This window comes from Platalea leucorodia (genome assembly GCF_965183815.1).
Source record: "Platalea leucorodia genome assembly, chromosome: 4".
NCBI lineage: Eukaryota > Metazoa > Chordata > Aves > Pelecaniformes > Threskiornithidae > Platalea > Platalea leucorodia.
In genome coordinates this window covers 113,255,103-113,498,895 of record NC_138826.1, presented here as the reverse complement: position 1 = coordinate 113,498,895, position 243,793 = coordinate 113,255,103, and the positions used below count along the sequence as shown (strand labels likewise).

At 43.3% G+C, this 243,793-nt stretch overlaps 1 protein-coding gene across 1 annotated transcript; it reads left to right on the top strand.

Moving 5' to 3' along the window:
• Positions 1 to 4,464: 4,464 nt before the first annotated feature.
• Positions 4,465 to 188,081, top strand: LHFPL3 (LHFPL tetraspan subfamily member 3; the record flags this gene model as incomplete). Its single annotated transcript, XM_082310226.1, has 3 exons — positions 4,465 to 4,933; positions 185,153 to 185,389; positions 188,077 to 188,081. The coding sequence occupies 3 exons, from the start codon at positions 4,465 to 4,467 to the stop codon at positions 188,079 to 188,081; spliced, it is 711 nt and encodes a 236-aa protein (XP_082166352.1).
• Between the last annotated feature and the right edge of the window lie 55,712 nt (positions 188,082 to 243,793).

Here is a 243,793-nt window from a genome sequence, read left to right as displayed (position 1 = left end):
GGTCGCTGATAGGCATTGGGTGAACGTGGTAGCCAGTGATACCACAGAAACCTGGGAGGAAAGTCCCAGAGACGTGGAGCAGTTCACGTACTCCTAGGTGCAGCTACAGATATGAAAAGCCACCTGGCACCTAGACCCCTCTGGGAAGCGGGGAAAAAAAGCCTCGAATGCAGAGCTGCACTTTAAGCGGCTGGATGGGGGAAACTGCTCAGAGGGGCGGGCGAGAGGCAGTCGGGTGCCTGAACGGGGGCATCTCGCTCCCATGGAGGTTTGCGTGTGTCTGCGTGGGCACGTTCTCATGCGCTCGACAGTTCTTCCCAGTTCCCTCAGCTGTCACCCTAGCAGGGTCCGGCCCCACCAAAACTGATCATTCATCGTTAGACACCTTTATTGCTATTTATTTATTAACACACAACTTCCTATTACCCCATTCCCTCCTCACAGGCTTCTTTGTTTTCTGTGTAAGTAAGTCCTCTCTCTTGCTAACTCTTCTCCAGCCGTGCATTCACTCCTTCTCCCCACTATCTTTCTCTTAGTTTCACACCACATGAATATCAATGAATTCCCAGATGTGCATTTCTTGCCAGACATCGCCCACGGCCCAGCAACTGCATTCATCTGTTGTTCTTACCCACCGTATCCAAGGGCTTCCCCGGCACAACGTACAGCCCTTCCCCATAGCGCTCCAAACAAAATGTCTAAGCAGTTCTCCACTGCCGCTCCACCACTGACTAGTTCCAAAGAGAAGAGCTGTAAGTGATTAGAAGCATTAACCAAATAACAAGCTTTATTGTGTGTTTTGTGTAATGATCTATATATACAAAAAATGAGCACGTTTGTGGTTAGATAAAATGATCAATAGTATGGTCCATGCCAATTTGGGGCACAAATTATAGTTCTAAAGATTATATAAATTCTCTTTAAACTTGCCTATTTTATAACCACACATGCACACAAAAATGTTTTTAAAAACAATGTTGTGGTTGTAAAATCCAGTACTGAACAGGATGTGCCAAAAACCGAGCTGTCTGTGCCACTTGATTTACATCCCCTTTGTTCTGCGTTGCATGCTCACTCGCTAATTGGTAAACAGGATCCTGCCTTATCAGGTGCGTGAGACAGCATCTGCTGTCCAGAAAGATCAGGATGATGAGAATCCTGTTTCACCCGTTGAAAAAGCTTTTGATGAAAATCCTGGCTTAAGACTGACTTTTTTAGATGAGATTAGATGGCAGCCACAGGGCTGGGACCCAGTTAATTCCCAGGGAGAAAAATAGTGGAGGTACAACAGGTTGTTGGAGAGGAAGGATAATCTTCTGAGGATTAAGATGATGAAAGCTGTCCTGAAGAGCTGGAGACTATCCCTACTTCTGCCACAGCATTCTTCTGTGATGCCAGGCAAGATGTTAAAACTTTTCAGAGATGAGCAGCAACTCAGTAGGGCTCCTTTTGAGGCCTCGCTTGCAGAACTGCTGCAACCAAAATCCATGGGAGCTCTGCTTTGAGAAATGAGGTCCCAGCTGCCTTTTAACTGTTCTGTCCAGAATATACCCACCTTCTATCTCATAAAGACATGACATTTTCTAAGACTATGAAGCACACATATAATTGTGGTAAGAACTATAAAAAAAGCCTCCTGAGCCTGTTTTCGGGTATTCTGAAGAAAGCTGTGATACAGAAGAGTAAGACTAGAGGATTCAAAGCTCTAGCGAGGGACACAACCAGAGTGATTCAGGTGCCTCAAAAAAACAGACATCTAGTACCACTTTCCCATTTTCGATGCATTAAACTGAAGGACTGGCAGGTATCACTTAGAGTCCACGTGAAATCTGTGCCCTTTTGGTGCTGGAGGCCAGAGAGGACATCCCAAGACAACCAAACCAGCCACTGCCCAGACACAGGCAATCACTTCTCCTTTCCCACACTCTTTTACGCAGCTTGTCAGCAGAATCCTAGTATCTTCCTCTGCTTCTGGCCTTTCCCCTTCTTGCCCAGACTGCCTCCCACATTTCCCTACCCCAGTCTGACTGTCCTCCCCCTGGCTTCTCCTCCAATCTCAGTGTTTCCGCCTCCCCAGTTCACTTGGTCCATCTCTTCTGCAGAGCACCTCATTTCTTCTCTCCTGGCTCCTTCCCAGGTCCAAATCTCTTCTTCCTGCCATACTGATTCCAGGTTTCATCTTCCTTGTGTGCACAATCACAGGTCCGCTATCCCTAAACCTATTTGGTCCAGACCCCTTCCCCACTTTCTTTTTTTGCTCTCAGAACTTTTTGCCCAACCCTCACTCCAACCTCCATCCCTAAATTGTTTGTCTTGGGCCACTCCAGGTCTCCTCCTGCCTTCTAGGTCAGGCTCATATTGTCTTCACCTCCATACTCCATGGCCCCTCAGAGCACAGCAGGCAGGCGTCCTGCACCGGCCCCTGGGGCCCCGCTAGCCTCAGCCTGGAGAAAACAGGACCGAGCACGGAAGGGAAAGACCATCACTCCTCCTGCCACTCGAGGCAGGAACAAGGTCAGTTAGTCTCTGAAGGCAGCGTATGAGCGGTCTGGTCACGTGCAGCAACTGCAGTAGGAGCAAGATGAGGCGGTGGAGCACACCCGGGCATCTCTGTCAGCATTGGACAAAGCATCCTCGGTGGGAACTGAATCTCCAGGAATTTTAGCTGTAGTTTGCACGCTTGGACCCACCTGCCTAAGAAAGTGAGGCAAGTGTGAGTATTTGGGGCCTACACTACCTGTGCCTGAGCAAGCCCATGCCACGTGTGCCACCCCGTTGCCCTCCGCGAGGGGAGCGCTCCCGCGTGCAGGGCAGCAACAGCGTGACCTGACCGCACTGAGGCGGCTCCCTTGTGCTTCCACCCTTTGGCAACAGCTTTCAAAGCTCTGACTCTGCCCCCGACATGAGCATGGGGGCCTGAAAACCTGTTAGCAGGTGCTGCCCCTTCCTAGCCCCTCTGCGGCAAGCTTGGGAAGGGCTGGCGTGCTCACTCCGTTGGGCTGTGCCTGGTTTTTGGCAGTCACGGGGCAGAAATCAAACTTTGTCTGAAGCGAATGAAAAATTTTTAATGAATGCCAGGAGTAATTTCCACACGAGTCTCCCTCCTCCCGGGCGCTGATGAGCACTAATATTTAATTGAGTGCGGCCCTCTGCCGGCACCGAGCGGCAGCCTGCCGCGGCTGGCGGCCGGCGCGGCTGCTCGCTCTCACCAACCTCCCTCCACTCCAGCTGCGAGCACGTCCCAGGAGAGGACAACCCTCAGAGCGCCTTATATATGTGCCATCAATTACTGTTATTAACTCAGGCTCAATGCATAGGTCGGGGACTGCAAATCCAAGTGTCACTGCCATAGGAATGATTATTACCAGATGCTAATTGCTCATTAATATATGCTAATCACTGCTGCACGCCAACATGCTCAACGCACTGAGTGCCAGGCCAAAGCCACCTGACTGGAGCGGAGCTGCTCTTTGCCACCGGTGCCACCTCGCCCACCCACGCCAAGAGCTGCGGCCACCGTGGCCCCACGGCTGCGCTGCGTTCATGGCGGTCGTCTTCTCCACGGCCGCCATCCTGCCTCCTGAGGTGAGGAGCAGCCCCTCACTTCTGTGTTTCCCAGCCCCAAGACCTCGCCCTGGCAGAGGTCTGCTCCGGGCAGGGGACAAGCGCCTCGGGGCTCCCCCTGTGCCGGGGCAGGAGGCCGCTGCTCGCCGCACCACGGGGGATTCAGCAGTTACAGCCCCCGGCTGAAGAGCGACTGATGTTCTGTGAGGGAACGGATCTCACAGGTTTTTACAAGAAAGAAACCCACACGCGGCTTCTCAACTTTAAAACCCGCTGCCTGAACGTGTCCCCCAGGACACCCAGCATGAGCAGCTCAGCCAGGCAGCCGCTGCCCCGGCCGGGGGCGGCGCCCCGGCAGCCGCCGGCGGAGGGGCTGAGGGGAGGCCGCGGCCGCAGCCCCCGCCGCCCGCGGGGCCCGCCCTTCCCTTCCCGCCCGCCGAAAGGGCGCCGACGGCCGCTCGCCGCCTCCCGCGCCGCCGCCTCTCCTCAGGGACGGCGCCTCAGCCGTGCCCCCCCGCTCCCGCCGGCGGCCGGTGGTTGCGCAGGGCGGCGGGGCGACTCCGGCCCCGCGGCGGGCGCTGTGGCGGCCGGCGCCCGGCGCGGCGAGGAGCCGCGGGCGGCGGCGGGAGGGCGGGCTGCGGGGCGGGCGGTGCGCGGCGCCCGGCAGCGCTGAGCCCCGATAGGCGGCGGCGGGCCGTGCCGGTGCTGCCGCCGCCGCCGCTGCTGGTGCTGCTGGCGCGGAGCCGCTGAAGCCCGGCGGAGGGGCTCGCCGGCTCTCGCACGCAGCGGCGGCGGCGGAGCGCGTCGCGTCGAGCGGAGCGAGCGGGGAGGAGGAGGAGGAGAAGGAGGAGGAGGAGGAGAGGAGGAGGAGGAAGGGGAGGGGGGATCTTCTCGGCGAGGATGCCCGGAGCGGCTGCAGGGACGGCGGCGACAGGAGCAGGCTCGTCAGGAGCGGCAGCAGCGGGGATGCTCCCGGCTCAGGAGGCGGCCAAGATCTACCACACCAACTACGTGCGGAACTCGCGGGCCATCGGCGTGCTCTGGGCCATCTTCACCATCTGCTTTGCCATCGTCAACGTGGTGTGCTTCATCCAGCCCTACTGGATCGGGGACGGCGTGGACACCCCGCAGGCGGGCTACTTCGGGCTCTTCCACTACTGCATCGGCAACGGCTTCAGCCGGGAACTCACCTGCCGGGGCAGCTTCACGGACTTCTCCAGCCTGCCCTCGGGAGCCTTCAAAGCTGCCTCCTTCTTCATCGGGCTCTCGATGATGCTCATCATCGCCTGCATCGTCTGCTTCATCCTCTTCTTCTTCTGCAACACAGCCACCGTCTACAAGATCTGTGCCTGGATGCAGCTGACCTCGGGTGAGTGGGGGCAGCGGCCCCGGCCCTGGGGGGGCCTCGGCGGCGCCCCGCCCGGCCCTGCCCTCCCCGGCCCCGCGGCGGGCGCGGGCGGCTCTGGAGAAACTTGCGGCGGCGGCGGCCGCCCGGGGCGGGAGCGGGGGGGGGGCGGGCGGTGCGGGCCCGGGGCGCCCCGCCGGGGCGGGCGGTGCCGGGGGGGCCGGGAGGCGCCGGCAGCGTTGCAGAGCGGGGCCGGTGCCTGCCCCGGGCCGCCCCGCCGCCCTCCTGGGTACCGAGCGTGGGCCGAGGGCAGGCGCAGCCCTCGGCCCCTCGCACCCCGCCGAGGAGCAGGGGTGCCCCGAGCAATGGTCCGGTTTCGGGCCTGCGAAGCGACCCGTGAGCATCAAACGGCCCCAGGGAGGGCTGTCCTCCGGCGCTTGGTCTGCCGCTAAAGGTCAGGAGAAAATGGCAGTGGGGCCGTGGGGCCGCCTCGAGTGGGCGACGGTGGGTGAAGGCACCTGCCAGCCTGTTGAAGGTCAGTCCTGAGCCCCGGCTTCCACCTGGTCAAGGCAGAGCCCGCTTCGGTTCAGCGGGAGTCTTCTGCTGCCCAACTGGAAGGGCAGCTGAGGTCGTTGGATGTTAGAGGCATGAGTTTTGGTTGGGGTCTGTGCCCACCGTTCGCAAGGTTTATTTTCCTCTGTACGTTAGGAGTGTAAAGAAAAAAAAAATTAATTTCAGTTGCTGGTTTTGACTCGGAAGGTCTCCTGACTTTGTTTGACTTTCCCCATCACATCCAGTGTCTCCCTGGGGAAAGCGCACGATAAGAAAGAGGGAGAACACCAGGACATCCCTTTTTGCATATCCAACACAGCTCTCCCTCTGAGTTAGTAGAGAACTGGTAATTTGTGTGCAGCTGGGAGGCAAAGGAGGAGAAAAGAATGGTCTGTAGAGTTGAGATAGTAATTAGTTTTACCAAGATAGAAAAGATCAATTCTTCAATAATTTGGAAAAAAAAAAGTCTAAAATCAAAGCATACCTTCTACTTGTCCCCTCAATAAAACCCTGAAATTGAGAAGTTTGGGCTTTGCAGGATTAAGCTCTTAGGGAAACAGAGCAAAATGTCTCCAAAATGGGCTCACAATCACTTTTTCAGTCCCCTTAATTGACCTACATTCATTTCAGTTTCCAAGCAATAATTCTTCTGAGTTGTTTGCTGAGCAGCTTCAGCATTATTCAATTTGCCACCTAGTCCATGAGGCTTAGTGGAAATTTCTGGTTTGTATGAAACAGCTTTAACCATTTCTCTTTGAGATGCTGTTTTTATGTGTGTTATATATGTTTTTATGCTGTTTCTGTCACTTAAGTTTCCGTATGGTTTCTTTCTTTATCACTTGGGGATTGATTGCAGTCACTTGAAGTTGGTAGATTTTTCCCTGATTCTAGTGAGACTAGGTTTGGGTTCAATATCTCTGCATCGGGAATCCTCTTTGATGCTGGTCGCTACTCTGTTCAGTAACACGCATTCTGATATGGTTTTATTAATTGTACACAGTCATGTCACTGGGCTCCAGGCAGAGCAAACTGTTTCATCTTTGCACCACTGACGTCTCCTCTGCTCCATTAAGGACTTTCGCTTTCAGCTGTCTCCTCTCCTTATGGCTCCGCTGGTAAAAGGTGGCATGAATATTCACTGGTTTGGTGCATCCTCAGCCTGTTTTGTTCATGTCCGGTATGCAGCAGGACAGCACAATTTCCAAATCCCTTACACTTCCCAGCATCAGAGATAATGGTGTTTTATTTATATGGTTCCACTGCTTTATGCCAAGAGAAGCTAGTGCAAGGTAGATAAAAATGAATCCGATTCCTTTACTGCATTTCTGCACACGTGAATAATAATGTTTAGAAACCACTGCATGCAGCTGATTTAGGGGAGCCCAACCAGCTAATCCATGCTGCACGTGTGCAGGTGTGATACTGAAGATATGTTTTCAGGCAAAATAACACAGAATTTTTGTCATCTCCAAAGCTCGTAGATGCACTGTTGGCATTAAAAGTCAACAAAAGGAGATTTACATCAGCAGCAGAATCACTTTTCAGACTGCTTACCTCCAAAATTAAAACAATAGGGGAATACATGTATAGCCAAGTTGTTATTGGCCATCTTTCCCGATTTGTATGTGAATGCCCTGGAAGAACTGGAACAATGTTGGGTGTTGAAAGAGACTGACACTGTTGTTTGCTGAATGTTGTACCTTAATTCAGCATTTACCTGACTGTTCATTTCTGTATTACCTCAAAAATTTTTCTCAAAAGGCAGAGAAAACTACCAGAAAATCCATATTGGTTCGGGTTGAATCCTTCGAAGAAGAAAGCAATGGTGGTGGGACAGAAGGATAACTTAGAATCAAATGTGCAGGACAAGAGAGTTATAATGAGTTCTGATAGGTTTTCTATGAGCTATATGACCTACTTCTGTTATTATTTTACTGTTTTGAGAGTATAAGTGATAGGCAATTATAAGCTCAAGATGCTTATCTCACAAATAACAATATAGTAATGTCATCTACATATGCATATAGTTCTGTGTAGTACAGGAGCAAAATTGGACCTGAAGTAGTAAAATAAGCAAGTGAGTAGAGCTTTGATTTTGCTTGCTATTATGTACCTTAGTAGTGTTAGCATTCAGTTAGATCATATAATAATACTTAAAATTGATGTAATTTAGATCTCCGTAGAAGCAGTTTTTTGATGTGGGATCATGATTTATTTAGGATTGCAAATAAAAGCTTAGGAACGAATTTCTTTAAAGGAAAGATTTTGGTCACATTCTGTCCTGCATGAGTCATTATAAATTGTCAGCATGATATAGCTCTTGTTTTGAAGAGGTGTTTTTTAAATAAGGAAAAGATAAACAGTATCTTGGACACATGCATTTTCAATCCTTGTTGCTGTCTAATCATGTCTATGACATGATTAAGCAGAAAAATCCTACGAAAAAAACTATTCCCTTTGTGTACGTGAGGACAACATAGATTAGACTCCCTTATGATTTTGCCATGGCTTAGACTGCTTTTGTTGTTCCATGTGCATAATGCTGTCAGGGTACACTTGATATCTTGAGAGCCAGTGTTGGCAGCCTCGTTCTCCATACCGTAGCCTCCCTTCTGCAATTTCAAAATTATATGTACAAACACATGCACATACACTTGCCTAATTTGAGCAGCTGCATGAACACAAACACTTAGTGAAAGCATTAGAAATGAGGTATTATTGCTCTTTACTACCCTGCATCTAAAGTTTGCAAGAAACCTCACAAATAAAGATATTTCTTGAGATTTATTCCTTTATAAGTTAAATAAATTAAACGCTTCAGTTCTGTCATTGTGATTTTTTTCATTATTAGACATTTGTCATTACTTTTTTTCTTTACTAGGATGTTGCAAGTTACAGGAAAGAGAAAAGTAGAGAAAGCGAAAGAAAGGCATAGAAGTGTCCCATGGACAAGTAGGATGAAACCAATATATATGTTTTTCAGGAGATGCCTAAGCCCATGTCCGCAATAAGAAGACAGTTGAACAAAATGACATAAAACCTCTGTACTTGGTCAAGCCACAGGCCCGTCTAGTCCAGTCATCTCCAACAGTGGTCTGTGACATGAGCCCACAGAAGCATCGGAGCAGCGAAAGCTCATTTTGCCCTCATGCTCTCTGTCCTCCAGCACTTTTGTTCAGGGATTTCTTGAGATAAGCCTTGGCATTTAAAAGCTCTTGCTGGAATTTCTTTTTTATGACTTTGGTCACGTTTTGAACCTGTGTAAACTTTTAGCGTTTATAGTGCCCCAGAGCAAGGAGTTCCACAGCTTAGTATGTGTTGTGTAACGATTCAGTAGGGTTCTATACATTTCATTGGATCCCCCCAGCTTGTGTATTGAAAGAGGCTGTGAACAGGGACTCCCAGACACCTTCCCTGTGCTTGTCCTGATTACACCTTTGCTGTATCTCTTCAGTTACCTGGTTTTGAGACCTGATGAATCTTTGGCTTCTTAGTCATTCCTTAGCCGTTAGGTTGTACCATGCCTGTGTTCATCCCTGCTGCCCTGCCCGCAGCCATTTCCAGGCTGCTGTGTCCTTTCAGAGGCGGTGGGACCAGAACTACACACAATATTCAAGACAGACAAACCAGCCATTTATACAGTGGCATAATAATGTTCTCTCTTTCATTCTTTTTTCCTTTCCTAGTAATTTCTAATACTCACTTTTTCACTGTTAGTGAATAGTGGGCTGATGTTTTCACAGAACTACCTATTATAACCCCAAGATCTCAGTCCTGAAGTAGTAATACTTACCTTGGAGCACATCATTTTGTGTAGTTAGTTTTTTTTCCCCTCAAAGAAATGACTTCATATTCGTTTATCTACATTGACTTTAATTTGCCTTTTTATTGCCTAGTCACTCAGTATTGTAAAGTCTTTCTTCATAGTCAGCCCTTATCTTAGCTACCCTGAATGAGTATCAGCAGCAAACTTTGTCACCTCACCATTTACCCTGTTTTCCAGCTCATTTATAAATAAGCGAGCAGCTCCCAAGTTCCAGCACAGATCCCTGCAGGAGTCCACCATTGACCTCTCTCCGCTTGGAAAATTGACAGTATTCTCCTGCCATCTGTTTCTAATTATTTATCCTTGCAAGGACATTTATTTTTATCCTCTGGGAGTTTAGGTTTTTTAAGACTTATGAATGACAGATTTATCAAATGTCTTTTGGAAACCCAAGTGGACTTTGTTAACGAAAATTTCCATGGTACGCATTATTTTTTACTTCTTTGGAGAACTCTAGTAGTTTTGTGGAAAATGACTTAAAGTAAGTGTGTTGGTCCTACCTTACTCACTTCCTTTCGTCACACAAATATGCCATGTTTGTGCACGTACTGACATACTCTGTTGTCTTGCGTTGTTCTTACCGATTTACATAGTGCAGCTATCAGTCTTTCTGTGGTTCCCCAGGTTTTCCCTGCACCTGTTTTAAACCAGTTTTTGAAACTGGTTTCATATTACTCAATTGCCAGTTCTTTGGAGCCAAAGCAGCCATAAGAGAGAGGTTATTACATGCTGCAGTTAAAAGTTCATTTAAACCAGGGAATAGTTTCAGAATGAAAAGGTGAAATTCTTCATTGCAGCTGTGGTGTTGTTTGCCTTTATGCTTGAAATCAGTCTGCAGGACCAGGTGACTTTTATGTAAGAGTCTTAAAAGGCTTGACCTTGATGTTCTCAGAGCCTTTGTTACTGCCATTTGTCAGATCTTGGTATAGGGGTAAATTCCAGAAGGCTAGAAATAAACCACAGTCTTGCGCCAGTATTTGAGCAGGGTGTCTAGTGGAGTCAGACAAGGATCTTGTTTGTAACCTCAGTATCCTTAACAATTAGTTGGGAGAGTAATATACAGTTATGGCTGCTGAACTTTGCAGGTGGCACAGAAATGATTTGTTTAATAACTTACAGTTATTTGTTTAATAAATTATAGTAAGGATAACTAATTCTATAGACTGATTTGGATGTCATAATAACCTGGGCTTGCTTCAACAGCCTGTATTTTAATACACCAAATGCAGTGTAAGACTTCTTGGGATCAAAATGTAGGAGGTGTCGTACGGATGGGAGAATTATGGAAATGATGTGTTATGGAAAACAGTTATTTAGAAGAGAAACTAGAGGCTGTGGTAGACGGGCATTTGCATGTGAGCTCTCGCTGCAGTGCTGCACTTAAGTTCAATGTGGTCCCTAAATGCGTGCGCAAAAAATGGGACTGCCCTTGCCCACAGTGGTTCCCGTGCACACTCTGTCCAGGTCAAACATCTGTCAAGGCTCCCTTTCAAGTATAAAGTAGAAAGTGTTTCAGGACTCGTTTGAATAAATGAAGGAAGAAGAGCTAAAAGGATGAAATTTCTTGCTATTCAAAAGAAGATTAAAAATTGACAGATTATGGTGTATGAGGACCTACGGGGGAGATTTCAAGTCATGCAGTCCTCCTTAACTTGACAAATGCTGTATTTGGATGCTGAAGTTATACAAATTTGCATTAGCCACGAGGTGTATACATTTGTAACCTGTTAAGTTTCATTTGTTAATTATCTTTAAAGTGTTTTTTTCTTCACTTGAAGTTTTTACACAAGATTGGGTGCCTCTTTCTAAGAGGCATGGCCTAACTCACCAGAAGCAAAGGACTTTAACCAGTACTGCTGCCAGCTTTTGTTCCCACCATGTACCCCAGCTGTAAAGCAAGAGGCACACAGGAGGCTGAAGGGAGAGGAAGGCAAGTCCAGGAACATTGAGCAGGTTTTTGAACTGAGTTTCTGCATTGATGCTGACTTTAATAAGAGCATTAACACCCGCCACCCCGCCCACAGGGTGAGGCAACTGAGATTATTTAGTGGTGTATGAGCAGTCATGGGTGTTGGACCTTTGGGGAGAAAATTCTGAAAAATCAGAGATACTGAGGCCTCTGAACATGGTAAAATGAGGATTGCCTCCACGTCTTGGGGAAATGGGGTGCTGGGGCTGTGTGGGCAGGCAGGGAGCAGGGAAGAGAGCTGAGTGCTGTGCTTGCCAACAAACAGACTGTCTCATCAAGCCTATAAGGACATCTCCTAATTCAAGTGGGTCTGGTGCATGTGCTTCTTTTTCCCAGAGGAGAAATCATGCTGCCAATATGTTTTTCTGTCCGTTCAGCTCCAGAGGAAAGTTTCCCGTTGGGCTTAATAGAGATCCCCAGTGCCTCCCTCATCCTTGGGCTGGGAGTGCCCCATGGTAGCCTCCGCTCTGCTGCGGTCACACTGGCTGCGATGAGTATTGCCATACCGGCTTGGGAAGGGCTCGTGTGCTAATGTGAGTTGGATAGGTTGGAAAGATGAAGAGCTGAAGGTTTTATTTTGAAGTTGTGGGTGAAGAGAGCGATGGGGCTGTGCAGCCTTTTCAGTTTCATTACTTTGGTTGAAGTAAACATTTTCATGTATTTCATGCTTTGGTTACAAAAATGAAGGTAAAAGGTGTATCCTGTGAACAGTGGAAATGAGAGAGGAATGCTGTGCCCCAGTTGCTCTCCAATTAATTTCTTTCCCCAAATACCCTCTGCCCACAATATCAAAAGTTCTCTCCTGCATCCCGTCATCCTTTGCCTTCGGTAGCTAAAGTCTCTGACTCCTTCTAGGCTGTTCATCTGTGTAGCTGACAAGGACACAGCATCTGTTATAGCTGGCAGAAAGCTATTCTTGTGTTGATTTGATGTCCTCAAGTTGCCACCTAGATTTGTTAAAGGATAAACTATCCCTGTCCTTCCACTGGTGGGAATTTGGAATTCTTTCTGCTCTGCCCAAGAACCAGCTTTTTCAGAAAACTTGCAGAAGTTTAGTATCTTGGAGGCTTGTAACATCAGTCAAATTTGGCTGAAATTGGTCATCAGGCTCAAAATCACACAGCAGCATCAGTCTTGATCCCCGAGGGAACCTGGCTAAAATGTATCATGTAAGAAGTGTATATCATTTATTTGTATGAGTGATTTGAGATTTTGATAGCAAAACTTGTTTTTGAAGGATAAAGGTGTTTTGGGAATGGAGAAGAGATATTTTCTTTTGTTTTAGAGTGTAATAAAAATTTCAGCATCTTCTAACTCTCCCAGTTGCCTTTTATGAACATCCTGGGGGCTGTGGTCCACTGTTTGAAAAACACTAAGATAACAGAATAGTAAGATATAAAAGGAAATGCATGAAGTTATCCAGGCAATTTGAGGATGACTTCCATTTCACTGAAAAAAAGATGTATGGGAGGGAAGAAAGGAGGGGAGAAAGAAACTGGGAGAGAATTTAAAAGAGGAGAATATCACCTATTGAAATGTGGGGAGCTGAGAACTTTAATATCGTTGGAAAAGAGAAATGGGAGTGGGGTTTTGGAAAGCAGCTCTACTTTCTTGCACCTGAAGGGGCTTCACTGGCATAGGATACAGCTGCTGCTGAGTTCTTAAAAAATTCCTTCTAAAAGTTTAATGAAGAAAATTGCTGTGTGGGAAAATGAAGCCAGGAAGAGGAGAAACATGGATATTATCAGCAGTAGAAAGCATGGAATAAAAGAAGGCTAGATTTCAAACACTAAGGTTATTTTACCTTTCGAGAAGTGAACCTTTTTAGCACTGTGGTATAAACAGCATTAGCTTTGATCTTGCAAACATAAAGACAGCAAACATATCAGAACAGAAAATCTGTGGTGTGATCAGACAGTGTGGACTCAATATTTGAAAACTAACAAGATCCAGCTGCGAGGAATGGCAGGGTCACAGTCGTGAGGCATCACAAAGGAAAAAAATAAAAACATTTTTGTGCAGAAATGGTGAAATGAAAAAAAGACATGAACAAGCCTAGAGCCTGAAAAGTCTGCAGAATTCGATAACATTGGTTGCTATCAGCATTGTTAAAAATGCAGTGGCAGCATGACAGAGTGAATAGCTAGAATATGCATTACCGTGTGGAACAGTGTGCAAATCCCAATTACTAAGAGAGAATTATGGCTAGAATCCTTAAGAAGGGGAATATAATAGACTTCAAGATCTATCTATTCTAAGAAAGATATTATCGGTCTTCACGTTGGCATTCAAAGATGCAGAAGACTTGAAACAAGCTGGCCTTAGAATGAGAAGGTCATACGTACCAGGGGAAAAGGTTCCTTTATTTTCTCCTTGAGAAGCCAGATGCAAATTTATGAATTTCATTGATTTTAAAAGGTAGCTGATGGCCTCTGTGGAGAGCCTCTTTGATACAAGCACATCATGTGCTATTTCAGAGAATATTATTCAGTCAAGTAATTGAGACTGCATCAGAAGGAGAGAGCTACAGAATAAACGGTTAGAAATAAATTATTTCAAACAGTTGATGAGTTGTCACACATTCCACTTTCCTTATTTTTCTGGTTATCTTTCAGAAAGGAAAAGTTTATAGAGAAGATAGGTAGACATGCTGTACTTGCAAGGTCAAAGACAAATATTCTGAGTTGAGAGGTTTAGAAAACACTACTTGTGAAACATTGGGACGTTCCTTTGTTTACTGCTAAAAGTCAAAAGTCGTGCGCCTTGTAGAAGTTCATTGAATACGGTGCGTGATCTCATGCCATTAACGTGGCCAGAATGTGTCTTGTACTGCCGCGCTAGACTGTACCTCTACAACCTCCACCCAACAATACTTTGTCATGATGAACTTTGTGTGCAGCAGAAGTGTGAATAAAATAGGACAAGGTCTCTTAAGCTGAGGGAAGATTTTAGCAGGGCGGGGAGGAGGGCGGGCTAGCAGCAGCGTATTTTCCTCCTGTCTGACCTCCTGCCTCTTCCTCTGCAGTAACAGGCTTCTGGAGTGGCTGGAGAAAAGCAAATGCTCCTCAACTCTTTGTAACATGGAGTCTCTTGATGTGGACAAGAGGAGTCTTGGAGAGGGTTGTTTTGCAACAGCCCAGATGACAGCGTGTCAGCGTGAAACACCTGTATAAATGATCCTGTGCTTCTTGGAGATTCAAAGTTAGGCTCAGACATTTCCATATCAAGTCATCTCTTCAGCTTGCCAGGGCCCAACAGAGGGATGCAGTGGCTATGCCTGTACCTGCAAATTAAGCGTGTCCAGACCCACCCTCTCGTGCAGAGTCAGCTGGCACACTGGCCAGTGTCCATACTATTAGTTTTTTTTACCTTCTAAAACTGGGTCACCGGACTCATACTGCCTATTGGGAACCATTCCTGGCATGTCCTAACTTGCAAACTGTGCCCTGGCAATATTTTGGAAGATCGTTAGTTGGAACAGACTAAAAACACTCCTGTGACACATGCTGTGGGACAATTCTAACAATTTAATAGTGTAGACAGTCGAGCTTCAATGCCTGGGAATGCGCCCTGGCACTGCTTAATTTATCCATGTAGACATAACCAATATGTATCAAAGTCTCAAAATGCGGAGCTCAAGAATTATCTGTGCAGGAAAGTTAAGGTGACATGGGATTTAGTTCTTTAACTTAAACCAATTTATAACTGCAACTCAGTGCCATAGTATTAATTTCTGTTTTTCTTTGTTTAAATTAACAATAAAAAATCTGTGGATGAAAAATTTGCATGAAGTGTAGTTAGCTTTGAAACTAGACCTAGGAATGACCTTGAAAAAGAAAGGTGTTTGTAACCTTTGGCAAGAGGAAGAAGGGATCAAAAATGTAGAACAAGCCACGAAAAATTTTTTCACCTAGAGATAGTGGGAGAATGTTACTCATGAGCCTAAAAATCATAAATGACTCTTCTCTCTGATGTAGACTGCGTGTTTCAAAATCAGATTTTCCCCAGGTATCTTCAGCTTCGCTAATACATCTTTGAACACTATACAACTGTTATGCATTGAGTCTTTACTTGAGAGACATTCAGTGTAGCTTCGCAAGGAGTTAATTCAAAGTTTTAAGATTAATTCCATGAGAGAAGTATTAGACTTTCCATGAAAATAAAATTATTCATCCTTGTAGCTTTATGTTCCTCTAAAGAAAGTTAATTATTACTTGGTTGCTGTGTCTTAGTATTTAGCCTTCCTATTACTGGTGAAGTTATATTAGAACATCAGTAAAATAAAAGGCTTGAAATTGCAATTTGTGGTCATTATACTAGAAAAATATAGTCCAAAATAGTCCAAACATGCTGATGGCTTACCAGCCACAATTGCTTGTGTTTAGTTCATGTCAGGCATTTGTATTTGATCGGATTCATCAGTTAGTATGGCATCATCAGCTGGCTCACCAACAGTCATTTCCAAGCTGACACTTCACCATTTCCCAACCTTGAGGAGCAAGGCGATAGTAGTGGTGTGGACTCACTGGTGCAGAATGAAAGGCCGTGCAGCTGAGGATGGATAACGAGGAGTGAAGAGAGGACCTCACTGTATCTGTTCACCAAAGGATGGCAATGATGGTATGTCAATGTAATGTGTCTGTGAAGAGGGCATACGTGATCCTGGCATGAAGTATTTCCAGCTGATTTAGGGCAATGTCATCATTACGTGGCGCACCGTGATATTTCATGTGGGATTCTGGACCCTGATGTCCAATTCTGACTGAGACGGCAATAGCTGCAAAAAGGAAAACCAGTGACCGGTGACATTTCTTGCAAGTAGAAAACTAGGGAAGCTTGGTTAATTTAATGTACAAAGAGTAAGGTTGATAATGTGTCCGTGACTGCTGTCTAAAAACACATGGAAGGGCTAAAAAAACAAGAGGAAGGGAAAAGGACTGTTTAAGCCAGTGATTTTCACTTTTATTTGATTAGATTTCCTAAACTTTTTCCAAAGATGATGCTACATGCCCTGCAGCATTGTTAGAGCAAATTGCAGCCTGTTAGGCCTGCTTTGCTTCATGACACTTCAAAAATCTCAGAAGTAGTTTATGAACCCCTCCTGAGTCCATAGACCGTAGAGTAAAAACTAATGATTTTAAACTTGTGGCTAATGGTGGGACAAGAACAAATGGATGTTATCTGGATATAAATCACTTCAGCCTGGAAATTAAAAGAAGGTTTCTAACTATTAGAGCAGCAAGGTTCTGCAACGACTTTCTAAAGGGAGGAGATTTGGTAAAAGACCGAGCTGTACACTGGAAACAGATGAGTGTCTGAAAGAGATTACAGAATGCGGTGTTTGTAACGGCGTGCCTTGTTCCTCTCTTTCTCATTTCTCAGAACTGATTCATCTAGGTGAATGCTCTTTTCTATTGTACTCCCATTTGTTCTGTTTTCTAAACACTATCGCTGCTATCTCAGTGCCTTCTAGGATTAAAAATAGACAGCGACCAAGAGCTGTGGATCTGTCAAGTGGGGCTCCATTTCTGCCTGGCATTCTGACCAAACAAGCGAGGGTTTTACTTAAATTCCCAGCAAAACTGTAAAACAGTGTCAACAACAGCTGCTGCAGTAATGTGCTTCACATTTTCCCTTTGCGTTCAACATTTTCATGTGACTTGGATATTTAATTTTCTTTAAGAAAATTTAATTTATGTCAGCTAAATACTGATGTTTAAAAGTGAAAGTAGTTGAAAAATAAATCTTTAAAATATTCTAAAATACCAAGGTCTCAGGAAAAACAGTGTACAAATCATCAGTTCTGTGACTAACCTGAGATCTAGTTTTGCTAAGGATGTTTCCTAAAGAAGGAAATCCCTTGTTATCTCTCTGTGCATGTAATTATTTTGTGATGCCGTGCTGCTACGTAAACAATCTTCCTAAATAGCTAAGAAACATGTAAAATCTCTTCATCTTGTTGACGTGCTACTGGATGCTTCATTTTTTGTGTGAATAGGTTTGTGTCAAATGCACTGGATGTTGTAGAAAGATCAGGCTCATCAAGTGGTCTTTGCTTATGCGGGATGGGAAGCGGAGCGACGCGGAGTTCCCTGGTCCGTCCTTGCTGCCTCCTTTCCTGCCTCCTGCAGCAGCTGGAGTGGGAGGGAGAGCAGGGAGCGCTTTGTCAACGGGATAAACAAGCGTTCAGCGCATCAAACGACTGTATATAAGGCACACCCTGAGCTTCAAATTAAACACTTTTAAGCTTGTATGTTTCTATGAAAGCTATTGCATGCAGTATGCATACTTAAAAATATCTGTTTGGGATTTTACACCCTTAGGGACAGATCTGCAGATACAAGTATCTGGGTTTAAATTTAGCCTTACTGAATTCAGTGAGTTTCTATGTGAACCTAAGATGATATATTTAATAGCTGAACGTTAAACATGTAACACAACATTTCATTTAGTTTTAATTATATGGTATGTTGGAGGAATTGTGCCAAGGCAAAAGTGACGTTGTCTGGGAAATTGTAACTGCGTTTTTGTCTCTTCCCAAGAGCCTTATTTTTTTTTTTTATTCCTTGGGGCTGCTTTTTCCCAGATCAAGTCTGAACCAAATGCAAAGCATGCTTCTACAGACAGCTCCATTTCACTTTACACTACGTCAGGCGATGGGTAAGCATAGATACAACAGCAGGGATGTGCCCAAGAACGTGCAGTGAAATACCTGAGTATGCAGGTGTGGCTTAGCCTGTCAGACTGCAGTAGGGTGCTGTCACCATTGGCCTTGGCAGACCTCACCTGGCTCTGGCAAGGCCAGTCAAGTCTTTCTGCAGTGAATCCAGGAGTGTTCAGGGTCTTAGGATATGATGTCAGTCTGTGGAGGCCAAACCATCAAGCAGTTGCCTACATCTAGGTGTCTGCTTAAAATGCCTCAAGGATCCTGTCTGATCTCTAACTGCTTTTCCAGAAGGACACAGGTCTTCTTTAGGTTCTCTGTCATCTACACACGGATGTCTCACAAGTGGTAGAACAGCTCAAGTGGCATTAGGCACCAATGTGCTGGCAAGTGAATCAAACCGTAGCTTCTACTCTTAACTTGCCTGTAAAACACGTTTATTTAGGTTTCTCAGTTGGAACTGAATCCCATCCTCTGTGGTTATGAAGCCAGCCTGGTCTCAGGCACCTGATTAGCCCTGGACATGAGCTGTTCTGAATGGAGCCACCATGCATGGGTGGCACGGCTGTTCTCTCATCTGTGAAAGCCTTCAGAGATCCTGGAGTTGACCGAGTGCCTATGCAGCCAGCTAAAACTGCCTGCTTCGGCCAGTGGTCTGCAAGGGGACCATCCACGGGGCTGACTGTAAGAGTTTTTTAGTTTTGGTCACAAGTGCATTTTTAAAGTTAATCTTCCAGTTGTCCCAACTTACTACAGTTTGATTCACATTGTGGAACAGTCTTGGGATACGCAAACTGGGTTTCTTTCTAAATTAACTGAACCAGATGTCCCCCAGGAGTACACTAGATGCACTTCTACCACTAATGTGTGTGCCTTCCACAGGACCTGGTCCAAAGTGAAACCTCTGAAATACATGTGTTGTGGATATTAGGTCCTAAGCGCTGTTTCACTTTTTAGATCCACTCTGGTGCGATACACAACTTGCTAATGGAGACATAGGCTATGCTTTCATACATTGGATTTTATTAAATTAGGCTTGTCTGTGTCTTGGATTTATAAAGTTGGGGTTAGGGATGATTAAATAAGTAAAATTTGTTCTAAATTAGCAGTATACTGTCAATCACAGTTCCTTCTTAATGTGCTTTTGCCTGGGATTAAAATAAAGCCGCAGTGTCATAAATGCAGGTATCAGAAATATGATAAAGGCATTTGAATTACCTGATGTTGAAGGAGATTAGTGGATAGTGTATGAAGAGCTGCAAAGTAGGTATTGACAATTGCTAAACAAAGCTGTTGTTATTTATTGCTTCCATTTATCATAGTACTAAAAGTCAGGTTCTAATCATTTAAGTAAATACCTCAGTTCTGCTGAGCTTCAGTGATACCTGTCAGAGAGGAATAAATGCAGGTAGTAATGCATACCTAGCATCATTTTCTGAAAAGTTTTAATAGTCTAAAATGAAATTGCAGTAGTATTTTTTACGTAAGTTCTGCAATGCCTTAATTTTTGATGCTGTATCCTCAACAGACATTGTGATAGGTCATTAATTTGTATGTAGATTTAGCCAGTTGAGGATAGGAGCAAGGGAAGTCATTGTAAATGAATGCTCATTCTTTTGTTCTGTAAAAGAATGTATTTAAATTGTGATTTCTCAAGCTCTTCTAGAGTACATTATGGTATTGTGCTGATCTAGAATCTGTTAGCATCAGTGAAAAGCTGCCTGTTTGTTTCAACAGACCCCATCAGCTGAGCAAAGGATTTAAGAACATGCTTTGATGAGTTGGAAACATGTTTTAAATGCTTGGCTTAATTGAAATCCAGAAAAAATACCCACCCATCTGAGGTTACGAATGTCAATCAAATATTTCCTGTATACCCTTTTTCATTATTTATACAAATACATGCATTATAATAAACAATGGGGTAGCAGACCCGTACCAGAAAATGTGAGGGGTTAACTTCTAAGGACCATTCAGCAATCCTGACTTGGTACTGAGCAATCTTACTCTTGCAAATAGTCCCATTGTGTCTATGCCATTCAGTATTAGGGGAGTTATTAATTCTTATATTGTATGACATTATATCGAAATCTCACTGCACACTTTTAATGTTCAATATCCTGCTGTACCATCAGATGGAACGCAGTGTGACTCCACAAGAAGAGAAAATTTGTCTTTATGATGTAAACATAAAGCGAGCCTTGTGCAATCAATTTTACACCCGGTTAAGTCTTTTAAAGAGGAATGGCTCTATGGTCATTTGGTACATAACATACTGCTAGCATGGAGCCACATTAGAATGCAGTGACAGACGGTAAGGTGGGAGTTAATACATGTTATACTACTGCAGATCCTAGTAAATGTTATCACGAGTGAAATGATTTCATTAGTATATAGCTAGTATACCAAATTCTCACATGCTGTAAAATGTATATGCACATATAGCATAAAGAGGTCTACAGCAAGAATTGCCCTAGCAGCAGATTAGAGAAGGAGTTGTAAAATTAAGTATAATATCACTCTCTAGAAATTAGAGTGTAATGTAAGTATGGGGTTAGTGCAGTGTGAGTCAGTCCCCCCAAGAGTGGATAGCAGGATCCAGTTGCTTGCTGTCTGGCAATGTAATCAAGGACCATAGGAGTGAAAGTAGAGTGTTCATGCAATTAAGATTATGGAGATAAACTGCTGCCTAAGTAACTAGACAGGTGGCTGTCAGTAACATGCTTATATTTCTTACCCACCTAAATAATTTAAGTAATAATAAGCTTCCAAACTTCACAGTTATCTAAACCAATGTGAACCCTTACATTCACGTTACTGCCTTCTGTCCCTCCCTCTCTCCTTCCCTCCTTTTCCATCACGTTTTGTGTTCCCACAGAATTATGTCTCTACTGAGACTGCAAGCCCCCTGGAGCAGGGACTGGGTTTGATTTGATGTTTGAACAGAGCCCAACATAAGCTGAATCCTGATTGTGGCCTCCAGCCTTGACTGCCCTGCAAATTGCAGTAAAAATAATAATTATTGTTTGAATTTTATTTGAGTGGTGTGAGTAGCACGAGCTTGATGAGCTACCCAATTTGCAACAATAGTAACTATGTACTGAACAGAGCCTGCTGTGCGACCTTGGGTAAGTCATTTCACCTTTCTGAGTTTTGCCGGCTGTAAAATGAGAGTGAGATAATTCCTTAAAAAATGCTCTACGGGCATGGGCTGTTACTACTGAAAAGAACTGATTGCATGCGGATTCTGGGTCTGCTTTGTGCAACATGACCCTTCACCCTTAGAAAAACTCAGAGATCTCTAGGCCATCTCAGTAGTAGTCGGTGTAAGCAAGGAAAAATGGTGATTACCTAGCATGGGAAAAAGAAAAATTAAACATATTTGTGGATGTACATCACTGTGAGCAACCATCTGTGGGACAATAAATAGTGGCATACATATATAAACACACTGGGTTGTCATTCCAAACAACATATTCTGTGTGTTTATCTCTGCATTAATGAGGGACTCAGCTTGGTTTTGACATCTGTCACTTTGCAATCATGGTAGTGCAGTTCTGAATTGGAGAACAAAATTCATGGGGATTATTTTAGCCTTTCACTCCGTGCACTGGAAAGATGTGTGATGACACACATTTGTCCAAACCAGTTTTTTCCCTGGGATGACAAGACCAAAATGACTGGATACGTAAGCAGATGACATGGCTTGAAATGCATCAGTTCAGGAACCCAAGCAAGTACTGAGGCCGTGATCATCATGGGCAGGCTTGGGAGGACTGCTGTCATACAGGGAGGAACGACTGACAGATAAGCAGGGTTTAGCTGATCCTATTTATTTGGTCACTTCAGCATTCAGCCGTGTTACACTTCTTTTTGACTTGCTTTTTCTCTCAGAAAAGAGCTGCAGCATATCCAGATATATAGCTCATGGCTCATTTACTCACGGTGCCAGTGAGTGCCACCACAGTGATTCTCTTTTGAACTTACATGAGTGACAGATTGTTCAGACCACTGGTTTTCAGCATCCCCAGCATACTGGCATGCAGTAGGGTTTTCTGTTGGCAAGAATTGCTGCAGGGAACAGAACTACAGTTGATACCCGAGGAGTTGCCAAAGATACTCAAGCCGCATTCTGGGACCATGCAGATGAGTGCACTAGCTTTAAGTTCCCACAAGATTTAGCATTTCTCTTTTGCCTTCTTCCTATACGTCTTCTGGTTGTTCAGCTATGACTGCTTGGAGTGGCATGCAGGAAGGGTGGCATACATAGAGAAGAGGATCTGTTTACGGAGTGACTTAGAGGAACAGCAGCCAACACTGATTTTCTGCAACTGCGTAGAGAGGGGCAACCTCACCTTGATTAGAAGGGCCAAATCTCGGAGACTTTCAGTGCTCTCCACTATAAATCAGAATTTAGTTTAAGTCTCGATAAAGAAGGAGGACGTTTTCCTTCTGAACTATTTGCTCCACTTACTGAAGTATTTTTCTTAGAAATATATTTGCCCTTTTTGTAAACAGTCCATGCAACTGAGCTGATTCTCGCAGAGGGCATGCTCATGAGAAAATGCAGGTAGCACAGAATTACAGGAATGGGTAATTAAGCACCTCTTGTGCAGTCATGGTTGATGGCTGCCTAAGTGGCTTCCATTGTAACATTTTAAAAGCAAATGGGTAGTCATTTGTGGTGCATTGCTGCAAGCTAGATTCCTGGTGTCTCAAGAATAGAGAGAAACCTGCAAATTGTCTCTCAGAAATTCTCCAAGGATCTTCATGCTATGTGTGCTCTGGTTGTCACTTTACTTGTGGTTCTGATAGAAAAACTGATGTGAGCCTGGAAGTAAAGGGATAATAGTGAGACTCCAGGTAAATAATCCTTGCTATTGTACTACAAGTATATCTGTTTCTTCTCTAATGCTAATACCCATGTGGGAAGAGTTTCCTTCCAAAAAGCACGAAAGCAATAAGAAGATAACAGTTTTCACCCAAGGGTAGTAATCTGGCAAAGATCTGGATACTATTCCCAAGCTGTGAGTTTTAGTGCTACCTGCAGAGACGGTGGATGGATAATTTCAATCACAAACACTTAGAGAAATCTGATGTGGGGCACTGTTCCAGGAAAGCAGTGCCAAGAAGGATAATTTTATTCTTCAATGAGTTTTTGGGTGGTACTTACCTTATGCACTGAGAACCCTTTATAGGTTATTTCTTGAGCCACATTTTGTCGATGAAACTTCTGCTCCACAGCCAGGGAATGCTTCTGGCTGGGGGAAAAAAAATCCATAGTGTTGGCAGCAAATTTTATGACATATTGGGTGATGTCATTAAGGTAGCTGTTAGCAATCTGTCATTTAAGGAACAGCTTCGGCTAGTCCAACGTAAGGGAAGTGATTTAATTCCATGTCTGCTTGGATTTCTCCTATATAATCAGTGGAGGCCCAGGAGGATTAGAAGGCACAGCATGATACTCTCCTGATTACTTTGCTGTCATCTCCAATTTATGGCCTAAAATGCATGAGAATAAAGTGTTCATGCCCAGAGGTGCTCACGAGGGCTTGTTACAGGGTGCTCCCCCGATTCATTTAGCTATGGTGACTCTACAGGGTAAGCACACTTGCACAAGGAGTACTGGGATGACTGTAGCATCTATCTGAGGTGATGCAAACATGGTTGCTGACAAATGGCAGAGGGAAAGAGAGCGCTGCAGGATTGTCCACGAAGAGGTGCATGAGGAAGTGTTCTTCCTGGTGGAGGGCTGCACATTAACCCAGCTTGCACCCATCCCCTGAAGTTTATTGTGAGTGTTACAGCTTTCTATCAGCCTTCATTTCACCTCCAGCTGACTTGATCTTGTCTTCTGTGAGTTTTCCCATGAGGTGGGGAAGTGAAGGTACAGATGTCCCACAGAGAGGACAGCTCACTAGAAATGGAAGGAGGGCATGTTCTTATGTTGCCTCGTGGAAAGCTCCTCAGCTCTTCAGTGCAATATTCTGTTTCTGTTGGTTATTTGTGTTTTAGGTCAGAGAACAAAACAGCAGAAAATTGTCCCAAATTGTGGTTCGGACATGCTGCGTAGCACGTCCAGCCTCCTCCTGCTTTTACTATAGGACACAGAAAGCCGGTTCAGGAGTACCACCATCAGGAACCAAGCTGGTCCTTCTCCACATCCCTGCAGGGTGCAGAGCATGGTGCTGTGATGCTGGTGTGGGAATACAGGGTGATAGCTCCAGTTCGTTGCCAAAGGATGTGGAAAGCAGAAGCACAGGTTACTTCAGGAAAGGATTAGACAATTAAGAGAGAAGAGATCCAGTGATGGCTGTTGAACTTACTGGTCTGCATGTTAGTCACTGATTCACCCTCTGGGGAGCAGATTGGTGGGAGTAAGGAGAGTGTGATGGGGGAGGAACACTTTATATTCGTCTTGCTTCTAAGTGTCTGATATTGCGTGCTGTCAGGAATGTCATTCCAGGCTAGATGAACCTTTAGCCCACCAAGTATATCTGTTGTTGTGTATTAATTGCTCCTTTGCAGGTAGGTTTAACAGAGATTATTTGTTCTTTCTGTGAGCCATGGCATATTCCAACATGAAGTGCCAGTCCATTAGCAACCTGGTTTGAATCTTGAAAGTGCTTCCGGAGACTTTTTCTCTTCATAAAATGAATTCACAGATATAAAGACTTTAAGGCCAGATTAGTGAGCTTTACTGGATAACGCACACCATAGAGTTTTACCAAGCTATTGCTGCACAGAGCCCAAGTATGCTCATATTTGTTCCTTTACTCTACTAGAAACTGTAATGAGATGCAGTGAGTGTTTGCTGCCAGAGTCAGGATCATTCTTTTCCCTTCCCAGGAGATGGCTACTGAGTTTATCTTCTTCAGATATCCTATGATTTAAAAAATACAGTGGTGGCTGATTTAGTAAATGGTTTGTGCATAACATCTGTGAATGAAAAAGTGCTCTAAAGTAGGAGCAGTATCTAATAATACGTAGTTAGGATTTATAGAGTGTCTTTCAACCATTTCAGATATTTTGTACATAAGGATAGGCATGGTTATCACTCTCCCAGTTTTTTCGGTCTCAGCAACTGACGGTAAAATGCTGTGCTGTCTGCCCATTCTTGTGTTGTACATCAGTCGCAGAGCCCATAACAGAATCCAGCCTCTTCCTCTGCTCTGTTGTTGTCTGAGTCTAATGAAACTGGTATGATTCAGGCACAGCCTTTTATACAGCCAGTGGTTCTGCAAGTGGTTGAGCTTGAAAGGAGTGGAGGACCATAGCCTCAGCGACTCGACTTCTGAAATGCAACTGTTATCCTCACAGTCCCCAGGAGGTGGTGGGAATGATGTGGTGAGGATGAGAGGTCAGAGGCAGGAGTGGAGCATGCTGTAGTGATGAGAGCTGAAGATGTATTACATAGCGGGAAGCAGAACTGGCAACAATGTGAACTCAGATGCAACCATTGATGATACTTGAATTCTTAAATCTGATGATTGTAAACTAACCATGACTCAGCTAAGCATGAGTAGTCATGAGTCAAGACGCTCTAGAATCAAAAGTCTGCATAAAAATACAACATCACAAAACCCAAATACATTTGGAAAGGACTAATTGCCATTTAGAGTCATAGCCTTTCAGATTTTAATTTCCAGAGCTTGGTCTACAACTCCAAAGGTTAACATGACCTTCTTGTGTACTCATAGGTCTCCAAAAACCAGCTCTTTGATAAATCACAAAATATCTGACATACTTGATGAAATTCTCAGGGTGAGCAACGTTGGGGACAAAATGACAATTACCCTAGAAACTGCAGCCTGAGCTTCAGTGGTAAATGATTCCAAATGTACTTTTTTAGGGGGGGAAGAATAGTTTTTAACCTAAATAGGAAAACCAGTTAGTGGGAAGAAATTTGGAAATCTAGGTAAAATGACAGGGCTGGATGGTGTTCCTATCTTAAAAAAAGGGTTTATGTAGAGGACAGAAAAATGGCAGGAAGGGTAAATGTGTCTACAAGAAAATTTATGACAGTTAAGTGCTAGCATGTAGGGGAGTGTTAGAAATTGGAAAAATACCTGCCTAAGAGAGATAAATTTGGCTATGCAATGATTGTCTGTAAAAGCAAAGTTTAGTACAAAATATCAGCTCTTGTAGGTTTTTAAAGTAAATCTTAATTGTATAATTTCTAATAAGCTGCAAGGCGTACATCCTTATCATAAAATTCCTCTAAGCAGGAATTAAAAAAAAAGGCAGAATGAGATTTTCTGTTTCCAAAAATAGTTTGCCAAGAGTGGAGGTTTTTTTCTCCTCCTGATTGCAAGAGAAATCACTCTGCAGTGTTTTATTGAAGAACTAGTGGTATTGAGTAAAAGAATAATTGATAAGTGATTTTTCTCCCTTTCTATTCTCTAAGCTGGACTTTGTTGTGCTGTCTAGATGAAATATTCACGATGGCACTGACCCCTTTCTTGTGCAATTTGTCCAATGTTTGCTTGGAGATGTTCAGAAGTAGTGGAGCAGAAAATCCCTTGCTACAGCCAGCATTTGCTGGGGATTACTCTTCACACTGGTATATGTTGAAGGAGATTCACTGGGCGAAGTGATGAAACGGCTGTATGGTTTCAAGACTAGAAATCTTTTGTGAGTGTGATCCAGCCAAACACCTTGCCCGAAGTTGGAAAGCTGTGTTCTATTTTTATGAAAGGGGTAAAAATACAGAAGCTGTTGAACGGTTCTTTGAAGCGTGCACATTTGAACTTCAGGTTAACAAGAGCAGTGAAGATAGTGCTGCCTCTTTGCTTCATTTCCTAGGAAGAGTATTTTTGGGGTTGACTGGGGCTCCCCATTTCCTGAAGTAATCCCTAGTATTTGTTGATGCGTTGTACTTGACCATACTGACTTCGCTGCATTGCTGCTGTGAAGGGCATTCTTAAGCATGGCGCTTACATCTCAGTTAATTGAACTATCAAGATAAGTGTATATATAGAAATACATACGTATGATTCTATGATTCTATGATATGTGCCTTGCAGAGTGACCAAGGGATTTGTGTTCTCTCTTTTGATAATTGGCCAATTTTGCTAGAACTCACACCTGGGATCTCATCAGAGCAGTGACTCCTCCTGGTTTCTGAGAAGCACGTGCTTCTCTTTGGCTACTCAGAGTCATACTGCAAGGGCAACTGCAATCAGAATGCTTAATTACTTATTAACTTCTCCTGCCTCTTTACCCTGTCTCCATTATCCTATTGTCGCCTTTTGCTCATTACAGACAGCTAACGATTGCTGACAGCAGAGCAGGTGCAACCTGCAGCGTGAGTGAGCCCCTTGGCTCTCTGTTCTGGGTTGGATGTGTTGCAATGGCCACCTGGCTCCAGCGCTGGCATTTTGGGAGCTGGAAGCAACGGCATTATCCCTTCCAGCCTAAGCAGCTGTGGCAGAGAGGCAGAGAGGACAGCATCTCCTGTCCTGCATCCTCCCTGAGATTCTCTTGTGTTCCCTAGATCTCTCATGCCGTTTTTATTTCTCTGTACAATTCTTTCCAAAAAGTCTCTTCTCTCTTTTGACTCTGTTCTGCCAGTTGGCCAAAAGGATTTCTGGCAAACGCCTGAGAGGGCAGGTCTCACTGAATTCAGCACCAGTTACAGGAACTTACTGCCTGACAGGATAAAGAACATTTCCTGAGGGGAAGGGTACCCCTTTGGTGATGGTGGATATCAGGGAAGCTTTCAGTCGTAGGCTTGCGTCTGCTGTGCCGTCCTGGGACTGTAGGCAAGTAACGTTCTGAATTTTATTTCTTACCGTCAGCTGAGCAGAAGAGGATGTACTCATGCCCGCTAAAAGTTTTTATACTGAATAGCTGCCATAAATGTACAGTATCAGTTTTCCTAACCTGGTTAACTCAGTATTTTTTTCATTATTTGATTATTACAACATCAAAAGGTCTGAGTGCCTTTGTGGATGGATGACTAGAGAATATATTTTTGTGAAAAGGATCTCTTTTTTTACTTAGGAAGCAATTCTAAAAATGCCTGAAAAATACTTAATGATATTTATTCTACTTATCTGACCTAAAAATAGCTAAAGCAATTTGAGTAGGAATGAAAAATCACTTGCATGTGGAGTTTCAGCTCTAAGTGGAAGGCAACCTACTCTCAGATCAAACAGTGAGGTAAAAGTCAGGATTTCCTAGTTAGAATTGCAATTTTGATACTTTGCGTGGCTTTGAGCACATCATACAGTTTCTCCCTCTTTAAGTCAAGTATGTGGATTACTTACTACCTAGGTCTGCTGTAGACACGTGGTAGTTAACATTTCTAAAAGTGCTCAGTAAATCATGTCGTGCTACTTCGTAGTTGGGATGCGTTTGGATCATTTCATGTAGATCACACCACATTGGCTGGGTTTCCTTGACAATTATTGTTGGCAAACAAGAGGTTAATATGTAACCTGCTAAAAGCCTGTTTGGGCCTCAGGAAGAAAAAGGTTTCTCACCCCTGCTTTGCTCTCTGATCTGAGAGTGTCGGAGAACTTTGCAAACATCCGTGAGCTGAGCCTCTTAACCCCTGCAGGAGAAGGGCAGCTCTGCTGCTACTTAATGAGGAGAAAATTGAGGTTCAGAGAAACTTATGCCAACAGTTTAGACTCAAGAGTCTAAGTTTGAAGATGCTGGTTTTCTGAGACTGGGTCAAGGTCACTTGGGAAAGATGGGACATGTCCAGTTCCGTAGCCTATAGTTCTAGTCTCTTAATCTGGTTATTAATAACCCCTTAATAACCCCTGCTATGACTGCCAAACATTTCTCTAAATGGAGCTTCATGCAGAGTTATAAATGCTTGAACCTGGGAAGACTGACACTGTATTAGCTAGAAGACAGCCAGTGACCTGGACATGAAAATATGTCCTAGATTAACCAAAAATTCAGTTCTGTATTTTCAGTGAGGTATTATTTAGTATTGAATGACCTCTTCTGTCACTTTATTTCCATGACTTATAAATGGAGATGAATCCAGGTTTGTCTAAGTTCATGGTGCTGTAGTACAGCTGATGATAATCTTACGGTAAAACTAGGTAATGAAAAACCTGTTACTGTGAAATCTCTCAAATGACAGTCGTCTTGTGTGTGTGCAGGGAGTCAGGGACCCCTCTGTGGTGTGGTCTGTAGGATTCTTGATGCACAGAGGCTAAAAAAGCAGCACGCTACCTATGTGCAATGCTAGAAGGACCTTACCGTAGCTCAGTGTAAGAGCCTGGAGATCAGCGCAAGATTGCAGTGAGAAGGGAGAAGTGCCTTTTTGGTGACTAAGACATTGGGCACTGGTCTTCAATCATAGAATCATGGAATTGTTTAGGGTGGAAAAGACATTTAAGACCATCAAGTCCAACCGTTAACCTATCCCTGCCAAGTCCACCACTAAACCATGTCCCTAAGCACCACATCTACCCGTCTTTTAAATACCTCCAGGGATGGAGACTCAACCGCTTCCCTGGGCAGCCTGTTCCAGTGCCTGACCGCCCTTTCAGTGAAGAAGTTTTTCCTAATGCCCGATCTAAACCTCCCCTGGTGCACTCAAGGCCATTTCCTCTTTTCCTGTTGCTTGTTACTTCGGAAAAGAGACTGACCCCCACCTGGCTACAGCCTCCTTTCAGGCAGTTGTAGAGAGCAATAAGGTCTCCCCTCAGCCTCCTCTTCTCCAGGCTAAACAACCCCAGCTCCCTCAGCCGCTCCTCATAAAACTTGTGCTCTAGACCCTTCACCAACTTCGTTGCCCTTCTCTGGACACGCTCCAGCACCTCAATGTCCTTCTTGTAGTGGGGGGCCCAAAACTGAACACAGTATTTGAGGTGCGGCCTCACCAGTGCCGAGTACAGGGGGACGATCACCTCCCTGGTCCTGCTGGCCACACTATTCCTGATACAAGCCAGGATGCTATTGGCCTTCTTGGCCACCTGAGCACACTGCTGGCTCATGTTCAGCCGTCTGTTGACCAACACCCCCAGATCCTTTTCCGCCAGGCAGCTCTCCAGCCACTCCTCCCCCAGCCTGTAGTGTTGCATGGGGTTGTTGTGACCCAAGTGCAGGACCCGGCACTGAGCCTTGTTGAACCTCATACAGTTGGCCCTGGCCCATTGATCCAGCCTGTCCAGGTCCCTCTGTAGGGCCTTCCTACCCTCCAGCAGATCAACACTCCTGCCCAACTTGGTGTCATCTGCAAACTCGCTGAGGGTGCACTCGATCCCTTCATCCAGATCATTGATAAAGATATTAAACAGAACTGGCCCCAATACTGAGCCCTGGGGAACACCACCTGTGACCGGCTGCCAACTGGATTTAACTCCATTCACCACAACTCTTTGGGCCCGGCCATCCAGCCAGTTTTTTACCCAGTGAAGAGTATGCCCATAAAAGCCACGAGCAGCCAGTTTCTCCAGGAGAATGCTGTGGGCAACAGTGTCAAAGGCCTTACTAAAGTCCAGGTAGACAACATCCACAGCCGTTCCCTCATCCACTAAGCGGGTCACCTTGTCATAGAAGGAGATCAGGTTAGTCAAGCAGGACCTGCCTTTCATAAACCCATGCTGATTGGGCCTGATCCCCTGGTTGTCCTGTACATGCTGGGTGATGGCACTCAAGATGATCTGGTCCATAACCTTCCCTGGCACCGAGGTCAGGCTGACAGGCCTGTAGTTCCCCGGATCCCCCTTCCGGCCCTTCTTGTAGGTGGGCATCACATTTGTTAACTTCCAGTCAACTGGGACCTCCCCGGTTAGCCAGGACTGCTGATAAAGGATTGAAAGTGGCTTGGTGAGCGCTTGCGCCAGCTTCCTCAGTACCCTTGGGTGGATCCCATCTGGCCCTATAGGCGTGTGTGTGTCTAAGTGGTGTAGCAGGTCGCTAACCATTTCCCCTTGGATTATGGGGGCTTCATGCTGCTCCCCGTCCCCATCTTCCAGTTCAAGGGGCTGGCTACCCCAAGAAAAAGTGGCCTGACTATTAAAGACTGAGGCAAAGAAGGCATTAAGTACCTCAGCCTTTTCCATGTTTTCTGTGACTGTGTTTCTCCCCGCATCCAATAAAGGACAGAGATTCTCCTCAGCCCTCCTTTTGTTGCTAATGTAGTTATAGAAACATTTTTTATTGTATTCTAGGGCAGTAGCCAGATTAAGTTCTAGTTGGGCTTTGGCCCTTCTCATTTTCTCCCGGCATAACGTCAAGACATCCTTGTAGGCCTCCTGAGTTGCCTGCCCCTTCTCCCAAAGGGCCGGTCTTCTTCCCCACCGGCTCATCTTTCAGCACATGGGGACGGCCTGCTCCTGTGCCTTCAAGATTTCCTTCTTGAAGATTGCCCAGCCTCCCTGGACTCCTTTGCCCTTCAGGGCTGCCTCCCAAGGGACTCGGACAACCAGGCTCCTGAACAGGCCAACATCTGCCCTCTGGAAGTCCAAGGTGGCAGTACTGCTGATGCCCCTCCTTACTTCTCCAACAATCAAAAACTCTATCATTTCATGATCGCTGTGCCCCAGATGGCCTCCAGCCGCCACATCGCCCACCAGGCCTCCTCTGTTCACAAGCAAGAGGTCCAGCGGGCGCCTTCCCTGGCCGGCTCCCTCACCAGCTGTGTCGGGAAGTGTCTTCCACGCACTCCAGCAACCTCCCAGACTGTTTCCTCTGCTGTATTGTATTTCCAGCAGATGCCTGGTAAGTTGAAGTCCCTCACGAGAACAAGGGCTAGCGATTGTGAGACTTCTCCCAGCTGCTTACAGAATATTTCATCTGCCTCTTCATCCTGGTTGGGTGGTCTATAACAGACTCCCACCATGATATCTGCCTTGTTGGCTTTCACCCTGATTCTTACCCATAAACACTCAACCTTATCATCACCATCATTAAGCTCTAGACAACCAAAACACTCTCTAACGTACAGGGCTACCGCACCACCCCTCCTTCCTTGCCTATTCCTTCTCAAGAGTTCATAGCCATCCATTGCAGCACTACAGTTGTGCAAGTCATCCCACCATGTTTCCATGATGGCAGCTATGTTATAGTTTCCCTGCTGCACAGTGGCTTCCAGCTCCTCCTGTTTGTTGCCCATGCTGTGTGCATTGGTATAGAGGTGCTTCAGTTGGGCTGTTGATGCTGCCACCTTTTGGGGGGGAGAAGCCCTAATTCCTACATGACCATTCTCAGGCACTTCCGTGGTTTTTAACACATTGTCATGGTTTAACCCCAGCCAGCCACTAAGCCCCACACAGCCGCTTGCTCACTCCCCCCCAGTGGGATGGGGGAGAGAATCAGAAGAGTAGAAGTGAGAAAACTCGTGGGTTGAGATAAAGACAGTTTAATAGGGAAAGCAAAAGCTGCGCATGCAAGCAAAGCAAAACAAGGAATTCATTCACTACTTCCCATGGGCAGGCAGGTGTTCAGCCATCTCCAGGAAAGCAGGGCTCCGTCACACATAACGGCTCCTTGGGAACACAAACACCGTAACTCTGAATGTCCTCCCCTTCCTTCTTCTTCCCCCAGCTTTATATACTGAGCATGACACCATATGGTATGGCATAGCCCTTTGGCCAGTGTGGGTCAGCCGTCCTGGCTGTGTCCCCTCCCAGCTTGTGCAGCAGGCAGAGCAGGGGAAGCTGAAAAGTCCTTGACTGGTGTAAACATTACTTAGCAACAACTAAAACATCAGTGTGTTATCAACATTGTTCTCATAGCAAATCCAAAACACAGTGCTATACCAGCTACTAAGAAGAAAATTAACTCTATCCCAGCTGAAACCAGGACACACATCCATAGCCCTTGCGTCTTTGCTGCCTCATGGATCTCCAGCCCCTACCTCCACTGAGACGGCAGACCGAAGGACCTCACTAGCACACCGTCCCTCAAACACTGGCGTGCCACCCCCAGGCATATCTCTAGCGAGCCTGGTTTTATCCCTTTCCCCCTTCAAATCTAGTTTAAAGCTCTTTCAATGAGCCCTGCTGACTCCTGTGCAAAGATCCTTTTCCCGCTTTGAGACAGGTGCACCCCGTCTGTCGCCAGCAGGCCTGGTGTCGTGTAGACCGACCCATGATGAAAAAACCCCAAATTCTGCTGGTGACACCAGGCTTGGAGCCAGGCATTGATCTGCTGGCTCTTCTGTGTCTTCCCTCATCGTTCCCTGCGACTGGAAGGACAGGGAACACTACTTTTGTGCTCCTGATGCCTTAACCAGTCGTCCCAAGGCCCTGAATTCTTTCTTGACTGCCCATGGACTTCTTGTTGCAGCTTTCTCACTACCTACCTGAAAAATCAATAATGGATAGTAATCTGAGGGCCATACCAGGGTACATGTGCTAGAATCTGGTATGGAGAGTGAAGTGCCTTTTCTTTCATCTGGAAATTCCATCTTTGTTGATTTTTGCACTATAAGGACAAAGGGGACCGCTTTGAACACCTAGTCTGACCTTCTGGGTAATGTGGCCCACAGGACTTCCTGGAATTAATTCAGGTTTGAATTAAAGAAAAAAAAAAGGGAAAAAGAAAAGAAAAAAAAAAGAAACTGGATTTTCCTGCCAATCCATCAGATTCCTAACCAACTTGCATTTCAAAACTTTTAATTGTACTACTTCTACTATTTCTTTTCCAGTTTTTTTCTAGTTCAGATCTGGATTGCAGAACACCGTGAGTGTGTGGTTCTTCTGTTCCTACCAAAGGCTTTGCGTAGGCAGGGGGCTGTGAGGAAGGACTAATTGCAGAAACACTGGAGTATTGAGTAGGGGCAGGATGAATCAAGGTCGCTTTTCTGCCATGTAGCTGAGAGGGTATAAGGGAGCAAAGACACCCTGCACAACAGCCTGAAAGCAAAGGACTGTGAGAAAACAGAGGCTGGGTGTGCTTACAGGGAGATGCGCTGAATTCCCATCCCTAAGACCTGGAGGTGAAGAAGGAAGCTATATAAGTAGCTTGTCAGCTTAAGATTATTTTTATAAGCTTTGAAGCTAGTCAACAGTTGAGATGGGTTAGGAAAAAGATACACTGCAGTGCAGCACCTGCTGAGTTCTGACCAGAAAACCCAAAGCTCACGGACCTTAGAGCCTACCTACAGCTTCTGCCCACTCGCTTTGTAGGAGGAGTGAGCCAACAGCAGCTGGACTGTCTGCAAAGTCAGAGGCCTGTTTCCTATTTCTGCTCTTCTCCATCCCTTCTTCTCAGGGCAAGATGACTCAGCAGCCCTTCAGGGGCAGGGCTGCACTGAAGGCTGAAGCATGAGGTCAAGACACCTGGCTTGGCTTGGCTGCTGAAAGCAATACATTCCTCTTGAATGAATGAAGCAGCAAGGATCAGACTGCACAAAAGTCAGTGTAGTCCGGTCACTATGTGAGATAACTGTAGTATCTCAACATCTGACTGTTGGTTGTGGTATGAACATACTTTAACTGCTGTATGGGGGACAGGTTTTTTCCACTGATGTGTGCTTCCCAGCAGGGAGGGGGAATGCAAACCAAAGTTCTCATAGATGGAAGGATGCTGGGACCTCCTGCTCTGCAATATCAATCATAACTACTTTTTCTCCTCTTATAGTTCAACTTATCCTGAAAACGCAGCCTTTTTCTGTACCCTATTCAGCTGCCAAAATTCTCCAGTCGTCACCCTGGTGCCAAGCCACTCACTCATCCTGCCTACGTATCTGATTCACCCTGCTTTCAGTGATGATGAGCCATGTCCTCATTCCTCTGTCCGCTGTGGTCAGTGAGCTACCTAGCTGTCAGGTCTGTCCAGCTGAGATGCCAAAGAATGAGTCCAACATTAATTGCTGGTATTTGATAAAAATATCTTACTGTTTGGCAAGTAAGAGTTTTTCTGCAGTTAGCAGTGTTTAAAAGTGGTGTATAAAATACTGGCTTCTAAGGAAGACCTGATTTCCAAACCAAAAATTGATTGTTTTTCCTGATTCCGTTTCCAATATATACATTTCCTGCAAATCCCGAAAGTGATGAAAGGTCATGCAAAAAAGGCCACAGAATATCTACGTTAGGACATGCATATTTTTTTCTTCCTGTTAAATTTTAGAAGTCTCTTTAAAGAAAAAGAAGACTTTATTAAAAAAACCAAAGAGGCTCATGGGTACTCCACTTCGCTGCAGTAGATAACAGAGCACTTGCAAATGGTACTGACACCTCGGGGCAGATCGCTGGGGGTTAGCAGTGTCGTTACAGGGCATGTCTAACCTCTTAACTGACTGCTCTCCAGTCTCCAGCATTGCTAATTACCGTGTAGCACAACTAAATAAATAATGCATGCTGCATTCCTCTGAACTTATAAATAGGCGAATGTTACACAATCATACAGACCTTCCCATTAACGGTGCTCTGTAGTGTCCTTTCTGCTTGAGCAGAAAGTTGTTAGGGCATCTGTCCTGCTATTTGGTGAGAGGCTCTGTAGGAGGTGAAGCTTTTCAGCTTTTCTGCATTTCCCAAATGCGTGCTAGTAACACTGTGTCTCACATTCCTAATCCATAACGATATGGCTGGGAGCTGTTGATTTACATGAATCACTCACATTCTGGCTTTGGCCACTATCAGTTCACATTGTAAAAGGTTTGCAAGTGCTTTATCCAATGATGAGCAGCAATAACGAGGCATTTCCAGTGTCTGTTTATAGGATGTAGTAACAACATTGGTTCAGAAGTAATATATGCAAAGGCATTTCCAAATCCATCAAAGAAAACATCCTGGGAAAAATTGGTTGTTTTCTGAGCTAACCTCATGGTGTAATTCCAAGACAACCCATATAGCTGATTAGAAATTTTAACAGAAGATTTTTCATTAGAAAATGCTGATTTGCAATAATGAAAGCCACATGTATCACTGTGCCAGTTCCAGCAACACTGAAGGTAATGGCAAAGGCGTCTCCTGTCTAGGGCAGGAATTACCGAGGGGAATACGCTAGAGTAGCCCGTTGTCCGAGATGCCGAACACTCACTGTCAAATCTTTCCCTTGAATCGGAAAGCCGAGATACCTGAATCTTAGAAATTCCTCCCTGCCCAGGAGGATGCCCTGACAGTAACCCTGTTGGCTGTCCCAGAATGTCTCTCCCTTTTATGGAGAAGTTCAGAAAGGTTCTGGTTGCATCGTGGTGAGGAGTGAGTGGGCGTCTTCTAGGCTTTGCAGAAAAGCCATTTTCTCTCCAGGGTAACAGCACACACGCAAGACCGTCGTGCAGTGCCAAAAGCCAGTGTAAACAGTTGCTTCCTCCTTCACCTGCAAAACAGAGTCACTGGTGGCAGCGCGCAGGAGTCTCTGAGATGTCGTTCCCTGAGCCGCTGCCTGTGCGGTGCTGCTGGGGCGGCTGAGCCCAGCGCGGTGGGGCAGGGTCCCGGGCAGATCCCTGCCCCCTGGCCGTGCTACCTCCGGCTGCGCTCCTGGCCCTGCATTGCAGGCAGGGAGCAATCCTGCCTGTCATTCACCGGTGCGTTGGGAAAGGAGGAGAGAGTTTCTTGCATGCGCTTTCCTGCTGTGCAGCTCGGCAGAACCAGGTCTTAAGGCTATTGTTGTGTTTGCCCCTTATGGAGGGAATAAATAGACCAAATAAATAAATGAAAAAGGCCAAAGGCTTTTTGTCAATGGCTGTTCTTTAATTGTGTTTGGATCCTTTTCCCTCCTGCCTTGTAACTTACAGGAAGCCCTTTAGTACCAGTTCTCATTAATAAATGAACGAGTCTTTATTAAAGCTCATGCATTCCCATACACTTTTCCCAAATTTAATGTTTGTCCTTCCTGGCCTCCGTAAGAATTCAAAGTATTTCTCAGGGTGTTAGTGTGGTGTATTGCATTGCCTTTTTCTGTATGAGGATAATAATGAAAGCTTGCTATAACCCATATTTTGTCTGTCTAAAATCTCATTACTGTCAACTTCTGAAGGAAAAAAAAATTGTAATGTACGTACTTTCCTCACTGAATATTAATTTCCTTGATCATGGAGAGAGAGTAACGTTACCTGTAATTATATGAGTGAGAGCTATAGCCTTTAGCCATTTTTGGAAGCTTTTCCATATCATAGCATAGACAGCAATGTAGTCAGATTAACTGTAAAGAGATCCTTTACCCTTTTGTGGCTGTGGATGTGTCACAAGGTCACATCCATATTATTAGTACGTTTGGCCTGTGTTTTTCAGTAATTAATTCAGTCCTTATTACTCTAACTTGTTTAGATAGGATTTTTGGTTTCAGTCAGTGCTTTCCCATTTACATTAATATTTGTTATATTCCAGATAAAAAAACTATAATGAGTTTGCTGACATGAATAGATGCACTGAGGGTGGCTCTAAGGAGCTCCAAAGTGACAGCTACCCATTGGTGCATGAGTGACTACGTTTGGTTTTAGGAATTTTTCTATTTTCTTAATTTGTTACTACTACATATGTTTGATAAATAGATCAGATGGAAAACTTTAAAAGATGTACAGGATCCTAACAGTCCTTAGCAGTTCAGATCATTCTGTTTGGCTGAATACTGATATAGGAAATTTAATTGGAATACTCTCCCATTTCCCAGGCCATTTGAAAATGTGATGGATTTGGTGTTCCTATGAATGCTGGCCTGATTATGTGGCCCACATATAAAGTTAACCTTGATGCCACTGAACTGGTAACTATAGCACATCATCTTCTGTCCTGTGAAGGCAAGTCCTGAAGTTCTTAATGCAGTTCATAAATTCATCTGACTGGTGCCCAACCTGTTGGGTTGCACCCTGCAGACCTGGCGAGGTTTGACACAAGGCAGTGGTACAAAAGCCAACCTGGCTGATTAATTTCTTCTACTTCAGTAGTGCTGGCCGTGTGCTAAGTACTGTACAGGCAGTACCTACCCCAAATAGTTTGCTTTCTTAAGTGAGTAGGAGACAGATAAGGGAGAGGGGTAGAATATATTTTCAAGGGTGTCTCTTTTAAAACTATTTTAATCGTTTCTTTATTTCATCATCATTGTTTGACTATGTTTCTTGTATATGTCAGTGTAGAAATGAGTCTAAGGGGCGGGCTCAAAGAGTAGATTGTACCCTTACAGAGCAGGCAGATAATCTGCTATATAGCCAAAGGATGCTGCCTTAATCACAAACATTATGCATAGGATTATTTTTAACTTTCTGTAAAAACTTATGACAGCAGACCTCTAAGTCATTTTTATTGACTTAAAAAGGGCTAGGCATAACAGCAATAGCTGTGTTGCAGAAATGAATCACAGAAGTTTGCTTTTGCAAGTTTCTTTGCTGTGGCTGATCCAGATCCAACAATCTGTCGGTGGACCTCTGTGTGCAGGGTGGGATTCTCTTTGCAAGTTAGGCAAGTTTATAAAGTCCATCCTCAGGGATGCCTGGGTGATTTCCCACTATTATTCAACTTTTATCAAGAAAAATAGTGGCTGCAGTGAAAAGCAATGAGATCCGTATTCATCAGTGTGTAGAGAACCCTAAATCCAGCTCTTCTTGTGAATGCAACCATTGTGAGTCTTTCCTTTGTGAGGGAAGTATCACATTTAAGAGAAAACCTTACGGACTGCAAAACTGCTAATGCTTAACTGAGCTCAGCTTTCCAGTCTCCTACATTCACTCTTGGCCACAGCCTATTGCAAAACTTTTACCGTTGGGTTGAAGTCTTTGATCAGTTTTGGATCTGGCTGTCTTAGAGACTCTCTCTGCCATTAGCCTACACTGCATTTGCTGTGGTGCATGCAGATGAAGGGTGCTTGTCCCAGCTTTGCTCATGAGCTGCTGCTGACTGTTGATAAGGAACATTGCGTCCCCAAGCCTTCACTTCACTCTTGCCCTTTTCTGTCTTCTCCAGACTGTGGGTCCGTTTGCTCTTTGGCTAAGCAACATCTAAGTATGAGACGAATGTCTGAACAGGGACTTCTGAATGTCACATATGTGACCATAAAACCCCCAAATGCGCCGATTTATTAATGCATACATTTCTGTTGTAAATGCTGCAACTTTGTGCTTCCCTGCTTATAACTGTTCTTTCCTCCTTTTAATTATTTGTATCTTTTTATATCAAAACAATTTGAATCTATTTCTGTTGCAAGATGGTGTAGGGTAATGATAGGCATTTATGGGTTTCTTTGTTGAGCTGCAGAAAGTGTTTTAAAAGCCTTGTAGCTTTATTTTTCTCTTGGAATGTCATGCTACTTACAGACTAACATCTTCATCAAGGCTCACTTATGAAAGGACAATGCAACTTCCTGTGCTCATTGACAGTCCTTGGAGCTTATTTCACTCCCAGCTTTTTTCCGGAGACTATATTTGAAGTAGGTAAGATCACTGAAACCATGGTGAGATGTGAGAAGCTCCAGATAAATTAGATGGCTGAAATAACAGTGATTGCTTTTAACTTGATTTCTCTTTTTCTCTGTTTGCAGGCAGATGGGAGAAAAGGTCTGTACTGCAGTCATTTACATGATTGCCTGCTTTATCCCTTGACCTGAGAACCTGAGTAGTGGTAGGTAGAATAAGCTCTGGTCAGGCAATGAGAGGCCAAAGTGAACAAGAGTTTCTTTGTTTAACCCTTCCCTACTGCTTTTACTGAATACAGTTAATTTCTGTCACTTCCATACAGAGACATTTTAAAGCTGAATAGTGATTAAAGGGGACGTTTTAATCTATCCAGCTTTCTTTGTGTGAAAGATCTGCATTTAACAGTTGATTTTATTAACAATTCAAATGTAACTGATGAGTTTTCTGTATATTGTGTCAGTCTTTGTGGCAAATAAACATTTCAGGAAACACTAAAGAGCTCAGAAAGTACATGTGGTGTATGTTTATTACTCATCTGAATTAATCTTTTCTACCTGTAAATGATGGTGGGTGGGAGTCTTAGAATTGAAAATAAAAGTATTTAGCAAGATAAATTTGAGAGGACAGCAACATTCTGGATTAAAAAAAAAAGATACAGAAGCAGAAAAATTCAGTGAAGAAAATGTGGAACAGATTCTTTGGGAACAAGGAAGCTGGAAGAGAATTGGACAGGAAAAACACTATTTCCCAGAAATCTAGGACAGGTGACGAAGTTACTTGTGCAAACAAGTGTGTTTGATTTCATGCCTAATGCATATACCGAGCAAGGAATGATGGAAGCAGACTGAGTGACGTCAGCCATAGCATCGCCAAGCTGCTGCTCAAAGATGCTGATGACTACAGGGATCGAGCCAGTGAATCAAGGAGCCCGCTAGTCAGGAGGGAGCCCACCTGAGGACAGCCACGCAACCCTAAGGGCCATGGAGGGAGAGGTGCACTGATAAATGTGCTTTTGGGAGCGTCCCAGGTTGACTCTAATGCACGCCAGATCTGTGTGTAGGAGTAAAGGAGATTAGCTCTTCAGCTACAGGCAAGTAATTCAATGGTAGTTATCTTTCCCAGAAAGGTTTTTGAACAGGATTTTGTTTTTCTAGCCAAGCCCACAGCTGAGAAGCTAAAAGACAGGTTGTTTTTTTTTTTTTTTTGCCACAGAGCTGTGATTTGTTGACCACCTTAAAATAAGTTATCTAATAAAGGAAGCCACAGTTTAATTACTTGCTGCTTTTGAGGTATATGATTTGATCTAATATTAGAAAGGAAAAGATCATTCGAATACTTTATTACAACCTTTAAAATGTCAACCATAATTTCTGCTGTTAGGGCCAAATAACTTTCTGCTGCTGGGGTGAGATAACTTAATTACATACAATCCATGACTTAGGTAATTTTATATAAAAACTACGTATACAGACATGCTTCAATTTTTAAAAGTAATTAGAATAATCTTGAAGACAACAAACAAATTCAATGAGTGTTTTAGATAATGAGCTCCTGTTATTTTAAATCTGAATATAATTTTAAAAGTCCTCGACCAAGTAAGTATTAGACATGTGGAACGGATACATATTTATATAAATCATAATCTTTGTCATGACCTTTTCAGAGTTCAGGTAAAGGCAAGTGTCCTTGGTGTCATATCCAGATACCGTGTAACTGTTTTTGGATAACTTGTAAAAATCCTGAGGATTTTTGTTAGGTATAATTTTCTGAAAGCCCATAAAAGGCCTTCAGAATTTGCCATCTCTGGATCCACAAGCACTCCGATGTTTGAGTAAAATGTTTGGAAGCAGAAATGATGCCGCCCTCTCTTAAAGCCCATGTTCTTTTGCTCATCAGAGTGGTCCATGAAGACATTGTGCAGTTTGCCACATTGCTAATTCCATTTATACAGTTGCCAAACACAATTTATTTCTAAAGATAAATACCGTGCAAACTGAATGCTCTCTTGCTGACATAGTAGATGTGAAACCTGGAATAGGAGAATCCATACAATGAGTGAAGTGAGGATAACCAGGGTCAGCCAACCATCAGCAACCTCCAGACGCATCCGTGGCGAGGAGGCAGCTCCAAGGTCAGGCAGGGAAGTCCATGAGCGAGGGCTGACGTGGCACATGGCCAGGCGCTCCCATCCATGTGGCATAGCCACAGCAAGAGCCAAGAGGAGAGGTCTAAGCCCAAACACAGCTCCTGAGGCAAGCCTTCTCAGCTTCTCGACACAGCCCTTTCCCACAGCTGAGCTATTTTCACAGCAGTCATGCCCAGGGTCGCATTGCTGGGCTGTGCCAGAGCGGACCTCGAGCAGAGCAGCTAAAAGCTAAACCCTTGTGAAGAGGAGAGGGGGCTACAGAGTCTGTTGGTTCACGCAGGGCACCATCACGTGTAGCAGATTGTGCTGGTCTGCAGGTTCCTGTTTCGAAATCAAACGCAGCCGCAGCTTGCAGGCTGGGCTGCTCAGGTAACTCTCCTGTCAGGTGACATCAAGTCTTGGGAGCCTCCAGGGTTACAGCGGAGTTCTGGGGTTAGCTTACCCTGCTTTCCTCTCTTCAAACCCCCACCCGTGCCTCCCCTTCGCCCCCGTTACAGCAGAGCAGCAGCTCTCCACTTGCCTGGCCCCAGAGGCATTCGTGGGTGCTCCCCGTCCCCACGGGAGGCTCCTGCCAGCTGCACCTTCCAGATTGCTATTTTAAGAAAAAAAAAGGCAATTGATATTTGTGACTGCTGCTCTTTCCCATTGAGAAGACTTGTGTAACCTTCACATTCTTGCTGGTATTTTTTTGGAAACTGTAATCGTTTCCAAAGTGCTCTCTGTGCCGGTTGTTACTCACACCAGATCACCATTCAGAGAGCTTTTAGTTGCGGCTTCTCTGGAGCAAGTTTGCTGAAATTCATCTGAGCTGATGCCTATCTCAAGGTACATGCTGGTCAGGAAGATAAAACCGCTCAGTTTGTGGATACATATTTCACAGCGGATTTGATCATGATTGTGAATATGGTTTCCATCCTTTTAGTGAAAAAATCTAGCTCTCTGAGTAGGCAGAAACTAGAAATGCTAACCCAGAAATTATATCCTCATAAAATAACCTTGATTGTTGTGGATAAAACTTACCTTTAGGGAGCTGACAAATACAGTTGATGAGGACTTCTTTAAAGAGTGGATAAGCAGAACAGGGATTTTATTTTGTTCTAGAGCATTGCAGTGGTAAAAGGTGAGGTTTCTCAAAAAATTAACAACAGACCCAACTCAGGGTTCAGTAAACAGCCAAGTGAATAACCAGACATAATTCCTTCCCACTGCTTTTCTAAGATGCTCTTCTTTATTCATTTGAAGGAAATCCAAGAGCAAGGCCTGTTGATGGGAACCCAACACAGATGATACACCAGGGAAAGACTGGATCCTTGCATTTTTGTGAAGTTAAACTTTTTTTTTTTCCCAAAGAGGCGGACATAAGATATTTTGTTTCAGAATTCAATTTTTAAATAAAACTAAATTGCTTTGAGTTCTAACAAGTCTTGGGTTAACAAGGGCAAGATGTAGTGAGATTTGGACATTGTAAAAATAACAGAACAAAAATTCCATGTACCAGAGCAGTTCTTCTGAACCGGGAAGGAAAGGATGTGGAGGAAATTACTAATATAAAAATGTTAGCCCTTCAGATCTGAGTACACAAGCAAAATCCAGGATCAAGTAGGTCATTTTCTTCCGTCTGTTTTGGGATGTCTCACTGCTGCTCCACCTGAGCTCGCTCTTATTTCCTTATCGCACACATCCCTGTCCAGAACAGTGCTCAGCAAAGCTCTTCTGCCCAGGTCATCCCAGTCCCTGTGTACACTCTTGCAGCTAACCTCATCTGGGCTAGTGCTAGCCAATCTCTGCCCTCTCTCTCTGAAAGGCAAAACAGTGGCTAATTTTGCCACTTTCTGCAAAGTTTAATCCAGACGTCGGAATTAAGGCTCTTCCTTTACTTTCCCTCATTGCCCACTGGGCAGGGTGCTACCATGGAAGGGTGATGCCATGAACAATTTGCTGAACAGAATGCAGAGAAATAGTTCAAAACATGAGAGGTTGAATTCATACGCGGACAGGTTCTGTCTGCCAGGTGATTTCTTGTAGTGAACCCAAACAGCCCAAACCACTGAAACCTCTGTAGGTACTTCCACTCCCTGGTTATTTCTCTTCCAGCCTCCAGAGAAGTGAAAAATTCCTTTTCTGGGTCTGACTGCAGGGCGAGGGGACAGCATGGTTGTCACACAGACCGTGGTACTTCACTGTAAAAACTGAACCTAGCTAATACAGCTAACGGTGGTCATGGAGACAAAGCGTTGGTTTCACCTTAGGACCCTTGTCCTTTGCAAACCCTCTTGAATCACCATCTGTGTGCGTGTTGTTTGGTTTATTTTATCAGAGGCTGTCCTCTCATAAAATTCCGTCTAGAAATCGTCACATTTTCAGTGGTTTTAAAATCATGAAATACATTCATAGTGTTATGAGAAGAGAGGAAGAGGTTGCACTTGTATTTTTTCTATTTCATATGGACTCCTGAAATTGAAGCCTCTATACATAGGAAGCATCTAGCTGCTCTGGCGTCTGTTCCTCCAGTCCCACTTCATCACCAGTGGATATATCAGCAACATTTCCCTTTCTGCAGATTACAGGATGAGAGAAGACAGTAATTTTTTTCCTGAGTATGCTTGCTCCTTTGAGAAATCAGGTTTTGGTTTCCTACTCAGGGCAGCGTTTGCAATCTATCATTTCAACAAGGCTATCTTGACAAGGCATCAGCGTTGCTTTCTGGTGCCTGTGTGAGGCTGCACAATCACAGTGGTACAGTTTTTCCAACTATGCAGCAAATTACTCCTCAGGTTTGCAGAATCTGTTGGAGGCGTTGTTGGGGTGGATGCTCTGTCTTGGTCTAAAACTGCCTCCTCTACAGTTCAAGCTGCAAACGGTCTGTGACTGTCACCACTGTCAAGGGTTTGTTGCAGATTGTACAATGATTTTCCTCCATAGAATTACTCGTTTGCTGCAATCAGTTGCCATCCACTTCAACCCGGCATGTTCTTGTGTCAATACTTTTCCAAATGGTTGCTAGTTCCCAAGCTAATACTAGTTTATTCCATCCAGTATGAGAAGAATAGGAAATATGAGTAAGCCACGACAGGGACAATCACAGGAGTCCTTGTAACTCTGAAAATGGCAAATTGCAGTCTGCTGATGCAGAATCTGTTTCTCACCCAAACTACAGAGAGTTTTGCAATAATGGTAATTTATTTTTAAAAAATGTTCTGTAATAGGAATAAAGTCCTACAAAACTCTACATATCTGTAAATGTTTGGAGAGCTGGGCAGTTCAGTGCACAGCCTCTTTTCTTTACGCTGATGGAAATTTTTGTTTTGCCGATAACATACCTCCAATAAACTTCCAGGCTTTGGCTTTAGGTTCAGATTAACAGCTGTCAGTTTATCTCAGACTGATTTTAAATATTTCAATTCTTACAGAAACCTTTTTTAGCTGGCCTTAGGATATCATTTGCAGGTAGCGTAGGAGCTGAGAGAGGCGGACTGTGTAATACTCCCTCTGTAAGACTGTCGGATACGGCAGGTACACTGCCCAAGCCAGAAGTGTCCCTGTACATTGCTGCAGTCTTGTCTTCAGATGTGAAAACACAGTTTCCTCTATCCTTTCTGTCCACTTCACCTTGCCAAGACCCATTTTTATATCTCACTGGGTTGAATCTGCTACAGAGTTAGGTTATCATCTGTTTGTAATCATGGATAAGAATAATTGCAAATTACTTTAATTTTCATAGACTCATAGAATAACCCAAGTTGGAAGGCACCTTGAAAGATCATCTGTCCAGCCTTCTGTAAGGTATCTTTTCTCCACTTCTGATCTGATTTTACCATATTTTTTCTTAACCAAAACTCTAGACGAGCCCAGAGACTGGTTAAACTCAGTTATGCATTTCCTGACTGGCTAGCAATGCTTTTCCCTCTTGGGTATTGCCGTATGGCAAGGTGGAAGGGGAACAGGTTGATGTCCTCCAGTATCATTCCCTTGCTGCCCCTCCACAGGCAAACTGAATGGGATTGGGAGAATGATTCCTGGTTCTTAACCAGAAGCATCTTAGACCTCCATTCTGGAAGAAGCCCTGTAGGTTATGTCTTAAATGACACAGAGAAAGACCTCTTAGCTCTTGGTGCATATTCTGGCTGCATCTTAAACCTGCACTGGGGTAGGACTCAAGTGTCTTGCTTTCCAAGGGAAGGAAATACTGGCACATAAGTCATATGCTCTAGTCAGGCCCCTTAACTGGAAAGCTGGTAGACCAGGACCTTTGGATATCACGTGTTCTCTTTATGGTCAATATTTAGTCATAAAGTCTCTTGAAGCTTAAGCTTCTTCTCTTTATTCCCTATAGTATTCCTTTACACCAATCAGGGTGACTGATTTGGATTTTTTCAGCTTTTCTTCCATCTTTCATGATCTTTCATCATCTTCACAGCAAAAATGTGTTCCCGTTCTGTTCACCTAAAAGGCAGTAGCACCCCCAAACTCCCCAGCAGCCTAGGTCTCAAAGCTGCTCTATCCCATCTTTTTTCCTCTGGAAACTATCCCAGTAGTGGATAACTATTACTTTTTTTTTCCCCTTGAATGAAGAACAATTTGTTTGCTGACACCCAAATGTGTTTAATTTGTTTCATTTGACCCACATCTCTCCTTTCTTTTTTCTCTTTTTTTCTTACAATACAAAAGAACAACTCTCTAGCTGATTCTCATATATCTCAGCTTTGGTTCCCTATCTTCCTTCATTTAACCTTCTGCTTCCTGAACAGAATAGGGACTTTGGCCACAAGTGTGTCTCTTTTCTTATGCTTAAACTATTCTTATTTTTCTAGCTATTTTTCCACTGTGCAGACATTAGCTAAATGAGTTCCTATAGCTTTTCTACTAGGTCTCTGTTCCCTTTGGCTTAGAAACCACTTTTAGCTTCTTTTTTTTTCTACTAAATATCATGAATCGTTCTTTAACCTCATACATATTAAACACAGAGCTGGGCTTACAGGGCTTGTGGCGGTTGGTCTTAATCACCAATGCTTCCTTCCTATTATGGGATGCTGTTACAAGGAAATATTGAATGTCCTCTCGGAGGCCTTGATTTCCAGATACTCACCAGTAAGTCCAAGCCCAGCTGATAAAGTACATGCTGATTGACTGACACGTCATCCTGTAAATTCTCAATGGTACTGAGCAAGTTTTCTGCATCCTTTAGCCTTTTCAGTTCCCCCTAGACAGTTCCGGTTTGGAGTGTTTTTCCCTGTATTTCAAGCTGTCTGGCTGGACACTGTTCCTCTCACATATGGGAACTAGCTCCCTAATGACAGAAAGGGCAGGATCCCAATCTGCATCATTCAGTCTCTTCCTAAAGCATAAATCCTTTGAGTGGCCCAGATGGGCATCCAGTGGCTTTCTTCCATTCTTCTCTCTTGCGTATCCTTTGATTTCTTCCCAGAGCTGATGTTTGTGATGTATTTTCTAATATCCTTGCTGTAGCTCATCTCTGTTTGTTAGCAAATTGCAGATCGACCAAAGTCTTTTTCTGTATACAGGAGGAACTCTTAGTCTGCAGTAGATACACAGATATCTTTGCTTTGCTCGCTGTTCCAGCTGGGAGTTTTTATCAATCATGCTCTGCTCTTACTTGTGTTGTCCAATGCGGCCATACCCTGGGGTTGTTTCTGTGGCATGTCCTCCTCTTTCTTCACCTATACGGTTTCCCTTAAACATGCATGGCCATGCAGAGCCGCCTACAGACACACATATCCCATATATCCCTGCACCCCAAAATACTCAGCATTGTTGGTTGTTTCAGAACATTTGAATACTTGCTAGGCACTGTGCCTAGGTTTTAACTAGAAATGCGTGTTTCTTTGTCATCCTTAATGATGTGAATGGTGGTAGCTAACCCTTTCAATGAAGTTTAACCCGATTTGAAAATTCTCTTTTCTTTAATTAACTTGAGAGAGTCAAACCACATCGTAAAAACTGGCACCACCAACAGTGGCTGTTGGGACAGCTGCATTTGAAGCCTAAGTGTGAGTTCACAGGTGGTCAAAACATCCTCTCCCCAAGTCAAAGGGAAGAAGTATTTTACATTGAGAGTTGCAGTGGAAGTGGTAGAGTACCAAGGAGGTGGATGAAGGAGAGGTAAAAGTGTCTAAAGACACTGTAGCAGGCTCTGTAGATAATTTTTTCTGGAAGCAAAATAAGGCAGTGACTTGTCTACTGATTCAAAGATGATGAATATAAAGAAGTGGGTGGATAGATTTGTTTTAAAATGCAGAGGAAAAGTCAGTTGTACATCAGGATATAAATGAGAAGGTTTGAATATAAATGAGATGGCACAGTAAATGACAAGATGTAAGAAGAGGAAGCTTTTTGCCAATGAAGGTAACGTGTTTTGTTCTCTTAGTCTGGAGACTTGAGAGACTGAAAGAACAAAAATGTAAATGAGCGATTGGGGTTTAGTGATGGATACAAACCACAGGCTAGAGTCTTGCTCAGCCTGGTGTAAAACCAGAGGTACCAAACTGAAATTAGAAAAGCTGTATTAACACAAAGCTGACAAAAGTGATAATCAGGCTCTGTATGAACAGTCTGGAGTTCATCATGACAATCTGGGTTCATCATGACAGCTGAAGGGATTGTACTAGACAGGGATATTTCAGGTGGCAATGGAAGCAGTTCAGAAGAGGCTGTTTTGGACAAGGAGGAGGTAATTTATCTAAACATTATCATACATTTTCTGGCTTATGCTAATGGCTGTAAACATTCCAGTAGTGAGTCAGTAAGTGACTGCCATGGCCAAGTTCATTAATACAGAGATCTGGAGCATCTGTCTGCACAGGCAAATTAGCACACCTCCCTGCCCCCCCCCCCCCCCCCCCCCCCCCAGTTGGTCCTGCTGAGCTCCATAGAAGTGTTTATCTGAATTAGAGGCTGGGAAAAGCTGTTTATTTTTTCCCCTCAAATGTAATTTACCTTGTAGGATGTTCTATTTAAAAAATACTATTCTTTCTTTGAAATTCTTTGCCATGTTTTTTCTTTCACATGTAGTTCATGTGGAAAGATGTGGAAGGAAGATGGTATCAGGCATGATATGGCAATGTGACTCTCATGCAAAATTCTGTTACACAAATAATCTATAATCAGGAATTCTGTTATTTCAAAGATTGTGCTGCAAATTTTCAGCTTTTCTAAGGGAGGTTTCTACTTTTTAGAAGATTTTATAGATTTTTTTTTTTATTACCAGAGAAATTCTGGACAGAAGCAAAAAGCAAACAGAGTAAAGTATGTGAGATTCTGATTTGTGTGTTTGTGTTGGAAGTGTGGCTATGGACAAGATGAGTGGAGGTAGAAGTTACTCTCTCCAGCAACAGAATATTCATTTTCCTTTGTTCCTGAAAAGGTTCTGTTGAGGAAATGGGAACAGAGCAGCCCCTCATGAAATCTCTTAACCTTTTTTCTTAATCCTTTCCTCTTCAGTGAGGTTCCTTTTCAGTTAAAGGAGAAATAAGTATTGTACTGTTGTGTACAGAACATGTGATAGAGCAGCCTGGAAATCTACTTTTTGGGTAGGTTTACAGTCTACTGCAGTGTGGGTTAGTGAGACTTTAATGCACATGCATGAGATGATTGTATTTCTGTGAACATCAAGAGTTATTGTTCCACAAAGAAATTACTGACTGCAGGTTGCTTTGGTAAATATTTACCCTGAGGTAAATAAATCTTGATATTCATCTCAGCAGAAGGCAATATCTACTTATCAGTATTATTTTTTAAAAGAAGATCATTGATAAGAGTACAAAATAGCCAGGTGCAGGTGACAAGCTGCTGATAAACATCTTGAAGATGTTAAATCAGAATTGTCATGCAATAGAGAGGTAAACTACTAATATCTAGAAGATAAAGTCTAGTTTTTAAAATATATCATAGAATGCTTTGGGATGGAAGGGACCTTTAAAGGCCATCTAGTCCATCCTCCCTGCAATTGGCAGGGACATCTACAACCAGATCAGGTTGCTCAGAGCCCCATCCAGCCTGGCCTTGAATGTTTCCAAGGATGGGGCATCTACCACCTCTCTGGGCAACCCATTCTAGTGTCTCACCACCCTCATTGTAAAAAATTTTTTCCTTCTATCTAGTCTGAATCTACCCTCTTTTAGTTTTAAAACCATTACCCCTTGTCCTATTGCAACAGACCCTGCTAAAAAGTCTGTCCCCATCTTTCTTATAAACTCCCTTTAAGTACTGAAAGGCCACAATAAGGTCTCCCTGCAGCCTTCTCTTCTCCAGGCTGAACAACCCCAACTCTCTCAGCCTTTCCTCATAGCAGAGGTGTTCCAGCCCCCTGATCATTTTTGTGGCCCTCCTCTGGACCCTCTCCAACAGGTCCATGTCCTTCCTGTGCTGAGGACTCAGGAGCTGGACACAGTACTGCAGGTGGGGTCTCACCAGAGCAGAGTAGAGGGGCAGAATCACCTCCCTCGACCTGCTGGCCACGCTTCTTGTGATGTAGCCCAGGATACGGTTGGCTTTCTGGGCTGCGAGAGCACATTGCCGGCTCATGTCCAGCTTTTCATCTATCAGTACCCCCAAGTCCTTCTCCACAGGGCTGCTCTCAATCCCTTCATCCCTCAGCCTGTACTGATACTGGGGATTGCCCCGACCCAGGTGCAGGACCTTGCACCTCATGAGGTTCACACAGGGCCAGCTCTCCAGCCTGTCCAGATCCCTCTGGATTGCATCCCGTCCCTCAGGCGTGTCAACTGCACCGCTCAGCTTGGTGTCATCTGCAAACATGCTGAGGGTGCACTCGATTGCACTATGTAATTGATGAAGTTATTAAATAGTACTGGTCCCAATACGGACCCCTGAGGGACACCACTCGTCACTGATCTCCATCTGGACATCGAGCCATTGACTACTACCCTCTGGATGTGACCATCCCGCCAGTTAGCTATCCACTGAACAGTCCACCCATCAAATCCGTATCTTTCCTATTTAGAGAGAAGGATGTTGTGGGGGACTGCGTCAAAGGCCTTACAGAAGTCCAGATATATGACATCTGACTATCAATCAACTATGTTCGTAATGTAGTAAAACACAGAACACAAGTGCTTGCACCTCAGGCATCCAGGAAAAGAGGGAATTACTTAGACATTGTATTTTTATCAAGTAGAAAATTTACATGGAATAGATTTTGGAATTCAGTATAATAATATGTTGGATGGTTCATACATTCAATGGTATTTATTATTGTGCATGCTTTTATAAAGTAACAGCTAGAGTAGCAAAGGGCCATAAGATCATTAAATATCTTGAATATGTGCTATTTTCCCCCATAATGTGGCAAATACTGTGTCCACAGATAGTCAAGAATACTGTGCTTACAGCCAAGAGAAAAAAAGCCTAGAGAACTAAAAATGTCACCTAGTGGAGCTTGTTGGCATTTCTAGTGGACCTTTCATTGTTGAAGATTTCTCAGAAGCAGGATAGAATTTCTAGTCAAAGCAAGGAGAAATAAAAAAAGGAGAGATAGAGAAAAGAACCCTACATTTTGCTTTCTTTTCATTGATGAAGATCAATAAAATGCTTGGTTGGATGAATTTACACTCTCTCTCCCTCTCACTTTCCTTCAAAAAAGTACAGAAAATAAGGCACATTTTATTTTGACAATTCTTATTTCTCCTTAATTCTGCAGCACAATAGTAACCAGAAATATTTATAAAACATCCAGATCCATCCTGGACAAAAGGCTGAATGTTGTTTGAATTGGTAATAGTCGTATTCCAGGATACCTTTTATGTTTCTAGAGCACAAACATTTATAAGGGAAGCAATAATAGTACTTCCTTGTATTATATACATTTTTGGACTTTTTTGCAAGTCACAGGGGAAGAAAAATAAAGAAAACACTGGATTTTTAATAGTGCTATGCTTCTGAACATAGAAATTCTCAAGAGAAGGGTCCAAACTGGTAATCGAAGGAAACTACCTCATGATACCTTTGATAATGTAGGAAGGAGGAAAAAATCAGATGGAAATAATTTTTTTGCCTTTAAAAAGACATATAAAGATAGAAGATTCGTCACCAGAATACAGGAATCAAAAGCAGTTCAAGTCACATAAATGTAAAGGAGAAGTGCGGCAAATAAAACTAGCTGAACAACCACATTTTGTGAAGAGAGTATCAAAGCTGATAAAATTCTATCTTACTTTCCAAGAAGGAGAAATCATGAGGAAGAAATTTGTTAAATAACTGAAAGGAATGTGATAAGACATTCTAGATCTATTTAAAATTGCCTTTCGGGGTTTCTCACAAATGTGTATGTATCATGAAACAGAAAATCTACTGGAGAATTTAAAAAGTAAAAGTTTTGAGTTCTATCAACCTCAAGAAATTTGCAATTGCATTAGAGAAGTCAGTAGCTTAAACAGAGACTGAAAGGGTTGTAAACAGTTTAAAAATTGGGGAAAGGCCCAGGACAGTACTTCTATACAGTAACAGTCTGTAAAATTACAGACCTAATTACACCAGGTCTTTGTTAACGTTCTGACAAAGATGCTCACCTAGAAGCATGCACTGACTTACTGTCAGATGACTCACAGGAAAATAATGCCACAAATGGGAATGCTTTTTTGTTGCCAGTGTCTCAAAAATAATAATAAAAAAAGAATTACACTGTATGCTGGAGAGAATGGCCACTGGCCTTGTGACCACAATGAGGCAACTGGGGTCTTACGACATCTCCAAGGTAGTCATCTACACCTGAAGCTTCCTTTATAGCTAAGAGAGAGGAGTTGCTTTGTCGTGTTTTTGCATCAGATAAATATCTACTCAGGCACCTCAGAAGTGTCTGTTTTTTTCCATTGCCTCCTTTTATTATTGCCCTTAAACAAAGACTAAACAGCAAACTCAGATGTACCTATTCACCACCTTGAAGTCTACATTTGAGCTGGTGAATCCTCCTCCAAATGCTTTAGATTGCAAACATACTTATTTCTTGGAGCCACTTTTCAGATAATATATAATACATATATTGACCTGTGACCTTATAACCAGACCAGAAAAAACAGATTAGCCTTTAGCTTTATTCTTTTGATGCAGTGAGGGCCTTTGACTTAGCTGAGAGGCTGGTTTTAAACTTTAAATATTTCTGTCTGTGGCCCCTGGTGTAACAGTAGCTAAATGCTTTATACTCAGTCTGAGATCTAATTTTCCAGCAAAGGGCTACTTTAAAGGGAAAGACAGTAAAGGTGATCTTTCAAAAACTTTTATTTGCCTAGTTAATAGAGCAACTAGTGGGGGAAAAAAAAGAGATCTTGTGTGTCTGCTAAATGATCTGAAACTGAAGTGTAACACAAAATGACCTTATATTTAGATGACATTTTACTTCATTTTACATAAGTTGTATCTTCTGTATCATCTCCTTTCTGAGACAATTTTAGTTTTAGCCAAGTATTGAGCTATAAAGTAGATATTTCTTAGAAATGTTATTGCTTATACTGATGAAAGAGAAAGTCAAAGTTCTAAAGTTTCATCTCATACTACATAAGCCGCTACAAAACTTATTTTTTAAGTATGATGTACATCATTTAACAGACTACTTACTGAGTATTCCTCCCTTTCTGAAGTGATCGCAGCAGGGAAACCTACTATCTAGAATAAAATATGTATACATTGGCTAGGCAGATAACATACCCTACGTATGAATTTTTTGCCTCATGTCTTACACTTTTCTATGTGGTTTTGGCACCTCTAAGATTTCTACCTGGAAAGTAGAAAAAGAGGTTGTGAGGAGGAGACTGCCAACTGAATTTAGGATTAATATCTTCTATTTTAAGAGTCATGGTTTCTGAAGCAGAGTTTGAGGAATGTTTGTCTGTTTCCAAGAAAATAATTCTCCTTTGGAAAGCATTTAACCAGCATTCATTTAGGCGGATAATCCTTTAAGGACAGAGAAAATACACCACCTGGGGAGGAGAGAGTAGGCAGATGCTTGATAGTAAAACTTCTCCAACCTCCCCACTGTGGCACCTCAGTTTTCATAAAACATCTCTTTGAGTCCATGTGTTTACACAGTAATTGGTTTGTAGGGGTTGGGTTGCAAAATGACTGGATAGATGGCAGGATGATAGGTGTGATTTACATGCCACAGCCTTTTTGTTTGAAATAAATGACCATATAAATTATGGCATCTGTAGTCATCTCAGGTTAAAGGAGATAATACTGTTCTTTGTTGAGCTCATTGTATTTGCTGTGTTGCTTTAATATAGGCATATTCTGCAACAATCTGCTTAGACATTGCTTTTCAGTTGGTAGGAGCCCAGGCAAAGCTTTTTCTATGCTAAGAACCAAAATAGATGTGCTTATGCTGAGGCCTGAGGTACTCGGGCACAGCGGCTGCTGGAGAGGCTGTGGTGCCCTCAGTTAAAGAGTAAATCAAGACACCTAATGGTGTGTGAGGTTTCCAATTCTACTCCGCTCATACGGGTTTCCTGTGGATGATTTTGGTCAAAATCCAGAATAGGTAGGGTTTATTTGTAATTGGGCTTGAAATTTTATCCTGAAATATTAAGAGGATCAGCCTCACAAAGCTTCTTCACTGAGGTTGCTTCTGGTGGAGTTTTCCTGCCTTGGTGTCTGTGCATGCTGTGGAGCGAACCGAACCGCTGGCTGCGCGGCGGCGTCTGCTGATGCTGCAGCGGGGTTTCACATGACATTTTGGTTTATTCCCAGCTCAGTCCTTCCAGGTTTCTAAATGTGTTTGTTACAGCCATTACAGCTGATTAAGCAGTCTGCTAAGAACGTCAGCTCAGTTACTGATGAGAAACATTCAGCCATGAAGTATGGTGCGAGCACTTTCTTTTGGTAGTTTTTTCTACACTCGAGATTGGCCACAGCCAGAAAAAAAGCAAAGAACTTCTCAGACAAGCTCTCTACAATTGTGCAGCTTGTTCTTCTATTCTGATTAACGCAGTACAACATTTAGGCCTGTACTTAGCTTAGTAAAACTTGCCATATACCTCTGTTGATCATATCTCCCTGAAGCATCTGGAGGAGGAAACACAAATTCTTGCTTTCACTCTTTAAAGACTGGCGTTTGCAACGGGTTGAGCTACGTCAGTCCCTGTTGATCTCTGCAGGAGCGGAGCGTGCTGGGCTTCTCCCCATCTTGCGCCCTGTGGGCAGGGTTGAGCTCGCCAGCCCGTGCTCACCCACCGGCCTCGAGCAGGCGGAGCGAGTCTCCGCAGACTTCAGAGGCAATCCTGCAAACAGCAAATTTAGATGAGATTAATTAACCTTTTTATAAGGAATACTTGATAGCATCCTAATCTGTACAGCTAGATGCAGGACTGTTGCTGAATATATTCTACTGTTGCTGGATGTTTAATATATCATTATGTTTAATGACTGCCATTATTTGTGTTAAAATGGTGCCAAGAAGCTCAAATTGGACATCTATGCCTATCTTAGTTTTGGCATTCCCTATCCATGGTATGCTTGACTTTGCAAGCCTAGACTTCTTTCTTATACCTTGGGATAATTAGCATTACACTTCATAAGGGAATACACAAGAATAAAGGATTCAATAGAAACTATTATCTTTAATTAAAATAACAATTTAACTAATTAATACTTTTCCTGTGGCTTTGCTTGCATTACTAATGCTGGTGGGCAAGGTTATTGGAGCATAATAGCAATACATGCATTGAAGTTGCCAAGCAAAAATAGATGAGTCAGTTTCAGTTAACTCTAGTAAAATAATTAGCATTTGTTGAAGGAAAAAAGGACAAAAATCAATATGGAAGAAAAATATTTACACCATCCAGAAGGGATTGAAAAATGACAGGAAAAAAAATCTTCAGAAAAATGCACTTTCAAGTGTCTTTGAGAAATGAATAAGAAACAAAGTAAGCAGCCATTAAATGTTCAGAAATTCAATGATGTGGTGAAAGTGAAAATCTTTAGGAATAATTAAGGTGGATAAAATCTCCTTGCATTGCAAACAGTAGAAACAAAACCTTAATCACAGTAGGAGTCAAGCTTGATAAGACAAAGACATCACTAACAGTGTCACAAATAAATCATTACTGGGCTGTGATCTTACTGTCACTCCACAGATCAAATTCTTAATTTTTTTGACTGGGAAATTTGTTTGCATGGGGACTGCACAATTCTGCTGGATGTTTTTAGAGTGTTTTTACTCATGCAAAGTAAGGAACATCTAGAAGCCTAGATGTAAAATAAAACTCAGTGGCATAAATGAAAATATATCAGAGACACCTTAACAGGAATTTACCTTCACCCCCCACAATAACCATTTTGATAAATTTTGGTATGATGAAGTCAGGGATGGTCTTAAAAATCTTAACTGAAAATTGTGGGAGTTTGGGGGTTTTTTTTAAGAGAATATATTGGGCAAAAAATGTTTCATAGCAAATGTAATGCGTACAGCTCAGGGAATATGTTCCAAAGAAAATCTATTCAAGCGAGAAGCATCAAAGCGTTCAAGCAAGACCTTGAATGAGTTATTAAACAGTAAATAGTCTGGGAATGAAGGTAGAAAAATAGATATGAAAGGGAAGGCAGTGGATGTGATGAGCCTTCTGCAGAAGCTGTTTTTTCCCCTGGCCTGTAATTTAGATGTGAATTTATTCTGCGCTGCACATATTATTTATATCTTTTCTCACCACCTTTTTATCTCATGATTTTGGGTTTGGAGTGACTTTAACAGGAGCAAGGAACAAGACTTAGCATAAAATGAAGATGTGATCCTGAGAGGCAGGCCAGGGTTTGGCCCCTGTGAGGATCAAGTCCTGAAATATTAAGGGTCATAACAGTTGCTGATTGCCTGCTGGACTTTCCCCTAAATTATTGCTTTAAAATACTCCAAGTTTAAATGGAAAGTGTCATTTTCCCCCAAGTAAGCTATTTCTCTTTAGCCATTAATTGGAGAAAGAATACTGTGAGCCATCTGTTATTCTGCTCAATTTCTGCAGGTTATGTAGCAAATTTTAGTGATTATTTTTTTTCCAGTTCACTGATCTCTCTAGTGATACAATGTTTTGGGGTAATTATTTCAGCTGCTAAAGATCATTTAAAGTATAGGTTTGCTATAAATATACACGTGCACAAAAAGCATAGCTTACTTAGAGGGCAAGTGGAAAGGGTATTGATAAAAAGCATTTCATCCCTAGGTTACCAATATAAATCTGGCCAAGCCCTGTAATAACTTAAAGCTTTAAGATGGGCATTTATCAGCGTATCCAGCCTTGTTCAGGAGAACAGTCTTTTTTCAAACAGCCTGGGAGCAGGGGTCGGAACTGAGGTCTCTTGTCTACAGCATCCCTTTCTATCCTTTCTCTGTGAATCTTGTAGGTTTTGTTCTTGGTAGCCCATTTTCGTCAAGACTTTGCAGCCTTGTGGACACTGGGATTCAGGATCATTTGTCTACAACTGGTGTCTTAAAACTTTGGGAGTGAGTGAAAAAGGATGTTGGTTGAAAAGGATTTTCAACCGGAAAAAGAAACTTTTCCAGGAGAAGGAAAACAGAAAAAAAGAAAAGAAAAAAACTTTTAAAGGAAGTTTGTATCACTGTTAACATTTTTGCCTGATAAATAGACACATTTGTAGAGTGGTAGGTTTTCAGGCTCCAAGAACAGCTAATCTAAACCCCTGGATAACACAGGCCACGTGTTTTTCTGAAATGAGTTTAGGTTGAAATAGGACATACCTTTCAGAAAAAAATCCTGTGAAGTGTTCAGTTTCTGGTGATGTGATATTTATCACAGAATTGAAAAGGTGTTCCAGTGGTAAATCATCCTCCCTATACAAAGTATACACCGTATATCTGAACAGATGGTCCTGACTCAGGTTCCAGTTCTTGAGTCTGTTTGCCAGACTGGGGAACCATCTAAATCCAGTTTGTGTTCAACATGGTGCATCTTGGGCTGTGAGCAGATACTTTTTGTTCTTAAATATCTTGAACACCTTGAACCTTTTCACATGAACCATGTTTTCCAACTCTTTTGTCATTCTTTTGGCTCTTTTCTGAACTCCTTCTGATTACTCAACATCTGTCTTGAACTGTGGGCATCAAAGCTGGATGAGGTATTGCAGGATTGAACGCTAAGGTAAAAGCCTGTTACCCCAATCAGCATTTCCACATACAGGGATCACATTTATTCCTTTAGCAGAACATCTTGCTGAAATGCCTGTTCAGCGGAAAACCCCTCCGTACCCCCCACCTCTTTTCAGATTTGTTTCTTCCGAGAATAGAGCCCCCTCTGTTAACTGCGTGGTCTCCGTCTGGCTCTGTTGGAGTTGATGTTGGTTGTTCGTGCTGGTTCCCAAAGCAGTCCAGTCCCCTCTGTACTGCTGGCTCTGTCTCCTCATCATTCAGCCACTCCTCCAATCTTTGTCCCATCTGCCAACTTTATTAGTAATGATTTTATGTTTTCTTCCAGGTCAGTGATAAAACGTAAAGAAGACTAGGGCTAAGAACTAATGACTTTAGGATCCCACTGGAAACACATGTTCAAGAACAATTCCCTAATAAATGAACAATTATTCAGACTTTAATCCTTTTAATGTATGTCATGTTGATTTTTATATCATTCAGGTTAATTAAAACATCATGTAGTAAGCACCATCTAAAGTAGCTTTTAGAAGTCTATTATACCATCATGGTTACTTTTAGCAACTGGAAACTCCATAAAAAATCAAATTAGTTTGACAAAATCTGCTTGCTATAAGCCCGTGTTGATTGATGGTAATTATATTAGCCATCTTTATTTCCTTATTAATCAAGTCCCTCTCAGCCATTTCATTATTTTGTCTGGCATCACTGTCAGGCTGACAAGCCTTTAATTACCTGAGCTGCCTATATACTGCCTACTGAAAATACTGGCACAACAGGAGTTTTCTTCTAGTTGTCTGAAGGTTTATGTCCTCACATATGAAGAACAATATTAACGGCACAAGCAGCTCTTCTAAAATTCTTGGTTGCATGTGGAGTGGATTATTTAAAATGTTGAAAAAACTAAGAAGGAGAACATATAGCTTTGTTGCTTACAGGATATATCCTTAGAGGATAACAAAAATACACAGCAGAGTTCACATTGGATGAGCAAATAAAAATAATTAATAGACGTTAGCAATCAGGGCACATTACAGGCAGGCAGAAAGATAGCGTGTGTCTTATACGGAAAACAATTTTCTGATTGCAGAGGGTTTTAACATGACCTCATTCGTTTGGAAATATGAGAGACTTGATAAGTGGGAAAATGTTACATGAAAGTAGCATTTAGAAGCTATTACTTTCTGAGCATTTCTCCACTTATCTCTGTGCCTGTCAATCAATATTTTTTCTCAGTCAGTCATCAAAAATATAAACAAATTAGAAAATTGCTGAAGTTTTCTGCCAGAGAAACTTTACTAGAGTCCTTGCTTATATATTCAGTTTTTCAAATATCGAAGTCTCACTCCAAATTAGAAGCTCTTTTTGCTCTCCGATAGAAGTAAAAAATGCAGCTCTAGTTACATTTATTCATAATTAATAGATACAGATTTCCAAACCCAATATCCTCAAGGAGAGATTCCACTTTCTTCCCTTCCCACTTTCCTGGCTGCAGTGTCCTTATCAGCTGGACGTTGTTAACAGGGCTCTTTGACAGGGGCAGCCACCACGATCGCGTAGGGCTTCGAAGGTCAGCATCCCGCAGCCTGGCCTGTGTTCGTGCTGGTTTTCTCTGGCAGGGGTACCAAGCAGTGGGCAGGTCCCAGACCAGCGCAGGGTGGCAGCCGCTTCATCTGAGTGGAGGCAAATGTCAGCTCAAAGCTAGGAGCTCGCCTGCTTTGCTGGAGACTGCGAGCCTAGAGGAAAAATAGATGAACAAGGGCAGGACCTCGGGGGATGTGTGCTGATCTTCTTGCAGACCCACCGAAATGAGGTTAAAAAGATGAAAAAGCTCTGCTGTTCTTCCCCCCACAGCTGTGTAGCCATTTACTGAGGACCTTCTCCATGGAAGTCCCCCTGCCGGGGCTGTCCTCGCCCGGCCGGCCAGTGCCCCGGCCAGGGCAGGACTGCAGCCACCTTCAACCTGCAGACGCAGCACAAAGGTGAGGCTGGAACAGAGCCAAAGTAGGAAATCGGGGGTTTTTTTGAGTCTTCAGTGAATTGTGTCCACCCGTGACATGGGGCATGAAGCCATGCAACAGGAAAGCAAACCCTGCTCTGCTGATGGGGAGGAGATGCAGAAGCAAACCCCTATGAGGGCATCTTCTCTCCTTTTGCTATCTCTGCATGCTCTCCTTTGCAGGTAGAGGGGGTTACTTTGGTCTTCATTCATTTCCAAAGGAAACCGAATATCAATAAAATAGTTACCTGATTCCATTTTAAATGCCCATGGGGACAGTACTATTGCTGCTGCATCTGGAAGCCCCACCGCTGCCAGAGGACATCTGCGCAGCAGGACTGTGCGACCCAGTGCTTTGTTGGGGGTGCCGACCAGTTGGAAAAACAGATGGTGGAAAGGAAATTGGTTTTCTGACACTGCTCCACCTTTTACAGTACCAACTGCTGCAATTAATGCAGTGTTTTTGTAATACTCTCATGCAGTTTTAGGATGCTTGAGCTGGGGGAAGGTGCTGCTGAGAAGGTGGCTGCCCTGATGTTGCATGTTTGCCTGTTGTTTTCCTTAGCTGATAGCAGGTTTTTTCTTGTGCACCAATCTGCCAAACCACATTGTACTTAGAGATTCATCATGCCACCCTTCTCCATGGTTGCACTGAGATCTCACAGCAGAAAAAAAAATTACTCAGCCAAAACATGGGAGCAGGCTAGCATTAATTATAATCGATTATAATCTGTATGATAAATGTGCCTCAATGCTCTGGCACTTACGAATGTGAAAATATTCATGAAGACACCGAGCTTTAAAAAACAAAAAAGGAGTGGTATTTTTTACTCTCAGGTTACTAAAACCTTAGTTTTATAGTATCCTTACTAAAAAGATGTAATTTTAAAACTTCAGTCCTTGGTCTTGACCTTGCAGTTGGTGTAAGCAGACTGCTGTGCTCCCCTCGAACATCACCCCGCCCTGCGTTAGCTGTTGTGCGAGCAGTTGGTCAAAGTCAGAGGGCTAAAACCCTCTCAAAATCATATATTGAAAGTCTTATCTTTGCATCAGGATGTGGTGTTATCTCTGTGGCAGGGGATCTTATTGCCCCTTCCTGGCCTGTATCACTGCCATGCACTCGCAGCAGCTATGGCTTAACCATGACACTGAAAAATCCTTCTTGCTTAGAAAGAGGTTTTATCACGAGGATGCTGATTTACAGTGCAAGATTGTTGTGCTTTTCCTTGTACTAAACATGGACATATGTATATTTTTAGATACTTTTATTGTAAAATGTTCATTCCTATATAAAACCAAGTTTTAATTCCTAATTATTTCTTAGGTTTTCTCATATCATGCCTATTATTTTTATCTTATAAATAAAATGTGCTCAGGGACAGACGTTCGCACAGATGGTATATCTTAATGGGCTTTGTACCAGCCTGGTATTAGATACTGTTGCCCATAATAGTTAACTTTCAGTTTTGAAATTCAAAGGTAGTAGCATTTTACCATGGCTGGTCAGATACAGTGACATTGGAATCCTGTAAAATTTATTATTATACTCACTGCTCTTGAAATTAGATTTATTGGTTGTGTCATCTGGGGTTTTAGGTTACCTACTTGACGTTTCTTTGTGTATAGCACAAAATCTGCTAATTTTTGTATTCATAAAGTAAAATGTGCTGAGAACGTGACAGGTTCTGTAGAGCTATATCTGAACACGGCATTTTTCTTTGTATTTCAAGTGAAGGCAGTACTCACGCAAAATACTATGTTAAGATCGCAATCCAACAGCTTTGGAAATCCATTTTTGGTTTGGATTTCTAGCGCTGTTCCCTGTATCCCTTGCTCTCCTCTGGCTCACAGGCTGGTACAGCTGGAGGAGTCAGCCCTGCACATCTAGAGTTTGCCCAGGGCTAAAGGAAGAGGAGAACGATGCTGCTGTGTTCGTGTCCTGATTTCCCATTGGGTGTCAAGCAAGTATTTCTTCCACTCCATAAATATTCAAAAGCAGAGGGAAACTCCTTATCTTTGAAATTATTTGTCAAGCTATCAAAATTTACAGAGTGTGTGAAGGATTTTTTACAGAAATCATCTTCTGTGTAATCCACCCATCTAATTTCTTATCAGATCAGTGTCACCAGATCTTTCTGCTGACTGAGGCTGTGGTGATCATGTAATCCTATGAAATGTTTGCAAAAACCACAGTTTCAGTTTGTTGCAGAGAGCTGTACACAGTATATTAGGTCTGATACAGGGATTGATCGCTGTTCTAATAAAAGGAAAGCAAATGTTGAGTGATTTGTCTTAATTGCCTATGAAAATGGTTTATTTGACTTGATCAAATACCCTATGGAACCAAATCCAGTCCATTTTACTGAATGCTTATTGCAAACAACTCCGATGAGGTTACCTGTGTAAATGATAGGACATGAGGGGCTTGGCCCTAGGTACAAGGAGCAGCCACCATAATTCGATAGCCCTGAGTAATTTCCATCTGCCCCTTCTTTTTTTGTTTCTTGTACTCCAGAGCAAACACATGTATGCTCATGTTTCGTGTTGATCAGTGCACAAGAGATCCCTTCTTTAGCAGCGTTTGCTGTGTTTGGGTAGTGGGTGGCTCGTTGTGGAGAGCAGAATTCCCCTGGCAGCAAGTGGGGTCTGACAGCAGCCCCCAGGTCTGCAATGATTTCTTGCATTCATGCATATAAGTACGTGCTCCCACAAATGAAGTTAGAGCGATGTCTCAGGTGTCCTCACATTCACTGGTGTGGAAATTGGGCTCATAGCATTCTCCAAGTAATTCTTGTGGAAGAACCCACGCTTTTTTACCAAGATACCCAATCAAGTTAACATATTGTGAGGTCAAATGATCAATAAATGATCAATTTTTTCTTTCTGATAAACTTCTGTGGGAGCCAATAAAATAGTTTCCTGCAGGCCAGATCTTGACAAGCTGTCTTTGATTTTATTAGGAAAGGAAGTGGAGTTGAGTCCCTAAATGGGCCTCTTTCTCTGATGATGTTGAACCTGATTTTGGTGTCTAGGAAAAGGCTACAAAAGGAAGCAGGGTGGTGGTAGGTCTGTCAATCAGGACAATGAACCAATACTCCTCAAATGAGGAAGAATGGTATGGTTGGGAAAATATATTTTATTTCTAAGGCTTCTTCAGAAAATATCAAAAATAAGTGAGAAAATGAACACCAGCCTATTACCGTAATGCAGTGTATCACCACAGCAGGCTTTCATTCATGCCAGTTAATTATTTCAGGAAAACGGGCTTTCACAGACCGGGATTAGTGTGGCTAGCATCTGCAGGTGCAGACTTCTCTCTTTCTCCCCAGCATCACTGCAGGGCAGGCAGACACCCCTGCAGCCCCACTGGTGCTTACGTGCTCGGGGCTACACCCCAACACCGCGAGGGACGGGTTTGCAAGCAGGGGCACGTGGCAGGTGCTCTTCCCTGTTGTATTGGTCAGTGCACGGATGGGATGTGCTACATTATGGCTGACGGAGCAGATACTGTGATGTGTACTTGCAGTGGACTATACATATGAGAAATTATGACAAAATTCATTGCCTCCTGTTGCTGCTACCATCCCTTCACCCGGTGCAGGGTGGCACTTCTCAGGCACAGTTCAGACTGTCACTTGAACGAGGACCCTGAGTGCTGCCGATGCACATGAGTAGGTGGCTCAGAGGATCCCAGCCCGGCGTGGGGGATGCTGTGGAGTGGGGTGAGGGGGTGCAGGGCTTTGCAGAGGAGGGGGCATTCATCCGGACGGACACCCTCATCCACAGCCTGGTTTGTTTGTGAGCTCTGCGGAGGCTGCTCTCCGGGGGTGCTGGCAGGCCGGGAGGAGGTGCCCAGCTCGACTTCAAAGGATGATAAAGCCAATTGCAGCCAGGATTCTGCGTCTTTTTTTCCATTTGATAAGTGATAGTTGTGTATACCCATCATTGACTCTAGTGAGATCCTTTTTTGTCTTTTTTTTCCTTTGTTGCTTTTCCCTTTATTCTCTCTTTCCTTGGACATACCTTCCAGGATGTCCAGGGAGTGAATGTACTGGTCTGGTTTGTCAGCTCCATTCAATGTTTATTCAATCAGTGATCATCTTGGCTTGAAAAGGTTTACTTTTCCTGCTCAGGCTCTGCTAGAGCTTTCTTTAATTTTATTGATGAATTTCTGTCTGATCTGAGTTTTATACCTGCTTTTGATATAGGATGGGGGGAGTCAGCATTTGTATTTTAAAATATTTGGAGGTGTTTGGCCAGAGGGTAAAATCCCATTAGTTTTCCTCAGCTGGTGAAGTTCAGGTGGGTGGACTGCACAAGGATGAGGAGCAGGATTTCACTGTGAGCTTGCATATTGTATCAAAAATAACAGGAGTTCATCAGAGAAATCAGTCATGTGTTCCAGAAAATACCATTTAAAATTCAGGGACACCCTTGCCCAAATCATATCTGGTGGTCAGACATCAAAATGAATTACAGATACCTCCCAGCAGGATCACTCCTCTTTGGTGTACTTCTGTTGACTTTAGAGTTTTTATGATAGAGAGAGATTTTTTCCCCTTTTGAAAGTCTCCAGCTTTGCCAATTTGCATAGGCTGAGAAAATCACGAACTTGCTATTTCAGCTGCAGCATTGCCCTCTAGAGATGTCTGGCAAAGCAAATGAAACCGGGGTATTTTGGTTTTCCTTGGTGAGAGCAGTGGGGCAGTGGGTCTCTCCCACTCTCCGGAGCTGCCCCCTCTGCCCCGGGGTCCCGGCATCCCCCGCACCTCCTGGCTCGCCTGGGTGGGACACGCAATCGCAGCCACTTCCCGCAGCATCTGTCCACATTTGCTTTGATTTATGACAGCAAGGAGCCCAGTATGCTTAGTGCTGGTAGTGTTAAGAAGAACTGAGTCTGTCATTTGGAAAATGACTGTCAATCCATGGTACAGAGAAGGTGCTTCTGTAGCAAACCTCGTATTTCCAGCAAAGAAAAACCTTTGTGCTCCAGTGGTGGTTGCCAAACTTCAGCTCCTCAGCAATCAAAGGGCATGGGAAAAAAGTTTGCTTTAGTTTGTTAAGAAACTCTCTTCACTTTGTTGTTGCCATTACAAGTCGGAGGCTGCGTGTGTTCTCCAGGGGCTGCGCTGGGGGGGTTGTGTGTCAGAGGAAAAAGGGATGGAGAGGTGTGGCTTCGTGACCAGAGTCCTCAGGCATCTTCAGGCAAGCTGGTGGCACTGCACACCAGCTTCACTTCACGACAGACCCTCAAACAGGGAGCAGTGTACCTCGGCGTGGCATTTTGTGCTGAGGAGAGTGTGGCACATGGGACTCGTTCCTCCCATTGCTACTGCTCACGGTATCAGTTGTAATTGCACCTATGTGTAAGAGTAATGAAGGACTAAAGTCTGCTTTATTAACATTGTTTTATGGGAGACAGGCGTAGATGTTGCACTTCTGGAAAACACTGCATAGGCAATTAGTATTTTTTTTTAACCTCTGGTTCACCTTCCTCCTTCTTAGCATTTAAGTCTTGCTGCCAATAGATCTAATTGAATAGAAACCTGTGATGGAAATTAAACATTCAAAACACATGCTGGTCACAGAAAAATAATCATTATCCTTGATGGGAATTGTGTGTGCATATTGAGTGAGGGATTCGCCGCTTTGCTTTTAATTCCGTGTCATTTAGAATTACCAAATGAATAGGAGTGTGTGTATCTGGGCTTGTTTTCATCCCCCTAATGTACAAAAGATCAAATCCTAATTAAGGAGAAGTAATTATCAGTCCATCCTCTCACAGTTCTGCTTTCTGTGTTCCACTGATATGGTTCTGAATACGTAGAGATGGAGTCAAAGATTAGCGGTGGTTTATGGCCAAATTCTGATCTTTAATCTTGCAGCAAGTCTGTCTTGTTCACTGATGAGCTCATAAAACAGTAAATATGATGGCTTCATAATTAGCCTGGTTTGTAAACACATACCACTATTTAGCTGATAGCACAAAATGCTCTTCAGCAGCGTTCATCAAATAAACACTTATTTGGGCATATCTTTTGAAAAATGTGGATTATTTATCTAACGGACTGGGATTTCTTGTCAGACAACAGCATGGAGCTAAATTGCTAGCTTGTGCCTTCAAAACACCGCTGGCAGTGAGGGGAAAACAGGGTGTCTGAGGGACAGCAGGGCGTTGGAGAGTGGACCTACAAGTACCACATCATCGTTAGGACACCTCGTTTGCACAGTGCAATGCTCCTGCCTGTCCCGGAGCTTATCAGGCATGCCTGTCTGTACTACAGTCTTTCCATCCTTCAGTCCTCTTGCTTCTTGTCAGCATATGCCAATCCCAGCCTGAAGCAAAGCCAAGAGGTGCGGGTGCCTCTCCCTCCTCCAGGCACCTACTCACCTGTCTGGCATTGTGGAAGCAACCGTTGTATCCGATTCTGCCCTCGTTCACGTCCACACGACGGCACTGACATCAGCTGCCTGTACCACAGCGAGTGCTGGAAGTAACGATGATTTACAGCAACTGCTCTGTCTCGCAGCTTTAGGAAGATCATGCCATAACAGGAGCTACAACGCATGAAGCATCTCTTGTCTTGCAGTCGCCATACTGGAAGAGTACAAATTGTTCTGAAAAATAGCTTTAAAAAATTGGATCCTCACTGACAATCGTATATGCCAGTTTTAAGGAATGTTTGTAAGTAAGTGAGCTGGAAAGGATTTGCAAGGAGATGTGTGCAACACAGGCACCTTTAAAGCAGCATCAGCAGGAGTGCGAATGCCCCTGAGTGCAGTCAGGATGACCAGACTGATTTTTGCCAGCCTGGAGTATGACAGTGACATTTCTTTTACAAGAGGCAAGTCATTTATTGTTTTAAGAGAAACAACTGGGTCAGTCTACCTGGAGGAACAGAGATGTCAGACCCATGGGATTTCTCTGAGAAACCTCCAAGGGAGGCAGAGGGTGAGAAAGCTCACATTGCCCCTTAAAATGTTGTAGATGGCAGCTCATGGGAGAGAGGGTTCAGCTTGATTCTCAGGTCGCAGTAGGAGTTTGTGAGGTGCAGGATTATGAAGGGAAGTTTGCTTTTGTACTTTGTGAAATGAACATATTTAAAATGGAAAGAAAAACTTGAAATGCCACAGACCATGAAATGAAAATTTCAAATGATATTTCCGGACAGAATTACGCGTTGGATGCTGTGCAGTCTGGGGATCATGCTGCAGTCCTAGGTCCCACAGCCAAACACCTGCAGTGGCCACAAGCACTTCTGGGCTTCTCCAGCTAGGAAAGACATTCTGGCTTGTGCCACTGATTTAGTGACCAAGCCAAAGAAACCTATGAGTGTATCACCATGAAAGCAGGGGAGCATTACAATGCTTTTGATTTGTCATTATTTAGGAAATGCTGAGAAGACTGGAAATGTGGTGACATGGGCACAGAAAAGCAGGGTCTGGAGTCAGCAGGTTAACGTGGGGCTGTCCGATGTGTTGGCTCACATGCAGAGGTGAGCAGTGTGGGGCCCAGCAGGATTTCAGTCCCCATACCTGCTGACAGTTGTCTCTAGCTGTGGGTACAGATGTTTTTGCGTTCAGATAGCTAACCGGGGCGAAGAGAGCATCTTACAGCCAGGCGCTTCAGCTGCCTTTAACTCACCTACTGTTGGAATGAGAGCAACTAAACAAGATCTTAATAAAAAAAGACTGCTGTCTGAAGGTTGTTCACTTCTTGTGGGATCCCTTCAGCCTCAGTTATCTTGTGCATCGTAATTAAAAGAGCCCTCTGGAAAAATTAGTAAGAGGTGGGAGCAAAATCTTTACTGGAGCACATCGAAGGCAAGAGCATTTCCTCTCAGTGAGAGTCATGCAAAGGCCAACCCTTAATGTCACGGAGCAGGGTACGCATTTGTCACTGCACTAAAAATTATTGCTAAAAGATTTTTTATAGCCTCATTTCCATAACATCCAAGTGCCTCACAATCCTTATTTTCTTCTTCATCCCCAGGTAGTGAAGAACAGAGCAGAGCAGGTTCTGTGTAGATGTAATCAGAAAGACGTAGTAGACTAGAAGACTACGGTAGACTGAAGGTAGATTGCTGAAGGTATTTAAGCACATAATTTTCTTTAGCCTAAGAGATCTCTCTAAGGTCGTATGGGATGATTGGGCCATAGCAGGGAGTTGAATCCAGGTGCACTAAGTCCTTGATTAACCCCTGGATTATCATGCTGCCAAAGCAGGGCAGTTTAGAAATGCAAAGGTAAATGGATATCTGTGTGATCCTTATCCCAGTTTGATACAGTGAATTTAGAAAAGATGGGTTTTGGGTGCAACCTTTGATTTCATAATGTTGTGATCAGCATATTTAGTACTTCTGATCCATGCTGGTAACACAAGAATGGTATTTCAGAGATGTGGAACAGCAGGCAAAGTTTCTTATTTTCAAGCTATGTTTTATTCTTAATCAAAGCAAGGACAAATAGTCCATCAAAATTCCAGCCCTGCATCATCTGAGCAGAGAAACTGGAATGAATGATGTGCCAATGATGAATAGGCCTGTTACCTTGTAAATTGTACTGTATAGTACCTCTCATAACACCACCAGATGCTGATGCATTTTTTTGATTTGATGATTTAATGCCTATTATGTTATTTTAGTTCTCATTTTGGAGGCAATATGTACAGGAAGACATGTATCTGATATATACTGACGTTAAAGTTGAAAAGTTTGTTTCATATAACCGTGTGAAAAATAACCATGCTTTATATTAGTAGTAATAATAATAATAATAATAATCTATAAGTTACACTTTTCTGGTACCAAGTTTGGAAAATTTCAAATAAAGCTACTTGTCTCTGTCACTGTGGGATATTGCCTAGTTATAGACAGTGGAGAATTCTCAGAGTCATGAAGTTAGGATAAAAGTTGATGATCTAAGCTAAAGTTTTGCCATCCCTATGATGTTTGGATACCCTCTGTTCTGGGATACCATTGTTGCAAAAAATTCCAGAAAGGAATGCTAAGTAATCCTTTTAATAGATAAATTAGTGATATTTTGGTCTACTTAGGTCACCTGGGTCCGAGGTGGAACCAACTAATTTACTGCATTTGGTGTAAGGAAGAAATTACTAAATTGGATAAAATGGCTAAATTTGATGAATTTCTTTCATCAGAAAGCCGGGGTTTCTGCTCCTTCAGAAAAAAACCCTGCAGAATGACTTTGTATGGAATCATAATCATGGAAGTTTTTTAGGTCCAAGTAGCATCTGCAAGAGGACACATGGGAAGAGTCCCACTGGATATCAGGGCTTTCTGCTCAAGCTCGCAGTGGAGCTCAGGCACCAAAAAATGCTCCGAAGGGGCCTTCAGCCCCGGTGGTTGCTGGCAGTCGTCACATGCAACTTCTTCCATATCTGTATCACCTTCTGTCTTAGAATTAGGTAGCTTAGTGGCCTCACTGCTCAGTTCCTATGTTGATTAGAAGTGCCCTTCTTACTTTTGGTGTAAATATGTTAGCAATACACCTATACTTGTTTGTTTTCTTAGTGCCCTCTAGCTTTACCAGCTCTTTTTCCTCCCTGATAATAAATATGCATATTCTTATTGCACTACTGTATTTATACGGAATAACCATAATCTGCTCTCTACTGCCCCTTGCTATCCAAACACACTGTGTTCTTTTAGTCTCTTCTTGTGAGTCAAACACTTAATCTTCCATGGCGTCATGAATGCCCCACCTCTGTTCTGGTTCCACTTTGAGATCGTCTTTCTTAAACATGTAAGCATGCTGTATTTTCATACACAAGATTGTGGGGGAGGTCTCACCGTTTCTTCATGCAATGCTGTTAATGCTTCCCCATCTCTGTGGAAATACTTCTGATATGTTCTAGGATCGTTTTTGTCATTTCTGCCTCATGTTGGTGGTTTGCAGTGATTCTGTGATCAGCCAGTGCTTCTGGGTATCTAGAAGTGTCTGTCTAGACATCGAGGTGTCTGTCCTCTACCGTTTCCAGATGATGAGCTCTCTGCTTATACCAGAAATGCTCATTATTAGTCCCTAGCTGTATGGCCTTGCACTTTGCACAATTGATTTCCATCCATTTCTGTTAGTTCAGACCTGAAGGTCATCTGGTTATTACTGTGTGCAATCCCAGTTCTCTTCTGAATTGACAGAACTCCTCCTAACTATGTATCATCAGCAAATTATTACCACCCTCTTGCTTTTGGTTACAGTTTTAATGAGCTTGATCCCCAAAATGAATCTTTGAGGAAATCCCCTGGTAACACAGAGGTTTGCTCTCAGGTTTCATTGCGAAGGCACAACTGGTGTCTGCTGGAATTTATCTCCATCGTTTCAGATATTGCTCTCTGGTTTGTGGTAGTGTCTGATGACGACCCGCTGCCCCTCCTCAGCTCCCCTCTCTGCCATGCTGGCAGTCCGCAAAGCGATTTGGGAGGAGGCGATGGGATGCTCCACCCCAACCCGTCCACCCCCAGCTGGGGTTTGCAGGCACCTCCTTCCCTCTTCTGTTTTTCCCTGCAGACAATTTGTCCTTAACATAAATACTTACACTCTGTGGTAACTTTTAATTCACTGTAAATATCAAGATTGACTTAACACATTTTGCCATAAATAGACTGCATTTCATGACAAGTATGTAATTAACTTTTTCCTAATTAGTCGTTGGCTGCTTGCCAAATTAATTCAGTCACAATATGTATTATTATTTAGGATGATACCAAGCAAATTACTAGTGTGTCAACTAATTGAAAACGTTCAAATGTCAAAACTTCAGCAGCCTGCAGTTTCCATTTGGAGGCAGGTTAGAGTGGTGCTGCAGTAAATTAAAGCAGATACTTTTTTCCGTAGTTTTCATGTGAGCACCATTTATTACCTAGGATTGATGCCATCCTCAGAAGTTACGATCTGTGTCTGTAACTGGGTAAAGCTTGATTCTGGAATAACTGGTTTTGATGAAGTTAGCTTAAGGGTGAGTTTAGCCTTCTGCTTATATACGTGGAGTACTTCCAGCATGACATGGTAAGCCACATGCTTTTGTGCAATAATGAATGTTATTACCAGGTGGCAAATGATTGACTGTTTGTAAATAAAAAGTACAAATTAAATTGGTACATCTTAATTTCATTATTTGAAAATAATAGTTTGATCAGTCTTGGAACAAGCCCCATTCAGTGCTCTGCTGGGAAATACAGGGCTTTCCTTTACCTGGTTCACTCCCGTACTTCGAACTCTGGCCCCGCTGTTCCCATCTCACACCGCTGGGCACGGAGGAGGCATCTGGCTGCATTGTCTTGCTTTTTGCAACCAGTGACTGGAGAGATGCCACCCTGCTGTGTTTTCCAGGCGATCTCATCGGCACCAGGGCTGGCGCCCAGCGTGCTGCGGCATCCCTCTCCAGCAAGGCTGGGCGCCGCCTCACGCGCTGCTCAGGCAGGGTGATGTGACCTTGGCTCCCATCACCTCTCTGTCACCCCGTGGATACGGGGGCTGCTGCCAGTGCGCTGCCCCCCTCAGACTGCTTTTGGTGTGGTACAGGCAAAGGATTTCACCTGTAAAGAAAAGCTTTTAATGCTTAGACCTTTCTGTGGGGCTCACTGCAATCACTGTCCTTTAGTTTTCCCATCACCCTGGAGCATTTAAAAAAGGTAATGATGAAAGAGGATTAATGTAGGTAATGCATTGTTGGTGTTGATGAGGCAGTTACGGTGATCTTTTTTTTTTACTTTTGCGCATGTTAAATTAGACTGCAATAGGGAAGAAATGCTACGCACCAGTTATGGACCTGTATTTTCTTTCATTTCCCCCCTTTGCACTTCACCAGCCTGGGGTGTGTTGGTGTGGTCACAGTAACAGCCAGGACATGAGACACCTTTCCTTCTCTTTCAGCTTCCGATTCATAATTCTGCATGTGCGGCAGCACCTGGAGCACCTGGTCTCTTCGCGTGAGCTTGCTCCACGCAGGCTGAGCGCTCTCGCAGCCGCATCTCTGCTAGGCTGGAGGGGAGAAAGGTGCTCTGGGCCATACGACAAGTAAGTGTCCCCCTGTCCCCCAGCCCAGCCGTTACCTGCCTGGGAAATGGAGGAAGGCAGGCGTTAGATAGCCATTAAGCCCAGCGGGCAGCAAGAAATTAAGTTCATAGACACAACGTGTATTATGTGCCAGTAATCGTCATTTGAGCGAAGGTTAGCAAATCCGGCAGAGACCTCATGTCGTTTTCTTAGGAGCTTTGCTGTGTAGTTAGGAAGTTAGTAATGGCAGGGGGTAGCAGCAATAACTCTGGAAGACCTTAGAAAATGGGCAACATCTAGGTTGGAGGGAGGGATCTGAATAGAGATATGCTGAGTTTAATGTCACTTACAAACCCACACCTTTAATTGCCACTTAACGTAAAAGGGTGATAAAATCTGAGCAAAGTCTGGCACCACAAGGTGTCTAGAGGAATCAGAAATTGGTTTAGAAACAGTAGCCTGAGCCTTGTCGCTGGCACAGGGGCTGCACCCCTGCAGTGCAGGAGATGTCCCTGCAGGTATCAGCTGGCTCTGGCGGAGAGGACCTGCTGTGCACTGGGGCTTGGGTTTTTCCTTGACCAGGAGGTATTTTCATGTGACATATTGTTTAATTTTACATTTTAGCTGTGATACCACATAGGCTTTTTTTTTTTTTTTTAATTGAGTTAATGTAAATCTGAATAAACAGCCTAAACCATTGAGACCATTGTTTGGCTGCAGTAATCTCTGCATGCAGCAGCTGCCTGTCAGTGTTGCAGTGTTGAACCTGGAGGCTTTGTGCTGTTCTCTAAGTAGATCTATTGCAAAGATGAATCGTTTAAAATCTCATCAGTTTAGATGAAGCAAAGAGCATCCCAAAGGGCTGGATTCTGGTCTCTGCTGCCTGAGCGTGGTTTCATAATCGCTCACCGTCCCAGTGTCTCTGAGTGAACCCGTTGATTTCCAGTAGCACAGACGAGACCCGTGTCTACGCCTGAGGTGAGTGCCCACGCGTGTGAGCGGAGCCTGTGCTGACGGAGGACGGCGCTCCCCTCACCTTGCACACCCATGCACCGCAGGTTGTGCATCTCTGGGAAGACAGGAGGTCTGGCTGTGAGGGCTGGCAAAAGTAGATGACTTTGGATTTTCTGCTAAAGATGGCTTTCTGCAAAGCAGAGATCAGATGAGCTGCATCCTCAAAGTCTATTTCTCTCTGTTGACTGTATGGAGCCCTAGAGATTTACCTCAGCATGGAGTTAGGTGAGGTGAAAATATCCCTGTTTGGTATTGGCATTGTGGATATGATAGAAATATCATATCTGCCTTCCATCTCTCTTTTCAAGTATAAACTTTTAATGACAAGGTCCATCTCTTGGGGCCCCGTGTACAGCACCTTGCAGACTGGCTCCCTGAGCTTATCTGAGGTCTCAAAAAGTCACTGTACTATGTCTTCACTTATTTTATCACTTCTCTATAAAGACTAGTATTATCATAATATGATCAGTAGAAGAAGTGATGATACATTACACATTGCATTCTGTTAATGAACGTCAGTCTTTCGTCATAAAGAAATGGGGTTTAAAATGTTTAGCAAATGTTTTTTAAGCTAATGTACTGCAGGTGGTCCCTTTTAAGTTAGCCACCATAGTATACATTAAACGTCAAAGTGCTCTGGACTGAACAAAACAATATGTCAACATTATGCAGCAGCTGAATGCTAGATGCATTTTAGATGCCCAGCAAAGGAAGAGAGATGCTACATCATTGGGAATTCTTCCTGACTTTCAATCAAATAGCTGATCTGAAATGCCAAACACAAACTGCATTTCATTTAAAAATGCTGCTAGGTAGTCCTTGATTGAACACTTTGAACCTGATCAGAATCTAATTTGGTTTTGTATTACAAAAGACACTTATATTAGCACCTCTAGGAGATCAATAACAGATTTTAATGCATACTAATAAAAAAGGTCCTAATTCCAAATACAGCTTTAAGTTTCACAAGAGAACATAGTTCTTGCTAATCAAATATCTTTGTTGACCAAGAAGCAGTGAAATGGAGTACTGTTTTCAGACAAACGTCTCAGAACTATACTAACAAATGCCACAAAAGGAAACCACACTAATCTATTTTTCACAGTTGTGATTGCAATTAAATGGCGCATTTTAGGGAAAAACACTTCCTCATGGGGGAATACTGACTTCTTCCTGACGGTTAGTGTTGCTGCTCAGTGCGTGCTGCAGTAAAAAGTTTCCCTTTATGACAATAAAAACTGCCATCATCTGTAGAATTAAGAAAATATGGAAGAAATTATGTCCATACATGATTGCTCATAATAGCAAGTAGAGTATTGACTGGCAGAATGATTTTGCTCAAAGGATTTGCCATGGTTGTATAAACCCCATATTCAGCTAATTGATAATGAAGACAACCCTTCGTCTCTCTCTTCCACCGTACCCCAGCCAATGCTTCCTTGGCAGACTGGAGCCCTAGGAGTGCTGCTGCAATAATAACTGTATGTCAATTTAGTAATAATATGTTCGTTCAAAAGTCTGTATAGACAGGATGCAATTTGATTTTTTAGGGTTTGTTTTTATTTTCTCCATTGCTCTGTTAATTACATTACTGAATTTGGTGAGCAAAAGCTCAGCGTGTCTCCCAGATTTCAGCAGCCGATGCAAAACTCGAGAAATTGATCCCGGCGGTTTTCTGTAGCACTGCAGGCAATTCACTGGAGGAAGATTTTATTGATCCTGTAATGTCATTCCCCATACTTCTATCTTTCCACTGAACTGACCATTTCTTCTCCACTGCAATCATCCACATGTCGCAGAGCCATGCTCCTCTCTCTGGTGTAGCGCCAACGTCTCAAAGAAAGATGCTCGTGACCCCCCTTCACTTTACTGACCCACATCTCTTCCTTGGGACTTGTATTCTGACTCCGTGTTGTGGCTGGTTGAGGTTTTGGGGGGTTTTTGGGTGCATACAGTCATACCATTCAAAGTATCCGAGATGATTTTTGCTGGGCCTGCAGGAAGAATTACATCTGTATATTTTATCATAAAAAACATCAGACGTAAGTCTGTATCTGTTCACCAAAGCAAACAAAATATCCTGAATGCCTTGGATTATATTTATAATATGACAGGGAGGAGGCAGACGGTGTGAATATAAATCAGTATTTATACGTTGGAGGCCCTGCTTCTACAGTTTAGGCTTTTTCATTCTAGAGAAAGCTGTAGTGATTTTCAGTTAACAAGGCCCAGTGATTTCTGCAGTTATGTAATTGAACCTCACAGCACGGTCGTGTTTCCGTAGAGCCCCCGTCCCACCACGCGGAGGTTGCTGCTGTGAACGAGGAGATGGGGTGTGGGATGCCTTGGGTTTAAAATGCCCAGCCTTTTCCCGTCAGAAGTAACAAAATGCCCTACCTCATATTGTAGCTAGAAAGCAAGTGTCCAGCATCAGTGTTGTTTTAACAGGGTCCTTCTGTGAGCACTCTCCTTCCCTGACTAGACAACACTGTTTCCCTCTTCAGCTGGCACTGGAGGAAGGTGTGCTAGCACCATTTTCAGACAAAAGTCTGCTGCTCAGCTCCTGGCTAGCTTTTGCATGGCATCACCATCAGCTGGCCTGGACTCCACTGGGAGAGACAGCCCTGCTACCACCAGAAATGGTCTTTGCAGCTGATGGCACCAAAATGAGCACACAAGGTCCTCCAGGCAGGGAAGCTGCTTACACCTGAAAAAGAGAAAGAAATGGTCCGTGGAGAAGATGTTCCTCAGGTCTGCTTTGGTCTCTCTCCCCTCCATCCTTCCATGCCCAATCTGCCAGGCTGAAGTTACAGTTCCCAAGGCTGAGCACGGCTTTTGCTCCCAGGCTGGCTTGGCAAGCATGTCGCTGGCTTGGCAAGCATGTCTCTGGCTGACAGCACACTGGAGGACCCACCAAGCCCATCCCCGCTCCAGGGACAGCTGCTGGGGGGACGAGGTGGGCTGCAGGCTGGGACTACTACATGCAGCGCATTCAGCAGTAAAACACATTGGGAAGTGTCTGTGGTTTGGCTGGCTTGTAGATTCACGGACATTTTATATCATACAACATTGCACAAAACATTTTGGTGTAACTGAACGGTGGGCTGCTTTTGTAATAGGATGAGCAGACGCAGAAATGGATGGATTCGCTAACCGTGGGTCATTGGCAGTGCTCCACTACAGCCGCCCCTAAAATTTCCACTCATCTCAAAAGAAGTTCGCTTGCCAAACTGTGTAGGATATTTGCTACTGTGGGATTTGTTGTCCATACAGGTACTTTTTGTCACTCCACCTTAAAAAAACAAAACAATTACAGTAAATGTATTAAACACGTGAAGCTTGCATATGCAATGGGATGGTCAGGATTTTGCTTGAGGTTAGAGGCTGCACAAACGGTTACAAACCTGATAAGGAGGTGTCACTGATGGAGTGATATGTTACGTTTTTTGCTTCGCTTTCATAATTGTGGATTTCTCAACATTTCTCAACAGTATTTAATATTATTTGCCTGCTGATTTTGGATTTTGTTGTTGTTGTTGTTCAGGAATGCAGTGTCTTTTTTGCATTCATAGTTCATATGAATGAGGATTTGTCACTTAAACTTTTTTCCCCTTACTGTTATTTGCTATACTGGAAACTCTATCCTTTGAGAAAAATGTATTTTGGTTATTGTTCGTTCTGTAATAGCAAGGTTACTAATGCAAAAAGAAATCTAGATACAGTCCAGAAGTTTTTATTAACATTTCATTTGCTGATGACTTAAATCTAGAAAGGTTATATCAAGTTTAAACTACATTAGCATTTGTATTGAGCCCTAACTATTCCCTAATGACTTTAGAATTACAGTTTACTGTTGTGAATACTTAATCTTGCTTACTAGCTTTTAAATTAGTAGAATAAATGCAGCTAAAAAGAAAAAAAGCAATTCAAATTATGGATATGGTGGCGGTTGCAAAACTATACTTTATGATTAAATCTGCCATAGTATTTGAAGTTGATTTAGGACTCAAAGGACATACTTATTTTTTATGGAGAACTGTATATGGAACATAAATAACTCTAAATACGGTTCAGCCAAATATAAATCAATAAGAGAGAGAAGAGAAGGGCCCTAAAGTATATCTCATTGCTTTTTGCTGCCTTTTATATACAAAAAAGAAACACCAAATTCTTAGCTTTCATTATTTCATTTATTGCCTTAGTACCCTGATAGCAGGGTTGTCCGTGTCCACCTGCAGCTTGGGAGCCTGAATTCATGGAAGGCAATGCCTGATTTCCCCAGGAGAGCATAGCTGTGGTGTTAGAGGTGCATGTTTCACTCTGCTAGCAGTGCATCCTCAAGATGGCTGTTACCAATTTGCTGCATCCAAGCTACAGAATAGGTTGCTTGAAATCCTACCAGCTTTTTAAACTCAAAATCTTGCTAGGTGCAAAAGGAACCCACATTAGATATAAAGCCTACAGTCTACTTAAAGTCTTAAGAGCCCAATGAAAGAGTTATTATTACTCCAGTTACAATGATCACAATGAACAAAAGTTAAAATTCTTAAAATTATATATACACAAAACTTTCTAATACCTATCCATTTCTCTGGTGTTATGTTTATCCTTCCACTGCTCTGCTGGGTCCCGCTGTGGATGGCTTCAGTCTTGGGGTACGGAGCATCCTCAGCATCCTGAGTTGCGTGATGTTGATGATTTCCTCCTAGGATCCTCTTGGGATCGTTTTTGTCTTTACTAACATACACTGCAACTTGCCATTTCTTCACTGGCTTGCAAGTCCACGTTAGATCGAAATTTACCATCTCTCTTATATATAGTGGATATTTGGTCTTTGTCCTTCTTGTGACTCCTTAAACTGGTTTTGCTCAGCTCCTGGGTTGCAGTCCTTTGATGACCAGTAATGCTCCACTGGTGAGCTGCTTATAGCCCTGGGGCCACTGGTATCATTGCTGTTATGAATTTGTGATCACTTACAGGGAATTTTAAAGAATGGTCTCACTTTTAAGTGTGTTTTACTGAGGGGCTGCTGAGAAAACTGATGGGGCTGCTTTGTTAGGCTGAGAGGGAGAAGTCCTAAAACCTGAAACATTTTGAAACTGTAATTGCAAGTAATTCTTCTTGCAATGCTTATCAGGTGAATTGTATGTATTATATAATGTGAAACACCGCTCTAATCATAGCAGTGATTATTATGCAAAACCTTTTTCCAAGGTAGGTCTTGGAATACCCTAACTTGGAGTGCCCAGACTCACATTTCTCCCCTCCCAGGAAAGCTTCCCACCTCCTTCACTGGGGCTACGGTGATGTAAAGCCTTAGCCCTTGTGGAATGGTGAAAACTCAGGTCTCCTTCTCCTGGGCAAGCAGAGAGACAGATTTCATTTTGCTCTCTCTCTCTGCTCCAGTTAGTCTCCAGTTACCTCCTGCCAAGTACCAGCGTTTCCCATGGGGCAGAGCACCTCTGGCCTGCTGAGGACTTGATTGCCATCACCCACACAGGTCTTCCAAATCCTCCATGACCTGGACTAGTGCTGTCACCCCTTGATGTTTCAAGATGGGGAAGAGGTCAGGGGTGTCCCTGGCCCTGCCAACATCAGCCACATTCATGGGGAGGTGTCTGGACACCTCTGCTGTACAGGGATCTCTCCAGGTGGGATGGGTCAGGTGCATCCGGAGAAGTTGTTTGCACCCATCTCCCCCCAGGGCTGGCATGGGAGGGTCTGGCTGAGGGTCTTGGTCACGCTTGGATCCAAAGGAGGCACTAAGCTGTGTAAATCTGCCAGAAGAGCACTCACTGTGGGGGACAACTCCAGATGCAGGCACCTCTCAGGGTTTGGCCTGATGCTGAGTATTGCATCCATGGGCTGAGGCACATAACTTCCACAAAAATCAACTGTAGCCACCAAATCCTTTTGTTGCTGTGGGCCCAATCCATAACAGGGCTTGAGCTTCCAGCTCTCGCTGTAAGCCCTGACATCCCATTAATCCCTGTGAGGAAGACAGGCTGCCCAGGCTGGCATTAGGAACCTGAATACTGTTGTGGTTCGTGGCCCCGGGGAGTTAGGATCCTACTGCTAAATCAGCAACAGTTGTCCTCCCTTTCCCAGGCATGCGCTGACACTGGCTGATTTCTGGAGCATGAGGGTGGACCATGTTTCATCCATCTTCCCAATTCTAGATCAGGCAAAAATCTACTCCAACATTTAAAGCCTAAATAAGCAAGTTTATCAGCAAGACCATGGGCACATCTCTCTTCCTTTGGAAGGAATATAAGTCTTTTAGATTCCCCAACTTGTACTTTGTATTTTTAGTAGGTCAGGATTCTCCTTTTGTTTTTAACGTGGATGTTTATTTTTGCGCTGTTTCTTTTAGCCATGAATGCAGGGATGCTGTGGGATGGTAACCATAGTAACTGCAGAACATGGAAGATGTAATTTCACCCCCAAAATGCATATTACTGGGTTTGTGTTTGCTGGAAGTGAATCGTCTCATTCCCTGAACAATAGGAGGAAGTGAAAAGAACTTCTTTATTTCACAGTGATTAAAGGAGAAACTCAGACAGTTAGCATACAGTGGGAGAAATATGCATTGGGTGCTGTTCTGGTATGTCCAAGAAGCCAGTATAGACAGATAAGACCAAACAGAAATCTAAGTGTTATTTCCATACAATATTTAGTAACAATGAAATAATCTAGTCTGAGGCTTTCTGATCCACACTGGGCATTTCATCATCTTTGTGAATGTTGTCAGGTGATCTCAGGGGTCTGGTGCAGGGGGCTTCACTGGTACGATGCCACAGCCGTGGTTCTGCATTACAGGTGGTGTGTAACTTGCCCCTTACTCCAGAGCAGATGCACCAAATACAGCAGTAATGCAGTGTGGGGCTCAGCTTCAGTGTCCAGCTTTGAATGTTCACCTACAGCAGGGGAGCGGGGGTGTCCCAGGGGTTGCCCCCAGGTGACGGCGCTCAGCCCCTCAGGAAATCATCCTGAGCACTGAGGCCCCAGGAGGGTGAAGGTGAAGTTGGGGAGTTAGAGCTGGAGTTTGTTTCACATGATTTAAAACCGCTTGGGAGGACACAAGAGTATGATATAATACTGGAAAAGCCAAGAAGTGATTCTGCTGTAATGACATCTCCAGCCTGATAAAATTGGCCCGTTGTGTGACAGGTCAGATACGATGTTCTGCACACGACCAAAACTTTTTTACTTACTTGATAGAGGTCCCTATCTGACCCAGGGTGTTACAGGATATTGCTGCAGAATGCTTGTTGCAAGAAATCTAGTGCTTTCTCTCCCATCCCCTTTCTCCACATAAACAATCCTATTATCCCTGTGCACGAGTGTCCTAGAAGAGGCAGTACGGGCCCTATGACTGCAGTGCGTTCTGTTTCCAGCTACACAACAGACTTGTGTATTTTAGGGACCAAACCAAAATCATGACAGTATGTAGTAATGTGAATTGTTATCATCTGTCTTCCCCTTGATAGCACTTAGACAGATAGCTGCATTTATTGTTGAATAAAATCACTTATTATAAAAGCACTTCAGTACTAAATAGTTCTAGGGATTTATTTTTATGTGCATTTGAAAAATTAATGCCTTGATGAATCACACACCAATAAATAATTTCTTTTCCTCAAAATACTGTTATTCAGGGGACTGCTAAGCGCAACCCTGAGAAACTTAAAAAATTACTACACTGCTTAGAGTAATGAGATTATATTTATAATACCAAATTTGTAATAACTTAAAAAATAAATTACCCTTTGCTTTTGAACTTATATTTACTTTTCCTTCCTCTCAGAGGGAAACAAACTTTAAAATGAGAGAAGCTGAGTTTTGCAGAATAATGAGACTCCACAAGTCAGATATTAATGGAAAACAATAATGGCACGAACTGTTGACTTAATAAGAAAAGAAAAATGAGGCAGCTTAGTACTCTTTAGCTAGTCTAATGCTGAAATTGGATTTACTTATTTATCTTTTTAGGAAGCTCCTCCCATTATGACTTTCCACAGACTTGACTTTAGTATTATTAGTATTTTCATCATGTGGAAAGACTTGTTTCTCTCCATTACACCCCAAAAATGTTACTCAGGGATAAAGAAGCATTTTTGCAACAGTGGAGAAGAAGAACAAGCAAAGCAACAGACGTGTAACAACAGTCCCCTTTCATGGCCACACTTTTTTGCACTTCCATATGGATAGGCAGGGGCACCTACAGCTCCCCAGTGAATGTTTCAGGGTTTTGCATGCTGCATTTCTTCCCTACTTTTGACCTCTGGTACACATTCCTCATGAAAATGTTGGTATTTCCCCAGGTTTTGCTCATGGGCCTGAAAACAATGAACTAATTTTCTGTTATCCAGCAGAGAAAGTGGGAAGATACTGCAACAGCTGCTGTAAATTCAATAATATTAATAATAACAACAACAACAACAACAACAAAAATATGAATGGTTATTCACTTCATAAAACAATTACAATGAAACTGCTAAAATGAATTTTTTGCCTTAAAGAAAAAGAAAAAAAGTCCCATCCCTTAGAAGACTTCCAATGTACAGTAGAGTGAACAATGCAACAAAAATATTTAAGAAATATAGCAATAGTTGATGAATAAATTGATTACAAGAAAAAATATGCTTTAAAGATTCATGAGTAAATGCAGTTAACTGAATCACTCACCATCACAATTAGCAAACCATGTCTGTGTGAAAAATGTATTGCCAATTAAATGTTTTGTAAGTGAAATCAGTAAAGGAGGCTGGCTCTTGTACAAAACCCGGGGCAGTCTCAGGGAGCGGGGAGCCGCCGGGAGCCCGCACCTTGTGCAACAGCGGCTGAGGAGGCCTTCGCGGGGCCAGGAGCAAGGGCGGCCAAGCCTCCCCGTGTGTAAAGGAAGCCCTTCGGGAGCGCTGGCGGCAGCTCGCCCAGAAGGGCGTGCAGGAAGGGCGCTGAAGCTCTGCCCGCTCGACCAGGGAGCAATGGTCTCCACCCGGCAGAAAGCCATGGCCTCTCTGAGCTCTGCACCCACAGACAGAGCTCCGGCGGGAACCCGCTGCCACCCAGGTGCCGGGCTGCGGGCTGTGCCCTGCTCTTACGCCAGTGCCGGAGGGCAGCAGCGAGCACCCCGGTGGGAGCTGCGCCCAGGGAGAGGAGCTCCTCCGCTTAGCGACAGCGCTCCGGGAGGAGGTGAGCAGCCTGAGGAGCATCAGGGAGTGCGAGAGAGAGAGAGAGGTTACTGGAATCACATCCTACCTTCCCTCAGACAGGCCCAGCAGGCAGACAGGACCCATGATGCAGAAGATTCCCCGTCCTCTCTGCGCCTGGCTGAACACAGCGACTTCAGGGATAGGGGGCAATGGCGACAAGCTGCTGCCCGGCGCAGCAGGCGCCTCTCCTCCGTGACTGCCCCACCTTCCCAGGTGCCCTGGCGTAACAGGTATGAAACTCTGCAAGTGGAACCGAACAATGACGAGGCAATGGTTCATCTCCCTTGGCGGTGTCGCTGAGGTTAAGTCGGCCTATGCACTGCGTCAAAACCGCTTCCATAAAGATAAAAAGCTGGGTCATTGTCATAGGGGACTCCCTTCTGAGGGGAACAGAAGGCCCAACACACAGACCGGACCCACTTCTTAGGGAAGTCTGCTGCCTCCCTCAGGCCCGGCTTAAAGATGTGAAGAGAAAGCTTCCTACCCTGATACGGCCCTCAGATTACTATCCATTATTGATTTTTCAGGTAGGCAGTGATGAAGTTGCATCAAGGAGTGTGAGGGTAATCAAGGGAGACTTCAGGGCCTTGGGACAACAGGTTAAGGCATCAGGAGCACAAAAGTAGTGTTCCCTGTCCTTCCAGTCGCAGGGAACGATGAGGGAAGACACAGAAGAGCCAGCAGATCAATGCCTGGCTCCAAGCCTGGTGTCACCAGCAGAATTTGGGGTTTTTTCATCATGGGTCAGTCTACACGACACCAGGCCTGCTGGCGACAGACGGGGTGCACCTGTCTCAAAGCGGGAAAAGGATCTTTGCACAGGAGTCAGCAGGGCTCATTGAAAGAGCTTTAAACTAGATTTGAAGGGGGAAAGGGATAAAACCAGGCTCGCTAGAGATATGCCTGGGGGTGGCACGCCAGTGTTTGAGGGACGGTGTGCTAGTGAGGTCCTTCGGTCTGCCGTCTCAGTGGAGGTAGGGGCTGGAGATCCATGAGGCAGCAAAGACACAAGGGTTATGGATGTGTTAGAAACCATGGAAGCGCGTGAGAATGGTCATGTAGGAATTAGGGCTTCTCCCCCCAAAAAGGTGGTGGGATAAATGGCCCAACTAAAGTGCATCTCCTAAACAGAGCCTGGTTGACAGAGTCCTTGGGAGGCAGCCCTGAAGGGCAAAGGAGTCCAGGGAGGCTGGGCAATCTTCAAGAAGGAAATCTTAAAGGCACGGGAGCAGGCCGTCCCCATGTGCCGAAAGATGAGCCAGTGGGAAAGAAGATCAGCGTGGCTAAACAGAGAGCTTTGGCTGGAACTCGGGGAAAAAAGGAGAGTTTATGACCTTTGGAAGAAGGGGCAGGCCACTCAGGAGGACTACAAGGATATTCTTAGGTTATGTAGGGAGAAAATTAGAAGGGCCAAAACCCAACTAGAACTTAATCTGGCTACTGCCCTAGAATACAATAAAAAATGTTTCTATAACTACATTAGCAACAAAAGGAGGGCTGAGGAGAATCTCTGTCCTTTCTTGGATGCGGGGAGAAACACAGTCACAGAGAACAAGGAAAAGGCTGAGGCACTTAATGCCTTCTTTGCCTCAGTCTTTAATAGCCAGACCAGTTGTTCTCTGGGTACCCACCCCCCTGAGCTGGAAAACAGGGAACAGAGGAAAGGGCCTCAGGTTGAACCAGGGGAGGTTTAGATTGGATATTAGGAAAAACCTCTTCAGCAAAAGAGTTGTCAAGCACTGGAACTGGCTGCCTAGGAAAGCAGTTGAGTCTCCAGCCCTGGAGGTATTTAAAAGACAGGTAGATGTGGTGCTTAGGGACATGGCTTAGTGGTGGACTTGGCAATGCTAGGTTAACAGTTGAACTCGATGATCTTAAAGGTCTTTTCCAACCTAAACAATTCTATGATTCAAAAAGGAAAGAGGATTAATTGGTATTTAACTGAATTGAAGAATATACTTTGTTCTCTGGAAGAATTTTATTTCTTACCTCAAGCTTCAGAGCTGTTCCCTTTCAAAAGGTTGTGAAAATATTTTTTCCAGCATTCAAAGGAAGTCTTTCCATGTCCCTTCCTCCCAGCAAAAAAATAACAAAAACATCTAAAGTTCAGATGTTTAGAAAAATATTGCCCTGAGGTGTGAAACGAAATACAAGAAATTTCCTGCTGAAAGCATTTATTCTCCCTGCAAGGTAGAAGCAGTGACAGGTGTATTTATTTTAAAGGGAAGGTGCCCCAGCCTATCTGCAGCACAGCTTGGATGAAAATACTGATAACTCCAATTTCAGTAGCTATGGAGAGGGAGACTTGTCAGTTAAAGTGGTTCCTGTGTAAGGAGTAACATCACAGGAGTAACATCATAGGCATCCACTGTAGGTGGATGAGCAGGAGCATAGCAGGTTGGATGTCAGATCTACTGCTGGGTTTTTTGCTCCTCTTTCTCAGAGCCTGGCAGTGAACAAGCAGGACCAACACTAGCTTTGAAATCTCTGAGGAAGTTACTAAATAATCTGCTAATCCATCTGATGGAGGCATTAGTTTCACTGGTGTTTGTCTCTTCCTAGATGGCATTGACCTGACATGACCAAAATGGGAGCTGGCAGCTGTTTTGTGTTTGCATTGATTACCTTGATTGCCTACCATACAAACCTGCTGAGAATGAGTTGAAGCGTGGATGAGCAAATATGTTCTTCACATGTAATTTCTCGTGGTATTTAGAAATATCCCAAAAGCTCCTTGATTTTGTGAGTTCTCCAAGCTCATCTTCCCTGCTGGTTTAAGACTTCATGTTCAATTTATTTTGGTTTGCAGTGTATCATTTGTGCTGACATGGTTTGACTTGGTTTTGACATTGTATTATAGTCTTGCACTGCTGGCTGTATGAGTGTCTGATGATACTCAGTGGCATGCAAATAAATAGACAATTACAGTTGGTACAAACATCCGTTGTATTTCACAATGTGCAGGCTCCGTAGTTGATTTCCAAACCTAAACATGTGTAAGTGGTTTCAATAAGCCATTTTCTGAAAATACCCATTACTGTCAATCCCGGCTACCCCATGGAAAATACCCTTTAAAAATGTTTTTATTCTGTAGTTAGTTCTTGATTGGCCCAGAGATCTGAGAAGGGTCCTGCTTACCAGCTGGGGTGCTTCATTGCTCCTTCGGCATTGCTCTCTCATTTGGGTGCTTGCCCACAGGCCTAGCTCCCGTCCCAACAAATGGAAAGCTCAAACAACTTTCCATGTTATGTTTCATTTACATTTAAAAACTTACAATACTTTGGTATGTTTCAACTCATTTACACTGGGAGAATAACCCCAGGTATCCTTCCTCATATGTCCCAACTGTGTATTAGAAGATAGGGAATGGAGTTTTTTCAGAGTTTAAATATCCAGTCCAACATGCCAACAGGCTTTTTTGTTTTATTACTGCTCTGAAGATGTGATTCATGCCATGATACCTTCTATGCTGAATATTAGATGGCCTGGATCCATTATACAGGATCTATTTCTCTGCCTCTGTGCAGCATTGCCTTCAGGCTTAATGAAGGCTCTCCAGAAGGGCTAACCTAGCCCAAACCTTAGTCTGGCTGTCCCTGGAGGAAACTTTCTTCTACGTGTTGGTTTTAGCTCCTCCAAGAATCTTCAGTTTCTTTGGGAATTTCTTATATGATGTAAAAAAACCAAAAAGAAGCAGTGATGACAGAGCTAAGAGAACTGGGGAGTCAAGCCTGAGTGACCACTAACACCAGTGGGCTTTCTCTAATCGCTGCAAGGAGTTTTCACTCCCACAGCTGCTCTCATCCATGCTAACAGTACATTGTGTAGATTAGAAGAGAATAACTTTATTTCATGGTTGCTTTTGGGTCTTTGTCAGATAGATTGTCTCCTGTTTATAAAGTTCCAGGCATCTAGAAACAGGAGACTTCCTTCAGTGCTTTCCAGTCCCTCTCAGCATGACCAGGTGCTTGGCTGCAGGTGCCACTGGGGAACTGGTCTCCAGCAGCAGCAGCTAGGTTGGTCTGAAGGGCACCTCCATCCAAAGAGGAGCACCTTTGCAGTCTCAGTACAAGCTGGCTTTAAATGAAAAGAACTGTGAAACCACAGTGTGGTAGTGTTAAAATGAAGGATAGTTGTGTACAAGCACACGGCGGTCTTGCACACAGACATTCGTGTTTCTTTCCTGTGACCTCAGTTGCAAACAGGAGAGGTAGGATTCAGCTCCGCTAGCTGTTTGTGTGATCATCACTGCAGGTTGCCAGAGGATGCTGTGTAGAGTGATCACATCCTAGGATAAGAAACAACGTGATATAATGGTGCTGTTTTCCCAGTAGATCCCAGGACTTTTTCCCTGGGAAAAAGTGTAGAGGAGAATCTGACTCTTCTCCATGGAGGGTCAAGTTGTTTTAGAGAGCACTACCAGAAAGTTGCAGTGTTTGGTGATGAGATTCAGGAAGCGCACACTATGAAATTTCTGTGCTATCCACCAGAACTACATGGCACAGCCCATCTTTGCGCTAGTTTTATTCCTGGGCTTAGCGGCATTCAGCCAAATCTACTAATAAAACTTAATGGATCAAATTATCTATTCCACATTAAAAAGTTGTACGTGCTCAGAGAGCTAGAAATAGAGCAGTTAAAAAAGACAGTCAACTGAAATGGGGAGCCAAGTGATTGAAGAGCTTTATAAACACTCAAGTTTCACTTTTCTGCACATGTCATGAGAAAGCTCATCGTACAGGTCCTCTGGCCTGCAAATCCTGCTGCACGCCCTGTTCTCTCTCTCCTCTATTACGAGTATCTTTTTCATCTGCTATAAGTAGGATCTTGACCCATGAAGCTCAGTTTATTGACCACTTTCCTCCCTAGCTATCCATCCAGCACTGTCTGCCCAAGCACAGGAGCTGATCTGCTGATGTGGTGGTCAGTTTGAAGCAGCAATGAGACAGCTGACTAAGACAAATGGCACTGATTAACTATCAATCAGTTGTCTCTCACTCAATAAGCTGAGGTGGAGAACGTACGGAGGTGGGACAAAGAGATTTAACATGAAGGCAAAATTCACCTTAAGGAAGCAATGAAAGAAAAGTGAAGAAGATTGAGGTTGGCCAGTCAGAGAAAAATAACTTGGCTCAGAGGAAAACAGTCACAAGGGAAAATAAACCTTGCATGGGCAACTGAAAAAATGATGGAATTGAAGTTTTAAATCCAAAGATGACAGTGGGAAGAAAAAAAAGACAGAACCACTGCCAGGTAGTCAAAAACACAAAGGAAAGGTGGAGGAAACAGAAAAAAGCACAGAAGAAAACTGTAGCCTAGTTCAAAGCCTAAGCTGCACCTAATTAATGGCCTAAATTGCTTCACATGTAAAATAAACTGATGGCAATCAGAGTAACAAATCCTTACATGGGGATTTGCATCAGTTTGAGTAAACTGATTTAAACATACCTCCAGTTAAATTGTCTGAACAGTTTGAACATGGAAGAGTCCCAAGAGACAAGAAAGCAATAGATGAAGTTGTCCTTAAACCTTCCTCCTGGTTCTGGACATGATACTGAATCCACTTGTGCTGTTCAGAAGTACAGTGGGACTGACAGTTTGCAGTGTGAAAGTAGTCTTTCAATAAACTGGTTAATTTTCATATTTGCATTTTGAAATAATGTGTTAAAATCTCCACTATGCTTCCTCTTAAATTCCCAGCTGTGCAATAGAGTAGCAGAAAACAGGAAAACTCTTCAGCAGAAGTCTCCAAGACTTGAATTCAGCCACAATATTTCCATGCTCCTGCACCCTGTTCTCTCCCCTTCCAGGTGTTCTAACCCCTAACAGAAAATTTCAGTAGTAATAACTGTCCCTATATCAGCCATTAACCACATCAAAGAAATACAGTTTAATACTAAATAGGTGTTGGTTATAGAGAGGTCACCTTGAATAATGAAATCCCAAGCACAGTGGCAGTAATGCTAATATTTGTTTTGCAAATATTCCCCAAGGCCTTTTTCCGTAAAGGAGCTAAATGCTCGTCTGCAAACATCAGGTCTTCTTTAATTTCTTCCTTCATTTTCCCTTCTGTTTTTATAGCCACCATCTATTTTTTTCTTTCCTAACTATGTGCTTAACCTAGCGGTGTTGGTTTGAACTCTTTGTGATGGGCTTGCAGGGTTAAATTTAGCAATTACAGACCCTGCAGCCCCAGTAATGTCGATTTGGCTGTGCGAATGTACATTTGTGTTTGTTTATACTGAAAAGGTTAGTTTTTGAAGGAGGAAAATCACTGTTTGACTGCCCAGCAGCTCATTGATTCACTGAGAAATAGAAAAGGTCATTTGAGTTGTCCTTATGTGGTTGCAACTCTGCCCCTACTTCTTGGGGAGGTGTTCAGCAGGGATCGTGGAAGAGGCAGGATCATATCCCCGCTTCCTTCCTCATCCATGTGAAGAGTAGTGCTGGCTTTATGGAGATGCATTTTTTGCAAAGGAGTATGGCTGTGTAATATTGCTGTGCATGCTAGAAAATCCAGAATAGCGTCTAGGATTGAGTGGATCTGTGTTGCCTAAAAGTTGGGACAGTATCCAAGTCTTAAAATACTTTTGAACATATTTGTAGTCAGAAGCAATATCAAAAGTGTAGTACGAGGTTGCAGCCTCTGTTGGTAGCTCAGTTTTAAATATCGTAATCTAGAAAAGTAGGCATAATGGTTTGGGTATTTCAATTAGTATTCATATTGGATGGACTTTCTTACTTGTTCATAAAGTCACAAATCAAAGCTTATGCATGGTTGCCTTTTGGGATATTGATCCATGTCCATGCAGGCAGCCTGGCAAAGTTTCTGTTAAATTAATGCAGCTCTCAAGAGTGACTGAGCAAAGGATTAATGTAGAAGACTGTTAATCAAATTAAGTGTTTCCTAAAATTCTGTAATACATTTTATGCACAAAGGAAACTTTGGTAAGAACTCATTATTACAACAGAAATTATTTATTCTATTGTATTTCATAATACCAAATGGAAATTTGTTCTTCTTCAGTGAAATCTGGTGTTCAAACATAGCATGAAAACTGGAAAAAAGCCTGTATGCATAATGATTTGCAGCCGGAAAAGAGGATGTGCAATATGGAGAAAAAGGTGAAATGGAGGTTCATGTCCTGTTTAGTCACTCATATGTCATAGGGAGAAATTTACAGGTGTGTATCTTCATAGATCTTCTAAAGCGGTCTTTGACCTGAATTTCCCAGCACTTTGAACAACTTCAGTCGTTGCTTTGTCCAAGGCAAACAGGTTTTTGGCCCAAAAGAGTGGACTCTGATCTGCATGAGTAGGGACAAGATAGCTGAACCTGCAGCGCTCTCCTGCGTGCCCTTGCTGCTGCTCCAGCCGAGCACCTCAGCTGGGCAGGCATGTGGAGGGGCATGAAGCCAGAGTGCGGCACAGTGGTGCTACACAGCTGCTCTGCAAAGGCTTGAGTCCATGTGGTAGCCTCCAGGTTCCCAAATTGTACAGGTCGTATCAGGTGATGACAGCTAGCCTGGTGAACCATGCTAGTCACATTTGAGAGAGTCGGTTCTGTGCCGCCACGCTGGCAATAACCACAGGAGAGCTTGTGGATTAACAGTCGTCCATGGACCACAAGTTCAGCTGTAGCCCAGCCCTACTAGTGGTCAGCCATCTGTTCATGAATCATCGGGGTGCCCTTGTCGTGGTGAAGGTGATGTGGGTCCTGGGCTGTGTTAGTAAGAGCGGAGGGACCAGATTATTACCCTCTAGTCAGCGTTCATGAGGCCTCATTTGTAACACTGTGTCCAAGGTTGAGGTCCCCAGGACGAGAGACGCTGGCGTTGACATACTGGATTAAGTCCAGTAGAGGACCGGCAACATGGTTAGGGGGCTGGAGCACATGACATATGAGGAGAGACTAAGGGAGTTGTGTTTGTTCAGGCCGGAGAAGAAAAGGCTAAGGGCGGTTGTAATTCCTGTCTTCAACTACCTTCAGAAGGTTGTAGAGAGGGCCAGATTTTTCTGAGACATAGAAAAAGGATAAACAGCAGTGGACACAATGTGCAGCAAGGAGAAATCCAAGAAGCTATAAGGAAATAATTATTGACGGAGTCATCAGACATTGGAGCAGGAGCCCAGAAATGTTGTGGAGTCTCCATCCTTGGAGATGTATAAGATTTGGCTGTTCAAGGCCTTGAAGAGCTTAATTAAGCTTCAAAGTGGTCCTGCTCTGAGTAGGTGATTGGCTCAGATGACCACCAGATGTCCATCCCAACCTAAATTATTCTGTGACTCTATATTCCTGTTACCGTTCAACTCTCCTGCGAGGCTGGATGGAGAACTCTGCTGAACAGAGGCATGGACCAACTTCTTCCCCTTCCTTCACAGGGGGATTGTTATTTTTTCTGTCCCCCAAAATTGTTTTATATATTCGCAAAGAAAAGGGATTAATTTTTCTTTTAATGTGTAGGGTTGTGGAACAAAGGCAGAGGTCCCTGTTGGTAGCATATATCTGTAAATAAGTGAGTAATAGTGTTATTGACCACTACACTCCTTAAGTTTTTCCACCAAAAATACACCCTTTCTGTTCCCAAGATATTGGCAAATAATATCTTTTTAAGCCACTGATCAACATTAAAAAGGGCAAACTAGTTCTCATGTAGGCTGAATTTCATAGTCACTTGTTATAGCACACTTAGAAATCCTTTCTCTAATACAGTGACACTGGCCTGTTGGCAAAGGTGTGATCCACACAGACATTATCATGTTTCTTACAGGAGACACACAGCTGGCTCCCACCCTCATGCCCTCCTCACGCCCAGCCTGACTGCAAGCATCAAATGAGTGATGCCAAGAGTTTTGGCACCATCATGACTATCTCTCCTGACAGCAGAGTCACAGTCACCTCTGAGATATGAGTCTCCAGAGTTGCCCTCTGGCAGTCTGACACCCTCACATGTTCTTGAGAGCACTCTGGATCACCTGGATCCCAACGGGATCTTCCAATTCTGCTTCTTACCTCTTGTATAATGTTAATGGACTATTGCTGGTAATTGCGTCCAGATTAACAGAGCTGATAATGCTCATCTGGTCTGGTGGGTGGATTAATTAAGTAGTGCCTGTAAAGAAATGCAAAAATGAAAATACTATTCAAGTTCTAAATAGTAATATTTGTGTTACCAAAATCCTGGGAAGAGTATAATGTTGCAGTGCATCTGTGTGGGCAGAGACTACCTGCACTGGCCAAAGGGGTAACTCAGACATTTCACTTCTTCGGGCTTCACTGGGAGTTCTGGATCTTCACTGCATACATGGGTCAGTTTTTCATGTGTGGCTTGATGGATCGCAACAGGTTCATCCATTTTTTTTCTTTCTTGACTCCTAATTTACAACATTTACTCCAAGCCCTGTTTTGATCACTCATATTCCCAGACTGTGCAAAAATGGAATAGGCTCCCCAGGGAGGTAGTCACAGAGCCAAGCCTGACAACATTTAAGAAGCATTTGGACAATGCCTCAGACATATGGTGTGATTTTTGGGGTTGTCCTATGCAGGGACAGGAGTTGGACTCGATGATCCTTGTGGGTCCCTTCCAACTCAGGACATTCTGTGATTCTATGATTCTATGAAAAATACATTGGACTTTATGAAAAAAAATCAGATACATGGAATCAGTATGCTCTTTGCATATAGGAAACTACCTATTAACTTTAAAAGCAGCCATTTGATATATGAAGAGTTCATAATATACATGAAGTTTACGTAATTTAACAATTACATATATCTGTGTCTGTGGTTGACAAGCCTGGCTTATTTGGGCTGATGAATTACAGGCTGCATTAAGTAATTGGAATGATTTAAGACTATTCTGCAGAAATGCAGCTGAGGGACATTACAGTGGGTCTTTTTGAGGCATATATTTTAAGAGCTTAAATTGCTACCATAAACACTGTTTTAAACTTTAACCATACAAGTAGGTCCATTTTCAAAGACAGTCCTTTATTTGTCTAGCAATAAACAATAATTTATGATACTCAGTGTTGGTTTTCATTGACTCCCCAGCTCTTTGGCAGTGACATAATGCTGTTTAGTTGCTTTTGTGAAAAAGACTACATCATTATCATTTGTGTTTATTATGTGAGACAAAAATACTTCCTGTGTTTAAGGAAATAATGGTTGGAAGGTTGGAGAGAGGCCTGGGATTTATTTTGGTTTGAAAGTCCCTGTCTGTGGCAGAAGTCTGTTGGGAGACTTTCCCCTTCCTACGGGCTCATTGTGGTTATGTGGAGGGCTGGAGGACAGATCCTCCCACTCCTGCAGCATCTCTTGGGAGATAGGATTAAATCTCCGCTCTTAGGACAGGTCTTCTCCCAGTCCCAGACAAGGAGCATCCGGGGGACAGTGTATGTCTGGATGTGGTTTCTGAGCGCTATTTTGATGTCTGAGTGCTAGCATGAGATTTTTTTATTTGATACGTAAACCACCTAATAAATAGCGTCTTGAATGTATGCAGTATTTCTTAAGGTCAAGTTACGCCACTCCCTAATAAAATACAATCAATAACCATTGCGAGAAGCCCATAGGGTAGTGTATCATTTATCTTGAAACCTTCTGCTCTGAATAAGAATTCTGACTTCACTTTGCAGCATAAATCGTGATCTCTCCTAGCTTCTGCCAGGGATACCATAAAATATGTCATTATATTAATCAAAGTCCTGGCATCCTGGCATCCAAACTATGAATTATTGCTGAAGTACAAATGCTCAAGAAAGAGTACCGCATCTTACCCTAGCCTTGCTGAAAAGCGTAACATTTACAATGCGATGACAGAGAGGGTAGGAGACTTTGTAGAAATGCTAATTAAACCCTCTCTTTGGAGATTAGATTGATTTGATAAATACACTTTAGCACTTATTTATCTCTTTATTACATGCCCATAAACTACCTATGACCCTTTTTAATGCTTTATAAATAATTTAATGGATTAATTAAATATTTCCTATGTACTTTCCAAATAGACTCATGAAACTCTCGAAGTTCACCAAAAAGATTTACAGACCTTGCTGTATAATGCAGTACTTGATGTTATTATTTAAATTTTTTTTCAAGACTTGAGTAAATGTTCAAAGGAGTTCGGGGGCAAAATCAGAGTTGTAACTTTTGGAGCCAAAGGCTCCTCAGTGTTTGGAAAAGGCTGCTCTGGGATTTTCTGTGAGTGACTGGCCTCACAAATTAAGTTTCAGCTTTTTACTTCATTTGCAGGGAATAATTTAATTTGTTCAGGGAGCAGCTATATTAAGCATTTACATGGAAAGGATCAGAAAAACACAATAATGTGTCTCTGCGTAAATGTTTTTATGAACTGTGAGTAGACTGCATTAAAGATTAGGTAGGAAATATTTGGTTAATTCATTTATGTATTTGTAAAGTTCTTTCATGTGTTTGGACTGGATTATGGAGGGGTAATACAGTGTCAAGAAAAAGCCAACATCAATTTGTCTAGAACAAGTCATGTCAAAACAAAATAATTCCCTCCTAAGACAAAGGCAGGAGACTTTGTAGACAGAGGGAAACCAAGGGACGTCACATAAGGCTTTCAGTGCTGTCTTGCATGGGGATCTCAAAGCAAGCTGGAGAGGGAAGTCTCATCTAGGGGAAACTGTGGTAGGGCAGGTGAGCACCGGCTTCGATAACCATGCTCACAGAATGAAGACCATTTCCAACAAGGAGATCCACAAGGCTGACCTGAGCCTAAAACTGCCCAGTGCTTACATCAGTGATATGAATGGGGGACTAAGGAGGGTGCTTATAAAATCTACATGTGACAAAGGCGCTGGAGGACAGGTTTACAATTCAAAATGATCTTCCAGACTGGGACAAAATTCTGAAATATGTAGCATGCAACTCAGCAAGTTTCGGTAGCTTTTTTCCCAGCCTCCCTCTCCCATCGGTCACTGGCTGCACGGCACATTGCTCACCCTCCAGGCACAGGTGCCTCTTCCAGGTCCTCTTTCTAATTCAGTTCTTCCAGGTAGGGGACCTGTCTGCTCACAAAAAAACCTGACTTGGCACCGGACTCATCACTTGGATTTCTTTATCCAGACAACGTGGCAAGTGGTGAGCTTGACTCTCTGCAGGAGACTGACCAGAACACGCTGAGCCCAAATATTCAGCAGTCTGAAACAAAACCAACCCCAGCCACAGCTTCCCTTCCTATACATCTAATGAGTTCCATGGATGTTGTATAATGCATTTCTCTCATGCGCTTTTAAACTGGGTAACTTTGTTATCCATATGCAATACATACAATCTCCTACCGGTAGCCACACTGTCTGTTTGGCTCGTCCAGTTTTTCTTCGTGTTTGAACATTCCCCAGGTGCATGTCCCTCCATGCAGTGATATATGTGTCAGTCTAAACGCCTGTCAGCTTTTTGCTAAGGTACACACATCCAGGTTGTCCATACATGGTCCAGTTGCACAACTACAGTAATGAGCCTACATATTTTTCAAGCTCCATAGCGTTGCTGTACGCAGCAGCAGCAGCTCCTGCAAAGCACTGAGCACAGGTAGGATCCTGCTTAACTGTGACTTTGATACACAAATACTCCCAAAGACGGCAGTGAGTCCTCTGGGTGGCAGAAAATGATGTAGGAGATGCAGCAGATCTCAAGCAGAACACCAGTCAGCAGCATCATCATTCTCAAAAAAAAAAAAAAAAACAGCCACCATTGCAGGATGCAGAGCCATGATATATATGACATTAAATAAATAATGAAATAAATATGCCACTGAGAACTAGTGAAAACTTAGCTGGAGTACTCAGTCCAGATTTGGGCATTGCACTTCCAGAAACAAGTGGATTACGCTGAAGAGCAACAAAGGCAAACAATAAAGACTAATCAGAGATTTAGAAAATGTGGTGTAATAGGAAAGCTTGAGAGAAAACTGGTTTAGTCCAGAGAAGAGATGGCTGATGGAAGCCATGTGTCGCTTCACACCAGAAATCTCCTGTCCCCTTTTCTGCTGCCTCTCCCAGCAACGAGATTCTCTATATTCCCTGTAAGCTGGATAAGAAGCGATTTGCTTAAATGGAAAGACATGGAGAATTAGGTTTTATTTTAAAATATTGAAACTCTGGAAGAGTTTGCTGAGGAACATTGTAGTATCTCCATCACTGGACGATCCAGATAACAATTCAAAGATAATCTGTGTGTTGCGAGCAGTTTTAAGTATCATTGAACCTAATTGGATCTGGCAGAGATCAGCCTGTCTCTCAAAGACCTTTCCTTCCTCTCCACAGGAAAATGGGCCTTTATCCTGAGGAAAACACTGGCTGTGTCACCAGCACTTAAGTTGCTGTCATATTTGTCCTGAGGCTCCTTTTCTTGGAGGAGCAGGCCACCACAAAGCCAACTTTTAGTTTTTAAAAAACGAAGATTTTGTCATTCTTATTCTCAAGGTGGTGCTTAAAAAGTGAACCTAAAAAGTGCAATTATCAATAGAAAATTAGCATTTTAAAAGAATCTTTCAAATCTCATAGTTTTCAAGTTGACATTATTATTTTTCATGGGACTCTACTCATGTTTTTGAAATGTTTGGAGTTGGCAGGCTGGTAATCTGATACTTCACACAAAAAATCCATGGTCTCACTGAAAATTAGAGGCAATATCACTGCTTGTGTGACTTGGGTCTTTGCAGAGTTAAACCCTTCTTTGCAAATTTATAAGAACTGTCATCCGTGGACCCCAAAGCAATTTAGAAACATTTAATGTTAAAAATCAACTTGGCTCAGGCCATAACTGAGTTCAAGCAGCTTTGTGGAGCTGGCTGCTTTTCAGTCGAGAAAGATAATCCCTTTGGAAAGCAATTGGGCTGAGTGTTTGTAGTATTTGGAGTGCTAAAAAAAATTTAGGGCAGATATTCTTAGATCCACACTGGCAACCATCTAAGCCAATTCACTGATTCAATGAACCCTGGGTAACCCTGTCAGGGCTTATTCCCACAATGAGAAGGGAGGACTGGGGACAAATGAACTGTAGCTGATGTAAACTTTTCACTCATTTTTCTGGCTGTAGCTCCCATGCAGAGCGTCCTGTGTTTCCACGTGTAGGAAGCACTCAGCAGTCACAACAAAGTGGACCCTAACACGCTTCTCCTTGTTGACACCTTCCTGCTCCATCCAAACCACTCGTGTCTGAATCTTTCCAGTCACATAATAAGGATTCATATCTTCAGATGTGGAGATACTACGTTCAGTAGCATTTCATCCAAGAGGATGGATCATAGGATCAGGCTGGAAGTTCAGGCTGGAAGGGACCTCAGGAGGTCTCTTGTCCAGCCTCCTGCTCCAAGCAGGATCAGCTGTGGAGTCAGATGAGGTTGCTCAAGGCTTTATACAGTCAGGTTTTGAAAACCTTCCACAGACTGTGTGACCTCCCTGGGCAGCCTGCCCCACTGCCTGACGTCCTCATGGGGGAAAAGTTTCTCTTTATATCCAGTTTGAACCTCTAACGTTTCAGCTTATGCCCATTGTCTCTTGTCCTCCTACCATGCCCCACTGTGCAGAACCTGGCTCTGTCTCCTTGATGACCTCCTCATAGGGGTCTGCTGTCGGGTCCCCTGATGCTGTCTCTTCTTCAGGCTGAACAAGCCCCAGGTCCTCAGCTTCTCCTCACAAGCACTTGCTCCAGCCCCAACCATCTTGATGGCCCCTGCTGAACTCCAGTTTGCCTATGCCATTCTTGTTTTGGGAAGCCTCAAACTGGATTTCATATTCCAGATGCGGTCTGATAAATGCTGAGCAGAGGGAGCACTGGCTGTGCTCCTGTTGATTCAGCCCAGGACGCCTTGGCCTTCTCTGCTGCCACTGGGCTCATGTGCAGCTTGCTGTCTTCCAGGACCCCAGGGCCTTTCTCACAGAGCTGCTTCCCAGGCAGTCAGTCCTCAGCTTGTATCACTGCAAGGTTTTCTTCCTTCCCAGATGCAGGACTTCGCATTTGTCCACGTTGAATTTGATAAGACTCATCTTATCCCATTCCTCTAGCCTGTTTGGGTCCCTCTGAATGGCAGTCCTGCTTTCGACCATATCAGCTGGTCCCCCAGTTTGGTGTCTTCTGCAAATCTGACCAAAGGGCACTCTGTTGCCTCCTTCAGATCATGGGCAAAGATGTTAACCAGGTTGTGTTCCCGGATAGACACCTGTATTGCCCCACTTGTCACAGGTGTCCAGGTAGAGTGCAATTCATTAACTACTACCCTCTGAGCCCCACCACCCAACCAGTTAGTTTCCTATAGAATCATAGAATTGTTTAGGTTGGAGAAGACCCTTAAGATCATCAAGTCCAACCGTTAACCTAGCGCTGCCAAGTCCACCACTAAACCATGTCCCTATATAGTTGTCCATCTATCTTGTATCTACTTGGATGCAAGAATATTGTGGGAGATGGTGTTGAAAGCTTTGCTGAAGTCAAGGTAAATGGCATCCATCGCTCTCCACTTGTCCACAAGCCTATTTGTTTTAATATAGATGGCCATCAGGTTGGTCAGGTATGATTTACCCTGGGTAAATCCATGTTGGCTGTTTTCAGTCACCACTACCTTCTTCATGTGCTCAGAAATGTGTTCCCAGAGGACCCACTTCATGATTTTCCAAAGTGGGGCTAACTGGCCTGTAGTTCCTCACAATGACCTTCGCCTTTTTTGAAAAGGTGTGCGATCTGCTTTTCCCCAGTTGTTGGGAACCTCTGCTGACCTCTGCAGCCTTCCAAAGATTATAGATAGCAGCCTTGCAGGGGCATTGACCAGCTGTGAGCTTCCTTGGGTGCAGCCCAGAAGGTCCCAATCCACTTGTATGGGTCAAGTTTTTTGAAGTAATCCTGGTCTCAACCCTCACCCACTGCTGGTATCAGCTCTCCTCCTTAAACCCTGTCCCTACACAGAGACCTGGGAGATCTTATTCGTGAAGACTGAGGCAAAGAAGGGACTGACTGCCTCAGCCTTACCTTTCTGTTCACCAGCAGTATATCACCAGAATTTGTAGAAGAAATAATTTCCCTCCATCAAGCTTTTGGTTTAGGAACCAAAGATGCTTCTGAGTATGGGTGGGTTGCTGGAATTAATTACTTTCTTTCAGCTAACTGTAGCTATTAGAGGTGTTAAGAGCAAGCCTGGCCCAGACCAGGAGTGGTCAGAGTAGTTCACAGGCACTGCTGGGTTCTCTAAAGATTTAGATGCTTTGGATCCAAATTTAAGAGACCTGTTGTGAATTATCTGAAGAATTTCAGAAGTCTATCCTTCACTGGTGCTGTGTGATTTTATGATTTAAAGGCAGTTCGGAAGGAGGTATATTTGGTTGGTTGGTTGGTTTTTTTAATGCAAAATAATATCCTGAGGCTGCAGTTCACCCATTTTGCTTCCCCCCTCTATAGGAGGAGAGATGATTGGCTCAAGCTTAGCAACAGGGAAATGGAGATAATTCAAACTTAGCAAGGAAAAATCTGTGGCTTGCATTGGTGCACCCATGTAAAGCATATGAACTGAGTATGTCACAAGTGTGCACCTGGAGTCTGTATTCAGTATGCTGTGTAGTCCATGCTCCTTTATCTGAGTTCTTAAGCAGTGCTTTTGTTTATACATGGGTAAAAAATGAGGCAGGAAAAACTGTAAGAACTAAACGTTATCCCAAAATTTACTGTGCCAATATCGTCTGGCATGTGCTGTCACGAAACAAATTGAATAGCACAGTGGTGTGGAGCAGATCCTGGAAAACGAACAAAGGGTCTGGAAGTGACTGACATGAAGCACAAGCAGGGCATCAAGCACTTGAGGACTGATAAGAGCATTCCTGGGAAAAAACATGGGAAGAAATTCTGTAATTCTTTTGTATGAGGAATTTACAAAGTAAAACATGGTGAAAGTGTTAACACGGGGAAAGACAAGCTGCACATACAGGTGTAGATACTAACAAAGTACTCTGAGAAGAGGGATGTGCGAGCACTGAGATCCCACCAGAAGAATACCTGAACTGGGAGAATAGGTATAGCGTGCCTTCTGACAGTGTTCCTCAGATTAACCAACAGTAAAACAATCCAGGAATATATACAAACTCAGCCCGAAATCCTACTAAATTACTAATAGTAAATCAAAACAGCTAAAAAATACCTTTGAAAATGCAGTTATAACATTCTGGGAGATAAAAGTAGCCAAGAAGATATGCTGAATGTGATTGCAAAAGTGTGGGTATTTGGATTTCTGTATTATATCCATCACTGTTACAAGTTATCAGAAAAGCAGGGAAGTCATCAGGGCTTCATGACAGCACTTGTTTGAAATAAAATTATAGTGGTGTTTTTATAACCCCTTGTGAATCTTGTGAAGCATTTTGAGGTGTAAATCTTGGTGTGCCCCTCTTGGTCCAGAGTTTGGTTGCCAGAAAGTCAGCACACCTGGTCATGAGTGTCGTGCAGGTGTTGATGCGGGAAATAACCCCACAGCTCGGTAAGGCACCGTCACACTGGTACCTCTCTGTACGTCGGGATCAGCTTTTCCTAGAAAAAACAGCTGTTTGCTGAAACCCTGGCTCCACTGTAATCAAATGGCAAAACCCCCACTGATAGCTATGAATCCATGGTTTTACCCTCCAGTCTTCCCAAATTGAATGACTATCTGCCACACTGAAAATTTCACCCAAAACGTCCATCCTGGGCTGCCTTTTTGAAGATCTCTTTAGCTATTATGAATGTTCACTGCCTTCCCTGACATTTCTTGTGGCATTGAGTTAGTGTGGACCATGATTCCTGGCATGCAGAAGTTGGAGAGCTTTTTCTGACCACCTAAAAGACACATTTCTGCTTCAAGGTCTGAAAAAAATCTCCACGAAACAGACCTGTCACAGTTAGACCTGTTGTGGTCCTCCCGCTAGAAACTCACAGGGGTCCAGGATTAAGCTCACCACAAACCTGATGTACCCTTGCCTTTGTTCTTCAAAAAGCAACTTCCTCGCTGGGTTTAACCTTCTGGTACCTTTGTCAAATATTCTTTCAGATCTATTAAAAGTGAAAGAACGTTTCATGCTGTATTTAAATAGCAAATTTTGTTTGTGATTTAGCAGCAAGGAAACACTGCAGAGAGTAATCCTACCAAGGATTACAGAGTATTTTGACAAGTAGTAAGTGCTCAGGTTCAGCTAAAGCCTGCTCCTTCCCAGGCTCCTCAGTAATCCTGGTTTAGATCAGCAGAGTAATTAAGATGTTGCAGGAAAACCAGAGTCCTCAAAAGGAAAGATACAGATGGATTTGTAAAGTTCAAGAGCAACTGGACCATGAGAGGTAGCAGAAAATGCAAAGAACAGTGGAAGGCTTGAAGAAATACTGTTTGAGGGAGACATTTCAAATGATTTGTTTGAAAAGAATTCAGAAGTCCTAAACTTTTTATTAGAGCAACTAATCCTCCTTCACCCCAGCACTAAAATTCCGAGTGTTATATATGATAGCTATTAAAGAAGAAACTACAGTTTATTCTCTACAAAATGCATGTTGTATAAAGGCTAGATGAAGAAACAGGTACCAGCAAAATCATTCTGAGAAAGTTGTTTGCCTTTATGTAGAAATTTGCCAAAGGAAAACACGCATTTGAAGCTCTTTATCCCCAAGTTCTGGTTATGGTATTCAACCATTCTTGACACGTTTTGTAGTGGTTATTGCCAAGTGAAAAGATTTGATGCTAGATTCAGCAATAGATTGTTTAGAGTGTAATTACCAGTCTTACAAAAATTTAAACAGGGTTATGCTTGTGAAGCTGAAATTGTATCTAGCATCTGGACACACTATCCTCATTCCTCTGTTTCCTGCCCTTCCCTATTCTTCAAAGAATCAGTGTAGCACATCATTATTGCTGTTGGGAATAAAAATGATGGAAATTGGTAAAAGTATTTCCAGAAATGCCTTTTTCTCATTTAAAATTCTAAAAAGCCAAACAAACAAACTGAAAACAACAGATAACACTTAAAAGCTACAACAGCTTGCACTGGCTTTCGTTTGAGGAAAGATCTTTTCTTACTTTTTTCATTACTGCCTATTGACAGTATTTGATAACACAACGCCAGTCGTCACTGATGGCGTATAACATACAGAAATGCAGCCAGCTACCTAGTACCAGGGTTTGCTTTCCTACAAAGAATCACACTGAAGTTAGTTACATTATTTTTCCAGAAGGCATGTGAAGTGGCGTGCTAGTGCTCTGATTAATTCAGCCTGAAACCATGGATCTACCCCATTCCTAGTGAACACAAGTATGATGCAGATTCAGCAAATGGTCTGTGGTTCTGAGCAACAAACCTTCTGAAAGAGATAGTGGTACACCTTGCCAGACCATTATAGAATCATAGGATGGTTTGGGTTGGAATGGACCTTAAAGATCATTTACTTCCAACCCCGCTTCCATGGAAGGTTCCCTTCCACTAGACCAGGTTGCTCAAAGCCCCATCCAACCTGGCCTTGAACAATTCCAGGGATGGGGCATCCACAACTTCTCTGGGCAACCTGTTCCAGTGCCTCACCACCCTCATAGTGAAGAATTTCTTCCTATTGCCTAATCTAAATCTACCGTCTTTCAGTTTAAAACTGTTACCCCTCCTTCTATCACTACACTCCCCGATAAAGAGTCCCTCCCCAGCTTTCCTGTAGGCCCCCTTCAGGTACTGGAAGGCCACAATAAGGTCTTCCCGGAGCCTTCTCTTCTCCAGGCTAAACAATCCTAACTCTCTCAGCCTGTCCTCATAGAGGAGGTGGTCCAGCCCCCTGATCATCTTCATGGCCCTCCTTTGGACCCGCTTGAGCAGGTCCATGTCTTTCTTATCCTGGGGGCCTCAGAGCTGAACGCAGTACTCCAGGTGGGGTCTGAGGAGAGCAGAGTAGAGGGGGAGAATCACCTCCCTTGACCTGCTGGCCACAGTTGTGTGATCACTGCACAGCCCAAGTGTAAGTGGCTCCAGTAGAAGTTGTTCTTAACAACCTTTGGGAGATTTTCTTGTCAAAGACAATTGGAGGAAAACCTCACATGAAGGCACTAAAAATTATAAGGGTTATTTGACAATAGGAGTCACAATAAAAAGACATAAAATAGGAATAATGTCAAGGAGTTGAAATGGCAAGTAGAAGGGTATAGCCAGTGAACCTGAAAGAGCAGGACTCAGAAGAGAAACTAGGAAATACATTATTGGATTGTAAGTAGTGAGAATTGACATTCCTATGCCATTAAAAATTGTTGAAGAGTTTAGTAGAATCCAAAACCAGATTGTATATTTATATGGATGAAACTTGGAATAGTAGGGCTTTATAAGTTAAAGCTAACACAGACTTTTGGGAAACTGCAAATCCTCAAGTTTCAGTACTAGTTTTCAGTACCAACAGGGAAGTTTCCCAGGAGAAAGAACACCTTATAACTATTTAACATCAGGCCTTCTTGTAGGTCGTCCCTAAACATCTGGTATTTAGCATTACTGGCAATAAGATTTAGATTAAGTGGGCAATCGTGTGATGTAGTCTGGTAATTTGCATGAGGGGAAGAAGATGCAAAAAGTATCTGGTTTTATGCACACAATTTCAGCTTCAGTTTCAAATTCCCCATGTGACTCAGTTTGGCTGGCCAAAGTGATAGGCAAAAAACCCCCTAACAAACCCTCAGTAGAAACAAGCAGAGATTTTAATCAGTCTAACTTTATTCTTTAAAAATGTTTTGCAGCAGTACAGCCATACCAACTTTACAAGCCAAACTGCATTCACAAATAGCACAAGGAAACTGTATGGAAACAATGGTTTGCAGACAAATTCGCAACTATGGGAGAGGCAGAGCAAGCATTTATTGGGAAAACTATTTGATCTTTGCATTATAATATTTTGCATCTTTGGCAAATGTGGCAATGTGGAATATTTGGAGTGCTCATTTCTGCAAAGGCCCCAGTCCTTGCCAGTCAGCAGAGCAATTTTTAGTTTATATTTCAAATAACCATGTACCTACTATTTTCTAGTTGGTGTATGTTCGGGCACAGCTTCCTTTGTGACTAAAACAAATTCTACCTGACCTACTCTTTACCTTTGCTTTTACCCTTTACCTGAGCTAACATAAGAGATCTGGACACAATACAGTTTATAAATATCTGCTCCCACCATTTCCTTAATGCATCCTTTTAGCTGAGGCTGGAGTCATCTACAATATTCAGGTCCCACTTGCACAGCTTATAGCTTTTTCAGATCACTGGAGTCTCTCTCATAAGCACATCATCTCCTTGAGCTGGTTCCTTATCCTCTCCCTTTGTCCTCTGTGGCCACTGCCCTTTCTCTGTCTGGCAGAAGCTTCTTTTCTGTTGCTTTGTGCATGTCTCAAAGTAATAAGCTTTGCGATGTGTAGATCCACAGTCACATAAAACCCAGATGCAATTTAGAGAGTTTAGGCAGAATCTTGGTACCTAGGTCCAAGAGTGTGGATCTCCTCTTCCCATCTCATCTTTTTTGTATGGGCCTGTTGACACCTGAAGTTTTAATGTACAGGTTCCTTGGAGCCAAGAACGTGTCCAGAACAGCTTCAGCCTTGGCAGGTTGAGCAGTTTGGTACCCATCTCGTGTTCAAAATGGGAGATACGCAAAATCTATGTGAAACCAGGCCCTGAAGTGACTGCAGGGTTGTACTGCACCTTTATGCATGCATCTGCTTCTACAGTTTCCCACAGGTCCCATTTATCTTGGCCATTTTTCTTCTGCGATAGGAGATGGTGCTGCCATCCATGAATCCAAACACCCAAATGCTCAAGAATATGCCCGAATTTCCAGCATAGATGACTTAGTCCCAGATTTCTTATCTTCAAGAGGACAGGAGTAAACCACCAACCACAGTCATCGTTGAGGCCATGTTGCTTTGCAGCAGTGAAAGGAGAATTGATTTGACCCAATGGAGCTCCACCACAGCTTGAAGGAGGGGACACCTGCAGTGCTCTTCACAGGCTGCTGCCATGAAGCAGTCCCCGGATGAAAGGCAGATTTCTGATGTGCTCTACCAGCCAGGTTATATCGCTGGCTGAGAGCCGCTCATGGTTGCCCCTTTCAAAGGCACATTTAAAGCCTCCACCTTCCTACTCCTCGGCATGAGGAGCATGAAGGGCAAATCTTCTAGGCCTTTGAAATAGCATCAGCACTGACCCATGGGCAGACCTAACACTTATTTTAAAATCTATTTTTACTTTAGGCTTTTAATTGGGTATTTTTGGCACAGTGAAGGCATATGCTTTATGGGACTGAAAACCGAAAATTCAGTCTCTCACCTTTCGCACGTGAGCATAATTCATCTTTGAAATTGTCTGGATTGGTTGCCAAAACTTAGAGGCCTGCCACTCATTAATTACTTTTGCAACACAAAAAAAGCACACGGCATTACAGTAATGCACATCACCACTCTTTAAAGGCTGAACTTTTGCAAGTGATAAATTTTAATCCTAGAAGAAACTTTTCCAATACTGGAAGAAGCAAGTGTAATGAAGGATTTGGACCGGATCCCGAGAAGAAGGAGGCATCTACCAGTTAAGTGCTACAGTGCCTACCATTTAGGGTGCCTGATCCTGACAACTGGGTCCAAAACCCAGAGTCACATATCTCCAGTTCCTCTGCAATGCCTTGCAGAAGACAGGAGACACAAGGACATATGTGCTTAACACTCTACAGACTCAAAATAAATTTCATCTGTCCCAAGGAGCCACTTCTCTCTGTGGAAACTGTCTTTGCTCTGAAATGAAGAGGATGAGAGGACCATAATGTGCAACAGAGAACAATTTCTCTGTAAGAGGCTGAAATCAGGAAAGACAACATTACTTTCCCTCAAGTTCAGCACCATGTTTATGGAGAAACCAATTTTTCATCCATTGTTATCAGACACTGCCATCAAATTCCCATGCAATGTCCTTGTTCTGTGCCAACTTCTTTGCGGGGACTTTATTATATTAAGTCTCTGTATAAAGAATTGCTCTGAATTCAGATCAAATTTAACAAGTGAAGGCAACTCTGTGCAAGAGGTTGGTTCTCCTTCTGACGGGTATAGTCTGCGCTCACAGGACAGAGGATCATAGCTGGTACCTACTCTCTCTGTGTTTTTAGAAACCTTTTTGCTTTTATGTGGTTTTCCACAGGTCTCAAGCAATGCAGAATTTATCCCATCAAAACCAGTCTGAAATGTATTTTTTTTCAAAGTGAATAGAAACCAAAGTTCCCGTGGGACTGTGACACAGGAGTCAAGAAGAAAATGAAAGGGTGAAAAAAGGACATAGCAGCAAATGGAAAATGTTAAGAAAATAAGGAGAACTGGGTAAATTGAAGAAGGATCTTGCAAACGCAAAGGTACAAAGTCAGTTTTGTAGGCACACTTAAGTTCCACATCACTGAATTACTAGGAGACTTATATGAAACTTTCCCCTTGATTTCCATCTTGCTGAGTGCCATAATGAAATGGTATTCAGGCTTCGGAGACCATTTGATCTCTGCAGAGAGTTTCTGGCTGTTTCATATAGCTGCTCCATCGGCCATAGCATTACTGCCTGGAAACAGCCTGGGCTGGCATTCCAGGAGAAATATGAAAACCCTGTAACTTTGTGGTTAACTTTTCTATGTAGGCGTATTGGGTGTGCGTGGCAAGGTTTTGGTAGCGGGGGGCTACCAGGGCGGCTTCTGTAAGAAGCTGCTAGAAGCTTCCCCCATGTCCGATAGAGCCAATGCCAGCTGGCTCCAAGACGGACCCGCTGCTGGCCAAGGCTACAGTGGTAGCACCCCTGGGATAACATGTTTAAAGGGAAAAAGTTACAGCACAACAGCAACTGCAGCCAGAGAGAGGAGTGAGAATATGTGAGAGGCACAACTCTGCAGACACCAAGGCCAGGGAAGAAGGAGGGGGAGGAGGTGCTCCAGGCGCCGGAGCACAGATTCCCCTCCAGCCTGTGGTGAAGACCCTGGTGAGGCAGGCTGTGCCCCTGCAGCCCATGGAGGTTAACGCTGGAGCAGATATCCACCTGCAGCCCAGGGAGGACCCCACGCTGGAGCAGGTGGATGCCCGAAGGAGGCTGTGACTCCATGGGAAGCCTGCACTGGAGCAGGCTCCTGGCAGAACCTGTGGACCCGTGGAGACAGAGGAGCCCAGGCTGGAGCAGGTTTGCTGGCAGGGCTTGTGACCTCGCGGGGGACCCACACTGGAGCAGTCTGTTCCTGAAGGACTGCACCCTGTGGAAGGGGTCCACGCTGGAGCAGTTTGTGAAGAACTGCAGCCCGTGGGAAGGACTCACGATGGAGCACTTCATGGAGGACTGTCCCCCATGGGAGGGACCCCAGGCTGGAGCAGGGGAGGAGTGTGAGGAGTCCTCCCCCTGAGGAGGAAGGAGCGGCAGAGACAACGTGTGATGAACTGACTGAAACCCCCATTCCCCGTCCCCCTGTGCTGCTGGAGGGGAGGAGGCAGAGAAATCGGGAGTGAAGTTGAGCCTGGGAAGAAGGGAGGGGAGGGGGAAAAGTGTTTTAAGATTTCGTTTTATTTCTCATTACCCTACTCTGATTTGATTGGTAATAAATTAAGCTAATTTCCCCAAGTCGAGTCTGTTTTGCCCATGATGGTAATTGGTGAGTGATCTCCCTGTCCTTATCTCAACCCATGAGCCTTTTGTCGTATTTTTCTCCCCCTGTCCAGTTGAGGAGGGGAGCATCCAGCCAGGGTCAACCCACCACAGTAGGCAGAGCATCCCAACAGCTGAAGCAAAACTTCAGAGACAATTACCTTTTTTTCTTCAACAATACTATGGCACCACCATACAGCAGTATTTAAGCCACCCAGTTGGGTCATACCCCACTGGACAAACCTGCTGGACACTTGCTGCCACGGGGAGGCAAAAAATTGAGGTTTAACACTAGAGACGAGAGCTGAGGAAGAGTGAGCTGGCAGGGAGCACAGGGAAGAAAAACAAGCAAGGTGGTGCTCCTGAAATAGTGCTGGTATTTATGTTGGAGTATACAGTTGATGTTAAGGGTTAGGTGGAGGAAGCCCATGCCTTACAATTATTCTTGAATCTTGTTTCTTAAGGTTTGTCTGGTATTTCTGCAATATGAAAAATCTTTTTGAATCTCTGTGTATGTGTTTGCTGCAGGAGTGTGACCAAAAGACGGTGAAATTGGCAGTTGAGCAGGGTCAGAAATGTTCCAGGGCAAATCTAACACTTGAACAACCCAGCTGCAATAAATTGATTTGTGCAGGGTGGAAATGGAAGGAAAACATTGTCGTTTTCAAGGCTTTTGGTAGGCTTTTTTTTCCATCTGTTCACTCATTCCTGTGACTTACACTCGCAGTTTAAGATATTTCCCCTTCCCAGAACCCTGTTTTTCACTTTTCCTTGGGTTTTATTTTACTCTATACTTTACTCTGTATTTTACTGTGGTCAGACTTCACCTCTGACCACAGACTTGAATACTGAAGAATTTTTCCAAGAATAAAGGACTTTACAGGGCTGTTCTGAGGCTCAAATAATGTTCAGCTTTCTGATAACATCCAGCTTACTAACTGCTACTGAGTTAGTACAGAAAAGAGAGTGGTATATTCTGAAAAGTAAAAAAAGGTTGATCTCTCTAGAAAAATGAATAATACAGATATGGCAACTGATAAATTCTGTGCTAACAAAAAGTGGACTTGAAAGCATACATAATTTCTCTTTAATACAAATGGATATGGCATACTTCATAAGATTTTAGCTCCCAGTTGACTTTAGAAGTGTAAAGATCAGTTGCGTAACTTCAGAGATGCATTTAAGCCCAAAGGATGACAAGTATATTACAGCATCTTAAATCATGAGAAAAGCGCTAGGCTGGCCTGGGACTCCTAAGTTCTCAGAAAGAAATTAAAGCTGTAAGGAGAAGCATCAAAATCTTTCTGTGCTCTCCAGAAGTCCGCTTTTCTCCCGCACTGCTCTCCAGCCCAGGTGGGAGGGCTCCCAGCAGCGGGAGCGGCGAAGAGAGCCCCGCGGACGTGCTTTAACAGCAAAATTGGTCCCCTTTGTACCTAGCAAGGTAATAGCAAGGGTGAATGTGCCTTGTGCTGTCCTGTCCCTTGGAGCTTTTGAAAGGTGGTTTTAAGACCTCTGAGCTGTCTGCAGAGAATTAATCATGCTGTACTTCTGTGGAGGGCAAAAGTCAGCAACAGGGAGGTTTATACTTAATATAGGTTCACCCACAGCCTGCAGAGAGCTCAGCTCTATAACATACCTAAAAAGGCGCTCCCAGTGATGAGTAATTTCTACCCTGGTAAAACGCTGTGTTTCTGCCACAGCCTGTTATTATGTATTGGCTTTGCTGTTGTTCAGAGGAGCCCAAACGACACGGCAGGACTGGGTACTGCAGAAACATGGAGCAAAAAGGCAGCCAGGTATAATACAGGGCAAGACAGCGGATGAATGTATTCAGAGGAGTATGAAAAGCAGTGAGATAATATAGTTCATCAAATGCCTTACTGCTGTCAAGTTAGACTTTTTTAAGACATCCCAATAAAAGGAAAGATTTGTCTTGCCTGGCTTGGGCTGAACTAGATGCAGTCGTGTAAGACACCTGCTTGCTGTAATCCACAGAGAGAAATGTGCCAATGAATAGTAATAATCTCTCTCTGTCCAGTGCCTGGGCTGATCAGGACATGTCTTGGCCAGGACGAGTCCTTGCCAAGCACTCTGTCTTGGGATAAGAGACAGGGTTCGTGAGGTTTAATTCTCAGCTGAAGTTAAAAGGTGGTCTCATACCTGTGGGAAAAATGCAGAACATCAGCATAGCCCTGGGCACCACTGGTATCATCACCCCCAAAATGTGTTGACTGTCATGCTCTGCAGTCCTGTTCGGTCCTGTCGGTCTGCGATACCCTCTTGGAGCTGCCCAGAGAAGATTTTGCAGCCGTCCTGCCTTCACACCTTCTGGCTGAAGCAAATCTCCTCCCCAAAGGACCTCACGCCCTGCACTTTTGTGCTCTGGATAACGGGTTGACAACGTGCTCTGGATTAGCTTCCTACCCATGTTCACTAACCTTAGCTGTGTCTTCTGGTTGCGGTGGTTTGATCTGTCACCCTTCCCATCTGTGGGGCATTTTGGTATTAGTCTCAGGTGCAGAAGTCTCAGGACAATTTCAGTTCCCCTGAAGTTTCCCTTTCTGTGGGATTTCCAGAGATATGGTGATAAACTCCCAACCAACACAGCAGAAACTACTCCAACTCATTTTTTAATGAAATACGCAGCAAAGACACCCTTGCAAAGAGGAGAGCAGAGGGGATAATTAGCTCAGAGCTGAAAGCAAAGAAAGACTGCAGCATTATTCTTCTGAAAACAGGCACTCTATGCAGAAAAAATGATGGTGCTTGGCTTTTATCCCTCAAAGATGGTTGAAAAGCCACAAGCTTCTTTCATTATCACTTCTTCAGCTTTGTGTCGGGGGGCGTAATTGCGCGTCCCCACAGACTGCCTGGCAGCGTTTGCTGGCCGGCTGCTTCTGGCACCGGGGAGCAGACCTGGGTTCCCCTCCCTGCGCAAAGAGGCAATGCCGTCCTGGTTGCAAGAGCCTCATGCCACAAGAAGATCCACCACCCCTCTCCAGCTGTCTTATATCTAATGCAGTAAGAAACCAGATGTCACCGGATCCGCGTGGGCTCCTATTAAACTCTCCCTTAAACGGAAAATTTTTGCTCTCTGCAGCTGTCCAACCTCCCGTCCCAGCGCTTGCTGAAGCAGGGAGAGGATTTGAGCTTGCTGGAGGGATCCATCCAGCTTTTTCTGTTTGCAGCTGAATACAGAAACCTGTTCCTTTGCCATCAGGAAACAGTGGGTAAAACAATTTCTTGACCTCTCCTGAGCCAGTGTGAGGCTTTCCTCAGCCCTGCACCACTTTCTGGTGGTGCTTTTCCCTGGGAACAGGGCCAGTTGCTTTTAAAAGCCTTCAGAATGCTCGAGTGCCACCTGGGCTGCTTTAGCGTATTAGTGGAAGCTGTTAAAGAGATCAGCCAGGAAGAAAATTCAGATGACGGTCAGTCCTTCTGAATAGGTAACATGCAGAGTATAAAGAATTATTTAAACTCCATCAAAACACCTTTCCCAGTGAAGATCCCATGTGCGATATATAGTGTTGACAGCATTCTCTCCTCAGCAGATATATACTGCTAATATTTTTTTTACATTAAAAGACGAAGTCTACTATTACTGCACTGCAGGCAGAGCCATTCTCCACTATGCTGAGGAGGCAGCTGAAGCCGTGGAGGACAACAGGAGTAGGAAGGCATTGCCCTTCAAAGGTGACATTGGTGCCCTCTTCCAGGAGGTTTTCCACTGCTTTCTGAGGACGGCTTGCACAGAGCAAGACGAGAAGATTTAATAAGCAAGGGGGAAACTGCTGCTAGCCCGTGCCTGGTGAAGGTGAGCTGGGTATTGCCTGCACCATGCAGTTCCCTGCCTGCTTTCCAGCCACTGGCAACCAAGGTTCCCAGGCACAGCCCAGGCAGGGTTCAGGGGACGGCATGTCCCAGGGCCAAAGTGGTGTCCCTGGCCTGCACTGTCGAGCTGGTGTGGGCTGAGCGGCTGGGGCAGGATGGTTTCAGCACAGTTTTTGTGCCTTTCCCTGGTTCAGAAAGGGAACTGCGTGTGGGTCAGGCAGGCTGCGCTCCCCCTTCAGCCACCTTGAGCGTTCCTGAAGATGTGTTTAGTGCCTCCGCACCAGGCTTGAGTGTGGACAGACAGCAGAAGGGACACAGATGGGACAGAGGGGCCCTTTGCCCTGGCAGTAGCCCTGGGTAGGTTTTCAGGGCAGTAGAAAGCTATTTAGCAGTGTGGCCTCTCTTGCAGTGAAAGACAGTTTTTTCTGTGTTATCTCCTGTAACTGAGATGCTGATGGTCCCCTGTGAGTGAAAAAGATGTCTGTATCAGTAACCCTGCGGCACGTGGAACGAGATTGCTGCGGGAGCAGTTTCACACCAAGGCCAGCTATGCCGTTTATCTGCACTCACAACTCACCAGCTTCGGTGGATGGCTCTCTCTCAGCAAATTGCTGAATATCCAGGTTGTGTTTTCCATGGTTTCCAACTCTGATTAGTTCTTGTGAGGGTGTGAGATTATTTTTTTCTGTTCAATAGCATTTCACTTTGGCATCTCAAGTGTGAAAACATAAACGTAAGAAATGCTGTTCTAGGCAGAAAAAGGGTCCATGTTGCCCTGTCCTCTAAATAATGTGGTGGCAAAAGGACTTGGGGAGAGCATGCGAGTCTGGCCACTTTCTCCAGTCACTGCCTTGCGCTCCTCCAGCATCCCCTGCCTACTCCCCTTCCCCATCCACTAATGCCCAGTCCCTTTTAAAACTCAATGGTGCTGCCTGCTCCCGCAGCCCCCTCTGCATGAAGAGTGCTTGCTCTTACCTCCCAGTGCCTGTACTGAATGTCTTCTGCTGTGGTGGCCTTCGGTAAACAGCAGCTCTGCTTTCACCTTCCCTGCTGCCGTCCCAGTGCTGTGCCACCAGCCCCGGCACAAGAGCATATCCCAAGACCTTCCATCCTTTTCTCCCTCAGTCCTTCGCCAGACAGATTATCCTGAACGTCACCAGCACCCACCGCGTTTCTGCAGCTGTCTTAATGGCAACTGAGAACGCCCTCAGTGGGAGACCTCTCCAAGGACTTCCCAGTTTGGCCCCATTTTCAGAAGATGATGTGATAAAGTCCTCTAGCTAACACTGTGCTTAAATATCTAAGATATCTGAAACTGCTACCTGTGTCAGCCTCTTTATTTTTATAAAAGTTTGATCCTGCAGCAAGAACATTCAGTGGCAAGCACCACTGACTAGACGTGTGTAGGAAGTTTTAGCTAGAGTGCAAAACCCAGCTATTTTCCCATTGAATGATCTTCAAAATAGGCGTATTTAAAATTCTGCTCCTCTTGCAAAAACACCAGGATAAACACAAGCTGCTCATGTTCTGTATCTGATCCAGGTATCCATTCAATCTTTAGCTTTGTCAAACTTTGCCAGCCAAGGAAATTTGTGAGCAATCTGAAATAATCTGCTGACTGGAGGAAAGAGCTGTTCTCTGTGTTGTCTCCTGGCCTATAAGCTCATTCGTGGAGCAGCTCACCTGTGCAAGGTTTACAGCAAAAATGAAAGGAGATAAATCCTATAAATTAATCAGGAAGCCTTTTTAAATTATTAAAATATTCTGTGCTTTCAATTAACTTCTTAAAATGATTTAAAAGCTGCAGAACATATAAATTAGGAATGCATTTAAATTAAAGTATAATTTTATTTATGCATTCATTTACAAGCTCCCTGATACTGAAGCTGAAGATATTTTCTAGGTTCTTGAATGACTTTTCAATGCTATAAATATTTTATTGTGTTAGTAATAAATACTTACTTGGATACTGGGAATTCACCTGTGTATTTAAATGCTGTCATAAAGATACAACTAATAAAAATACGACTTTTGTGCTTTCCTTTATTGTCAGGAGACTCAGCAAGCTGTTGTGCTTTTTTTAGTGCTGAATACTGATTTCCATCCTGGCAAAGACTGTTAAGGAAAATAATTTTGGTGTCAGTGCATTGAAAAAGCTGGCAAAATGCTGATAAAGTGGAACGCATTTATCTTTGAAAAGCCACAGATTTTTAGATAATGCCATTATCTTCTGAGGCCCAAAGATTTGGAATCAGGGAACTGTGCCTTTGCTATCCTCCTTCTAAGTAGGTATGAAGGGACAACAGTTACTAGATTTAGCCATTAGATTAAGAAATAGCAATCCACAACTTGTAACCACAACAGAAGATGACAAGATGCGGAACAAAACCAAAGGCAATCCTTTTCTTAAGTTTCTGGACAAAAATTCTTGCTCTTGAGCAAGAAAGTGCCCTATTTGGTAAAGCATGATATCATTCAAAGCAACAAAAATGTGGAGAGATAGGTGTGACAGCATGTGACGCCCACATGTCTGCCATCACATGTCTTCACCATCACCTTCACTCCCTCTTTTTCTACTAGCTGGGTTATGTTTGGAACAAACTTTCTCCATGGTCATTGTATTTCCTTCATTTTCCTTGTATTTTTGCCAGTTTGTTTATATATCTGATGTTTAGAAAAGACCAGTTAAGCTTAATAGCATTCCTTACTATGGTATAGATTAAGAGCTTTTAGTGGTTGTTGGAGCAGTTTGTGGCCCATCAAAATCTCCCTCTGTAGTTAAGGTGAAAAAGCTTACGAGCATTCAAGTGGAACAGAGAGAATCAGCCATCCCAGCAGAGGTAAATGGAGCCACTTATGTTTTACATTAGATGCTGTCTAAATCCAGGCATCCCTTAATGCACCCAAATCCTTACCTGAGGGAACTCACTGGATATATTTCCAAAGGGTTTATGTATGAGTTAGGTCAGGGATAAAAATATTTTGGGGTCTAGTCAGTCCCAGTGACTCCCTTGATAAGGTGTCTCTTACGAAGATGATTTGAAGCTCTTGTTTTCTGAATGCCTCATGCTGAAGGTATTTGTATCCATACCTTACTTTTCACGGAGTCTGATAGTGAAGTGCAACAAATATCTCCTTGCCTCCTACAGTAGGAGAGCTTTCAAAACCAACAGGATGAAAAATAGATCTCGACAAACAGCATATTCTGAATATTTCAGTTATTTGTAAATAATCTCATAGATTTCAAAGTGTTGGTCATGGATGAAGATGTTTTGCTAATTAAGACCTGTGCTTGTTTCGCGGCACAATGCAGTTGCTGCATAAACACTTCATTACCAACATTTTGCTCATTTTCCTGCTTCTGGCTCTCTAAGCAGTTGCATGCGTCTCCTTTGTATCCAAACCTGCTTAAAAACACTCACTTTAGATGACATTGCTTCCACTTTAAGGGAGATTAGGGAGAGCATTGTACCTGGTTTATTTTCCTCTCCCATCTGGACACAAATTTCTGAAAGGGATTTTTAGTGTCAGTTTTCCATCCCTTAAGTATATGTTAGCTTGGATTTTGGTGTTGTCTGTAAAGTGATAACAAAATATATTAAAAAACATTATGGGTTGTGTGATATTACCATTGCCCCGTCCTTCCCATACATATATTTGACATAATATTAAAATCAGGTCTCACTCATTTATCTTCCATTACAAAAAGCCATCTGTTGTGAATTCCACATTCAAATGTTTTAAAGTTGTATAAATACAGTATTGCAATGCCCATAACTCACGGAACATTAAAAAAAAAACAATACTCAAAGCGATTTTCAGGGAAGGATTCATTGCCAGCCAGCTGATGCCAAGGCTGTTGCGGGAATTATAAACTGCCTTTTCTAACCCGCGCCGTGTGGTGACTGGGGGGAAAATGATGTATGGTTAATTTATGTGATGTGTGTTGAGGTAACCCAGTGAGTAGTAAGGGCTTTAGAAATGCAGAAAGTAATAACAGGTGAATTGAAAAGTCTCTGTTCTGATTTACTGGAAAAGAAAGAGATGAAGAGGTGGATATAAGGGGGGGGGGGGGGGGTGAGCTGTGAGAGGGGAGCAGCTGCAGGCTGGGCTCTGCGATGTGACGGTGAGTCCCACCAGGCCGGTGACGGCAGGACAGCCACCGCTGCGGCGTCTTCCGCAGACTGCCGTTCTTCTCTGTCCTCCCGCTGTCACGTTCCAGCCTACTCCTGATACAAACCCTTACGAAATGTGTACTGGAACCAGCACTTTGCTGTTTCATTTTGAACTTCTTACATTTTCTTTCCCTCTGTGTTCAAGGGAAATCATTGTTTCACTGTAATTTGAGTGCCATTACAGCTGAAGCTTGCAAAAAGAAGTATATATGTGCATATGCAGTTGAACTGGCAAAAAAGGAGACTGATTGGCACTGGAAATAAGAGCTTGTTGTTTCCTTTCATGAATATATTTATTGATAAATCAGATCTTAGAGATATCATATAGAGTATTTCAGGAGAACTCAAGAGTATCATGTTTCTCTATAATCTGTATATCCAGTAGGAATGCTACATATAGCTCACAGTGTGTGCATTTTAAAAAATTAGGAATTTCAAACAACATTGAAGTTTAATTAAGATAACGATGTTCTATTTGTGCAAAGTTGCTGTAGATATTTTTGTCTGTAAATGTATGACTCATTGCAATTTCCAAGACTTGATTGATACAGGAATATGTTACAGAATAATAGAATTGCATGCCTGGAAAAGACCTAGGTCCATTTCACTGCACTGACACAGAAAATTAATGACCTAAAACATATTAATTAAAAATATATGTTATCGAACAAAGAAGTATTATTTATCCAAAAATTTGTCTCTGAAGTTTTTTGTCCATTATCTATTATTTCACTATTTAAACTGGTCCAGCCAGGAAGCAGAAATAACACCATGTAGCTTAGATACTGAGGTACACACAATAAACGAAGTATGATTATGCATTTTAATACACTGCTTTATGGCAACAGACGTGTCTATACATTTAAGTGAATATTGAGCACAGTTTGAAGCAGGCAGACTGTTTTTCGGAATGGGGCAGAACAAATACGCGCCGTCTTTTCCTGAGCTGGGAACAAAGCCAGGCTGACCAGTGAGAAATCCTGACTTATTTCTGTAGATCAATTTCTCTGCATTGATCTAGCAATAGGGCTCATTAGCAGATGTTTAATTGCCTCTGCGACTTCTAGAGATAGCAACTACAAGAGCAGTTTGAACATACGCAGACCATAACTAAGGGTGGAGTTGAAGCTGTTTCTGGTGGCCAGCTAGCAAGTGCGCAGAAGGCTCTGAACGTTACTGAACTTGCACTGTGAAAGATTTTTGTGTGGGTCCCACTTGCTGGAGTGGGACCTTCACATTGCAGACCCACAAGGCAAGTATCCCAGCATTTAATTGGCCCCGTTGCCTTGTGCTGGGGCAGGTGATCAGCACTTGCTCCCACAGCACTTTTTCCTAGACAAACTGCAGTGGCAGACAATATCATGTGCAAACATGCTAGTTTTAGAGGAACGAATTACATTCATTGTCCCAAAAAGCTAAAATGATAAATTGTGTCCATGAATCCTTATTATTACTGAATGATTTTTCAACATAAATATGACAACCAGATTTTGGCCTGACTTGCCCCTCCTGGTTCTGTATCGAAAAAAAATTGTAAAACAAAGAACAGAATGGAATGGAATAGAATAGAATAGAATAGAATAGAATAGAATTAGAATAGAATAGAATAGAATTAGAATAGGAATAGAATAATAAAGTTGGAAGGGACCTACAATGATCATCTAATCCAACTGCCTGGAATACGGGTATGAATTTATCCTCTGTAAATTGATTTGTCTAGCCCCTTTTCTAATTCATATATTTATTTTTAATAGCATTCTGCAGTGTTGCATTCACAGTTCAATTACTCATTTGGGGGGGGGGGGGGGGGAAATCATTCCTTTTATTTGCTATAAACCTCCTGCTTGACGATTTCACTGTATTCTTCATAGTTGTTATGTTACTAGAAACAGCAAAAATGCATTCCCTATGCACATTTTTCATGCCCTTCAGGACCATATTGGCATCAGTCTCAGCAGCACAGGAGCATTCCCACTGTTGTACCCAGCCCAGCTGTGAGATGGGCTGTGGGCTCTCCTGCAGCGTAGCTCAGATAGAGACCGAGGATGGGAGCCTCAGCTTAAATGCAGCTCCTGAGCAAAGCGGCGGGACCTGTGCTGAGGCTTCCCACAGCTCTCTTCAAGGCTGGACACCTACAGCCTGTCTAACCTGGCTCTGAGCCCAAGCAACCAAACCCCAGGGGAGAAGAGTCCTCAGGGCCCCGACATGGAGAGAGAGGGAGACCAACCCCCAGCTACAGCCCTCTGAAAACTCGATGTCATGTGTGTTTAATAGTACCATAGCACTTGATAGTATCATGATCCTTTTCTGTTACCTGTGCCATGAAAGACTCAAATATGTACTGATTACTAGACCTCAAACAAACCACTTCATTTCTCCAGGTCTTTTGTTTTTCTCATGTTTTCTCTGCAGTCCTAGTTGGGGTCTTCAGCATGTAGTTTAAATGCTACTACAGATGTGGTATTTAGAGCTGCCCAATAGTTCTTTCCTAGGACTTGAATTCCGTGAAGCATACTGCAATTTACTGGCAAAACCACAAATTCTGCTAGGCCAAAGGAGCAAGTTTTGGGAGGAAGGAAAGCAGTGGTGTTCTTCCAGAGAGAGCCCAATAAAAAAAGAATTAATTCATAGGGGATACCAGACTGCAAATTCATGTAGCATAGACTGGGAAGATCTTCCTGATTTTAACCCTTCAAATGTGATCACTTTTTCCCTTTATTGCATCCTCCAATCATTGGATCTGTCTTGGTAACTAAAATGAACCAAGGACCATTCTGTGGCCATGCGGCCAACTGGCTGGACATGACTTACAAACCTATAGCTAATCTCCCAGACCACATCCAACAGCCTACTTGAACTGGCATTGGCATGCTGAGCCCTGAGCCATTCCTAGGCATTGTATGGGAGAAAAACAGATGGCCATGCCAAAACCATGCCAGGAATTGAACTAACAGTGAAAAATGATGGACAATGACAGGCCAGTGCATGTGCCCATGCCCCAACAGTTTGGTGTACTTGTATTGATGTAGTTTAAAGTTTTGTTTCCTTGACTCACATTAATTAGATGTTTCAGTTTAGAAGGTCATTGGAGGTCATTGCAATTAGTAGCCAGAGACTTCATATGAAATAAATGCAACAACATGCTCCTCAGAGTTGTCTTCCAGCCTGCTGGCCATGTGCTTGTTACAGCTGGCTGACATACTGAAGCGTATATTCGCACCTGCAACATCTACAACCTTAAAAAACAAACTCAAATTCTGAAGGATTCTCTAGAGTAAAAAAAAAAAACATTGCCTCCGTAACCAGCTGCATGCTGAGAAAGATCTACAGCCATTCAGCAGTCTGCTCTGTGCCACCCTGCTGGAAGAAAGGGTGATGGCAGAGGGATGGGAGCAGGGCAAGGGAGCACCTTCCAGCCCTTGCAGAAATCTTCTATGCATGTACAGTTAGGGACATTTTTCTGGGGGCTGACCAGACACTTCTGCTCCTGCAGTGGCTGCTGCCACTGCCTGGCACCAGCTCACCGTTTGTAAGTCTCCTCATTAGCATCTATCACAGTAGAGAATGGGTTTTTCTCTCCCATACAATGGAAATTGGGATACATTTGCACTTCCCTGTGGAGCAGCCATCGCTTCAACTCATCCTTTCTCCAGCAGCTCTGTCTCACTGGGTTAGTAGTTTGTCTTTGGAGCTGATGTGCTCTGGCATGGGTCAGAAGGACGGTTTCTACAGATGCTGCCTCTCCCTTTAATGCCTGTTCCTTGGGGCATTTCTATTTTAACTGTCCTTCAATATATGCCATGCAAGGAAGCATGTAGGCCTAATTCCCTACTCTAATCTGTAATTTGAGCCTTTATTAACATTTATGAAATTTTAATGAATATTGCTTTCTGCTACCCTTGAAGTAATACATGCCGAAAAGAGCTGGTTGCCAGTACAGCCGTCAGACATGCCTACGGAGGAAAGTTGGAAATCTCTACAAGAGAATTAGTATCTGCCGTTCCTTACACTGGGCCATTAATGCAACACATTGCTGCTCAGTAATGCTATGCACCGTCTTTTACACCACTGCCATCCTCCAGCACTTTTATTTAAACACACTAGCATCAGCTATATATAGGTGACACCAGTCACTGAAAACTGCATTAGCATGCCTCTTTGGTCTCCAAGAAGTTTTGAAGTTAGGTGAAGTCTTTACATGTTGACTATTCTGGCAGGCTATATTGTTCTACAATTTATCAGTTGATAACTTTTGCTGTCTCATAGTCATTGTGTTTTCCCAAGTGAAGAACCTTTGGCTGAGCTCTGGAAATATATGCGTTTCACAGAAATGAAAAGTTATTAAATCAGTACTGCAGGGGAATGCAGAGGAATGATCTGTTTGTAATGCTGGGAAAAACAATTTAGAACACTGTTTTTAAAGCTTAACGAAATTACTTAAAATCTTTCACAAAAACAACCAACCTTTTTCATCTGGTCTCCAAGGATTTTGTTTATCTTTCAGATCTAGTTGCTGCAAAATACTGATAATGCAGAAATTCCATGAGGCGTTAAATCTCCATCTACCAGTGGCTTGCAGAATTAATCAAATTACCTTTTAAAGTTAATGCAGTCGGTGAGAAGAGTTTAATGATATTCAAAACCTTCATGGTAATAATTACAGATGAAGAGGGTCAGTCAGTTGAGAATTAATGCAAAAAGTGCACAGAATGATAATCTGAATTAATGTATCAGACCGTGCAGAAAGCATTGGGAGAGTGAGCCATGAAAATAAAATTCATTTGCTTCCATTCAGAAGAGTGAAATAAACTCGCATGTGTGAGAATTTGAAGTAAAGGATGAATTTGAGGCTTGAGCTATGCTAGAGAGGAGGTGGCGGGTTGAGAGAGGTGAAGGAAGGGAAGAAAGGGAACAGAGAAGATGAACAAGGATTAATCTGGATTATCTCACAAAGTTTCAAGCTGTCAGTCTTTCTATCGTGACTCAAAGACAGAAGCTTTTCTACAATTTTTTCTCATTCTGAGGCTCTCTCACCTTTTTGATTTTCTCTATTCTGCATGCATATTTTTTCCACTGTTTTAGAAATGATCAAATACTCAGTGAGGGCAGGGTTTTAACTGTTCTTTCCCATGCAGTTCCTAGTTCTTTCGCTAATGAACAAATGGAACAATCTTGAAAGGACTTTCATAAAAATTCATACAATCTGCCCCCACTTAAGCTGAATCTGGGTAAGCTCAGGCTGCACTCAGGTCACACAGAAACGGGTAGAAGAGCAGGCTGTGTCCCAGCGAACCTGGAGCTGAGAGTGTGAGCAGAGACCATTGCCTCCGAGCACCTCTTCCTTCTGCTGCCTGGCATCAAAGCCCGCTGTCATTGAGGACGTCATGGTTCCTGGGTGCCCGATTTGAGATACCACACAGCGACATTGCTGTCGGGAGAAGGCTACTCAGCATATTCTGAAAAACAGGCCTCTATTACAACTTGACTACCCCAAATATCTTCAAAATTATAGTCAATTTTTGAAAACCTTGACCATCTTGATCATTTATTTCCCACTTACCATTTTTGTCACATGCCTGTGACTTAAATATACCTGTGTTTGTTCTGTTCCTCTGAGAGATGTTGTCACTTGCTGTCTTTTCCATACTATTAAATCAGTTCAGGCATCATATTGTAAATGCTCCTAAAAACTGAGGCGGTGTTGCTTTTATGGTTAATTGCATATTGAACTTTCTGTGTGCTGTTTTCACATTTCAGGCTTCACTGCATATCGGCAGTTCAGATCCTTATTTTGCATGTATGAAGGGATTTCAAGTGTGCCCGCTGAGCCCCCTGCGGAGAGCCTCTTTACATAGCAATGCGATTATGCAATTGGACTATGAGGGTATAAATGATGTTTCTGCATAACTATATACTGCACTCTTCAGATCAGCAGTACTCAGCTTGCAGCAGCCAGAGAATTGCATTGACATTGGAGATTTCCAGACACCCAAGTTGATCATGGATGGATCCTTCATCACAATCGCGAGGCCGTATCAACTTGTGATGATGTGCCATCATTGCAACTCAGGCTCATTGCTTGGGGCTGCTTTGTTGTCCACCTGCCTCCCTAGGGAACCACTCTTCTGCTGCTGGTTTTGTCCTCCAAGCATTTTCTCAAGAGAAAGCTCAGGAGGTTCTCCCAACTCCTCCATGAATCTCACAGCGTGGCTGTGCCTTCCTGGGGCTGTTCTTGCTGGTTTATGAAGCAACTGAAGGACAAATTGAGCACATTGTACTCTGGCTTTGTGCTGCAGTAGTGCCAGGTAGTGACATAAGGACATACATTGCTGCAAAATCAGAGGTTGAATATGGTTCAGCTTCATTCAGCAGAGCTGACCTTGCAATAATGCTTGACGTATTGTCCCATTGAGAGTTATAACTTTTAATCAAAGCACTTAAAAATACTGCAACCCTTGTTTTTAGGTTGCATTACAAAGGAATTTGGCACTTTTCTTGCTTTGCTGCAAATATTTTTGTTTGCATGTTTGTCATTTGAGAATTGTAGATAATTGGTTTGGCTGTGTTTGATCTCACAATCTGGCGAAAAAACAAAAAAAGTAAAATTGCTGTGGTGTAAGGGTTTTTTTACGAACTTCTGAGAAGCAAAAATGATGTGATTATAAAATGTTATAGTTAATCCTTTAGTGATCTTGACATTTCCAAAAGGAAAAAGTGTGCAAATACTCTTGGAACTCCTGTGATTAGAGAGCATATTCAGCATAGGTAGATAGTTGTTTTAAAAATAAGTATCAGTGTTTTGTGTGTCACATAGGTTATATAGGTAGAGGTTAACTCCCTCTTCTGTACTGATTTCACCTGGAAGATACAGTAAGGTTTTCCAAATAAGAATTTTGTTGTTGCAGCTATCAAATCTAAGGATTTGCTTTGAAGGACTCTCTGTAAGAGTGGTCGAGATCTTCCTTCAAGCCTTTTTCCAGTAGCTTTTTACCTAGGCTGAGACTCTGGTGGAAAGTGGCTGTAGACTACATAAAGTTTGCTTTAAAAAACTGAGCATGGAAATAGTTTTAGCCAAAAATGAAAATCAAATCCAGATTTGTGATGCTTCATCCCTAGATATGCTTCAAACCAGTTAGAAATGCCTCCTTCCCCCTTCCCCACTCCCATCACCTCCTTCCCAGCACTATTTTGCAGCAGTTAAGCAATGGAGGAGACTGTGCTGTCTTATAGGTGCAGGCTGGTTTGGTGTTCTGGTCCAGATGTTATTGCAGGGTGTGAGGTGAATACAAGCATCTCCTGTTGTGTCATTGGTGATGAAGAATTGGCATACGATAAATGAGGACTGGGCAGATAGTGCCCATCTTTTATTTACTGCTGCCCAGTTGGTGCTTTTCCTGGAGAGAAGCGCTTTGGTGGTGATGGTGGAGTAACTTGCACAGAGAAGTCACAGCAGCTGCCATGTAGCCAATAGACTTCCCCCATTTCATATGTGTGTCATAAAACCAAAGATCAGATTTACCAGCTTTAAAGTAGGTTTTGGAGTTCATAATAATGTTAATAAATGTCTTCAATGTAATGCCTTTCATTCCTCACCATTTGTGATAGTAATACATTAAAGTCAGCCTTATACTTTTGATGAGGAAGTTCACCAGCTCCCACACATAAATTTTCCTCAACAACCCTTTGTTCTGATCATGGGGAAGAAGAAAACTAACAGTACTTTACCTCCTCCTTAGAAAAAGACGTTACTGATTTGGATAATAAATGAGCAGAGCTTTCTGAGTTCACTTTACAGCTCTAACTGCTGACATTGCATGAGTTTTTCTAAAAAACACCAAAGGTAATGATGCCTATACTAATAAATCCGAGTTTCTCACTCGTGCCCTCTCTGTCTCTCAGGGGAGAGTCACAGTGCATCCGAGGCGTGTTACAGGGTGGCAAATACCAGTCCTGGCGGTCCAGGCAGGTCCATGTAGGCAGCATACACCAGGGCTCACAAGTTCCTGAGGGTACTCAGCTAGTTGCCTCCTTGTGCTGGGACTGGAAAAGGGCAGTTAACATCTGTCCTGAGAAGACATGTCCAACTCCAGCCTTAAGAGAGTTTAATGGTTAACTGGGAGTTTTCTAGCATGCTAAAAAGTTGCTGCCATAGCTGGAAGCCTGTGCTCAGCAGAACATCACAGGGTTATTGAAGTTCAGGTGTGCTGATAGGGCCCCGAAGCGGAGTTTGTCCGTGCAGACATGGAGCAGGTGCACTTGGATTTATTAGTTTCTCAGTTTCATTTCTGACTTGTGCATGGCCATGACAGCATGTACACTTTGTATAACACGATGCAAGTTCTTTTAACACTTACCAGTGCATGTCAGCCTTGCCCAGGGCTGGGCCCGTAATGAAAGCAAAATCCATAAGCTTTGTACCTTCCCATTTCTCATTTTCAGCAGCTGTTTGATCCCAGCCCTGCGCTTCCCCAGTGCCATCTACAGTCTATGAGCAGCTGCTTCTGCTGCCTTTCTCTTTGCTGAACCCAGAAAGTCAGTTTTCATGGCATATGATACATGTACCTCTGGCATCAGTCGTAGAATCATAGAATAGTTTGGGTTGGAAGGGAGCTTTAAAGGTCATCTAGTCCATCCCCCCTGCAATTGGCAGGGACATCTACAACCAGATCAGGTTGCTCAGAGCCCCATCCAGCCTGGCCTTGAATGTTTCCAGGGATGGGGCATCTACCACCTCTCTGGGCAACCTGTTCCAGTGTTTCACCACCCTCATTGTAAAAAATCTCTTCCTTCTATCTAGCCTGAATCTACCCTCTTTTAGTTTAAAACCATTACCCCTTGTCCTATTGCAACAGGCCCTGCTAAAAAGTCTGTCCCCATCTTTCTTATAAGCCCCTTTTAAGTCTTGAAAGGCTGCAATAAGGTCTCCCTGCAGCCTTCTCTTCTCCAGGCTGAACAACCCCAGCTCTTTCAGCCTTTCCTCATAGCAGAGGTGCTCCATCCCTCTGATCATTTTTGTGGCCCTCCTCTGGACCTGCTCCAACAGGTCCATGTCCTTCCTGTGCTGAGGACCCCAGAGCTGGACGCAGTACTGCAGGTGGGGTCTCACCAGAGCAGAGTAGAGGGGCAGAATCACCTCCCTCGCCCTGCTGGCCACGCTCCTTGTGATATAGCCCAGGATACGGTTGGTTTTCTGGGCTGCGAGAGCACGTTGCCGGCTCATGTCCAGCTTTTCATCTATCAGTACCCCCAAGTCCTTCTTCACAGGGCTGCTCTTATCCCCCAGCCTGTATTGATACCAGGGATTGCCCCAGGCGAGGTGCAGGACCTTGCACTTGGACTTGTTGAACCTCAGGAGGCATGTCAACCACACCACTCAGCTTGGTGTCGTCTGCAAACATGCTGAGGGTGCACTCGATCGCACTGTCTATGTCATTGATGAAGTTATTAAATAGTACTGGTCCCAATACGGACCCCTTAGGGGCACCACTTGTCACTGACCTCCATCTGGACATTGAGCCGTTGACCACTACCCTCTGGATGCGACCATCCAACCAATTCCTCATCCACCGAACAGTCCATCCATCAAATCCATCTCTCTCCAATTTAGAGAGAAGGATGTTGTGGGGGACAATGTCAAAGGCCTTACTGAAGTCCAGAGAGATGACATCCGTAGCTCTTCCTGTGTCCACTGATGTAGTCACTCCATCATAGAAGGCCACTATGTTGGTCAATCAGGACTTGCCCTTGGTGAAGCCGTGCTGGCTGTCTCAAATCACCTCCATGTCCTTCATGTGCCTTAGCATAGCTTCTAGGAAGATGTATTCCATGATCTTCCCAGGCACAGAGGTGAGGCTGACAGGTCGGTAGCTCCCAGGGTCCTCCTTTCTACCCTTTTTAAAAATGGGTGCAATGTTTCCCTTTTTCCAGTCACTGAGGGCTTCACCTGTGGGGTGGGTTGACCCTGGCTGGATGCCAGGTGCCCACCAAAGCCGCTCTATCACTCTCCCTCCTTAGCTGGACAGGGGAGAGGAAAGATAACAAAAGCTCATGGATGAGAGCCTGCAAGCACAATGCCTCCTGTAGCTGGAGTAAGAAGGTTTTGTCAACAGGCTCCTCTTGATCCGGCGGCCTGTAGTAAGCACCACAAGGTTCCCGTTGTTGCCTCAGTCTCTAATTCTTACCCATAAGCTTTCAACCTGCTCATGGCTATTTTTCAGAGACAGCTCTTCACAATCTATCCATTTCTTGATGCAGAGGGCAACCCCTCCACCACTCCTTCCTTGCCTGTCCCTTCTTTCTTAAAAAATAAATCTAATTAATAGAAAACATCAACTTTCCTGTGCTACTTGGTTTCTCATGCCACCTGATGTTGAAATCCAAAACTATGATCAAGTGTTCCTATCTAGCTTTGGTGTTTGAGACTTAAGCTTCAAGGAATCTTAAATAAAATACTTCATCTATGGAAAATAATTCTAGAAAAACACTTATTCACACACAATATTAACTGAAAAATAGCTTTTGAAGGGAAAAATTAAGTAGTTTTTAGCTGGTAGTTTACGAACAAATTGTCCAAGCCTGCCGAAGAAATGATCTGTGGGTATGAGGGATAATTACTTTATACCAGTTCAAAAATTCCTCCCGAGATGTCAGCTGGTATGCTGCATTACAGCATGAAATATATAAACCATATAGTTTCAAGAACAATTCTAGAAAGTTACAGAGTCCTAAGGATAAGATAGCTGCTCAATGGGCAGCGCTGTATTTCACTTCATGTCCCAGTTTCTGCAGTGGGAATATTGTGTTTCTGTGGTGAAGGTGTGGCCGGACTCCCCCAGCCACGGAGACCTGCCAGACCAGGCTTGGAGACCTGAGCATGAGGAACGCTTGATGGCGGCTAGGGGCATGAATGTTTCTGCATTGACGCGAGCTCTGGTGAGGTGCTGAATCTTCCACTGCTGCCCTTGTGTCACCAGGGACGTCTTTGGGGCAGCGTGTGGTGGTGGTGGGCTTTCAGGTGCGACAGCGCTTGCCCAAATGGTTTTGCATTTCCAAGGAGCCCAGCAGAGCTGCAGGCAGACTTTTAGGGAGGCAGATTGGACAGCCTGGAGCGAAACGCAGTACAGGGTTGAACGTCTGCGTGTCTCGGGTTCCTCAGCTGTAAAAGGAGAGTATCTATCTCCCTCACGTGGGCAGTTTAAAAAGAATAAAGCTGTAACCTATTATAGGAAATCCTTGAATAGACAGTACTATAGAAGTGTGCAAAGTATAGCTTTCAGTGTCTTAATGTCCTTGAGTTGTGCCTTTCTTGACATTAATGCAAGGTGAGTTTTTGGTAGGGAAGTCCGTTATATTTATAGCTTTGCATTGCCTGTCCATGTCCCATCCAGCACCTGCTCCCAGCTTCAGCAGGCAGCTTGCAGTCTTCAGGCCTTCAGAAATAGCTCGTTTTTAAAATTTTCATTCCTATTCCAAATAAGTGTCACCTCTTTCATCCCCTGTGCAGATCCAGCACCTCTCTTGGGGCAATTACAGCAGCTCTGTGTATGAGACATCCCAACCTTAGCTACACTGGCTGCTACCCCTCCACTTCAGCACTGGTTCACCTGAGCTGTGCAGGTGAAACTAAAAGCATCATGTGCTTTGTCTCTAAAATGAGGCAACATCACCACAATCCTCAACGTGTACATTCCCAAATCTCTATACCTCTATACAAAAGTATCAGTATTAATGTTTTTTTTGAAGCAGTAGCCTTGCCTGTATTAAAAAAAAAAAGTTGCTCTTTGCGATGTTGTAGCTACTGGACTGCAAAATCCCAAGACAAGGTGTGGTTTCACAGGTGATGATGTTCCAAATGGGCCTTTGGGATTGAGCCTTTCCACCCCACCAAGAGACTGTCCCTAGAGGAGGAGATTGTGGCAGTCCACCACATTTGCACCAGCAGATCGTGAGCGTGCATGTCGCTCAGGGACATGAGGCTACGACGAGGGGGCTGTCTGAACCATGCCCTTGCCTGAAACCAGGGAACATGGACTCTGAGGTCACCATTTTTGCTAGCTAATCGCTTGTTAAGAAAAGGCAAGTTAGATATTGGAGCCTTTTCAAGGTCCTCAAAGACTTGGTGTTTTCCTTATAACTAGTGAGCCTATTACATGGTTGGGCTATTGCATTTCCTAAGGGTGCATGGTAGGGTTTAATTAGCTAGCTGTACCAAATACTGAGAATGTATGATACTCTGGACATGATACTTGGTACTGATACCAAGTTATATCAATAGGAAAACTTTAAAATCAAGTCAAGAGTGTGAGCTCAAATTTATATATTTTTTGCTTAAATCAAGAATAATTTAGCTCTTTGTTGGGCATGTTACGAAAATGAGCAGAATAAAAATGCATGCTTGCATAATACTGTGCTTTTATCCTCACCTCTGCATATTGAAATTATGGATTAATTAATTCTCCATAGTCTGGTTTTTAATTTATTTTTTGTGAACAATTTATTGCTCTGGAGAGGGAAGCCTTTTTAAAGCAGAGAACAGGCAGGGTTTATCAATGACTGTGTGGATTTCCCAAAAATACATTGCCAGTGAGTTTTAGCTCCAGTATTTTTGATTAACAGGTTATTTAGCATTCTTGCTTTTTTGATCTTTGGCTTTTCATTGAGATTGTCAGCATGGCTTGCAGCAGAACATCACTTACAGCAGTGTCTTGTCAGGGGACCATTGTATGGGTAGTAAATCATATCTTAAATAAAACCTGCCTGAATGTAAATTCTCAAGTACTTGGTCCATTTGCTAAAGCAAGTTATGGAATATATAACAGAGTAAAGAAAAAACATTAATTCCAGGTCTTGAAGAGAAACAATTGCAAGTTGGCTTTGTTTGGGAGAGGAGCTCTGTGTTCAGGGTGGAGATGTACACAGCGAAAGAGAAATGTGGTGAAAATACTTCAATCCCTCCCTAAATCCCTTCTTGTTGACTGGAAGCCAAAATGCCACCATCCTGGCAACTGAAATAGCAACAGCTACACTATGGTGAGGTTTAGTGGTAAGGGCAATGATAAAATCATGAAGTTAATCAAGGAAACCGCAGTTCCCCTCCAGGGATGAGGACCCAGGCCTCAGTACAGTTGCGGTGCTCATTTTTCATATCCCTGTGTGTTGCATTTTCACACGTACACCATGCACCCTAGGTAACCAGCCTTTGAAGCATCTCTTCCTTCAGGATTGACAAGAAGGAGCCAGCTGTAGGGGAGCAGAAAAAAAGCAGGGGAAATACTGGGCAGAAAGAGTGCTCACAGTAAATCTTCCCTTGTGAGACTACACATAAAACCCCTTTTCTCTGTGAAACTGTAGAGAATCAGTTTTCTCTGCAGATCACTTGTCGTTTGTATGCGTGAAAACGCAATGTTTCTGCTGCAGTGAAGAGCTTTCCCACGTAGTTTTACAAATTGCTTTGTTGTATTCATGCCTTTTTTATCATTTTATTCTCTTCTCAGAAAAAGAAATAAGGCAAATATGACTCCTTATAAGCTGCCCACAGATCACAACCTGCAATCCATAGAATTATCTCCCTTCGGGTCCTTCATGAATCTCAGTAACTTTGGACTCACAAAACAGTAGATCTTTTGTATGCAACCCAGTTATAAAAATGTCATGCGATAGTCTACCAACCACATCCATTGATCATGTGTTCCTGTGCTATGCTGCTCTCCCCATTACAAATGCATGAGTTATTTCTAGTTCTGTTTTCACCAAAGATTCATTTTTAGGCATGGGGACCATTTTTTAGAGGAAAACCCCTAGAACTAAAGTACTTGCCTCAGAAAAAAAAAGGATGGGATAAACAGCTCTGCATTGTGTGTGTGTCTGGTAGCCTGGATCAGAAAACTCCTGTGATCCAGGAGATCCAGGAGACCCAACAGCTACAATCGATGCACCCATCTGCTCCTCCTCAGAGGAGTGTGCTTACATACAGCGTGGAGAGCATCTCTCCATCGGGGCCTCCTCATGGGCACATTTTCTGTGGCTTGTCAGCTCCCAGTGGCAGACGTCCAAATTTCGGGGTAGAATCCGAATTTTGCAGCAAATATTTTTGTCATATGTACTTAAATCCATGTTTATTGGAATCTGCGTTCATTGAAATACATTGGTTTATCCAAAAATCGTGACATCCCAGAAACATGCATTGAAATAACAGCTGTTATTTGGCTAGACTGAATAATTGCTCATAAGCTACATGACAAACCCCCCTCCCTGCTGAATTCAGGGAAACACATTATTTAGTATAACTAATCCTTTCTCTTTCACAAAAATAGATCAAATAAATTCATACTGTCTCTGTTCAAACATCCCAGTCTCTCTTTGGCCTGGAGGAGGTTGAGTTGTTCTTTGCTGTTAAATGAGGTATTGATTTCCTATTTCTGCTGACTGACATCCTGTCATATGAAAGACTTTAATCAAATAGATCATATGTCAGCTGTAGTTATTTCACATATCATATTATTATTAACATCATCATCATTTTTATTAGTTTACGTTTCTGCCTGGGCTGCTCTGGAGTATTAGTGTGTCTTTCCCCTTGCTCCTTCCTCTGGTTCCTTTTCAGTGATTGAGACCTCACAACATAAACTCCTGGAGAATAAACTTGTGCTAAAAACAGGCAGCAAAATGAGGGACTGAAGAGAAAACTGCCCTTCTCCAAAAACCTACCACTGCCCTACCCTTTCTGTGTCATCCTGAGAAATCTGTTCCATATCTCCTTGCCCATTTTTTGCTGTACCAGAGAAGAAATAAGCTTCTTTCCTTCACATTTGTGATTGCAGAACTTCTCCTGGCAAGGTAAGAGCATCAGCCCCATCCTCTGCGGGAGATGAGTTGGGTTCCCTGCTGCCATCAGTGGCCAGTGCCCACTTTCCCTTTGCCCATCTTTGCTGCCCTGGGACCAGCTGAAGCCCAGGACCTCGATTCCCTACAGCATCGTTGTACTGGAGTAACCACCGACGTGGGTTGTCCGTATATCCGACAAAGTGCAGTAATTAACAAAAGGACATTTGCCCCTTAATTCTGATCTCGTTCCCGCTAGTTTTTTACATAATATTGGCCTCAGCAAGATGCTCCTCTGTTACATAAAAATGGTTGAAAGCTGGATCAAGTCTTCATTTCTGGAGAGAGACATTCTGCTGCCTGTATTGTCAATCCACACGCCTCATTTTTCACAGGATCCACTGGGATTCCAGGCTGCTCAGAATTAGCCCGTGTAATTTGTCATATCTCCTTTTCCCAGGCTTTTCTATAATGATGCGTTTATGTTGTGTCTAACACATTTCTGTCAACTTTCAGGTCCATTATTGGCAGAAGGCACAGCTGGAATCTCTAACAGAGGAATAGCACACAAAAATTCATTTCTAGTTGCATCCTTTTTTAGCTATGGTGTCCCTTTACACATCTAGCACATAATTAATGGCAAGCTATTCTTTTAGAAAGAAGTTATTGGCTGGTATTGAGCATTTTCAGAAGATACGGATATTCAGTGAAATTTGTTCGCCTTGTTTATGAATATATTTTTTTCATGTACAGATATGTAATCTTTATTTTGATCAAGAAAACAGTGAAGGCTTATGTTAGAGAAGTAAGCTATGAAATATACTTAACTTGTATAATTAAGAATATCTTACGAAAACATGTGTTTCTATTTTAAACATCTTTTGTGGCTTACATTCAAAATAGATTAGCTGCACAAGGAGTACATTCTAGGATATCTACCAATAAGTTTTATGAGTCTTTTTCCTATAGAGTCGTAGACGTTTCAGCTTCTAATTGATAGCAATTCTACCTTCTCATGCTTCCAAGAGGGCAAAGCATAGTTCTCTGAAATACAGAGAAATACTGTACAACATCTGACCTCCAGGTCTTGCGAGACACAGTTATCCAAAACATAAAGCTTTGCACTAGAACCCAGAGCAAGTCTTGTGATGCAGAAGCAAATCCTTTCATTCCACTGTCTGCAGCTGATAGTCTAATGATGAAATATTTCAGTTTCGGGCCGTTAAAAATTCCCATTTAAATGACAGAGAATGTAAGGAGTTTAAATGTTAAAATGAGTTAAAAATCTATGATTCTATTCTATGATTCTATTCTAAATTCTTTGACTTAGGAAGAAAATAGGAGCTAGCAAGATCCTAAGCTATATCCTAAGCAACTTTAATTATGTATGTGCATAACTTAAATTTTACTCTATATGTGAAACTGTACATTATGTACTCATCCTACATTTTCACAGTTTGTTTTGAGTTATCACACTGGACTTCTATTTCAATGCAATCATAAAAAAAACTCTGTACCTGTAATTTGGTGTAATTGGGCTGTGATGGGAGCTAATAGACAGATAAAATACCTTTTGAGAGCTTTTCAAAATTCGTGGGCAAGGGAAAATACCCATTCTTTTTACATAATTTCATCTATGACTAACAGTCGTGATTATGATACTTGTAACTGGGGGAAACACTACCTTATACCAGAATTGCTCCTACTGAGCTGAATGAGGCTCCACAAGGAATTAGTCTCCCCAGTCTGAAAAAGGGGTTATCTGACATTTTAGCTTTCCCGCTTTCACTTGACCTCAAAATCATACCCTCATGATTTTTCCGACTTTGCAATGAACCTCTCCTAATTACCCTGAAATTCTTCCTTTCTCTCCACACACTGTTTATTTGTGAACATGAAACCTTTAATTTCTGTCCTTTCAGAAGGCATCAGTAGTCAGCTGGTGATCAACAGCAAAATCATTGATTATCGATATGAAGCAGTTAATAATGTTGACTTTCTGAAGTCAGTAGGAATTTTGTCTTCATTACTGTTTTAGGATTTGGCCCGAAATAAGTTATGTCCTTTCACAGGGAAGGAATGTCCTTTCAGGTAAATCCAAGCCCAATGACAAGTAACACAAGTTGTATATTTCTTTGTAAAGTAAAGTCTAAACCTTAATTGTTAGTTCAGCCAATACTCCCCATAACCTGAGTAAATCTGTATTTTTTTTAAACTATTTGAATAGCAACTGGTTTAGGTTATAATTCAAGATTGTAACCTAGTTTAGCAGAACTCTTAAGCACACATTTAAGAACATGCTCATGGGTTTTGATAACTTAAACTCAGGACTAAAGTGCCCTGCGCAGTTACAGAGCTGCTAATGCTTTTGCTGGCAATTGGTATTAACTCTTCATAGATGAAACTTCCATTTGAGCCGGTACAGGAGGAAAAGCCAGCTGGGATACCCTGACTGAAGAGTTTAGCCGCCAGTACACCATCAGGAGGAATGCGCAATGCTGATGTTATTACTTTATCCTGTGCATTTTCAGTTACTGTTTTGGTCTGTAGATTCAGGCAGAAAATAAACATTCACACAGATTATTAACAACACATAGTGAATGGCTAGAAAACTTAATTTGCTAACAAGCAGTTTTGCAAGCACCTGTTCTAACAAAGCCTAGTTTCCTACAGATTTGCGTCTCTTGCTTGATTGGCTTTATGACTGAATTATAGTGAGATTTTCTGTTGTCCCTGCCTATATGTACAATCTCCTCCTGCAGAGTAATGTCACAGCAATGTGCAGGCAGCCATTTGACTGCACATCTCAGTTGAGACTCAAAAGTGACTGGGGTAAGCTTGTGGGTATCTGAGCCATAGTGTCTCCTCTGCGTAGCTTGCAGCTTTCTGTGGAGTCTGTAGGATCTCGATTCTCTTTGAGACCTTTGCTCTTTGTCCAATATGGTTGAAACTGGCCAATGGATTGGGAAGTTATTGGCAGCAGAGGGAAGATGGGATCCCATGTAAGTATGATTTTCAGTGCAGTCCAGAGTGATGTGGGAATAACCAGGAGCTGGTCTCCAGAAGGTGTATTTCCCAGGTCTGCTGGAAGGTAGAAGTATATAAATAAGATACTCAGGATCACTCAAGGTGTAGAACACCATGACACGTTTTACCGGGCCTCCCAGGGCAGAGCTGTGTAGCTCCAGCTGTGCCCATCCACGCTTCCTCCTCCAGAGGCTGCTGCTGCTGCTGACCTGGAGGATGATGCCCTGTGGCTGGTGGAGACCCATCTGGCTTTTCTAAGTGATTTGCAGCCAGACGCTTTGTAGGCTGTACCTCTAGATACTACTTTAGCGCAGAGGAGATGAGTGACAGGAGGCAGCACTTCACTCAGGCTTGCCCTTCCTTCATATCTCTAAATGTTTTCTACCCCATCACCCTTTTCCAGGCTGAGGACTTTGAAGGTGTCTCTCCCTCCTGTGAATCCGCTGATGTCTTGTACAATTAGCACCTCAGCTCACTTGCCAGACGTGTTCTCCGTCCTGCTTTCATTCCTCGATGTCAGGGAAGATGAGACTGCAGTTGATAAGCTTCACCTTAAGATTAATCATCCTTGTTGGATGGTGGTGTTTCTGTTCTTAGTCTGAGCCTGGCTGCCCCAGCAGTCCCACAGCTCCTAATTGAGGAGGTACAACTTTATTCATCTGAAGGTTTCTCTCCCCTAATGTAGTCAAGGTCTTTCTTCCTCTGGATCACACCGGAGGCACAATGTAATATTCAATTCAATATAAAAAATGAATCTAGATATTTAAAAACATTACTTAAGAGAATACTCAGTGTAAGCTTTGGATTTTCTTCAAGACTCTGCTTGCAGTAAACCAAGAAGCAGTTTAGATTTTAATTTATTTCTCTGTCCTGGGCATCCATCATTTCACAGGTTTCACAGTCAGGATGGGTTTCAGAATTATGTCTGCCATTATTTCAGTGTTGTCTCTGACACTGAATCATACGGTGTATGCAGGATTGTAACTAACTGAACTGTATGTTGCTTTTTAAGGTTCTCTTTATGACTGTGCTTCAACAGTCTTGCTGCAAAGAGGCAAAAATCTTTCCCAGTTAAGATTATAAGGATTATTTTTATTGCCATGCCAGTTATGACAAATCTACCTGAACATACATCAAAATTAAACTACTTCATTGTAAATTTTTCTCTTAGTCAGGGAAGCTGTGGAGGAATGTCAGGGCTACTCAACATCGGTTTTCATCATTTACAATCCCTAACACATACCTAAGTTTTCCACCTTTGGAAAAAGCATCATAAACCTTCATCTTTCTATGTTGCTACTAATAGCTGGAGGAAAGGCAAGAGGAATCTTATCTCAAACTAGCTACATCTAATAACTATGGTTTGTTATGTTAGCTCAGACTGGAGCCTTTTACTATTTTACAGTGAGAATCCTGGGCTAATTTCAGTTAGGTACTCCCATAGGAAGTCCCCTATACATCCTGATTGATGGAAATCTATTTCCTATGCAAAGAAGGTTGTAAGAATTGCAAATTTCTTGGTCTATGTCTCTGGAATTTCAATAGTTTCTGGAAGATTTCAGAGGTCCTCACTCCCTGGCTGGCACTCCTTGCAAAGCTTGTGAACACTGCAAGAGCAGAGACCTTCTGTCCAGGTAGCATATACAGCTTATAAATTTTATAGCAACAGGGAGAAGTGCTGGAGGCAAAAGTCTCTCTAGTACTCCAGCTTCATAAATGCCACAGGTGTCATTAAGCTGTTGGGTATTCTTGATCCTAGCCAAAATAAGATCAGAGGCATACCTTTTGATACTTCAATATGAATACATTTTACTCTTGTCTTGGTTTCTCAGTCCTGAACTGTAAAATAAGTGCCAGCTACATTGGAAAAAAGTTGTCTTCCTGATTCTCTACACAAAGAGAGGAGATTTCTTGTGAAACCAAAGTAACTAATGAAGAAAACAGCCATTTTTGTAAGAAAATGGTTGTGTACTATATGTGAATATGTTTGTGTGTTTTCATAAAGCTGCTAAGCAAAGTGGTACATTTCTATTTTAAGAAGAAAAGAGACAAAAATAAATAAATGCTACAAGATATTCCCCCAAATTGCCAGACTTGTGCAATGCATTTCATTCCTAGTAGCTCAGAGGTTCTTCTACAACATCCTTTTTCTCTGGGGACATTGATGCCATTGTCCCAGCTGCAGATGGGTCCCATTGGGACACATCTGAGCTCAGTCCAACCTACCAAGGGTATTGATGGCAGGGTAGCCACAGGAGCACAAAGGGTAGTGGAGGCTTGAGTATTTTGAGCAAGTTTTGCTCAAATTTGAATTGAATATTCACATTAGCCAGTAAAGCTACCTTGGGTATGCCTACAGTAGGGCAGATGGGCCCCACCACACAGCAGCAGGGGTGAGGATCAGTTTGATACAGGTAAGTATATGCACAGCAGGCACCTGTGGCTCCAGCAAATTGGAGCATCAGGAACCATGGCAGGGAAATGATTGAGGTAGAGACTAGCTTCTTAATTTCACATACATTAATTTCTCAAGAAATAATCAGCCAAAATAGATTCACATTTGACAGAATCCATTCAAATGGAGGTTACACATGTTTTGCGGAGTTGAAAGCATTTCATTAGTACTGTTTAGAAAGCAGGATACTATGCTATATAATTTATCAATTTAAAAGGAAGTCGTGTACTCTGCAGTGATACGAGAAAATTTATTGACTTCAACAAGGCTGTTAAGAGGAAGAAGCAAAGAAGTTTCAGCCAAACCAATTGCAACGGCGATTATGATTTTTGGTGAGATGGATCCCAAGAAATATAAAAAAATGTTCCTGGATATCGATTGCCATTCGTTACGTACAGTGCCATCACCTTCATCTTTCAGACCTCACATTACGTTATGTTGCTATTTTACCTCTCTGGACCATGGTGCTTCCTTATTAGCCACACATTGGGTTCAGTTACTCTCATTGCTGCATTGGTCTGCTCTGTTGTACCTGTCCGTTTTCAAGCTTTTAAGTAAAATTTCAGGTCTTTCTTACTGCAATGTAGCTGCTGGAACTTCTAAAATATACCGATATTCTAGAAACTTCAATAAGAGATTCATAACCAATCCATAGCGCCACACTAATCTAAGCTGCAGCATCACTGGAGGTAATTCCTACATATGCTATTGTACCAAAGGAAAATGAATTATTCCTTGCACTAAGTCCCAGAACAAAGATTTGCTTCAGTCTTGTGTCTGCCTATATCCGAGCATTGCATTTGCTGTAGGAGGCGATTTTCCTATCAGTTTTTCTCCTCCAGTGTGCAGGCAACACAAGGAACCAGGCAAAGCCAAAAGGAGGGCTCTTGCTTCACCCCCATATGATGTGCCTTTCTGGAAAGCTCACAGGAACATTTTGTGATCAGCCCATCCTTCCTGGCAAACAGCTCCCCTCCTGTGCCCGCAGCATGATGGATGTCAAGTGCAGCCATGCCTTGGACCCATGCATCCACTGGAAAATGATGTGATTCTGTCATCTGCCACTCTTCACCCATCAAGGGCTCTGGGAACATCACCACCACCAGTGAGAGTGGCCAGGGACCCTCAGACCACCTGTATTTCACACCACGACCTGGTACCTTCAGTGAGGAGACATATACCCCTAGCTGGTGTAGCTGCTCTAGAAGCCTCTGGCCACGTCTCTGTGCGTTCTTTGCAAACGGAGGGTTTCAGAGCAACTCGCCAGGGCGCCTGTCTCTCCCTGGGGACTGCAAGGGGAGCGCAGGATGACAAACCAACTCACGTTGTCACCCCGATCAGGTGGCTGAGCTCTGCTGCAGGCCTAGCATCTGCCTCCAGTCTCCAGTAGCCAGCTAAAGGTTATCCCACTGGTTATACAGGTGCACAAGTGCAGACTCCTGCAGGAAAGCATCCAGGTGCTGAGAGGGTCCATGCTTCTCCCTGGGTACAATTTATCTGCTGCACAAGTAAATAAACATCACTTCAGCTCTCTGCTATGGACAGGAATGGACTCAGACAGCATAATATGCAATGAATTAAATCAAATAAATAATGAGACTAAATACTGATGTGTCACGTCCTCCACTGCTTTCACAGACAACAGTGATAGGTCCCACTCAGGCTAGAAATGCCACAGCTGAGGGGCATCTGCAAGGGAGCAGAGAGAAATACAAGAGTTTCTGGCAGATACTTCGTGGGCGGTATCACATGCTCAGTTATATCAGGGATGTGTTGGAGAAAGCCGCGCTTTTTGTACAGAGTAAACATACAGAAAATGAGTGTGCAAGCCTATCAGACAAGCAGTCTCTCGTTCGGACTCCTGTGTGACTCTCTGATATAAGCAACTGAAAATACTGGTTTGCAACTGCTGGCTCTAACAGGTGGAGGAGAGGTGAGACTGGAGGTCTTAGAGAAACTGTACAACTTGCAACCCTGCCCTGGCAGGGGCCATCTCTTTCTGCTAGGAGATGGCTCCATAGATTTGTTTGGAGAAAGAAACCCCTATCTGATGTTGTACAAAAATGTTGTACAAGGTTTCTGGTCACAGGAAAATCAGGCGGCATATAAATGTGATCCCATACTGTCTCCTTCAGATCAAAGTAATATAACCTGTTCCTCATCCCCACGGAGTCAGGATCAAACGGATCAAGCCTTCACCTGAAACCTCTAACAGGTTCCCTAATGGGCATCATCAGCAGACAGAATTCAATAGAAAAGGTTCTTCATTAAACTGAAAAGCAGATGTGAACCCTTCTAGGAGATAGGTATTTTTCAAGATAAAGGGGAAAGGTTCTGTATTCCTGTGTTCTCCACAGGACCAAAAAAGGGATGTTTTGAACTTCAGCGTTTGACACTGTCTCATGCACTGGCAAAAATATCTAATTTCAGGAGGGAGAGGCCAGGATGAGCTGTAGCCTGGTTTTCAACTATGCTGCTGGGGGCCGATGACCGTGGGAGCACCACATCTTGCTGTCCCCAGGCATGATGCCAGAGGGCAGCCGTGACACCAAGGTCAGCACAGCTCCTCCGGCGCAAGGAGCTACCAAGAGAGGAAAATCAGCCACGGGCACATGATAACTGAGGAAAAGTGCTAAAAATACTGACAGAGTCCCTTGCTGTTCCTGCTGGGGTTCAGGTGGCAAAGCTGGTGGTCCCCAGCTGGGCACCAGGTCTCCCCAGCCCTGGCACAGGTGGGACTCCAGCCCCAGCCCTGACCTTCCTTTGGCCACGTGAAAGCAGGCATCTTGTGCTGCAAGTGCTTTTGATCCATCTCCAGCCACGGCCAGATCTCCCTGGGGTTCTTCTCAAACTTGCCTTGTTACGAGGTTGCAAACATAGCCTTGCTCAGCTTTTCTCCCAAAGTCCTTCAGTCTTTTTCAAGCTTCTTTGAATGAAGGACTTTGCTATGCGCAGAGGGGTTTCTGAGTCAGCTTCATCAAATAATCCTGGTACTGGAGGCACATTTTGTACCGGGAAGAGACCTTATATCAGTTTCCCGAATTAAATAAGTTTTAGTGGCAAAGGACTTTTTTTTGGTATAGCTGTTTCTGACCTTATTTTGTTAATTGTGGGAATAGTTTTCTTTCGTACTACTAGTTGGGTCATAGAAATAATCATTTGATCCCAAATGAGGTAAATAGTCTTTCCGTGCTGTTTTTTATGGGAAAGGGCTGCCCTTTGGATATTTGCCAGCAAATATTACCTACATATGAAAAAAGAAAATACAGACCACGTTTCAGAACATGTGTTTCCCAAAATCAGGCTCGGTTATCACAGGGTAATCACACAATTTGATCATCATGGCATTTAAAATTTTCCACAATCACAGATTTGAATCCAATTGTTTGCTCTTTGGGTATTCTAAAAGCAGGGGATTTTTTTCCTTTCTGCTCCCACCTTCGGGAGCAGAGAGCACAGCACTTCCAGGCATATCCCACTTTTGCTGCATGTGGCAGCTGTGGCAGCGCGGAAACCTAAAAACTTCCAGACCGGTTAAAGGCCGAAAGGGTCTGTGGGTGACTGTGGGGCACTGAGGGGTTGCTGTGGCACTGAAGTCTTAAGGATAAAGCCTTTGAGCTACCTCTCTGAAGATTTAACTCACTTCTCCAGACCCATACAACTGCTTAGCAGCTGAACACCCCATCAATATGCTTGCAGAGTTACTGGTGCGCTTACAGTGTGCTGTAAAAGAGATGGGAGCCTTCTCCACTCCCAGGCAGCATTTGCAGACTGCTCCAGCGATTGTGTAAAAGTGGGAATTTACATAATTTCCCCATCTGACAGGGAAATGGTACCTGGAGAGTCATTTTGCAGGCATAGTTTTTAGACAGGAGAATCTGAAAAGATTTACTTTAAAAAGTAAGGGGGTAACATTCATCTGGATGCAGGTTCCCCCAGAAATTTAGGCTTGGTTTCTGAATCACAGATGTTCTTCAAAATTGATGTTCACTCCAAATGAAGCCGTATCTCCAGCTTAATACATTTTTTGTGGTGAGCTCAACCATCCATCTCGAAAGTTGAATACTCTAATTCAGAGCATTCAAGATTTACTAATGTAGCTCTCAAATTGTAATGCAGATAACAGTGCCTCTATGTGAAAGCATTCAATTTAGAGATAAAATAGAAAAGGACTCTATTCTGCATTTCAGTATTGATGTAATTTAAATGCCGCAACAGTGCAATTCATTCTTGCATGCTTTTGGCTGACTGCCAGCACAAAAATGGTGTGTGGGGAGAGGGAGAGAAAGAGAAGACATTATAGAAAAATAAAGTATACTGGGAAAAGGGTGATTTTAACGGTGGGAACTGTACCTATGCTATTATTTTTTTACACAATTCCAGTAAAGCTCTGCCCATAAATTGTCCATGGTCAGGCTTGACCCATAAAGTGCATAATTTTTCAAGGTCTGCCAACTATTTTCCTATTATTAATTCTAGTAAATATTGCATTTTCAAACAAAGAAACAGTAGTTTTGAGAACTGAAGAGCAAGACTCTCAGACATTTCCTAGATTCAAACAGGGCTACCTTCAATAGGCAGCTTAAATGTTCTGAGGTGGAGCAGTGCTGTGGGGGCTTTCACCTCTGTGTGCTGCAGGGCTGGGAGTATGGATGCACCAGCTGTTTGAACAGGAGAAGCTGGGGTATTTTGCACTGAGATTTCCCTGAGTGGATTGTTTTAGAATAATTTGCTCACATTAGAGTTAGTGCGAATAAATTATTTTAACTAACTCTAAATATTGTGACTCATGCAATAAAAAGAGATGTATACTTGCACTTTAGCAAACATGAGAACAGTCTCATAAATATTAAAGAGTGGTACACTTCGTGCAAAGTCCCTTTAAATAAGCCTGCACATTTCCACAGGGCAACCATGTCTCAAGTCTGTTTAAATGAAAATTGGCGATCGTGTTTCTTTTAAAATAAAAGCTGGATTAAAAGTTTCTGTAAGAACTCGTTTCCAATATAACTCACTCATTCTCAAGCCAATACTGCGGTCCAAAACAAATGTTCAGGTCATCCACAAGGTATTTCTGTCAAAACAGTGAAACAGCTGTCAGTCTTCACCATCTGTTTTCTTACAGTAATTCTTCTTTTCACTTGAATTCCCATCTTATGAGTTTTTTTAGGTTGTCCAGAGACACATTTCTGCAGTCTGCAAATGCTGTGCGATTCACTTAGAGGAAGCCCCAAGTGTGATCATTTGAAATTAGCGAATTTTTAGAACACAAAATTAAATTGCAAAATATTTTGGCTGCATTACAGTGACAATTGCAGCAATGGGGAGTGCTGTTTATTTTTGATTAGGAAAATAAACAGGAAAGTGAAAAAATGGAAGAATGGAGCTAGGGAGTTGGATTTGTTCTGGCTGTGTCCTTAGTGGAGCCTGACTGCTGTCTCTGTGTCCAGCGGTAAGGTTACTATAGACATAGTGTTCATTTCTAATTGGAAACACAGGAAGCATCATATGAAATAAGGCTAGATGTCAACCCGGTCCATCAGGTATCCCTGAGTACGTGTGCCTACGGTGAGGAGGAGCACAGCAGGGAGTTGGTGTGGAGAGTGTGGTGGAGCAGGGCTTGGTGGTCTTCAGTGCTTGCAACTAGATTCATCGTGGCTGTGTGAAGCTGGCATTAGCACTCCTTCGTTTAGGCAAAGCACTGCGCTGGTGGGGCTGGACCGCACCTACAGCAAAGACGGCGAAGTCCAGGGAGCGCTGCGCTGCGCTGCACTGCAGAAGCACAAGTCTCTGCTCCTTCAGTTGTGTCTCCATCATATGCCCCTTTGTCGTGTATATTCCTAGCAGCCCCTGAAAGTGTAAAAACCTTACAGTGGTCAAGCTAATGGCTAGTTTAGAAAGACAGATGGAAGTTTATATCTCTGTTTTATTTTACCTAGCATCAGCGTGTGCTACTAGCTCTATAATTGTTTGATCCTCTTGTTAACTCTGTAAGGCTCTTGGTTAATTGATACCTTGAAATGAGGACATCCATGGGTTATTTAGCCATTTTATTTTCTAATTAAAAGGAAGACATTTCTTCAGATGTAGATAAATACTGCCTTCCAAATACTTGAAGTATTACTCTGCTTTTGACTATGACAGGGCAGACAACATTCTTCTTTGGTATATCCGATTTTGTTCACTTACTTTCTAAACAGTCGCAGGCTTTTCAGTTTCTTTCTGATGCAGGAATTATTTTCTACCTTTATTGCCCTATGTACATTAGTATTTGCACTATCCTTTTCTGGACTCTTTCTGTTTAAATACTATTCTTTTGAGATACGAAGCTCAGAACAGACGCACTGTTAAAGGCAAGGGTGAGCATTTTGTTTACCTTGGGACCTTATGAGTTAAAAATCATCTGTCCTGTTCATCCCAACATTTTGAGTGTTTCTGTAAGCAGGAGTTCATACTGAGCACGGACATAGGTCTTTTTCCTTTGTGGCTGCATTACATTTCCAAGCTAGTAATGCAAAGGAGTCATTCAGACCATTTCCTTCACATTTGTCTGTGTCCTAGCTGTCACATTGCTTTGTCAGGACTCTCTTGAGGAGTTCCTCCTGTTTTTTTCTAGTTTTGATTAATATCTAAAGAATTATTTTTTTTTCTGTTTGTCTATTCTCTAGTTCTCTCAGGTCATATATAAATATAATTAGCACCACTAGTTTCAGTCTGGGACTTAAGCGCGCTTGAGTGTAACCTTCCGTCATACTGAGAAGCGACCCTTTATTGATGCATCTGTTCCTACAGTGTTTGCAGGCCATGTCACTGCTTATCTTTCACACCACGATTTACTTATCTCCTTGTACAGAACTCTGCCAATGGCTTTTTGAAAGTGCTGCTGGACCACGTCAGCTGCTTCTGTTTCCATCCGCTATCATCTCGCAGGGTGGTGAAAAATGAAACAATCCCTCCGAGTCCCTCTGTCTGAGCAGCAGTTCAAGGAGTGCAAGAATCACGGTTGTGACCGATCCATTTGCCTTTTGTTCCTCTTACTCAAGAAAAGGACAGCTGAAAAAATCTTCCCTGCTGCAACAGTTGACTTATGCCTTTCTTGTTGACTGATTCTCACTTTTACAGCCTTGTCTTTCTCTATCTTAAATTAAATCAACTTTAGATACCATTGAAGCCAGGCATCCTTTGAAACGTCATGCTGATAGGAAGAGGCGGATATCAGCTAAGCAGCAGGTATTAAAATACCAAGATCAACTTTAGGAAAGGAAGATACATCTACTTTACAAATGCATTTTCAATTTTTTTTGTTCCTCCTTGTGCTCCTAAAAGGAAAGCAGCAGCACTCTTTGATCTTAGAAGACTGCAACACATTGAGGAGTGTCACAGAACTGTTCCCTTGCTTATTATAAGAGCTAAAATGTTTTATTCTTTCCCATCATTTTAGTATTAGATTGCCCAGCAAATTGCAGAACAAAGCAGCTGATATTAAAAAGAAAGAATTCATCTCTGCTCATTACATGATTCAAAAAGGGACTGGAGAAATGCATGGCATGAAAAATCCATTGAAGCCATTAAACACTGCCTCTGGCTCAAGAAGTCCCTGCCCTGCAACACGCTGCAGAGTAGGGAAATATCCCTATATATTTTCCCTGTTTATGTAGTCTTTCCTTTCTTTCTGTGCTCTCTGCTATTGGCAGCTGTTGAAGAAAAGGTACTGGGCAGAATGGAGACCCTCTGTGGGGTCCCGCTGTCCTGGGGGATGGAGGAAGGACAGTTATTAAGTGGTGGCACATGTCTGGGTGTGCATGGGAAGCCAGGTTTGTCCTGGAGAGAGAAGGGTGAGTCAGTACACCTTGTGTAAGGCAGTCGGGCCTTCTCTCTTCCGTTACACAGAGCACGGGAACTGGAGCTGCTGGACAATTATCTGATCATTTCCTCCTGAGCAAAAGCAAAAGCTTCCCTAAGAAGGCAGGCGCTTCAATACAAACAGAGGATATTGTTGCTTTGAGAAATTCTTTAACGAAGATGGCAGAGACTGTATTCAGTATCTTTGAAATATGATGTCTTTGATCAGCTGCGTGTGCAAAGATGGGCTGAGGTAAAAGACAGGGAGAGAATGCACGGTTCTTTTTAATTAAAATGATTGATTACTACAGTGTGTGATAGTGTGAAACTGATTAATGTTCTTAATGAATTACTTTAATCTATTTGTGGGTTTCTTTTTAAGTCTCTTGTGGGTATACATTATCAATAACTTCCTTTGCTAAAGCAAATTATTTTTCCTCTGTTGTTTAGGATGGTTTATCCAGATAGCCACATTCAGAATTACAGCCATTAGAAATCTGAGGTTGCTTATTCACAGGCAGGAGATTTAACTAATTATTATCTAAAACATACGACCTTCTAATAACCTTCCCCAGAAAGGCAAGATGCAGAATGAGACAGCAGTAATTAGAGAAGTCACAAATGTCAAGTTACAGCTTCTGAGTAACACTTTAATCATTGATTCGTTAATGCTGGTCAGTGTCTTGCCCTTTAGGAGGACAAGGTATAAATCCCAGTTGATGACTGACCTTACTATCCTCCTGCATGATGGGCTGGGGCTCCTTGCCACAGCCTGGTCCTGCTGGAGCATTCCCTGCGCAGGAGATGATGGTCCTGCGTTCCCCCGGGACTCAGCAGCCCTACTCAGTGGGGCGATGCTAAGGGACCAGGGACTTTTCGGGGGTTGCTGCTCTCAGCTGCATCAAGAGGTGGTGTGTCCACACGTAGGGTTTGGCAGAGGTGACAGCAGATTGGTCACCTGATTGATATTGTTTCAGCTCAATTAGGAAAACATGAAAACAGCATGTCTGCACTGCAGTCTCTGGTCCCATCGCACATCTTGTGCACAGTGGCAGTGCTGTGTTTTCAGACCGAAGGTCCCAGTCTCTCCAGGATTTCTGTCTCTTCTCTTTAATGGAAGTTGCTGGAAGAAAATACCTCTTAAACCTCAAATTTAGTAACTCTGGAACAATATCTTTGAATCACCCAGCTGCTTAACACCTGGTTAAATACCCCTCAAGTACTTGGCAATAGTTAAATTCACCTTCATTAAGTAGACTTGATGCCAGTGCCACTCTCCCTAAGCTGCAGTCATCACCAGTCTTTATTGGTCCCTTTAAAAGATCCCATGAGATGTCTCACCAAAGGGGCTGCCTTGGGTCAGGTATTCCAGGGATGACAGAGGATCCTACAATTTTTTGTTTATCACTCATCCTTCCTTCCTAAAGCCGAGGCATCTCCTCCTGTGTGGTACAGAAGCTCATCTGCTTCCTGTAGGTCTTCTCTCTCGTTTCTTTTTAAACATGCCTCTGTGCTTGCAGGAGCCTTTCACAATACAGACATGTGACGTCTGCATACGCAGTGTAACTCTGGGACGCTGTGGGAACTTGGCTCTGGAAAGAAATACTCATTCTTCCCAGCGCAAGGTGGTCTGCTGCTTCCCCGTGCCAGCCGATTGAGCAGCAGGAGTTGTTAGATACAGCTGCCGCTGTCAGAGCTGCCCTTGACTTTGGGTGTCTCATTTTACCTGGAGTAATGTGTCCAGCTCTGGGGTCCTCAGCACAGGAAGGACATGGACCTGTTGGAGCGGGTCCAGAGGAGGGCCACAAAAATGATCAGAGGGATGGAGCACCGCTGCTATGAGGAGAGGCTGAGAGAGCTGGGGTTGTTCAGCCTGGAGAAGAGAAGGCTGCAGGGAGACCTTGTTGCAGCCTTTCAAGACTTAAAAGGGGCTTATAAGAAAGATGGGGACAGACTTTTTAGCAGGGCCTGTTGCAATAGGACAAGGGGTAATGGTTTTAAAACTAAAAGAGGGTAGATTCAGACTAGAGAGAAGGAAGAAATTTTTTACAATGAGGGTGGTGAAACACTGGAACGGGTTGCCCAGAGAGGTGGTAGATGCCCCATCCCTGGAAACATTCAAGGCCAGGCTGGATGGGGCTCTGAGGAACCTGATCTATTTGTAGATGTCCCTGCCAATTGCAGGGGGGATGGACTGGGTGGCCTTTAAAGCTCCCTTCCAACCCGAAGCATTCTATGATTCTATGATTGCCTGACACAGAGCCTGCAGGCAGGTATTTGGCATTTTGTTGGCTGGAGGAGGAACTGGATCAGCTCCATCCATCCAGAAGCCTCCAGCAATAGATATTTGTCTTCTGCTTTAAATTTCAGCCTGTGAAGGTAGTACTCCTACCTACAAGGGTAGTGCCCATGGTGTGATGAGTGCTTGTGCCCAGGGCTGGCACATCCCCGCCGCAGTCGCCTGTGCTGTGAGGAGGTTAACGTATATAATATGGTGAGGAAGCAGGCTGCTTTTTTTTTTTTTACCCCTAAGTTCTCCATACTCATCAAGTTTGAAAGCCTAGGGCAAGATTAATTAAAATCAATGAAGCAAAGCAAATTAAGCACTTAAAAGTGCTCTTTGGGGGCTATCAAAACCAGAACAATTCAAAATAAATATTCAAATGTCTGGGGTTTGTTATGAGACTATTTTATCGTTCAGCCCATTCATCCTCTGTCTCCCTCCCCCTTATTTCTTTATCTGCTTTTCACAGGGCTCAGCAGATGCTCTTTCCTCAGTGTTTCACACCAGCATGTCTCTGCAATCTCAGGACTCTGCTCCCACACACCTGAAATAAAAATCACACTCCAAACACACAGCCTAATCCAGTGACTCTCCCTCACACTAGTAAGCCTTGCAGAGATATAAATAGCACAGTTCAGGTTAATGAGATGGTTTGTGAGAAAAAAGAGTGGGCTCACAATTCTGAGTAGCAATCATGGGATGAAAATCTGTTTTGTTTTGACTAGAAGAAGCACAATTTTGTATTGTGTATATATGATTATCAGGAAAAGTTCTATCAATCACTTGCAGGCATCACCAAATGCCTTAAGCTGTGTCCCCAGTTGTCTTCCAGATTGAAGCCCAGACTAGGCTCAGCATCCTCTATACAGGAGGAGTTGTAAGGGTAGATGTTCACTCTATGAAATCTCGTCTCTAGTTTTGTTTTTTAATTCAGTCTGTGCTTCTGTGCCACCTGAGTGGTCCTATATGACCCTGTCTGGTAGGAGAATCTGCTGATTAATATGTGCCTGCTTCTGCTTGAGGTCTTAGTGACTCTTTTAAAGTGATTCCAGCCATAGAGTCCATCACTCACGGATGGACTTATTCGATACTTCCCAGTATAATTCTAGATGTTGTGGGGGGACTATGAAGGTGATCATTGAAATCTCTAGCAAAAAATTTGTTGTCTACTTAGACTGTATTCAGCCTGATTACACAAGGTGAGCAGTGGCATTTAGAACTTTGCATATTTAGCAAACCTTATCTCGAACTTATCACATGAAGGAATAGGAATCTGGAGATAAATCCTCCAGGTTCCACTGTGTCTTTGGCTCTGCGTGGTAGGAAGAAGACTCTAAGTCCCCAGGGTCCTGGCTGCTTGTCTGTAACCCATGTGCTGCACTGGGCTATGTATATTCCAAGTCACCAGGCTTCTCTCAATGCTAAAGCAGCAATATTCATGATGAGCAGGAAACACTTACGGTTGCCTGCAGCCCAAACTATGCTCTTCTTTTTTTTGTGGTATCAGAAAACAGATCAACACACATTTCGAGCTACCACATGGAGTTTTTACTTCAAATATTTTTTTTCCCCCTCTTAAATAATTTTCTGAGTTCCCTCCATTTGCCTGGGTGATTGGAGTGACACTGAAGGGTGCTGCGCTTGTGCCGGCCAGAATCAAAACTTGCTTTCAGAAAGCTCCTTTGCTTCCTGAGTGTGAGAGATGTTGCTACCCGCAACAGATCTACTGGTCCTCTGGCTCCTGTAATAATCTTGTAGCCCCAGAGTACAACTTTTATTTTGGAAAAATGTTGGGATTTTGTTTGGTTTTCTCTGCATGACGGTTTGCTCAAGTCAATGTGGAGACATCGTAAAAGCTGTGTGATGTGAGCCACTGCACAGAAAGACTTCACTATGGGGACAGTGCAGCGATGACCAGGACTTTGTTCTGAGGGTACTACAGTTATGATCCTTACTGAATTTCACTTTTTCAAATGCAGACATCTAAAAGTGTGAGGTGCGATTTTGTACGTGAAGCTTGAACAGAAAATAAACTGAGGGCTAACGTGTGGCCTGAGTGAATAAATACATACACTAAATTCTCCTACAGACACACCAGTCTAAAAGGTTCAGCTCAATAATCTACAATTAACAGTTTCTAGATGAATAAATTTCATCATGAAGCCTTATGGAAGGCTAATGCAAGTGCTTCCAGGGACTTAGCAGCTCTGACTGGTTGCTGGAGGTTGTAGGTATAGTTGACAGATGAGAGAAATGAAGGAAAAAAGTAACTAATTCAGATAAAAAACCTTTTCAGTAGTAACAGCACAGCTGTTACTTTACTTTTGGGACATTTTGATAGAAAAATGAACAACCTGGTAAAAAAAGTGGATACTTTCAAGGTTTTAGTTGTTGAAAATCTGGAGAATACTGAATCTATGTCTTCAGAGGCCTTTTCCTCTAATTACCTCTACAAATTATTTCAAGAGGTATTGCTAGCAAAGAATACCTGTTAGCTATTTGCATGGGAGAGAAAAAGACTTTTTGCCACTCCTTGCTGCTTTTAAAACACAGGAAGCTAAAAAAAGCCCAATTTACCTAGATGTATTTCTGCATTAGGGACTAACAAACCTTTCTTATTTCAAAAGAGCCTTTTCAAGATTTGGGTCTTGTATTGGCATGTTACCATTACAAAAACTCAACTGGATAGGGAAGGGCATATTGAGAATTTGCCTTCCCGAGGAAAGTTTAGACTTAATCCAGTTAATAAAAATAAGTCAAACATTACAGAAAAATTCTTTCTGAACAATTTATACTTTCAAATAACTAATTCAGTTTGGGCTGACTTGCACCCAGTGTTTGCTTTTCATAAACATTTGAGTGATAAAGTTTTACTGGCATAGATGCTCCCAGCAAGTGAATACAGACACTAAATATTCAATTAATATTACTTGCTTTCACATAGCAATTAAAGGCCCTCACTGGGACTGGAGCCGCCAGGAGCCAGTTTATGTCAGGAAATGTCCAAGACCCCATCCTATGATTCATGGCTTCCTTTCCAAGGCCAGGGTCTCTGCCCTTCCTCTCTAATTTCTTCTCCCCTCTCTGGTCCCACATTTAAAAAAGGTCACAGATAAAAAATAAGAAAATAAAATCTAAGCTTCTTTCTTCCTATGTCCTGTGCAAAACTTGTTTTATCCATGTACTTCTTTCTCTATATTTTTAATGTTGACATGAACATTTGGTTTCTTTGGAAAATTCTAATTCTGCCATTTTCAATGTTCAGATGTTTGTAGAGGAAAATCTATTTTATCTAGGAAGGATTTGCTCTTCTGCTGTCCTCTGAGGTGATCTAAATATTACAATCATGTACTGACAGGTAGACATACAGCTGCTGTTCTCTCGTCTAATAAAGAGGAATATGAAGTAGAAAGACTTCACCATATATATTTTATTCTTTAGAAAGGTTACTAAATTATAGACTGGTAGCTTCCTCAGACCACCAAACTGACCAGCCTTGCTCAAATAGCAGCTTTTGGCAAGAAAATGTCCCAAAACGGCAGAGGTAATGCAAAGACTGTGGGAGCCCTCTGTATAGTCTTGTAAATACTGCGTATTTTGGTGTGAATTAAATAGCTGATATTTTGCTCAGTGGAAAGCTAAGGCCTAAAGCCGTCTCACCAGGCTTTGCTTTCAGAAAGTTAATCTAGTATAAGTTGGTTTTGTAGGCTTCCTCAACAGTTAGTGGAGAAAGTGAAGGTCTGTACCTCCAAGGAGTGAATCTTGCCATGCTAAGGTTAGTGCCCGAGCTGCGTGGGATGGGACACTCGCTGGATTTGCTTTTTCTTTTCATGGAGTCACAGACAACAGGCTTAGATGAGAAGCTCTGCTCCTGGATGCTTCATGTGAGGCAGGATGGATGCTGCTGAGCGGGTGAATCCTTGCTGGAAGTTCTCTACAGTGCCAGGAACCCCACAAGAAGCTCTGGTTTCTGCCAAACAGCACCAGTTACTGTCAAAAGGCTACTGCTGAGCCCCAGCGGCACATGGGGTCGTTGTGCCCAGGTTCAGGTGCCCTCCACAAGTGTGAAATGGGTGACAGGCAGCCTGTGGTAGAAGGAGAGCAGACATGGACCCCTGAGTCAGCCCTCAGAGAGGCAGAAACTGCTCGGAGAGGTCTGTCTCCCGGTCCCGACATCAGCAGTTGGGGGAGAACCTACTTTAAAAAACAGTACTCACTATTTTTCCTAATCGAGCTTTTCTGGCTGTCAAGTTTCTGCCAGTGTTGTTGCCTGTGTGTGTGTCTGTCACAGGAGAGCACCACTAGCTATGGACAACGCCCTCGAAACTGCTGTCAGAGCAGGGCTCCCGTCCCTCCCTGCATTACTGCTGTAAAAGTGGCTGCCAAGAATATTTTAAATATATTCTCGTGATTCAGTTGCAGCTGAGGGTTGCAGAGAGGAAGGAAAATGGCTCGTGGTGGTAATCCTGCCCACAGCCCAGCTCCTGTGTCTGTTAGCACGGGAATCTGCTGTGAGCAATGTCCCCGCATGCTTGCCAGACAACGATATCATCCGTCACGGTCTGTGACAGAGGCATTTTCACCTATAGCAAATCTGATCCATTTAGAAACTCTGCACAGCCCTTGCCAAAATACTTTCCTTTGAATACTTCTCCTAGACACAGAATTCTTCCTCACCACCAAAATAAAAATAATTTTGAAGTTACAATGAACTGCTATTGTTCAAAAGCCAGTATCCTGTAATAATCATATTAATTCTCCCCCCATCCCCGCTTAAATGAAAACCTGTCTGTGCCACTGTTCGGTTTCCCTGGTTACAGTGACTTTCTGTTACTCAGGTGCGAATTTCTGATGTTAAAGATGGTATCTTATTGCTTTTGTGCTGTGGTAAAGGTTAGAGGGGATGGGTGAGCTTTTGTCTGCATAAAAACAACATATTAACTTACATAAAAATGGTAGCATTTACACTATGTGCATGTTTGTATTTTTTAAACAATTAGACAATGTCATGGTTTAACCCCAGCCAGCAACTAAACCCCGCGCAGCCGCTCGCTCACTCCCCTCACAGTGGGATGGGGAAGAGAATCAGAAGAGTAAAAGTGAGAAAACTCGTGGGTTGAGATAAAGACAGTTTAATAGGGAAAGCAAAAGCTGCACGTGCAAGCAAGACATGACAAGGAATTCCTTCACTACTTCCCATGGGCAGGCAGGTGTTCAGCCATCTCCAGGAAAGCAGGGCTCCATCACGCCTAATGGTTACTTGGGAAGACAAACGCCATCACGCCCAACATCCCCCCCTTTCCTTCTTCTTCCCCCAGCTTTATACGCTGAGCATGACGTCGTATGGTGTGGGATATCCCTTTGGTCAGTTGGGGGCAGCCCCCCTGGCTGTGCCCCCTCCCAGCTCCTTGTGCCCCCCCAGCCTCCTCGCTGGTGGGGTGGGGTGAGAAGCAGAAAAGGCCTTGACTCTGTGTAAGCACTGCTCAGCAATAGCTAAAGCATCCCTGTATTATCAACACTGTTTCCAGCACAAATCCAAAACAGAGCCCCATACAAGCTAATATGGAAAAAGTTAACGCTATCCCAGTCAAAACCAGCACAGAGGAGTACTTCTTAATCAACAGAGGAGTGAAACTGGGAAAACATTACTGTGCTTGGTTACCAAAGATACAGTTTTTGTATAAAAATTTGATGAATATTTGATTTGCATCTTTGTAATCTCAAGCAAAGCAATTGGATATTCTGAATACATAGGAAAATTTTGCTTTTGGTGGTCATAAGGTACATTCGGTATTGCTGCTTCAGCTTCAGCAATGAAAGAATGGTGGCAGATTTCTTACCTGTAGTACTGCGGGTTGGGATGGTGAGGGAACAGTTTCAGAATCCCCTTTGCCAGCCATGCGAAAGCTTGCAAGGTTTCTCACATTTGTACTTCCACCTCACCGCCTCTTCCAGTGCTGGTGTAGATGCAATGATTTCTCTTGCCCAGAGGCTGCATTTAGACCATCCCATTTTAGAAGGTTACAGCTGAAAATATTGCAAATCTCTTCCCTCTTCCCTCTCATAATGTATGCTTAACATGCATTGCCCTTCATTCCACTTGGACCATGAAAATTGGTTACATGGAGAGTTTTGCAACATCTGCTCCAGCACTGGAGGAGAGTGGTTGGAAGTAAGCATCCTTAAATGTTGGCACTGTGTGGTTCTTTCCATCATACTTCCGTGACGGCATTGCTTTGGCCAGCAACTTTTTTTGTACTTAGAGATTGTTTGTGAATGTGCTTATTTTACAGATATTCCTGCTGTGTAAAAGGGAAAAGGCAGTTTATTATGAGTTTTACCCAACCATGTTACATAATCCCACAAAAGACAGAAATTAGTCTCTTCAGTTTTGTCAACTACTGTATGCTGTTCTGACACTAACATTACCTAACATGTTCTGTCCTGGCGTATGTCTGTTATAGAAGCACAGAGACTGCCATTTTAGATCAAAACGTAATTTCCTTGTGCCTGGTATCCTGTCTTTGACAGCTGGGTGCAGAAAAAGTATAAATTAAGATGAATAGGCCTTCAGAGAATATGTTGTGGTTTGGGGATTTTTTCCTTACATAAAAGGGTGCAAGGTGAGCTTTCTGGATTAGGAAACACTTTTGGTTTTCCAAAATCCCAGCCTGGCATGGAGTTATTGACTAATAATTGTTTATTTTTAGGCTTAAATACCAAAGTTCTGTCCAGAAATAGTAAGGAAGATTTTCTATGTGATGGATCAGGAGTCGATAATCTTTAACTAATAGATAGCTCCTCTCTCCTAAGAAAAGGGTTAATTTCTCAGAAGATACCACAGTGAAAAGTCAACTGCCCATCCTAGCAGTTAAAGCGAAGCCCCTGCTCTGAAGGTGGTCAAAGGGCATGGAGACGTTGTGCAAGCACTTCCATCTTACGAGCACCTAAGATAGCTTCACACAAGTTCACCTGTACAACACAGCACGGTGCTGCACAAAGGTAGTGGCTGGCTCTGTGAGTCACAGCCACGTTAGTACCATGCTATGCCCAGCAGAGCAAATATCCCCAAGCACAGGTCCACACTGACGACCTGTGTTGCTCCACATCTCAGAGCTTGCTACATCTGCATTACCTGGGGAAACTCTGCACTTTCTTGTACTGCGCATTACCAGCTTACCTGCGCATACCTTGGGACAAGTGTGGATGTGCTTCCTGACAAATAAGCTACAAAGCAGCTGTGCAACGTCCCTGATCAGACCAGTATAAAAAGTGCTTTTCCAACTAAGAGTTGCTATTTTCCTCCCCAATGTAGTTTGCACAGTGGAATTGAGTAACGTGCGTATGCCCAGCCATGCTGGGTTGAATTTCCTTCAGACATTGCCCCGTTTCCATGAAGTCTCTGTGGCTGCAGGTATTTGTGTTAAGTGCAATGGTGTTAAGAGGAAGCTGCAACTGGAGAGCTGGAGGGAATGGGAAGAACAAGGAGACGGTCATCAAAACAAAAGAGTCTCTGGGAGCAATCTCTCATGTCAGTAGCTCATAGTGTTCAAGAGGCGTCCAGTGAGTTGTACACACCTAGCTGGCAGGATGAGAGCCTTACTGGTAAAAAGAACCTTAAAAGTAATACAACAAAAGGTTACATCAAATAAAATTTTATAATGTAGTTTCTTTCTTAACACTTACACAGCCTTCTGTACATTAAAGACACTTTCTAAATAGTCAAAATTCAGTTGCATGAGTCAATTTGGATGAGATTCCTTTTACCTAATTGTAGCTGTCTAGGTGGCTCTCCCCAGTAATTACTGGAGAGAGAGAGAAAGGTACTTGCAGGGTGAATCAGACAACCTCTGATTTGGGTTCCTCTACAAGTGCCCAGCTAGGCTGTCACATTTAGCTTATCAACATCGTCCGACCCTGTGAGAAACACATGAAAATCAGTTAGACATGCCACATAAAGCAAGAGATACAGAGAGCTTTCAGTTTAGCTTTGTGTGATATTTAACAAAAATACCCTATGGACTCTTCTGTATAATGAGATTTTTAGCCTGCTTTCCCCTTGAAATGAGGCGTATGCAATCATGCTGTCTTCCTATCTGTCACATCCTTCTCAGAAATTTTATAATCAATGGGTGTACTTCAGTCAGATCTAACAAAAGAGAAGAGACCCAAATGTCATATCTTACTGAGAGGTCTGACACAGACTAGTTTGACAAAAGAGTCCCAAATTAGTATATTCACTGGATGAAAAATGGCAACGAGAGCTCGGTGGTTATCGGTTTGACCTCGTGGTTGGCTGGTGACAGCCTATGTACTGACAAGTGAATAAGCATGCGTGGAGCTGAGAACCAGTTACAGCATCTGCTGTTTTTATCTGGTCAGCAGTTAGGGGATAAGGGAGTCAGGAGATATCTTTAGGCTTGGGGAATTTGAAGAGGAGGAGTAAGAGACTCGGAGATACTGAGGTATTGCATCTGAGAGCTAGTGATGTAGGACACAAAGCTGCAAAAAGATTGCCTAGTTCTGCTGCTCCCCAAAAAATCTTTTAGCCTGTATTTTTAATGTCACTGGATTAAATACTAACCAACATTTTCACTTCACAGCACTTACCTTAGAACTGACACACAAAATAATGATGAACCCACACAGCTGTTCATAGAGTATTCTCAAATTATCCTCTCATGTATCTGTATGCACATTGTTCATGTTGAATTCTCTGAATTCAGCATCCTTCCAGGACGTGATTACTTAAAGCACTGCCCATATACCAATTTCTCAGTATAACCTGAATGTTAATATTTTTTAAGTTTGAAATAGTTGAACGCCAACATGATTTACAGAGTCTATTTTAATTATCTTGAACAAACAGTTATTTCAATTCTGTAACTGTGGAAATGAAAAGAATAAGACAGCGTGGAAGAAGAAATGACAGAATCACTTGCACAGAAATGATAATACATGGGTCAAATACAGGCCAAGAGAGCAGAACGGTGGAAAGTGCCAAATGGTAACCCAGCTTCCAGAAAGATTAATAATAAGGGCCATTATTTTGCTGTTCAGTTTGAAATGGGATTCCCCATTGACTTAAAAATTGAGCCATGATATTGCCAGGATATTCCCATTACAGTTTTACTTATCTTTTGCTGTTCTTGAGGAGTACCCTCTTGTTGGCATAATATTTTTTACTGTTTTTCTTTTCTTCCCTCCCATATATCTCCTTCTGGCTACACTTTCTGAGTTTCTTTTAGCAGTCTTCTCTCGATCTCTCCAGCAGAGCCTCCTCCATCAAGACAGCCTCTCATTCCTCCTCCTTCCCACTCTACCCAGTCCAGTCTCTTTTCCAGCAGCCCACTCACTCCTTGCACTTTCAAAGGCCAAAGGTTTGTCGACAGTTCAGCTTTACCTTCCTCACTCAGCACCCTCCTCAGCATTCATTTCTGTCATCTTCCCTATGTAAAGTGAGAGAAATTTAAGCAAACAAATGTGATAATATCTTCATGCCCCACTGAACTATCCCATCATCTTCTTGTTGCCACCCTTAACTTTATTAGCTTTCCCTTCTAGCATCCATCTATCCATCTGCCTTCATCCATCCTTCATCCTTCATCCATCCATCTCTCTGTCTTGTCTTGGGTAGTAAACCGCATGAAGTCCTAGGCAGCAAACTCTTCGAATCAGCAGAAGTATCGTTCCATTTCAATGCTCTATGACACGTAATGCAAGTGAGAGTATATTCCATACTGCTAACTACTACATATTTGACAAGCTCTGAATTTGATGAATCGACACCAGGGAAACCCACTATTTCTATTCCCCACACAGTGTGTTTAGATTTTACTGTTTAATCAAGTGACGCTTAGCTCGTTTGAACTGACTTATTCTCAGTCGTCAATTCCCGCAGTCTAATCAACAGCTTAATAATAAGCAGTAAACAGTCATCACGCTCGATCCTAGCAGCACGCTGCATGTTGAGGCAGCGATCTTGCATTCAAGGACAAAACTCATTCTGGATCCACCCTTGTTGGGCCAGAGACTGATTTTCATTTTCCTTGGCAATCAGGAGGAAAGCTAGTCATGCGGTGCCCTAGATGTGTAAATTTGCTCGCCTTTTCTTTTTTTTTTTTTTTGGGTCAAAGAGCAAATTTGGCACAGGTTTGTATTTTCTGTACAAAAAAATAGTACCTGGAGGTAGTTAAATGAATGCTAAAGAAAGCAGCTGTAGCTCAGTAGGCTTTATGAGTTGTAGAACATTTGGGCAAAAGCCTGTTTAAAAAGTGCTAATGCAAGTAAATTTAAGAGTGATTTCTGAAGCTGAGTTCATCAGTTATTCCCATTACAGGCCACAAATTGGAAATATATACCATCCCCCTGAAAACACATTATGTAGCTGTTTCTTTCCATTACAGCATTAACTGAAGCATCTATATGAAAATATTTCAAATTACTGGTAAGGAATACACAGCTCTAATTTGTTCAGACTTCTCATAATCTCACATTATAAGACTAGATGTCTTGTAGAATAAATTCACCAGATGGATATATCGATGACACCAGGATGTACTTTCATGTGTTAAGCTGTAATGACATCATTATGCTGTAAGGATATCATTATGCTGTAATGACATCATTATGCCGTAATGACATCAGTGCCAGTAATATCCCACTAAACAACATTTTTAGTTAAGGAACACTAAATCCATAAATCTACAGGTTAAATTTACCATTTCAGTAAACACACATCACACGTATCACAGGCAGAGCTATGTGTGTGCAGGTGCTATAGGCAAAACACTGCCTGTAGCAGCTCAAAATCTCTGTGTGTTATGATTGGTGAGTTAGAGATGTTGCTTGAATTCCATCTTTAATTTTCTAGTTCTGAATTACAGTCAAAATCATAATGTTAATAACTAGCAACAGTTTGACAAACTGGATGACACAATTTGTTGCCGAGATAAATAATTTCTTCCAACTGGAAAACAGAACGTCACTCATAATCTAAAAGAATTGTGTACGGAAAATGTATCTTTTAATGGGAAAGTGGCATTGATGTAATGAGTGTATAATTACATTTTTAAAAATGATTTCCCAAACCACTCTCAGCAGGGGGATGTCTGTTCAGCTTGGCATTTATATGCTCTTTATTTTTTAGGTCTCACTCCTGGGATTTACCTTTGCGTTGCTCACAGACAAAAATCACTTTCTATTCATAATTTTCCATTCCAAGAAAACAATTTTTTGTCAGAGGAAAGTTATACTTTTTGAGACTGTAAACTCAAAAAGTGTTAGGAAATTTGGTTATGGTCTCCACATCTGGTGTGACTTACCGCCCTTGCAACTTCAGTGCATTGTGCTTTATTGTTTAAATTTGCTTCAATGTTTGCATGTGATGTGTCTGAGATACCGTGAATGGTTTGGTACTAATTAACGAGAAAACACAGTTATGTGAATGACTCTAGGGCAGGGGAGTCAGGTCAAAAGAAGGAAAATCCAAAGTTCATGAAATTTTTCACTCCAGTTTTGACGATATTTCAGAATTTAGAATTATCAAACAGAGTGCATTTGCATTTTAAATGTTTGGACACAACTTATCCAGAAGCAAATAGTCATTTGGGGGCCATATTGAGCATTTTAACAAGGTTGAAGGATAATAGAATAAATCTCGCACTAATATACATCCTACTAAACTCCATCAGGGACAAAAAAATTGCAAAAACGTGGGGCCAATGCCTGCAGTAATGTTTTTCTTTTCAGACATGCTGTAACAAAACGGTGTTTCTATATTAGAAATATTGGCTTAACCAAATCAAATATTAAAATCTGGTTAAATTGATACCACTTCCCATGAGCACAACATGTAAACCTATCTAACGCGTGAGTATAAGCATGCAGTTTATTATATGGCAGATGATCACGCAGTTTGTGATGGAAAGCTGCGTGTCGCCTACATCACTCTGAGGTATCTACCTGAGGCTGAAGAGGACTTTGACCAGAAAGAGAAAAACAATTTTTGAGTAAGAGTATCTGAAATATCCCTTGGCTGAATAAGATGAACTGTCATCCTCTATCTCTAAAGCGATCTGTCTTGTAATTCCTTCCAACCAGATAATTTTTCTGTGGCCCGGATTCTGTTAACATTATATTAAATTTATTGCACATTCATTATTCTATTTAAAATATGAGACTAACTCCAGTGTGACTGCACTGTGTGAGATCAGAATTTCTCTATGGTTGGTGTATAAATGGAAACTCACATACTTTGGAAATAGATATGCTGAGGGAACTGAAAACTGTAAAGATATAAAGACAGTTGTATTTAAGAAGGCTTAAGTAGGCTTTACTTTTAATCCTTTTTTTAAAAATAGACATGCTGAACAATTTTTCGTTCAGAAATGATAAACCATCAAAAAAGACAATGCTATAAGGTAAGAACTGCAAATGAAATAAGGCCAAAATCCCTTCTAATATGATTATAGTTACACATTAGGATATTCATAAGCTATCAAGAGCATAAGAGCACCCAAACCCTGGCTCATCTATACACAGTTTGTTTAACAGAGCAGAGATAACATATTTAACACAGCTGGAGCCAAAGTATTTCTTTTCTTTTACAACAGTAAATGTCTACCTTTGCTGCCTGGCTTATTATTTCTACAGCAAAGGAAAATAAATCCCTAGACCGGGGAGTGGGAGACAAAAAAGAGGCGTGACAAAACCTTTTAGGGTGATGAATAAATTTCTAATTAAAGACAGAGCTGTTGGTAGTGCATGGGTACTCTGGCCTTCCTCACCTATAGTTAGCACTTTATGTCTTTCTTCATGGCACTTCATGCAGTTTGGATTTACACTGCAGAAACTTTATGTTAGACAGACCAGAAGAAAGACTTCAGAAACACTAGTTCAGAAAAAAATCGTAATACACCTTGGAAGAAAATGAAAGCATCTTCCAATTCGCTGGCATGTGTATAGTACTCCAAAAAGTCTCTCTAATTAAAAATCACTTGTGACTTGCTCCAGATAATATGCAGGAATGTATTCCAGTTTATCATCTTTTGCTTGATCAAAATTTAATTCTGTCCCAGACGTAGTCAGGGCTGTGTTAGTCCTTCATTTGTTCAATGTCAGTGTTGATAAAACCAGGGGAGATGCACAGGGCAGGATTCAGCTTGCAAATTAATACTTCAGTTTAGGTGTCTATATGTGGAGGCCTACGTGCACACTCAGTGTCCAGTAAGTCCCAGTATAGTTACTGGAGATGTAATCAATACAGTCAGTGGAACCTGTAGAGCTATTCATCTCACCTGGAAGCAGGCACGTACAGTTGATGAGTGAATTGCCACCTAGACTCCCCTGACTCTATTGACCACGTCTCTATGAACTACAGTTGGAGTCTAAACCATTCAATTTAGCTGTCTTAATCTCTGTGTACATTGCCGATGCGAGTGCTGGTTGTTCTTACTTATGTCAGAATGAATTACTGAATGGAGCTAAGAAATCCTAAATTATGTCGATGTTATTTGGTAATATTATAAGCAAGAACCTCTTAGGTAGCTACGGAGTTTGGCTGCTTAACCAGACCTGCCTGAGTGTTTAAAGCACCCAAAACTGATGTGCTTAAAATCACCAGCTGCCATTTTAGATCTTTCCATACTGAATTTCCTGTGAGTTTTTAAAGAGCCAAAGGACTGTAGCAATCATCTACATGGAGTCTCTGCTGAATACAGGTACTTACTGTGTCAGTAGATCAAGGGCAAAGATTTAAAGGCAGCGTTCCCCCTAGTCCCTCCCTTAATGCTACTAGATACAGATCCACTCCAGGTCATGGACTAAGGAGGACTCACGCAGCTGCGCAGCCGTGTACCTCCCACCATAGGCTGTGGCTATAGCCAACCCTCCACTTAAGGAACAAATGCATCTCAAAAGGTTTTAGTCTCCCTGCACGGGTCTGGGGAGAGCACGAGGGCGGGAATGGATACACTCACATTAGAGCCTTTGAAGCTCTAGTGTTCAAGACAAGGATTGTATTTCTGCAGCTTGAGCCTGGATGCTGAAATACTAAAAATGTCCTACATTTCTCCATGAATAACTGTTCACTTTGAATATTTTTGACTTAAGAGACCTGAAAAAATTGTATCTTGTAACCATTTTTATATGAAGTTGATGAAACAAACTCCCTATTTCTTCATAATGTGTGCAGAGGGACTGACCCTGGTGCCATTTAATCAATTTTGGACTTGACTTCAGTAGAAGCAAAGCTAGGCCCACGGTGAATGCACATCCAGGGGAAATTACACCCAGGTGCTTTTCAATGAAACATTTATCCAATTTAAAATAAATTCCTTATTTCTTTATTTGGACAGACAGTACTCTCAGTTCTTCAGGTGGGCTTATACATGTTGTCTTTCTCTACAATGCATCTATGTAGAAAAAATTAAGCTCAGCTGCAGCCTTTGACATTGAAGGAGGTGTTTATATGTGGCTTTACTTAGTAAATTCCTTCCAAGCCAAATGTACTGAAGTACTAGAGTGTCACACTCTGAAGCACAGTCTGAGTTGTTAGTCTTACCTGGAGTGCACAGGGGAAAGAATTTTTGACGATATTCATGCTTGCAGCTTTTCAGGTCTTGTGCATATGTATTTACAAACCTTAGATATCTTGTATGTATTTCATCAGTGTCAGCCATAATATAAATCTTCCCTGAGCAAATAATACAATATTATCTACATAGTAAGTAAAATGCACTGATACATCTGAAAGCGTTGCCTGGAGTTTGAAGCTGTTACAAGCATTATGATCCTAGACACTATTATTAACCTATCAGGGTGTTTAAATATGTCAAATTAGAAGTCTGACAGCAGAAGGCTTGTTAACATTGCAGAAAGGGAAAAGGCATGTGTTCAAACATTTCTCCTTACATAAAAGCTTTAGAAATAGTGTTATGTATGGGGCCTGAAATGAGTCTGCTCAGGTCTGGTGTGTTTTAAAAGAACAATGAGTGAATTTCATGTGTTTGATAGTGAAGCTCTGATAATGCTGTTCTTGATTCCTCTCCTGCAAACCAGCCCTGTGTGTGCTGGAACCAGCACACTTGCACCAGCAGGTCACCACGGTGGTGCAAGGAGGGTCTGCTCACCCCGAGAAGAGGCTATGCCTCCAGGGCTGTTTTTTCCAGGGCAGGGCTGAAGTGTGGTCTTTAGATGATGTGTCTGTGCTGGATCCAGAAAATTTCCTACCATAAATGTCAGGGTTTGGGGTGCAAAAACATGGTGCCCTGAAGGCTTCCATTTCTACACAAGGGTGAGATTTAGAAACAAGATGTAGTACGTAGAACAGACCCTACGATGTGACTGCCAGGTCCTACCGCCTGGAGAAGGAATGATGCTAACAGTGTCAGAAGTGCTCTCCTGCTTGTGGTGAGCATCTGGGCTGAACATCTAGTTCAAGGATTTCTGTGGCTATGGGAGACCAGGCTGGGCACAGGTTCCTGTGTGCATTGGCCCTGGTGCAGGTCCTAGCAGAAAGCTGAAGTGGTGGATTTGTTTTTATTTACTTTATCAAGTATATCAAGTAATATTATATCAAGTAATATCAAGGCAGATATCATGGTGGGAGTCTGTTATAGACCACCCAACCAGGATGAAGAGGCAGATGAAATATTCTATAAGCAGCTGGGAGAAGTCTCACAATCGCTAGCCCTTGTTCTCGTGAGGGACTTCAACTTACCAGGCATCTGCTGGAAATACAATACAGCAGAGGAAACAGTCTGGGAGGTTGCTGGAGTGCGTGGAAGACACTTCCCGACACAGCTGGTGAGGGAGCCGGCCAGGGAAGGCGCCCACTGGACCTCTTGCTTGTGAACAGAGGAGGCCTGGTGGGCGATGTGGCGGCTGGAGGCCATCTGGGGCACAGCGATCATGAAATGATAAGTTTTCAATTCTTGGAGAAGTAAGGAGGGGGGTCAGCAGAACTGCCACCTTGGACTTCCAGAGGGCAGATGTTGGCCTGTTGAGGAGCCTGGCTGACAGAGTCCTTGGGAGGCAGCCCTGAAGGGCAAAGGAGTCCAGGGAGGCTGGGCAATCTTCAAGAAGGCAATCTTAAAGGCACGGGAGCAGGCCGTCCCCATGTGCCGAAAGATGAGCCGGTGGGGAAGAAGACCGGCCCTTTGGGAGAAGGGGCAGGTAACTCAGGAGGCCTACAAGGATGTCTTGACGTTATGCCGGGAGAAAATGAGAAGTGCCAAAGCCCAACTAGAACTTAATCTGGCTACTGCCCTAGAATACAATAAAAAATGTTTCTATAACTACATTAGCAATAAAAGGAGGGCTGAGGAGAATCTCTGTCCTTTATTGGATGTGGGGGGAAATATAGGGACAAAGGATGAGGAAAAGGTTGAGGTACTTAATGCCTTCTTTGCCTCAGTCTTTAATAGTCAGGCCAGTTGTTCTCTGGGTGCCCAGGCCCCTGAGCAGGAAGACAGGGAGCAGCATGAAGCCCCCATAATCCAAGGGGAAATGGTTAGAGACCTGCTACACCACTTAGACACGCGCAAGTACATGGGGCCAGATGGGATCCACCCAAGGGTATTGAGGGAGCTGGCGCAAGTGCTCACCAAGCCACTTTCAATCCTTTATCAGCAGTCCTGGCTAACCAGGGAAGAGTTGTGGTGAATGGAGCTAAATCCAGTGGTGGCCGGTCACAGGTGGTGTTCCCCAGGACTCAGTATTGAGGCCAGTTCTGTTTACTAGCTTTATCAACGATCTGAATGAGGGGATCGAGTGCACCCTCAGTAAGTTTGCAGATGACACCAAGTTGGGTGGGAGTGTTGATCTGCTGGAGGGTAGCACGGCTCTACAGAGGGACCTGGACAGGCTGGATCGTTGGGCCAGGGCCAACTGTATGAGGTTCAACAAGGCTCAGTGCCAGGTCCTGCACTTGGGTCACAACAACCCCATGCAACGCTACAGGCTGGGGGAGGAGTGGCTGGAGAGCTGCCTGGAGGAAAAGGACCTGGGGGTGTTGGTCAACAGACGGCTGAACGTGAGCCAGCAGTGTGCTCAGGTGGCCAAGAAGGCCAATAGCATCCTGGCTTGTATCAGGAATAGTGTAGCCAGCAGGACTAGGGAAGTGATTGCCCCCCTGTACTTGGCACTGGTGAGGCCACACCTCGAATCCTGTGTTCAGTTTTGGGCCCCTCACTACAAGAAGGACATCGAGGTGTTGGAGTGTGTCCAGAGAAGGGCAACGAAGTTGGTGAAGGGTCTGGAGCACAAGTTTTATGAGGAGCAGCTGAGGGAGCTGGGGTTGTTTAGCCTGGAGAAGAGGAGGCTGAGGGGAGACCTTCTTGCTCTCTACAACTACCTGAAAGGAGGTTGTAGCCAGGTGTGCATCAGTCTCTTCTCCTATGTAACACGGGATAGGGCAAGAGGAAATGGCCTCAAGCTGCGCCAGGGGAGGTTTAGGTTGGATATTAGGAAAAACTTCTTCACTGAGAGGGTTGTCAAGCATTGGAACAGGCTGCCCAGGGAAGCGGTTGAGTCCCCATCCCTGGAGGTATTTAAAAGACGGGTAGATGTGGCGCTTAGGGACATGGTTTACTGGTGGACTTGGCAGTGCTGGGTTAACGGTTGGACTCAATGATCTTAAGAGTCTTTTCCAACCTAAACAATTCTATGATTCTATGATAGTTATTTTATCTGCAGACCACCCTTCAAATGTACTTTCAGTATTTGTTTTTAAGAAAATGTCAAAATCTTTCACATTGAGGTAACTATTTAAAAATATTGTGAGATTCACAGTGAAAGTGTGAGAGCTGACAACACTGATACATAGCGTGTGTCAGGCCCTGAAGTGCTATTGCACAACATTCCCACAGGTTAGGGGTGGTCAGCCAGAGGCAATGTTTGAAGACACTGTGATTGTTCTCAGGAACAAATACATAGTTTCTCTCATGCTCTACGATAAACATTTCACTTATTAATGTGTCTCACAGAATTTACGACTGCTGCATCAGCAGAGATAAAATGCAGCAATCATGGGCTAAAATATTGCATCTCCTGTAACAGGGTTTGGGATAGCAAATATATTAATTTTTCTTTTCTGTGTATCTTGGGAGATGCAAATACTCAACAGCATCTGAGTTGCAAACCTTTACTCTGACTGTTCATAAGAGCAAATGGAGCACTGGGCCCTTACCAAGTTCAAATATTTCCTTCAGAATTAGGCCTACAGCTGTAATCTGTGAACGCTGAATTGGGAAAAAAAAGACAACTTTAAATCCTGGCAATTTGACTTTGAATTCAAGCATAATGAAGCAGAACAAAAAAACCAGATTTGAGGAACAGCTAGTAAAAGGCATAAAAACTACTAATCCTTCTGGAAGAAACATCAGAAGGAAGAAATCTGCCAGAAGTCTAGGAAGATGATCAAAGTATAGAGTCTCTGAGAAGTCTCTGATGAAAGTCTCAGAGAAGACAGGGATATGCTAGGAAAAGAACCTAAAATAAATCTTCTGTACACACAGTTACTTTGGAGGAGTTTGGGGAGGTTCCCACACTGGAAATCTTCCTTCCAGGAGACCTATTGGATGCTCTTTTTCAAACTGAAATGGAGATAGCGAAGCTCATGGAATAAATAGACAAAATGAATGCTAACATATCAGAAGGATCAACAGGAACAGATAGGCCAAAGAATTTTAAAGGAATTCAAGGATGAAGTATTAGATGTTTCAACAGCACTGTCTGACCTCTTGTTTAAAATTGCCTTGGTACCAGAGGCTGGGAGATAGTTAATTTGATACCAGTTTTCAAAGAGTTCAGAGGAGAAAGAAGAAACTGCAGAACAGTAAGTTGATGGCTGTCCTGGACAAAGTAGTAGAAATTTTGAATTAGTGGCCACATTGGAAAACGTGACATAAATATTGGGAACAGTCAGAATGGATTTAAGAAACAGAAATTATGATTCAGTAGAGTAGCTCTGAAAATGCTCAGACAGAGATGAGCAGAGATGAGCAGAGACAGCAAACCTCTCCCATACCAGGACAGACTGAAGAGGCCAGGACGCTCCATCCTTGCAAAGATATGATTCACAGAGACAGGGGAAGGGTCTATATAAAAGTAAGAGGTACATGGATAAGTCTGGTAGAAGAATATTGTCCACTATAATTTCCAATGCAGGAATTAGGAAACATTAAATGAAGCTAGCAGGTGAAAATTTTAAAACAAATTTTTTTTTTTTTTTTTTTTTGGTCATCAAATGGATAACAAAGCTGTAGAACTCTTTACCTCAGGACATTGTGGACACTGAAAGTTTACAAGAATCAGCTGGACAAATTAATTGAGGAAGGAAGAATTCATGAAATCTCACTAATTATAAAGATACCTCCACTGAACTGCAGATTGTTTGAGACTGGCAGAATGCCCCAGGGAAATGCTGCTGCGTGTTCGCGCTGTGCTTGCTCTCTTCTGCTGCCCGCTGCGGGAGACAGGGCATGGGGAGGTGGGAATGAGGACAATGATCCAGGGAGAAGCAGCTGACCCAGTGCACCTGGATTTATATTGTTATGAGCTTCTGAGCTTTTCGATTACACTGTCTGCCTCACTTATCCACACACAGATATGTGAAGGACCAGATGAGTAAAGATACTTCGGTTACCCATTCCAGCTGATTTTCAAAGGAGCTAAAACAGTCAAATAGTGGTAGGGACCTAAATAATAAATACTGTCAAAAGAAATTCTTTTCCTTTAAAAAATAGCATCATCAGTGGCATTTATTCAAATGGAAGCTTACAGACCTTATCTCCAAGTGATACAGAGTCTATTACTAAGAAGTTACATATCAGCAAAGGGCTGTTGCTTCGTAGAGGTTAGATGCATTATTGCAAGTGACAGGGCTGTGACAACACAGCACTCCTGCCTGCCGGCGCTGGAAGAGGGATGTCCCTGCAGGACATCATCGCGGTGCGTGAGCCAGTGAAGTGTCTCTTGGTTCATGCACTAATATTTTGAAAGAAAAAGAATTAAAATGCAATGTTAACAGAAACTGTTAGAGAAGTCTTTAGCACTTATATTTTTTACCGGTTTGTGAGGATTTTGATGCATTAATTAAACAAACTAAGGGTAGTTAGGGGAGGCCTGGCCCCCAAATGTATAGGCATGTTAAGCATTCAGATATAGATAAAACCCTGCAAACCCTAAATAAAGCCAGCTAAACCCAGGTCCCAACAGGAAGATCTGAGTTTTTGAAAAAAATATGCAACTGCAGCTCACTAGAAAGGGAAAGAAGGAATGTGTCTGATTGACTGACAGGACCAAGGGAGCGATCAGCCTGCAAATGTTGCTGAAGTGTTCGAGGAGGAAGACAACAGGCAGGAGAAGACAGAGAAATACCTGCAGGGAGCACCTGGAAACATTCGACTGAGAAGTTGGGCAGACCATCAGATGCCACCTCTTATCCCACCCTCCTGTACTCTAGATGTGTTCACTGTAGTCCCTCTTAAATCTCTTGCATCTTGGGTCCTCACCAGTGCATAGATGTTCACACCAAAACCCATGGCACACTGTTCATTTTTATGTCCCCGTTCAGCTCCTTTGGAGGGATGGAGATCTCACTGCAATAACTGTGGAAGCTGTGAAAGCTGCAGCCAGCCAATGCCCCTACCTGCCTATTTCAGTATAAGGGCATATTACAATTGCACTCATTGTCTTATAGTGCAGTTTTGGATTAAAATCAAGGTACTCTTGCAATGCTCTGTGGGACACCAGCACTCCTCCCAGACTCTCTCCCATAGAGATGGGAACAGTCATCTTCAGCCATCTGGACAGCAGTCAGGTGAATGCTCATCTACCAATCTTGTTATGAAATGGACTGTTATTCGCAGACAGGACTTTTTTGGTACCGATGCACCTGTATAGGGAATGGAAATAGGAGGATCCTGAGTTGTTGAGTCTAAATCGTGGTGTTTTAGCTGGGTAACATCCGTGAGACACAAATTAATTGAGTCTTCAGCAGGCATTCATTCACACTGAGGGCAGCACAGGTGTCTTCCCCTTCACAGACATGATGCAGGTACCCAAAATATTTAATAGTGGCACACATCTCTGGGAGAGAGGTTTTCTCACTTCCTCCATTCAGATAAATATGTTGGAAAATGTTGAATCTTTAATATAATCTGTCTGTTGTGTTGTAGACAATGTATAAAACCCATCCGTTGTGTGCTGTATGGAAAGAGGGTTGGCAGATAGAAAAAATACTCTGAGCAACAGATGGTAGGTGACATGATAAGTGTCTGAGCAGTGATAACCTTAATCTAATTAGTTTCCTAATCAAGATTAAGAAGACACCAAGGTGTGAGAGAAGGTGAAGAAGAAGCCTGTAATCTGTGAAGCAACTATAAGAGGATAAAAGACATGCTGATGGGTAAGATGCAGGAGAGGAGGGAAATCACAAGGAAAATTACTGTATGTCTTGTCAATATGAAAACAAGGTAGTCAGACCTTGCATGAGCAAACATGCACAGAACAAGCAAAAGCAGGCTATATGACAGACTTTTAAACCATTATATGCGTAACTGAGTGACTAGGAAGGGTCAGCAAATTAAGAAAAATTGGTAAGAACAATTTTAAAAGTATATAGACATTTGATGAGAATGAATGGTATTACCATTCAAACGCAGTCAGAGATCACCACGTTTCTGCTGGGGCTATGACAAATGGAAAGATAAGTGAAAGGAGAGGTTGAGGGATATCTAAATGAAATTTTTGCCCCAAGCCATGCCTGCAGTAGAAACTTTTAAGAGGACCATTTCCAGCCTTGCCCTTCCCCAAGGAGCTGTGTACACTTAGCTGCCCTTGCCATGCTGGGTCTTTTACACAGAAAGCTGTCCCAGCAAAACTGCTCCATCGGCACCCTGTGAAACCAGTGCTACTGATTCACTTAAATCTCTGCAGCTGCATCAGCTGAGCTCTCCTCTCTCTCTTACATATGGGACAGATTATCTGTTTTATGCAGCTCCTATAACTACTGCAGCATCTGCTTATGCAGCACTGAGAACATGCAGAAGGCACAGAGCATGGACATTGCCAACTTGCTACAGGCATTTGCTTGCCAGCTGCAAGCGCTGGTGTGGAGCACATGTTTATGGACCAAGCCTCGGCAGGTGGGACGAGGCCAGGGGGCACATCTGGAAGACGCAGCAGGGGATGCAGAGCATTTGAGTGTGGGAAGTGGCGTTTCTAGAGCCGTGCGCTGGCAAACTTGGCAAGAAAAATCAATTGCAGAAAAACCTCAAATTGCATCTTTTCTACCTCTGATGAAAATGCACTTTATTTTTGAGGGATTCTCAATAAAAACAAAGCACTTAAAGTTTTTCTCAGAAATGTTTTTGCGTTGTGTTCAGCCGGTAGAGTTCACAATGATCAGCCTGAATATTTGAAATGTTCTCACTGACCTGCTGCACTCTTTATTGGCAAAAAAAGTGTCAGACAAAGTGTTTCACTCAGTACTGCCAAAAATGAGAGGTACGTTGACCCTGGTAAGAGGGAAGGCATTAGCTGGCAGCCCTGGCTGGCAAAGGATGTACAGGCAGCAAATCTGTATTGAGAGAAGTGGAAATCCAAGTAAGTAAGGCCATTAGTGGGTCTTTCTGCACAAGACTCTGAGTATGGCTTTGCATAGGATCTGCCAGAAAGATCTGCTCACTGTCAGATCAGGCTGGTTAGATTCAATAGGAATGATTACATTTCTTAGGTTTCTTTCTGACTGGCCACAAGGATATTATTACAGAAATAATGGTTTGCTTAAGCAGAAGGGAAAAAATACTTTTTTTTATTGGTAAAATAAGGATAATTATTTGCCCTGCTAGGCAGAAGCAAGTCACCCCCAAGCTGGTATAGGGACATCACAGGAGTCCCAACGTCACACAAGGGAAAGCTCCAAAGAACCAGTCCTTAATTGTGCCTTTTAACTCACTCATGCATTCATTTTCAGGACTACATAAGTTAACACATGGCAACATAATTCTTGGATGCACAAATTACTTCCACCAAATTTATATCAGCACTTTACTATCTTGTTCCCATGGTTACACTATGAGTACAATTTAACGTGGCATTTTCTTGCTAACCAAAAATAATTCTAGCAATGAACCCAAATAAAAATACTTTGTTGTTACTGTCCAATTTAACCACTGGGCAAGGTCAGTATACCTTCTCTGGTCAGTGAGGTAGCTCTTACATATCAGTATACCAACAGCTGAGGTTTCTTTCATCTGGCACTGTTAGATGTCCATTTCTCTAGTCTTGGGTTTCTGCAAAGCTGGAAAGAGTTGCATCTGCACAGCGTCAAAAAACTTGATGCAATGGTGTTATTGCATTGCAGCACGTCATTAGCTACCATTCACTCCACATGCACAGACGTGTCAACAGGAAACTTTCCTGTTCATGGGTGCATTTGTGAACCAGCATGGATGTTGCATAGGCACGAATGTGCCTCTCCGGAGCGGTCTGGAGAGATTCATTTTTAAAAGGCAGCACTGCAGACAACAATGTTTCTTCAGAGCAGCATGGTCGGAGTGGGAGGGTAGCCATACCAGTTGTGCTCCAAGGAGCCCAAGATGCTCTTTGCATCTGTCGGTCTGCCTTTCAGACTTGACTAAGAATAAAGTTCACTTCACTAAGAATAAAGTTGCCTGAGCAGTTGCATGGATGAATGCTAAATGTGGTTCTCATTAGGCTGAAAACATATCAAGCTGGTAATGTTTCGATGAATGTGAATCAAATATTTATATTATTAAGTCTGTATGGTATATCTTTATGTTGTACTCATGACTCAGATGGGAAACATTATTCTCATAGTAGAAAGGCTAAGAGGAAAGACTGTCTGATTTTGAGGGGCTCAACACCAAGGTAGCTGAGGTAGCTGTCACGAGCAGCCCTCTCCTTACACTTTGAGTTACTTTGTGCTATTCCTGAATAGACTTTATTTGCCTTGCCTGGGTATTGTAAGCAAACTGTTAACACATTTTTATGAAGCTGATCGACTTATTCAGGGACCTTGAGATGTCAAATACCAGTTTTCAAGGACAAACATTATACAACATTTTAAAACATGCAAAATTAAAAGTGCAAAGTGTTGGCTGCTATTCCTGCAGGAATTACAGGTTGTCTCTGCAATCTTTATTTTTCTCTTGGGCTTAATGAGAGGCAAATTGTGACATGGTATTGTGTCTCCAATCCCAAAATGACAGAGTCCGTGAAGACTGCTACTATACAGGTTTTAAGGAATTTTGATCCACGGGTTTTACAGTCCCTGTATTTGATGTCTAAGGAGTTGTGTCGTATCTTGGTGCACTTCCCTGTGCATTTCTGGAGTCCCTATGTTTCCCCTGAACCAGGCACTCCAACCTCTCCTTTCCTTCATACAGCCTAAACTTGGACTTGTGGAGAGAATCAGATAACTGTTTTCCATACATCCATGTCTTCATCATCATGGTCAGGGAGTTTGTCAGCAGATTGAAGAAGGTGCCTCCCCAAACTAAAATTTTCCAAAGAAACTGTCATGAACTCTGAAGTAAATTGAATTTACTTCCAATACACTTGTTTGGAATAGGTCAGAAGCTCTCTGCCCCATCACTTTGTAGTACCACTTTCCAATGCAAATAGTCCTGTGAGACTGAGAAATGAGTTCACAGGTGTCACTGGTAATAGAGGTAGGAATAATGCATTAAAGATTGCTAACTTACTACAGCCAGTGGTGATTCTGATGGGCTGAGGTCTTGAAGTTCATGTTTCCTCTAAACATTTATTTATAAAAATCAGGTAGTCTGAATGACAAGATACTGGATTGCTCGCAAAACAGACATATTTTCTGTACAATTCTTCAAATGCTCAAATATCTTTTACGCTGCATTTCAGCTGCTTGCAATGTCATAATAGAAACACTTGCTGCCTGATGCATTCCGGAGTATTTTGAGTTGCTTGTGGAATTTCTTCTCTTTTTTGCTGGTGCCCACCAACTAAGTTAAACTAAACCAACTACTTCAGAAAACAATTCTATTATACATGTTTTCAGCCACTATTTATTTATAAAGAGAGTACCCGAAAAAGGACATGGGGTTCCAGGACCTATGAACATTTTTGAAAGAAGACAGTTACTGCAATCCCAGTTAAACTCCTGATTTCTCTGGCTCCGTCTCTGGATCCAGTTGGGTTAGAGTCCTGTTACTCCCTTTGGAAACACCACATCTCCTGGTTCATCCTTCTTAATGAACTGGTGGGCAGCATGCACTTCTGGGGTTTCAGAGGTCACCTAGCAAGCCCTCAAGCCTCATACCCAACTTCGCAGGTACCCAGCTTTTCCGGCAGCCATGTCAGTCTCATTGGTTTTGGTGGGACTGTCAGATTTTCCCTTTGCCTTGCCACTTTGCCTTACATTATTCCAGTCCTTTCAATGTCTGAACAGGCATCTTAATTTCTAAGGCAGAAATCACCAGCAGTGGTATATTAATAGGCATATGCTAGAAATTTTAAATGGAGGGAGACCTACTTTCTGTGACTTCTGGGCATCAGTGCTGAAAATCAGCACCAGAGTGGTTGTTTGCTGTGTTGGAAGTACTAAGGATTGCTTTACCTCAGAGGCATTGCAGCACTAGAACAGTACACGTGCTGGACTTACTTACAAAAATGTTTAAAAAGGTATTACAACTTGATATCATAAACCTAGACAGGACTTGAAAGTGCATGTGTATGCACATAAGGATTTGCTGACAACTATAACTGGTAAACTTTGCTGCATAGTGCAAATCTTGTGGTTAACCAGCAAGAATAAAAAAATAAAGGTACAGAAATGTGCTTCTGTAGAAGTGAAAAGAAATTCCAAAATTAACCCTTCCAGTTAGGAACCGGTAGGAGAATCAGGATTACCAAAGCACCAAGGCGAGGACTGTTGGAGTTATATTGAACAAAATAGGACACATTATTGATCAGACAGATTTGATAGCAAATGAAAGATGAGATGTGCTTGCCAATATAGATATATTATAATAAGATATTCGCAAAACTAGTGCAGATTTCTTCCACATTTTGTCAAAGATTTTAAATTTTCTCAACTCTCGCATGTCAAAAGCAATGAGTTTAGGAGGCTCAGCAATCTCATAGGCTTGGCCCTAGGTAAAAGGGTAGTCCTCCCTTTAATGGGAAAAAGGCAAAAGAGAAGAACATCACCACTGTTACTGGTCTCATTCTCCAGGGCTCTCTCCCACCATCCAAAGCTCAGATGCTCAGTGGGAGAGACATTGCCACCCCTGATACCTCTGCTGCTGTTGGCTTCAGTGAGACATCAGCTCCTGAAAGGCAGTAAAGTCTCACTGCCAAATGTCAACTTTAATGAAGAAGCAATGCAGCCAAGAAGTCTCAGGGCCTATTGTCCATTTCTCTTTTCTTCCGAGCAAAGCTGTTAGGAGATCAGGAAGAGCTATAGCAGAGATAAGTGAAGAATAGCACATGACAAGCTGTGCAGGCATAAAGACATATGCGTGTGCCTCAGGGGCATTGAAAGGAACTATACAAAAGTCGATGCCTTTATTATCCGTTCAGAACTTGTCTTGCCTCTGTGCCAGTCCATTTGCAATATCGGCTAGCACTGCTTTGGAAAACAGATTTAAATGATTGTAATGACTTTAAATCTTAACATTTCCAGCTCAAGAACAAGGCTGCCTCCTTCTGCTTCCACCTCTCTCTTTTCAGAGGATACTGCCCCATGTTGCTGCCTCCCAGCTGCCTGTCTCCTCCACGTGTTCAGGTCCTTCCTTCTGCAGGCCTTTAGCTTTGCATTACCCACTTCCACTTGCCTGCAGCATAAAGGTGCTTCAAACCCTGCCTCACTTTTTTCCTATCCCACAAACCACTCTGAGGTACAAGCATGGGTCCCCACATTCAGAGGAGATGGGGAGCAGGGTGCAGGCTGGCTTTGGGAGGGCTGCTGATTTTAAAAAGGGGAATGAAACCAGTCTGGAGCTAGATGTTCCCATACAGAGCTAGCTGAAGCCCTCTGGCAGAGTACATGGAGGGATCCCCAGCCCTGAGGAAATTGGTGAATCCTGAACAGATTTTAATAGTTGGAGGATGAGCCAATGTCTCAGAGAGTGTGAGTACAGTTCCTGCTTGTCAAGGAAAGCATGCCATTTAGTCACCTGCAGGTAATTTCTAGCAAAACATTAATGCTTTACAAAAGACAAGAGCCTTCCCTTTTCTCCCCCAATGCACTCAATTAATTCTTTATTCCTTGCTCATGACAGAATGTTTCCTTGTCCAGCACGTCATCTTTCTACCTGGCTTCAGTCACTTCCTCTGAAACTTCACTTTCTCCACTAAAATACATGGGGAGCACAAAGCTCCAAGTGAGGGCAAAGGGAATGTGACTGTCATGCCCACAAACAGGGGGTTGAATGCCTATAAATTGTAGATCTTAAAACACTTCTCATTTCAACATTAGATCATGTTGCCTTATCATGATGCATTATATTCTGGGAATCATAGCCATGCTTTGGCAGAAAACGTAGCAGTGACCCTGAACCTGCAAGCTCAGCTTACAGCGGAGAAATCTCACCAGTGGCTATTTATCTTATCCACTGCCAAACAACTTCTTGAATCTCTCAATCAGCTTCCACAGGAGAGATTTCTCCAGCTGGCCAGTGACCAAGAGCAAGTGCAGGCATCTGCCCGGCAGCTGTTTGTACTGCAGGTGTTTCACTGCTCCCCGTCTGCCACCCAGTATGCTGAGTCAGCATTCTGTGCCAGCACCGTGAGGGCCCGCAAAGATGGAAGAGAGGCTCAGCACATTTAAGAAAACTCCCCCCCCCCCCCCCCCCCGCTTTTATTTCATTTCCTCTTGCAAGTGTTTTTATCGTTCGTGTTCCTTTCATGGCATGACAGCCAGCGAAGCGGAGGTCAAGTAACAATTAGTTGAATTCTTGATGGCTATCTTGAAATTGCTCACTCAGTTGTTGACCGCTGACCCATGCTATTTCATGTACTGGATGGGTGAGTTGCCCCATTTTCCCAATCATTTCTAATTCTGACTGTCAAATACCCTTAAGTGGTCATGTAAATGAAACTGTAAATGTGACCAGGACATCATACCAGATGTTTCTCTGAAGCAGTAGTCTGTGGGGGCTGATTCTTTAATTCATTACTAATATGCTATTGCTGTTAGTGTGCTCCATGGCAGATACCAGGTGAGGCGCAGACAAACCCCTGCAGTTGAGGGTTGCAGTAGTGTGGATGGAGTTCGCTAACAGTATAAGAAAGCCTTGCTGGTTGTGAACTCAATGGTTACACAGCGTAAGCTGAACTGGTTTCAGAGAGTGTAACCATAGGAGGAAAAACAGTCAGCAAGAGGCTTTGCTGACTACAATACAGGGCAGGGTTTATCCAAGTAGAGAGTTTTGCTAAATCTATGGTCAAAGGAAAATAAATCTGAAGCTTTTCAGCAAAATAGCCATAGTGTTCAAGCCTGGAGTTTGCCTTCAGTGCTGCTCCTGTCCTAAGGCTCAAATGGGTGCTGTTTGCGTTGTCCTTGTGTCCGGCTCTGCAGCCCCTGCAAAGCTCATATGCTGAGAAAAGTGATGATCACGGGTTTCTGAGGTCTGGAGATACATAGTGTAAGACCTTTAAGTTCTTGCAGTTATCTTAAAGGCCCAAAGTAGCTGAATTTAGCCTCATCCTACTAATTTTTTAATACACTGATCAAACTCCATCTTTAATAACTATTTAACAGCATCAGCTTGGACAACTTAAAACTTTCCGGCCTGGCTACAGCTACTGAGTTTGTGCCAGAACCTCTCCCCCAACAATTCAAAACTGCCTTCTACTTTACAGCCTAAATGTATTCCTGGACAGTTTATATCCATTTGTTCAGGTGCCAAGACTGCCCTTCCAGTTAAATAGCTCTTTCCCCTCTCTGGGATCCATTCTTTTGTGGTTATACAGAGCAATCATAAAATTCTTCAGTGCACCAGCACCATAAGGCATGCAGATCTATTTTCTAGGCAATGCTACATGGTTTTTTAGAGGTTTTTGCTTCCTTTGTTGCAAGTGAGTACTTACTGGCTGTGAAGCTGTTAGTTTTCAGGAGCAAAAGACTGAAACAGTGGTATTTATTATGGACTTTACTATAGACTTAGTTATAGAAATTCCATTTTTTTATTAATATCTCTTGCTTCTGCATCTTGCTTGCACCTCAGAAGCCTGCAGAACTTTGCCATGTTTATCCTGAAAATGGTGGCTGGTGCACTCCCAGGCTTCCCCACTCACCAGCACGTTTAGATTTTCTTGCAATTGCGGTAGCTTCAGAAACAAGCTGGAGGCACGCACTTCCCAAGTACAAAACCAGGCTGTTGTAGTTGCTTGATGTTTGGCAGGGAAGTCAGGACAGCTTGGATGAGGACCTGCAAAAAAAGAAAATCACTTTATGCCTCCCCTCTTGCTTTGCCAACACATTTTCAAACCTTTAATAAAGAAGGAAAAGGGCAAATTATAGTAAAGACCACAGTGAGAGAGCCCAATAGCGAGCTCCTTCTTTGCCACTTACCCCCATTTATTTTGCTAGATTTTCATCTCAGTTTGATATAGACAACACTATTTTTGATCTTAGTTTTCTGTAGTTCCATCTAGCTCCTAATTCTTTGGCTGCTATTCCCCTTAGATAGCCTTCTTTATTAATTTCAAAGATGTTTATCTCTCAGCCTCCTCATAAGAACATAGGCCTGGAAAAGACTTACTAAATCATCAAATCTAGTCCCCTTATCATGGGCAGTTACAGCATCATGCAATACCTCTCCTAAAGTACCGCATTACATCTTAAAATAATCTTGCTCTGATTAACTGGTTGTTCCAAACATCACTCTTCTAAAGTTTAGAAACCACCAGCACCAGATGGCTCTAGTGCTTACATTATGCTGAAAAAACTTTCCCTGGTACTGCCAATGCTCATGTTTACCTTTTTCATGGGTGCATTTTACTGGTGACTCATGGTCCTCCAAGAGCTGATCAATATACTCTTATGTTTTCTCTTCTTTACCATTTGTCCCAATAGTCTTCTGCATTGATAGTGCCTCCCATCAGTGGATTTTACTACCAAACCTCTATTCTTGCCAAAGCTCCTAATGAAAACACTAAATGATTGACACCCAGGCTGATCCTTTAGGTACCCAATGTATCCTCACAACAGCTCGAGACTTTCCCTTCAAACAAAAAATGTCAGCTCCCCATGAACAAGTACCATAAGCACCTTAAATTTTCATGCTAATCTCTGTATTCTCCAGGTTAATGTTTCTATATGACACAGTATTAAATGCTTTCTGAGGAGCGTGTCACTTAGCTTTCTTTTATAAAGTCACTGCTTCCTAGCTGACGGATAGAACCATGCAAACATCACCCCACTTTGTATTTGTTTCCATGTCTTTAATTATTCTTTCCTTCAATAATTATTCAAAGAACTGAGGTGAAACTGATGGGTGAGTGTTTGCTCCAATTACTTTTCAATTCTCAATTTTGTTTTGTTTTTTCTAAAAATTAGATCGCACATATGCTGTTCTCCAGTATCTCAACAATAAATTTGTTTTAAAAAAATCTTCCTACCAGCTTTGCAGTTTAATGTGTTGGTTGTTTCAGTATTTGGGGTTGGAGGGTCCATTCCTCCAGCTTGAGCCCATTATGATCATTTTAGGTTTGCTATGGCCTTGGAGGCAGGAGCTCCCGTTTCCGAGTGCTTGTGCCCAGCTGTCAGGGCACTGTCCTCCTGTTCTCTGTCGTCCTCCTCGCTGAGAAATGAGGCAAAGAATTAGGTCCTAGCCCCAGCCTCACTCTATGTCTGCTTTTCTTCTTCTTTCTTTGTTAATTTAATTGAAGATTATTTGACTTTTTGTTTCAATTTCTTTTGAAAGATTTAGCACAGCTTGACTTTCAGAAAGCTGTCTTTTAGACCTGCATTATCTAACCTCCAAAATGTGTCTTTCTTTGCTAACTAGTCCCTTTTCCTATAATTTCTAACATCTCTGCTCACATTTCTTTCCTTTTTCCAAGGTTTTTGGGGGGGATAGGTAATGACGGTAGAAGGAAACAGTTTGCTACTCATTCAGACAGAGCTGAAAGTACCCCTGAAATATTATTCACCTTGTTAAGATAATTCAGAAAATTTACATTTTTATCTGAAAGAAATTCAAGGCATTCCCCACAATTAAGTATGGACCTCTTCAAGTCTAGTTAACTTGTTAGCTAGTTTCTTTAACTTATCAAAGTTTGCCCCTCTGAAATAAGAATTTTTTTAAACCGAGTTTCAGGATCATTTTTATTCATATTCTCAATTTATTTAAATTGAATTGACTCATGGTCACTGAAGGTAAGATTATTTTCAGCTCTTCCTTCTCTTTATGAAACCCATGTTTAAAATAGCTTCACTACTTGGATCAGTAACTTGTGATGAAATGTCAGCTGTATAAATCTCAAGCGATGTCTAGCTAATGCCATTCATAATAGCACCTATTCTCCAGTCTGTCTGCTGTAGCCTACACTGTATTTATATTGAGTTTATTCATTAATTAAATCTAGTACATTTCAGTATGCTGTGGTTTGATATGGTTTGGCTAAAGACCAGGTTCTACAAAGAGAAGTTAACATTAAATTAGAAAGCTGTAACACTCCTCTGTGACAGCATTCAAAATAAACACTTCCAATAGTAAGTTTTGTTACCAAGCAAAGCCGAGCCAAAATTGTATTAGACGGCTGTGATCTGACAAAAAACAAAGATGCAATATAAACAAGTAGTTCCTTCATTACTTACAATCTTAGAATCAAAGAATCATAGAATGCTTTGGGATGGAAGGGACCTTTAAAGGCCATCTAGTCCATCCTCCCTGCAATTGGCAGGGTCATCTACAACCAGATCAGGTTGCTCAGAGCCCCATCCAGCCTGGCCTTGAACACTTCCAGGGATGGGGCATCTACCACCTCTCTGGGCAACCTGTTCCAGTGTTTCACCACCCTCATCATAAAAAATCTCTTCCTTCTCTCTAGTCTGAATCTACCCTCTTTTAGTTTAAAACCATTACCCCTTGTCCTATTGCAACAGGCCCTGCTAAGAAGTCTGTCCCCATCTTTCTTATAAGCCCCCTTTAAGTACTGAAAGGCCACAATAAGGTCTCCCTGGAGCCTTCTCTTCTCCAGGCTGAACAACCCCAGCTCTCTCAGCCTTTCCTCATAGCAGAGGTGTTCCAGCCCCCTGATCATTTTTGTGGCCCTCCTCTGGACTTGCTCCAACAGGTCCATGTCCTTCCTGTGCTGAGGACTCAGGAGCTGGACACAGTACTGCAGGTGGGGTCTCACAAGAGTGGAGTAGAGGGGCAGAATCACCTCCTTCGACCTGCTGGCCATGCTCCTTGTGATGCAGCCCAGGATACGGTTGGCTTTCTGGGCCACAAGCACACATTGTTGGCTCATGTCCAGCTTTTCATCCACCAGTACCCCCAAGTCAGTTCTTTTTCAGGAGACTCTAGCATCTGAGAAAAGTGGCTTTTGGATATCTCTACATTGTCAAACAACCTGGCTTCATGACAGTTGACTCCCAGGTTGTGGCCTCTGGCCACATGCGTTTGCAAGCACCTTTGTCATTCCTGTGATCTCTGGGCATGGACCTCCAGCTGACACACAGAGCTTGTAACACACATTCTGTGATACAAAGACATGTTAGAAAAACTCTGGTGGGCTGTGACACAGTTTTCATGTTATTTTAGACACTTTAAACAGAAAAATCAGAAGAAAAAAATTATTAGATCCCAGGGCCAGTGGGAGGCGAAACAGTGTAAATGTAACTTTTGACACATACTTTCCTGTAGGCTTCTAGCTGTACCATCTCCCATACCTGCTGCATTGTAAAGAAGTATTTTTATCTCTTGTCGTATACAATTTCAGTTTACCTATTTTTCATCAGTTAGTCATCTACCTCTGCTGTAGCTGTTAGCGATTCGTTATCATGACATTTCTTGGGATTTTTTGCCCACATGGTGATTAGGCCTGCATCCATTAATAGTCCCCGGTTTCCATATTTTTTCTGGACAAGGCACTATAAATAGCTACTGCATGTGGCTGTGGTTGGAACAGCAGCAGTTGTGATCTTTTGCAAGGAGTCATTGGGATGCACCTTGTGAGTCACCTGCCACACGCACATAAAATTCTATTATACTCTTACATTATCTTTATGCTCAAGCTAAGATAGTTGTTGTACTGACTAAATTATTCATAGAACTGCATTAATCTCAAAGTTTAACTATCGTGGCTAATGATCAAAACTTGGGAGTTAAATGCTCCCATGATGATACAACCCCTCACAGAATTTCTGTCTCTATCATATCAAAGAAAACTCTATCCATACATGAATCCAACACTTGAGGTCTAAAACAGGCTCCCTTAGTGCAGTAAAATTTCTCTTACAGTTATTACCCCAAGTGATCTTAACTGAAGTAGATGGCACTATCTTTGCTATTCTTTTCTACATATTTACAGCTTAACACATTCCTCACATGTAACATTTCTGTTATCCAGCTTCACATCTTGCAACAGCCGATCAAATTCTTCCATTTTGCTGTCTAAGCGTAACTAGCAGGCATCAAAATACCTCAGTTATCTGTCAACTCAGCCAGGTTATGGTGAGTCTTCTCTCCCTGACTGTAGCACCTACCTCACTAATGCTTTTCACAATATTATTTTCTCTCACTTTGCTGTCCAGTCACTGAATATTTAGTCTTCTTTCTTCCTTTTCTTAAAATCAGCATGGGAAATAATACACATATCTTTTGATATGTATGTATATATATTCTTATCAGATTTGGCATCAAAAAGTCAGTGTCCTAATAACTCAAGTGGCCATAATTGTGTCATGTCTTTTATTTTATCACAGGAATGCAGTGGGAGGTTCTCCTCCTTTTTCTCCCCCATAGCACTGTCTATAAATGTTCGTAAACCTGTGGAGAGGTTCAGGCTTTCTATATTACCAGGTAAGATGATGCAAAATAAGAGAATAAGTAGATTAAAGTAGTTACTGCTGAAGCCTCTTACATCCTCATCATATATTGTTCTAGGGTTTTACTTCAAATGTGAAATGGTCTTGTCTCCTGGACCAAATGCCCCCATTATACATGTTGTTTGAAGCTTTCTGAAGGAAAATTAACCCACAGACCTTTGCTCCTTCACTTGGGGGGCGGCGGGGGAGCATCTTTGGGCCTCTCTAGGAAGGTCTGCTTTTGTCCATGTCACTTAGATGAAAATGGCACATCAGTGTCCTGGAGTAATTCCACAGGGCACCTCCCTTGTCCCACATGGGAGCCCAGAGCACAGAAGTCCAGATATGATTTTATCATTCCAGCTCTCTAAGAACACTGCCCTTGAATCTTGAATTTCATGGCACTTTTCTCACTGGCTATCTCATACCCAACGGCAATCGTGGTTAGCAGCCCTGTATGAGCACCACCAAGATATCCTGCTGCCAGAGGAACTTTCAGTCTGCTTATGGCACAAATTAACAGGCTGTGTCATCTCCTTGGGGAGCCAGTTGGCACCTCTCTGAAGAACCTCTCCAAAGCTGAAGACTGGATCTGGCAGTCTTCGAACAAAGCAGCAAATAAGAAGTCTTATATGGCATTTGCCTCTCTGTATTGCACAAGAACCATTTCAGGTGTTAAGGCAGCTCTGCATGGTTCAAGAGCCTTCTCCTAGGCACAGGTTTTGTGGTGATGAAGCCCACACATTGAGTCAGAATTTTAAGGTTCCCATCCAGCACTGAAGAACTTTTGGAAAGGAACTTCTAAGCTTCTCCAAAAATAATCTGTTTTACATGCACCAGAACTGTTTCTGTGAATGGAATCAGTAAATGGAGAGAATCAGGGGATTTGCTTCAAAATTGCACATTTGCTCCAAGCCAGAACACAAGTGTGAACACAGAGAATTATTATCCCACTCATTAGTACAGTCCATATCACTCAAGGCAATCTCAGCTGCATGGATGTGCAGCCTCTGTGTTCACTTAGGACTGTATTTGACCCTGTGTCTTCAAACACCTCCCCTCACCCTTTCTTTCTTTCCCAGGTACAAGCTCCTGAAAGACTGTAGTCCTCATGAATGTTCCCTGCCAGAGTCCTCACCTTTCATTTTGCTCTGTCATAGAAGTTCACTCCACCAACAGAGCTGGCAAAAACTCTATTCAATTTCTTGGAGTTTACTGGGTTGCTGTTTTTGTAGATACCATTTAGAAAAAAAAAATCTGAAAACAAAGAACCTCTCAGTTTTTGGAACCATGGAGGCTTGGAGGCTCTTGCATGTGTGGGTATGGAAAGAAAATAGCTGGTCAGTGTAATTTCCATTTGATTTTTTTGACTCTTTTATCAGGAAACTTGCCATCATCATACTCTACATGCAAGCAAATTGGGTATGTTGTCAGGAAAAGAATGAAGATGAGAGAGGAGTCCTGCCAGTGGGAATTTTCTCAGCACTGGTTTCCTGTATAACAGTCAGCCTTTTTATAAATAAAACCTCATTCCATGCAATGATATAATACTAATCTGTCACCATATTTGGCACAACCATAGGATCATGAACTACTTGCTTGCTAATTACCATTTGAGCTCATGCACAGGGCAGGGGCTGTGATAATATTAGCTTGGTCAGAGTCACAAGTATATCAATGCGAGAAACAATTCAGTGTCTGTTTTCAATCTCTGAGTGTGTCATGTCTGCATCCTTTCGTCCCAGGAGGTAAAATCCTGGACTCCCTCTCTTAGTATGAATAATCTGTCTTGTCACTCAGAGCCGTAAAGGAAAACCATATGACAGTTTCTGTTAGCTGTTCATATGAGAAAGAAGCTTTTAAGAAGAGAAGTAAATGTGTATCAGGCAGATTAAACTATTTTCATTAATTATTTTTTAAAACCTTGAAAAGCTTCACCAGACTCCAATATGTAGGAGAAACAATTTGTTACCTCACGTCTTGTAAGAAAATTAGAGGAAGGACTGGAGGAAGCCCAGGGCCATCGTTACAAAGGCACTATTCCTGCCAGGAGCTTTCTCAAGCAACCAAAGGGAAAACGATGTGGATATGATTCTTCTAAATTTTACAGTTGCCCAAATAGTTCTGAATGGCGTCAGTGGCACTAATCAGTCGTTTATGAATTTCCCCCTGCTGCTTCTCATGAAAGCTCTTGATTAGCTACAGAGGTCCTAGGCTGGGCTGTCTGCAGGCTCAGGAAGATGGTGCTAATCCGATGTATTCAGCTCACACACAGAAGACTGCCTTCAACCAATATAGATTTAACTTTTTTCTTACTTGAATCAAAAAGTCTGTAGGAACTGATGATTTAAGTCTTTTCATTCAATAGGTGAGCTTTCCAAATCCAAAAGTTTCTGAATTTATTAGAACTGGATAGTAGTAAAACAGTAGTAGCCTTTGTTGCATTTCCATTTCGGTCATATTGCCATTAGAGACAGTGGAAGTTTAGACAAAGATACGGGACCCATGTCTGTGTTATAAAATCATCTCTTAACAGTTTCACTGAAATTGCATAAAATGGTTTCCATTTGTCAAATTTGTACAAAACTGAAAGTAATTTCCCTCTAGAGAAAAATCTTCTGATCCTCTTTAGAAGGATGAAAATGTAAAAATTTCTAGCAATACAAAGTAGATCTGTAGGTGGATTTTATACCTGTCTTTTCGATCTTGTAGCTGATAAATGAATCATTACCTGTTTCACATTATTGAGGAAGTCTGTATTCTTAAAAGCATTCAGTGCAAAATATTCCCTCAGCAAGTGAAGACTCGAGGTTGACTAATCTTACTTGTCTTAACCATTACAGGTAAGGTGTGATTCCTGCATCTGAAGGTGTTGACCAAGCAGACATCTAGTAAAAAGCATGTAAACTGTGTAGGCAAAGGAGATGATAATAATATCCTCTCTTTGATATCTGCCTTTATGCAAAGGGATCTAGTCCAGCCACCATTTACCTGTGTGTCTTATTACCAAGAGAAGTCCAACTGCAATCGACAGAATGACTCCAGAAAGTTAAGCAAGTATATCAAAGCATGCAGGAACAGAATTCAGGAAAGATGAGTTAATTGGAAATCTGAGGAACTCAGCTGCGAAGCTGTGCACTGAGTTCCTGAGATAAGGGCCCGTATTTTTAATTACCTAGGCGGAAAAGAACAAAGTTAAATTATTTTTAGGAAGTGCTAAGAACATATGTCTGATGTGCTATGTAATAAAAAACCACAGAGATGTTGGTATTTGCTAATTATTCTTGCACTTTAGCAGAAAAATCCCACGTCTGTTGATCATTAACTAAGCATTAAGCTTCCTCTCATTTTGAGGATGATTAGTAAAAGTAAACTGGCTTTGGTAGTTGCTGTTATATAGTAAACATTTGTCAACATTTGCCTGGGTAAATGCAGATATTTTCACCAACACTAGAAGTATGGAGATTTGACGCATTGTTTCAATGAAATCCCTCACAACTGTGAGGGCAATGCTTATGTGTTGGCTGCAAGAAATAATCTTTCTGGAAGCATGCATAACCAGCTCAAGAAAGAAAATTATTGTACAGTTTGTCTCTAAAACCTTTGGAAGATCTTATGAAATTGTGTAAATGAGTTAAGGCAGGCAATAGGCAATTACAATTTGTCCTTGTTTCTAAGCCTAATTGTCCTTGAAAGTATTATAAGGTGTTATATTTTCACACAAACGAACTGCTCAGGAAGAATTTGTCAAATGCCTTAGGCACAGGTTTTATTCTATGTCAGATGCTTTCTGCAGACATGCTTTCATGGCTTTGTCTACAGCAATTGTGTAGCTGTCAGAAGGAAAATACCATTCCTGAGCTCTGTTTTCACATCTCTTTTCCAGTATTTCATCATATTGATTCAGTGCAGATGTGTTTTTATTTTGTGGGCATTAGAGGTATGTAAAATGACAGTGCTTATGCTTGTCCAGAAGAGACAAGAACTTGTTGCAATTCCCAAAGCGACGGCAGCTGTTGGTTGCACAAGCTACTCTGTGTTTAAACTATGTTTTCCAAACAGCGGTCTGGTTCAGCAACCGTTTAAAAGGCTGAAAGACACACAGTGTATTCTTTTCAATTAGCACATATACTTGCAGTTTAGAGCACAGTGCACCAATATAACATTAAGTCTTATAATAGATGGTTTAGGATCCATTGTATCTCATCAGCAATACTAAGAAAGAAGGGCTAATGCTGGAAATATGCTTGTTTCCAAGTTAGAAAAGACAGTACAGACAATTACTGAAAGCATATGGATTTTCTGATTCTCCTAAATGCAATAAAAACTGAGGAATGAACCCATTCAGTATAATCTTTATTTTTAGATTTTTCTTATTTTACTTAACTTTTATATCTTATCCTCCCCTACTGAAGATGCCCCTATGCTGTTGTGCTGGCTGCACTCACGTTGTTTGCTTCAGTGAAGCTCACGAGTTTGTCAGCATGACCAAGGGCTGCAGTTAAGCGTATCCGTGCGCTATTCCCCTTGCTCTGCTAGGAAATGCGCCGTGAGTACCCAACTGCTCTGTCCCCCGTTACCAACGTGCTGCCTCCCTGCCAAAAATCAGTTCAGGGTGGACAGGACCTCTGGAGACCACCTGGTCCATCACCCCATTCACAGCAGAGCCAATCCGCATGGGGTTTCCCAGGGAAAGACATTGTCCAAAAGCAACCGACAAGGTACAAGTCATGCCTTTGCTGCACTCCTTCAGCTGTGCCCGGTGACAGTCCCTGCGGGCAGTGGGAAGCCAGGTCCTACGCAGAAGTACATTTGGTCCAGTCCTATGAGACGGGCATATTGGCATGTTTTCTCAGCCCGTGGATTTTCTCAGCTAGTGACTCGGTGGGGAGAGACCATGTTAGTGAAGATTCAGCATATGTGTTTTCTTTTTTGTGTGTTTCTGTAATGATGTATCACCACCTCAGGACATATCGTATCCTCTCGGGGCAGAAGCCCTGCTGCTGCATCCCTGTCATGGTACCCTCCACTGCAAGGCACATGCTCCGGTAGGAAGAGGGGTAAACAACCTCCAAGAAGGCTGCTCCCCAGTGACCACAGGACATGTGTCTGAACAGCAAGTCCTGTGCCAGCCCAAGGCTGTGGCCAAACCCAGGCTGGTAAGATGCTGGGGCAAGGGCTGTGACCATGCCGTGGAGCCCAGCAGGACCATGCTTGAGGTCTCCTTTCCCGGGAGCGCACATGTCCCACGCAAGGTGTGGGTGGCCAGGCACAGGTAGCCGTGCATGCTCAGCCCTCACCCCGGCACCATCCAAGCAGGGGACGTCACAGCTACTGCTGGCCAGTGGGCGAGATTGAGTCTGCTTCAGGTGATGGAGCACATTACTTTTGAAAAAACAAACTTGTCACACTATTTTGCCTGCTCCACAAGAGCCACATTGGCCCATGACACTACCTGCTATCCCACAGCAGGGCAGTTTCCCTGGTAACCAATGGTCAAAGCAAATTTCTGCTACCTAAAAATGAAGTTCAGCCTTTTAACAGTCACCCAGGCTGATGGATGAGGACCCGAGTACTCACCCTTTGCCTCTGTATCCCCCACGGTACAGCTGCCCCTACCCAGAGCGGCTGGTGGTTGATGTCAGCTAGCTTTCCATGTGGGTAGAGGCTTTTCATCTTTCTTGGTGTTAAAAGGATCAGTACTTTTTCGTGTTTGAGATGTCATGTGGTGATTTCTCAGGTAAACCGGATCAGAAGTTGACAGCTTATTTTTCCTTGCAGAACAATGTCATTACTTTTGTTTTTGAGGAGTACAAACCTTATGCATAAAACATATTACAGTTAAAGGTGTACTGCCAACTGACAGAAAAAACCCTTGCTATTACCTATGCGTGTTACAAGCACTTAGATTACCAGAAATGATAGGTAGTTTTTTCCCTCTATTTTTCTCTGGTTTGTTTGCCTGACCATTTGACAGTAATTCGGTGGTTTTTTTGAATATCCAGGTTATTAATCATTTTCCCTTTTTGTTTTGTGTGAGCCTTTCATAGTACAATGAAGAAATCAGTCTCACCAGGAAAATGTGATTGTACTGGTACAAAAACTGACCAGGGATTCAGGATGTAACTTCTTTTTTTAAGCAAGGTGCACAACTGATGTTGTATCTTAGGTTTTTGTATTAAATACTTAATCACAGCATATAATTCTGTGACATGTTTTTAAGTAACCTAGCTTTGAAGCTCAGGATGGAAAAGTGTGTTGCTTTAATGATAACTGTGTAGGTTCTCATCAAAACGAAAGTTTGGTCTCATTATCCCATTGTTCTCCTTTTCTTTTTTTCTCCAAGCTGCCTGTCTCGTCCTGGGTTGTATGATTTTTCCTGATGGCTGGGATTCAGATGAGGTAAAACGGATGTGTGGTGAAAAGACAGACAAGTACACGCTGGGGGCTTGTTCAGTCCGCTGGGCATATATCCTGGCAATTATTGGAATCTTGGATGCCCTGATCCTCTCATTTCTGGCATTTGTGCTTGGCAACAGACAAGACAGCTTGCTAGCAGAGGAGCTCAAGTTGGAAAACAAAGGTAGGACTGCTTTAGAAACGCTATTATTGGGTGGCCTCAAGGGCAATTGCATAAAAACAATGATCGGTTTAATTTTATTTTATGCTTAAAAGTTGGCATGCGGGCTTACTTCCTAAGTTGCTGGGAAAGAGGAAATGTAAGGGGAAGAGGAAGTTTTGCTTTTCAGCCTCAAAAATCTAAGAAAGCTTGAAATTGCCATAATTGCTGCACTATGCATGACTTATCCTTAACAGTTTTTAGAGCTGTAGATGGGATGGGTTTGTGTTACCCACTTGTACATTACTTCATTAGCATGTAAGTTTCACTATCTCCATCTTTTTCTGTACCCCATGGAAGATTTGTTCATTTGGTTCCTTTAAGATTTTGCATTGTAATATGAATGGCTGTAATACGGCATTCCACTATCTGTGTTAGCACAGTACACAGTGAGGAGGGAGTGTTGGCTTCGGAGATTGGTAATGAGCTGTGTAATGGGACCACCTATACAGCAAGGCACCGGTGGACTAAGGATCAGAGCCAGGAATGAAGAAGAATCCTGGTTCTTGTTTGATTGTGTTGCTTTGAACTCATTAGTCAGCTCACAGGAATCTAGGATGCTGTAGTAAACTGAATATTCATGCAGTGGGCTGGGGATAAAACACATTTCTAGATTAAGAACATGAAACTGGCTCAGTGCGGTAGTTTTTATCATGCAGTTGCAAGAGGAGAGATGCTGTTTGGCAAGTGTGTGAAGCCTGGCTGATTTCTGCAGCCCCTTCCCCTCGTACTTCCCCAGCACCCACAGCTGTGTATCTGATGTGACAGATACCACAGAGGGTATGTCCCTGCCTTGTCTTTTTAATGGGCCTGTTGTCCTTGGATCTGTCTAATCCCTTCTGAACCTGCTGATACTGTTGGCTTCTACAGCACTGCATAGCAGCGAGTTCCTGAAGCTCACTACTGACTGCTAAAGAAGTACCTTCTTTTATCTGTTTCACATTGATCCCCTCCTATTTTCACCATGTCCCCTAGCGCAGGATTCTGCATTCAGCTCATCCACCACCTTTGTAATTTTGTAGGTTGCTTCTAATAATAGCAAAGATATTAGGAGCCCTTCACCACTGGATTGGAAATCAAAAGCTGTTTGGCAGCATGTCTCAGTCCTGCTCCAGAAGGACCATTATCCATAGAGCTGAAAGCACCAGCACACTGGCCCCAGCTTGCTGAATTGCAGACAGTCAGCACACTCAGCCCAAAGATAAATGGACTTGAAGGTTGAACTTCACATGCGATTCCAGACCTCGTTAGAGCCTACTAATGTTGTAGGTTAAAGGAAGTGTATGTTGCTTGCAATTGCATGTGTACATCTGTTCTGCAGGTAAACTGAGGGCCTCAGTTTCAAGGACTGTCCCTGTGGCCCTTTTCTGTAAGGTTAATATTCATCTGCATTTGAAAATTAAAATACTTATCAAAATAGCATTCACAGCTATGCCACAAGTGCTTTTGGCATCAGTACTGTGTCTGATTTGTCTATAGCATACAGAGCTCATGAACCCTACAACTACTTGTATCAAAGAACCTCATCTGTTTTGGCACCTTATGAGCAAAGAACAGCATCTGAAGGCTCATCACCTCTCACGTTGCTGGCACAAGCTCCTGCCAGAACATTTGGTCCTCAGCATGTCGGACAAAATCATTCAGCAGCTCATTTTCCTTGGATTAAGCACAGAAATGTACCACACCACCAGCTTCAAAGCAAACGAGAACTCAACAAAAAGGGACCCACCCCACTTTGTCCTTCACAGTCGAGCCTAATATTCACCACTTTTTAAACTGTCTTTCAAATTAAAAGAAAAAAAGGCAATTTGTCTTCTAAAAAGGACATCTTCTCCCCCCTGTCGCAAAAAGCTTCTGCTAAGCAACAACAGCGAAGTCTAAATCCCCCTGCAGCCCCCCGTCATTTCTCCACCTGGATGTGTTGCCACCAGGCACAGCCACAGCCCTGGCAGAGTCCCAGGAGAGCACAGCGGAGGCATGGGTGGACACCACCACCCCCATCAGTGGCGGGGACGTGGCAAGTACCAGTGCTAGCAGACCACCAGCTCTCCACTTTGCTGGCCAAAGATCAGTCCTTCTTCTGACCTTTTGGATGCCAGGAAACCCTGTCTGCATCCTAGTGAGCAAATATCCTACTGAGACAAGGCACGAGCGCTTAATTCCCTCCAGTGGTCTCTGATCTCTGTACAAGACAGGCTGCAGCTTGCCATCCCCAACACTGAGCTGATGGAGCCGGGCTCTGCGGCATGGTTCCTGCAGATCAAGGAGAGGTTTCTGCCAAAAAGGCTGCACTCTGAAGCAGGCACTGGGATGTGTAGGTAGTACTCATGCATTTTTGCAGCTAGAAGTTATTTAACAGTGTTTAGGAGGAAGATTTTGGGTTCATATGGCCAGGATTGTGAGGCAGGTTTTGTAATCCTGGCAGTCACTGGCTGCATGCTCAGGTGACCGGTTTGGGGCAGTGGTCTGTGGTTACAGGGGGTGTTGATGACTTACACCATAACAGTGAAGCAGCTGGTAGGACATTAGGGCCAACACTTGTCCTTGAATTGGCACCAAACAACCTCCTGTCTGTACCCTTGGCACGCGCCACACATACATGAGGGCTTTGACACTTACCCCATAAACTATGTCCCCTTGTCCCCTTTCAGGTTGAGAGATACTGGAGAACTACTCATCAGCATCAGTCCACATGCAAAGTATCCATGTGTCTCTTGGAAATGGTCAGGATGTGAAAATACTGAAATATGCAAATATCACTAGCATGCCTCCCATAGAGACAAGAAGATAAGACTAAAGATATAAACAATACCACCCTCAGTCTCCCAAGCTACTCTTAAAATGTGAAGTCAAAGTCCTCATAACAAGTAGCCATGAATATTAAACACCTCCTCATCCCTTCTTCCCCCTCCTCATCTACATGAGGTCTGCCTCCAGGCTTGTGCTGGCTCCTGCGTATAGATTAGCAGGTATGGATGAGGAGCATCCCTTTCTCAAGGAGGAGTCCCTGTGCTGCTGCTGTCTTCCAAGGGGCAAAAAACGTGGCCGGATGGTCAGGGCTGTCCATTGGGTGGGACCTCAGTGACTCCTTCCCCTTGTTGGTGGTGATGTCCTCTGGTCGCAGGCGTGGACATCCCATAGCCTGTGTTAAGCGAGGTGTCCCCTTAAGGGACAGTCATGGTTCCATCATGGCTTTTTGGGAGAATGCACCTGGGGAGCAAACAACACTGTACCCGAGAGGAACCTCCGCTTGCCCTGTCAGTTCTTCTCTGCTGCAGGGGGTTTGCCCCACGCATGTAGATAACATTATGCGGTAGCTCAGCGGACGGGAAGAGACAGTAAATTAAATATAACAGTCACAACTGTTCATTTATGTGGAAAAACCTTCAAGAACAAGAAATTATTAGGCAATGATCAGACAGCTGAGCACCTGTTTTCTTCATCAGGTAACAGTTCTGTCTGGAGACTTCATTGCAGATCAGCTCCCACAGGCTCATTAATGAGAATCTGCGGTGGCTCTGCGAGTACCTGGCACCACAGCTGTTTCTGAGCATTGGTGACAAGGAAACAGTTAAAAGTATATGAAACACAACAAGATGGTAAAAAGGTGTGAAGATGACAGAAAAAGAACAAGCTGTACTTCTCTGTAGACTTACCATGCTGAATTGTCCACCTGCTCTATGCTTTTGGTGACTACAGTTCTGTGTATTTACATAGGTTAATGCGTGCTCCTAAGGAAGGAATTTAACTGTTAAAATTATTCATGGGAGAAGACGGCTGTATTTTTTCCATACAAGAAAGTTTTCTTTTTTACTACATGATAAAAATAGTGCTTATTCATTTATTGGCTTAAGTGTGAGAGTAAACTACCATGTGGGTTCCACATCTGAGAAATATAACTCAAGGTTAGCAGACTTTCTCCAGGTTATAGTCTATTTAATGAAGTTTCCTAATCATGCAAATTTTACACAAAAATCCATACCTTTTTCATTTAGAAAACTGCCTTTTGTAGAAAAAAAAAAAAGATATTTCTAAAAAGACTTTCACATTATGTTTATGCCATTAGCAAAAAGAGGGGAGAGAACAGTATTACATGGTTTTCTTTAATTTATAGGAACTAATGGTAATGACTTAAAGGCCTGCATGTTATTAAACTCATGGAATGCAGGGTGATAACAAAAATAGTCATAATTTACCTTAGCTTTAAGCTTCATCACCGACATTTTCAGCAAGCCATCCGCAACAGGCATAAACCTTGATGTGTTGTGTAATGACATAATTTAACATTTTGAACTGTAATGTCTTAATGACATAAAATTAAAGTTCTGGCCAAAGGGTGAAGAGACCAAATGAGAAGTTTCCAAATGAAATTGAGAGTGCAAGGCAATTACTTTTATTGTAGAAAGTAGTAATATGGTCTGCATTGTGTGTGATAAATACAAGAGCATTCAGAAGAAACTATCCTGTTAAGTAATAACAGTCAGAGCAGGCAGATGATGCACTTTGTGGACAGCTGTGGCTTTTCTGATGGACAGAACAGCTTCACAAGGTGTTTATGTTTAACATTTGACTCATCTTTGGGGCCCACATCATCTCAGATAAGCAATTTGCACTAAAGATTTCCTGGAGTTACAAGCCTAAGGCTGAAATAGATAAAAGGAGAGCCGGGAGCTGAACAGGAGATTTGAAGGATTCATCCACCTTGCAGTGATTGCAACTCACAGGGACTCAGGCTACACCACATCGCTCCCAACAGCCACGTTGCGGAGAGCTCGTTGCAGGGCTCAGCGCAGCATGCCTGACCCAGGGCTTGCCCGTTGGGTGACACTTACACCCTCATTATTCTCCATAGCGGTGCTGTCAGGGCCTGAGCCACGTTGTTGGAGGCTGGCTCCATACATCTGCCTGAGCTCCAGTCACTGCGGAATAAAAACCCCTAAAGACAGAAGCTAAGGGGAAGTTGTTTCTTGGTGACAAAGCAGTTTTCTGTAAAAGAAAAAGAGTCTTGCACGGAGATTTGCGCACCTTTGGCAAGAGAATTGTCTTCTGTAAACAGGAATAGCCTACCCACATGATTGCTGCTGCAACAGAAAATCATCTGCAAAAGGCCTGGTATCTGAAGCTGAGTGACAGGAGGCTAGCGGTGCACTTGTCCCATCGAGGGACTACATGACAGGGTGCGTGTCAGCTGTCGTTCTTCAAAAGGAAAATAGCTCAGGTCACAACGCATGTGCAAACTGCTGCGAAATTGCAAAGCCCTGCTTATCATCATGTAGTTCTCATGGCGTACACTCACGAACATTCAGGCTAACTTGTTCAAAAATAAATGAATACATGTATGAATATTGATACCTGATTTAAGTTTTCGTGTATAGCTACAATGCATGAAAGAATGGCCAACAGCTCCAGTAGTAATAAAGAGTACAGATCCAGTCAGAACACCATGTATACCCCTGTATACCCATGTTCTCTATCCAATAAAAGTATATAGTGCCTTTTTTGTAAAGTTGTGTATCCCCTGATTCCTCCTGATCCACAAAAAGTCAGTGTATGCAACTTTTCATTTCAGTTAGCATGTACTTTTCAAAAATGAAAAGACTTTCAAAAATAAAATGCAGGATTTCTGTTACTCTCTTCCCTTTTTTAGACTGGTATTTCTGTTCATGTCTGCTAGCCTCCTCCCATCCTCCCTTTCTAAAGAGTTCAAGAGAGATCCACTTCAGCCTCTTGCTGCTTCAGTGTGTGACTCCATGTTCAAAGCACTTAAGGTGACTCTGAACTCAGAACCAACTTGGCCACTTGAATTTCCATTTGAGAAGGGAAACGTGGAAGAAACTCATTTGGGAGTGATCTGTGATGGACGGCTATAGACAGCCCACCACATGCACCTGCCAGGCTGCAGATGGCCAGAGGAATCTGGAACTATGTCAAAAGGTTTATGCTCTTGCCTCAGAGGAGAAGTATTTAGGTACCCTGCTTTTCAAAGGCAAAATCAGGCTCTTTGAAGCTCACAGCCATAGGTTCCAGGTTGGGAATTCCTGGCCCTCATTTCTAGCTTCAGAACGTGATTCTCTGCCACGTCAGCCAAGAGCAAAGTCTCATGACAGCTGTGAAGAGCTCACATGTTCTCTTTCAGCTTCAAGCTTATCTATCATAGCATCACTGCAATTAGCTCCAGCTGTTAATGTCTTTGTTTGATTACAGCCTATTTTCCTTCAGGTGTCACCTCCACAATAACCTACAAGGAGGTCTGAGTACAAGAACAGTAGGCAAGTAGTACAAGACATATTTCGTCTAGAAACCTGCAACTAGAAGCCAAACTAACAGATTTTTTAATGAAAATTTTTCCCCACAATTTCCTTCTTTAGATAATGGCAACCATTTGCCAGTGATTTCAACTATATAAATAATATTTTTAAAAGAGAAAATATAAACATGGAGATTTCATTGTGTTTGGTGTCAGAGGGAACTTAATCTCTCCAGGATGAAGATTCTCATAGCAGTGCTGTAGGATCTATGCCCAAGGTATGAACTTTCATCCAAGAACTGCGTGAACAGTCATTGCATCCAAATCCAGGACTTTCCTTTGCAGTGCCTTAGTGTCATGCACTCTCTTGCCCAGTGTGTGTTGAATTCTGTCATACAGAACAGCTCCAGCTAGGGGATTTTTGGGCTCCCTCCTCCACAGCAGTCTACAGTATGTTGTGTAGGACACTTGTTAGAGATCAGAGCTGGAAGTCTGAGAACATCCAGCTTGAGGAGAGAACATCCTCAAACTAGGGCAGGCAGAAAATCAAAGTATTTTGGAAGTTTTAGTAGAAAGTGAAGGGAAGAAACTGGGGAGTGAGACCAGAAGTCAAGGTTCTTCGATACAGACTTAGAAGACACTTCCAGGTCTTCCTTTTGAAAAGGTCTACTTTTGTGTTTACGAGCATGTGAGAAGCTACTTGGATTTCTCTACTGGTATTGAGTGGCAGTAGGGCAAAAGCCCTGGAGTGGTGTTCAGAATAGCTGAGTTTGATTCCTGGCTCTCTTACTGAGCTTGGACCTATCATTTGATTTCTCCATTTCTCTTTAAATGGGGAGGAATGAGACTGACTTTGTGGATAAGGTATGTTGTGGTTCAGCAATGAAAGGTGAATTAGAAAAGGTAAATGGTGGTGGAATTATTATTAAAGTATGTATTCTGAGACTAAGCCCTGATAAAGCATTTTATCAGGGAAATACTATACCAATGTGCTAAATAACAATACTCTTAAAGGGAGCCAAATGAGGCATCAAAACTAAAAGTCGAAAGCTGATTAAAATACCTTATTAAATAAAGGTCAATCTTGCACTAGTGCTGATTGATACATCAGCTGATCCAACAGATCCTTTCCAGCTCTACTTTCTATAATGAGGAAGTAAAATTAGTCCTAAACATATGCATTAATTACTTAACTGAAGAAGCTGGAGACCATGAATAAAGAGTCCTTGTTCCCCACTGGTTGATGAAGGAAAAACACGGTGAACTGCTTTCTGTCTCACAGAAAGATGGATCCCATTTGCTGTTACACTCTGTAAGTAGTCTCATATGATAGCTCAGTTAAAGAAATTATCATTCTATTTAATGAGCTCATGATATAAGGGACCAAGTATGGAGACTTAAAGGCATGCTGGTAGCAAAAAGCTAGGCAGCCTCAAAAAAACGCTTCTTAAAAGGTATAGGGAACTCAATGCATTGTATGGGCTCTGTGCTCAGGTGAAAATTTCTGTAGGGCAGCAAGGCACAGAGGGGTTCAGCATTACAAAGTGGAGTGACATGGTGCATGGGAATGGGGGATGAAGTCATTAGAAAGTGCTATTACAAGCTAAAACAAATCTCTGGGCTGGTCAAGACAAGTCCATACAAAGCCTGGACAGATCTGGAAATCTGTGTTGTTAACTTAAAAGGAAGTCTATGGCCTGTTACAAGCAAGACCATATTTACTGAGCTAGAAGGTGACAAGTCTGACTGTGCCACCACTAGTAGTTGCATTAGAAATGGTGTTTTGAAGCTTGGACAAAAAATCAGAGATATTTCACAATACATAGATATATAAAAGGGAAGTAGCTGGCACATATTTCATTCTGGGTAGGGCTAGTCACACACAAAGATTATTATACCCCAGCATCCACACCTTCTTCCCTACTGATAGAAACCACACTTTTAGGAACAGCAGAGAACGGGAGAGCTCATGATGCAGCTGTTCTTGGGCTGGGGGAATGTTTTTGGGCAAGCGTAAATGTAAACTAAAAAAATCAAGGCAGGTTTGTGCCATGAATCTGGACAGTGACTAGGAACAGCTGATCTATGAGGACTTTTCTGCTGCCTGGTCCAGCCTGCCATTTCAGAGAGCTGCCCAGGCTGTCCATGTGTTCACGCCAGCCCTAATGTCTTGTCCTCGCACACAGAGGAAGCCTGTAGAACTGAGCTGTAATTGTTCCTTCTTCAAGCAAGTTCCAGTAATTTTCTTGGAAATCTTTCTCATGTTTTAAAAAGTCATTAGTTTCATTATCTCATTTCCACTGTGAATTTGTTTTGACTCTTCTTCAGCAGTTTCATAAAGCCAGGACCATTTTCTATCTGCAAACAGAACATCTGAACAAAATGCAGGTAACCTCTCCATTACGGGGCATAGCGTCAGCAGAAACAAAGGATGTTGTCAGTAGCTTTAGAATAAAGGGACTATCAAAAAATCCAAATGAAAGCAAGGCAAACAGCCCTGTTTCCCAAAGTTATATTCAATGAGACATTTAAGTCATACCTAATGAGATATTTGAGATATCTGGCTCTTCCTGGTTTCTGTTACAGGTAACATCCAAATCCACTTACTACAGTAACAAGTAAAAGTTGTTGGCAGTGTAGTTTTTCTCTATTTAGCCAGTCATCATTATTATATTGCTTTATTCTAGAACCTCAAACTGTTCCTGCTATTTCTGGACCACTTCCAGAATTCATCTGGACCTTCTGTTGAGTCCCTCATCTTCTCCTGAGTGACAAGCTTGTGGACTCCAGTTTGTCGTTCCACTGACCGTTCCCTGGATGCCTGGGAGCCTGGCCCTGGGACAGGCCCAGACTAGGGCACCCACGTATTTTAGTTCCCTGGCTCTGGGATGACCCTACTAGGGCCAAGTTTGGTGTGACTGAAAGTTAGGGTTCTGCTCTTGACTGCCAAGATCTTTGTCTGTTGACTTTGATATGTCTGTACAGTTTTACTTGATACACTACCAGAAAATAGCAGCAGCAGAAGAAACAGAGACATGATATTCATGAGTAATATTGCACTCAAGATTGCTATAGGTGTGTACTAACTTCATTTGCTAGAAAGATCGCAAATCTTACCTGTTTCACCGATAACAAGTGAAATTATAATGCAAAGATATTTTATCAAGGTTTTTCCTATCTCTTGTATCTGGAGGATATTTTTTTTCTTAATTCATGTTTTTAGATGAAAAAAACTATTTTGTTCATAGCACATGGTCCATGTTATTATGTTTAATCTTTCAGGCATTTGGCATCCAAGCACTCCAGCTGTCAGAAATATTTTTATGCACCTACTTCAAGAGCATTTAGCATGAAAGGTACTCTACAAACATGGTAAAACTGAAAATAGAGGTTTAGTTGCAATCCTGTTTGACTAAATGTATTCACAACACCACAGCACATTTGATTTTATGAACCACCTTCACCTTACTTCTGTAAATCTAAAAATTTTCAGGATGATAATGAGCTGGCATGAGGATGTCATTGCACAAAGTTATTAATCTCAGAACGCTCTTTCGTCTCAAAGCACTTGCACCCTCCTAGGTGGCAGCGTTTGACACAAGACAGACCATTGCTCTGGTTCCTATACGCTATTTCATTCAGTTCCTGCCTTCTGATTCTCTCCTAATCACTGAGTGTATTGCTCCTGTCTAGTACATGCACGTTGAAACCAAAACTCACTCTCTTTGTATAACTCCGTGTCTGATCAGCATGATCATTTAAACTAGTCTCCAGTATCACACAGGCTGTAGGATGGCCTGAATCCCCTCCAGTTTATCAGCACTGTTGAATCAGAGCTGGACACTGTTCCAGGAGTGGTTCTGGCTCTGCCGTACCCAGAGGTGTTACAACCCCTCTACTTCTGCTCAGCATTTCCTTGTCTGCACCCAAGACGCTCAGTAGCCCTTCTGTCTGCCCACACCGCTCCAGCTCGTGTTCAGCTGACTTTCCACATGCTGTCTGTCAGCGTGTGCCTACGTTTCTTCACTCCTTGACATATCATTTTGCATCAGGCCATGATTATAGAATCAGCAATTTGGTAACACACATGAAGACTTCTTTGATCCTCTTCACCGCAGCAGTTGAGAGAGAACATGGACATTGCCACTGGCTCCCAGCAATCTGGAGAAAATGTGGATGTTGTAGGTCTGTCTCCTTCTTCTTCCTCACTAGAAGGAGATGAAAAGGCATGAAGAAGAAGAGGAGACCAGGAGCCACCTTCTTTCTTTTCTACGCAGGTGCTGAATTCAGACACAAAAGCATCCCAACATAAGCCCTGTTCTCTGAATTAACAAGCGTTGGGGCACTTTGTGCCTCCCTATGACTTTGCTTTCCTTCCCCACTCTTCCAAGGGTTTCATAACCTCTCACTGCACTTGGACAGTTCAGTCAATAAAGGTAGATCTTTATGGTATGAATACTCCCCACTGTCTGGTATGGCTGAAGACCCTGAATGCCCACTGTAGGGTCTAATAGGTGGGCAACTGTCTTGAAATACAGAGTAAATCCTCCAGCGTTGCTACCAGCAATGAGGTGTAAAGGTAGATAATTTCTTGCTTCCTGAACAGAGAGGCAATAGTTTAGCTGTACTTTTTACATTTCTACCATAATAATATATGTGAAAGATAAGTGCACATTGGATAAGAATTGAGAAAAATAGCAGTATTATGTAAATGCCTGGTAAAATGGATGCATCTGGAATCTCTGCAGAGTACAATAGTTCAGTTATTTAGTGGTTACTTCAAAAAGAGCACATTCAGAAATCAAATTAGATTGGCATAGCTAAAATGGACTCATTTTATACAAAATGTTTACTACTATTCTTTTTATTTTTAAGTAGATTATTGAACCAAAATCCTCAAAGCTTTTCCACTGGGCATGTTGGACATGATTATGCAATGGGGATTTTTTTCATCCTGTGAAATCAGTAAGAATTTTAGAGAGTGGGAGTAAATTGAATCCATTAGAACAATTCATACACTTTTTAAATGGTCATGAATCTTACTTATACTAATCCTTGAGCACAGAGTTTCAAACAACATTTTTCAGGTGTTTTAATATTTGATGGGTCTCAAATATGTTCACATTTCTTATGAAGAACTATCCTAATACTCTGACAATAACAACTGGCTGACCCCTTGCAAATAGAACTCTGATAAAGCAATAAAGATCAGACATCATATATCCTACAGAGACAAATATTGGTCTACTAGAGAGAGTGGAAGTGTACTAGAAATCATTCAGTGTGTTTCAAATGTTAAGGAGAAGAAAACATTGTGAAAGAGTTGATGATTGGAAATTCGGTACAGAATCCATGCTGGCAAAGTATGAAAGTGCCGTACTTAGGAGAACAGCCACAAAAACACAGTATTTGCATCCTTAATGGAAATGCTGGATTTGGCAACATGGAAAGAAGTAATGCCAAGTGGTTACGGATCAACTTTGCTTGGGAGAATAAAAATTTGTATCAGCGTTAAGGCTGCCTTTCTGTGCCCTTTCAGAACTAGTCTGTAGCATCTAATTGTTGAATTTAAAATGATAGCTGAAAACCTCTGAGCATGCACTGACATGCGGCCTCAGCACTTCCAAGCAAAGGCGGTAGCTATCTAGAGCAAAACTGCCCTCCATTGTTCTGCCTCAGTTTTATAAGTATGCTCCCTGCTGCTCTGTAGATGTTAATTCTTAGCCCATATGGGCAAAGATGACATGTTATTAAGTACAGTAAATCTTCCCATATAACCATCAGCCCAACTACTTTCCTGAAGAAGACTGACAAGCTTATCTTAAATAAATGCCTAAAAGGGCACTGTGAAATGATTAGAAGTTGTATGTTTACAATGATGCCAGAAGATCAGCAGGTTTATACACTGATCAATCATTTATACGCTAGTGAGCAGCTGGCATCCGAGGCTGTGTCTGCTCATCTCTCAAGCAGTTCTCACAAAAGTTAGAGGTAGTAAAGTTGTACTCAGACACAAATATAGGTATAAAAATGTTCTAAAAACGCTAAGTATTGAGGATTATGGCATGGGCTGATAGGATCTCATATTTCAGAATAATTTCTATATAAGATCCTGATCACAAACAATTTGCCAAGGTGTCGCCTTCTTCCCTAAGTCCAGCTGAAGCCCATCCATCGCTTTTCAGTGCAGTTAATGTCCTTGCAGATAGATACAGAGTATGTGCTCACCCAACATCAGTCTCGAAAAACTTTTGTGGATAGGGTAGTATTACCTTTGCCCTCTGTACTATGGAAAGTGTTTTTGAAAGAACAACCCGGAAACCTCTGGAGAAGCTGGGGCTGGGTGCAAAGAGGAGGTCCAAAGGCTACTGCTTAGATCTCTGGCTCTCACAGGGTGTCCACTTTGGAAGGGACCAATTCTCCCTGTTTCTAGGCAAAGACTAGATCTGACTTAGTGAAGAAATATGAAGAGAAGTCCAGGAAGGGAAGTTCATGGTGCTGTGAGGTCCAGCAGGAAAACAGAACAACCAACAGTCTGGGTCCTGTTGGTTCACCTGAAAGGGTTAGTCGTATCTTCGTATTCTTTCCCTTTCCACCCAAATCTTATTTTATGCCTATGGATGTGAGCACACATGCTTTCAATGGTGCCGTCCTCTCAGCTTCTGTGCTTATCAGTTCACAAAGTGCCTTCTTTAGTGTGGTCTTACAAGCCTCGAAGCATATATATTTGTACACGTATGAGTATCAGGAACACGCAGGACCCTTCAGAACACTGGGAGCACAGTGGAAGTTACCATGGCAAGGAAATGGGGTAGGCACTGCGAGACGTCCTGGTGGCTGGTGATGTTGGTCCCCACCATGGTACACTACATGCTGCTTAGATTCTTTTTTAATACTCTAGAGCTACACCTAAAACACGTCAGGTTAGTTCAGCACCCGCTAAACCTGCATTACATTTTGTCCCATTATTCTTCAGAATATTCTCTAAAGCTCTGCATAGCATTGAAATCACAGTTATCAGCCTGTGTTTGTCTAGACCTATAGTTAGGTTGTCTTCTGGCATAAATTAAAGCCCTCATCAAAAAAGTTACAGAGAGAGAAAGTATAATCTCTTTCAAACTAGGCATTTATAATAAATAATATTAAATGTTCCATTTTGTTTTCTGGTAAGGCTTCCTGGACTGTGCCTCAGTTCCACCTTGGTTCTCCTTTCTTCTTTCTTTTCCCTGCCTTTCTCGCCTCCCTTTTCATAGAGCATGTATTTGTATCCCATTTGCTTAGCAAATCTCTTTATTTCACTTTTATTTCAGACCTTCAACTTTCATAATCCCAGGACTAGGTGTTTTCTCAATTTGTGTTTTCATAATTATAGAAAAAAGATTGTATCATCATTTAGGCAGACAAAAAACAAAAGTGAAAGGGAATTTTTCTATTTTTTTTAATGTATATCTAGTATTACTTTCTAAACTCTAACAGTAAAAGCATTATAAATGGTATTGTCATTCTTAGCCTGCTTGGGAAAAGGAGGTGAATGTTATCATATAATAAGTATACGTGGGCTGTTACAGCTATCACTCAGATCTAAGCCCACTGCATTGACCAATTCCATTTTTTTAACAGGAAAAGAATGCAGCAATTCATCACTTGTCCAGTCTAGTTAATATTTTGTGCCTTTTTTCTAAGAGTGAAATTTGTGAACTGCCTAGCTTTGACAGTTTGAGGTACTTGGTACTTTTCATTTCTAGATCATTGACTCAAATATAGCACATGTTTGATGAAAATTGACCGAAAATTGAATCTGGAGGATGACTGATGGCTGAAGTATGTAAAAAAAGGTTGGTTTCTGCTCAGCTGATAGTAGACAGATGCCAATAACAAAAAAATACATGTATCTTAACCCGGTACTAACAAACATTCTAACTAGGAAGACTCAGAAATGAATGGAGAACGTATCTACCTTTGGATGCCTTCATCATTAGACTCCTAACTTCAGCTGTCTAATACCTATTTCCAGAATTGGAATTTACCTAGGCATGCCTCTCAGAACTCTGAAAATCGGAATGGTCAGTATCGAATATGGTGCACCCAAAAAGTGAGGTGTCTTCTGAAGAACAGTAACAGCGTGCTCCTGACAGGACTGTCCTTGCAGATTGGGTATGTGGTGGAGATGGGTGCGGTGTGAATATGTTAGGAGAGAGCTGATGCGTTTTCGCAGGGCCACGTGGTAGAGCCAAAGGTCAACTTTCGATGGCTTGTGTCTGCCTTGGAAAGTACAGCAGTCTTTTCATTCCCACTCCAACTCAGCATTTGAATCCTATTGAATTAGTAAAGTGAATTAACCTAGTATTTGACACTTCTTTCTCTCAGTTTCCAAGAAATTTAGTCTCCAGTGATTACAATTTTGCTTTTTCTGCCATTTTCTAGTGACAGATTAGCTCCCAATTCCCAATGAACGTAATGAGGTATTTAAGATACAAATAGTCCTCCTTCTGTGCTCCAGTCTCCCATTTGGATAATCTGATTTTTAACTTGCATTCTCATTTAAAGAAAGAATTTGTGCCTTCTAGCAATGAATGGCTGACCCTCCCATCCTTCCAGGACTGCATTAATATTGTTGCTTTTAAAAAGACGATGACAGGCAAACCAGCCTTGGCACTACTGTGGCAGGTCATACGCTTGCATGCTGCACTACACGTTTGGATAACACAAGTAAAGGGACTGTAGTTCCCTATTTAGATTTGCAGCATGTCCAAGTTCTGGAGTTAAATTCACATACTTTCAGAGCTGGTAGCAAGGATGACATTTCTGATTGTTGTATTTCCCTGTCCTCTGAGAAATAGAAGGGCTTTTTCAATGACAATCAATAGATTCAGAAATTTGACTTTAGCTTCAACAATGTCTCCATGATTCCTTGTGGCATGATGTGTACCAGCTAGATCTCAAACCAACACAAACCCAAATTTTTTACAAACTGCAATTTCAGTGAGCAGTAGTATTTCAAGAAACAAAGCCTTTTAATGGATAGCCGTTGGATTTAATGCTTTGCTTTAGTTGGATTTTTTTTATGCTAGTACATTTCATTTTGATATCTGAAAGCAAAGATTTCTTATTTTCCCATAAAAATAATTTTGTTATAAAATTACACTGCTTATCTGCCCATTTGTTTATCAATCCCCCTCCTTAGTAACTTTTGAACCCATTGTCCAATTTCAACAAAATTTAACAAAAGGCTAACATCTTAAAAATATCAAACTCCCAGAATTGTTCTGAACCTCAATGGCTGGATAAAAAAAGAGCATTAGCTAGTGATCCCACTAAGGGAAAGCCAGGAGATTCAGCGCTTAACAGCACTTGGCTGACCAAGTCAGCACAAATCTCATTTCAGATGTGGTGCACTGCCTGCCGTTTCTTGATCATCTGTCATGCTAAATAAAGTTACGTAGAGTATGTGGTAAACATTGCAAGTATTTCTGTATGTGTGTGTGTGTGTATAAAAATTATATTTATATATGTGTGTGTATATATATATATATATATATATAAAAAAAAGTAGGGAAAGTAGAATGAAGCCAAAAATCCTGTAGGAGAGAGGCTGTAAGAGACATTTGGGGCATGTGGGAAGCATGGGAGTTTGGAAAGGTCCAGGGTGTGAAGGGAGCTGGAAGTACTAGTGAAGGATCTGAGGATCTGAGAAGGACGGGTATCATAGACAGGAGGTGCATGGGTGTAAGAGGAAACAGGGTATTGCTGTGGAGGTATCACGGGGCCGTGGCAAAGGAGCTGGGTTGTTGTACTCTGGCCATGCAGGAGAAGGAGGACACATGCTGTTCATTGAAAGCCAAGCTTCACTGATTCCTTGTACCGCTCATGCAACATTAGATTCATGTAAAACTGCCAATGGAAAGGTTATTCAAGTATCTAAATAACTCACAAAGTATTTAATGAAATATTTCAGTTTAACTTTAAAGAAAACAATACAATAGGAAGTAGTGGGAACCCCATTTTTCAAAAGAAACTGTAAAAATTCTGTTTTGGTTCAGCCCCAAACTATTTTTTCCACTGCTTGCTTCAGCCATTGAACTGATAAATTGGTTATTTACCTAACAGTTATCCTTAAAAATATTTGCAACACGGGCATGGCCAGTACCTTTCACTCAGAGCTTTGCTGTGGGGGCAGCTCGCAAAACGTGCCAGGGAACCGGCGCTGCCTATTAAGTTCTGGCCGATAAGATCTCAGGCTGTGCTTCAGAGAATTTGTTCCCTTGTTCAGCTGAAGATAAACAAGGTAGAACCAACCAACCTGCCTCTGCCGATGATAATCTTCCTAGGAGATACTATCATTTCAGCAGCTGCTGTAAGGAATTTTCTGAAGGTCGGCGCATACAAAATAGTCAATTCTCATCTACAGATCACAATTCGAATGTGCCAAATGCTACCAGGGCTTATGCTACCAGGTTCGTGAGATGAAGTCCACAATACTGATTGAAGCCATGATGTTTGCTGCAGCTGACAAACTAAATGGGCCAGGGTCATACCTGGGGAACTTTTTTTAGCTTCCAGAAAATAGATATTAACTGTTTCTAATGAGCAGTAGGCAAGCAGTGCCCACAGTGTAAGTAGTTTGTAGATAAGCAAAAAGCTATATTCACAAATACCGTCAATCAACACTTTGCAGCAATTTCCTTTAAAGAGAAAAAGATAGAGAAGAGCTGGTCTTGGAAATTCATCATTTTGAAGATGCAGCATTTCTCTTGTTACAGCTGAGGAAAACGTGAGATAAAAGCAAGTGCCATTAGCGTGCAGCCTCACCGGCACTGCACTGGGGTGTGCTGTGTCCAGCAGCTCCATCCAGGCTTCAGTCACCTTTCAGGCTGAACCCACACCCAGCACCTCCAACAGACAGCGTGGGGCATGAGTGGGTTTCGCCAGCAGAGGGGACACCCAGGATAAACCTCCATCGCCTGATTTCTGCTGTGGCTGCAACAAACTACTTCAACCCTCACAGCGGTGTGAACAAGATCTGAATCGAGCCTGTAATCTTTGTTCTAAAAAAGCTGTGATGACAGTTTTCTTCTCCTGAAACAAAAACCTCATTATCCTCTGTGCAGCTGACTGCATCCAGAGATCAACTTGGAGTCAGATTATAACTCCCAGTTCAAAGCATCTAAAAAAAAGATAGGCAGAATGCAAAGTTGTTGGTACCCAGTGGAAAAATCTTCTTAATTCAATTACTTCGCATGCTGAGACAGTTTTAGGAGAGTGTTAGGTACATCTAAACTTAGCCTGCAGCCGCATGTTCTTCCATACACATGCCTCCCTGAGCTTGGGAGAGAAGGAGGTCGTGGCAGCGCTGCGGCGACGCGGTGGGGTTTGGAGATGCTGGTCCTTGAGGGATGCTGCTTGCTCCAGGCCTGGAGGCAGCTGCAGCAGTGCGGCTCCTTACCAGCACCGAGCCTGGAGGCGACGCGCCTCAGCACAGCGTTGAGCTGACACAGCCGTATTGGGTTTAGGACTCAGCTAATATCCGCACAGCACCTTGTGCCAAGTGAATGTGCTTTGAGCTGCTGGTTTGGTCTCTGCATTTCAATTTCTCTGTGTCATTTTTCTCCTCTGGATGTTGCTGAGATGCTGTTTCCATCTGGAAAGGAGCATTTTGGGTATTTTTTTCTTTGGCCATGTGTATATCACCTAATGGAGCACGGCGCACAGATCCTCTAAGCTCACAGCAGCCCATGCAGACAAAGGGCAGAGCCTCGCTCAGGTCTTCACAGCCTCGTAGCTGCATTATTGCAGTATTGGCTGAGCTAAGAAACCCTGTTGGCATGCAGGATTTATGGGCTTGAGTGGAGAATTAACCCCCTGTTGTGGCTGCGTCCCCCCTTTCAGATGCAGGCAGCTGCGCAGGGTCCTCTGAGTTGTGTCGTTTTGTGTGATGAACAAACACCAAGTGTCCCGCAGCATCACTGCCCACTCTGCCTCATCAAGAGCTTGTCTAGCCCTCTACAATAGAAAGAAATACAGTTAGGTGCAGGAAAGGGAGAAGTAATTCAGTGCTGGAATAACTACAGTTGCCTGGATTCAAAATGAACACTGTATTTTTGCTCAAAAGCACCCAAAAAGCAGAACAGGAGGAGGCTGGAATCAGTCCTTGCCTTGAGGCCAGAGCAGAGGAGTGGGCAGTTGAAAGACTGTTTCCAGTTCTTCATGACGTTGGGCAAAGCACATAACTGCTCCATGCCTTAGTTTCCCCTGAGGCTCCAGCACTATTTGCTTGCCTCCAGCATCTTCTGTAAGGATTTTCCAGTTAACATTTCTGAAATGGTTGGAGTTCCGCATGAGGAAGATATGATGAAAGTGCATATGACTGTAAAAAATAATTTGATAAAAATAACTCTCATGAAACATTTGACAAACAGACAAAGTTTAAAGGAGGTGCTGTTTTGTTCAACTGGTGTAAGGGAGACCAAAAGAGGGAATGGCACAGACCTCACCCTGCTCAGAAGGACGAGGCCAAGCAGCGTTGCAGGCGTTGCGTCTGCACGGTGTGGCTCCGTGTCCCGAACCAACCTGTGTTTCTCCGGCAAATGCAGAGGGTGAGGTGTGTCTATAGATAGCGAGCAGGGTGGGATATGATGGGAGGACAGCGGTGCCGGGGGACACAAGGTGACACCTGCTCATCGCGGTGCTGAGCAGCTTGGCAGGCGGCTGCCACGCTCCTGGCTGCCAGGCGGGATCCAGCCGGGGCTGAGCGCTGCTCTCATTAATGCTGCGCTCTCATTAATGCCGCGCCAGGCTCCTATGTGCTCTGGTCGGCTCAGGGCTTTCGCTTTTTCACTTATGCAAGCAGCAACCCCCGAATCTGTACTATACAGAGAAAAAACTCTGTGTCTGATTGATCAGTGGGTTCAGCAAGACCCGTGTGCATTGAGTGATCGCCATGAGAAACTTCAGCCGCTGTAGCAACTGCTCTGGCTGAGCTGCTGGAGATCAGCAGTAAGAAGCGTTCACCAAGATACATACAAATAAAAGTCATGCAGTTGCTTTGATATTTCAGTCTTTGTTTGCTACAAGCATTCATATCAGTGATTGGCTAACTCACAGCAAATTCCAAGAAAGAGAAAGTCCAACCAAAAAAGTTACACATCGTGCAGAGGTTTTCTCTGTGTGGCTTCACCTCATTAGTAAGAAATCTTTGATTTTTTTCCTCCTTTCTCCGAAAGTTTCAAATATTTGATCAGGAAGAAATAAAACACGCCACATGAAGTTAGAACCATCCTCCCAGAACAAATAAGAGTAGAGAGCAGAAGATGGAGCGGCTCAGAATAGCACAAGCAGAAAAAGCAAGTTGAGCTGCAAACAGCAAACGTGCAGAAATCAAACCCCATTACCAAAGAAATGGAGCTGAAGTCAATGAATAAAACATTTGCTTGGAGTTTTCCCCACTCTCCCAATTGAATATAGAGTGGTTTCCATGCCGTCTTCCAGCAGGTGTTTGTTCCAAGACAGCAAGAGGTCAAGTTGGTCAGGCAAAGGAATGAGTGGGTTTCTCCACGAGCAGACGTTTCTGCCCCCGGATGAGTTCAGGATGGAGTTGCAATGTGCTGTTGTGCACCAACATCTACCATCGCCCCGGTACTGCCCAGACCGCTTTGGCCAGGAGCCAGAAAAGCCAGCTCTGTCTTCAGCAGATAGATCTTTCCATGATTATGAGGCTGTCACGATAAAGGAGGTGAACTGACAATTTTAAGGCACATTCTAAACAAAATGCTGCCATGTCCATCAGGAGATGCCTCCAGCCCTGGTGGTTCTGATGCTCTGTCGCCAGACAGACACGTGTCTCTTGCTAATAGAGTTCCCTCCAAACCTATTTACCTGGATTTCACTGCAGGCTGTCTGCATGGCTAACACTTTAGTAGCACTGGAAAACTCAAGCTTTAAAAGCCTGAAAGAGCATTATAATGTATATCATTCTACCCACATGTTCTTAAGTATCAAAAAAGTATTAATTGGTTAGAAACCCATCATTTTCGATGCATGGCAGTGTGGCTTTTCATCTGAATCACTATTATTTTCACTTTGGGGAGAGCAGCTTTTACCTAACACAGTAGCAGCCCGAAAGTAAGATTTTGATTCTAGTAAGTGAACTAAACCGAGAATATTAGATTGTAAGTCTATTTATCTTTTGCATACACGCTTTTAGCCTCCATTAGCATATATATATAGTCTCCATTAGCAATGAATGTGTTGTGGCACAGGAGGGTGCTTTGGCTGCTCTCCTGGATGCTCTTACTAATGATGTGCATTGTGTAGGAGCTGAGCCAACAGCTCATCACCACCGAATGAAGGCGGTCCCATTGCCTTCCCCACCTCGAGCCTCTGCCCCCAGGTGCAGGCTCCGTCCTCCTGCCTCATGGCTGCTGGGCTGCACGTTGGAGCTCACAGAGCAAAAAAAGCGAACACGCTCTTGTTGTGTTAGTGATTAGATCAGCTCACAGAAACACCCCACAAGCTCCAGCAGCACATGGACTGCACAACACACGGTCTGCGGGTTCAGGAGGGAGAAGAGGGAGGGAAAGCCAAACCTTCTCTTGGGGGCAACAAGCTGTTAGACTGGTGTGGCTGCTTGCTGACCTTAAAAGTATCTCAGACCCTCTGGAAAGACTGTGCATCCTGAAGTGATCTGTACGTATTGCAAAGGAGGTATTAGCCAGCTGTGCAATTTCATCTGAGGCACTGTTAGGGGTTTTCCACTCAGGTAACTGCACAGAAGCCTTCCAGCATTGGCACCTGTTTGCGTTAAACCCTGTATTCACCATAGTTAATTGCAATGCCGATGTGTGAATGAAACTGGGTCATGCTTCTGCAAAATCTAAATAAGGCATTATTAACATGTCCATCAGCTATCGAGGATGTGATGCATTTTGCAAACTGTTCATTAATTCTGTACAAAACCACTGACAGATACGGTATTGTTTCCACAGCTGGGGGTGAAGAATGTCTCATGCAAACCTGCAACATCTGCCTGGTTTGGGGATTTACCATCGTTTGCTTAAAATGAGTAAAATGTAGATGAACGTTGGAGACATTTGCCTGAACTCCCCAAAGCGAGTCAGTAATTACTAACTATTAATCCCATTGTACTTTAATTTTGTGAATTGTAAAACACTTTTCAGCGTCATAGAACAGATTGTCTGATCCACTTGAGAGCTGATGAAACTTAACAGCAATGAACTCTTTCTTTTCAAGACACATTGCGCTGTCTTAGAAAAGTAGGTGAATCCAAGTGCCTTACACCCCTGAAACTGAGTCTGACTTTACCAGCACAGGGGCAGGGGGGAGCAGAATAAGGCACTGATTTCCCACAGGTGCAAGGAGCCTTAAAGCCTTTCACAGAGTGGGATCAGCCTTGCAGGGAGTGTGAGCCTACCCTGCCGAAGTCACTGGGAGCTTGTTCACTGACCTCAAGGAGAGCTGGATCAGGCCAGCATCCATTTCCACTGTAAGAAAAGGAGAGTTAGGCCACATGATAAAAGCACCGTTATCCTTTGCAGTGAGGGCATCCATGCAGGAATTGAGTGTGCTTTATAATCACATCTTCAGCTAAATTCCCTCATCTTTCCTCCACATCTGCCTTTAGACATGCCCCGCCTGAGCACAACCATTTCATGTTGACACCACACAATTTAATGGAGTTAAATTTAATGGAGTTGATTTCCAGAAATAGTTGGTGTCTCCCCAGCAGCCTTCCAAGAGCACATATTCCTGTATTTAAACTTCCATGATTGCACAAGGAGAACTGGAATATATGTAAGGAAGTATTTACAGACACTCTGGGACTCACAGTTATGGTTTTGGAGTTATATGCATGCTTTTTTTTTCCCTCTGTGTTTAAAAAGGATGTGTATAACAGCACTACAATATTATTACACATTGTAATTACACAGCCTCATTACATGATTATATGTCTTTACACTAATTACACGATTAAAAACCATTACAGAAATGTTGTGAATGTATTTGAATCAATTAAAATATTTTTAAACCCACTGAGGCAACCGACTAACAAAAAACCCATTGAGGGGTAGCAGGCAAACTTGTCGAACACATGACACCCCACTGGGTCCCATGAGAAACCCTTTGGTGCTGTTTTATTCTTGGATGAACAGGAATGTGGAACATCACAGGTAAATGTTAAAAAGAACCATTTTGTGCTCCATGTACCTGGAGCAGAATTTTGTAACACCTTCTAGCATGGTTGCTCTATAGTAAAAGATTTATAGCCAAGATCTGGTGCTGGTGTCTTGAGAACCTGGAAAAGGCATGTTGTTAATGGCGAGTCAAGCTGCTGATTCACTGGATTGAATCCAGCTCTATCTGTCATGAGCTTGAACCAAATAGGGTGGTTGTGAACGTGTACAGAGAGCAGGGAAATTATAGATCAGGGCTATACCAAGAGATCTGGACAGAAAACAGACAGCCTGTGGGGTTCAGTGCCACCAGGGAAGATGGGGAAGACAGAGACAAGGCTGGGCTGTGGTGTTGGTGGCAGCTCTGGTGCCATCAGGCTTACCAGGGGAAGATGCTGGAGGCCATCACCCAGGTGCAGAGCATGAGCACGGGTATGCACGGTCATCCTCTCTGTCATGCGGCGTCTGGGTGCCCTACGGTGAGGAACACAGCTGCCACCTTGCTCCATTGAGGAGGGTCTGCAGAAGACACGAGGATGTCCCTTCTGCTGTTAACAAGAGGCACGGGAGGTGAGTGTCACATGGAAAATCCCATTTTCCAGAGAACATCTGGGAGCCTATTGCTGGGAAATTGCAGAGAAATCTGTTTCCACCAGGCGTGCTTCTACTCTTTGGAAACAAAGACTTAATTTTTTAGGGCTGTCAATGTAATATTTTCTGTAAGCACTAAACTCACCTGAGAACAGTCTAAGCCCTGGGACATTTCCAGAGTGAAAGGGAATGTGACTGGCTCATTTATCCCAAACTTTGCCAAGGAACAGTGTCATTATGATCACTAGCATAGACAATGCATAGAAAACAATAATTTATTTTGTTTGTCTATATCTTGCTTTATTTCTGTCTAAGCACTAAGGGATATTAATGCTCTCACAGGATTTGTGTATAGATTAACAGGCTAATTGATGCAGAATTAGTCATAGGCTCCTAGCCCTGCCAGCAGTGAATGAGTAGGTATTTTTCCAGTGTGAGCCTGCTTTGGGGAATCCCACTCCCAGACTTTACGGTTCCTCTTTATATGTGAAAGCGAGAACATTATTTAGGCTTTGATAAGCAATGTCTTCTACCTGCATCATAACCATTAGAAGCTCAGCAGATGTGTTTCATGAGATATATAACCCTTTCAAGCTCCTTTTTATCCTGAAGGCACAATAAAACCTTCACACAAGATAAAGATAGTGAGTCTGACTTCCCTGGTTTTGTTCAGCTTCATGTAAATTTGTTCTGCTTACAGTTCATTTTGCAGTTTCATTCTCCATTCATTCCATATGGTTATTTTAAAATATCTGCATCGGTGTCTCCCTGTATATATCTCCCACTCCGTTCTGGGTTTTACTTTTACTTTCCTGAACAGCAGGGCTGCTCTGTTCAAGAAGCTGTTCCTTTTTCCTCTTCATTTTTCACAGTCCAATCACATTTTAATAAACTTCAGAAGACACTCCTGTATTTTTCTCGCAGCGACTAAGGCACATCCCCCCTAAGTTCAGGCAAGGCTCAGACAGCAGTACCCGACATGATACAGATATGGAGCCCATACGCTGGTTTCCAGCACATCACACCAGCGAGCCGATTACAGCTGTATGTCTCTTGGCCAACGCTTCACACATCCAGCAGGGCCAGCTCTGCTTCTCTCCCTGTTTGACCTGAGCAGACATACCAAGTTACACCATCACAAGACCTGCATTATGGTTGGAGGCCAGTTCTTCAGCCCAATCTGGAGACTTCGTTTCCACTGCAGTTCAGAGATGTGAGCAAACTCCACGCAGAAGGGCCAGAGCTAGCGTCAGGCTAGCTTGTGCAGGCACAGCAATGGAGAAGCAGTAGCACAGGCTAAATGTATCCATAAATAAATGCATCTGGATGCTGGATAATACTGGTGAATGACACCTACATCATTGCACGTCGCCACTGCTGCAAGTCTCGCAAGGTAGAGGATAGGCCACAGCTATCCTTGTTTATCCTTGATTACAAGCTGCAATTACATTGCCAGATAGCTGCAATGTAGACATATCTTCATTTGGGTTTGCCTTGTATCCCCAGTATGTCTCTTCTGCATTAGCGTGGCCAATGACAACACAGCCACTGGCACAGTTTGGGTGGGATTCAGATCCAGAAGACGACACCTGTACATAGATATCTACATGTGTGAGGTACCTAAGCTCGTGTATCAAGGGAGATCTAGTCAGTACTTGTCAACGGAGAACAGAGTGCAGAGTCAGCTTGTCCTTCATGGAGTGCACCTCAGGTGCCCATGTTTAAGTGCCCATCGCCATTTGAGATTCCCGAGTGGATACGAGATACCCACAGCAGTCTGGGGATGAACTACCATCTGGATATACCTGTTTTCATCCACTGGCTTTTAAAGGGGCCTGGAGGGTAGGTTTTGATTAGATTACTGTTTTGTAAACAGTTAATGAACACTGCAACCTTCCTCCCAGTGTAAATGAAACTGAAATACAAAAGCATGTCATCCAACTCATCCATCAGAGAAGGGCAAACACATCTTCCACAACTAGGCTGGGCTCCCTGGCTACAACTGTGTTAATAAACTGCACATGAACAAGGGCTGAAGCACTGTCGCCGGTTGTCCAGGCTGTTACCATACTGTTGGTGCATTCCCTGGCCCAATTTTGACTTATTCAGGATAGTAATGTCTGGGACATGCTTTGGGAGATAACATGGCCCAGAGCCGCTAAGCATTAGGGAGGAGATCATTTTGGGTGGAGGGGTTTGGAGGGAGGCAGGGCTGGGGAGGCGAGGACGGGTGCACATCATGCTGTGCCGCTTGCCCTCAGGACTAGAGAAGAGGACATGGCCTGTTTTCATCTACTGGTGTAGACGTAAACCCAGGCCCCAGCATGAAGACCTGCTCTGGCAGGTTGTATGAATGCTCCGTACGCTGCAGCAGTTGCTGCTGCTGGGGCTTTTCCTGCTGTCCCTGCTGTTTCTTTACCCGTCCCAGCACCCTCTGATAAATCTTCCTCTACATCCTCTTGTATCGCTCCTGCTCAGTCCTTCCTGACAATGGGAACAGAAGATTTCCATTCCAGCTCTGCCTCACCACAGTAAATACACATTGCATGTGGTCTAAATTCATCCCTCCTGGTGGAATTTACCTTTGTTTACTTAAATAACAGCACAACATAAACCTTAACCTGAAATTCCTCTTGACCTTGGCAGTTTTCAGAGACTTTTCCTCTGCAGGGCTCCCAATGAGCCAAAGAAAATAGTTAGCCTTTTGGGCAAGGGCAATAGGCATTGAAATCTGTAAAGTATTAAGTATGTTTTGCAGGCTGGCCTGGATTTAGAAAGACAAATGTGACAGTAGTTGGAAATTAAGCCAAAGAGCAAGATTTTGTGGTTGCATCTGCCTCACTGAAAGACAAAGACATTTCATAAACATAATGACACATGGAAACCAAGTTAAATTAGGCATCAAATACATCTGATAATATATTGTTACAAAGAAAATTGAAAAATGAAAGATTTCAAATGGCAGTTCTTCAAATGAGAAATGCAGCACTTCATTTGGGGATCCCTGTTTGCCATGGATTTTTTCTCGGGGACAGGATAGGGAGCAGGGGAGCTTGTAACACCTTGCAGCCATAACTAAGGGCTCAATCCTGCATCCCTCATGCAAACTAAATTCCCAGAGCCAATTTCTTAAGTAAACAGAACAGGACCTTTCCTTTAATATCTGCCCTCTGCTGAGTCGTCAGTGCTGGAGGATGAGGTCCTCTCTCGGCTCGGATGCAGCAATAGGATTAACAGCCTGCTCTCAGCCCCTCCTGCAGCCTGTTCATCCATCAGTGTCAGTTCTGCTTTTCCCCCAAAATTAGATTAATCTGTCATTCTGAAAGTGGTAGCTCAAACTATTTTCATACAGTATTGCTGCAGAGGAAATGTCTGAAGAACTTCTTTCTCCACTGACTTACTGTACACCATTGCTCTGCGTAGGTGGCAGCGACTACACCGGGTTGAGACCAGACCAGGTCCGTCTGTGTGATTGCACTGATTTCATTAAAACCAGAGTCTTGTCCTTTTTAGTTCCTGAGCACCCCAATACAATTTTTTCAAGGGTTAGATTGTGCCATTTACTGAATATTCTGCATTTATAGCTAGACCAGATAGATAGCAGCTGAAGAGCTAAGCCTCCCATAACTTTACAAGGCAAACTTCCTCCTTGGCATCGCATCAATCAAATTCCAGAGAAATTGCCCCCGTGATATATCTGACCTACTAACTAAGGCAATTTAGTACAGCCCTAATTCATTTAACCTGTGTCAGTAGGCAAATAATTTGAAAGGTTCTGGCATCTGAATAACTTGTGGATAAATTTTGTACATCTTGGTTACGCAACTAAATTTGGAAAATGAGCTTCCCAAACCACATGTCTGGCACTTGGGTTCCCGACTTTGGTTTCGACAGGTTACCTCAGGCAAACTCCCAGCCACTCCACTGCATGCGATGTGTTTTCTCAGTATGTGACTCTTGTAGAAAGCTCCAGGTGGCTGAATGCTCCCGAGGAAATTTGGTACTTGAGCAAGCAGATCATTAAATCACACAGCAGACATCAGCGAGGCTGGCTGGCATAGGAGACGGCCCGCCACTGACCTTTCTGCTTTTCACTGGTTTTCACGGTTCAACAAGTGTGTTGTATGCACAGATCATAGATAGCATTGGTTCTAAACATGACTGATAATGCAGAAGAAATTAAAAAATGATAAGTGGAGACATTTTTTCCCTATTGGGACTCCTGCCAACCTCGATCTAAGCATTGTTGATTTTCTCTTTTCCCCAAATATACTTTTTTCCAGAAAAAACAAAAGAAAAACTTTAATTTCTCTTTCTAAAGAAACATAATATCAAGGGGATGATGCTGTGTGGGCACAGTAAAATAAAATCAAGCCTTACTTTCTAATAGAAAAACAAATAATTTATGACTTGAGGAAGAAAGAGAGTTTTGTGAAGCTCCAACTAATTTGAATAATATCAACTATTTGAGGTTAGAAATACATTCCTTGCAGGCAGAAATATTATTTTTGATGGTGGAAAACAAGGACTGCTTACGAATCATGACTGACTTCTTGATACAAATGATTTTTCTTTTTTAGACAAAAAGATTTAAATTTAAATTTAGTTCACAATATTTTTCTTGGTTTTAATCCATCCACATACAAAAGCTAACAGCAATCTAGAGGAATACACATAAAGTTTAGACACCTCAAGGTTATCTTTATATGTGTCTTCTATTATTAATGTACATAATCATTTTGATTTTTTTTCTAATCTGTCAGCATTCAGGAGAAAATGCATTGGAACATAAAAATTCTCCACAATTTGCAGGCAACAAACAAGATTTTCTTGACATTAATTTGGGAAGGAGAAAACATCTCTGAATAAATTTTTAATAACCAAAGGGCTAATGCATAGCTTGATCCCCTGTCATTCCTCAGACTGAAGTGAAGCAGAAGTAGCCTCAAGTGTTTATAAGCCTGATCCAGCACTTCATACTCCAGGAAAATAAAAAAAATAAAAAAAAAAAAAAAAAAAACCCAAACACTTAGTGCTTTCTCCAACCCAAAACTCTAAAAAAAACCAGAAAAACATTTTTCTCATCGGGGTCAAATTGGGTGGATCCCAATCCACAGCAGTAAACTTACGGCATTTGGGAGCTGGGGATTACAGACACTGACAGCCTGTCCTCAAAGGCTGCTTCCCCATCAGCCTAAAATGAGCATCCAGGATCTCAGCCTTGCCCTGAGAGGCAGAGCATGCCCATCTCCCCTCCAAAAGAAAACAATTATTGGTGTGCTTAAAAAAATTAAAGAAATATCTACTCCAAAAGGAAAAATTAATGAGGCATTATTTAATGTGAGAAGTACTTAATAAAATGCAAATGCTTTGACACAGAAATCTTACTGCCAGTGTAAGTTATGCTGGCAAAGAAACACAGGGCAGGAGGGAAGCTACAGCTACAGGAGGGACTGGCTATGGGAAGCAACATTTCCATGGCTGCCATCTCCAGATCTCACGTCTTCACCAAATTCCACCCTGCCGTGCCCAGGACCATGCAATGAGGGGTCCGCAGGTACACTGCAATCTATTTGAGCTCCCTTGGGGTACAATCCTGCCCCCTCGGCTCAGAAGAAGGCGCCGTATCGGAGGGGAGGCTGGGGCGTTGCATTTGTGACCCAGTCCTGTGGGACCCTGGTTTCTTTGTGCCTCAGGCTTGTCAGCTCACAGATGCAGTTGCGGATGAAATGCACATTTCCAAAGTCTTACAGTCCACGGTTCTCAGATGAGCGAGCTTGCTCTGCATTTCGTCTTGCAAAGAGGGGTCAGTAACACTGCAGGGGAGAGGATAAGTCACTGACCCACAGGGAAGCCCTGGCGAGGCGATGCGGCAGGGAGCATAGGGAAGCAATGGGCTGATCCTGATGGGACCAGGGACCTGCTGGTAACATAGCCAACAGGGAGAGCAAAAACTGAATCAAGCTACAACTTGCTGCCTGACAGCAGGAGAAACATAGGGTCTCTTCAAAGAAGGCATTTTATTGTTGCTTTGCTGTGTGCCAAATGCAGGGTGACCTTCAGCAACCGGACCTAGTGAAAGATGTCCCTGCCCATGGTAGCGGGGTTGGACTAGATGATCGTTGAAGGTCCCTTCCAACCCAAACCCTTATGACTCTAGGGTTCATGAGTCTTTTGCTGATGATGGATGGGCTAGGACATTTCTTCACAGAAAGAATTACGGTGTTATGGTTTCATCCCGCTTGTACTGCCAGGCTCCGTGTCGTGAGAGCAGGGTGAGGGAGTGTGCCACCGGCACTGGTGACCCAGAGCGGCTGCCAGCCCTCGCTGCTCGCGGGGCAGGCGCTGCAGCATGGCTGGTCCCGGGCGTGCGCAGGTCCAGCATACCCCGGTGCAAGAGTGCCTTCCACTGCTCCTGCCATTGAAACTCTTTCACTGCTCCGTAAATGAACTCGCGGCGTTGCAGCGAACAGAAATCACCCGACAGCAGTAACCTCACCAGCGCTCCGCCTCCCTGCCTGTTTGCAAATCTGGATTTTATGAAGCCTGATCACTTCAGTGAATGACCTCTTGACCCTGGTGTCCATCTATCACACAGAGCAATGTGTTTGCCAAAGGACTATCCAGTTGGACAGTCAATCATTTAATAAGCTTTTCTTCCTACAGAGAGTTTATTGATTTTCTCTTTTAGCAAGAGTGAAAGACTATATTGTCAGAGTAGGTGTTCTGCAGCTCTCGCGTCCTTTCCTCATGTGTGCTTTGTTTTACTTCTCTCTGTCTGATTTCCATCATACCTTATTGCCACAGATACGCTTCTTGTCATCTCTATGCCCTGAAGCATCTAATTTTCTTTTCACTTGTACCTTGATTAATGTCTTCATAAGTTTTGCTTTCCTCTGCTTTACTGTGGAGTAGTTGCCTTAGAAGGCTCTTTTCTGTGAAAAATGTTGGGGTTTTGGGTTTGGGGTTTTTTTTCTAATTTTCATTAATTTCTCCATTTCTATTTGGCAATTCCAGGTATTTTATCCTGATCTTTCTATTGATTTCTTTATTGTACAAGTTAACAAGGTTTTGGTTAATTGTTGTTAAATCAGCTGATTTAAATGTTCATCTCTACCAGCCAGAATGCTATACTTTTAATTGCCTGCAAATGTGGACTTTGGGTCTAATTTGCCCCTCACTTCTGGTTGTTCAATTAGGACAGTTATAGAAAAGTCAATGGATTATACCACAGCCAAACTGGTAGAGGCTCACAACAGAGACTGCAATCAAGCCTTTCAATTTTCCATCAAATAACTCATTCTCCATCCTTTTGAAAACACAATAACTGACTCATTAGTTTTACCGTTCATTACCCCTCTCTACCTCCTTAAAAAAAAAAAAATCAGGAAATATTTCTGTGCTTAACCACACATTAGTGAGTGATATTTCTCAAGGAAGAGCTTTTTCCCTTGTAACTCAGCTACCTGCACCCTTGCATGTCAGGAGCAGCTGTTTTCCCTGGAAAGTCATGGGAGGAAAATATGTGAAGGGTCCTGGAGGAAGGATTGTGGGCTGGGAAGAGAGCAGGATCTTAAATTTCTTACTGTATCATCATGAGACCAGGCAATTGCCTGCTGAGCATCCGTGGGTGACCTGCAGCTTGTCAGCAGAGATTACTGTTTGGTAACCATTCATGAGCTGGTGGAAGGTTACTCTCTCCAAGGGCTGAATCCTCAAGGGTCCCAGACATGCGGTCAGGGATAACACAAGGCACTGCAAATTCAACCACAGTCCAGACATCTTCTCCAAGGGCTGCTCCACCATTGCTAGCACTGTTCAGATTTTCGCTCTTCTGTAAGTATGGAGATTTGAATAATATCTTTAAACATAGAGTAAAGGACTCTCCATCCTGAAAAAGTCTAGGAGCACCATGATAGGGTGTTAGCATTCCCTGCTTATTTCCAGTCTAGCTCTCCTCTCGCTAAAGAGATGCATTTTGTCAAAGATAAATTTATGAAAGCCTGAAACATCGTTCCATGATGCAGTCACCTTCCTGTTGCAAAGCCAAGCGTGGGAGTTAATTTTTGCCAGAATCTTGCCATGCGACTGACAACTTAAAGGAATAAAAAATAGCTACAGTCAGCTTCAAAGAAGGTGGGGATTATTGCTTTGCCACAGGTGATATCATACCCACCTTATTTTGAGCCTTTTAGCCCTGTTGAGTTCAATCCTGCTGTAGACTGAAAATCTTATAATTACATTAGAAACTATTTGCTAGCTGCAAAGGCACAGCCACAGCACAGCGTGGCTAGTCCAGGCTGTGGGGACTGACTCACAGACAGAGCGTGCACAGCTGAGCTCACCAACTAAGTGAGTGTAAAGCTCTCTAATAGGCATTTGAAAGATGTTGTTGCTCCACTGGGGAAAAAATAATTGTTTATCTCTGTGGAAGATGGGGAGATAGAGAGAGAGAATGGGGAAGAAATGTGTTTCAGTTCAGAAAAAGCATTGAGTTTCAGATAGAAAACTCGCTCAGAATGAGGAGACAAATTTTGTTCCCGAATAATCCCCCCCCGAGGAAGGCATGGCCCGCTGGAGTCATGTCAGCCTGGCTCAGCGCCCCGAGCCTCCTGCCCTGCCGGGGATGGGTGCGAGCCAACGTGGTTGCCCCTGCAATGCCCCGCCATCCCCTCTGCTCGTTTCAGTGAGGTTGGATAAGCAAGGGGTTCATTGTGCTGCAAGGCATTTTGGAAGCACAGCCAGCCAGGCTTTTAGGAGTAAATCCCAGTGCTGGTTCCTGGCATGACTGTCCTGCTGGAAGGGGAGAGAGAGAAAACAGGGGCCTCTTCTCCCTGCACAGACCCCCAGCTGGCGTGTGCACCCCTGCCCCACCTCCTGATGGCTCGTACAGGGTCCCAGAGCTTGAAGCTGGAAGAGACATCTACATTTTATCACAGCTCTTAAAATCTCACACAGTTGTGCCCGTTTTGGGATGGACTGAAACATGGCATGTGTATAAGAAAATCATCTTGCTCAGAAAAGCATCATGATATCTTCAAGCACTGCAGACTCCTCCCCTTCCCTCAGCAGCTTGTTTCCGACCCTCACTATTAACGTGTTTTGCCTAATTTCCTCTTCGGATATATCTGGTTTCAGCTTTCCACCATTCGTCCTTTTCCACCAGATTAAAGAGCTCTTTTCTCCCTGTGAAGATAGTTATTCACTGTAATCAAGACCTTTCAATCTTCTTTTTGATAAGCTAGACAAATAGCGCTTTTTAAATCTCTCTCTCCCCATTAGGTTCCTTCTGTAGTCCTTGGCCCACTTTTGCAGTTCTTCTCTGCATCTTTCCCAGTTTTTCAGCATCCTCAGTGGTACATGGGTACTAAGACTGAAGATGGCACACGCAGGTCAGCCTCAGATCCTGCCTCCATCTCAGCATCCCCTGTTTAACCATCCGAGGTCTCATTAGCCTTCTCAGCTACAAGAGGACTTGAGGTTTCATCTTCTTGTTTGGCTTCTAAATCCTTTAGAGGAAAAATAGCACTTAACTAAAGTAGCCATTATTTCTTCTTCCATGGAGTTTAACTCTGTATTTGGCTGTACTTAAAAACAGTGGATCCGGCTGACCAAGCAACAGGTCTTGTATGACTGCCTTCTCTTCATCAGTTAAACATAACATCGATTCTTGTGCAAGCTACAGATTTTATCAGCCATGTAGCATCTGCACTGCTGATGAACAGTTTTAGGTCTAGGAATAATCTCTCTATGTCCCTACTGGGAACACCCCTGTTTAATGACGGTGGCTCATTGTCAGCTGGTGCTCAGAGAAAGCAGTTCTGCATCTTTGTTTCCTATCTGCTTTATTAAACCTACATAGTGCTAATGTTATACCCTGCAATATCAAGTCAAATACCTTACAAAGTCTTTTTATATTGCATAAGTCCACATTTTTTATAAGCTAACCTGAAATCTGGGGTGGTAGCAAAATGTTTGTCTATGCTGCAGGCTTCACTGTTGCTGTGTTAGTTCAGCAGCTGGAGGCAATCTCCAGCCATAATAGCAGAGAGTGCTGCGTGTGCTTATTTACCCTGGCGCCCTACCTACCTCGTTAGCAGCACAATTAAAGAGCCAGTTCAAGAGGGAAGCTCCTCCACATCCATTCACTGAGAAAGTTATGACAGTGTTAGAGAGAAACAAATGTAATTTGTTAATAAGCATTTTTCTGGGCAAACATAGGCATTTACTCAATGATGATTCCCTTTCCCACACAGAGGGAGCACCTACCTGTAGGAGATTTTTATTTGGGCTTGGAAGGGAGACTTGGTGATCTCCAGGGAGTGTTCCCTCCTACCCAAAACCCCAGACAGCACACTGCAAATGTGAAGATCCATGTGGCCAAAGGAGGCAGCCTTGGCTAGGAATGAGTACCACAGCCAGGGACTAAGGCTTGTCCCCTCCTGGCCCTGCGGAGGTCTCCGGGGAGCTGTGAGATGTCCCAGCAGACTTTTAATCATGATAGCCACCTGGGAAGATTTAATACAGTAGAAGAGAGGACAAACAATGACTGCCTTCCTGGAATACAAGGGTTGGAAACAGCAGGGGTCCATAGAAATGCTCTTGAGTAGAAGCAGCTCTCCAGCAGCCAGGAAAAGCCGAGCATTTTGTGCAGAGCTCAGCAGGCTTGCATTTCAAATGCATCCTGGCTTTTACATTTTCTATCATCTAGTGTAGACGGCGCTTCTGCATTGTGTTGGCTTTCCCGTCTCTCCCCTCACACTGCAAGCTGTTACCTCCCGCTTTGTGAATGCTTGAGGAGGGTTAGATCCCTGGAAGGTGGGTGCTGCAGCATCATGGCATGGCACTATGACCACTTTGTGAATCTAACCCGTAGGGCACAAACAGCCCCAGAGCGCTCTGCACCAGCACAGCAATGGTGGGTGGGATAGGTCTACATTGACATTTACTTGTCAAGGTCTTTATGACTGATTTTCACAATCAAAATTCAGAAAAACTCCATCCAACTACCATTTATTTAATATTTGAGTACTACCACAGGAAAGCTGATGAATTTTGTCTCCTCTCAGAGTCAGGAACTCCTTAGGCAATGATACAGGTTCTCAAAAACTGCTGAACTGCTGTGCTGAAACTTTAAAGAAAAAAATGTAACCTGAGGCAGAAGGAAGTCACAGAAGATTCCGGGCCACATTATTAACATTGGGGGTATTTATTAGCAACTGCAAACAGGAGTGTGCAAAACACTCCGCAAACGGCCCAGCAGGCAGCACGGCACTCGGTACAGAGGGCAGTGGCTGCAATGGGGCTGTGCTGGGGGGGTTCCTCCAGCACCCCACTGCTTCCTGCGCTTCCTGGCTGCCGGCCGTCGCCTTCTGATGATAAAGCAAATTTTAAGAGTCCCTTTGTTTAAAGCAGCTCTTAAGGTTGCAGCACTAACTGGCTTTCTGCAAAGAAATAGGTGAAGTCTAGACCTAAGGCATTCCCACTGAGCTGAATGCAAGTTTTCTTTGGGTTCCTTTGAAATCTTCCTCTTTCACTGCAGAATTTCAGACTGATAGTTCTTCCTTTTTCAGCCTTTCCTGCTGGAATAAGGACTTTTCTCCCTTTGCATGTATCAGCGATGCAGCTGCTGTGGGGCTGTGAGGAAGAAAGTGGTGCAGGAGGCTGGTGGTGGTTAACCTTTTCAAAAGGACTTTTGGAGGACCCAGTTTGAACTGACTTTCAGAAAGAGAATGTCCAACAAAATCAATTCCCGTGCTGAGAAGTTTAATGCACCCAATATCCTTAGCTACTTTTGAGAAACCTGGTCCCAGCATTCAGCAAAGAGAAGGGCAAGGCACAGCTCCTGCACATCCTGCGGGAGCATCCACCCAGCCGCAGGGTGACCCCCTGGCCTGTGTGTCTGTGTTGAAGGACGATCCCGTCACCCCACAGAGATTCTCCCCAGGTCACTGTGGCTGTGCCATCCTGACTGGTTACCTGCCCAGCTGTGTTGGGGTGACCTTTATTGCCCTGCGCTGTGGAAGCTGTTCCATTTTTTATAAATATCTCAAAATTCACTGCATGGGGGAACTGAAACTAGGGCTTCCTCCCTCTGATGCGAGGAGTAGGAATGGCTGCTTTGAGTTAGACCCTTTGGTCTGAGCCACTGGCTGTTATAAAGAATATTTTCCTTCCCTCTTCTGCACACAGCTGGTACTTGGATTATAGTTTCTCTGAATGCTTTATGCTTCAATTTTGCTTTTGAAATACGCACCTTTTAGAAGTCACTCTAAATTCTGATTATGTCTCTGTTTCTCCCGAGGAGATGAGGGAACGCACTACCTGTGTCCAAATTACAGAGTTAGCTACCCAGGTGCCATACACAAGCCAAGCAGGATGAATAGTGGGAAGAGGAGCACGGCAGCAGTTTGCAGTCATTGCTGTATATTTTACTCCTTGTACTGTTAGTATATTAAATTGCTGCTTGCAGAGAGAGCAGGAATGCCCCTGAAAAACTGCAGACACAAGGATGCCAGGAGGGAGCAGCAGTAGCTGTGACATGCCAGCTGGCTGTCAGGTCTTTAGACTCAGCACTCGTTCCTGTCCACGCCTGCCTGCAATTTCAGGGGAGCTGCTCATCCCAGGGTTGAATTTGGGTCACTGTTTCTCTTTGAACATTTTTGATGATTGCCCACCACATTTGCTAACGATAAGTGCTCAAGGGGGGGGAATTTCCAGGCACAATGTTGCTGCAAGTGGAGAAGGAGCTTGGCTGTGACCAAATAGAGGTGGTCCACATGGTTTCTGGGTCCCCTGGCCCCGTGCAGCGAGAGGTTGGTGCTGAGCAGTGCTGGCAGTTCCCAGCTCCTGCTGAAGAAAGGAGAAGGAAGCCGGTGGCCCTCTGAAACGTAAAGTGCTGGGTGGGCCTCCAAGGGACCCGCACTTGGATGGTGCAGGGAAGACACTCGCCCTGTGCAGAGGTGCCCTCCATTGCCCGTGCCATCCAGAGGAGAAGGACCACAACAGTAATGTCAGCTGGAAGACATCTGTTCTCAAGGGGTGGAAACTCTCTTGAAGTTAATTACAATGGCCCTAGTATTACAATTACACAGGGCATTTATCCAATATTCATCTAAATGACTTTATTCCGGTCCTGCATAACTGTGATTCCTGTTTTATCCCAGTTTGAGATCTGAATCTGACCCCTTACCTAGTGCGCTGCATACTGATGGTTAGAAAACTTAATTTGTCCTAGAATAGCCTGGTTTTGCAAGAGGACATTGCACTGAGAGCCTTTCCTTGTATAATAATTTTGCTTTAGAAACTGATTACTCACGATTCCTATCAGATCTGAATTGCAGATATCTAGGGGAGTGTAGCACTGGGATATTTTAGATTGAAATCACTCTGCTATCTGTTCTACTGCAGCTCTCTTTTAAAGTAGACTTTATGTTATAAATTACTTTATAGATTTGTAAAGCATGACACAGAAACATTTTATACCCTGTAAGTGCTTTAAAATTAATTTGTTCCTGAATGTGTCCATGTATGAATGAATTTGACATAAGCCTTTCAATTTTATGCTTCACTACAGAAAGTGTACAAAGTACAAACTGTAAATCAACCGCCACACTTGCTGAAATGACTACTCAGCTATGAAAAGAGTCTGCCCAATATTTAAAGAAGATTTAGATACAAAAATAATAATGTGTACAAGAGAGCTGACGTACAGCCTTGGGACTTTCTAACCTAAAACAGTGAGATTAGTGAAGTCGCATCAATGTGCAGATCCTTCAGGTTGAGGGTGGCTCGCAGAGTAGCAAGGAGATTGCAGGGAGGCAGCTGAGATGGTGATACTGTCTTGACCACCGTGTTGGTGGAGCTGAAGGACTCACCAGCAGCCCTCCTGCCTGGGCAGGTAGAGCTCACAGGCATGGGCTGTCGCAGAAAGTGGTGGTTTCAATGTGTGATTGATGTTCAGAGGTGGTGAGCAGCATTTAGCAATAACAGAAATTTTTGGGGAATGTGTCTGAAATCTCTTCTTTCAATATGTTTTAATTTGGTGTAAATGGCTTCAATGGCCTTTGCCCCCAAGCTAAAACCCAACAGTGCTGTGTCAACCGAAGGCTGTACCATGCTGCAGAGTCACTCAAGCACATGCTCTTCCCCTCTTGACTGCTGAGCATTTGTACAGTTGCAATGAAAAGTAAAATAGCCACACCAGGAGAGCTGGAGAACGTCTTATTTCAGGTGACCTCTGGCTGGAGCTAGAGAACATCTCTAGTAAAAGAAGGGCTTTGGCTTAAATCCCTGCGTGTAGTGGAGTGTGGTTTGGACCTGAGTGAACTTTTCAGTACCAGGCCAGGGGAGAATAGCTGCCATACCTGACTCTTCCGCTTTGTGATGCTAGGGGTTTTTTCCCTTTACTTTTATACTATGTCCCTCAAATTGTGTATTTTGCTGATCTGAAATTAAATTTTTCAAGATTGCATTTTGGAAGGTTGATAGAAATCTTTTTTCTCTGGTTCTGCTGCCGAACAGAAAAAATCAATGATTGTTACAACTGCTGTGGTGAGAACCCTCCGCTCACGTTGCCGTGAGTGGTGCTGGGAGTCTAGGGAAACCCCAAACAAAAGCAGCAACTTAAAAGGGAAAGAAACTAAAAGGGACCTCACCCAACTGCCATAGAGAGAAATATTGACATTCCCGTTGACCGTAGTGATTCAGCAAAGAGATCTTTGTCCTTAATACCACAGGTGAGTTTACTATATAAGACATACACCTCAGAAGCAAAATCAAACCTTTTGATGGGGCAAGTAACTTCAGGAACAGATCTTTCAAAAATCATGCATTGACGATAATAGCAGAAAGAGATAAAAACTGAAGGTGTGATTAAACAGATTAAGTCCAAACTTTGTTGCTTCTCTGAGAAGACAATGGAAATAAGCTTCAGGCAGGAAAAGATGTAAGAAGTACAGTTTTTCTTTTCAATAGAGTGTTAAATGCTGTGTTCTTATAATAACAGGCACGATGTGGTGCTTTTATTCCATAGTTTAAAGGATGTTTAATAGCTTAGGTAATGGAGGTTCCAGCACCCCTGCCTTGCACAACTTAGATACCATCCCTAACATGTTTTGCACACAAAAGAGCTACTTATATGAAAGTAGTATTATTATTATTACTAATACCCCATTCCTATTAAAAACCCAACAATGCTTTTTATGCAGGCAATTATTATTATTATTACTACTGGTTATCCTAGGTACAACTAATATTACCACTACTATTAATAGCTGCCTGCATAAAAAATGTTGTTGAGTTTTTTTGGTGTTTCTTTTTTCCAAAGTCATTAGGGAAACCTTTTCTCCAAATGTTTTTACTAAAAAATGTAGCAGAACTACTAAGATGTGGTACAGTTCTCAGCTCAGCCTTGCTGTTAGGATGCTCTGGGATCCGGGCAGGTGCTCAGAGCCTCATGCTCCAGTTCCTGCTTTCCTTACAGCAGTGCGATGCCTGCTCTGATGCAGAAACCAAGTCTGTGCTCTCTCTGCTTCTCTTGACCATCCCTTTCCCAGCTAGCATGGGAGAATGAGAAAAATGCCTTCTCCTCCTCCCTGCAGGCTCCAGCAATGAAGGCTGATCTGGCTCTAGAGTGCGGGTCTCCATCCAGCAAAGCTTTTAAGCATGCGATTAATCCATCCCCATTTAGAAAAGTGCAGACACAGCTACATTTTGCCAAGCGAGACCTGGGAGCATATGCCAATTAAGGCACTTTGGCAAGTGCTTTGGTGAGCAAGGATGGGCAGCTGATATGAATCATAGAATCATAGAATCATAGAATCATAGTATCATAGAATCATTACGGTTGGAAAAGACCCTTAAGATCATCCAGTCCAACTGTTAACCTAGCACTGCCAAGTCCACCACTAAACCATGTCCCTAAGCACCACATCTACCTGTCTTTTAAATACCTGTGGGGATGGGGACTCAACCGCTTCCCTGGGCAGCCTATTCCAGTGCCTGACTACCCTTTCGCTGAAGAAATTTTTCCTAATATCCAACCTAAACTTCCCCTGGCGCAACTTGAGGCCGTTTCCTCTTGTCCTATCGCTTGTTACTAGGGAGAAGAGACCAACCCCCACCTTGCTACAACCTCCTTTCAGGTGGCTGTAGAGAGCAATAAAGTCTCCCCTCAGCCTCCTCTTCTCCAGGCTAAACAACCCCAGCTCCCTCAGCCGCTCCTCATAAGACTTGTGCTCTAGACCCTTCACCAACTTCATTGCCCTTCTCTGGACACGCTCCAGCACCTCGATGTCCTTCTTGTAATGAGGGGCCCAAAACTGAACACAGTACTCGAGGTGCAGCCTCACCAGTGCCAAGTACAGGGGCACTATCACCTCCCTGGTCCTGCTGGCCACACTATTCCTGATACAAGCCAGGATGCCATTGGCCTTCTTGGCCACCTGGGCACACTGCTGGCTCACGTTCAGCCGTCTGTTGACCAACACCCCCAGGTCCTTTTCCTCCAGGCAGCTCTCCAGCCACTCCTCCCCCAGCCTGTAGCGTTGCATGGGGTTGTTGTGACCAAAGTGCAGGACCCGGCACTGAGCCTTGTTGAACCTCATACAGTTGGCCCCGGCCCAACGATCCAGCCTGTCCAGAAGGGACATATGGGACTGCAGAAGGGCAACAGGGAACAGGCGAGAGGGATGGCAGCTCCAGTGGCACTGGGGCAGCAGAGGCAAGGAGGGCTGAGAGTCAGGACATGACTCAGAAAAGCCCACTTCTATTTCAGTGTCTTTGTTGGCTTCAGTGTCACCTTTTCCAAGTCACTTCACTGCACCATTATAGTTAATAACAGCAACCTCCTTGACAATATCCTTCTGAGATTTACACAGACGAAGAGCATGTTGTGAAAGCCAAGTGTTAATGATGACATCTTTGGTGAAATTACCTGGCTTCGGTGGTAATTTCCATTATCTCTCTAAAAGTTGCTTGAAGTCCTTGATTCTGACCTTCGGGACACAGCTGGGATCTCATGGGTGTCTTCCACTGTTTCACACATTCACAGTGAGGATCTGCCCCATCAGCTCAGGGACATGGAAGGAGACATGAGTCGGCGAAATGCTCAGCTCATGGGCTCTCAGCAGAAGAGAGCAGGGTGCAAATCCAGATGTTCATGTTGTCCCAAATTACGCACTCAGAGTACTCCCCGATACCCAGGCAGCCTGTCGCTGCGACTGCTGGTTACCTTTGATACGTGGGCTATTAATTCACTGGTACGTTTGAAGCGCCTGATAAAAATGTCTCTGATGATCTCTAATTTGGAAGCCCTTCTTCTACAAAATGCTTCACAGGAAAGTTTCATTTTCGAGATGTACGTACCCAAAAAGTGCTAAAGACTGTATTGTTCAAGAAAAATGTATGAATTGCTATCATCTAAAATAAGCAACTAGTGCAGTTTGATGTACAGCAGAAACTTTCTGGATGTTATAAAAATAGCCCCTTGTATTAATCTGACAGGTCTAGCCCCCACAGAGGTGTACAAAGCCTTAGCACTGGCAAATGCCTTCTGATGATGCCTTGCTGAGTCACTACATCACCAGCTGCTGACAGAAAGCCTTCGTCTAAATATATACTATATGTGCTTCACTAATTGCTGGGATGTGTAAAATAGGGCGTGTGAGGATGACACAGGTTACAGGGGCTGGACTGTGATGTTTAATTATAAGCTACAAAATCTCAGCACCATAAAGATTGTTTCCATTAGTGATCTGACATCTTACTGCAAGACATCTGTGGCTTTAACTCAGTGAGCGCTTTCCTTTTCCCTCAAGAATAAGAGAATTTCATCTTAAGAAACAAATTAAACAAATACTTTTTATACTAAATATGCTTAGCCTAAAGCTTTCTCCCTATTATTTCATAAATGCCTTGAGATTATGGAGGCTCAGGTAGCTTAGTAAAGATGAATTGCATGTGATCCTGGGAATACAGCCATTGCATTAGTTATTCTTCCTTGCCATCGTGTTAGGCTTTTTGTAAATAATCTGCATGTTTAATCAATGCAGACTAATTAAGAAGACAGGGCATGCTTTATTGTTGTATTAAAACCTGTTCGTTGCCATAGGCAAGATGTCATCAATATTTCTAGATGGAAATTATTACTTGCAATATACATCACGGAGAATTTTACTGTAACCATTAAAAAAGCTAAAAGAATATTTTGTCACTGGGTACAAAGTGATATGCAGAGTTACAACCATGTAACCAAATGCATAATTCACTCATGTATATGATATTTTGGAAAAAAAGGGATTATAATGAACTTGATTACTTCTTCCTATAGCCCTAAATTCAAGGATCCCAAAAGACAGAACATTTCCATTAAACTAGCTCCAGAGCAAGGCTGTTCTACACATCTAAATAAAGCCAGTCAAGTGTTAACATCAGTTATTCCACTGTAAATACGGACTTTCTTCAGTGATAGATTTTTTCCTAAATTCACAGTGGTAACAAAACAGTTACCACTGCCCCAAACAGCTGATTTATATGCCAAATAATAGGGTGGAGTAAATGCCACTTAGGGCCAGATCTATCAACTTTGCTCGTACAAACAATCACATTGATTTAAACAGGATCAATCAAGTCAGCAGGATTCACTCAGGCAATGCCTGTTAGCAGTCGGAGCAGCACTGCGGGGAGAAACGGCTTGTGCTGGGGGCCCGATGTCCGAGCTAGCAGTGCAGTGGAGAGAGGATGTTATTCCAGCCGAGCTCACGCTTGGCCCCACAGCTGCCCATTATCAGCTGGAACAAGGAAAGTAAATGGGAAATTCACCTCAGAAATGTTCTCCTGATCCCAACCGAAACACGGATGTGGGCACATCCCCAGATGGCCCCAGGCCTGCCAGTCTCTCATGTGCATTGTCATGGTTTACTGAAGAAAAGAGGTTGGGGATTGATCTTCCCAGTTCACCACCAAGTCCTGGGTCATTCCCATGACTGGACTTGTTCAAGAGATAGCCACCAGCTATATGCACTTAACCTGCTTAGAAACCTATATTGTATGTGTATTTTGGGGTACAGACTGATGCAGAAAGTACGGCTCAGTGAAAGGTACATCCCTCCATGAAAGATGCCAAGGAGGAACTCGAGGAAGGACAAGAGTTTTACCTCTCACCAAAGGAAAACATTGTTTATTAACCAGTTAAGGGCCAGAAATTATTCCTACTATGGCTACATAATACTTACGTACGTATGGAGGGGAAACAGTCTTTGACCTAACTATGAGCGTGGCAGGAGAGTCTCCTTGAAGAGGAGATATTGCCTGGGACAATAAACCTGTGCAGATCCCCCAGGAGACTTGAGTGGTGAGATTGGCTCTGCTTACGTATGTTTTACACTAACTGGGTGATAACTAAGTCTTCACCTCCATGGGGATGGTGAGCCTAAACCAAGGCCCGTGGGACAGGCAATAAACACCCGAGCTCCCCTGGGTCTTCTCCACGGCATCCCAGGGGGGGGACTGCATGTCCCATGTCCCTTGGCAGCTGCACAGCCGGCATGTCTGGGGAGGCAGGACAGGCAGGGACATCCTCGGGCGATTCTGGAGAAAGCTCATGTGTCTGGGGAAAGGCAGAGCATGGGGAGCGTGGGAGCCTTCATGAGTGCTTGAATAGGGGCTCGGTTTTCCTAGGATATTTCCCAAGTGTATCCAATTGGTGTAATGCTGCTGAATTGTAACGACTGCCGCCTAATCTGCATGAAACAGCATTGGTTCCGCTTAACCGGGATGTGCCGGAGGGAGGCAGGGAGCCAAGCACAATTGCATCACTACAAATTCCTGATCGTTGGCTCTTGCAATGCAGAAGGATCAAAATAAAATAGGGAAGAAAGTAAAATGATGTCAATATCACTTGTTTAATAAGCTATTTTACCTCATTTTTTTCCAGCATTATAAATGAGACAGCTGCTTTGCTTTGTATCTCAGTACTCAACCAGTGAGCATATTCTTCAGCACCTCTGTCTGTTCCATGTTTCATTGCCAAAATAACGGTAGGAGACAAGCCAATGGAGGCACTCCAGTACCAGTATACAAGCAGCCACAGCTTCCAAGACAGACAGAAATGCAGCAAATTCTTTTAAAAAAAATACACACACAGATATATATATTTTGTTTTCTTACTGCCTACTGTGAATCTTTAGAAAAGTTAATATATTGATTATTTTCACCAGGGACATGCCAATCATTTAATCAATGCATTTAGATATTTCCAGCTACTGTGTCTAATTTCTCTGCTGTATTTTACAGTTCTTCTGCATTCGACTCAGCTAGAAAATACAACTCTGGTGTTATTTTGGCTATTTGTGATTTATATGTCAAATCCACTTTCAAGTTCTTAAATTCTTTTCAAAACTGTTTTCAACGGATAGTGGAACCATTGGTCTATGTTCTTAGTTAAGAAATTATTGCTTTAAGATAGTCTCTCAAATTCTATCTATTTTAGCATCTCCTTTGAGGCTCCTCTCCAATAGCAGATGTTTAGGCCAATTGATTACTCTGCCACTCCCTCAGGAGAGACTCTTATTTCTTCCATGCTTGTTACAGATTTTTAGCTGTTCAGTATAATATATAGATGTGCAAGTACACATTTTTTCTTGATACAAATCCTTTAGCTTGTAGATGACTTTTAGTATCTGTCCTCATCAGACACGAAAGGTTTATACACTTACACGAAGTACTGTAAATTCACAGTAAATTATAGGAGTAGGTGACTGAAGATACAGTCCTTTGAGATCCAAAGTATCTTTAGGTTCCCGTGGGCTTTCTCAGGACATCATGGGCGCAAGATCTCACCAGAGCAGGCTTCTGTGGTTGCATAATTAAAAGCACAATGCATGGCTGTCCTTAAAATCTAAGCTATTAGGAGAGTTTGTGCATATAACGATTTGGTAGGCTTTCAAATGGTACCTATGATTTTGGAAGAATAATCAAAAATGATGAGCAATGTATCAACAAGATCTAGATGTATTATTTTTATTTTATTACTGCAGTTTCTCATCTGGAAGAAAGACTTCTGTAGATCATACATACTGAGATGACTAATGTAGTTTTATCTTGGATCTAATTCATTGTTCTGATTTGTGGTTTTTTGTTTTTTTAATTTTGCATCTTTATTCAAATATTTTTGAAGTAGCCAGAATCACATAGTGTTTAAAATTGCTCACTGATCAAAAGATGATACTGTGAGTTTTGATTCTGTCATGACAGCAAAAAAAATGCAGTAAGACACAAAAATTCTTTGCTTTTTTATGTTTGTTTATGTTCTGTCACTATTTCTCCTCCGTTAATCCTAGTTTTTTCATCTACCTCCTTAGTAACCCATTGAATCACTCACTTGGCTTTCAGAAAGTTGCCTGTCTGGGTAAATTGAGACAGAAGCCTGAACCATTCACACTCTCCACACTATAGCCAATAATGAGATTGTTTACAAATTATACTACAATGTGCAAGATCTCATTTGATTATACCTTAACTATTCTGTTTTTCCCTCCCTACCTCACAGATGATGGAAATGCTTAAAACAAGTTAAGGTAGTATGACACAGACTAATGTAAGTGTGAGCATGGCATCCAGGGGACAAGCTGTGAAATGTTTGCGCGCTTCTGCCAAAATACATTGCATGGCTTTCTGCTGTTGTCTCGTGTTTCTGATGTTAGGCAGCATGTTCAGCAACATGTAAGCGTTTTGTCTGATATTTATATTCCCAGCTTTGGTTTTGTATAGTCTTAATAATCTGCCTTTTTCAGTAGCTTGTGGCAGCTGCTAGTGGCAAATCTGCAAGCTGTGTGTGTTATTCTCAAGTAATGTTCAGAAGTACCTACAAGGATCAGGGCCCCATTGGATATGGCTGTTTAGAAATCCACTGTAGAAATGTTGAAGTGTGCAATTCAAATGGGTCAGAAACAGTATCGACACTTCTTCTGTGCTTGCTGGTGGGAAGCAGCAGCTCCCAGTTTGCCTTTTCTAGAAGTCAAGCCTGGTACTAGTGCAGCTGGCTGCTGCGTACGGCTTTGCTACCCACATCTGTGCCTTTGCAATGTGAATGCTTCGTGACGACTCTGCTGTTGTCAAACTCTTACTTCGTGTGACAGATGACACATTGGAATTAAAAATGTTATGTTTTCACAGTACTCTGTTAAAAAAAAGACTACTGTGGGAAAATATGATGTTCTCCTGTGTTTATATACTTCTTTTAATCTTAGTGTATGTAATGCTTATGAAGGTGAGACCAGTCACAGCATCTTGAAACATACTTACCCACACAGGTCTTCTGGTGCTGCCTGGTATTGAGAGACAGAACTCAGTTATTCCCTGCCTGGGTTTCTGTTCACTTGGGATTGCCACTCATACTTCAAGCGCATTATGGTTTTTTGTCATGAGGATGGTCAAATATTGACCAGGTTGCCCGGCGAGGTAGTGTCATCTCCATTGTTGGAGATACTCAGAACTTGACTGGACATGACCCTGAGCAACCTGCTCTAGTTGGACGTGCTTTGAGCAGGGAACTGGAATATGTGACCTCCAGAAGTCCCTTCCTACTTACAGTTGTCAATGACTCTACGATTTCATGACTGTATGGGTGGGGAGTGGAGTGAGGCCACCAAAATAGCTTTCACTATGCTGTAAGCTATCATTTGAAACCAGATCACCAGAGATCAGTGTGCTGGTCACTGTTCCACTTTTCTGGATAATAAAATGGAGATTATCAAATGCTGGTTATTACTCTCAGTATACCCAGTTCAGCCACTTGCAGCTGAGCTACACATGTAGGCATTTGTTGTATTTTCTTACCATGCAACAAAAATATCACTTCAATCCATTGCACCCAATATGTGTAATATGTGTGGAGTTACAGCATGTGTTGTGTGAGAACAGGATGACTTATCAGAAACGTATCTACTTTTGAATTATTGGAGCTATGCCAGCTGACACTGACAGCTGTCTACGTGATGCTTTTATAGCTCCTCTCAAGTTTCCCATGTAAGATCCCTACCTCTGTTCCTAAGACAGTAATGATTAGACTGTCAGAGCTGAGAAAATCTACCTGGCGAGCAAGGTCACCTTTGCTGTTCTCAGTAACGAAGGAAAACACCAGGCTAACGAGGCTAAGGAAGTCCTAATTAACATCAGTGGTGAACTCAAAGCTAGGGAAAAATAGCACTGGTAAAATAAGTCTCTACAGAGGTAAGATTGTTTTTTGAAACCATTGTAAAAGAAGCCTGGAGGCTGTATTTTCAAATATGGTTAGTGCTGGGGATGGGTTGCAGAAAAGAAAGGCAGTCAATAACAGGTTTGTGATTTCCCTGCCTCCTTCTACTTGGTGAGTTCCTGCCAGCAGTCAGAGCCTCTGAGACTCAACTGAGGCCCCGAGGCAGGAGCACCATAGATCTCTGTTCCCACCTGCCAAAAAGTCACCATACTCCTTCTTCAGCTCGGCCCCTTCGCTCCCCAAGAAATGTGCCTCCTCAGGGAAGCTGGAGCCATGACACACACGCAGAGTTGGGCCACCCCACAACCTCCCACCTCCTCCCCTCGCTGGCAGGAGACCCACCTTCCCCCATCCTGCACAGCAAAACAAAATGACGGCCAACATCTAACCACAGTTGTCGTGCATGGTAAATGGATGTCCCACAGACCATTTTTGATAGGAGCCAACTCACAGATCTGTCTCTAGCACCACTTAAGGATCCTGAATTTGCCTTTGAGTCTTGCTGCACTGTGACACTGTGACAAGAAATAGTCCATCCTCCCAAAGCACCCAATTAGGCATTTTTGCTCCCATTTTCTTCTCCTAAACTACTCTTAGTCCAAAGTTCAGATTCCCAGAATTGGGCTAATTCCCCTGGTTGCCGCCTCCTCGTCTCAGCTCTCTGACACTCATTACAGGATTGCTGCAACCAGCCGTCTCTCAGACACCCCTATCCAGCAGAGAACTGCTGAGCCGTGCAACGTTTCAGCCTATTCATTTGTATAATCTGTGTGTTTCACTCTGATCTCCTTATTCAGCCATCTCTGGTTTCTGTGTCAGCCTGGTGCTGCTGGAAGAACCCGGGGTTCGCCACTGATTTCCCTTGCATGGCAGGGATGTCTTCAACTCAGTTCTCTTATTTTACAAGTGTGAGGGAGTAGTCCATAAATGAGCGTGAGTATTTTTGGTTTTCAGTGCCCGTATGTGGATAATAGCACCTGCAACCATGTTTTACATTCCAGAAAGAAATATTCAAATCAGATATGATGAACAAAAATCCCACAGCCTTTTCAGCAGCGGGGAGAATGAAGCAGAGGAAACAATTCCCTAAGGGTACTGTGAGCTTCCAGTGTTGGAGAGCCTTAGGGACAAATTATTCAAACACATCAGAAGTGACACTGGTGCAATTAGCCTACCCTGGGAGAAGGACTGGTCTGCGTGACCTCCTGAAGTTCTCTCCTGCTGTGTTTTTGTATGATTGTGTTATTTTAAATTATGTTAACAGCCTCAGCCACAAAATTTAATCGCTGTTCTAAATTGCACATACATATAAGTGGCTGACACCGGGACACAAATTCACCAGTAAGAGAGGACAGACCTGAAGAATGACTGCAGACTGTTGAATGTCAATATCTCCCTCTTGCACACATACACACAAGGGTGTAAGTCCACCACACACTGCTTCTGCCTGTTAGCATAAGAACAGGCCAATATTACATGCTCAGCCGACTCCAGCAGTGTCCACAGAGCCAGCCATCATGGCCCACTGGATCATGCTCTCATGTGTTCCTCTGCAAACCCTGTTGCCTTGGCTGGCCTTCTCTTCGAGCCTCAGAGCATCCATCTTTCACCAAATCCTGCACCACAGTTACCTTCTCCAGTTACGTCATTCTGAGCAAATGACGGGAATAGTTTTTCTAATGACCTACAGTGCAATTTTATCCCTCACATGAAGGTTAAATCCTCAGAAAACTATTCACAGACTGCCATCATTGATCAAAGTGGTCTTCTACAATTTCATTCCACCTTCAGCCACGCACATCTCTGACTATATCAGATTAGGAGACTGGTTTCCAACATCTCTTCCAGGTGGCTTCTCTCTGCAGTCTTTCAGTAACAGGAACATGTGCCTTGGGATTTACCATGACATCCTCTGTGCTTCCCAGGCTGGGACATAGCTCCTCACAGTGACGCTGGGTGGCTGTGAATCTGTCAACACTGTTACTGCCTACTGCTTTATCTGCCCAACAGCAACATTAAGTAAAAGACAGTGCTCTCTGAAATGATCACTGTCCAACTCACTTGCCTACTGTTCAGTTTTCTCTGTTCCCTGTGTTTAGATATTCTCTGCACCATGGAGCTACGCATGCCCTCATCAGGACATTTCTCATCTCATGCCCTAGTCCCTGGCAGTTCTTTGCTGCTAGATACTTATACTGGTCTCTGTCATCTCCACAAGGTCTTCTACCCCAACATTTCTACTTGACCCGTCCTGTCATGCTCACTCAAGCTGCTGTTGCAGTGCCACCTTTGGGGCTCTGGGATCCATCTACAACAAAAAGAGTAACACACCATGTCTTCCTCTGCTCCCACCTGCTGTTTTCAGCCACGTGCTGATCCCCTCCAGCATTACCAGCTTTGAGCTCAAAGTCTTATTATTCAGGGAGTAAACAAGAGTACATGTGTTTATCACCGGAACAGCGCGTGGGCCCAGCTCGCCTTTTCCTGATGCTCATATTGCTCGCAACCCAAAAGAACAGTGCTTTTTAACTTTAAGCAAAAGCATACTCTACTCATTAATTTTTGAAAGCGTGGTTATGACTCAAGCAAGCAGTGCAGTCCTGGGCAGTGTCCATAGCCCATCCAGCATATTAATATGGCTTCAAGGGATGTGAAAGAGCTTTATGCAAATAGGGACATGAGAGAGATGCTGGACCCAGCCCAGCAAAGCACATTGTTTCCTGGAAGTGCGTAAGGAGCCCTAACAAGTTCAGCAGGATGATCCATGGACTGAGAGGTGTGCTCCCATCTAAGTGCATTGCTGGCTGAGGGCCACAGACAGACTTGCTCCTGAAAGCGCATGGGACAGCTGGGAAAACGAAATGGAATACCAGTGCCTCCCTTGCACAAAGACTATCCAACTTCCCAATGTATGAAAATCGTAGGGTCTTTATCAAAGACATTGAAAAGCTCAGCCGACCTCAAGCTTTCCTTCTCTCAGCAGAGCAGAGTTATAACCCTTCATTAGGGCTGGCCAACCTTTCTGCATCATGAGTCCCCAAAATGCCAACCTTTTCCTATCGCCAACAGCCACCAGGCAGACCATGAAGATCTGAAGCAGGACAAAGATCTTGGGCTTGTTCATAGGCAAGCCTTGTTCAATCATTCATTGTCCCTCTCCAATGCTCACTATGGAAGACAGCTTGGCTGGGCTTGTGTCTGAACCCCACCTGTTCTAGCTGTGCTGGTGTCTGCAACCCCAAAGCCTGCCCTACCACAGGGACTCCTGTGTCAGGTGGATGCTGTCAGTCCCATGGGAACCACAGGGCTTGGGAACCAGGGCTGAACCACTCATCAAACATAGCCAAAGGATCAGATGTTATCTGCTGTCTTAAGGGTTGCATTTGCTGTATATCGTTGGCTTCCTTCATAACGGCAGCAAGTGATATCCTTTCTCTGCATTAAGACTACCCAAAGAATTTAACAGGCAGAAACCTAGACGGACCAGTAGCATCTTGCAACCTGGCGATATATTAACCTGGCAAGTTATTATACAGGAGTCAAGCTAGAACTGGCTGATGCTGTTGCACACACTGCTTTACCTGTCTCCCTGATGAACAGCTATTTTGGATTCTCCAGTTGTTCAACACGCTCATCTTCAAGAGCATTTTCTTATTTCTTAAAATGTATTTCCCTTTCACAGTCCTATTGACAATCATGATAGCACCATGAGACCTCAAATGCTCATCTTACTAATCACAGCATTTTCAGCAGAAAATGATCCTCTGAAAGACTAGAGACAAAAAAGACTCTATACTGGTGCCCATGGAACTAGTTCTTTTCCCATTCCAGATTTCTATTTCATATCAAAATGTGCACTGGAAACCATACCTCCTGCTGTAGAGAACCACCTTCAGCAGACTTGGAGTGGTGTAAAGGGTAATTAATAGGTTATTCCCATCTCTAACCTCTGTGACGCAATTACAAAAATTGCAAAATGCAAGAATCTTTCCCTGCTGGCAAGTGAGATCTGTCGTTAATTTTGGTCCTCACTAGAGGGGGAAGGGTGGTTAAAGGCAAGGAGAGCATGTACCTCTTTACCTCCCTTTGTCAACCAGCAAGAAAAGGCAGCAGGTTTTTTTCATTTTGGTATTGGCTCAGGACAGAGCACCACCATCTGCATGCCAAGAAAATGCAGAAAAAAAGCAATTTCACTGAAATGAAGACATACAGCTATCTTCAGCATGTTATATATTGAGGGGAGGGCAGTCATTCTCCAGAATGCCTGAAGCCAGCTCTGAAGGCAGAGCTCATATATTCTCAGAGGTGCTTGAGCTCAGATCAACTCTGAGGGGGAGAAAATATTGCTTCCATCCAGTTTGTGCCAGAGGAGATCTCAAGAAGTAAATCAAAGGACACTAGGGACAAATCTTTGATAAAAGCATATCAAAACTTTGTTTAATTTGTTTGCACTGCTGTTGTAAAGCAGACTCACTGGAGACAATGTGATCTACAAATGGAATATGTTACTAAATCAGGACACAACTTACTGGAAGGATAAGTAATGATTTCATCTAAGTCATTACATCTCCATATCAATAGCTTATCTCTGTGGGGAGCGTGCTCACCTCTGGCTGAATATCATATAATCCCTGTAGGACAGACTGTAGATGCCTGACTCAAGGACATGACAAACCTAACCACCCAAAAATCAGTGGGTCAGGTGGTCCCTGGTTGAGATCAGATGCGCATAGATACATACAATCAATGGTACGTGCGATATCCAGCACATAATCCCTTCAGTCTGTAACATTTGCTTCTGCCCAGATATGTGGGGAAGGAATGCTTGTTATGACAGCAGAGAAAGGGGGTGTTTCTCCTGAATACAGGCATATTCATGTCTGACACGTCCCAGGCACATTCTCATGGGGTCGGTGTGCGATACAGATTGGACCAAGTGAGCACGCGTCGCGCAGTGGGTGAGTCTGTGCATGTGCACCTCCAAGCTGCTAAGCTTTTGGGGCAAATATCCGAAATCCTCAAATGCTGCCCAGGCAACATTTCTGAACAGAGCAAGAGTATGTGTACATGGGGGGCTGCACCAGGTTAAAAATACGGATGTTGGATAGCTTTTCAGACAGCCTTGCTTTCTCCTTGCATCTCTCATCTTTGTCCTTCATACTGCCAGTCTATTTGGTACTTTTCTTCCATTACCTGCTTTGATGTAGCTGTTGTCCACGCTCTTCCTAAATCTTCCTCCTTAGCAATGTCAGCTTCTGGAAACTTCCTTCATTCTCCCGGAGTCTCCATCTTTCTCTGTTTTGTTTTTTAACAAACAGAACGTCCCTCTTCTGTAGGCAGGTCTCCACTCTCCAGGACAGTAATGCCAGACGGTTTCATTTAACTATACAGCTATAGCTAAAACTGACCCCCGTATCTTACCTCACATGCCTACCCTGTTTGATTGTAGTTGGGAAACCTATTAGCTTCTGCATCCAGGCAGCATACACCCTCAGTGTTCTTTTCAACATTATCACCATCTTCCCTCTTCTCTCCAGACTGATGCTGTCATTTAATCCTGCTGACATTCCCTCAAGAGCATCCTACAAAAATATCTGTTATTATTTATTCCCACAGTAAGGCCCTGATAGCTTCCTCCGCAGTATCCATGACCTCTCTTCTTGCCCTCTTGATGCTCACCTTGTCTTCCCTCAAAATGTCACAGCTAAAATCGATTCCTTGCATCAACTCCTTAGCAAATCACATCCTTTCACTGCTTCACCTTCATCCTCTTTGTCAAGTTCATCATCCAACCTTTCAAAAGTGTCCATAAAACTACTATGGCTTTTCCTGCTTATCTCCTCCTTCTCTCCAGACTACCCATTTCTCCTTCCTTCATGGTGCCTCCTTCTCCCATCTCAGGCCTCCTGCAACGCAAAACCTCCTCCCACAGTGCCACCAAAGAGACTTTCAAACCATACCAATCTTTGAGTTTTCCATAGGTTTGAGCCATTTTCAGGAAATCAGGCTTGTCTGTGCTATTCTCAAGTCATCCTTTGGTCTCCCACCTACTTCTGCCTCTGGTGTTGAAGTATTGCCTTTGATGAGACACATGCAATAACTCTCTTGCTCTATAGTCCTCTGCAAAGTATGCGTGGGGCAGCTGGAGGAGAAATCAATGCCATGCTCCTGCCCAAGTTAGCCTTGTTTGAATTTACCTCAAAGTAAACCAGAGTCAGTCTTCATCTGCTATTTGTTTTTTGTAGCAGGGGACCTACAGCTCATCCTGAGTTGAAAACACCCTTTTCTGGGGGGGAGACACAGCTGCTGCACATTTCCTGCCTCCATTCTAAATTATTAGGAATGAAGAGTATTTTAAATGCCTGTAAAAGACCTGGCATTACATTAAAATTATATTGAGGAAAAGATTCCTCTGGAAAGTGAAAAGGAATTTATGAATTAGATTTGGTCAGGGAAAGTGTCTCAGGATGTCTATGTCCAGAATTTTTTTTTCCCAGGGGAAAACATAAAGGAAAGTGACAGTGTGACCACAAGATACTGTCTGAGTAGACTCTATTGAGCAGAGTTTAGCATACTACCCACCATCCAGAGGACATTCATTCATCTCTACCTTGTATATGGTGCTTGAGCTGTATATGAGGCTTAAAAATATTTACTGTAACCCACGCAATTTCCCTGAGCAGCTTATTTCAGCTCTCTGATTTACAAAAAAATTATTTGCCTGACAGCAGCCACCTCTGAAGTAGTTTGTAATTAATACGTGCATTTTCAGATTCCTTAAAGACAATGTTCATAACAGATTAGAAAGATCAGAGATGCCACAAAGATTTCTAAATAACAAGAATTAGTTGTGATTAAATATATCAGTGTAGAGTGGCAAATAGACTTCTCAATTAGATATCAAAGTTAATAAACAAAAAGAGTACAGCTGTTTTATACTGATGATTTAAGAAAGCATGCGCAAGAGTAATTCGTTCAAGTCTGTGACCCAGAGTACGTGTAGGTGGCTGGCAATTTTGGGTGCCCTACACTAGGCTTAAAGGGTTAAGTTTTTAGAACCTGGATATTCGGGCTTTTTTTTTCAAAGCTGAAGATGCTAAAAAAATTACATCCAAAGTTAGAGGGTTTGAAAGGGCTAATTCCATTTTGCCAATGTCAGCCACGATGGACGTTATATCCTGCAGCAAAGATTGTCAAGTCATTTGTAATAGGTTTTCAATAATGTTGCAAAATATGTGCAAGTCGTAACTTAACTGCATTGCTTGTACATTTTATGTCTAATTAATTATAGCTTGTATAAAATATTGTGATGCTCCATTCACATGCTTAGAATTTAATTAATTTGTAGTTTACATGCCCCTAATAATAAATGTTTCTCCATGATCTTGGTCCAGAGACTTATAAAAGCGCACAGCTTCTCATCAGCTTTAAAGGCAACTCTATCAGTGACAGTGGTAAAGTTTACTGAGTCCTACAAAAACTGCCTCCTTCACATAACCTTTGATGAGCATGTTGTATGAAAGACAACAGGCAGTATTTATAGGCTACCCACGGAAACAAAAGCACAGGTTGCACTCAGACTCCCTTGAAAAGCCTATGAACAAGGTAGTAGCTTGCCAGTGCTGGCCTGGGGATTCATATTAGTGCAGTAAATAGCAAATGTCACTTCCCAGGTAGAAAATTTAACACAAAAAATCGTCCAAGTTGGCTGAATACACTTCATCCTAGTGATGTGCAGGGTATGACAGTCTCCTCTTACTACCTGTTGGGATAGGAGCTGCTTTTCTAATTAGAGCATCCTGAAGACTTATTCCAGCCTCTTTTCACAAACAGTAAACTCAGTCAGTCAGACAAATATGTTTTTAAACGTTGTCTGATACAAACATCTTGGAAAAAACATGAATATTTTGCTCAGAGGAATAAAAAAACAGTGACCATATATTCCTTTGGCAGGATTTGCTAAACACTGAGCCATTATAGAATAATACAGTCATGTTTCTTGCTACGGATAGCAGCTGTCTGGAGGAACCCAATTAGGTAACTTGGCCATTTACCCAGCTAATCAGAAATCCTCATGTTCCTATTATTTTTCCTCACCACCAGTGATACTACCAGAAGGTGCAGCAAACTGTTTCCATGATCCGCAGAAAGTCTCCCTCTCTGCTTTAGCATGGGGCATGCACAAGATCACTGTAAGCCATGCTGTTGGGATTGAGGGACCAGCCTTTTTTTCCTTTTAAATCTGAAGCCACACACACCACTTGCAAAATTAATGACCGACTGGGTGAGTGTTGTCTGCTGGGGAGTTAGAAGTGAGGTCAATCCTGATTCACCCTCAGGAGAGGAAGGTGGTTTTGTGGTTGACACAGTGCCTTGGGCTGCGGGTTCAGGCCAGGCAGGCAGCAATATGTCCTGCGTGACCTGGACTTCACTTGCCCGTAGTTCCCCCTCTGAGACTGTATGTGCTAAATGGGTTCACAAAACAGCTAGATATATTCATGGAAGAAAGACTTGCAAGGCCCTTACGTGCAATGATGCCTATGCTGCAAATTGTTGGAGGATGGTACAATATTTTGGGGAAACATCCCTGTCCTTCTGCTCTACCCTAGGAATCCACTGCTGGCCACTGCCAGAAAAAAAGTACAGACTGAGAGGACCTCTGGTCTGACCTTACACATAAAAGGGGAAAGCTGTGTTTTCCCACCTGCCTAGGGAATGCCTGTTGCCTGGGGAGGGAGCACTGCCACCCTGGCTCCTCTGGCTGCCGTGGACCTGGCCCTTTGCATGCCCTCGTGCTCCCACCCACCCTGTATTTACCTCATTACAATATTTATACCATTACCATTACAGTAACACCTCGTCAGGCCACCCCATCACAGAGCAGGAGCTCCCAGTAGTGCTGGCTCAGCAGAACGTCCCTAGTGTAAAAGCTCAGCCCAGGTCACTCTTGCTCCCAGCACTGTGTCACTTCTTTTTCGTGCAGTAGAGATCTCTGTTTTACTAACTTGCACAACACCCAGATTTATTTGCCAGAGTTTCAAAATATATGAGCTGATACAACAACCAGTTTCCACCAAGGCTGCAGGAAAAAAGGTTGTAACTTTCTATCAGAGCCACAGCTCCATCAGAAAACAGGAGGTTTTGCATGAAGGAAGCACAACACGTAACCACTTTATAAAAACAACCCGAGCCCACCAGGGAACTGGCAGAATTTACAGGCGTTGTGCTGGGAACGGCAATCCAGCCATTGCGGTCAGCACAGCACCGTTAGCAAACACACAGAGTAGTTAATATTTTGAGGTTGTTTTAGCTTCATTTGTGTATCTTGATAGGTGACATTTCCAAGACACTACAAGTCTCTGCTGAGTTGGACCTATTATTAACTGTGAACATGCAGCTGAACTTTGCAAAATCCTTACATGACAGAGAAATAAAGCAGCAAAGTTCTCAGAGTCATTTATGCAAGGAAGGTTATTCCCCAAGGTTTTTTATCAGCCTTCCAGTCCCATTCAATCAGAGTCAGTTACCTTGTGCTGCTGCTACAAAAGTGGATCTGGATCTGGAAACCTACCTCTGCCTTGACCAGGGATCAGCTCCCTGCCCTTTGCCCAAGTCCATTTTGTCACTCATTTCTGTTATTGCAGCTAAACATGGGTGGGAGTTTTCTCCTGGGTGATGTTCCTGGCAGGTATAACCTCATGTGGAGTTTTGTTCCTCGCTGGCTCCCTGGCTGCCCAGCTGTCAGCTGTGGGGATGCCCATATGGTCTCTTCCCTGATGGCGCTCCAGCAAGGAGAGCCAAAATCCTGCAGGGCAATCAGCACTGTCCCTACTTCCAGGCACCCTGCAGATGGCCGTGGGCAAGATGCTAGCCAGAGCCAGGCCTGCAAAGGGATAAATGGAGAACTGTCATTTGAAACACTGATGTAAGGTAGGAGCTGGGCAACAGGTTTCATCAGAGTCGCGTTTGGAGCTGCTGGCGACTCAGGTGGATGAGCTCACAGCGGCTGTAAGGGGCAGCTGTTAGAGCTTTGGAATAACACCTGTGAACAAGTGTCTCTGAGACTCCTGCAGACAGTTTAATGTAGGGAACTTCATGATGGCCACGTATGGAAACAACCTTTGCAATTGGAGCCCTCCTGAAAAAGCTACCGAGGACAAACTCTCTCCCCCAGCATCGTGCTTGCCCAGCTCTTCAGCACAAGGAGCACAGGGAAAGTCCTGAGAGGCTTAAAGCTGTTGTTACCCAGAATGAGACAAAGAGGGGGAAAAAATGTACTAAACAGTTGTTTCAGCAGCTGAGACGACTGTTTTGGTTTCTTAGCAACTGTGGGAAAAGAAGTTGCTTGAGATCTGAGCTATCTGGTCAAATCCAGCAGGCATCCCTCCATGGAGGACCACCCTCCTCCTCTCCGCTCATCAGCAGGGGAAACTGCGCGGCTGGTGGGAAGCCCTCCCTGTGCAAGGGAGGACGGCTGTATCGGGTGTGTGTGGCAAGGTTTTGGTAGTGGGGGGCTACCAGGGTGGCTTCTGTGAGAAGCTGCTAGAAGCTTCCCCCATGTCCGACAGAGCCAATGCCAGCCGGCTCCAAGACGGACCCGCTGCTGGCCAAGGCTGAGCCCATCAGCGATGGTGGTAGCGCCTCTGGGATAACATGTTTAAGAAGGGGAAAAAGTTACCGTACAACAGCAACTGCAACCAGAGAGAGGAGTGAGAATATGTGAGAGGCACAACTCTGCAGACACCAAGGCCAGGGAAGAAGGAGGGGGAGGAGGTGCTCCAGGCGCCGGAGCACAGATTCCCCTGCAGCCTGTGGTGAAGACCCTGGTGAGGCAGGCTGTGCCCCTGCAGCCCATGGAGGTTAATGCTGGAGCAGATATATCCACCTGCAGCCCGTGGAGGACCCCACGCTGGAGCAGGTGGATGCCCGAAGGAGGCTGTGACTCCATGGGAAGCCTGCGCTGGAGCAGGCTCCTGGCAGAACCTGTGGACCCGTGGAGAGAGGAGCCCAGGCTGGAGCAGGTTTGCTGGCAGGGCTTGTGACCCCTTGGGGGACCCAGGCTGGAGCATTTTCCTGAAGGACTGCACCCCGTGGAAGGGATCCACACTGGAGCAGTTCATGAACGGCAGCCCGTGGGAAGGACTCACGTTGGAGCAGTTCATGGAGGACTGTCCCCCATGGGAGGGACCCCAGGCTGGAGCAGGAGAGGAGTGTGAGGAGTCCTCCCTCAGAGGAGGAAGGAGTGGCAGAGACAACGTGTGATGAACCGATTGCAACCCCCATTCCCCGTCCCCCTGCGCTGCTCGGAGGGAGGAGGTAGAGAAAAATCAGGAGTAAAGTTGAGCCTGGGAAGAAGGGAGGGGTGGGGGGAAGGTGTTTTAAGATTTGGATTTATTTCTCATTACCCTGCTCTGATTTGATTGGTAATAAATTAAGCTAATTTCCCTAAGTTGAGTCTGTTTTGCCTGTGACAGTAATTGGTGAGTGATCTCTCCCTGCCCTTATCTTGACCCACAAGCTTTTCGTTATATTTTCTCTCCCTTGTCCAGCTGAGGAGGGGAGGGATAGAGTGGCTTTGGTGGGCACCTGGCATCCAGCCAGGGTCAACCCACCACAATGGCAAACAAGCCCACCTCTCTCCGCTGAGGGACAAGGAGACACACTGCCCATCAGAGTCTGTGGTTCCTCCAGACGTGGAAAGGTTGCTTGGGGTTAGACTGCTTTTCATTTTAATGAGCATGAAAAGGACGGGGAAATCTTGCACTAACAGCTGCAATCAGTGACATTCCCCAGTTGCACCCAAAATAGGAACCGCAGCAGCAGAGAAGTCAGACTGTGGCTCCTCCGTGCCTCGGTGTCAGGGCAGGGCCAGAGGGGAGCAGGAGGATACTCCTGTGGCTCTGGGCATCAGCCACTCAAACTCTGCAAACTAAAACTGAGCCTGACGACTTGGTGCAGCATGAGCCCGGTGTCCTCCTGCGCAAGGCACTCTCCTCCTCTCCTGGCAATGCAGGTGGCTCAGTTACAGCATCCTTCAAAGGTTGCTGTTTTGTGATCACTGCTTTTGAGTGTATGAAAAGCTGTTT